At 37.1% G+C, this 255982-nt stretch overlaps 2 protein-coding genes across 8 annotated transcripts; one reads left to right on the top strand and one right to left on the bottom strand.

Annotated features, from left to right (window-relative positions):
- Positions 1 to 25970: 25970 nt before the first annotated feature.
- LOC102406632 (pleckstrin homology domain interacting protein) lies at positions 25971 to 161999 on the bottom strand. 7 transcript variants are annotated; one of them, XM_025294849.3, is made up of 40 exons: positions 161708 to 161999; positions 161515 to 161573; positions 161351 to 161380; positions 161098 to 161157; positions 145725 to 145875; positions 145530 to 145628; positions 123396 to 123556; positions 107437 to 107658; positions 107059 to 107159; positions 104977 to 105047; positions 103349 to 103449; positions 103211 to 103251; positions 102361 to 102459; positions 101423 to 101576; positions 100874 to 101008; positions 88807 to 88935; positions 87525 to 87750; positions 86239 to 86376; positions 85299 to 85482; positions 82096 to 82210; positions 76325 to 76465; positions 73657 to 73733; positions 70597 to 70828; positions 66888 to 67007; positions 65562 to 65669; positions 64930 to 65054; positions 64719 to 64801; positions 59563 to 59674; positions 59321 to 59382; positions 57075 to 57230; positions 54589 to 54709; positions 51759 to 51884; positions 48748 to 48817; positions 48363 to 48416; positions 47956 to 48105; positions 44642 to 44794; positions 43898 to 44061; positions 43181 to 43440; positions 42428 to 42625; positions 32821 to 38333 (listed from the first exon to the last, which is right to left on the bottom strand). In XM_025294849.3, the coding sequence occupies exons 1-40, from the start codon at positions 161745 to 161747 to the stop codon at positions 37696 to 37698; spliced, it is 5466 nt and encodes a 1821-aa protein (XP_025150634.1). In that variant the 5' UTR covers positions 161748 to 161999; the 3' UTR covers positions 32821 to 37695. The 7 variants fall into 7 exon arrangements, with proteins under 7 accessions (XP_025150637.1, XP_025150634.1, XP_025150632.1 ...); XM_025294847.3 differs by having other exon boundaries at positions 82096 to 82213; positions 161708 to 161997; XM_025294848.3 differs by having other exon boundaries at positions 32821 to 38330; positions 82096 to 82213; positions 161708 to 161997.
- On the top strand, positions 137677 to 139101 carry LOC102403909 (G1/S-specific cyclin-D3-like). The gene is made up of 2 exons (XM_045161995.1): positions 137677 to 137704; positions 138419 to 139101. The coding sequence occupies exons 1-2, from the start codon at positions 137677 to 137679 to the stop codon at positions 139099 to 139101; spliced, it is 711 nt and encodes a 236-aa protein (XP_045017930.1).
- Positions 162000 to 255982: the final 93983 nt, after the last annotated feature.

Here is a 255982-nt window from a genome sequence, read left to right as displayed (position 1 = left end):
ATGAATCTACCATAGTTATACATATGTCCCCTCCCTCCTGACTCTCCCTCCTACCTCCCTCCCCACCCCACCCCTCAAAGCTGTTACAGAGCCCTGGTTGAGTCATATAGCAAATTTCCAGTGACTAAGATTACATTTTTCGGTGGTAGCAAGTTACCTTACTTTTATCAGTATTCTTATTTAGCAGTTAACTTGAGTTCAATGTAAATAAATAATACCTGCAAAAATATTTTTTAACCCAAGATTTTGTACCTCATATTCCATAAGTATTGTTATGTCCTCTTTGGAAATGTAGGTTTAGGATATCCCAATTCTGTCAGACTTGATAAGAATTTGATAGTGAGGAATTCTTCTCACTAGCCTTAAAAAAAAAAATGAATTATTAGGTCAAAAGTGGAAGTTAACACATTATCTACAGTACAGAATTATTTGGGAGACAAATGCTTCATTATTCATTCCATAAAAAACTACATAAATTAGTTTAATTAAAATAACAAGCATTTATTATTTTATTCATATTACATTTGCAGGCAAATAGTTTCTGATAGCTGTAATCTGTTGTGGTCTAAATCTCTTAATCATATTTGGGCTAATGCAAGTCAAACATTTTTCTCAGGGTGAGATAATAGACACTTTTCAAGACGGATTATTTGTAGTATTTTATTATAATAAGAATATTCTTTTATAACCTGTTAAGGAATTCCCTGGTAGCTCAGCTGGTAAAGAATCTGCCTGCAATGCAGGAAGACCCTGGTTCAATTCCCGGGTCAGGAAGATCCCCTGGAGAAGGAATAGGCTACCCACTCCAGTATATTCTGGCTTCTCTGGTGGCTCAGACAGTAAAGAATCCACCTGCAGTGTGGGAGACCTGGGTTCGATCCCTAAGTTGGGAAGATCCCCTGGAGGAGGTTATGGCGACCCACTCCAGTATTCTGGCCGGGAGATTTCCCATGGACAGAGGAGCCTGGTAGACTGCAGTCCATGAAGTCACGAAGAGTCAGACAGGACTGAGCACAGCAGAGCACATAACCTACTAAGCAGGGGGGCATTATGTCTGAGTCACTCTCTGGAGCTCTGGCTTCAAAGTCCCAACCAACAAGTAGTCCCAGATAGCTATGTTACTTGTGGATGATCACCAGTCCCACCTCAACATGAACAAATGCTGGTTCTGGACTTCAGATGTAAGGTGGTTCTGTTATAACAGTGAAAAGGCAGAAAAGACGAATCAAAAACATATTTGCTAATATGTTTTTACAGAGTTTAAGACCTATCATCGGGGCTTCATAATGCTTGGTACAATTAATAAGACAAATTAGTGAACCAAAAGCTAACATTAGTTTCCACACTAAAAGATTAAAAGCCTAGGTGGCAGAAGAAAGTACAAATCTACCTGAAACAAGGAAGTGATCCCCGAATTAAAAATAAATCCTCCAAAATCAGATTATGATCTGGTGGTGGGGCAGGGGTATGCATATGTGTGTGTCTCCATTTTTTTAACTATAGAGATTCTCTGCTCCTTCCTTCTACAAATGATTTTGAACCAAACAGTCAAAAACAAGTAAATAGTTCCAATACTTCACAACATAAAAATTTACACTGATCACATTGAAAGTGAAAGTGAAGTCTCTCAGTCATGTCCAACTCTTTGCGACCCCATGGACTGTAGCCTACCAAGCCTCTCTGTCCATGGGATTTTCCAGCTAAGAGTACTGGAGAGGGTTGCCATTTCCTTCTCCAGGGGATCTTCCCAACCCAGGGATCGAACCCAGGTCTCCTGCATTGCAGACAGGCACTTCACCATCTGAGCCACCAGGGAAGCCCAATTAATTACATCCTAATTTTTCATCTATCTCTACTCAAGACTATGAACTCCTCAGAAGTAGTGTTATGTCTTAAACATCTCTTTTCCTAGTACCTGGCTAATAAAAGGCTGAGAGGAGGAAAAGCTGTGTCAGTTATTCTGCTTTATCCCCAAATGAGAAAGATAGTGTTTATAGCAGAGTACCTGAATGTTGGTACATGTGGAAGTGGGGACGGGAAATGCAGGGCACTGATTCCAGAATCAAATACAGATATGATCTTCTGTAATAGGCTTTGAAAGTTAAATTAACAGTAATGGGAACAAATTCGATTTAAACATATTTATTAAAAGTTGTAAGTTAACTGAATTTCTTACAAGCAGTTTTACAGTGGCTGTAGTCAGAATTTCAAAAGCAACCTCCCCTTCCCCTGGCATTGTCTTATGGCCTGTTTTGTGGTGGGGGGGAGGTTTCTGTTGTTTTTTGTGGGCTTTTTTTTTTTTTTTTTTTTTTGGCTTTAGTTCACTGTTTTTATTTACATAACCACCCCCTAGCAGAGCATAAAGCAAAGATGTGTGATGGCGACCATCCTGTTCAGTTTTCTTCTGCGGAGGGTCTTCTCAGTGACCAGTTAACAGATGGAGTTCATTTTGTGTGTGCACATTTTCTCTCTAACAGTCATGCTTTTATTTCTCCAAATCTCAGGAAAGAGGTCTGTGGCTATGTCACAACATACATTTTGTCATTGAACTGGTCTCCTAAATTGTTTCAGAAACTATATTCATCGTAAGCTTACTGGGTCAGCTCTAAGTGGGGACCTTGGCCCTACCCGCCTGTCACCACTGAGAGTAACGATAGCAATACTTGGCCACACATTGCTCACACACCAGCCATGACAAACTCTCAGGGAAAGGTGCTTTGAAATTCTGATGGCACTCAATCTAAAACTGCATCTAACAAATTCAGTTAATTTACAACTTCTGATAAACAGATTTATCTTAAATTGAATGTTTCCTTATCATTAATTTTACTTTCAAAACTTCTTCTAGAAGATTGTATTTGTACTTGATAGCAATAATGAATTTGTACCTCATACAAAAACGATTTTATGCCTTTTTCTTTTACTGAATCAGTCATATTTATTACAATTCCACTTAACATTATGGTAATGATCCAGATAAATCAAGTTTAGCCCCAAAAAGAAAATAACATCAAAAGAAAATTTTTCTTAGTTTATGCTAAACTAATTATAAAAGGTCTAAAGTATTACATTTTGTATTAGAGTAGGAGATGAGGTATAATTAACTTAAAAGTTGAAAGTCAATCAATAAAATACAAAATTATTTTAATACAGCAAATATTTCCCTAGCTCAATACCTTCAAGGAAAGCACAGACTTTTTTCTTCGTTGTATCTGTTCCTAAAATGATAAAAATGCAGTAATACAGATTGATGTGTTCTACAGAGAATCTAATTATGAACATATAGCTGAAACCTTTGAAATTTTTATTTGCAAACCACAGAGGTCAGCATATATTTGAGAAAGAATTATATTTGTTTCATTCTGTAGGAATGTTGAGAATTCATAGTATCCCCAAATATTACTACTGTTAAACATTATATTCATTTAAAATATTCAATTGTTTAGTACTTCGTTAGAGTAAGAAATAGAAAATTGACGATCTCACTAACATTAAACCCAACTGTTTCATCTAAAGGATTAAACATTTCATTGTCCAATATGAACTAATGATTTTTCATATTATTTGGTGACAATCCTGGAAACATAACCCTGCAATAACCACACGACTGAATAACTATGAGAATACCTACAGCTCTGAGATTTAAGAGACAGTCTAGCTCTTAGGCCTCCTACAACAGCCCTGATAGCAGGAAAAGTAGAAGCCATAGCAGCATCCATAGGCCCCCCAACTACTGCTTCATGTGTTCATTAAGGGAACATGGGAGTTCCCTTGTTCCTTTTTTATTCTTGGAAAGCAACAGGCATGATCAGGGCTGTGACATCATTCCCAGAAGTATACGTGGAGGCAGTTCTTTCAGTGCTTACTTTGTAGTTTGCTGTTGGCTACCTGCCCGAGCTTCAAAAGAAAAAGCTAAAGCCTGAATACAAGGAATTTTTTCAAGTCATGATCAGGAAAGTACGTAGTTGTAATGCTACACTTGCAAGCAATATCATTTAAGAAGAAGGGATAAAAGCTAAAATTAAAAGGCTTGGCATTAATAAAACATATAAGAAATCAAGTTCAGGCAATACTGGGGGCTTCCCAGGTGAAAGTGAAAGTGTAAGTTGCATCCAACTCTTTGCAACCCCATGAACTGTATCCCGTCACACCCCTCTGTCCATGGAATTCTCCAGGCAAGAATACTGGAGAGGGTTGCTATTTCCTTCTCCAGGAGATCTTCAATACACAGGGATTAAACCCAGGTCTCCTGCACTGCAGGCAGATCCTTTACCATCTGAGCCACCAAGGGGCAGTCTCATCATCGAAATTTTGCTTAGATTTTTTTCTTTAAAAAAAAAAGAATTCTGAATACTCCACTTCCTACCTTGTCTCAGATACAAATTGATATTTCCCATGAATGCTCTCTCTCTCTCTAGTCATATATGGTCAAAACAAACAGCCCAAAATTGTGCACATAAGTGCCCTTGACTAAGTTCACAATATTGCAAATAAGGCCAAGGCATCTTTTAATTTCTGCCACTGAGAATTATCATGGTTAGTTCGAGAAAAATTAGATAATTGTTTTAAAAACTTTATTATCAAGTCTTAATAACAGTTATATTAGGGTATTTTTTTGCTACTTGCATTGTAATTCTTTTTTCATACTCTGTCCTAAGTATATCCTCCTTTTCAACCAGGCCTAAACTAACCTGGGACAAATGTTGAAATAAATGTCAAGTTGCTTAATTATCTTTTACAGATTTTTAAATTCTTTTTCATAAAAAAAAAATAAGTCAGCATGAAAATGTCAAAAATAAACTATTTTTATTTTCAAGGTTTTAAATGAATATTGGATAATCTTCTTACATTTGTAGAATCCCTTAAGCCATCTGTTTACTAGATGTCTGCTGTCAGTTATATCCCTAAGCCAATAATTATTTTTAGAACACTTTTCATCCTTAAGAGGTCTTGATGCTTTTAAATTTCTGGAAGTACACTATTATCTGAAAAACCATATAGAGGTTTAGTCACTAAGTCATGTTCAACTCTTGTGACCCCATGGACTGTAGCCCACCAGGCTCCTCTGTCCATTGGATTCTCCAGGCAAGAATACTGGAGTGTGTTGCCATTTCTTTCTACAGGGGATCTTCCCGACCCAGGGATTAAACTCAGGTCCCCTGCATTGCAGGCAGATTATTTACTGACTGAGACACTGGGGAAGCCATATAAACATTTGTATATATACATCTAGATACATAGACAAATAAATTATCAAAATAAAAAGGATGACTCCTTTGCCACTTTCCCACTATGACTAACACTATAGTTTAAAGAAAATGAATCTGCCTCTTCTTTTTAAACAGGAAGTAATTATCCCTATTCTTAGCTCCCTGGCCTTGAAAATATTTATGCAGGAGTAACAGCAGAGGTAAACAATCTGCCTGCGATGCAGGAGACCCAGGTTCAATCCCTGGGTCAGGAAGATCCTCTGGAGAAGGAAATGGCTACTCACTCCAGAATTTTTGCCTGGAGAATTCCAAGGACAGAGGAGCCTGGTAGGCTACAGTCTGTAGGGTCACAAAGAGTCGGACAAGACTGAGCAACTAACACTTTCACTTTACTGTTTTGATGTGAAATTAATAAGTTTTAAATAGATTACTAGACGGAGAAGGCAATGGCACCCCACCCCAGTACTCTTGCCTGGAATATCCCATGGATGGAGGAGCCTGGTGGGCTGCAGTCCATGGGGTCGCTAAGAGTCGGATACGACTGAGCGACTTCACTTTCACTTTTCACTTTCATGCATTGGAGAAGGAGATGGCAACCCACTCCAGTGTTCTTGCCTGCAGAATCCCAGGGACGGGGGAGCCTGGTGGGCTGCCGTCTGTGGGGTCACACAGAGTCGGACACGACTGAAGTGAATTAGCTGATTACTAGAAGCTGGCGAATCTTCTGCTGCTGCTGTTGCTAAGTCGCTTCAGTCATGTCCGACTCTGTGCGACCCCATAGATGGCAGCCCACCAGGCTCCCCGGTCCCTGGGATTCTGCAGGCAAGAACACTGGAGTGGGTTGCCATCTCCTTCTCCAATGCATGAAAGTGAAAAGTGAAAGTGAAGTCGCTCAGCCAGGTCCGACTCTTAGCGACCCCATGGACTGCAGCCTACCAGGCTCCTCCATCCATGGGATTTTCCAGGCAAGAGTACTGGAGTGGGGTGCCATGTCCTTCTCCAGAAGAATCTTCTAGATGGTCAGAAAAGACCATTCCTATCTTCCTTTATTTTCTACACAGTATCTTAGTTCAAAATATATTTCAGAAAATGTATGTACAAACCAAGAATCAGATTAAGCAAAATTGAAAGCAGATTTATAAATGCCCCTACCTTGTCTTCAATAGGTGGGGTGCTTCATGTGAGCCATCCATTTTTCACTCTCTGGAATTACCATATAAAAGACCATTCCAGGACTTCCCTGGAGGCAAAGTAGATAGGAATCAACCTGACATTGCAGGGGAAACAGGTTTAATCCCTGGTCCTGGAAGACCCCACATGCCACAGAGCAGCTAAGCCACAACTACTGCGTCCGCGTGCTCTAACTTCCGAAGCCTGTGTGCCTAAAGCCCGTGCTCCTGAACAAGAGAAGCCCCGCTCACTGCAACTAGAGAAGCCTACATGCAGCAGTGAAGACCCTGTGCAACCAAAAAATAAAATGAAATAAAAACAAAACTATTCTGACAGTCAGAAAGCCTTAAAAAGAAATAAAATGGTTTTAAAACAACAAATGGCATTATGCACATTAATATGCAGCAGATGATGCTGCTTGTTACCTGTGTCTAGGTATCATCTCTGAGAGAGGAACTTGACTTTTATCCAACCATGTTGAGTTTATCAGTATAAAAGTTAGAGAAAATAGACGTCTTCCATGAAACAAGAGTATTAAAAGACATAAACACTCACACACGCACACACACACACTCCAAATGATGACCAGTAAATTTTCTGTTGTATGAGAAGGGTCAGAACTTCACATTATTTTATCTTAAGAATGTAATTTTTTAATCAGAAAAGTATAATCTAGCTACATACTATTTTTCTGCATTTTTATTACAGTTTTATTATTCATTAGAGCCAATTTCTCTTTTCCACAAAGGATCTTTTTCTCATTTTTTTACATGTTTAAAAGGAATATACGTCAGGTAAAATTTATCGGTTAAGAAAAACTTTTATGAGCACACTATTTTTAAAAAGTGACATATACCTTATGCAGCAATTAATCACTGGTGGAATACTATGGAGTTTTTCACCCTGTAGGTTCAAAATTGACCTAATAGTAAAAAAGAATTCTGAAGTCTCATATACCAATATTCAGCATTGATATGTGATTTTATAATAATATTTTACTATAGTTCTCTGATGTCCCAAGAGTTCACAAAACTTCAAAAAAAAAAAAAAAAAAAAGCCTCAGGATAAAAATCCAGATTTAGCAACACCAAAAAACTGATATACTGGGTCTGTCTGAAAGAGTAACTCAGTAATTTCCTTTCCCCAAAGGATAAGGAGAGTATACACCAATAAAAAGGTGAAAGTTTAACCCAAGGTAGTTGAACCAGGGTTTTAAAAAAAGTTAAACCAGGGTAGTTTAACCCTGGAGTATATGGAATGCTGAATATTCTTTTTTTTTCTGAATAACCTGGTTTCTTTTCCATATATATATGGAAATGATACATGAAGGAAAGTGAACAAAAAACAGACTAAGATCATGTTTCCACTACCCTCATAGTCTTGCTTCATTTTCCTTGAGATAAAGCTGAAAAGTAAGTATTTTTCAGAAATGACATTTTGTCATCTAAGGTTCCTCTGATGGCTCATCAGGTAAAGAATCTGCCTCCAATACAGGAGATGCAGGTGATGCCAGTTCATTCCCTGGGTTGGGAAGATCCCCTGGAGGAGAAAATGGCAACCCACTCCAGTATTTTTGCCTGGAGAATTCCATAGACAGAGGAACCTGGCGGACCACAGGGGGGTTTTCCATGGGGTTGCAAAGAGTTGGACATGACTGAAGCAACTGATGCTTCATTGGAAGGACTGATGCTGAAGCTTAAACTCCAATACTTTGGCCACCTCATGCGAAAAGTTGACTCATTGGAAAAGACCCTGATGCTGGAAGGGATTGGGGGCAGGAGGAGAAGGGGACGACAGAGGATGAAATGGCTGGATGGCATCACTGACTCGATGGACGTGAGTCTGAGTGAACTCCGGGAGTTGGTGATGGACAGGGAGGCCTGGCGTGCTTCGGTTCATGGGGTCGCAAAGAGTCAGACATGACTGAGTGACTGAACTCAACTGAAGCGCCTGAGCATACACATTTGCTTCTTCAGTTTGATCCTAATCAGTTTCTGTCTTGGGCTTCCCTGGTAGCTCAGACAGTAAAGACTGCCTATAATTCAGGGTGTCTTGGTTTGATCCCTGAGTCAGGAAGATCCCCTGGAAAAGGGAATGGCTACCCACTCCAGTTCTCTTACCTGAGGAATTCCATGGACAGAAGAGCCTAGGGGGCTACAGTCCATGGGATCGCAAAGAGTCGGACACAACTAAGTGACTAACACTTTTACTTTCAAGTGACTTTATTTTTTTCTAAAATTGTTTTGAGCCCCCATTTGCCCATCATTGCTCTAGCTAGTTTTAAAAAAGATTTTAAGAAGAGTGCTCACTTAATCTTAAAGTTAATTACAATTTTAAAGTATCTGAATCTACAAAATATTATTGAAAAATATTGTACTAATCTCAATAAGTAGATATAATATTATAATTTATTAAGCCACCCTCCTTTGTCCCCTTAAGAAAAAGATAAGGGGAGATTTTATTTCAGAACTTCCACTACAAAAGGAGGTGAATACTAATCTTGTATTAGTTTTTTTCAAATATTTATAGAAGGATGACTATCTCATTGTGCTGTTGTTTAGTCATTAAGTTGTGTCCTTATCTTTTGCAACCCCATGGGCTGTAGCCTACCAAGCTCCTCTGCTCATGGGATTTCCCAGGCAAGAATACTAGAGTGGGCTGCCATTTCCTTCTCCAGGGTATCTTTTGGACCCAGGGACCAAACCTGTGTCTCCTGCATTGGCAGGTGGATTCTTTAGCACTGAGCCACAAGGAAGCCTATATCACTGTATTAGGGGATTTCTATTCCTGGAGTTCACTTTTTAATATAAATGGTAAAATGCACACATGCTGTTTAATAGCTTTTATTTGTCAAAAGCTTCTAAATTAATTGGGCTAACCATCTTCTGTCCCCACAATCCCAAAATATTATTTTAAATAATGTGTAAAGTTCTCCTCTGAAGGATGGTAACTATTTTCTTTAGGGATGAAAGAAAATAAAAGAATTACAATATGGTACAACCCTTTGATTCCTTGAAGATTCTAAGCAGAACCACTGCCATACCTGAGTCAGTAGTTTGTAGAGGAGGTCAGCCTACAATACACCATCTTCAGGAATCTGCAAAGTGAGAAGTCTTCCAAGCTGCCTCTCTATACAGTATATCAGGCAATATGTTCATTCATCTTCAATGTGCAAACTCCTTTAGCAAGATTTATATACGAAACAGGGACTCCCAGGTGGCTCAGTGGGTAAAGAATCTGCCTGCAATGCAGGAGACCCGGGTTTGATCCCTGGATGAAGAAGATTCCCTGGAGGAGGGCATGGTAACCCACTTCAGTAATCTTGCCTGGAGAATCTCATGGACAAAGAAGCCTGGCAGGCTCCAGTATATAGGATCACAAAGAGTTGGACACAACTGAAGATACTTAGCACTCACATACATATATGAAACAACAGATGTTTTCTAATTACTGTGACGAACTCAATAACTTACTACTTGTTATTTTTTGGTATTGCATTGGATTGAAAGCTAACTAGAAGCATTACCAGGTCATTAAATTTCTTTCCAGCTACAACTATTGTTCTTAAAAGAAATGATAAATAACATAATTCATTTCCTCTAATTCAAGAACCCAACTTTCCACAAAACTCAAGTTCACTTAACAAATTTCTTACATTTTGCAAGCCCTGATAAAACCTCACTTGATGATAAAAATAGCTTAAAGAGAAATCTTAGAATGCAAGAAAAGCTTCCTTCAATAGGAAGAGAAAAGCCTTTCTTAAAGGTTAATTGAAATTCCTAAGGCCCATTTAATTCAGAGTTTCTGTATTTCTGTGGGGCTTCCTGGGTAGTTCGAATAGTAAAGAATCTGCCTGCAATGCTGGAGACCTGGGTTCGATCACTGGGTTGGGACGATTCCTTGGAGGAGGGCAGGCAACCCACTCCAGTATTCTTGCCTGGAGAATCTCATGGACAGAGGAGCTGGGCGAGCTACAGTCCATGGGGTCTCAACGAGTCCAACTGGACTGAGAGACTTTCACTTTCTCTTCTGGGATAAAACGATAACAGGTTTGAAGTTGGCACTGAGCATGTTTATTTTGTATGGTTGTCCAACACACATATTAATAAAATACTGAGACAGCCTAATTAAATTGGATCTTAAATTGGACCTAATTAAATTGCTGAATTGGGATATTCTCAGTCTGGTATAAAGGGGATCTTTCTGGTATAAAGAAAGCTGAGCACCGAAGAATTGATGCTTTTGAACTGTGGTGTTGGAGAAGACTCTTGAGAGTTCCTTGGACTGCAAGGAGAGCCAACCAGTCCATCCTAAAGGAGATCTGTCCTGAATATTCATTGGAAGGACTGATACTGAAGCTGAAACCAATACTTCAGCCACCTGATGCGAAGAGCGGACTCATTTGAAAAGACCCTGATGCTGGGAAAGATTGAAGGCGGAAGGAGAAGGGGACGACCGAGGATGAGATGGTTGGATGGCATCACTGACTCAATGGACATGAGTTTGAGTAAGCTCCGGGAGTTGGTGATGGACAGGGAGGCCTGGTGTACTGCAGTCCATGGGGTCACAAAGAGTCAGACATGCCTGAGCGATTGAACTGAACTGAACAGTCTGGTACAGCACTTGTCGTTGGTTATGTAACGTAGGTGCCTACATAACCACTACAGTGTGTGTGTGTGTATGCTCAGCTGTGTCTGACTGGAATTTTCCAGGCGAGGTTGCCACTTCCTCCTCCAAGGAATCTTCCCAACCAGGAATCAAACCTGTGCCTCTTGCATTTCCTTCAATGTCAGGCGGATTCTTTACCATTAGCAACCACCAGGGAAGCCCCCAGCTGCAGTGTGTACATCTACCAAAAGAACTCTGGATTTAGACATGGAGTGGGATAGAATCCACGTGCACTAATTTTTTAAGCCATCATCTGCTGACTTTACCTCAACAGTGGTCTGACTGGTCTCTCCTCTTCCTTTCAACTTCTTTTGCAGTATCAGTTTTGTTTCTTGATTTACATGCACTGTAGAGCTCAAGGACCATAGAAGTCAACACTGAGCCTGCTTTCTGCTGCTGCTGCTGCTAAGTCACTTCAGTCGTGTCCGACTCTGTGCGACCCCACAGACGGCAGCCCACCAGGCTCCCCCGTCCCTGGGATTCTCCAGGCAAGAACACTGGAGTGGGTTGCCATCTCCTTCTCCAATGCAGGAAAGTGAAAAGTGAAAGTGAAGTCGCTCAGTCATGTCCGACTCTTAGCCACCCCATGGACTGCAGCCCACCAGGCTCCTCCGTCCATGGGATTTTCCAGGCAGGACACTGGAGTGGGGTGCCATTGCCTTCTCTGGAGCCTGCTTTCTACCTACACCCAAACTCCTTCTACAGTATCTTTGATGAGTGGTCAGCCAGTCTTTGGCATTAAAGCATTGGAGGAAAATTACAAAGAATGATAGAATGAAGGCCAGTTTGGGGATGAGAAAGAAAATATGAAATGAGAAGAGGGAAAAGTGTACATTGAAGAGAAGGAAAATTACTGACTGAAAAAGTGAAATTAGTCAAATAACACGCTGGCCTGAAGAGCTGCACATCCCAGCAATGTAGACTTTAAACTAGCTTCTCTCAGCAAATCCACTGTGTGTACATGTGTATGTTTATAAAGTACATCAAGGATGCCCTTGAATGAGACTTACCTCTTTTTCACTTTCTAATTCCAAACTAAAATGCTGGGCTTTAAAGACATTAAAAAAAAAAAAAAAAGGCAAAGAAATTCCACAACTCTAAATCTGAACATTATTAGTGAGTCTATTTCGCTATCTAGGAAAAGGTCCTTAAAAATTAATAATTTACTCCAGTAACAACAGAAAGTGGTCCGGGGGCTGAGATGAAGTCCAGATGGAAGGGGGGAACTTACCATTACTTAATTAAGATACAGTAATCAATTATTTGGAGTTTATTTGGATCCTGATTCAGACGAACTATACAAAAATATAGCAGGAGACATTTGGAAATTTAAATACTGACCAGACGCTTGATGTTATTTCTAAGTGTTTGCTCTTTTTCTTAATAGGGTTGTTTAAAATGACATCTTCCCATTACTGCATGCTGTTTCCAATAAGAACACAAGAAAAGGGAAGGAAAAGAATGCAAAGACTTGGGTGAGTCACAAAGGATGGACATGCAGAGTCTGAAATGCAGGCTGAAAAGCCAGGTGCCCAAACTTTGACAATTATCCATAGATACTAAGGACGAGCCTGAGGAGTTTTTCCAAAGAAGGGGTTGCTCGAGAGTCATGAAGAGAGAGCTGCTAGTTAGGAGGCAGGGCAGGATCTGTAAGAAAAGATGAGGGCATGCTGGGGGAGCGGAGAGGGGGGTCGGAGCGGGAGGGGAGTGTGTGGGGAGGACGCGGGGCGAGGCAGGTTTTGTCTGCTCAGGCCAGGTCACAAGAGGAGTGAGAGGAGAAGACCGCTTATTCCCTGCATAAAAACGTGACCGATTATCAGGAATACACTGAAAGTCTGCCACGTACCTACCACACTTCCCAGGATTATGGGATATTCTAGAAAAAAAAAAAAAAAAACACAATCCCCAGAATTTAGCTCAGGAATCAGCATCAGCGTGGTAATGACACTTGTCCGGGAAAAAAAAAAAAAAAAATCCACTTCTGGTCAAGTCAATAGTTACCGTGTGAAGAATCATAAATATACAGACATAAACTGGGGTTGTGCAACAGCTCTCAGATCCCTAAATAAAGTGAAAAATAGAGCAAAGGAGGAAACGACAGCAACCAAAAGAGAGAAAAGTGCAGACGACAAAGGACAAACCAAAACTAACCTTAACAAACACGTGCCCTCTCCCAGGCTAATAGACGCAAAGCCCCTGCCTTGCCCCAGAATACCTAAACTGACGCAAGGCGAAGGCGAAGGAAGCCGCCCTCGCCCGGATTCCCCATCAATCTTGTTACCCGCGAGCCGTCCAGGAGCAGAGGCCGCGTCCCGGGCTCTCCATCCACGCGCGGCGGCGCGGCCGCTCCCCCGGGAACGCCGGGACCCGGGCTGGCGCACCGGGCGGGCTTCTTCCGGGGACGCCAGGGTCCGGGCCGGCGCACCGGGCGGGCTTCTCCCGGGGACGCCAGGGTCCGGGCCGGCGCACCCCGCGGGCTTCTCCCGGGGACGCCAGGGTCCGGGCCGGCGCACCCCGCGGGCTTCTCCCGGGGACGCCGGGGTCCGGGCTGGCGCACCGGGCGGGCTTCTCGCGAGCTGCGACCCCCATCCCTAGACCCTGCTTTGTGGGTGCAAAGGTCAGGATGGCCTTCGTGTCCCCAGTCCGCATCCTTCACGCTCCTCATGCTGACAAAGGCTGAAGATTTTATCCTCTTTTTCGACATTTTTCTCAGGCCTTTTACTCCGTTCCTTTTGCAGCTGCCTGGCTAAAGCTGAAACTCCAGTACTTTGGCCACCTCATGCGAAGAGTTGACTCATTGGAAAAGACTCTGATGCTGGGAGGGACTGGGGGCAGGAGGAGAAGGGGACGACAGAGGATGAGATGGCTAGATGGCATCACTGACTCGATGGACGTGAGTCTGAGTGAACTCCGGGAGCTGGTGATGGACAGGAAGGCCTGCCGTGCTGCGATTCATGGGGTCGCAAAGAGTCGGACACGACTGAACGACTGAACTGAACTGAACTGAGACCAGGTCGTGGTCCCCGGTCCTCCCGGTCTCAGAATCGGAGCACCCCAAATCCAAGCCGGGATGCAGCGACCCGAGATCCACGCGACTCTGATCGCCTTCTTCCCAGGGTAGAATCTTTGGGTGGCTCCTGATGGCCGGCAGAGGGGCCACCCCCTTGAATGGTTTCAAGGCCCCTCAAATTCTGACCCCGGTGCTTTCCCTAATCTCATTCCCCGCTCTCCTGTCAGGCTCCAAGAGAATTCCACGGACTCCCTCCCACGGCCTGCCAGGGCTTGTCTGGATAATTTACTCATCCATGAGTTAAAAAGTCGCCTCTGACATCACACCCTCCAGGACGGCCATCCCTGGAGTGGGGTGACCCTCAGGGCCCCTGCGTGCTTCTCTGGGTTATAGCAAACGTCACTAACTCCAGCTACGCAGTTAATGGATTTTCCCCACCTCATTCCCAACAGCTTATCACCAGGGCCTTTGTACCCGGCACAGGGCTAAGCAAGTGTTGTGAATTACTTAATACTTACAACCTCCCTGCGAAGTAGCTTCTGTTACGGCCATCTTACACATGCCGCATAGACTAAGAGTTTAAGAAACGTGTCTAGTCTGGCATGGCAAGAATGCAGGGCACTCAGACATCCATACTTTTTGAACTTGCACTCCGGGTGAGTCCCGTGTGCACCTTTGGTTGAGTGTTTAACCTGTGAGGTCTCTTAGGACAAGGGGCCACCTGTGCTTCTGGAGCTGGCCCAGTAACTGAGACACAGTGGGTGTTTGTGGAGGTTTTATTTGATCCTCTACATCAGTCTGGAAAGCAGGCCATTCAGACGTCACAGCTACCTTGTTTTCAGATGTGCAAAGGGATCCAGAAAGTTGAGTGACTTTATGGTTCAGAAATGGCAGTGCATGCTGAAAACCAGGAACAGCTGACTCCCCTGGGCTCTTTTCACCATCGTAGCTTTTTTTCTGGGACAGCCTCCAAAAAGAAGATTTCCTTCTGATTCTTCCTGGAAAAGTTTGTTAAGAGACTCATTTTCACCTCTGATCAGACTGAGGGCATCTGTAATGCCAGAGTGCATGCTTGCATGCTAAGCTGCTTCAGTCGCAGCAGACCCTTTTGAGACCCCATGGACTGTAGCCCACCTGGCTCCTCTCTTCATGGGATTCTCCAGGCAAGAACACTGGAGTGGGTTGCCATGCCCTCCACCAGGAGATCTTCCCAACCCAGAAATCGAAACCATGTCTTTTATGTCTCCTGCATTTTCAGGTGAATTCTTTACCACTAGCACCATGTGGGAAGCCCTAGTGCAGATATAGAGAAGGAAAAGGCAGGGCAGGTTCTGATACCAAAACAAAACAGGAGTTTCCATCCTCATGAGCAACACTGCCCTTTGGATATGTATCCTTAAAAGGAATTGCTTCAGTTACTGGAGTTATCTCAAGATCATTCCAGGTCATATGGAATGTTATCCTAGATGGTTCTGCTAAGCTACCTAGTTGAAAGGTTTTTAACCAAAAGAGTGACATCATCAGAATTGAATTTATTGAACACACAGATACACACACTCATCATGGGCAATAGTGCAGGGGATGGATTGTCAAGGGACAAAAGCAAACACAGGAAATGATGTCCATTACAGGTTGTTAATAATAGCAAAGCCTTTGACTGTGTGGATCACAATAAACTGTGGAAAATTCTGAAAGAGATGGGAATACCAGACCACCTGACCTGCCTCTTAAGAAATCTATATGCAAGTCAGGAAGCAACAGTTAGAACTGGATATGGAACAACAGACTGGCTCCAAATAGGAAAAGGAGTACATCAAGGCTGTATATTGTCACCCTGCTTATTTAACTTGTATGCAGAGTGCATCATGAGAAATGCTGGGCTGGAAGAAGCACAAGCTGGAATCAAGATTGCCGGGAGAAATATCAATAACCTCAGATATGCAGAGGACACCACCCTTATGGCAGAAAGTGAAGAGGAACTAAAAAGCCTCTTGATGAAAGTGAAAGAGGAGAGTGAAAAAGTTGGCTTAATTAAAGCTCAACATTCAGAAAACGAAGATCTGGTCCCATCACTTCGTGGGAAATAGATGGGCAAACAGTGGAAACAGTGTCAGACTTTATTTTTGGGGGGCTCCAAAATCACTGCAGATGGTGATTGCAGCCATGAAATTAAAAGACGCTTACTCCTTGGAAGGAAAGTTATGACCAACCTAGATAGCATATTCAAAAGCAGAGACATTACTTTGCCAACAAACGTCCATCTAGTCAAGGCTATGGTTTTTCCAGTGGTTATGTATAGATGTGAGAGTTGGACTGTGAAGAAAGCTGAGCGCCGGAGAATTGATGCTTTTGAACTGTGGTGTTGGAGAAGACTCTGGAGAGTCCCTTGGACTGCAAGGAGATCCAACCAGTCCATCCTAAAGGAGATCAGTCCTGGTTGTTCATTGGAAGGACTGATGCTAAAGCTGAAACTCCAGTACTTTGGCCACCTCATGCAAAGAGTTGACTCATTGGAAAAGAGTCTGATGCTGGGAGGGATTGGGGGCAGGAGGAGAAGGGGACGACAGAGGATGAGATGGCTGGATGGCATCACCAACTCAATTCACATGAGTTTGAGTGAACTCTTGGAGTTGGTGATGGACAGGGAGGCCTGGTGTGCTGCAATTCATGGGGTTGCAAAGAGTCAGACTTCACTGAGTGACTGAACTGAACTGAATTGAATAATAGCAAAAGGCTGGAAACATCCACTAGGTCTACTGATAACCAGAATGTTCAGTTGTGATGTTCACACAATAAATACTATATAGCAGTGAAAATGAATGAATTATACCTTGCATAAAACATGAATAAATCTTAGAAATATTACAAAATTGTCACTGTATGTAGGGAAAAAATGTAGTACTGTAGGAAAAAAAGATATTAGAGAGCACTCAGGCTCCTTATTTGTTAAAGAAAAATGTGATATCCATGTATACACTTGTATACAATATATGGAATTTATTTCACAAACATTTGGATGTTTATAACTCACAAGGCCTCTACTCACACATATATATGCATGTTATATAAGCACATTATACAACTGGTATACAATGGACTGTGAAAGCATGTTGATGGCACAAATGTTATTATTGAGGAGATGACTGCATCTTTAAAATAGAATTTAGCAGTATGGAGCTTCCTCAAAAAATTAAAGATAGAACCACCATATGATCCAGAAATCCCTCTTCGGAGTATATATACAAAGGAAATTAAATTATTACCCCAAAGAGATGTCTGCACCTCCATGTTAATTGCAGTGCTCAGTTGCTCAGTTGTGTCCAACTCTTTGCGACCCCACAGACTATATAGCCCACCAGGTTCCTCTGTCCATGGGATTTCCCAGGCAACAATAGTGGAGTGGGTCGACACTTCCTACTCCAGGGGCTTAAAATTGAAGTATTATTCTCAATAGCCAAGACATGGAAGCCACCTAACTGCCCATCAACAAATGAATGGATAAAGTTAATATGGTACATATATGCAAGGGGGTATTAATCAGCCACCAAAAAGAAGGAAGTCCTGCTATTTTTGACAACATGGATGAACCTGGAGGACATTATGCTAAATGAAATAAACCAGAAAAAAAAAACCAAACAAATACTGTATGATCTCCCTCATTATGTATGTGTGTTAGTTACTCTGCTGTGTCTGACTCTTTTGTGACCCCATGAACTATCACCCACCAGGCTCCTCTGTCCATGGAATTTCTCAGGCAAGAATACCAGAGAAGGTAGCCATTTCCTTCTCCAAGGGATCTTACCAATCCAGGGATCAAACTTGTATCTCCTGTGTCTCCTGTATTGGCAGGCAGATTCTTGACTGCTGAGCTACCAGGGAAGCTCCAATAAGTTTCAGAAAAAGTAAAATAGAGTTAAAAATAAAAAATAAATAGAGTTCAAAGATAAAAATTATGATCTTTATTTTATAAAGATCAAAAAGTGATCAGAATGACTAACATATATTTAAAATGAGATTTCTACTTCTTTAAGCAATATTTCAACAATTTCTAACAAATGAGTAAAAAAAATGGCATTTCTTAGATTTTTGAAAGAAATACTCACATTAGGTAAAACAGTAAGACAAAAAGGAAGAAATAAATAGGAAATGAGCAGATGAAATAACCTTATATCTTTTGACATCATCTAGAGGGCAATGGCACCCCACTCCAGCACTCTGGCCTGGAAAATCCCATGGACGGAGGAGCTGGGTGGGCCGCAGTCCATGGGGTCGCTAAGAGTCGGACAAGACTCAGCGACTTCACTTTCACTTTTCACTTTCATGCATTGGAGAAGGAAATGACAACCCACTCCAGTGTTCTTGCCTGGAGAATCCCAGGGACGGGGGAGCCTGGTGGGCTGCCGTCTATGGGGTTGCACAGAGTCGGACACGACTGAAGCAACTTAGCAGCAGCAGCAGCAGATGCTCCTTAGTAACCATGCAGTGACAAAATTTTAAATCTATATTTGTAATTACAATAGTATTCAGTTCAGTTCAGTCACTCAGTCGTGTCTGACTCTTTGCGACCCCATGAATCGCAGCACGCCAGGCCTCCCTGTCCATCACCAACTCCCGGAGTTCACTCAGACTCACGTCCATCGAGTCAGTGATGCCATCCAGCCATCTCATCCTCTGTTGTCCCCTTCTCCTCCTGCCCCCAATCCCTCCCAGCATCAGACTCTTTTCCAATGAGTCAACTCTTTGCATGAGGTGGCCAAAGTACTGGAGTTTCAGCTTTAGCATCATTCCTTCCAAAGAAATCCCAGGGCTGATCTCCTTCAGAATGGACTGGTTGGATCTCCTTGCAGTCCAAGGGACTCTCCAGAGTCTTCTCCAACACCACAGTTCAAAAGCATCAATTCTCCGGCGCTCAGCCTTCTTCACAGTCCAACTCTCACATCCATACATGACCACTGGAAAAACCATAGCCTTGGCTAGACGGCAAAGTAATGTCTCTGCTTTTGAATATGCTATCAAGGTTGGTCATAACTTTCCTTCCAAGGAGTAAGCGTCTTTTAATTTCATGGCCACAATCACCATCTGCAGTGATTTTGGAGCCCCCAAAAATAAAGTCTGATACTGTTTCCACTGTTTCCTCGTCTATTTCCCACAAAGTGATGGGACCAGATGCCATGATCTTCGTTTTCTGAATGTTGAGCTTTAAGCCAACTTTTTCACTCTTCTCTTTCACCTTCATCAAGAGGCTTTTTAGTTCCTCTTCACTTTCTGCCATAAGGGTGGTGTCCTCTGCATATCTGAGGTTACTGATATTTCTCCCGGCAATCTTGATTCCAGCTTGTGTTTCCTCTAGCCCAGCATTTCTCATGATGTACTCTGCATATAAGTTAAATAAGCAGGGTGACAATATACAGCCTTGACGTACTCCTTTTCCTATTTGGAACCAGTCTGTTCTTCCATGTCCTGTTCTAACTGTTGCTTCCTGAACTGCATACGAATTTCTCAAGAGGCAGGTCAGGTGGTCTGGTATTCCCATACCTTGAAGAATTTTCCACAGTTTATTGTGATCCACACAGTCAAAGGCTTTGGCATAGTCAATAAAGCAGAAATAGATGTTTTTCTGGAACTCTCTTGCTTTTTCGATGATCCAGCAGATGTTGGCAATTTGGTCTCTGGTTCCTCTACCTTTTCTAAAACCAGCTTGAACATCTGGAAATTCACGGTTCACATATTGCTGAAGCCTGGCTTGGAGAATTTTGAGCATTACTTTACTATGCCAAAAGCCTGAGTCATACTAAATGTTCCCAAATAAAATTTCATTTGTAATATAAGCCATCTTAACCTTTCTTCTAAATGAAAAGAAACTTTACTTAATTAGAGGTCAACTAATGAATATATTTGTTGGAGAAGGAAATGGTAACCCACTCCAGTATTCTTGCCTAGAGAATCCCATGGACGGAGAAGCCTGGTGGGCTACAGTCCACAGGTCGCAAAGAGTCGGACACGCCTGAGCGACTTCACTTTCACTTTCAACTAATGAATATATTTGTTGACTAACTCCTAGGTAATTTGAATAACATGGAATAAGAAAATAACATTTTCTTCTCAAAATTCAAGGAAAATTGTATCTTTCTTAACTTTCCTCTCAAGTACCAAGAATTATGAATATGGTAACCCAGAGGGTAGCTTCTTTGAAAGTCTTGCCTGAAATGAATGTTCATTTTATAGATAAGCTGTCATCTGAGAACTGGTATCACAATATTCAGTGCATTAAAGTCATTTAACACTTTGTGTTTCCAAAATAAAACATCTGGCTTTTGCACACCAGGACTATTGGTGGACAGGTATCCAAATTGTGAGGAAAAAAAAAATGTTTTTCAGGCTAAAAAGTTCTATTTATGAAGTTGGAATCTGACATTTCTGTATTATGTTCATGGAGCCATTTTGCCTAAATGATGCTAAAGCTCAAACTCCTCTTTGCAGTCTTCTGACCTTCTCTCATGTAAAAAATTAATTCAAAGCAACACTTCTACACAATTTCAAAGTTTTCTGTAAAATATGACATATATAGAACTGCTTTCAAGATTTTCAATGAATCACCCATTACCTATGTGACCATGGAGGACTCCCTTGCAGGTGATTATGCTAGTTGGTTTAATAAGATGAATATATTTTATTGGTACCAATTAACATCAACAATTTAGTTAAAGCTTTTATAGCTTAGGTATTACTGGCAGAATTGTTATTATGATTCACGTGTATGCTTCTGACCACATCTTATGGATCCTGGTGGACCAGATTTCATATCACACACTAAATTATAAATAACTGAGATTAGGTAGAGAAAATTATTCAAGGACTGTGAGTCAGCATTCCTAACAATGTACTCCATCAAGAAGTTTGAAGCGATGGCAATCATATAAGTAGAAATGTTACACTGACCTCAAGCCTAAAATAAAGCCCCAAACTCTTAAGCACGTCATAGCGGCCATAGAGAATGGGGCTGGAAGAACTGCATCTACAGGGAGCCTAGACTAGGGGCCCCAGTAACTGCACTCGGAATTCCATCACTGCATCTGTGCTATGAATTCACACCTCCCTAGTCAGCTTTGACTCAAGGACTCCCCACTTGTCCTGCTGACCTTTCTTAGACTACATGGCAATTGGGATGCTATCACTCAACTTTACTTCACTTTCTCCTTCACTGGGGTCAGACTTACACTGCAGTCTGATGGATCTCCCAGCCTTTCCTGGCTCCTTCCCAATTTCTTTCATTGTTCAGTTGCTAAGTTGCATCTGACTCATGTGACCTCATGGACTGCAACACCCTAGGCTCCTCTGTCCTCCACTATCTCACAGAGTTTGCTCAAATTCATGTCCATTGAGTCAGTGATGGTATCTAACCATCTCATCCTCCACTGCCTCCTACTGCTTTTGCCTTTAATCGTTCCCAGTGGGTCTTTGGCAATGAGTTGACTCTTTCATAGCACTTCCTTTATTCAAATCATTTTATGTTTAATCCCATATTCTCACCTACTTTTTGGATGATCTGGATTAATATATATGTCTAGAAATATCTGTTGGGTATTCAATAAAAAGTGTTATAAAGAAGAACCTTTGTATTCTATTACAAGTTAATCACTAAAGGTATGTTGCCTGTATGCTAAAATTACACATAATGGCCCATCTCTGGGAACCCTGCTCCCAGGTCAGCATTTGTTGTTGTCGTTCAGTCGCTCAGCCATGTCTGACTCTTTGTGACACCATGAACTGCAGCACGCCAGGCTTCCCTGTCCTTCACTATCTCCCTGAGTTTGCTCAAACTCATGTCCATTGAGTCGGCGATGCCATCCAACCAACTCATCTTCTGTTGCCCTCTTCTTTTCCTGCCCTCAATCTTCCCCATCATCAGGGGTTTTTCCAGTGAGTCGGCTCTTTACATCAGGTGGTCAAAGTATTGGACCTTCAGCTTCAATATCACTCCTTCCAAAGAAATCCCAGGCCTGATCTCCTTTAGGATTGACAGGTTTGATCTCCTTGCTCTCCAAAGGACTCTCAATAGTCTTCTCCAGCACCACAGTTTAAAGGCATCAATTCTTTGTTGCTCGGCTATCTTTATGGTCCAACTCTCACATCCATACATGACTACTGGAAAAACCATAGCTTTGACTAGATGGGCCTTTGTCAGCGAAGTTATATCTCAGCTTCTTAATGTGCTGTGTATGTTTATCATAGCTTTTCTTCCAAGGAGCAAGTGTCTTTTAGTTTTGTGGCTGCAGTCACTATTCTCAGTGATTTTGGAGACCAAGAAAATAAAATCTGACACTGTTTCTACTTTTTCCCCATCTATTTGCCATGAAGTGATGGGACCAAATGCCATGATCTTCCGTTTTTTGAATGTTGAGTTTTAAGCCAACTTTTTCGCTCTCCTTTTTCACTTTGATCAAGAGGCTCTTTAGGTCCTCTTCGCTCTCTGCCATAAGGGTGGTGTCATCTGCATATCTGAGGTTGTCAATACTTCCAGCAATCTTGATTCCAGTTTGTGATTCATCCAGCCTGGCATTTGGCATGATGTACTCTGCATAGAAGTTAAACAAACAGGGTGACACTATACAGCCTTGAGTACATATATGTATTCCCAATCTGGAACCAGTCTATTGTTCCATGTTCTGTTCTAACTGTTGCTTCCTGACCTGCATACAGGTTTCTCAGGAGACAGGTGAGATAATGTGGTTTTCCAATTTCTTTAAGAATTTTCCATAGTTTGTTGTGATCCACACAGAGGCAGCAGTGGCAAGAGAAGAGGCTTTGCTAGTATCATGGTAGAGGCAGAGGTGGGAGCAGGGTAGTGACCAGCACCCCAAGTTCCTAGTGCCATGGGGCAGGAGGCCGAGAAGAACTGCATGTCCACCTCAGGGTGGCAGGGCTTGCTGGGCCTGGACAATAATGCCTAGGAGCCAGAGGAGAGGAAAGGTGGGCCATGGGGGTGGGAGATCAGCCCCAGGATGGCCAGTAGCAGCAGTGAGGCCAGGGAGCCCTCCACTCCAGGGAGTCCTCCAACCTTGGCTCCAGTCTTCCCCAGACCCCCTTCCTGGGGACTCCAGCAGGGCCTTTCCTCGGGGCCTGGGTGGCACTTTGACAGGTGAAGGTTTACAGGCTCAATGAGGACCAGCAGAGGAACAACCAGGGCACTGGGCATATCTTCTATCTATGTGGAAGATAGGGCATGTCCCTGCTGATTAGGGCCTGAAAAATGCAGTCCACTGGAGAAGGAAATGGCAAACCAGTTCAGTATTCTTGCCTTGAGAACCCCACGAACAAAATGAAAAGGCAAAAAGATGTGACACTGGAAGATGAGCCCCCAGGTCAGTAGGTGTTCCAATATGTTACTGAGGAAGAGCAGAGAAACAGCTCCATAAAGAATGAAGAGGCGGGGCTAAAGCAGAAAATTTGCTCAATTGTGGATGTGTCTGGTGGTGAAAGTCTGATGCTGTACAGAACAATATTGGGTAGGAACCTGGAATGTTAGATCTATGAATTAAGGTAAATTGGATGGGGTCAGACAAGAATATGACAAGAGTAAACATTGACATTTTAGGAATCAGTGAACTAAAAGGGGCCAGAATAGGTGAATTTAATTCAGATGACCATTATATCTACTACTGTGGGCAAGAATCCCTTAGAAGAAATGGAGCAGCCTTCATAGTCAACAAAAGAGTTTGAAATGCAGTACTTGGGTACAGCCTCAAAAACAACAGAATGATCTCAGTTTGTTTCCAAGGCAAACCATTCAACATCACAGTAATCCAAGTCTATGCCCCAACTACTAATGACAAAGAAGCTGAGGTTGAACAATTCTATGAGGACCTACAAGACCTTCTAGAACTAACACCAATCAGCATTAAGCTTTGTTTAGCTCACAGGAAACATCCTGACCAGGCCTATCTGTGAATGACTACAGAAAAGAAGAAGTAAATACATCATATCCAGAGGCTGACTAGGAACAGGAAATGTTTGAATTTATGCCCTCCCCTTTTAGTGTAAAAGAAGCATGAATTTTAATTTCCTCAAGAAGATTCTTAGGGACATGAGTCCACCATCTTGAGTCTGCTGGCTTTCAGAATAAAGTTGCCATTCCTTGCCCCAACAATTCATCTCTTGATATGGGCCTGTCCTGCAGCAAGCAGTACTGGCTTGAACTTGGTAACAAATGTTGGTGAAGCCAGACAGAAGCCTTGGTGTTCAGGGCCAGCCGGCCCCAGTTGGGGAATTTTTGAGTAAGGCCCCAGCAACTGCCAGGACCACTTGTCCTATGGATCTTCCCTTCAAAATCCCGGTTCCAGCACTTGGCAGTCTGGGAGCTGATGAGTTCCACACAGTAAGGTAAGTTGCTCCCATGAATAAGGCCAAAATTTTGTTTCCTCTCTGTTTGGGTTTTTTCTGTCCAGAATAAGCCACTTATTTCCCCCTAATTTCAGCAAGGTAAACTGTTACAGAGAGGAAATAGTTGCTGGACTTTTACCCAATTTATATACCAGTTTGTTTGTTTCTTTGGATGCTAGCATTTGTGTGTGCCATTTTTGTTTTGTTCGTCTTGTATTTCTGTCTTTAAAAAATGCAGAATGTTTCACAATCCCTGAAGAAAGTCCTCTGAGGCCCATTTTGGATAAGTGATCTGATTACAGCTATGAACTCATGAGTGATAAGGGTTTAGGTTGGGTTACCTTGGGAGCCCCTGCACCATATACTGTCAGCCTTGCTGTGTGAATTATGTTGTTTGTGGTCTCCTGCGTCATTGGCATATATAAAACTCCCAAGAAACAACTTGAGGGTTTATTTAGGGTTTTCAGTTTCTCTTTTGGGCATTTTGTTTCATTTTGTTTTGTGTCATTTCTCCATTTACAGCCAAGTCAATTTGGTGATGTTTAAAACTTCTACTGATGTCAAATGGAGGAAAGAAACATGAAAAAAAAAAACACACACACACACACACACACACAAAACTGTCCTTGTCTGTTGTTTTCCCAAGGGAGAAAGGAAAGATCCCCCTTGGCTCCTAAAATTACCAAAAGCCCCATCCCAGAATTCAGCCTGGTGGGTTGATTCCAGGGCAAAAAGGCACCCTTTTAATGGTTCAGTGCAGTTCAGTCGCTCATTCATGTCTGACTCTCTGTGACCCCATGAATCACACAGCACGCCAGGCCTCCCTGTCCATCACCAACTCCCGGAGTTCACTCAAACTCATGCGCATTGAGTCAGTGATACCATCCAGCCATCTCATCCTCTCTCGTCCCCATTCTCCTCCTGCCCCTAATCCCTCCCAGGATCAGAGTCTTTTCCAGTGACTCTTCGCATGAGGTGGCCAAAGTACTGGAGTTTCAGCCTCAGCATCAGTCCTTCCAAAGAAATCCCAGGGCTGATCTCCTTGAGGATGGACTGGTTGGATCTCTTTGCAGTCCAAGGGACTCTCCAGAGTCTTCTCCAACACCACAGTTCAAAAGCATCAATTCTTTGGCACTCAGCTTTCTTCACAGTCCAACTCTCACATCCATACATGACCACAGGAAAAACCATAGCCTCGACTAGACAGACCTTTGTTGGCAAAGTAATGTCTCTGCTTTTGAATATGCTATCTAGGTTGGTCATAACTTTCCTTCCAAGGAGTAAGCATCTTTTGATTTCATGGCTGCAATCACCATCTGCAGTGATTTTGGAGCCCCCCAAAAATAAAGTCTGACACTGTTTCCACATCTATTTCCCACGAAGTGATGGGACCAGATGCCATGATCTTCGTTTTCTAAATGTTGAGCTTTAAGCCAACTTTTTCACTCTCCACTTTCACTTTCATCAAGAGGCTTTTTAGTCCCACTTCACTTTCTGCCGTAAGGGTAGTGTCATCTGCATATCTGAGGTTATTGATATTTCTCCCGGCAATCTTGATTCCAGCTTGTATTTCTTCCAGCCCAGCGTTTCTCATGATGTACTCTGCTTGAGATTTTCAATGGCTACTTACAGTTTTATGGTGGCTTTTGAATGGCTCTGTAGCTATTCTGCAAAGAGGTGGGAAAGAATGATGAAATCCTTTACATTCAAGCATTTGTGCTATTACTTCAAGAAAAATAAGACAGTGAGGATATGTTGCTTCAGACCTTAACTCCTCCAGAGATCTGGATGCCTCAGCTTCTCTGGCCGCTATGCCACTATATACACCCTTTCCACCACTTCCCCTTCCTATCCAAGCCCTATTCCTGACACTGGGGCTCAGAACTCCACCTTCTTCTAGGAAGCAAGAAGAAAAGCCTGTTAGTTTCTGGGGCACAGGGACCTGATCTCGCATTGCCATCTAAGACCCAACCTGACAGGGCACCCAATTTGGGTCAGAGCCACTTCCAAGGTGGACAGTTTCCATTACACTGTTAACTTGTAGGGGTCCTAAATGTAAACAGCCAGTGGGCTGGGTTTCTTAGGCTTTTTTAATTGGAAAAGTTGCAACCTCCTTATAGAGAGGATGCTCTACATCTGAAGCCCACTTGGAAGTACCCATAGCTGAACCAAATTGGGGCCCCACGGAGGGAATAAGTCTCTTATTAGAGTTCTACTTGTTAGAACATCTTGGCAGAGCTCTGAAAAGGGGAACCGAAGAAAGTGTTTGAAAAAAATCCAAGAAACAGAAAATTAAAAAAAAAAAAAAAAAAATGAAGTCCCCTCTGAATTTATGGAAAGGATTTATCAGGTCTACAGACATATGAGTGTAGATCCCAAGGCCCCTGAACATACTAGAATGGCAAATTTGACCTTTGGCGGAGGGGAGTGGGGTGGGGGGGAGTACCTCAGATTATCAGTAGAAAGTTGCAACAAGTAGATGGTGCATTTCGAATGAACACTTTATCAGTTGGTAGATGTTGCTTTTAAAGTGTTCAAGAGGGAACAGCAACAGAATAAAGATGCTAAACAAAAAGACACTTTTCTGGAATCATCATTGACTTCTCAGAAGCAAGTAATCCAAAAGACAGGTTAGTCACCATTGGGGAGGGGAGGAAAGTTATCAGAAAAAACATTGCTCTAGGCTAAAACTTAAGAAGAAACAAAAGGAGAAAGCCAAGAGCCTCTCACAGGGAAGAACGAGAGGAAGACTCTGATGAATGAACAGGCCCAGGGGCCCTCTTGGATTTGAGGTACCCAATTCTAATTTCCCCGGGGCCCTGGGTACAACTGGCAGTCGGGAATGAGCTGATTAACTTTCTGATAGACCTCACTCTGAAATATAGTTTCTCATACGTGCCAGAATGTCCAATTACTCTTTTTGGCCAAGAACTCCTTTGTATACTAAATGCTAAGTGATAGAATACACAGGTTCTTCCCTATTACAATGCCCCACTGTCAGTGATCCATCCACAGTCCTGTGGAAAGAGGGATGAAGACCCCACCTGGCTGCTTCTGCTTCCTTGTCCTTCACTATCGTCTTGTTGCTCGCAGGTTCACTGAACCCGGGGTAGATAAGGCACGACCAGGGAAGCTGGAAGAAGACTCGAAGAGCCGTGGGGACTGCAGGTGTGTTTACTCTCTCCAGGCAGCAGCTGCTGGGAGGCCTCAGGTATTACAGATACACTAAGACAGAGCAAAAGTAGCCCATGGCCAAGCGGGCACACAGGCGCAGTGCTATAGCTGTTGCACAACCATGCAATGTTAGCAATATTGTTGTTTACTGAACACAAGGTAAGAGGGGGTGAGGGACTGGGGAGAGCCTGACTGATGTCATGTTGTCTAGATTTTTTCCCCACAACTATCTCCCGGATTTGCTCAAACTCATGTGATGCTGCCGTACAGCCATCTCATTCTCTGTCGCCCCCTTCTCCTCCTGCCCTTTTCAGTCTATGTCCCAGCCACTAATACTGAAGAAGCTGAAGTTGAACAGTTCTATGAAGACCTACAAGACCTTCTAGAATTAACACCAAAAAAGATGGCCTTTTCATCACAGGGGACTGGAATGCAAAAGTCGGAAGTCAAGAGATACCTGCAATAACAGGCAAGTTTGGCTTTGCAGTACAAAATGAAGCAGGGCAGAGGTTAACAAAGTTTTGCCAAGAGAACACACTGGTCATAGCAAGCACCTTCTTCCAACAGCGCAAGAGATGAATCTTCACGTGGACATCACCAGACGGTCAACACCAAAATCAGATTGGTTCTTTTCTTTGCACCTGAAGATGGAGAAGCTCTATACAGTCTGCAAAAACAAGACCTGGAGCTGACTGTGGCTCAGCACGAGCTCCTTATTGCAAAACTCAGGCTTAAATTGAAGAAAGTAGGGAAAACTAGTGGACCATTCAGGTATGACCTAAATCAAATCCCTTATAATTATACAGTGCAGTTGACAAATAGACTCAAGGGATTAGATCTGGTAGACCGAGTGCCTGAACAACTGTGGATGGAGGTTTGTAGCACTGTACAGGAGGTGGTAACCAAAACCATCCTGAAGAAAAGAAATTCAAGAAGGTAAAGTGGTTGTCTGAGAAGGCCTTACAAATAGTGAGAAAACAAGAGAAGCCAAAGGCAAAGGAAAAAGGGAAGATTTACCCATCTGAATGCAGAGTTCCAGAGAATAGCAAGGAGAGATAAGAAAGCCTTCTTAAGTGAACAATGCAAAGAAACAGAAGAAAACAATAGAATGGGAAAAACTAGAATCTCTTAAAAAAAAATTGGACATACCAAAGGAACATTTCATGCAAAGATGGGCACAATAAAGGACAGAAGTGGCAAGGACCTAATAGAAGTAGAAGAGATTGAAAAAATGTGGCAAGAATACACAGAACAGGCACAAAAAAACGTCTTGATGACTGGAATAACCATGAAGGTGTAGTCACTCACCTAGAGCCAGACATCCTGGAGTGTGAAGTCAAGTGGGCCTTAGGAAGCATTCCTAGCTAGTGATGATGGAATTCCAGCTGAGTTATTTAAATCCTAAAAGATGATGCTGTTAAAATCCCAAAAGATGATGGTGTGGAAGTGCTGCACTCAATATGCCAGCAAATTTGGAAAACTCAGCAGTGGCCACAGGACTGGAAAAGGTTAGTTTTCATTCCAATCCCAAAGAAAGGCAATGCCAAAGAATACTCAAACTACCATACAATTTCACTCATTTATAAACTATTTCCCAAATTAACAGAAAATAAGAGAAACTAAATTTCTATTACTTTTAAGTAAGACATTAAAAACAATCTTACAGAAGCAACAAACAGAAGTATTTTAAGAATTTCAATTCATATAATTAAGACAAATCTTGGGCTTCACTGGTGGCTCAGTGGTAAAGAATCCGCCTGCCAATGCATGAGACACAGGTTCGATCCCTGATCCAGGAAGATCCCACATGTCGTGGAGCTACTAAGCCCGTGTGCCGCGATGAGTAGTGAGGCTGTGCTCTAAAGCGTGGGAGCCCCAGCTACTGGAAGCCTGGGCGCCCGAGAGCCCGTGCTCCGCCAGGAGAGCACGGCAGTGAGAAGCCTGCACACCGCACCTAAAGAGCAGCCCCTGCTCGGCACGAAGGAAAAGCACACACAGCAGTGAAGACCCAGGACAGCCATGAATAAATATATGAGTTAAAAACAAGGCAAATCTTGGGCCAATTAAACTTACATGGAGTATAATGCAAGGGTATTTTTTCTAAGTGAGAACTCAGTCTGCTGTCTCATGAAGAGACATGTTAATCTGAAGCCCCTGAATTTCTTATGCTGGTCTGACTAGGTAAGTTAACATCACTCTTACATAATATTTGGAAGAGCTAGAAACATAAAATATGTGTTCAAGTAAACTGAATCAGAAGGCAATGGCACCCCACTCCAGTACTCTTGCCTGGAAAATCCCATGGATGGAGGAGCCTGGTGGGCTGCAGTCCATGGGGTCGCACAGAGTCGGACACGACTGAGCGACTTCACTTTCACTTTTCACTTTCATGCATTGAAGAAGGAACTGGCAACCCACTCGTGTTCTTGCTTGGAGAATCCCAGGGACGGCAGAGCCTGGTGGGCTGCCGTCTATGGGATCACACCGAGTCGGACACGACTAAAGTGACTTTGCAGCAAGCTGAATCATAATTCCGACAGATGTTTTTATAACATCAGTTGTGTCCTGCAGTATGTCAGCTTGAACATAATCTTCAAGATCTTCAGGTAACCTAAAACTTTGGACTAATATTAAACTAAATCAATAGATAATCATTGAGTACCTATTTGCAATGATTTGTAATCACTGAGCACCTAATTGTAAGATTCAATACTGAAATACTGCCATGCATAATTTTAAGTTCAAATATATCTGCTTGTATTTATGTACTATGGAAGGGCTATCTTTGGGTCATATATGTAACGGACATGTTTATTTTTCCAATTTTAAGATGTCAAAATTATGTGTATTCGTGAGCTTTGCACTCTAAAAAAAAATGCTTACATATGACAGTTTTCAAGTTACTTTCAATCTTCTCTGAAATCAAAGTTATTCTGGTTAAAATTTATAATTAATATTGGTAGCTGACCAAGAAAAAATAGTGACAGAAAAATAAAACTGAGAATCAGGATAGTGGAATGTTTTTCTAGGACAAAGAGTTTTGTCCTGAAGCATCTATATGCTCCAAAATGTGAAAAAGAAGTACATTTAAGAAGAAGAAAGAACAAGAACTAGAAAATAAACTAAAGTGTGTTAAAAATTTGACAATTTCCCTAGCTTTGATGCACTTACTCACAAGAAGGGAAGGAAGAGCTTGTTAAACTTCTACTGCTAAGTACTGTCAAAACCAAACTAGAATTTGGTTTTCTGTTACAATAATGTTCTTAAAGAGCTTGAAAAGAGACTGAGTTGCTCTTTAACTTCTACATAATCTGCTTGGATTTTCCATATCTCATCAGAGTAATTTGCTTTGCTTTGACTTTACAATGTCCTTTTTATTAAAAGGAAGACCAAAAATAAAACAAATGTTTCCATTTGTCAAAGATCTAAGTTTTTTTAAAATAGTTCTGCCTTCTGTATTTAAATATCTTATTTCATTTTTAATTAAATGGGAAACCAACTATTCTCAGACACAAGCAATTAAATTTCCTCAAAATCTTTTGTTTTTGCTTTCCAAAGATTGAATCTTAAATAGACATTTCAGGATGCATTCTACACTGTCTTTGAGATTCCTCAGAGCCCTTTGGAAAATCATAAACTTTTGTACTTATTACTAGTACACAAATATTTGAACTCAATTCACAATTTATGGTGTGTTACAACAGTATCATTGAAACTAAGGGTAAAAAGATCTCATACTTACTACAATCATGTCATGGCCACAAGACATTTGCCTCAAAGTTACACATTAAATTGCATATTCAGGGACGAAACAGAAAAGCCACGATTGAGCCGTGAGTACACAAGACAACATAAACGTGAGAAAGAACTGTGAACTCTTTGACTTGAATTGGACCTTGCACATAGTCTAATCAGTGTTTGTTTTTTTTTTAACTTTACAGATGAGAAGAGTGAAATTCAAGAGGTAAAATGATTCAACTCCAAACCCAGTACTTCCCATGACAATTGTGTTACCAACAATACTCTATTATCAACATGCCTAATATATTAGGCAAAAAGGTACGGAATTGAAACCTTTCCACCATTTTTCCCACCCAACAAAACCCCAAAAGAGCAAACAATATATGGTAAATATGTTAAAAGCAAAGAGATTACAAATACAAGGTTTTCTATTGTAAAGAACAGAAATTTTGAGCTTTGGCTTTTCATCTTCTTGTTCTCGAATAATGGACAAGCTTAGCCTGGAACATACAGTTGGTACTACTACAAAAGAGAAACTAGTAAAATGTGGTTGCTAAAAATAAACTTTTTCTTGGCTGGTTCTCCTAAGTAGTATTAGTATCAGCATGCTTCAGGAAAAGGTACCAGCAAACATTTATCTGCTTTCCTCAACTTAAAAATTTGTTTTATACAAAGTCATTTAAACAAAATTACTTAAGGAGAAACGATCACTAAAAACAAACTATCTCGTGCTTAACTGGAGTTGCATTTATTATAGTCTTGTACTCTTTGTAGTAAAATTGGGATTCTCAGGATGTCAATAAAAATGTATACTGATCTGTCTAGAAAAACAGCCAAAGCTTTACAAATCTCATTTTGTGTAACTGCTTAACAAATGAAATGTTTTCATCCTTCTTCCATTTAATTTTCCCAGAAATTTCACTTCATATTTTTGAGAAAATATTTAAGTGAACTATTCCTTTGTAGTATCTCTCACAGGAAAGTTGTAAAGATTTATACCTTGTATGGTAACTTATTCATAGTAGCAAATCAATGTAGTTGTCACAATGAAAAGCAAATATATTTCTAACCTTTGGGTTTTTTGGAATTAATTACATTAGGGGACCCATTGGAGAAGGAAATGGCAAGGTCGCGAAGATTCAGACGTGACTGAGCGACTTCCCTTTCACGCATTGGAGAAGGAAATGGCAAACCACTCCAGTGTTCTTGCCTGGAGAATCCCAGGGACGGGGGAGCCTGGTGGGCTGCCGTCTATGGGGTCACACAGAGTCGGACACAACTGAAGTGACTTAGCAGCAGCAGTAGGGGACCCACAATCCTTTAATTAGCTAATATATTTTAACATTTTGCTAAGGAGACAAGGCATTGGGAACACTAATGTAACAGCATTTATGTAATACCTCTTGAAACTATGTACTGAGTGCTTTTCATGTTACAAAATAAAGAAAGGAGGCTCTACAAAATAGCTTAGAAAAACAAGTTTTCTATTTATTTAAAAATAAGTTTGTGGTTACTACATTGCAGGGACAGGAATTCTTACACATACATTCTAGTTTGTATAAAAGGATTCAAAGAATTATGCTTCAAAACTAACATAGAAAGTGTCCACCTAACAGTAAAGAAAGGTCCAATCAATATGTACAAAAAGAAAGGGCACTGCTATTCTGGTGTGAGACTGCCGTTTATAACATGATACTTCAGGTTTCCAGAAAGAAAAACCAAAAACCTCAATAAAGCTAAATAATTAATTTCTTTTTAAAACTCTGTTACTTATTACATACAACAGATTTGCTTGTGTTTAACGTTGTTTTCTGTACAAAATAAGCGTTTTAATTTGAAAATGTGTCAGTTTCAACATTAACCCTCTAGGTCAGTTACTTTTCAAAAATTGAGCTACATTCTACACGTCTAAATATCATGTGACAGGATTTAACAGTTGTCTAAAAGATCTTTAAGTAAGACCCCATCTTCTTGCAGTTTTAATATGGTCCAAAAATGTAACTTTGTATTTTGTCTCAATTTATAACATTTAATTGTGATCAATCAACACAGCACAATCTTAAAAGTAACGAGCATGTGTACATCTGCATCATAGGTGTGTGTACTATTTATCATCTCAAACCTATTTTCTTAGCTCCTTAAACGTAGAAACTCAGAGCCACCCACTATTATGTATTTGGTTTGTGCCATATAAGGTTAATTTCCTGATGATTTTATCTGCATTAAAAAAGTATTTAAACACAGAGCTATCAAAACTAAAAATAATATATATATATATTTATAGCTCATAATATTTTCTAATTTTTTTATTACAGTGTGTACAAGGTTAATATCTGGAGCGTCAAAAGTGGTACTTACAGTCTTCTGACTCAATGTGACCTCTTCTTGGGTATTGTACATAGTACAAAATGACTTTCCATCTGGAGTGCTTAGCTCAGTATAATTAAGAACAAAAACAGCTTCTCAATAAATGTAATATTTAGTTCAAATCACTTGGAAACTTGGGACCTGAGAGGAACTGCAAGGAGGGAAGTGAGGAAAAGGTGTATTTTTCAATTTTAGTTGGAAAATAAATTGTCACCTAAATTTAACTAAACCACTTCTCAACCTGTTTTAAAACAAACTAAAAAAACTAAATATTGGATAATCCACAGAGCATAAAAGTACTTCCCCTTTTGTGACTTTTAAAATCATGTATTTCCCACATATAAGAGGACACTTGTAGCCCTTTTAACACTCAAGTATCTTGGTCCTTTCAACCTACTCAAAAATAAGTTTCAGGTGAACAAAAACATTCAGAATAACAGTTTGACTTCATTAGGTAGAAAACAGTCAAAATTGCTTCCAGTTGACATCTGAGAGAGAGGTATATATGCATGTATAAAATGGAATGCTAGAATTAAACACTATAAACTGGAGAAGCTAATTTATATTACAAATCATATATCAAAACATGTAAATAATGCTACTAGCAGTATAAACTAAAAATGTTACTTGAATACTTTTGTTAAAATGTCTGATTAACCTACTGCATTGCAGATAACGAAGAGTTTAAAATGTTAACATACATGCTACAAGGATCTTTTGTTGATCAGTGTATATTACATATTCACGTCCAAGTGATACTAGATTCAGCCAAACTTCGTGTCTCAGATGTGACCTAAGCAAGCTCACAAATACTCTGCACATTTATTCTAAATAAATTTAAAGAGGAAGATCATTTTGTTACAATACTATCAAACAGTCTTCAAATTTGTGATGTGCAATAATAAAAACAATGAAAACAAGGCCAAATCTTTAGTTCATGAATATATGCATAAAATGGTCCAATGCCATAATAGTAGACTGAAAAGAATACAATTTTTTTAAAAAGTGTATTTCTACTGCCCAGAGTTATCGAACCGTAATCAGACTGTTTATCTGCTCATCTACAACATTCTCTAATTTTATAACATTTCACTGGAACTTGAGAATGTTGGGGTCAAAGGAGAGAATAGTATTAGGGTTAGGTACTTAAAAATACAAAAACTGATTTACATTTTTCTAAGAATGTAACCAAAAGTTGTATTCTGAAACTTTGAATAAACTTAGTATTCTTTTATTGCTCACCTAAGACGACCACCAACATTTCCTTTGACCTATCAACAGTATATACCTGGTGTTAAATGACTCAAAGAAGAGATTTTTCTAGTGGTCAACACAGAACAAGACTATGGTGATAACTTAAATTTCTCAATTCAACTTTGCAGTGTATAGAAGCTAAATTATAAAAATATAAAATCTAGATAGATCTGGTTATTACTAATACATTTTAAGTGTTTCAATTACAAAGAAGCTGATCCAAGTCATTTTTGCCTAGGAAACCAGTGTCTAATAATATGCAAATAAGGTCATAAGTATATAGTGCCTTTAGAATGCATTGGAATAATATTTACTTCTTGCAGGTAAGATGGTAAATACTCGTTTTTTTTGCTCAAGTGTTAGAACTAATACACCCTGCTAGCAGTGAATTTCACTCGTAAGACTGTGTACGCTCTTCCCTTCTCTGTACACACCTTAAAACTATACACATATTTTTTACAAAAATGGATTTTATAGCCTTATTTTCTAATACAATGCAGATACCATCAGGAAATTACATGTTTCAAATAGACTGCCTTCAAAAGCAACAAATTAATGACTTAAATTTCAAACATACACACTATTATATCCAATAATGGTGTAACTGAGAGACTCGTTTCACTATACAACCAAGCCATCCATTTCTGCATTATGAAGAGTTTAACTACTGAACTTTAATTATATAGTTAAATATATTTGTTAGAAAAAAATAAATATACAAAAAACCTGAAAAATTTGAAATTATTTTCAACTGCAAAATCACAGCAATCCAGTTAAGATCTGGAAAATGGTTTACTTAATTTCACAGGAGAATTTCTGTACAAATTTAGTTACAAACAATCTAAAAAGCCCAAATGTGTGACTTTCCATTCTTTTTCAAGACATAATCAACTGACAGCTAACATTTATCCCTACCAGAAATATTACAGAAATAATTATGTAATGTATTTTGCCAAGGTTCAATTAAAGACATTATTTTTCTACACCAGGGCCATGCTGATACATCTTTTCCCCATCCTCGCTTTTTAAAAATGTAGTATCTGAAAATTTTGGTTACATTTTTGTACCATACCAGTCCTCAGAAAATACTACATTCTTTAAACTTTTAAAAAAATGGACAATAATCTTTAAACAATAGAAATGGTATTTATGTCGGTTTTTAAGGTATAAAATAACTAACTGTACCATAAACAAATAAATAACTGCTTTCCTTTTCCATAGCAGTACATATAGCAATACATTCTCCTAAGTCATATAGTTATCATTTACAATAGACAACTTAATTTTACTAATGATGCAAAAAATAATAGAATACAAGGCACAATCATTAAATGGAATTTTTCTTGGGTGTATACTGACATACCAGCGTGAAGGATACCGTAAAAAGTGCAGAAAAAACACAATGTGCAATGAGACCACTGTATAAAACATGATTGCATAAAAAGTGATTTGGCCTATTTTTAAACCTTTAATAATTGAAAATAACCAATCTTCCCCTTAAAATTAAACTATAAAGTATGACATTTTAAAATTATTTTTATTCTACCACTATCTAAAAAATCCTGATAAAAGAATTTATACCTGGGTAATAGCATATAAGTATGTGTTTGTATATATATTCAATTATACCCATTTGCCAATATATACACATACACACACAGACACATTTCTTTGTAAGTCATTTTAGCCTATTAGATATGTCTAAAGTTTAGAAATGACATTAATCCAGATTAACAAGTAAACATCAAATCCCATACCTTTTTCCTGTTATTTTCCTTGAATCCTTTAACCACTTAAACATTTTCTCTAAAACATCTCTGTCAAAGGACCCACCAGTGCATTATTTTCTACTATTAGTACCAAAAAAAGATACATCTCAGCATAACTCTTTAATAACTTGCTCTTTAGAATAATATATAGCCTTTCCAATATTGAAAAAGTGTATGCTGTCCTGACAGTCAAAAACAGGCTTTCCACTGCACTGATTCTCAGTCTTTGGCACAATAAACAGAGATTGAGTGATTGACATAAGAATCAAGGTCTGAAAAATTAGACAGTCAAATGTTTTCCAATGTGGATATGTTTCCTTTTTATCAGTACATTTTTCTCTTAAGTTTGGCAGAAATGGAATACAGCAAAAGCCTCCTCTAGATTCTCTGTAGATGAACATTCTATAATTAAAATTAAACTTTTCAGGGTATCAAATGGTGGGAATTTTAAATTTATCTTTAGAGGAAACACAATTCTTAATTCACTGCTACTCTGGTTAACACCTGTCCTCCTAGGGGCAAGACTTCTGTATAAACAGAAATGTACCTGGCTTGGTCAAAAATAATTCATTTTAACATAAAATGCTCTATCACTAAGGAATATTATATGCTCCTTAAGAGTGTAGCAGAACTGTCTTTTCCAGAAATAAATTGGGAGTTCATTATAGAGCCTCAATTTCTTTTGCTTTGAACAGTAAATGAAATGAATGTTGAAATGCATAACCTATCTAAGGGCAATAAATAGCAAACATTTAAAATATATATGTATATATTTATATATATATATTCATTTAAAGAAGTGAAGCGTCTTGTAAGTTTGTTTGTTTTTTTGCAAATCAAATCATAACATTCCCATATCCGTCATAGCAGCAAGGAAGCAGAAGCCTTAGTTCTACATACTCCTTAACTGTACCTGCTTTATAGATTTTGAAGTAAAATATTTTGGTGCAAGTTACCACCCAATTAAATTAGCTTTTGCTTTTTCAGTCAACTTTCGGACTCGTCCTCTACTAGAGGTTCCGAAAGTCAAAGAAGTGTCTTCAAACAACAGCTGCCTTTGCTCCTCTTCAGAGTCATCCTCATTATAGAAGGCTGTCCTTCGACCTTGATTTCTAGTTCTCATGTGAGGTTCAGAGCCTTTAAGTTCCTCAAACTCCTCTTCCTCATCCATGGGATCATCTGTCTTTTTTCGGTTACTTCTCCTTAGCATTTTAACACTTGTAGGAACTATGAGATCTGAGTCTAGTTTTTGTGTCTTCATCTTCCTTTTGGGTTTTCTGCCTCCACGACTCTTTTTCTGTAACAAATCCTCCTTTATGATATTAGTTTCAGAAAGAAAACTGCAGGTTGAGGAAGGAACTACTTCATCCCTGATGGGATGCACGCTATTTTGCTCCGAAACTTCGGGCTTTGTGTACTGGAGCTTTTTGGGCTTCCGACCCCTCTTCTTGTGTGTAACTTCACCACTGCTGTTATTAACTTCCACCTTAGGCTTCCTCCCAGGTCCCCTCTTCACAAGCTTAGACGGCTGTCCTCCATGGCCGTTTACTTGAATGCTTCCGGGTACAAGAGCATTGTTTCTACAGTCTGCTGCAAAGCAACAACAGTGCACTTAATAGATGAAATTGCTCTCTTATGTGACCCTCCAACTAGTCAGCAAGCCCCACTGCTATACTTACACATCATGATATAATCCTCATTTTTTTTTTTTTTACTACTTTGAGAAAAAGAACTGACAAAAAGTTAATAGCTTAAAGATATTATTGATCTTCTATTTAAAACTCACAGAGGAGAAACATCCTTAATGAAGTCACTGACGACTTGACAAGAGAGAAATGAAAATCAGCAAATAAATTACCTAATAGTGCAAATTATGATAAAGCTAGAAATTAGCCAAGTCTCTTACTCCTACTACCTTTACTACACATTCTAATGTATGAGCATTGTTTTCATTATACAAAGTAACCCTGTTTACTCATATGGAACTTCACCATAACAAAACATTTTAGGGTTTACTCCATTAACAGGATTTTCCTATATTCCTACTATCAAGTAGTTCAATTATGGAAAATAATCTTAGCATAAAACCTATGACCTTTAAGTTTTGTAATCTGAATAAATAAGCATTATCATCCCCTCTACTTTCCTCTAATCATTTTTGTTACTACAGATGGAAGTGGAAAAAGGGACTATCAAAGCTGGAATGATTCTAACGCTTATTTAACCCTCTACTGGATGTGATGACCATGACCTCTCTGATGTCAGGGAAGAATTTATACTCTAAATATTTCTTTACATTCCTCAGAAGTAAAAAAGGATTTCCTCTTCTACTAACTCCTACGCAAAAGGTTTGAGAATACATCTACTGGAATAATTTATACCAGTTGTTCTCCATAGACACTACTATGGCTCTGATACATCTCTTTTTTACAAAAGTAGAAATAAATTACTCTTGCTCACAGAATTTTTAAAAGAGGGTTAAGAAAAACAGCTAAATGGCAGTTTTCTTCACAAGCTCTTTTTTTGGGAACAGTCCTATCTCCTATGTTACTGAATGGCAAATGATTGATTTATCATCATAAGCAATACTAGCTGCATGTATCAATCAAATCCACTATGTGTGTTAAAATCCCATTATAACAAACTCTGTAATAAAGGCTATTATGCTTTATTAAAAAAAAATCTGAAGATCAAATTCTAGATTTGTAGGAACTGCAAATCATGAACTGCCTTTCTATGGTAAAAAAAAAAAAAAAAGAAAGAAAATGCTTATTACCCTTTCAGATGAAGAAAAAGATGACAAACATGCACTACTACTTTTTTCTTCCAAAATTCTATACTTTGTGCCATTAAAGAGAATGCTTCTTCATTTTTTGTCCTGAGCTTCAACCACAGAGTGCTTTGTAAATTTCAAGAAGTAACTGTCTCAGAGGTGGAGTATCTGAGCCAAGAGCAGGGGAAGAAGGCAAAGCCCTCAAACCCTGACCCCACAGTACTAATAACTTTTCTTCAGATTAGTGGTTTTGCATAACAGGGGAGTGGTGAATGTGTCCGTGCATAAAGTAGTCAGGTATTTTCCAACAACAACCCTTAATTTGCCTGAGGACTCTTTAAGACTCTGTGCTACCTACTGGCAAATAAATATCCAGTGAATATATCCTACAAAAGTTCTACAGACTAGCTTCAAGGACTCTAGGAGGTAAGGGGGTGGGATGGGGTGTAGCAGGTAGGTGTGTGTCTGTTAGTCGCTCATTCGTGTCTGACTCTCTGTGACTCTACAGACTGCAGCCCACCAGGCTCCTCTGTCTGTAAGATTCTCCAGGCAAGGACATTGGAGTGGGTTGCCATTCCCTTCTTCAGGGGATCCTCCCGACCCACGAATTGAACCCAGGTCTCCTGCCTTGCAGGTAGATTCTTTACCATCTGAGCCCTTGAATTGGCCCAAATTTTGTGTGGATATGCCTATGTGCATTTTTTGGGGAAAAAAACTACAAGGTCTTCAAACTTGACAAAATACATTACCTAAAAAGATTAAGAATCAATGCAGTTCTTTAAAAAAGGAATTCAAGAGCTAAAAAGCTTTTGAAATCATTCATTTGGACCTGTATTATCCTGTGATAGTATTACCACTAACCATGTGGCTACTGAGCACTTGAAATGTAACTGCAATTGAGCAACTGAATTTTTAATTAAATTTGAATACTGAGGCAGTATACATTTTGAAATACTGATTACACACTGAAATGATATTTTGGATATAATGGAGTAAATAAAATACACTGTTAAAACTGGTAATTTCACCTGTTTGCTATTGCTATATGTGGTTACAAGAACACATGTGGCTTGTATTGTATTTCAATTGTAAAATCCCATGGGTGGAGGAGCCTGGAAGGCTGCAGTCCATGGGATAGCTAAGAGTCGGACATGACTGAGCGACTTCACTTTCACCTTTCACTTTCACGCATTGGAGAAGGAAATGGCGGCCCACTCCAGTGTTCTTGCCTGGAGAATTCCAGAGACGGGGGAGCCTGGTGGGCTGCCGTCTCTGGGGTCGCACAGAGTCGGACACGACTGAAGCGAGTAAGCAGCAACAGCAGCAGCACCTCTTGTTTCTAATAGTTAATTCAAGTACCAACAAAGTCATCATTAATGAGTTATGTAATAGCTTATCATATTTCTGTACTGTACTGGCATATGTAATACCCAAAACCTATCAATCAAATTGGCTACTGAACCTCCCCTATTGTAATGCTAGAACCAATTCTCTACATACATTTGATTTCTCCAGAATTCAGGACTAACAGAAGCAAGGCCAATATAAAACACTCAAAACTCTGAATTCAGTTCAGAAAGGAAGCTAGTATAAAAATGTAAAACACTCACATATAAAGTCATTTGCTGATTTATTTAAACATTGTCTACTATATACTAAGTACAGGTAATTAAAATATGAGCAAACACGAGTTTAGATTCTACTGGAGATAGACAATGTAAAAAAGAATAACTCTATCAACATTATAAGGGCCACAAAGGCAATGAATAGGAAACAACCAGTAGGGAAAAAAAAATTCAAAAAAAGGAAGAAATGACAAGAATATTTAGGGACTTTCAAGTGGTTTAGGATGGCTGGGACAGAAAAGGGAGAAAGAAAAGTAAGGACAGCTGCAATGTTAGGCAACATTGTTATACAAGACTCTACACTGCTTAACATAAACAACATTAAATTCTGATTCCATGTATGATTTGAAGGAAGGGAAGGATCTTAATTCTGCATGTGTGTATGTCTTGTGCACATGATGAGAAAGGTCACTGAACGGTGGAAGATGGACTGAGTAAGGAAGAGTTGAGAACTGAGGCAGGGATAGCAGTTACAAGAGCATGACAGTTTGTGGAAATGAAAATGGAACAGAGGAAATGGATTCAGGAGATGTTAAGGAGGCAGAAAGAAACAAGCAGATTTGGTTGCTGAAGAGAAGGCTAGGATGACTCACTGATTTTAAGCTTATTTAAGTGGGTAGATCCCAAAATCATTAATCAAAATGGGTCATTTCAGTACAAAAATTAAATTGTGAGAGGTTTCTTGGGGGACTACTGAAAAAGAAATGGTCTAGACATACTCTGGAAGTCATGACAAAAAATGCATATCCTTGAGCTGTCTGCTACCAAGAAGACCTAATTGTTTTAACATGTCATATGTTGTATTTTATCAGTTACTTTCTCCATCCTTCAAACATAAAGGCTTTACAATGAAAATCTGTAGACAAAAGAATCTGGAATAATTTAAGATTTAAGAATATGGATTATTTAAAGATCAATATGTTGAATTTTGTGATGTAAAAAACTTGAAAAAAAAATTTTTTTTAAATGCTATACTGGGTTAACTAAATTCAACTTATTTAAACTTGTTGGAGATACTTTTTTGGGTTCTGTAATAATTAAGTTTAAAACTATTAAATCTGTATCATTAAAAAGCCTTTGATTTTAGAATATGATTTTATTTTTCATACAGCAAGTTTTTCTTGGCTTTTACAATTTAATAATAATACTGTTTGCTTTTGGTATGAATCAAAAGATGTCTCAGTAAATTTATCAACTGATACAGAATATGTGACTTTTAAATGAGCAACCTAAAAAAATGAATGTGTTATCTCCAATAGAATCATCATTTGTTAAGTCTACGGTACCTTGCTCAATGACAGGTGATGACTTTGAGAGAGGGGGTGTCTTTGAGAGCACAGATGATTTCATTTTACGTTTGGCTGGCTTTTCCTTTTCCATATTTTCTTTTGTAGAATTATTCCTAGTGCCATGACTAAAATTGGACTGACCAGGACTTGAAAGAGTATTCAAGGTTTTGGAATGTTTCACAGAATTCTCTAGAACTAAAACACACATACAGGAGATTACAAGCTAAGAGTTAAATTATTTAACCTTCAAACAAGCAAGAAGGTTAAGATTACTTTTAATGTGAATTGTGTGAATTAGCCAATAAGACAAAACATGGAGGATGCTTAAACCTTCTGTAAGAAATCTACTTTCAAAAAGGGAAAAGGCTTACATAATAATTTCAGTCCTTTCAGAAGCTATCCAGTCACCAAAAGATTATCAAGGCAAGCGCTAGCAAACTGCTATCAAGTCTGGCTTCCAGGATTTAAACTTAGGCAGTTTGGATCAGATTTGCCATTTTTCCCACCATTTTAAGCATTATCTTATACTGACACTCCTAAACCTCAGTACCTTTTGTCAATAAAACAAAATCTTTTAAGAAGTGCAAAAATGATAAAGAAAAGGAAAACTAATAATAAAGAAGAGTAAAATTCCGGTGTCTGCTGGAATTTACTAAATCTAATATATCCCATTTGGCAAAGTAAGTACTTAAAAAATGCATTATATATATATACACACACATCCGTTTAGAAACTGTAGCTGATTCTTACTTGTTTTCCCTGGCACTGCAGATGTGTTAGCTTTTGAAATAAAAGTCTTTGCTGCTGAAGAAGTAGATGGTTGCTCAGTGGTAACTGGATCTACCATCACTCGATTGCTTCTGGTTCGAACCACAGAACTGGATTCCGTTTTACCATTTATCTGAGCAGTGTTGTGCCTTGGTGGTATTGACCGTGTAGGTGCAGAGAATGGAGAGGTAGTAATATCTGACTTCAGCTGGGGTTTTAAGATCCTCTTTTTCCTTTCAGGGCTGTAAATAAAATAGTATCATTAGTCATTCTTATAATTCTATAGGGATGAATAAAATAGTTTTATAATACTGCTGGATTCAATATTTGTACTGTTATGAAATATGTTAAAATATGAGATTTGTAGTGGATTTCATATGGTTGTGAGCCTTTGAAAAGTGAATATTTAGTGAAGGATTGCTTTAAATGCTATAGTTATATGACAGAAAGCATGATGCCATCACTATCCTAAAAATGCTACTTAACTGTACAGATTTAGCAGTTTGAATTTAAGCACTTACACTAGTATAGCTTTAGTTAAAAGATTAAAAATCCTCCACATCATAGGAACTTGCATGTCAAATATATCATTCTGCAATATAGGGAATAGTAAAGGAAGTATTAAAAAACACCAAGTTCTACCACTTAGATGACAAAGTTATATAGATCAGTTGATGATATTTAAAAGAAATGAAATACCTTGATGCGGCACTACTGGAAACAGAGCTGCTTCTATTTCTTTTCCTCCTCCTTTTTGTTATTGTATTTCTTTTATGAAAACGAAGGGCAGATTTATAATCTGATAAAACTGAACTAATGTGTTCTTCAAAAAAAGCAGATAGGCGCAAACTCATGCTGTAAATCTGTAAAGAAAAAAAAACTGTTCAAATATTCTGCAAAGAAAATGGCTGTTCAGAAAATATTAACATATAAATTTAAATATTTTTCTAGCAAAACTTTTTTAGAATTTAAAATGTTGCTTTTTCTCAATCTCTTTTGACAAACACTAAAACTGAAGCATTATTAAAATTATTTTTTTATTTAGCATTATGACATTATTTCTGTATTTGGCCAAAGAAAGTTTTACTAATTTTTTTTTAAATTATATGAGCATTATACGGAAAAAAATGCTCCTTTCCAGAAAGTAGAACATAGCTGAAAAAGTTAAGCACATGTACCTCTAACACGTATCAGGACAGTATCTATTCAACTACATGATCTTCAAGAAAAGTAACATTCCTAAACATTAAATGACATCAGGAATTTTCACAGAAGGAATAAAATAGAAAGATGTCAATTCTTCTTTCCCCTAGGTTAAGAACCTAATAGAAAGTTTGTCAACTTAGCTCTAAATTTTAATTAAACATAGGATTTAGTTACTTAACATACTTTTCTATTAATTTCATTTAATTTAGACAGAAAAAAAGCAATTAAATTATATACCCTTGATCTTTTGCTTGGTGTATATGCTTTGGAATTACTAAAAATAAGTCTGACATCTTTACATAACTCCATTGGTGACTCATAATTCCCAGCCTCTAAAGTCTCTCTAACGGTAGCGAAATCCATTGGAGTGTCAATGATGTCTCTGTAGTCCTAAGAAAAGGAAAACAGGTCATATTATTAATAGTAATGATGATGCATTATTTCTCATAAAAGAGATTCATGTACAATTTCTGTGATGACTGCAACTACTAGAACTATTAATAATCATTTCTTATTTCCCTCTTCAAGGTTTCTTTTTTCCCAAGTCATTTTTTATTTTTATTTTTTCATGTCTCTAACTTTTTATTGCAATCAACACAAGATTTCTCTCATTCAAGAACTTATAAATTCTGCTTTTTTTTTTGCCTTCAGAAAGAGGTAAAGCATCGAGTTGTGTTGGGAAAAGGAGATTAAAACAATATTGAAAAACTCAGTTCTAAAACTACAAGTTTGATGTAAAAAAACCTAAAAGTTTATGCTACATATAAACTCTTAAGGCTGCTTATTCACTGAAACATAATTGTATCTTTAAAACTGACATACAAACAATAAAAACAATGGAAATATAACATCACATTAACAAGGTCTTAGTTCTGGTAACTTCAACTTCAGTAATACAATTAGTACAATTGGGAACTTAGCACAAATCAAGAATTATGAATGTAAACATCTGTCACAAAGTCTTTACACTTCATTTTATGGAGGAAAGTGCAATCACTCAATCTCCCGTACTCAAGTGTGTATAAAATAAAGCAACAAATTAGAAGTAAGAGAAACAGACAAATGAAATGAGTAAAAAGTAACAGACTAGTATAAAATCATCTGAATATGGTTATCTTTTAAGAGGAATAAATAATACTACACCTTTTCCATAGCCCCAGAATATATAATTGTATTTTTTAAAATATAGTAACTTGACTCTACCCCATCAAGTTTAAATTATGATCAAATATGTTTGATCATAAAGCAAACAGTAAAACTGCCTTTTACCAACAGGGACAGTTTTCTTTCTTTTTTTACAATCTGCAATGCCTTTTATTTTCATTTCTTGTCTTAATTGCACTGGCTACAATTTGCTGTACTATGTTAAATAGCGGTGGTGAGAATAACAGCAGATATTTTTGCATCACTCAATCTTAGGGGGAAAGCATTCAGTTTTTCATGTTTAAGCATGAGGTTAGCTGTAGGTTTTTTAACAGATGTTCTTTATCAAGTTATGGAAGTTCCCTTTTTTTCCCTAGTTTTTTTAAGAGTTTGTTTTTATCATTAATGTTGTTGTTTTCTTACATTATGTAGGTCTAGTTGATATTCATTCATCATAGGGTCAGCTATACTAATTATCTTTCTGTATTCTTGATACTCTTTTGACACTTGGGGGGCCATACAGGCCTAAGGAGAGACTGCCTCTTTCCGAGGGCTAGGAAATTCTTAGAAATAGCAAAGGGTTGTGCTAGGAATATATCTTTCATATGCAAACTGACCATGTCCTTAAGCAATCCTCACACACCAACCAGTATTTCCTCTGCCCTGAATCATCCTGGGTCAGGAATTAGTATTAAGACAACTAGAGACCACCCTCCTTCCCGGAAGTCCACTGGAGTAATTCAAACTACCCCATCTTAAGCTGGTGACTAGGCCCAGCCTTGCCTCTCATGGAAATCTCTGGCCTAAGGTTTTCCTTTCCTCCTATTTTCTGCAACCTGACTAAAACCTTATGCTCGCCCTGAGCCTTAAGTGGCATCTGGTGAACCCCTCTCTCGGACATGCAAGTATAATAAATTTCTTCCTTCCAAGACTCATTCTCATTTCCTCCCATGGCCACAACGATTACAGCATACCATACATGTGTACATTCTTAAAACAAACGCGCTCTGAATTTCGTCAAATGCCTTTTCTGCATTGATATGATGTCATTTTTCCCTTAGTAATTAATTACAATGATTGATTTTTAAATACTGAACCAGCCTTATATCCCTGAGAAAAAAAAACCCACTTAGGGTACAAAACCATTTTTATATACTGGTGAATTCTATTTGCTGATATTTTATTAGGAATTTTTGCATTTTCTTCTTTAGTACTGTTTTTGACACCAGGATAATAACTGGCTTCATAGAATGAGTACAGAAGCATTCCTTATCTTGAGGAAGAGTGCAGAATTTGTGTTAATTCTTTAAACACGTGGCAGAATTTTTCAGTGAGGACACCTGGGCTTAGAAATTATGAAATACATACTTGGGCTTGCAAGAAATAAAGGGAAATCCACAGGTTCCAAAAACAAAGAGAAATGAAAACCAGAGCACTACAGCATTAGCTTATTTCTTCTCAAAGGTTTTCAGATGGTAGGGTTTGAATTAGTCTAATTTATCACACTGTCAAAATTAAAGATTTATCTTCTACATTTAAGATTACATGTTTCTTGATTTTTAAATGATAAGAAAAAAGTCATTTTATGGTATCTATCAATGAAATTTCTCTATTTTCACCACTGCAAATTAGAATACATACATAAAAAAACTTATTATAAAGCCACAACAGATACCACAACCAGGTCATGATCTCTTATAAAAAATTTAATTATCATTTGAAACCATGAATGTCATCTGAACCATACAATCTTTAATAACTGAAACAAAGAATACAAAAATTACTCAAAATTAAATTTAGATTGCTAAGATTGCAATCAAAAAATAAATACTTCTAACATGTTTACTCAAACTTTCTACCATGAATTCCATAAAAATCATAAATTGGCATAACCTACATATACAATAACACCACTTTACATTTACATAGTTTCAATTTAAAATCTATTTTAATGTTTAATAATAAGTAGTAATAGTCTCATTCCATTTCTATAACTCTGTAATAATGATTTAAAGATTTTTATTAATCTTAGAGATTATAATTATTAATAATAAGTTTTATTGTTTCTTAGATAATTTCCATAATAAATCCATAAAATGAGAATGGAAAAGGATATGGTAAAAATATACCAGATATAAAAATTAAATGACTTGCTCAAAACTGTAGAACTGGTAAGAGGCAGAGCTGGGACAATAACTCAATTCTTTGGAGTCTTAGTCCAGGGCTACTTCTTTTTTACCACATTGTTCAATTTAGATGCTCTACATAATCAGATGGATAATGGGAACATGTTTCAAATAAAAAGTAAATAAACTATAATCATAAAAATAAATAGTAAACTGTCATGTATAAGATACATATATATATACACAAAAATCAAAGTGGCAAGTATTTTCAGAAATACTTACTGGATATTCAAGAAGATCTACTGGCTGGCGGAAAGGCTCAGAATCTTCACATTGAAATATGAGATTTAACAATTCTTGACACTGTTTCTTCCATGCTTGAATATCATAAGACTGTGCTCTGTTACGTAATCTTCTTCTAGGCTGATGGTCCTAAATTAAATGTTCAAATATATCAATAAAATAACATATAATACAATTTTCATTTTTAATCTTGGATAACTAGGTAATAATAGAGTAATTCAGATAAAAGAAAGCATCACTCAGCTAGTTCTGAAAACCATGCATTTTTGTGATGGAAGCTGATTTGGAAGTAATACTTAATCTATCTTTGAAACTACTAAAAGTAAAAAACTGCTCAATACATTTTAATTCATATAAAGTACTTTGCTAAAACAAAAATTTATTACCTTCCTTTTCCGGGTAGAAGTTCCTGGCACATCAGCATCTTCTTTCTCTTCTTCCTTTGAAGCAAGAATTTATCAGATTAATAAAATATTCAAGGTTCCACTATATTCTACAGTCTTTTAATAGCAATTATCTCCTTTATATTTTGGAAAATCCATAGTATATATGATACTGTAACACTTAACTGACTCATTTTAAAAAGTCTCCCTCCACCCACTGTTTAAAACAATTTTAACTGAAACAATTCTGACTCTTTTAAGTTAACTGATAGCATTAGGCAAAAAAAAAAAATTTCATAATAGCAGTTGTCTGAAAACTACTATGTGTAAATTTCTTTTTATATATAGGACACAACCAATGTAGTAATCATAATGAAATATTAAATACCTCAGAGTCAGACAAAACTTTCTTCTTCATTGAATTGTAGAGTGGAATTATGTTATAACAAGTCTGATCCCTAAATAACAAGGAAATGTTAGTATACAAGATTGGAGTCACGAGATTTTTGTCCTTTAAACCTGTTACTAAAACCAGATTTTAAGATAAAACTTATGAGCTGAAGACTTTCTTCATCAGTTAACTCCAAAACCCTATGCACACACATCTGCCCCTGCCCCTCCCCTCCCCTCCACATGAAGCCTCTACCCTGGCCCATTTCATCACACCAAGCCCAATTCCCATCTCAGGATCTGCTCAGGTCACTGCTGTGCCTAGAATACTTTCCCTCCTTCTTCAGTCTACAAGAGATAGCTAGTTTACCTCCTGTCTTCTGTTCCTTCTTCCTTTTATTCTTAAGCGTAGGCATTCCCTAAAATTTTGTCCTTAGCTATCGTCTATACCTTTTGCCCAGGTCATCTTATATATCTGCAGTTTTTCTGTGTTAATGAACTCCAAATTCCTATAACTTGGTTTGACTCTTCAGGTGATTGCTACCACCATCTAAAATTCCCATGTCTACATCCAATTGTCATTTCCCACTCTCCCTTTTCAACTTTTTTTCATTCACACAGTAATGAATGGTTTTTCGTATCTCTTCCTTTGCCTCCTCCTCATATACCCAATCACCGGTCAAGTTCTGTGATTCCACCTTCAAAATCTCTTGACATCTGCCTGCTTCTCACTTTCATAAATTAAGTTTCCCTTACTTCTTACTTGGTCAGCTATCGAAGTCAATCTGCAGTCAAATTAGTATTTTTTAAAGCAATTTGCATCATGTTATTCTCATGTTAAAATAATTTCAATAGTCCTTCGCTTTCTGTCTCTTCCCCATCAGTTAACACTAGACACTGCATTCAAATTAGTATTTTTAAGGCACAGCATGCCTGATGCTATTCTCATGCACAAATATTTTCAATAGCCTCTTGCTTCCTATGCTCCTATTTTAAGTATAGTTTGTTAGATCAGCATTTGAGGTCCTCTGTGATATGGTCCAAACTCAAGTTTAGCACTTCTACCACTATTATTTCTGCTCATGGACTCTCTACTTCACCTGATTTCAATTTACTCAATTCCCTTAACAAATCTTTACTTCTCTCCCTCATGCCATTCCCCATCCCTGGAAGTTCTTTGCTCTCATCTAACTTTTGAATCACTATCTACCTTGTCCATACATCTTAACACATATCTCCCTGTGCCTGAAATTCCACTCTCATAGCCAGAAGTGACCCTACCCTTCATCTAAACATTCACACAAACTCTTTTTATTTTTCCCCTATATTACAATTAGTCACAGATTTATCTACCCTATAAAAACAAGGTAATTATGCATTTCTTTCTATCTCCAAGTATCTATTACAACACTTTGTATGTATCTATTACTTGAAATTTGGCCAAATAACTCAATTAAAAAGTAGTTACCAAAATTTCAAGACATACAAAACATCTTGAAAAGTACTACAAGCCGAAAGTGGTTTTCAACAAATTATATACCATTAAAAAACTGTATATATCTAAAACCACTTTTAGATATATACAACATAATGCACTATTATTTTAATCTATTTTCATAAGGCATTTCAAAAAACTATTTGAAAGAAATACAATTTCACAGCCTATTCCAAACATAAAAATAGTGGCTTCATCTAAATTAATTTGCTAAAATATCAATTTATCATGTGATTCTACTGATCCCTATTTCTTTGGAAAAGAAGATGTTCATAACATACATGATAAAACACAAAATTAAAAATTTTAGTTAAGATATTATAAATTTTATAACCAAGTTATATAAACAGTTTCCTGAGGATAACTAAATTTTTATTATCTTGATTATCAATTTTACTGAAAATCAGCAAAAGCCTAGCAACAGCAGCCCTGCAACTACTCACTACTTGAAATGCAAAGCATTTCCTTAGAGAATAAGGTAGAGGAAGGGCATTAAGCTTACTGTACTAATTTTCTTTGGTGGTTTTTCATATTGGAATTACCTACATTCCTTAGCAAAACAAACAAAAACAAACCCATCTAACACTAAGAAAAGAGACCCTATGATTATGCTGAGTAATGAGAATGAAGCTGAATATGTTTAAATAAAAAGCCTCAATAATCCCTTTATATAAAAATGGAAGCTGATAGCAGGAGAGTATTGAAACTTAAATTATAAAATATCCTATTCTATTAATGAGAAAAAAATTATCAAATATAAATAACCTTAATACGAATTCAGAGCTGTATTTTATACAAAACATATGATCCACTCCTCTGGCTTCAGTTTAGAAGACTCAACTCATTCCATGAATACATAAAATCCGTAAGACAAGGAAATAAAAACCCTACTGTCTGAAATATAGCTATCACTCTTGGTATGGGATTAATTAATGGGGAAATAAACTTCACTTTGAAGAAAAAAGCCTTGAATGTTCAAGTTCAGTTTCCTGCTGACCTATTTGAATACTTTTTCATCAACCTGACAGGGATAATACAATATTAAGGTGAAAGGTTCTCAAATAAAATGGCAGACATTCATTTACTGTGAAAATCAAACAAGTTAACCTCTAAAAGATTTAATTTTCTTAACTGTAAATTACAGATAATGACCTCTCCTACCTGTTAGATTTTTATTTGACTTAGAAGAGCTTATTTAGCTAAAACATTGCGTGTTCAATAAAAGCTTGCTATTATTATCCAACATTGGATTTAGAGAAACATCCATGTTTTCTTATGTAAATCAGAACACAACTATAATACAATCTCTATGATTTCATAATTATTATTAGCCAATGAACTTACATATGCTTCCTATTTTGAGAGGACCTGTGGTTGTATCACAGCACATATTTGTGTAGTATGACAAGGCGTCTAGTAAAAAATGATTGCATTCTATGTTTTGACATTTTACATTTTAAAATACCACCTTTAATTATTACAGTAATATAATTAAGTGTGGAAAAATAACTCACTTTATAAAATGTAGAAGAAGATCAGTCACAAATTTAGCAGATTTCACAATAGGGCTTCCAGGCTCATTAAATGTTCGTGTATTATGCTCTATATATCGAACTTCCCACATTAGGGAAGAAACTCGCCTTTAAACAAACAAAATGCAGAAGTCTTATTAGCCTCTTTAGAATAAACTCAGAAATACATAAACACATTTTAAAACCAAGACATTCTGACTTTTTAATTGTAGTCTTAAATCAATTATAAAACTCACACCTTAAAAAACTGTTTAAAAAAAAAACCTGAATCTCAGTTGTGTCACAGGGTAAAAAAAGAGTAGCAATATTATGTATTGGCATAGAAAATGTCTGGATTAGACACATTAGACTATCAACAGGGCCTTCATTTAGGGAGAGAGACTGAAAGGAGAGCATGAGGAGGAGAGAAACAGTGGAGTTTTAGTTTTTCCTTTATATATCCTTTTCATGTATGGTGTCAATTTTAAAAATAAACATATCTAACTTTTTCATAAAAAGGGAAACAACCAATTTCAATCTAATTTTATTGCTAGTAATCAAGTAACATTTAAAAGTGAAAAGCTAACTAATAGCCTGCTTAAGGGACAAAAAGTATACTAAGAAATCTATCTAAATGAAAAAAAAAATTTTTTTTACACAAAATTAATGATACAGTTGATCCTTGAACAATGCAGCACTGACCCTCCTCCAAGTCTAAAATCTGAGTACAACGTTAGAATTGGCTTTCCCTATCCAAGCTTCTGCATACATGCATTATGTAGTACTACAGGTATTATTGAGAAGGGTGTGGCAACCCACTCCAGTATTCTTGCCTAGAGAATTTCATGGACAGAAGAGCCTGGCAGGCTACAGTCTATGTGGTCACAAAGAGTCAAGACACAACTGAGTGACTAAGCTTAGCACAGTACACGTATTATTGGGAAAAAATCCATGTGTAAGTGGACCTATGCAATTCAAACCCATGCTGTTCGTGAGTCAACTGTACTAAAATTTTGAAGTTTTATTTTATTTCAGTTTTAACTGAAGAAAAATCCAAAAGTTACTTTTAGAATATCAACCAGCTTAAAATGACATGGAAGAAAATACTCAAAAAACCTTACTGATGTGTAAACAGAAAACAATTATATGGAATTTTTAAAACTACATATATATAAAATATAATTGTGCATATAGAAGCATACAGAAAAGCTTCTGTAAGTTTCCAATAGTATCTCCATGGCTCATTCTAATGAAAGAATCACAGGCCATTTTCAAAGTACCCTATAGAAACTGTGTGTAAAGTAAGGCATGAGGATTTAATATCAGTAGGGCAAACTGATAGTGGTTTAAGACTGAACTAGAAGTGCCAAAGAGGCGCTATAAACTGTAGGAAGTCTGAAGCCAATGAACAGAGAAGAAGCAAAAGAGCCTGAAACAGTGAAATAGCTCATGATGGCTTCATTATTATGAAATAAGAACATAACTCAGGTCTATAACTGGAGAAGGCAATGGCACCCCACTCCAGTACTCTCGCCTGGAAAATCCCATGGACGGAGGAGCCTGATAGGCTGCAGTCCTTGGGGTTGCTAAGAGTCGGACACGACTGAGAAACTTCACTTTCACTTTTCACTTTCATGCATTGGAGAAGGAAATGGCAACCTACTCCAGTGTTCTTGCCTGGAGAATCCCAGGGACAGGGGAGCCTACTGGGCTGCTGTCTATGGGGTCGCACAGAGTTGGACACGAATGAAGTGACTTAGCAGCAGCAGCAGGTCTATAACTACATTATCTGGTTAAAAATCAGGTCATTTCTAATTTAAGTAAGGACTCTGTTTCAAAAGTTCTTTTCCTCAATTGATTACTAAGCTAGGCTAAAGCCAAAAAGCCTAATTATGCTGCAATGTAAAAGAGTACACCTTAGCAGTTCTTATGCTGAGCACAATTTCTATGAGAAAGTACATTTTTAACAATGGTTGGAGATGGCAGAAATTTATCTTTCTAGATATAGTCCAACTATTAGAGTGTAGAAAACAATTTACATTAAAAATATGAATACAAAATATGATGAAAATTTTCCTTAAGTTAAATAGTAACTTAAGTAAATAGCAGTATAAATAATTGCAGTAACATAAAACAGGTCACAAAAATTAAGTTTTAATGCAGTATTAGTTAAGTTAAAATGCTATTGGCCTGCTAAGCAAAAGTCATTAAGAAAGATGAAAGCTAAAAGAATGATTTCATTTATGTCAAAAAAAATTTAAGACATGTTAGCCAATAAACCTACAAAGTCTGCCCAAGATTAGAACTCAATGTTTATCAAAACTGCTAACCAGCAGATGCAAATTAAATGAAATTACATCTTTTAAAAACTCTAGTTATATTTCAAACTAAGCTACAACTATCATAAAGTAGCCCAAATTTTCCTAATTTCACTTTTAAGAAGTATTCATAAGCTAAATTAATAAGAGAACAATTTTTAATATTATTCTATGAAAAACCCATGAACAAATATCTCAATGTGCTATCTAAGAGAAAATAAAACACGTTGGATAAATTCATAAAATACAGTATGAAGAGAGTGACCGTTGTTCATATTTATTTCTAAGTGTGGTCCACAAACCAGCAGCACCAGCATCACTGGGAACTTGTTAGAAAGGCAGTATCTCAGGTTTACTGTAAACCTACTACCAGATTCTGCATTTTTAACAAGATCCCACTGTTAAATGGGATGTGCGTTAAAATTTGAGAAACACTGCTAGGAGGATCAGTAAATGGTTGAAAGAATCATTTAGCTTTCCTTTGGCAGTAGCTACAGCAAGCAAATGATTCTAACCTGTAAAACCTGTTCTCCAGTCTCTGTTTAATCGTACTTAAATCCGTTGGATATGCCACTACAGTGCAGTACATAGGATATGCTTGCAGATCCACAGGGGCCACAAATGCTGAAGCAATATCTAAAATAAATGAACAAGTAAGTTTATAAATTCGTCTTTTTATTGCTTAAAGTACTTCACAATTCTTCTTGATATAAGCCTTAAGTTCAAATCCACATAAAGTCTACCACTATCTTTTGACAGAAAAAACATACAGTTTAGCTAACACAGACTCACTTTTTATTATGTCTGCATTTGTACTGCAAAATTCTAGGAATGTTATTCAAAGATTCTTTAGAAAAGATGATAGACAATATATAAATCTGACCTATTAAAGAACATCCACATGTATTTACATAATTAAAACCAGGTCATTCCTGAATCTATGTGTTTGGTAGTAATTGTTTTGACATAATTACTAAAATTACTTAAGATAGTATGTGAGACAGTAATTCATTAAGTTGCCATCTTATAAAAGACATCAGATGAAAATATCATCCAATATGTGTCTCCAATGTCTTCGGCTCTTATTCACAGTAATTTCTGCCTTAGATTCTTTGAAGCAGATTCCTTACTCAAATGTATACCTACTCAGTATGTATTTTGTCTACCCAGAGTTCAGATAATTATGTTCTATGGTCACTGTTCTTTCTTCAAACAAAGCAAAGCAGTTCATATACCCTCATCTCTCCCTTTACAATATTCTATTGTGTATATGTATATCAAGTTAAGAGGGAAAATGGTATACCTACCCATATAACTCAGCTTTAAACCCTCCTCCTCTAATTTACATCATTCCAGCGTTAAGTATGTCAAGGGTTTTAAAATTAGGTTCTGGAGGATTTACATTTTTCACTGGTACCCCCTGGCCTTGCTGGAGCTCTCACTCTGAAATTCAGTTTGCTGTTGTTCGACTGATAACTTGTGTGTGACTCTTTGTGTCCGAAGGACTGCAGCACACCAGGCTTCCCTGTCCCTCACTATTGATACTATAAATATATCTCATCCTCTGTCACCCCCTTCTCCTCTTGCCCTCAATCTTTCCCAACATCAGGGTCTTTTCCAATGAGTCGGCTGATCCCCAAAGCCAAAGTATTGGAGCTTCAGCATCAGTCCTTCCAATGAACGTTCGGGGTTGATTTCTTTTAGGACTGACTGGCTTGATCTCCTTGCAGTACAAGGGGCTCTCAAGAGTATTCTCCAGTACCATATTTGAAAGAGTCAATTCTTTGGCATCCAGCCTTCTTTAAGGTACAACTCTCACATCCATAACATGACTACTGGAAAAACCAAAGCTTTGACTACAGGGACCTTGGTCAGCAAAGTGATGCCTCTGCTTTTTAATATGCTGTCTAGGTTTGTCATAGCTTTTCTTCCAAGGACCAAGAATCTTTTAATTTCATTGCTGCAGTCACCATCTGTAGTGATTTTGGAGCCTAAGAAAATAAAGACTGTCACTATTTTCACTTTTTCTCCGTCTCTTCGCCATGAAGTGATGGGACTGTAGGCTATGATCTCAAGTTTTTTGAATGTTGAGTTTTAAGCCAGCTTTTTCACTCTCCTCCTTCACCCTCGTCAAGAGGCTCTTTAGCTCCTCTTTCTTTGCTTTCTGCCACTACAGTGGAATCATCTGTATATCTGAGGTTGTTGATATTTCTTCCAGGAATCTTGATTCCAGCTTGTGATTCATCCAGCCCAGCATTTTTCATAATGTACTCTGCATAGAAGTTAAATAAGCAGGGTGACAATATACATCCTTGACATACTCTCTTCCCAATTTGGAACCAGTCTGTTCCATGTCTGGTTCTAACTGTTGCTTTTTGACCTGCATACAGATTTCACAGGAGGCAGGTAAGGTGGTCTAGTATTCTCATCTCTTAAGAAATTTTCCACAGTTTGCTGTGATCCACACAGTCAAAGGCTTTAGCACAGTCAATGAAGCAGAAGCAGACGTTTTTTTGGTACTCCCTTGCTTTCTCTATGATCCAATGGATGTTGGCAATTTGATCTCTGGTTCCTCTGCCTTTTCTAAATCTAGCTTACACATCTGGAAGTTCTTGATTCACATACTGGCTGATGCCTCGCTTGAAGGATTTGAGCATATACCTTGCTAGCATGTGAAATGAGTGTTAACTGTGCAGTAGTCTAAACAGTCTTTGGCAGGCACTGAAATTCAACTAAAGCATTTATAATTGTTTTAGATATTTGAGTCTTGTGTAAAATTGCATTTAAAAAATCACTTAAAAATATTTGAAAACACTGACTTATAACAAAAAATAATTTTGCTTGAATAAAAAATTTTTTTTTCCTTTGCTTACTGGCAACATTTTCTAGCTATCTTCATGCATATATATGTAAATGGATAGATACACACACACACACACACACACACACACACACAGAGAGTATATACATATATATTTTTTCATATGTTGTTATTATTTACCTAGTGTCATCAACTGGTTTATCCCTGTAACAATTCTTTCACATTCTTCATCCCTGGGATTGGAACCCCATTCACCATCAAGAGGCTTATAGATCAATGATCTGGTTTCAACATCGGTTAAAGGAACACTGGTACCTAGTTCTTCAGGAAATACAGCTGAAATAGAAAGAAATGAGATTTAATGAAAATATGTGGTAATATCAGTAATATTTAAGTTACCTTTAGAATCAGAGTTGATATTTTTATAAAATTAAACTATACCTTTGTAAAGATTTGGTAAGTATTATTCTTTATTTTCATTAAAGGAAAGTTATGTTTCAAGAGCCAATAAAATTTATTCTTTACAACATTAATTTCATAATTAATTTTCTAGATGAGCATGTAATTACTTCTCCAAAATTATACCTCACAACTTGCTTTATTATCAGTTACAGGTGAAGGAGAAAGTATTCCTACAAAATCATGAAAATTAAAAAAAGTTCTGAATCATTTCATAATATATAATCTCTAATTTACTCTGATAAAACATGCCATGTGAATTTGAACAAAAGTGGTATTTTTTTTTCAGAAATGTTTTAATCAAAGCCTCACTGTTTTTCTAAAAGTGTAGGGACAGTCAGAATTATGAATAATGACAGATGATGCTTAGGCTTTTTGCTCTTAAACGATGAAGGTATGCTTTCTGCACATCTGAATCTTTAATAAAATAATTAGGGGGTGGTGGTGACATAAAAACTACAAATCTGCCAAGGCAATTTTTCTTTGAACAAGACTTCAGGAGAGAAACATTTGGAAATATGCTACTATCTGGTCACGAAACTCCTCCTCTCGAAATGTAATTAAACTCTTGAGTGCCTATGTATGTATAACTGAATAGAACAAAAACAACAAAAATCACCCCCTCCACACAGCAATATACTGAGGTAGGAAACAACAGCGTATTACTGTTACTCATTCATTTCAAGAAGTACCCCAGGGATTATATCTATTGGCTTCATTTCTCTCACATTCACAGTAGTCTGATATGAGTTCAAATTCAAACCTTCACAAAGGAGAGAAATAAAACTGGAAGGTAAGTCATGTAACACATTTACAAGCCGATTAAGACATTGTACAGTATTAAACAACTCTAATTTAGCAATGAGATGAAAAAGACATTATTGGTACTGGTCTCTCAAAGTGACAATTTCTAGAAAGAACTAGTCTTAATCAAAATCCGCATGACCATTTTCTCATTTCTAAGATTTACCAGATTGGGTTTACTTTTTTCACATTATCTTTTTTCTGAATTTTTTGAATATAATAATTAGTGAGATATTCCATTTGTAAATGATCACTTCTACTATGTTACAAGTCAGGTTGTTTTTCTTTTTTAAAAAATTCTTATCTGATAGTAAAAGTAACATGCTATTAAAAAAACAAACAGTAATGTAAAAGATAATTTGTGGAAGTCCTCATATCCCCATTCTTTAAACCTTTTTAGACATATACAGTTGTATGTGTTTTATTTTCTTAAACTGAAACAAACATGGGCAATGAAATAGAAAATGCAATATCCAGGCTTAGACACACTGGTCTTTTCTCAGTTCCAGGAAGATGTCATACTTACTGCCAATGGCTAACTCCCAAATTCTAAGGCAATGTGTCAGGCCATATGCAAAATGACAGTTATTATAATTACCTACTCATTGAGACCTTACATGTGTCAGGCTCTATAATAAGCACTTTACACATATGATATCATTTAATTCTCATAGCAGCCCTATAAGGAAAGTATTAGTTTATAGTTCCAAAGACTGAATACTAAACATCTCGAGTTTCAAGGCGTAAAGGAACTTGTCAAGATGACACAGAGAAAAGATGGCAGAGCTAGGATATGAATCTGTACTTCATTCAAAAAAGCCTGACCTCTCAGTATTATGCTGTATTCTATGTATTTTGCTGGAGTTGTAAAAATATCTTTGCTCCCAAGTGCTCATCTTCTACAGTGAATAACAACAAGCAAATCAGTATATTTTGCTGTAATTATCGTCAACCTTCCCTCTTAAACTACAAATTCCAAGTGGACAAGGATTATGTTTAGTCTAGTCACTATTATGCCTCCCCTACCTCCAGGGTCAATAAAAATGCATGTGGAATGAATATTTTCTACTTGCTCTTCATCAAGAACTCTTTGTACCTACAAGTTATCAAATCAGATTTTTATTTAAGAAATGAATTCCGTAACAGACAAACTTTACACTTACCATTGTTAGGTATAAGCTCCATATCCCAAGGACTCATCTTTTCTGTATCTCCATTGTCCCAGCTTAAAGAAAGGAAAACCTTTATATTAAAAAATCTAAACACTGCATTGCAATTTCAATAAAATCACACTGAAAAATAAAGTAACTACTTCAGTGTTTAAAAGGAGTATCTTTAGCATTTTAACAGATGGGGAAAACATTCAAAGTAAGTCAGGCTGAACCAAAACACAATACTTCCTTACCAAACATTGTAGCACTGGAACAAACTATCAGGGTACTCAGGCTGAAGCGGTTCCTGGCTCTCAATTGTTCCAAACCACCAGGCATCATCTATGACTGATCTGAAACGGTCACCTGGACAAGAATAAAAGCCATCTCATTAATCTTAAATGAAACGCTGCTGCTGCTCCTCTTTCCCAAGTATCCCTTTAAGATGCTAAAAAGCCTGTATTATTATTAAAAGACCTATAAAAAATGACCTACACACTCCAAAATAAATTAGTAAATAAATAAAATCAGCAATACTGAGAGGAAAAGTTATATAACAAGCACACCTGAAGTGTGACTTATCACCTTTCAGACCATTTTTTACCATTTATTATGGTAAGGAGAAATTCACTCTTATTTTAAACATTTTTACCAATCTATCACTTTACACTCACTTTTCCTTCCTACAGAAAGAAAAAACAAAACAAAAACTAACCTTTGTAAAACAGACAGCACTCTATAACCTTTTCCTTAGCCAACTGCATTCAGCTACTGTCATATTACTGAAAACTGCTTTCCTCAAAGACTCTGATAAGCTATCTCCTCACGTTCCCCCCATGTCATATGAAAACTGTTAACTACTCCCTGCCTTTTTGCCATGCTTTCCCCTTTCTAAGCTCTCATAGTACTTAAGTGATTTTTCTCCTGGTTAAGTCTGAAAGATTTGAGTTCAAATAACTTATCCATGTCACTTTAAACAAATTAATCTTATCTGAATCAGTTTCATTTTCAAACCCATTTAAAAAAGTGTTTATATTCACATTTTTTTTTACCAAAAAGGATTTAACAATGTACAAAGACATGTAGTCGTCCTTCAATATCTGTGGCGGACTGACTGGCTGCAGGACACTTCAGATACCAAAATCTGTGGATACTCAACTTCCATATATAAAATCATGTGTACGTGCATATAACCTACATATACCTTCCCGCATACTTTAAATAATCTCTAGATTATTTATAATATAGTTAATACAATGTAAGTGCTATCAAAATAGCTGTAAATACTATGTAAATAGTTGGCCAGCATAAGGCAAATTCAAATTCGCTTTCTGGAACTTTCTGGAAATTTTTTTTCTCCATAATATTTTTGCTGCAAGGTTGGCTGAATCTGTGGCTATGGACGGCCAACTGTAGGAGCATAAAATGCTTTGAAAAAAATAAATATAATGACAAAAAAGGAAAAGTTGGAACCAGGCTGTTAATAGAACACAACTGCATGTTGCTGAGTTATATATATGTGTGTATATACATATTCTGGGTGAGCATGCACTGAGATCAAATTTAGGTTCAAATTCAAGCATTCAAACAGCAAATATTAACAGGGAAATATGAGCTATTACTAGAGAGTCTCTAACTGCTCCTGAGATACATATTAGTGACACTATACTTAGTGAGAAGACATTACATAATTTAAGAAGCAGCATTACTGACATCACCAACACCTGAAGAGTAAACACAGTAATGAGTTTCATAAAGCTATTTCTTGTGATCCTACTTAGACTGATGACATTATGCTAAAGAAGACGAACTGGATAACATGTGCCGTACCACAATGAATGATACTGTATGATAATGACAATAAAATTAGAATAGAGTCTACCAGCGGAGGAGCCTGGTTGGCTGCAGTCCATGGGGTCGCTAAGAGTCAGGCACGACTGAGCGACTTCCCTTTCACTTTTCACTTTCATCCACTGGAGAAGGAAATGACAACCCACTCCAATGTTCTTGCCTGGAGAATCCAAGGGACAGGGGAGCCTGGTGGGCTGCCGTCTATGGGGTCACACAGAGTCGGACACAACTGAAGTGACTTAGCAGCAGCAGAGTCTACCAGAGTAAGCCTTAAGGACTGGCCGAAGCCTTAAGGACTGGCCGAAGTAATTATTACTGATGTAATTTTAAATGGCAGTTGGTAAAAACATCTTCAGAAATAGAAGATTAACTAGTTACCAACTTTAGAAGAAACATTAACAGTAATTTATACATTTAAAATTATAAGATCCAAATGAGAACATTCTGATGTACGTCCATTTGGAGTATCTCTTCAATATGAACAATGCTTGCCATTATTTCCTTACTTATGTTGTCGGTACATTTCTGGAATATTCCTGGGTTCTAACTCGTAATATTTGTTCTGCCAACTTATTGGCAGATGCATGTCCTTAAAAATCAGAGATGAGAAAACTTCCCTGGTGGATCAGTGGTAAAGAATCCGCCTGCCAATGCAGGAGACAGGGGTTTGATTCCTAATCCATATGGCGCAAAGCAACTAAGCCTGCCTGAGTGCAACAACTATTCAGCATGTGCTCCCGAGCCCGGGAGCAGCAACTACTGAGCCCATGTGACACAGAGCCTGTGCTCTGCAGTGAGAGAAGCAGCTGCAACAAGAAGCCTGTGTATCGCAACCAGAGAGTAAGCCAGCTCTCCACAGCTAGAGAAAAGCCCATGTAGCAACAAAGATGCACCACAGCCAAAAATAAATAAAATTTTTAAAAGAGATGAAATTAATCTTATCAACACATGGAAATAATTTTAAAAATCACATGTACCAAAGGCTTATATCCAAAACCAAGAACTTTTAACTCTTTCTTCTTGAATTTACTTACAGTTTTCTAAGTGAGTATATAGCTATTCCTTTACTCATCAAGTTCAGACATTAAGTACTGGCCTGTCTCCATATAACTGTATATAAAGGGTATGTGCATTTTGTTTAATCCATTTTCAGTTGTCCTCTGTCAGGCTATACTGTATAAATATTGTTCACTAATGAGTCCAATAGCACACAATTCCTTTCTCGCAAAAATCTGTATAATCACTTCATTTTCTCTGAATTTTATGAATAATTTCCCTACATTCTCTAACAACTCAAACTATAAAACAGTCTTCAATAGATAATTTCCCACAATAATGACAATAAAGTCAAAGTCAAACATGTTAGACAATTTATCAGTTTTACTTTTTCTCCTGAAGATTTCTCTCTAAGAGGACAGTGTCTTCTGGACTGTTTTACAGACTTGCCAGACAGATAGTATTCTGAGACTTCTGCTGACTATTACTTGGGAATTTCTTTTGGCGCTTTCCTGTCCTGAATTTCCTGTCTCTTACTGAGATTCCTAGTCTTTATTATTTCCTTATTTGATAGAAAAACCGAACACAGCAATGGACTGGTTCAAAATTGGAAAAGGAGTAGGTCAAGGATGTATATTGTCACCCTGCTTATTTAACTTATAAGCAGAGTACATCATGTGAAATGCCAGGCTAGATGAAGCACAAAGCTGTAATCAAGACTGCCTGGAGAAACATCGATAACCTCAGATATGCAGATGACACCACTCTTAAGACCGAAAGCAAAGAGGAACTAAAGAGCCTCTTGATGAAGGTGAAAGAGGAAAGTGAAAAAACTGGCTTAAAACTCAACATTCAAAAAGTAAGGTCATGTCAACAGGTCCTATCACTTCGTGGCAAATAGACACAGAAACAATGGAAACAGTGAGACTTTATTTTCTTGGGATCCAAACAAAATCTCTGCAGATAGTGACTACAGCAATAAATTTAAAAGATGCCTGCTCCTTGGAAGAAAAGCTATGACAAACCTAGACAGTGTACTAAAAAGCAGAGACATTACTTTACCAACAAAGGTTTGTCTAGTCAAAGATATGGTTCTTCAAGTAGTCATGTATGGATGTGAGAGTTGGACCATAAACAAGGCTGAGTGCCAAAAAATGTATGCTTTTGAACTGTGATGTTGGAGAAGACTCTTGAGAGTCCCTTGGACTGCAAGGAGATCCAACCAGTCCATCCTAAAGGAGATCAGTCCTGGGTGTTCACTGGAACGACTGATGTTGAAGCTGAAACTCCAATACTTTGGCCACCTGATGCAAAGAGTTGACTCATTTGAAAAGACCCTGATGCTGGGAAAGACTGAGGGCAGAAGGAGAAGGGGACGACAGAGGATGAGAGGGTTGGATGGCATCACCGACTCAATGGACATGAGTTTAAGCAAGCTCCAGGAAATGGTGGAGGACAGAGAAACCTGGCATGCTGCAGTCCATGGGGTCATAAAGAGTCAGACACAACTAAGCAACTGAATAACAAAATTTGATGGAGCTTTCAGAGAAATGGTACATGGGATGTAAATTTTTTTCTACAGCTTGCATGTCCCTATTTTTAATGACTACACTTCCATAATTTTTCTTTTTATAGCACACAGGTATACCCACTCCAATATTCTTGGGCTTCCCTTGTGGCTCAGCTGCTAAAGAATCCGACTGCAATGCAGGAAACCTGGGTCAATCACTGGGTTGGGAAGATCCTCTGGAGAAGGGCAAGGTTACCCACTCCAGTATTCTGGACTGGAGAATTCCAAGGACTGTACAGTCCATAGGGTCGTACAGAGTCAGACACAACTGAGTGACTTTCACTATAGCACACATGTAAATCTCTGTATTTACCAAGACCAAACAATAAACAAACCACCACACTAATCCCTTCCAACGGTACTAGAGGAGGAATGAAATGCTGTATCAACTGAGGTGCTTTCTCAAAGCAAAATATAGCATATAAGCATGATACTCTACTCCAGAGTGGTCCGTTTAGAAATTCTTAAATACTCTAGTAAATAGCATAACCATCTGTATATAAATTAAAGTACCTTAAATGCCTGGAGACTTTTAAGGTTTTCTAAAGTTTTTTGAGTCTTGGTTACAGTATTAGTTTTAACAGAGGTACCCAATAAAAGAAAAACGTCAGTTTAGTTTAGGTCCCAGTACAATTAAACATTTTCAAAGGAAGACATCCTTTGTTTCAAGTTTGAATTCTGTCATTACTTCTTTTGGATAAAAATTTATTTCAGTACATGTACTAACAAAAGGAATAGTTATAAACAATCTTATACATAGTTACGAAATATGAGAAAAAATATTCAGATTTCAACATCATCTAGTTTAAAAGTATTATTATTCTTTAAAACAGACAAGCAAACAAAAAAATACCCCAAATTCCTGATACAATATCTTACTTTCCTATTGACATTGCCACAAATGGCAATATTTATCTGATTATCTAAATAATGAAAAACATAAATCATTTATTAGATAAAACGATCATTGCAACTTCTAAATAAATAACGCACCTATATTCCACCGCCTATATTTTGCATCATCAAATTGTTGTCTCAAGACGAGGAAATCTATAACATCAGGCATATCATGGTACCTATTAAAACAGAAACAAACTGATCAGGTCACATAACTACAGATATCTAAAATACATTCAAATGTACCCAAATCTTGAAAAACAATCTACAATACTAAGAAACTACTGCCTCTTTCAACAGTCCTTACTTCATTGTAAATGATCCACCGGTCAGTTTACCAGTATCAGGATCTAGAAAAGCAAGTTTAAGGCAGCAAAGGGTAGGCAATCCCACTTCATACTTTATGCCAACTATTTTCATCAGTTCTTGTTCCTGAAGAAGATACAGAAAATAAGAAACCGTATTCACAAAATAATCTGTTAAACACTAGGTGACTATTTTGTATGTATGTATAAAAACCCACTGAGCTGTATACTTAAACTGGTGCACTTTGATGGTATGCAAACTATATATCAATTAAAAAAAAGAAAGAAAACCTTAATGAAATAAGAATTTTCTAATACAGTTCCAAAGACTGAGAAATAATTTTGAACTATTGCTGATAAATCTAGAAATACTTTCAAATTTACAAAGATGAAGTTTGCCTTAATATGTTAATGTCCAATTCTCACCATAATTACATTTTAGTCCCAACTTATAAACTATTAGAATATATATAACTTAATCTTAAGTTTCTTTAAAAATCTATGCCTATGAATTATTTCAATTAAAAGAAAAGGCTATCTTCATGATACAGTTTCTTACAGTGAAAATAATAACATTAAATACAACCTTCTCTATAATCACATCTTTTGGGGCTTTGAATCATAAACACCATACCCGCAGTTCCATTTTATGCCATGGTTGTTTTTTGGGATTTATACTATAAATTTTATTTTTCCGGGCCATCTCAACATATGCTTCGTGTCCTTGTCGGAAATAATAAACCTAAAAAGTAAATAGTGTCACAATTTTAAAACTTGCATGTGTCTCCTTTAACCCAAATGCACAGTATCAACTAAAACTGTAGGAGATTTAATGTCCTGTAAATGAAAAGAAATTCTAATATTTTGATTTTATCCTTCTTTCTTTTCCTTCAGCTGTCCTACTATCACTTAATAATACCCAGTGTTCTAAATAACATTAAAAGGTTAAGGATAAGCAGTTACTTTTTGGCTTTTTGGTCTCACCACTTTATTTTAGGTTGTATAATAAAGTATGTTGTAACTTGGGGTCATGTTTAGTTTACTGTTTACCTATTTTGTAGCAAGGAGTTTATACAAAGGCAGGGAACTTTAAAATGAATAATCTATTTTCAAATATATTTTATCCTTATGAAGAGAGCAAGGCATGTATTTATTCTCATTTAGGGAGGTCAAATTTAAGTGACTCCTGACTACTGCTAGAACTGGTACGTGAATACAGCACTCTGATACCAAGTGTTCTTCCCACAACTAAAACAGCTGAGCTTGTTGAAAAATGCTATCCAAGTTTATCCTAACTTTTCACTGTAAACCTACTGAATACCAGATAACCCTGCCTCTTAACATTTACACAAAAAACAAGGAGACATGTACTCCTGAGTGGAAAACTTTGGTCTAGTATATTTTCATTTTAAATTCACAAAAACATAGTCCAAAATGATGACTAATCAGGACTAATCACATTTTCTCAAAAAATTAAATGATAATTGGAAGATAACATTTTTTTTAAAGATCTAAGAAACATTATGAACATTATAGTTATTTAAACATTAATAAAATACTTTTATGAAATAGAAAAAATAAAACACATAATTACCCTTCAATTAAAAATAAACAAATGTTAAATTTTGCTTTTCCTTTACCATATATTTTAGGAAAAAGAAAACTGGCCACAACATCCTCTTATTAAAAAATACATACTAGTTTTTTAAATGCTAATAAACCTCTATTCTCTTACAATATTTAATTTGCTATTGCAATTTTTATAGCAGCCATAAAAAACATTATTAAAGCTTTCCTCTTAATTTTCCTTTTTTCCATACAGAGCTACAAAACGTAAACTGAGATATGAGATACTTCATAAAACTGCTAAAATTCTTTAGAATTCTGTTTCAAGAGCTGTAAAAAGTATTTAAAGTTATTTGAATGAAACAAAGGATATTTTTTAGAAGTTAAAAAATACCTCATCACCCATCTGTGGCACAAATGGGCATCTTCGGGGAAGAGTGTCTGTAATCCATGTTGAAGGTAACCATTCTTCCAACGTCAAACCGTTTTCCGTTAGTTCTCCCACAGCCAATCTCTAAGAGTGTAAAACAATATCAAATAATATTATCATGAAAGCATTCATCTATCAGTCTGCCCAGGTAGTTAATAACACAAAAGGGGAAAGGGATCTTTGTATAAAAATATATGTTCTTTAAGTATTAAAAAACCTTATTCTGGGAGGATGGTAGTAGTGGCAAAATAGTTACATTCAATCTCACCAACTCACTCCATAAAAAAGTACTACATCAACCAAAGCTCCAAAGACAATATTCAAAACAAAAGTAGGTGATGAGATATTCCCATAAACAACAAAACAGAAGCTCTGTGTAGTTGCCTTTCCTCTAAACATTCTCTCAGTTTCACAAACATTGGTTTGTTACATACCATGTAACAAACCAATACATATTCGAGGTTTTTCTTTAAAAAACCCTAGGCATAGCATGTTGCTAAGAAGTAAGAAAGATATTCTTATATGGGCTGAGCAGTGCCAGGATATAGAAGGCTAACTTTTATGGGCTGGACATTATACTTGCATATAGCCCAAGAATATTCCCTAGCCCTGTTAAGGTAGCCATTTCATATGTAAGCTTCTAAAAAAATTTTTTTTTTCAATCAGAATGCTCTCAAGCCAGGTCTCTTACTTCTTAACTTTCTGAATAGGCCTTTAAGAAAAGTTTAAAATTTCTGGTCACCTACAAGTGGCCATGATAGGCTGGAAACTCTTACCTTAGACTTTGGAAAAACCAATTTTCTAAAAGCTGAAACCTAACATATATAAGTAGAGAAACACCATGTTGCTGATTAGAAATGTTTTGGTTCAGTGTTTGTAAACTAAGACTTCTAAATTTTATTCTCTTGTGTTTGCTTAAGAAAAGGGAAGTTATAAGGCAGTTATCACCATGAATTAATGAAATTAATTATGAATTAATGAAAGTTCATAAAAAGAAACACAGTCATAATGGGGTATCAAAGAATACTATTTGCAGCAGGTTCCTTTAGCTGTTACTCAGTATTCATTTTCCTACGAACTCTTCTTCCTATTAACCACCTTTATATTTTTGTTAAAACACATTAGGAGCACTCTGTGGAGAAGAACGGAGGGATAAAGGACTCTGGCCATTTACTATACGTGAGATGAATCCATCCCATGTACTGAGATCCACAGATTGTATCAGTCTTACATATAATGAGGAGCTCAGTTAAAGTATTTGAAAAAGGCTTCCTTTGACCTAGGTAAAACGAAAAAAGGCAGGAAAAGGCTAAAAATTACTAACTCCAGCCTCAATAAAAACTACTAGTTACACTACTCAAGTATTTCTTCCCAGAGTGGGACAGCTAACAGCTCTTACATGAAGCCAGGTAAATTGGATATTAAATAGAAGTAATCATATTTATAACTGTAGGACTATGGCATAACCAAGAATCATTATGATAATAAACCTTACTCAGATCCTGGGGATCCTTGAAGTTTTGGTTAGATTTCTGTCAGTACTAATAATCATTTATGGGATAAAACACATCGATAGTTCTCTAAATTTCCAGCCTCATGAACTGAGATTTAATTTTGGAGATAAAGGTAATTAATCTATTTTCTTTCTATCCATGGCAATTCTTCTAGGCCCACCTAAAATCTGACCTCTTCTGGAAGGCTTATCTGAAACTCTACGATGTCTCCCTTTGGTTTGTCAATTAAATGTATCATGTGGTATTTCTCCTGTTTTGGGGAGAGGGGATTCAAACAACTTGTTGGTCACACATTGTTTTTGGAGTAAGTACTATGTCTTACACTTCTTTTTATTGACTGTATTGCAGGCACTGGATGAAAATTCATTGCTCTGATTTCCAGAGCTCCTAAACAACATAAGGGATACATGTCAGATACTATCTGGGATAACTGTACTGCATCTCAGGAGAATTCTAATAAGCATGTGCCGAACAAGGTTTTTTTTTTTCTTCTATTGATTCAAACAATTAACCATATGGAAGATATTTTACTTTTTCACAGATGCAATAAACATCAACTAATGATGTCTCAGTTATTTTTCAGCTTTACAACTCTATGCAGAAGAAAGGAAATGTTACTGTGTTTACCTGAGATAAGATGACTAAGGAATAAGAGCAATTCTATCTACTGTCAGATACACTGATAGGCTGAAAACAAACCATGTAAACAAAATCCAAATTACAGGGAGTAACCTGTAATATCCGAACCCTAAACTGTTTGAAACATGTACCAAACAAATTAGTGGCAAACAGACCCTGGGGTAATACTTTAAGCAAAAAAGTGAAATTAAAATATGCTAAATAGTAACAATGGATCCAAATGTGGCATGTAAGAAGAAGCCTGAGGCATTAGTTTATGGATAATTATCAAATAAAAGGGGACCTCGTGAAGTAAACTGCATTCTTAGGACAAAAGAATTATGCGACTTAACACTGCAAACCTCCAAAGTTTGCAAAACTGTCTTGAGATGGAAAAACAAAAATGTTTACCTCATTTGCCAGATACATGGCTTAATCAGCTTTATATGTCTATCATGTAAAATAATGGGGTCAGCCTACATTTACCATCACAGGCAAGGAAGAGGAGGAATACTGTGGCTAATGTGTGGCATTCTCTTTGGTAAATATTCTCCAGACAAAGGCAAAGGAGGTGACAAAGGAGGCTGCAGAATCCAAATTAAAGTAATCCATAATTATATAGCTGAAACAAAACAAAAGCTCAACTGACGCAGATAGAATAAACACTTAAGACAGATGCAGTCTTGAAATTTTTCAAAGCTCTCTAAAGATAAACATCCTATAGTCCCCCTAGTATTTAATTCTACAGATAACATCTTCCATTTAATTCTAAAATTGGCATCGGTTTTTAAAAAAACCTTCCGTTTGTTTCACCAAATGTGCTTCCAACTTACAGTCTTTTGGGGAATAGACAATATGTCCCTTGTATTTCATTTCCTTTAGAGCAAAAGTTAAACAGTTCCTGTTTTTAAAATATTCCGACTCCATAAGAACTAACAGATCTTATTCCCATAACATTTATCCCTTTTCTTTGATCCGTCTCAAATTATCCACTGACTAAAGATGTAGTCATCAAACCAATACTACTGCCCTAAGGACTAGTGATGGCTCACAAGCTCTGTAAATGAATGAAGGCTTGTCACCACAGGAGCATTTTCAGCAGTGAGAGTTTGTAAGGATGGTTGAAAGACAAAGGCAATTAAAGGCTAATAAAATAAGTTTTGTAGCATTATTTTTTTACATAAATAAACAAATTCTACTGGAGTCTCAAGAAAACTCTGCTCATAAGATCAAATGCTCAATATATAACAATATGATAATTCTACAAGTAAATACTCTCACATTTTAAACATTTTAAAAATTGAGGAAAACTAAATAGATCTCTATATGCTTTATTTTACTACTGTGTAACTCCCATGTTTTTTCTATTACTACTTAGCTGGTATACCTGAACAATGTTTATGTTTATCCACTGCACTTTTAAAATGTGTAGTCTGTTTTCACAAAAAACATATATATATATATAATATGTATAATATCTATTTATGTAATTATATATATAGAAAAATATAGATAATATATATATAAGTATATAACTCAACCTTTTGTTTTCTTTCTTTGGGCTTCTTCTTCTTTGGTGATACTGGTCCATCCTTTTCTTCATTTATTTTTTTCCTATCCTTTTTAATCTGTTTTTGCTTCTGTTTTTCAGATTCTTCTTCTTCATCTGAACTGCTTTCTGCTTTCTTGGTTTTATGCTTAGGAATTTTCTTTGGTGGTTGCAGATTAATTCCAGCATCTGCTGTCCAGTCAGAATAATCACTGGAGTAGTCACTAAAAGGAAAGAGGGATATAAAAAATACACAGAACAAGATACGCATTAAGACTTTGCTGTATGCACATATAAAGAAAGATCATAATAAAAAGTAATGGGCATCCCTGGTGACTCAGATGGTAAAGAATCTGCCTGCAATGCAGGAGGACCCGGGTTCAATCCCTGGGTTGGGAAGATCCCCTGGAGGAGGAAATGGCAACCCACTCCACTATTCTTGCCTGGAGAATTCCTGGACAGAGGAGCCTGGCGAGCTACAGTCCATGGGGTCACAAAGAGTGGGACACGACTGAGTGACTAACAGACAATGACAGAACAGCACATACTAAATGAACTAAAAATACTTCCTAACTTTCAACTCATCTTCCAGTTTCTTACAAGTCTGCAGGCTTAACTTACTTATATATCTCCAAAATTTTTTAGGATAAATGAGGCCTAATTAAAGTAGTTCTAATTAAACAATGAATTTAAATACCATTTTTAATTTTAACAAAAATATAGATTTGAGTGTTACATGTGTTCAAAATATTGTGGGGTCACAAAGGTAAGCAGCAGAGAGACGGTCAGTTTCCTCAATTCTAGTAACAGAAAGAGAGCTCTAGATAGCATAGGAGGCATCAACGTTGAGGAAGAAGCATAAGAATTCCCTTGTTGAGGGTAGGTGGGCACTCTTGAACTCCCACGGTAGAGCACTGGTGGCGTCACCGTAGCTAGGTATCGACCTGGAAGGGTCACAAGTATTCTGTCCAGTGGGAAGATCACGCCTGCAAACTTTACTAAGCGTCTACATACACTCGAGGTATATATTATGCTTCAAAGCACAGTAAGATTCAGAAAAATGCAGGCCTTAGTATCTTATATATCATTATCAATCATGTTTGCCATTGGTTGTATCTCACTGGAAACTCTAACAGATCTAAGCTTTACTAAACTGATGCTGCAAAATAAAGAATCCAATTAAGTTGTCTTCTGTTTTAATTTTAGAACATGAGAATATTTAGTACTTGACTTTTTAGTTTTATAAATATAATTGCCTTAATGGAATCTAAATTGTACTATGTTAAAATCAATTATCAGGTTGCCTAGACTTACTAATGTATATCCTCACTTCTCTAAAAATATCACTGACAAGGCTTAAGTCATATTTTTCTGGAGTTTTATTCTACTACCTCATCCTTCTGGCCCAAGTGTCTTTTTTTATGGGCAATTTACCTGTTATCTCCCTAAGAATAATCATTGCAGATAAAAGTCAAATAATTAAGGTGTTTTCTAGTATGGTTTTCATGACTTTATCTTAAAACTTAAAATTTTAAAGTTACATAAAAAACATTTTCAGAAACTATTCTGGATATTTGGGAATATATCTGCAGGGCAAACAGCCATCCAATTGGCTATACTGAACTTACCAGCATTTATTTACACTGACCTCAGCCATGATGGCAATGGCAACCCGCTCCAGTACTCTTGCCTGGAAAATCCCATGGACAGAGGAGCCCCGTAGGTTACAGTCCATGGGGTGGCAAAGAGTCGGACACGACTGATTCACTTCACTTCAGTCATGATCACTGTAAATGGCACTTGCCAAACTGCTCACTGTTGCTATGCTATGGAACACTCAGCTCTTACAGAAAATCTGCCGCTGCCAGCACAGAACTACAAATGCCAGAGGCCTATGTTCTTTACAATAGTTTCTCCAACAGCTGAAGTGAACACTGTTTTTTCAAAACAAGAACTTTTATGCTGTTGCATGGTCTGAGATACAAGCATAACTTGTTTTATTGTGCTTTGCAGATACTGTGGTTTTTCTTCTTTCGTTTCTTTACAAATTCAAGGTTTGTGGCAACCTGGCATCAAGCAAGTCTATCGGTGCCACTTTCCCTATAGCATTATTTTTAATTTAATGATGTTTTTAAATGTTGAATTTTTTTTTAGAGGTAACACTACTGCACACCTCACTGTACAGTGAAAATGCAATTTTTATATGCACTAGGAAAATAAAAATTCATGTGACTTGCTTTACTGCAATATATTTTGGTGGTCTGGAGTAAAACCTGAGGTGTTCCAAAATATAACTATACTCTATTTCCACTGCTAAACCAAAAGAAAGCAGGTTTTTCTTCTGCTGTCTTGTTTTAAATATAGGAAATTACCAGACATAATGATGAACACTTGCATATCATTACTGGGAGCAACTACTGTGGAAACAGGATAATATGTCCTATGATAATGTCCGTGATAATAAGAGGTGAAGAATTTTTACACATAGCCTCCTGGTTTCTTTGGAATTTTAAGAACTAACGCTGTCAAGGAATAAGTATCAAGGGCTAAACATAATTAGCATTCCCAAAGGCTCTACTCCTTCTTGTTACTAAGACCTCACCATGTCAGGCAAGGCCATTAAGCTCTGTAACAATATGAATCACCAGTTAATGGGCTGAAGGAACCCTTGCTTAAATGATCAAATGGGGTGGGAAACACAGGAAAAAGGGAAAGCTTATTCTCATTGCCAGAAGAAAATACTACTAGCATTTAACAAATTCCACTATAAAAGATAGTTAATTCTACAAAATCTTGTTACTTTCATAACTTAATGCTTAAGTATTTCTCAAAACCAGTAATGAAACTAGTTTGTGGTTCACTATTACAAATAATAACAGCATTCAGAAGATAAAATATCAACTGAGGAAAAAAGTTAAAAGCATCATTTTGTAGATCTAGTTACAATTTTAAACCCAAAGGGACTCTGAACTATGTTTCTGGTAGAAAAGAATCTTTACCTTTCTAAAGAATTTATTAGTACTTGTGGGGAAAAAAAAATTCATTAAATTACCTAGAACTGCCATCACTGTGCCAAGCTCTCTCTTCTTCTTCAGATGTTCCACCACTGACAGCAACAACTTCACCCTCCTAAGAGATAGTGAATACATATTTTATTGTGTAGTTTTACAGAATAACATTCTATATGATTATATTAATAGAAAATATCAGTGATATCTAGTAGTATGAATCATATTAGGATATCTTATGAAAATCTGATTTAAATTAGTTGTAAAATACAATTCTCAAAGATAAATACTTATTAATAATGGATTCAGAGCAATCTCTTGGATGGATTAACTTTTTAAAGCCTCAAAACACAACTTCTAGATTGGGTGATACCAAACTTAAATTTAGGAACTTTTAGGTTTTATTTATTATAATTATTATTAAAATAGCTTTATTATATAAAAAAGAATATTCCAATTCAGGTATTATTTTATACACATAAGGAAGATTAAAAACTACCCAAACACTCTGTTTCTCTTTAGCAAATATTCATTGGTCAACACACGCTACTACCTGTGAAGCCATTTTCTTTATAAAAATTGTTTTGTGGTCACAAAATCTTGCTTCAATAAAAATAGCAATTTATATTAATTAAGATTTTACTAATAGGTTAGAAACTGTTCTAAGCACTCTGTATATATCATCCCATTTGATCTAGACAAAACAGTGACTGGTGAGAGGAAACAGATCTTTTTTCCCCAGTTATAAGTGATTTCTGAAATATGCTTCATTATTTTATTCTATTTACACTATCCTACCATTTAAAAAATTATCTCATTATTTTAACATATTGAAATCTTTGGTTCTCTATTAACCAGCAAGTATTATACTAATTCTTTTCACTTTCACTTTCATGCATTGGAGAAGGAAATGACAACCCACTCCAGTGTTCTTGCCTGGAGAATCCCAGGGACGGGGAGCCTGGTGGGCTGCCGTCTATGGGGTCGCACAGAGTCGGACACGACTGAAGCGACTTAGCAGCATAATACTAATTCTAGGGAAATAGGTTTTTAAATAAAAGAAACTAAAACTTCAACAGGCTAAGAAATTTATCTAAGGCAGCACAATTAATAAGCAACAAAGCCTATTTTGAACTCAGGTCATTTTACTTCAAAGCTTAAACCCATTCTAACAAGAATGGTTCATGTTATTAATTACTGGGCATATTCAGATTTCATGAGGATAATGAAACATATTCTTCTACTAATCAAATATAACATTTTGAGGAGAAAAATTTTCCCATTATCATGTCTTAAAAATGAAGAATGTAATTCCATAACTTTCAAAGAGCTTTGAAAATCAAGCAAATATGTAAAGATCAAAATCTAAAAGCAAATTTTATTTAGCAAACAATCTCTGCTCACTAACTGAAAAGAAACTAAACAAATTATCTAATTTTTCCCACCTTTAGTATATTACTTCTTTAAAGAGGAAGAACAGAAACATACTTCTATATTCTAAATACAAAAAGGTACTATATGGAATTACAAAATATTTTAACCAAGAAATCCAAGATTGTTTCATTTTTAAATGATATATTGTGCCAAAGGTGATATTCTGTTCTCACTGTTCTCCTCTACAAACTTAAGGTAAAAACAAATTAGTTTTGAAGACAAATGAAAGAATTTGTAATTTTCTTATCTAACAGTTGTACCTGGAAATACAGTTTTAGTTGATTCGTATTTTAAAAATTTATAGAAACTTTTATTTAAGAGGATACTATAAATCTTTCAAAAATAAAAAAACACTTTATAATGCAAACAACTAGCACACACATATTTTATGTTTTGTGGTATATCTAAGTTGTTAAATGTCAAGTTTATATAAAGAGTATGTTTTCTCTTTTTGCCAGATTAAAAATATCATTTTGTTCTGGCTATACTAGGACCTAAAGCCAGCGGAGACTTTTAAATTATGGTTAGAAACTCTCAGTTTGAGCTAATATAACCCTGTCCATAGAGAATATATGTGGAGAATCCTCACGCATGCCTGCCACTGCAAAACATGACTTCAAAAACGTATAGCTGTCAACACTTCAGATCGGTCTTTGACTTAACTGTGAGTGAAGGGTAATAAGGAGAGTGGGGCAGAAGAAAGACAGTTGTACATATAAGCAAGCTTGATTTATAAAGGCAAATGGACTGTCTTTGCTGAAAGAATACATAATTGTGTGGGGACAATGGTATTTATGGAAATACTTATACATAAGGAGTATTTTAAAATCTACATTGAGAAAGCTATAAATTGGTACAGAGATTATAAAGTAACTAAAACTGCTGACTGTCTATTCATCAGTTGTATTATACAGACTAGAGCTTTATGGTATTAAAAAGCTTGGTTTTGGAGTAAAAGGAACCCGGGTTTAATTCCTTACTCTACCATTTAATAGTTAGGTAAATGTGTAACCTAAACATCTTTGAACTTCAGAGTCCTCATCATAATGGGAGTAATTAATTCAGATGCACTTGTTTTGTGGACCTGAGGTTATGAATAACTATGCCATGCCTTGAACACACACTATGGTCTTCAGCTATCACTGTCATTTTAAGACCTAGACATACCGTGTTTGAGCTACATCTACAAATATATCAATGGATGCAAAGAATACAGGTTATATTTTAAAAAACAAGTCAAAATGAAAACAGAAATTTATGAATGTGCTGAGCTCTCACATCTGAAGAACTTGTGCCATTTTCTATCTCTTCTGAAGGTCTAGGAGTCTCTTCTAATGCAGATCTTGTGCGGTAATTGTGTTGATTTGCCTGCTGCTTTTTGGATTCTCCAAGATCCACGAAATGTTCATGAGCATGATTCTGGAAAAAAGTAAATTCAATTTATTTACAGTATGCTTAAAGAAAACGCTTTTTAAAAGTTCCATTTTTTTCTCTTTCATGTTTAAGATTATCACATAAGTAGAATCCCATGGACAGAGGAACCTGGTGGGCTGCTGTCTGTGGGGTCACCCAGAGTCGGACACGACTGAAGCGACTTAGCAGCAGACTATAATACCAGCTCAAGTATTTTAACATTAAGCTAAAACACAAGTTAGTGATAGGCTGAAATTCACTTGCTGATTGATAGGTTATAAAAATCTTTTTTGATTAAGGATTCATAAAAACAGACTAAGTCTAATATTTGAACTCTCTTATATCCACATCAAAGCTGTAAAACAGATAAAGGAAAGAGGACCTCAGACTGTGAGGCATAAGTGACAGGCAGAGGCAAACTAGGAAACAAAACAGTGATCACAAAGCTAACTGGTCGCTACGAGGCTTGGATACCAAGGTAACTGGCTCTCTCTCTCCTGCTGCAGGCAAATGTGGGAAGCCAATGTGGGGCAAGTCTTCTGCAGCAGAGAAAACAACTAAGAATAATCAAAATAAATGAAAGTCCAACAGTTACAGACATGAAAAAACTCAACAAACTCAAGAATTTACACCTGAAAAAGAAACCCAACTAAAGAACATAAAAAATAAATGGAAAATACTAAAAATTACCTCCAAAAAAAGATTGACGTCAGACTTATATATACACCATGCAATAAATCATACAATAAAAAAGGAACATTATCTTCAAAGCGCTAACAGAAAATAGTTTTGAACCTCTTATTTATATCCTAACTCCTTTGAACCTATAATTATATCTTCACTTCCCCACCCCACCACCCCCCTCATTGTTTTACAAGGATCTCAAAATTCTGTGACAGATTTCTGGTCAAGTTGTTTCCATTAAAAAGTACTGCTTTAAAAAATAGTTAATTTAAAATTGCCACACAGAGAAAAACAGATGGTCCACAAAACATTCTCCTTTCCTTTAAGGTTTTGTTATCATTGCTATCATTAATTGTTCTTTGCTAAATGACTGATCAAGACAAAACAGCCCTGAGACAGTTCTTCCACCACTGATGAAGGCTGGAGTGCCAGGTATTGGCGATGATCTCAGTTAGCCTTCTGAGCTTTCTGGGCACACACTGTGACCTTGCCAGCTCTAGCTGCCTTCTTGTCTACTGCTTTGACGACACCATAGTAAATCTCTGTCTCATTCACAAATACCAAAACGACCCAGAGGATAGTCAGAGGAGTTTTCAACGCACAGGTGGCTTGCCTGGAACCTTATCAACAGTGGCAGGCAGAATCAACACCTTTCAAGAATTTGGGGCTATTTTCAGAAGATTCTTCCCAGAACAGTGACCATCGTCATCTTCAGTTCAACAATCCTGCAAGCTATGTTAGCTGTGGACAATCCAGAACAGGTGAACAGCTCACTTGGCTTGGTTGGCTCAGGATAATCACTTCAGCTGTGAAGTTAGTTGCTTCCATCGATGGGTTATTTTTGCTCTCAGGAGCAACAACGCCATGGCAAGCATCTCTGACAGACATGTTCTTGACACTGATGTCTATACTGTCCTCAGAAAAGCTTCACTCAAGGCTTTAACTGCACAACAGACCTTTTTTTTTTTTCCACTTTAGTTGTAATGACAACTGGAGCAAAGGTGACCACATGCCAGATTTGAGAACCCCAGTCTGAGACTGGCCCACAGGGACAGGTCTGGTTCTACCTGGAGGGGCAGGCACCAAGGGCTTGTCAGTCAGACAAGTTGGTGGCAGGATGCCATTCAGAGCTTTAAGCTTCATTGTTCCACTGCTATTACCATCATTACAGGTGACTTTCCAACCCTCGAACCAAGACATGTTATTAGCACGTGGCTCCAGCATATTGTCACCATCCCAATAAGAAACCGGCACAAACACTACTGTGTTGGGGTTGCAGATAGTTTTCTTAATGTCAATCAATTCCTTAAGGCCTTCTTAACTCTCCTTGCTGTAGGGTGCTCAATGTAACCCACTCTGTTAACACCAAACAAAAACTAACATCAGTCAAGTTTAGGGTTATTTTAAGGTAATTCTCTTATTCTCTCCAGAAGTTTCCAGGATATTTCCTTTAGATGTTTTCAAATCTCACTATAATATGCTCACCTGAGGTTTTATATTTTTATATTTTACATTATTTTTTCTTTATTTTAGTTGGCAAACTATGCATTTGCTTGGAGATTAATTATACAAAATTTTGGTTCATTATTTTTTTCAACTCTTTGCTCCCTCTGTATGTCTTTCTCTTCTTCGAAGATTCTTACTAAATAAAGCTTTTTTACTACATACCTCTAGTGTGTATGTATGTGTGTATACAACACACACATTTACAAAAAAACATATATATATATGGTTCTCACATTTCCCTCATTCTCTCCATTATTTTATCCCTTGTTGATACATTCTGGAAGAGTTCTTCAACTTCATATTCCAGCTTACTAACTCATTTTTCAGTGTTTGATACTCTTCTATTCAACTCTTCCACTGAATTCTCCATTTCAAGGACAACAGGTTTCATCCTAATTTCTCCAACAGAACACTCCCCAAAACAGCTTGTTGCTATATCATGCTTCCAATATCGTCTCTTCTCTCTCTCAGAATAATATGCTATTTTGAGTATCTGAATATGATTGACTCCGGTTTCACAAGTGTGCTGGGTGGCACTTTCGAAGGGAAGGAAAAAGAAAAAATAATCTAGGTCTTGCTCTGTCTTCTAAACAAAGCATCTGTATATATGCATGGGGGAATGGGTGTTTACCTCAAGACTTGTGATACTGCAAACCCAAGTCCAAGCATCCCTGCCCCTCCATCCCCTCCACTTTGCAGCTCTCCCCACAACCAGTCTTGTCATGTCTTTCCAGCACTGTAGCTCTACTTGTGTTGGGGCTATTACTTGTAAAAGCCAAGTGAATCTTCTCATGCTAACATTCAAAATTTACGCCACGTAGATTCTCTAAAAGAATTACTGAAGGGTTCTGTAGTTCTGTGAAAATATGTAAAAGCTATAAAAAAGGAAATGATGCTCAACTGTATCTCATATGCTTTGAGTATGTTAAAAATGTAATAGATCTTGCTTCTTTCATTTAACATAAATATTATTTACCTACTCAAAACTATTTCATTAAAAATGCTTTTTGTTTCATTTTGTAAAGCTTTATCCACAATTCTTATTTCTTTAGGATGAATTCCAAGTCAAAGAACATGACTTATATCTAATGCAGAAGAAAAAGCCGGCTGTCAACCAACATCTGTTACCCTCCTCTTGCACAGAAAATGAAATTTTCACTGTCAGACTTTCAAGTGACTAAATTCTGGGCAACAGGCTATCTGGTACAGTGCTGCAGAAAAAGTTCAAAAAACCTTCATCAGGAGAGCACGTGTACCTTCTGCACCTTCCTTAATGAAACTGCCTTCCCTCCTGCAGCCTTATATGAAAATGCTGCTATCTTGAGGCCAGAGGTCAAATTCACACACAAGAAAATCAGAAAAATTTGAAGAGCTTCAGTTCCTAACACAGAGGCCATCAAACCAGACCTTGACCACCTACCAAGGCTTTTATATCAGAGAAATACATTTCCCTAAAGGGAAATAAATATTTAAGAAAAATATTTTTAAGACACTCATTTGGGGACCACGTTCAGTTCAGTCGCTCAGTCTTGTCTGACTCTTTGCAACCCCATGAACCGCAGCATGCCAGGCCTCCCTGTCCATCACCAACTCCCAGAATCCACCCAAACTCATGTCCATTGAGTCGGTGATGCTATCCAACCATCTCATCCTCTGTCGTCCCCTTCTCCACCTGCCCTCAATCTTTCGCAGAATCAGGGTCTTTTCAAATCAGTCAGCTCTTCGCATCAGGTGGCCAAAGTATTGGAGTTTCAGCTTCAGCATCAGTCCAGGACTGATGAACACCCAGGACTGATCTCATTTAGGATGGACTAGTTGGATCTCCTTGCAGTCCAAGGGACTCTCAAGTCTTCTCCAACACCATAGTTCAAAAGCATCAATTATTTATAGTCCAACTCTCACATCCATACTTCTTGTCAAAATCAACTTTCTAACTGCTTTCTAAACAGTTTTTCTGCATTAACTTACACAACTCCCCTACACAGTCAGTACCCTCTATTATTAGAGGGAAAAAATTAATCCAACTCTGAGGTGTAAGGTAGCATCTCACAATTTGTACATCTGTGATTATCAATGTTATTAGTCGCATGGTAAGTGCTTTCAAACCTTTCTCCATTCTCATAAAATGTGAAAAACAAAAATGAGGTCATGTTATAAATATTACTGTTACACTTGCTTTTTTTCACTAAACAAATACATCATGAGTATTTCTCCACAGCAATGGAGTGAACTCTAACTTCTTTAAAAAAAAACAAACAAAAAAAAACTATATAATATTCCATGTATATATGTCATGACATCCTACCTTTCTTCTACCAAGAGACACTAAAGTTGTTTCAGTGTTTGCCACCAGAGACAATAAATATCTGCATGCATGCACACAAACATACATATATTCACATCAATCCTTTCCTTTCTAAAAACGTCTTTGAAGAAGCACTATTAAAAGATAAGCACATCCTTTTAATTTTATAGATATTACCATATCCTATCCATAAAAGTGGTAGCACTAGCTCACAATCATTATACGAATTCATGTCCCCACATCTTTGGAGTCAGAAGAAAGGAAACTGAAAATAGGTATGCTTTCCGGGCACCATGAAAACCACCACCACCGCAACCAACAAAAAACTTAAAAAAGAAAAAATTATTTCAAACTATACTAAGAGAAATTCTAGCAGGGCAGGGTCCTACTGTTGCCAAGGTAGGATACTCTTATAGGATACTCTTACCTACAGGAAAACATTAAGTGGCAAAGGACTACTTGAGTTCTGTGAAGGGTTACAAAACAGAAGAGAGAGTTATAATAAAGGAGACTACTTCAGAACATCTGAGGAGCTCAAATAAGAGGACGAAGTACAAAGCTGGGTCAAGAGACCAGTCATCCTTTGATACTCCAGCAGTTAACTCCATCTCTCCCCCAGATTAGGGCATAACCAACTGAAATCCACTGGACTGAAAATTTTTTCCACAGTAGGATGACAGAAAAACCAATAGGGCAAACTAAGAGGGACAATTTATCTCTCTTAATGGAGAAAATTAGAACTATTATTTATAGCAGCATAGCTGACTTGATTATCTGCAATAACACATTGGTGCAAAACAGTAAAAAAAAAAAAAAGACAAAAAATTAAACCAAAACACTGTTTTAGAGTGTGCCACCAAAGGCAAAACTAAAAAAAGATCTTGCTTAGGGTTAAGGTATAAATGTATTGGATTTAACAGGCATATTACAATTGGAATTTGAGACAAATGTACACTAGAAAGTATGACATGTATAAAGATTCAAAGATAATCTAAAGGCAACTGAGAATTAACTATGTTAACTTTATTTCATTAGTTAAACAGCCTGTCTATAATGTTCACATCTTTAATTACAAAACCACCTTTAAATGGTCATTATATTAATGAGGCAAATACTACACATCCAAGTAATCACTATTTACCTTTGAGACAGTGGGCATTTTATTCTCTTTCGGAACTGTCAAGTGTTTTCTTTTCTCTTCTGATCTGTAAGTCTTTATTTCTTCTTCTCCCTTTGCAGTTCTCCATTCTTCTTGCCTACTGAAAGAGAATTCAAAGCCACATATCCTAAACTATAATTTCTGTAACCGATTTCTCCCCAAAGGAAATGTCAGGCATCAATGTTTTCTTTTCAGATTAGGCATGTGATAAAGATTTCTGAGCTTCAATTCAGAGACTGTGAGTTCTGGACATTTAGTATTAAATGACTGGATGTCTTTCCAGTAGGAAAGAAAGAATCTGTCCATCTGAATTTGATACTACCATTTTCTGCTATGGTCTTCGGCAAATAAAGTTTTAGGATCTCAGAACACTGTCAAACATTAAAAACAGAATTTAATTATGACAGTGTTGGGCTTATGCTGTGATCATCTTAATGTGTCACAGAGATAGTTGGAATCTTCAAACAAACAAACAGAGGCACAACAGATCTTTGAGGGAGATCTACTATTAACTCCCAAAGCCCTGAAAGAGCTGCATTCTCTCCGATGAAAGGAAGGTCAGGCCTCAGTCACTGAAAAAACTTCAACTCTATCCAGGTATCAAGCTGAATTTGAGGTACAGAAGTTTTGAGGAACATTAACTGTTAAGTTTAATTTCATAGAACCTGAACTCACAAGGACAAGAGAATTTTTTTAGAATTTTAATTCCTTAAAACTTCAAAGTTTCTGAACTGCAAGGGTATTTATTCTCTGAACTTTAATTTTTCCCTGGAGTTCACACAGTTGGAAGGAAGTTAATATTCAAACTTGGAAGTGCCCTATAATGTTGATATTTTATTACTAGGGTGAATTAATGCTGTCATTTTATACTTAACTGCAGAACCTCTAATGCAGCTAGTTGGAATTCTGAATGGAAATGAATGAACTTAAATCTTGTGAAAAGAACAGCCTTGGATTTAATTTTGTTTCTTTTTTTTTAATTAAACTTTTTATTGAGATAATTGTAGATTTACACACAGTTCTAAGAAATAATACAGAGAGGTTCCTTGTATCCTCTACCCAGTGCCCTCCAAAGGTGGTATCTTCTAAAATTATAGTACAACATCATAACTTGGATCTGGATATTGAATACAACCCACTGATATTCAGAATCACCCAGTTTTATTCTACTCATATGTGTGTGTGTGTGTGTTTGGTTCTATCCAAGTTTATCACATGTGCAGGTTTCTGTATCCATTGCCCCAGTCAAGATACAGAACATTTTCATTACCACAAAGCTCCCTTGAGTGCCCTGCTAATGATCACACCCACCTTTCTCTTCTCTCCTCAGCCCCTGCTCCCCACAGTGTCTAGCAACCACTAGTCTGTTCTCTATCTCTATACTTCTGACATGTCAAGAGTAGTCCCTAAACGGGGATTCTCAGCATAAAGCCCTCATGACTCAATCAAGATGTGTACCAACAGGCTGTTTCTGTTTAATGAAGTCGTATTCTACGGTGTGGATATACTGTAGTTTGTTTGATTATACACTCAGTGAAGGACATCTAGGGTATTCCTAGGTTTGGGCTATTATGAATAAAGCTGCTATACATTTGTGTAGAGGTTTTTGGGTTAAAATAAGTTTAATTTCTTTGGGTTAAGTTCCCAAGAGTGCCATCAATGGATCTTGTGATAGTCTAGGTTTCTATGAAAACGCCAAACTGTTCCAGAGGGGCTGCACTGTTTTGCATGCGTTGCTGGTGGTAGGAAGAGCGAACCAATTTCACTAGGATGCTCTAGAAGGAAAATCCATTTTAGAATAGCCCAATTCTATGCCTGCTTGTAATGTATACATTCTGCTCTGCATTTTAAAAAGACAAACCACTGCCTCACATGGAGAGAAATACCGTGGCCCAGTGCTACCTGTATTGAAGTTCAGTATAAGGAAGCAAACATTCATGCAGATAGTTATGTTCTTCACAGCTATATCAATAATAGAAGTAATATTCTGATTTCCTATTTTATTCTTCTGAGTCATTTTTCAAGTAGTCAGATCTGTTTTTAAAATGATGTGTGTTACTTACTGTACCCTCTTCAAACCTTAACATTGTAATTAACAAGTAGACATCAATATAACTAAAAATATACTGAGTTAATTTTTAATAAGAACATCTGAGTGTATTTGTCATCAGACAAAATTATGGTTCAAATTTTAACTTCAGATGTATAATCCTAAAACTTAAAACAAATTTGAAGTATCATCCAATCAAAAAAGCATAATCAGATTTAAAATATTTTAACTATACAATTACTCTCTTAAGAACTAGATAATCCTAAAATCAAATTTGATCCTTTTTTTTATTACAGTACAGTATTAAAATATACAGTAAGTATTAGTTGGGGTTCAAATGGACCTATTTCATGAGTATTTCATTACTAAAGAATCAAAAGGAATTGGATATAAACTTCTCTCACAGCAATGACCTTGAGAATAGGATTACATTAAATCAACACTTTTTAATTTTACAGGTATACTTTTAAAATGGGCTTCCCCAGTGGTTCAGCTGGTAAAGAACTCGCCTGCCAATGCAGGAGATGCAGTAGACATGGGTTTGATTCCTGGGTTGGGAAGATCTCCTGGAGGAGGGCATGGCAACCCACTCCAGTACTGTTGCCTTGAAAATATAGACAAGAGGAGCCTGGTGGGCTACGGCCCATAGGGTTGCAAGAGTCAGATATCACTGAAGCCACTGAGCACACACACATATATTTTTCAATATAAAAAAAAATCAGTAATAACCTATTAATAAATAATGTATTTTCACTATGCTTGTGAATGACTTGGTGTGAATGATTAGTAAAATCCATAAAAAATTCAGTTGTAACAAACTTTATGAAATGTGTTTTAAGATACAATTAAGCAAGACAAACTAAAGTTCAAATATGCTACTCAGTAAAATCTCATGTATTTGTTCAAGCCAAATTTGTAATTCCTCCCATTCACCTTAACAACTCCTACCCCCATAAGTGTCATTTACTTGAATCATCCTAGGAAGGGACATTTACTGAAATTTAACCTTTCTCCAGAGTCATGAATAGTTTAAAACATTAGCTCTTTTCAGATAAATTTAAGACAAATTAGAGCTGGAAAGGTACTCTGAAGACCAACTCAAAATGAATACAAACAAATTCATAACTCCCCTTACCTGGCTACACCAGATGATAGCTCAGGTACTACCACCCTTCGACTCCAAGCTACAAGATCCCGCTCTGTGGCTATTTCACTTCTTGGTGCATTACTGTGCATCTGCCGTACACCTTCGATTTGACCACTACGCCTTAGTCCTACATTAGGTGGTGAATGAACCTCTGAGGTAGAACTTGTAGAGCCTAAGAGCAAAAATTAATATAGAAAGCTCTATTTAGAGATATTTCTCCATTAGCTTATAACAGGAAACAAACAAACCAAAAAAATACCAGGAGAAAAAAACCCATACTATCTTTCACATGAAACTTCATACTATGGCAAATAATCAAATTACCAAATCAGGAACTGAACCACAAGCAAAGCTTAATGAAAACAAAATAAGGTTATTTAGTTGATCAGGTAAGTTAATGAATCATAACTACCGACTATCTCCAAAGATGTAAAATCATTGTTTTTAAAAAATGCCCACTGTATGTTTTGGGGAAAACCATGTAAGAAGCAAAAACAGACAAACCCAATGACATTCATAGTTCATAAATCTGCTTTAAATTTTCTCTAAAATTTAGTAATATACAACAATAAGAGTGGTGAGATGTTCAAGAATGTGGTTTTGAATGTATTCCACTATCAAAGAAATTTATTCAAGAACTTTATTTGAAGAAATTTATTTTAAACATTTTTCTAAGTTAAACATGTTCATTACAAGAAATTTGTAAGGATATACCTATTAAAAAACTCATTGTCCATAGTTTGAAACCTTGTATTATGAACACTTTCTTAGGGCATTAAATATTCTTCAAAAGCATGATTATGCTTATTTTGGCAGTCAAATAGTTCATATCATGGATTTACTATATTTGTTAAACTGTTTCTCTAGTGTTGTAGGTTTAGACTGTTTTAATTTTTTAAATATTGCACTTAAAATAGTCCCTGCTTACCTCTACTTAAACGGCTGGTATTACTGATAGCTGCTTCACCAGAACGTCTCAGGTCTTGCTCCTGCTGTAGTCTTTGAATCATACTGTCCAGTGGGCTGATATCTTGGTTTGCTTGCTGACTTAAAACTTGATTCAGTCCTATGTAAATCACAAAAATGCTAAGGATACTTCAAACCATTTCATTCATCAACCTCACTTTGAGTCCAGAATTAAACACAAATTTTGCTTGAATAAAAGACCTAAAACGAGCAACTGTAAATGATAGGGGAGAGAGAGGAAAAAAAGAAAAAAAAAAAAGAAACATACCCCCTTCAAATTTAATTTATTAAAAATAACAATGATGACGTAACTTTTACTAAGTGTTTACCATGATTCAGGTACTCAAAATCCTTACAATATCACAGGTCCATAGGTATTATTAATTCCACTTTGTCTATAAAGTAGAACTAATAATGCCTATAAAGTGGTAATCTATAAAGTGGAATTAGTGGTATTGTAAGTGAAAACCAAAATAATTGTTCAAAGTCATATATCCAGTTAAGGATTTAAACAAGGATTTAATCTTAGATCTTCTTTTAAAAAAAGGCAAACCTGATTACCCACTTTCTCAAAAACCTTTACCGCTTCATTCAACAAATTTCTTATTGTCAACATAAGGAAAGTGATGAGAAAATCAACTCCCATTCGAATCTTCAACTAATGTTAACTTTCACCCTCCAAAACAGCAACACTTTTCATTCCTATCTTGCTTTTAAACTTTCAAAAGTTGATCACTTCTTAAAACAATCTTCAATGTGAATAGGCTATCTAGTCTTATTTGCTCTCTCACACCACACTATATTATTCACCTTAATAACATTCATCATGATTAACTATATATTTGTTTATAACTGTTTACAAACCTATCTCACTCCATAAGAACAAGGAATGCATTTAATTCACTACTGAATACCACAGCTTAGCAAGTGTCAGGGACAGAGATTTACAATGTATGTTGCCAAATGAATAAATGAATTGACTCATCCCATACCAAATATAGATTTACCCTATTAGTCCTCTATTAGTCCCCAGAAGGTTATAAATAGATACAGCCCCAAATTAATTAAACCTCCAGTGTTGCTTAACTGTCTTACAATACTTAAGTATTATTCAAAGAACTTTTAAAAGAATATAAAAAATCATTTTACTCATTTGTTCAAAACAATTTAAAACAAAGTTCTACCCAATTATCCATTTTAAAAGATTTCAAAAGGAAAATTTGGATGTCTATTCAAATGATCATTTACCTGAGGAAGTTACCCCCATTTGAGGGATGAGCTGCTCCTCCCTGCAATTTTCACGACCAGGAACTAATCTCTGATATCTTGATGGATGAGGATTACCATCAACATCAACCAAAAAAGGGGGTGGCATGAGATGAGGTGCTTGCTGAGTCTGTTCATCTAACACAAAATTGTTGGCATCACGGATAAGGGGCCGATAATCACTATGAAAGAACATCTGATCTGCAATCTATAAAAAGAAAGACCCATAAAAGATTGGACAAAGAAAAATTTATCATTATAGATTTCTAAATGAAGGCAAACATTTAAATATAAATCATGGTATTAAACAATATAAAAGAATAATATTTTATAGAGTTAATTGTAAATAAATCCTTATCTGTACTTTCTGCATTAAATTTTATGATTAGAAAAGTAGATACTATGAATTTTCCCTTGAACAGGAAGAGATTGTATTCATAAAAAACATTAAAAGTAATGTAATTTGAAATTAGATAGTAAAATTAAATGCAGGCATAAATCTTTCAACAGTACCTTTACTTTCCCAGAGCTACCATGATTTATCTTGTTTTTTAAAATGACTATGCATGGTCATTTGATTTAGTATTTTACAATGAAAAATCAATTTATTCTTTGAATTAAACTCTTCAAAGAAACCAAACTAATACAATTTAAGAAAATCATAAGTATACAGTAAGCATGGTTTATATAATATTAAAAACTAACATCTCTAAAATTTCTGAAATAAAAATTCATACCTAACACATCTAACTTCAAAATTTTATCATTTAATTTAGAACTTCTTAAACCTGAACTTCCATTTTTATTATAACATTTTAAGCAACTCTACCACAAATAAACAATTTAAATCTTTTAGTCACTAATCTCAGATAGGATCTTTAATATTTTTTAAAAATTAGCTACCATCAAAGTAGGCCATACATTTTTTGAGAACCACATAAAAGCCACAGAATTGTACCCAGATAAATGTATATTATCCACGTAAGTAAAACATTTTACATAATTTCAACAAATCCCTCTATGAACATCTCCCATATATATATATATATATATATATATATATATATATGATATATCTTATATACCCCAACCTAAGAACTGCTATCTAGATTGTTCTAGCTGGCTAAGTAAAAGTTATTTTTTCTGAAATATAAAAATTATAACTTCCCTCCATGAATTATAATCCCTATACATCTATGGATTTAAAAGCAAGCAAACAAACAATTATAAGGAATAGATATATAGAGGCATCATCATACTCTACCTTGTCATATTTGCTACTGGAGCCAAAGCCAAAAATTAAAAGATGTCCATGAGAGTCTGTGCATGCAAAATGCTGACCATCAGGAGAGCATTTGCAGTCAAATACTGCACCATGTCCTTGGCCTTCAATCTGAAATATATTTAACCAACAATCAGAAAACTGCCATTAAAATATAAAGAAGTGATTGGTGACTATTATTACTAAAAATTCTATGGTAAAAGATATTTAAGTATATATCCTATTGAGGTAAAGATAAAACACAGTACAGTACAAAATTTGTGAATATTCATGAAAAGTGCCAGATTAAAAGCCTTGAAAACCAATGTATTAGCTTTATCCATAGACCAGACACAAGTCAGGAAACAGAACACCACCATTCTCCCCCACCCATAGAATTCTGCTTCATGTCTTTAACCCAGATTTAAAACGTAATTGCACCTTACAGTCCATCTTATCTGTATTTAATCAAGCCGTTTCAGCAAAGGCTGACAATGTGGAGTAACTGTAGTGATTTTTGTAACTCTTGAAGTAATAGCCAGAGATCACTGCTTACAAGACACTAAATTTTTATTTTTGGTAATAAATTCCCTTGATGGTCTGACTCATTTTTTAAATGGTGAATTTCAAAGGTTAAAGAAAAGGTTTTTTTTACCTGATAATTGTTTTCTGTTTTCCAGTTCCATTAATCCAGAACGAATGGGTTTCTCCCTGCAACCTGTCAATCAAACAGAGGTGGCCAATCACCACTCTGAATTTTTTGCTCTCAGTGCTTCTTCAGACTATGTTCCAGTTGAAAACTTCTTTAGCAGTGTTCTGAAAGAGTAAAAATTCTACCCTATCTAAAGCACATCTAGGGACTGAATTTCAGAAAACAACTAAAATAGGGAGTTGACTCCCTAACAAATAACAACTAAGGATGATTTTCAACAAATGTGACTGGATTTCTGGATTAGCAGAATCGGAACACACACACATTATCAGGTAAGAAATACCTCCTCTCTGTTCCGGTATCCACTGATCTAGAACAAATTGAGTTTTATTAGTAATATCCCCAAATCCCAGTAAATGCTTGGAAAAGAGAGACGTGGTAATTTTCTGTAGTGTTAAAAATATGGCATAGGGATGAATGTATAGTTCACCAAGTACAGAGTGAAATTAAAACTCAGAAGAATAGTTGACTTCTCACAGAAGAACAGTTGACTTCTCGAGGCAAGTTTGCATTCTGGTCAAAAGAGAAAATGTTCTAAAAGGAAGGGCTCTGCCTAAGAAGTTTCCACAGTACAACAAACAGGTTTATTTACTTCATAAAGAAAACTGGTTTTTCCTCTGGCTTGTTGAAAAGAAGGAATGAGGACACTGGTGCTTACTAATGCTGTTTTAAATGGTGATAATAATGGAAAAGCAATAACTTTCCTTAAAATTTAATCACATGAAAGAAACTTGGTGAAACAATCTATGTCTAATACACTAAAAGATTTACATGAAAGCAAGAAAATGAATGAGTGAAACAGGATCATTTCCTGGTTGTGAAGAATCCTGGAGGATAAGATAACAGAGGAAAGAACTGATTCCAACTCTCCTTTAAAACTATTCAAAACTGAGAAAGAGAAGAACTACTTCACCAAATCAACCTAAGTGTGTTAGTAGCCAGACAGCTTTGTATTTTCTACAACATGAAAGGCTACAAGTAGAAATGACTGGATTCACATATCTATTTTTCAGTGCTGTCAGACACTCCTACGTATAGCATCCTTCATATAACATTTAGGCAATCCTGCTCCACATTTTTCTTTTGGGGTGCTTGGAGGGAAGTTGTCACAAGGATTAATCAACCCTATATCCGTGCTATCTACCAATGTTTACAGTTAGGAGAAGATCTCTAAAAGAATACTTGGGAGAGGTGAACTTTCAAAAAAGGAAAGAAAAAAATAGCAATCCTATTGAAGATCACTGTTTTCTTGTACAGTAACACATGCCATGTGAATATGGCACAATGGTACTGATTTTCTTGGGATAAGCCATCTGTGTAACTCCAGAGTTATGGAGAATATGAAATTGTATTTCAAAAGTACATTATTTGGATTAACTATTCATTAAAGAAAATAGATCTGCTCTACTTACAAACTAATTAGAAAAGGTGCCCATCACCATCTTATTTAAAATGCCAAATTTATCTTTAGGAAAAGGTCCTCAGATAATAAAAACAGTTCTAACTACAAAATGCTGTCTAGGCTTTCTAGTTGAAACAAAGTAGGAAAATATTTTCCTAAATAATTAAATAGGGCTTTCCCAGGTGGTGCAGTGGTTAAGGAATCCATCTGCCAACACAGGAGACAAAAGAGATGTGGGTTTGATCCCTGGGTCTGGAAGAATCTCTGAGGAGGAAATGGCGAACCACTCCAGTATTCTTGCCTGGGAAATTCCACTGATAAAGGGGCCTGGCAGGCTACAGTCCATGGGCTCGCAAAAGAGTTGGACATGATGGAGCGCACACACACACATATATAACTAAATATACTCTAGCTATTTTTATGATTTATGCTATGATTAACTATGCCAACCACAAAAAATAGTTCAATACTTCTCTCTGAAAAGAAATCTTTTTCGGATTCTTCTTAAACCAGGGTCAGAATATGTATGATTAAGAATACTTAAAAAATTTAATAATAAAGGCAGTGTTTGAATATGCATGTTTAACTAGAAATCAATGAGACCTACATTCAAAAATCAAATGGGAGAAAATAAGTTTCCTTTCTATTCATATTAAGCTATAAAGTTAAATGAAGCTATATTATGCATCAACTATACTTCAATTAAAAAATATATTTAAGAAATAAAGTTAATGAACCTATCATAAAATTAAATGCTCAATAGAGTAAGTCAACATAAAATTTAATATTACGTATAACTTATTTTAGGACTTATAATCATGCTCTAATTAGTTTAAAAACAGAAAAGAAAAAAAAAAAAAAAACCACCAAAATTTCAAAATAAGTAAAGTTTAGATGAACTATACACCTAATATCAAGCATGCTTGCTACACACTATGGGACATACATAAACAAAGACCACACAATAAAACTCGTACTAGCTGAGAAAATCAATGAGACAATGTTTACTTATTAATGCAAAAACTTAAAGAACAGGAATTGAACTATGAGAAGGATATTTTGTTCTGTTTTTTTAAAGTAAAAGATGAAAAGATCAGAAGTTAAAATGACTCCTTTGTAGGAAAATTCTCATACTGACTGAAGAATTCTAGAAATATTTTCAAGAAAGGAGCAGCACAATCTTGTTAGAGGCTTATATTAAACTTGGAAAAAATTAAATTGATATAAAAACTTATAAATTAAGAGCTTTGATGATGACAGAACTGTCATATTTGATGAAGAATGTTTTTGTTTTAGTTGCCAAGTTGTGTCCGACTCGTTTGCAACCCCTGGACGGTAGCCCTCCATGCTCCTCTGTCCATGGGATTTCCCAGGCAAGAATACTGGAATGGGTGGGTTGCCATTTCCTTCTCCAGAGGATCATCCTGTCCCAGGAATTGAACCCAAGTCTCTCCTTCATGGACAGGTGGATTCTTACCACTGAGTTAACAGGAAGCCCTTAATGAAGCATACTAATACCCTTTACAAGGCAGAATACAATCCAGAACTTCTAACATAATTCTTGTGAAGTAGAAAGATGAAATTTAAAGGAGACAGAAGAGTGAGGCCCAAGAATGAAAAGACCTCTCCTCTAGTAATGGGTTCATCACTTAGTATCTCTGGGAAATGACAGAGATCATTTAAATGATCACTAGAGTCCTACCCAATTCTAAAATCCTTTACACCTAATTTTCAAGAAGTGGAAGAACTGGATAATCTAGAAATGAGGTACACTAAAAGCACCAGGATGCAGACTAAAATTACAGGGTCTAGGTTACATCAACTGTGAGGAACACATACAGAGATGTACAAGAAGTATGAATTCCTAAAGGAACTCAATCAGGATGGTTAAAATATGGGCTTTCTTAGGCAGAATCATCTTAATGGAATTACCCCAAGTCTATGACCAGGGTCAATTTTTGGGTGGCTCAGATGGTAAAGAATCCACCTGCAATGCAGGAGACCCAGGTTCGATCCCCAGGTTGGGAAGATCCCCTGGAGAAGTGACTGGCTACCCACTCTAGTATTTCCCTCATAGCTCAGTTGGAAAAGAATATGCCTGCAATGCAGGAGACCTGGGTTTGATTCCTGAGTTGGGAAGATCCCCTGGAGAAGGAAATGGCAATCCACTCCAGTATTCTTGCCCAGAAAATCCCATGGACAGAGGAGCCTGACAGGCTCCAGTCCACGGGGTCCCAAAGAGTCAGACACAACTGAGCAACTAACATTTTCACTTTAAAATATATCATTTTTTAAAAATATACTATTGATTAGAAGGGAACAAGTATCTCACCTAGAAAATACTCCACAATTTAAAATTATGAATTTTTAAAAATACCCTAATACTTTATGAGATAGACTCATAGCCCAAGAATCAAACAGCTGAGAAACTAAATTTATGCTAAGAATTACCTGTAGAAATGGAGAAGGAAATGGCAACCCACTCCGGTACTCTTGCCTGGAAAATCCCATGGATGGAGAAGCCTGTAGGCTATAATCTATGGTAGGCTAGTCTATGGGGTCGCAAAGAGTCGGACATGACTGAGCAACTTCACTTTCACTTTCACCTGTAGAAAGCCGTTCCTTATGTTTAAAGAACCTTTAAAGCTTATCAACCCAGAAAAGAAAAAACTTAATTAAGAATGTGCATGAGATATTGGAGACAGACACTGTCATACCTATGATTAAAATATGCTTTGGTCACCTTCTAACTACTACTATAGTTAAGTGTAAATAATTAATATATCTTAAGGGAAACTATCACACTCCAATGATCCAGGTATCAAATTACTTTAAAAGATTACTTCTAAATATTTACTTTAACACTGAAAATTCTTTAATTAATGGCAACATTATTACATATGAATTAAAGATAGCTATTTAGAATAAATGGCTCCAAGATAAATAAGTTAATATAAAAAATAAAACTGTTGTAACTGGCTTGATAAAACCAGTAAACATATAAGAGAGATTTTGAGGAATTCTAACATTCACCAAAAGAAAAATATATTACCAAAATAAATAACTCATTTTCAAATTTAACACTATTTTGTTTACCCATATTCTGATTTCTCTGAGGAAGTAAAACTGTTAATCAAGTCCTTCTTGAAATTTATTCTCTTCCTCTGGCCTCTCTGACACAATAATAGCATACTGTCTTTACAACACACTTTCTAGAGACTAATCTCTTCCCCATTCTGCTAAACATGTTCAAGGGTTGACCCTTAAACAATGAAGGAGATGAGGGCTGCCAACCCTCTGCACAAAAAATCCACATATAACTTATAGCAGCCCTGCATATATGCAGTTTCTCTATCCCAACAGTCTGCACTGTATGGATTCAACTAACCACAGATTCTAGGGTAGTACACTGTAGTACTTATGAATGAAAAAATCTGCACATAAGTGGACCTGCACAGCTCAAGCCAATGTTGTTCAAGCGTCAACTGTACTTCTAAACGTTTAAACCTGCTACACTGTCCTCTCTGTCTCTATGAGTTAGACAGTGTTCTACATGGAAGAGCATAGGTTCTTTCTCTCTACAACTAGCCTTTCCAAGCAGTCTATCTCCAGTGCTGGCTGTCCATTAACACAAAGATAGCCCAACACTATGTCACAACATGTGAAAATATCAGTTTTCTTCTACATCTTTCCTATTTCCATTAATAGTATTATTGTTGTCAAGATTACATAAGCTCAACACTCTCCACACATTAAGTTTTGTTACTCTCTAGCTCTAATCTTTTTATCATCACAAAACACCAGTCTTACATAATTTTCTTTCACAAATTTACTACCCATTCCTACAATATTTCATTATGATTTCACTGATGAAAGCAGATTTCCACCTATCCAATTTCATACCTGAAATATTACCACTAGCAACCAACCTATTTTTCTCTTAAGTTTTTGGAATATAAAGTAATTTATAAATTAATTTACCAATTAACTCCCACTATGTTAAATATTATGTTTACAAGTAATATGAGGATACCAACAAGCCACTTCACTTTATGTTTTTTGTTTTATTACCCATTTTTCAAAATCTATTCCAGAAAAACTTTCTAAATTACTCTATGAACATGTCTTAACATTTTTTATTTGGTTACTGATGTATTTCTCTTACTTCTTCCTCCTCTGACCACTCACCCTGAAGTGATCCTCATATCCTTAGATGTACCAATTATCTTTTCTCATAAGCTATCTATCATTTCTAACTATTTAGCCACGTTTACCTTTTCAGGTATATTTTATCTCTCCAAAAACTGCAGCAAGGTGGAGTAAAAAGACAAAAAGAGGGACGAAGTCTACATTTTGTGCTTATGTACAAAATGAGCACTCAAATATATCTGCTAATCAAAGTGTTTATACCTGCATATTCACATTCTACAATTTTATATACTTTCCCTTATAACTATCAAATCTCAAATATCCCTGTGATAGCAAATCATGAAACACATCAAAAAATTACTATGTAGAAGTAATTCACCAAATATAGTATGATAAGCTAGAGACAAGTTCACATTCATGGCAACAAATTTTAAGATATGTTTTTCATACCAAGATATAGATGAGAAAGAGACAGACAGAATCAAAAGAATCCCAGAAATCTGAAAGAAAATGACAATAACTAAAGTTTATAATCAGAAGATTGAAGGTAATTTCTTATGCGGAGAGGCTGAAACAAAGACTGGAAGCATAAAAAGTTCTTTTAACAAACAGAGTGCAAGTATATGATATCTTGTTAGATGATAGGTAGTGAGATAAGAGGAAAGGACGGAGAAAAAAAGGAAAAAGATGAAGGAAGAGAGAGGAAGAGAAAGGTCTTGAAATCTTGATTCACAAGAGAACACAATATGAGATACACCTATTTCAAGCTTATTATTCCCTTTCCTAGATACATGTAGCTACAATTATCCAAAACTAAAACAGAAGTCACACTGAGAACATGTTAATGTCAGAAGTATGCATGTGCAAAAATTCTGAGTGGTGGATTGGCAGCCTCTGCTTGTTTGGAACGTTGCAAGGAGAAATATATTGTTCTGGATTAGTGGACACTGGAACATTTTTTTTAAAAATCTCTTAAGTAAAAGAAAGGTTAACAATTATATAAATAAGGAAAATTTGATTACATAAATGAAAACTGTTACTTGGAATTTACCCAGGAAACAACAAAAGCAAAGCAAAACTCAAATTCAGTAAAATTGCTTTCTAGCCAGACATTGTACTCTTCAATATCAAAACCAGACAAAGAGCAAAAACTAGAGCTTTGAAAAACATTATACAAATAGAAAGATATGAAAAGACAGACAGACATAGCTAGAACAACAGAAATAGAGAGAAGAGTGCAGAAAAGATACAGCAGAAGTGCCAGACATACAACGTAAGCTACTAAAATGGGATCTACAAATTCCAATGTCCTAGTACTAAGAAATTTCAAAGTCTCTTTTCCTATCTTTGCATATCAACTTAATATTCATTTAGTTAAAGTTGTACTTAAAACTTAGCTGTACTGTAATAACTTAAAGAGAAAAAGGGGTATAAAAACAACTCTGTTTTTAGGAACATTTATGGTCATATTAAAACTTCTAAACTTGCCTATCTCTTTCAGAGAACGGGGAATATTACAAAAGTCCTCAACTTTAGTTAAGAGAGTTTGTACACATTTTCAAGTTATTTGGAGGATTAATTTATCTGCCTCTTCACATTTAATAGGACTTTAGAGCCTCTTAACTAGAATTCAGAACAACCCTTATCAAAACAAGATAAAGTTTATCTCCTGCCACTGCCAAAGACAAAATGTGGGCTTGCTCAACTCTGTGCAATTAGTTTGAAATAGTCTTACTATCAACCTTCAATAAAATATCCCAAAATACTCAAGCTTTGCCCAGAATACTTAAGTTACATAGGATCTGTTCAGCTGAAATATGAATAACTGACTAAGTTTTTAGATGAACATAAATAAGTAAAGCTTAAGGCCTAGAATTAGTATTTTTTTGTTGTTTTTCTTTGAAAAATAAAGTTATCTCATGTTAATCTTCTCTTTAGCTTCTTTCTCTGGTTCTTTAAAAAAAGAAAAGGGCTCAAACTTTCCTCCTTACACAGTATGCTTTTTCAACAAATACTTTTAAAAGTTTATGTTAAGATTATTTTATTTTTAGTTAAAAGATGAAACAGAGGGGCAGGAGAGAGCAGAGCATGTACTGTCTATTCCATTTTGTCCTGAGTTAAACCATCTCACTCATACACTTCTTAGAAGTAACAAAAACAAACCCAACACACACCCCTTCAAGTGCTTTTATCATGCAGATACTCTATTAAGAGGAAAGCTAGCAATAAAAGTAAGGAAAATAACCCCATCAGTTTTTCTAGACAATACCACCAGCAAGTTGAGAATCTATTTATAAGATTTTGAAATAAGTTAGGGAATTATGTAAGCAGACAAGGAATTAAAACATTTTTATCTCAATTCTCAATCTTAAATCTTTTAATCTGTTTACAGATTTAGGTGGTCTTAAAAAGATTTTAAAAATTGTGCTTGATACAGAAAAAAAAAGGAATTAGAATATTTATCTGAAGGATATTATGTGCCATACTAAAATGTTTTCTTATTTTAAAATCTATTACCTTTATTAATAAATTTGTTAAATTATAATTATGTGAAATGTGGATTTTTAAAGATACTTTGAAGATATAAGATTTTTTACTTTAAAAAAATGTTTTAAATTTTTGTTAACAGGCAAGAAAAGGGCAGTAAAATGCTGATTAATACAAAATAATTATTTGTCACATGATTTCATTACATTTTGTAAAGGTGTAAATTTCAAGTACAAAATTCAAAGCAGTAGTCTCAAAATATACTTGATATTTTTAAGAATTTGTATACAGAAATTTTGTTCTTTTAAAGGTACAATTTACATCCCTTATTTTCTGGCTTGATGGAAAATTCTAAGCTTCAATTTTGAAACTCACATGAAACAGTACTTAATCTCAACACTTTGTGTTAACTTTTACCATTTCTAGTCTAAAAAATGGGGTATACTCCACTAGAATTATTCATCCTTTAAATCATCCAAGGCCCTATAATGAGTCCCTCTACATGGTGTTCAAAAAGTGTTTAGTAAATTGAACTTATGATCTAATACAATTAAATACATACAATTTAATACCATGGATTGAATTTGTACTTGTCAACTTTTATGTTATTTTAGTAACTCAAAAACTTACTGATTAGCTACACACAGCCAAAGAGTTATAACTATAGCCAAAACTCAACATTCATGATAGCAGATAGTGAACACAAGCTTCTACTTCTCCCTCAAATGGTTTTTATTTTCTTAATAGCAATGCTGGATGCTTTATCTTCTATCTGCCTATAGATTAAAAAAAAAAATGAAATAAACAAAGGAGTGAAGAGCAAAAAGTAGGGCACTTAGATACCTTATAAATTAAGAGACAGGAAAAAACCATCAAGCTAAATAATAAGATCTCAAAAGATCTACCTCAAAGCTATCATTATGAAAATATTTTCCTTCTGGAAATATTACTAACTGGACATAGCTGGAAGTTAGCTATATATAAACAACCAACCATAACTAGAGACAGCATAGCATTAAGAACACATTAGCAGGGGACAAAAAACATGGGTTTAACCTCCAAGTGCCCATATGATAGCTTAGTGATCTGGGTAAACGTGGGCAAATCACTTCATCTCTGTACAGTTTCTCCATTCATAAAACCAGTAACAATAAAACCTACCCCAATTATACTGCGAGGTTTCATGAGACCCAAATGAGGTATTACGCATTTTGGAAGTAGAAATACTTTAGAAGCTGTAAACATCATGCAAAAAGTTAAAAGGAGTATCTGTATTTTAACAAAATGAAGGGTAGCTCAAGTTCCAGTTTTTTAAATGCAAGATATTTTAACCCTTTTTAAAAAGGCTATTTCTTTTCTCATAGTTTGAAGATTCTATAGATATCATCCAATTCTATTACAAAAATCTGTTTCTTCCATCCTTTATAGGCTTTTTTCTATCTTATTCATAGAAAGAACAGGAAAATAGCTTTATCTAAAACTCTTATTAAATAAATAATACTTTTTAAGGCAGTAATGAAACTAACCCCTTGCCTAATTTCAGAGTATATAACGTAATATGGCTGACTTCTACTCCTGGTTACATCACTAACTTCTAATGGTCTAAGAGCAAGTCACTTCAAACTTAAGAAGCTGTAATTCTTGATCTATGGACAAGGTGGAGTATTATTGTGAACAACTTACCTGATGAGGAAAAATTCACCTTCATAACTGAAAGGTGAGAGTAATATTCAAGTATGAGAGAAACCTTTCCCTCCAAACACTCTACTAATACATCAGAGAGCTTTGAAAATATGAAACTAACATGTGTAGCCCACAATTTGTGTTCATTTGAAGATATAAAGGCAAACTGAGACAGGACTTCCTTATTTGACAGAGATGTTCCAAAAAGGAGCAAATTAGAAACACAAGGACAGAGAAGGAGAGAAGAAAAAATTCTTCACGCGCATAGTTAAGGATTTACTTTTTAAAAAATTCTCCTCTATATACATAATCACAAAGGAAATCCATCTATCACTAACATTTGTAATCCAAATAATTAACACTTTTAGGAAAGAATCTGACCAATCTTATATCTTACCTTATGAAGACTAAGGCATATTGACAACAGCTAAAATTAATTTCTTCACTGATAAAAATTTCTTTCCTATTCTGCTTATTACACAGAAGTAACTTTACAATGATTATCAATCAAGTAGAGTGTCACTTTTATGAAAAATTTCACAAGCCATTATATTTTACAAATGACTGGTTTTTGTCAAATAGTTTTTTTGCAAAATAATTCTGGTCATACACATATTAATGCTATTGCTTTATGATTTATTACTAGAGGCTTTTATAATTGATTTTTTAATTTAATCATATTAAAATAGTAGGCACATGCCTGCCTTTTTGTTTGCTTTGCTCAAAGGCATCCCTAATATATGGTAAGGGACAAAAAAAAAATGTCTAGGTACACAAAGTCAGCATATGAGGGGCATTTCTGCCTTTATAGAGTAGTTAAGAGGCATGAAACACTGCACATTACGTTTTATATTATTAAACCACTGCAACTTAAATACTCAGCAGAAAACGTCAAATATCCATTTAAGAAACAAAATGTAGAGGGTAAAAGGGCTTAACCCAAAGAAATATCTGCTGCTGCTGCTAAGTCGCTTCAGTCGTGTCTGACTCTGTGCGACCCCATACATGGCAGCCCACCAGGCTCCCCCGTCCCTGGGATTCTCTAGGCAAGAACACTGGAGTGGGCTGCCATTTCCTTCTCCAATGCATGAAAGTGAAAAGTGAAAGTGAAGTCGCTCAGTCGTATCCGACCCTTAGCAACCTCATGGATTGCAGCCTACCAGGCTCCTCCGTCCATGGGATTTTCCAGGCAAGAGTACTGGAGTGGGGTGCCATTGCCTTCATACCATAATGATAAAAGGCAAGAAGACCTGTTTCTTTGGCTTTAATTTAAAATTGATATATCTGAATCAAACTCTGTTGTACTGGAGGACTGCTGATGAAATTTTCACATGGTTTTTGAAACATTTTTCTTATCTATATTGTCATTTCATACTTGTTAGTTTTTCAAAGTTTCACTATTAAAACTATTTCAAAAACTAAACTAGTTATATCACAATAAACAGGTATTGTAATATAGGCAATTTTCTTTTAAATTTAGCATTTAATAAAAGTATGGAATAAATAACTTTTTTGAAACTTAAGGTAAAAATGTCTGCCCCAATTCTTAAATGGATTTCCTTTGTGATATGCAGGGGACCTGTATTAACAACTCCCCAAATCTTTAACAGCTATCAAATGAAGAGACTGATAATTACCATATTAAAATAAGATCGAATTTTGACTCCTCTTGCCAGATCCCACACTATCACATTTCCATCATGACCAGCAGAAAAGAGAACTCTTGGATCAAATGGGTGTGGCTCAAGAACAAATACCTCATCTTCATGACCCTGAAATATTTTATAAATGTCAAAGAATTATAAATATTAAATGACAAAAAAAAATTCAAACAAACACCAATATGACAACATTTCTATAAGTGGTAAAAATCTTCAAATTTATCAAATGTATAATAAAAAAGCTGAGCTAAAATCACTGTCCAGGGATTTGCTATCATCGAGTGAAACCTGAGAATACTATTTACTGATCCAGCCCTGAATATTAAAAAAAATAGCTAGATCTACATTTCCAAGCCAAACGTGTTTAACTGCATTTTAAAATTATTTGCCTTCTCCCAAAAAGACCTGTTAGCCAGCAAGTAAGAGATTTCAGATAACATAAAAGACTTTATTTCTTAACAAAAGTATTCTATTTTACAACCAGCTTCAGTTTATACCAAATAAAAATTAAGTCTTTTTTCTCACCATCAGGACATGAATTAGTTGACCGGTGTAAGAATTCCAAACTTTCAAAGTCATGTTATTAACTGCAGTTATAACTGTATTGTCATGTCGATCCCATGCTACCATAGTTACTTTCATTTTTGTGATTTTATCTTCTATCCCTTGAAGGTTTTGGCTGAAAGTGATGGAAGCAGTATTTGTTTACAATGATATTATTTATTAAAATATCAGCATGACAAAATCTAAATGTATTTTTTTAGTTAACATTCGTTAACATGGATAACTATTACTTAACACAGTATTTAAGAATAATTTGAACCAACAAAATACAATGACAAAAAATCACTGTATGGAGTCAGCAAAATCAGGATTGCAGTGTTGCTATGATACTTAGTAACAGATGAGCTTGAGTAAATATGACTGACTTTAATATCTTTCTGGGTCTAAGACCTCTGTGCCACGCTGCTCACTCTCCATCTTTTACTGTTGCCGTCATGCCCTGATACTTTGCTCCCCATCCAAGACTACTATTCATAAATACAAATAGAAAAAAAAGGTTAAAATATTAAAACTAAAATGATAATTTCAACATGTAGTATAATTTCTCTTGGCTAGAGATAACCACTGGATATACCACATCACCCCTGTGTCAGATGGAACACTGTATGTTCTAGTTTTCTTTAAAAAGTAGTAAAAGGTACAGCTATTCTAATAGTACTATCATATTGTCAACAAAACTGAACTGCAGAATATCATTAATTCATACAGGGCAAAAACTCATTTTATAAAAGTCAACATTTTCATCTCCAAAAGTGCCTTCAATTATCACAGAAAAGTAATCAGTTTAACATAGGATTATGATACATGCTTTATAGGGTCTCACACTAACCTGTAAAACAGCTTTACAACTTTAAAAGATCTAGACATATCTATGTAATATTTCAAATGTGATCTCTTACCCTGCTGGCCGAGTAGCCATATCCAGCAAAATACTCTTCCATTCTCTTCGTTTAAATTGCCAAATACGTGCTGTCCCATCCCGACTGCCACTTACAAACCTGCAAAGGAACCCACCCCACAAAGAAAAAAAAAAAAATCACATGTGCTTCACCAAAACGCACTTTCCAATAGAGTTATATTTTTAAAAACGCTAAAAAAAACCTTTCATTTTTCCTTACACAGCCTTCTAAATAATAGATTATTCTACCTGATATTTTCTGCAAATCTAAGAATTTCTGAAACGCCAGAGGCTTTTAAAATGTTATATACATACACACATTCTAATGTATGTAGCTAGGTCTCCTAACATTCAAAAGTGATTCAAGGCCACTATTTACTACCTTAGAAAGAGAACTGATACTTTCCAAAAGAAAAACACTGATTTTCCTCTCAACAGTTTACTCAAGATGTATATATAATTTTAAATTTAAAACAAGAATATGAGAACACACACACAATATCATCTACGTTTATTATCAATAAACACTTCTGCTTCAAATATTACATTATAATGTATTTCCAGTCTTTACTAAAGTTTCCTTACACCTTGATATGTATAGAAAATATGAGGGTGGATGAAAATCCCTATTATTTAAAAAAAAAAAGTGGCCAAATAAATTATTACAGATAAAACATAAATACACATTAACAGGAATGTGATGAAAATTGACTTTTCATCATAACTGGTCAAGATCTTTATTCTAGGTGGCTAATTAATATACAAAGCTAATTATAACCTGACCATAGGAACTGTCTTTATTTCATATTTGAAAACTAGATTCAATTTGACAAAAAAAATAATTATTTTACCTGTTACTAGTGTTGGAAAACTGGATACTGTCAACTTTGTCCTATATACAAACAAATGAACAGAAAAGAGGATCCTGAATATAAACTGTTAAGGCTCATTTACATCATACTCATCTAAGTCATTTCAACAATACTTACAGTATGAAACTCCAATTCTGATATTTTCTCTGGCTGACCTGATCCAAAAAAATAAACCCTAATAATGTGATCTGTGCTTCCTGTGGCCAGAAACATTCCACCTGAGGAATAACAGCAAACATTTATGAGTAAAATACAAGCTCAAAATCTCTGAAAATTAAATAAGAAATGTAAGCAACATTATCATAATATATACTGAATGACTAATATTTCATTCTACAACTATTCATATTTATCCTAATGAACATAATACATCTAACCTGAAATTAAGAGTCTGCTAACATAAGCTTTGACTGGAATTTTTCAGTATTTATAGAAGCTGTCTTCTACAAATGATTTTACTAATAATTACATAATCATGTTAATATTATCAGAAAACATGTCTTAATTCTGCTAAAATCCCTCTCCTGCCCTATTTCCCATCTGCTAAAATCCTACCAAGTATTTAAGGTCCAACTCCTTCACTACAGGCCTTCCAGGCTTGCAATCCAATAAGCCTCCTCTCCTCTGAACTCTCATTACGACTTTGTTGTGGGGCACATACATTTTACTAGGCATTACAGCTATTTGTACATGCAGTTTTACTCTCTCAGACTCAATACCCTCCCACAGTGTTGAAAACAATGCTATATAAAATTGCATCTAGAGTACCCTGAACCATACGCAGAGCCTATATTTATATTAATACTAGAAGTAAAACCATCTGCATGGCAGTAGCAGTGGAAATCGAGAAGCTAGAAATTAAAGATGTTTAGATATTGGTACAGCAAAAATAAGACTCATGTCATCAGTTTGCAATCACTTGTCTCTGGTACTACTGCTAACCACAATTATGAAGGAAAAGAAAAGGTAAACTGTGGAAAGAACTAGTATCAGGAACATTAATTCATGTTTCATTTTCTCATCAATTCACTTAAAATCTCCAGATTACAATTTGTTTATCAAGATTCTAATATCCATTCAAAATGCTGCTACATAAACTCAAAATGTAACTGGAAAAAATCTCCAGATCACAATTTGTTTATCAAGATTCTAATATCCATTCAAAATGCTGCTACATAAACTCAAAATGTAACCGGAAAAAATCTCCAGATCACAATTTGTTTATCAAGATTCTAATATCCATTCAAAATGCTGCTACATAAACTCAAAATGTAACTGGAATTTCATCACTGCTATACAGCTGTTTTTTTAAGAGCAAATAAGAACAATCTGGAGCAAAATAAGTAATAAAGATGTACGAATGCCTATCAATCTATTTTACTCAGCCATAAGTACCCCCAAAATCATTGAAAAATACAAAAGATTTAAAATACTTTTCTTTCAATGAGATAATTATTCAAAGACTTATTCTTTAACAGTAAAATTTGAAACTATTTCCTCCTACAAAAGATTTATTGTCTTCTTAAAGAAAAACTTAATTAGTAAAACATTCAACCAAATGAGTGTGTAAGCTAAACTCTAGCAAAGTTCAAATATTTATAAACTAATTTATGAGCACCCCCTGGTACGTGCAAGAGAATATGATTTCCATTACAACAGTAGGTATATTCCAAAATTTTATGTGTTCCACTAGAAGCCTTCAAATATATAACTTTTAAGTGGAGAGTCAGGAAGAAAAATCTTACCAGCACTAAAAGATGAACAGATCATTTGAACTCCAGGTCGAGGGCGCTCTGTAAATTTTGCAGGTCTTGGACTGTAATACAAAAAATAACTAATTAAAAAATATCCCAAAGAGATCAACACCACCAGAACTCAGCTGCCTCAAAAAATAACTACAGAAGGACAAAATAAGAAGCAACAGATGGCGCCCTTTCTAAAAACAAGTTCAAAATCATTGTGTGTCATGATCAGCAGGATCATGTGGAAACTTTACATATAGATTTTTATAGGAGTTCCTGATTATATAACAATCTATACATGAAACAAAGTCACTGTCCTACCTGACACATAGTTGTTATACTCACTTCTAATCAAATGTAACAGGTTCTCAGTTTCATACAGCAGAACAGCAATGCACAAATATATAATGAAATAAAAGTCACAAATATACAAGCAACTATATCGCTCATTTAAAATAGTGATCTATAGAAAACAGGCCACACTTAACTATGTTCACATTAATTACATAATTATATTACAGACTGTATGTTTATATTAATAGTACTGACATTATATGCTTACGGTTACAATCAACCAGACTGAAGAAAAATTAAATTATGGATTTTACCCATACCAGTTCTAATACATATACAATATATATGTAATATTCCAATACAAAAAGCCCTTAACACATATTTCAACCTAGTTTTTCTCAGAATATTAGGAGAGAAAAATATAAAAAATAATTAGAGCCTTCAATCAGAGTGCACTGCATAACTCTCACTACCCACAGCCACTGAACACAGAATGGTTTCAGTCTTGTGATCATTTAGGGGAAAAATGTACAGAATATTTTGTTAACCGACATTTTAACAAGTTTTATAATTATTCCTTAGCTCTGATATAGCTAAGCATAACTGATACAGCCTAGAGAAAGTTACTAAAACATTCTTGAAACCTATTTAGAGAAAAAATTTAACTCTAAGTAAATTTATCTGAAATCATATAGGCAATAAAAAGAACTGCTTTCATTAATATATTATAGACTGTGGTACATTTTTATTAATTTTTGGCACATGCCAAACAAGCAGTTAGTTAGAACCCAAACCAGAATATGTAAGCAATTATAGAGACTGTCATTTTAAACAAATGCTAGTATTTTTAAAGGGAAAAAAACAGATAAGCAGGTACACATAATTTATTTTTAAATGTACATTTGAGGAAATATTTTAAGATAAGGCCTAGGATTCAGACCCTCTGAGCTCAGTTCCCAGTTCTGCCACTTATCAGTGTGACATTATCAGGCAAGTTAACATTTCTGTACCTGAGTCTCCTCATCTGTAAAATGGAGGTGAACATCACCTCTCCTTTCACAGATTTGTCCATGGGGTAAATATAGCACTTATCCCACTAGATCCACTTGAGAGGCAGCATGAAATAGCACAAAACCAGAGGGCAAGGAAATGTTAAAGTCCTGGCCTTGCCATTTTTAAATACTGTTTTAACTGTGGGAAAGTCATTTAACCTTTCTTTGCCTCAGTGTCCTGAACCCAAACATAGTATTGTCCAGACAACTTATTTTGATAAACCAAAATATCATAATAGGTAAAAGCGTAAGTGCAAAATGCTATTATGGGGCAGAGGGAAGGGTGCATCTATCTACCTTGGTATAGTTTAGTGAAAATTTAATGATTCCATTTTCCTAAATTTCCCTAGATCCACAATAAAATCTATTCTGTAGATACAATAACAGAAATAACTGCAATTCTTCTAAAGAACTAGGAACTCTGAAGATTATGTTCTAAGTACCACAAGGAGTTACTGCAGCATACAAAAAGAAGTAGTAATAAAACAGGCATATTCTGAAAAAGCGAGAGCTAGGGAAAATAATAAGAGAAAAAAGAAATAAACATGTTAACATATAACTTTCTTCAAAGCATGAAAACAAAAAGGAAAGGATAAGAGTGAGGAGTCAGTGAAGAGCCAAGATTAATGTTACTCAAGGAGAAAAATAAAATCATTCCTACTGTTGATTACTTTATACTTTTGCAATTTCAACCATTAAGTTAAACATATTTATTCTAAGAAATAAAAGAGCAACTGACTTTATTTTAAGGGTTCCAGCATCCCAGAGCCAAAAACAAATAGTGCCATCTGCCCCAGTAGAAGACAGATATCTCTTTGAGCCACTGCACAATGGTGAGAACTGAAAAAGAAAGAAGAAGCAATTTTATAAGAGTAACATAGTCCAAATAATAAACCTATTTTTACATACAAATAGCAAGTAACAATAATGGCTAAACGCTCCAATTTGACAAGTGTCATGGTTACCTTCATATTTAAAGTCCATGTATTTATAGAGAAAAGAGAAATATTCCTTTCTTTATTTTAGTTGGCTTTATACAATGGATTATTAAGGTGACTTCTTAAAATTTACTTTCAACTGTAACCACAGAGGATTTTTCAGGGATTAAAATGATTACCTGTAGTGATGTTATAGATGCACTGTGGCCCTGAAGAACAGCCAAAGGCGCACAGGTTCGAAGACACCAGACTCGGATCATTTTATCACAACTGCCAGCTGCTATCATGGTATTCTCATAGTTGACAGCCATGTCTGATATTTCAGCAGCATGCCCTCTCAAAGTAGCTAATAATCTCCCATCATCTGTTGCCCAGATTTTCACAAGACAGTCATCAGAACCCTTAAAATAAAAATGTATATTTATTGAATTAACTATAAATTTTAGTTCAAATAGTTAACAGATTTTTTTTTAAATCTTATCTGTTATATCCACTTCCCAATATTCATAACTTTAAGTACTAAAATGTTTTATATACTTGTGTTAGAAACTTTCCTCTACACAAGGTGCTTTATTTTATAAATTATTCACTTACAAAGAATACTTGTATATGCCCACCATTTAACAGGAAAAGTAGGATGTTAGCAATAACTAACATTTACCTATGGCCCCTTATCCACTACCCAAGGTAGCCTCTATATGGAATCTTGTCAAAGAATCTGAACTTCTAAAATAACAAAACTATAACTGCAAAACAAATGTAACATGCAATAGTGACTAATCCTATCTACATTACTATAAAAATGAAAGGAAGCTTACTGATGCTTTTTCCTCCTACAAAGCCAAAATCTGTAACACATGAGTTTCCCACCATTTATCTTCAGCTAAATACATTACAAAGTCACTCAACATCAGTTATAAGAAAAAAGTTAATTTTAGCTGCATGATGTCATTAAAAATACATATACTACCTGTTTACCCTTTGCAGAAGCATAAGCTCAAAGAGAAATGTAAAGAATACAGTTTCCTATTAATATCTATATTTACAAATAAACATTTCACTTTTACTTAGCCAAAGCAGCAGTAAGAACTTCTAGACTTTTTTCCTTCTCTAATTTTTCTTATTCATCTTATAGGTCTAAGTTTACTCTTTTACCAACCTCCCCCTACTTCCCCCCTAGTTTTTACTATTAAAAAGTTTTAAATATACAAAGAGTACAATATATTATTACCATTAACCTCATATATCCATTCCTCAGATTCGAAATTTATTAGAACATTTCAAAGGCTGTAGGTTAGAACTCTACAAATATTCCAATCTAATTTGTTACAAAATCCATACACACATAATTTTATCTGACATTAGAAAGTACTTAGAGGATCTAAAACAGCAAGGGTACAGAGAAGTATCTGCTTCTAAAAACTAAGGCACTATTTGGCTCTGACCTACATTCACAACAAAAATAAAATTTTAAGTATACCAACACAGGTAGAATGCACACAAAGAATAAAATCATGTCATCCCATTATTTCTTATGTATCTGAATAAGTCTGCTTTATATTCTATCTTCCATGTTAAAAAACAGAAAATAAACAAAAAAATGCACACATCTTTTTGACCAAAATGCGAGCTTTTATGAAAAGGACAGGGGGGGCAACCTGTTATCTAAAAGTCAGTTTCCAGTGACTTTTCACCAAATAAAACTGAACAGAAAGTCCCACTATATTATGAATGTATTAAGTTCACTATTGGAAAAGACTCTGATGCTGGGAGGGATTGGGGGCAGGAGGAGAAGGGGACGACAGAGGATAAGATGGCTGGATGGCATCACTGACTCAATGGACGTGAGTCTGGGTGAACTCCGGGAGTTGGTGATGGACAGGGAGGCCTGGCATGCTGTGATTCATGGGGTCGCAAAGAGTCGGACACGACTGAGCGACTGAACTGAACCTTATTTTATAATTCTGCTTTATTTTGACACATACAAAAAAAAAAAAAAAAAAATCCCCCACAATATCGCCCCCCCCCCCCTCAAAAAAACACTGTACACAATTTGCTTTAGTGTGTATTATCCCAATTAACCTTTCTTTTCTTCCATTAAATTACAGGAGAGAAAGTTTTCATCTTACTTTCAGGGAAATCTCTCTTCACTGTCCTCTTCTATGATATAAAGCAGTACCCTGTCCCCAACCCTCATCCCCGATTCCCAGAACTCCTGGCAGAATTTCAAACAAAATCTGAAAGCATCCTTAGGCAATTTCTATCTCATGAATCATTATTTGTGATCATCTATTTTTATGTGAATATGAAACTAAATATGATCTGACAAATTCAACTAAGTTCTTTTAAAATGACTATCAGAAACACAGGGATTGAACCCAGGTCTCCCACGTTGCAGGTGGATTCTTTACCAGCTGAGCCACAAGGGAAGACCATCAGAAACACAAGTACACATAATAATTGCTTGAAAAGCAGTGTAGACAAGAAGAAAAATCAAATTTACCAGGAAAATATTCTTAAAAGCACCATAAATGTGTTTAAGTTGCATGTGAGGACTGATAAAACTATTCCTTATAAAAAGAACAAACTGTAAAGCAGAACTTGAACAGATGATCATTCTTTACAGAAGCCTATGTCAAATGTTAGTAAAGTCTATAATAAACCAAAGAATAGAACATTACAGTCTTTCAATCAAAACGTTAAAAGAGTTACAGACATGAAAGCAAAAGTAATGTCACTTAAATGGCCAAAGAAAAGAAAGAGTTGGAAAACACAGGCACAGGCATCGGCCTCGGTAGGAAGGACACATGGGCTCCGAGGCCTCATGGAGGAGGAAGAGTTATGGCGGACATGGCAACTGTAAAGCAAGCAGCAAAGAAATTTGATGATTCTAACCTCGGCACCAAGACAAACATCTGAGGATTATTTCCCAAAAGTGGAGAAGGGGGAAACAAAAGAAGGAACCAAAAAAAGTGAGAAAAGTTTTAAAATGTGGTAGAATCTTATAAGCAATAAGGGAAAAATCCTGGAAGCAACAGTGAACTTTCAGCTAAAATTAGACAACATGATTTCAGAAAAAAACCTGAACTGACAAGGTTTTTAAACAAAGTTCTAATGCCCAGGGGAAAGAGAAGTATTCACTTATTTTCAGTAATACATAGATACTGCTGCTAGGACTGAGGATTTGGCAAGGTAGTGGGAAAAGCTGGGACTATGAAGTATAAGCAGGAAATTAAAAACAAAAATTAAGCTGCAAAGGTTTTATCTGAGGAAGGTCATAGAGGGTAGAATTTTAAATGCCTGTTAAGGAGTTTGAATTTAACCTGGAAAGGGAAGTTAATGAAGAATTTTAAGCAGACAAGACATAAAAGTGAGTAAAGTCACTCAGTAGTGTCTGACTCTTTGCGATCCCATGGACTGTAGCCCACCAGGCTCCATCCATGGAATTTTCCAGGCAAGAGTACTGGAGTGGATTGCCATTTCCTTCTCCAGGGGATCTTTCTGACCTAGGGATCAAACCCGGGTCTCCTGCATTGCAGGCAGACGCTTTACCATCTGAGCCACCAGGGAATCCCAATATTTAATATTAAAATATTAAATATTCCTGTGTGGCAGGGTTTCAGGTGATTTTTCAATTTTCTTCTCTTTGTTCACTGAAAACTTCTATAAAGAGTTATGATTTCCATTAGTAATAATGGAAATTTAAGTTATTTAAAATATTATTATAATAATGATGGTTGGACAAAGAACCTGATGTTAAAAAATTGCTATCATCCCACAAATATAGGATAGGTTTATAAGTACATAAGAAAAAAGCAGATGGAAAGTGATGAATCTATGATGGAAAGTAGAGATTTTAGAATAACGGGTCATAATTGAAAATACCGTCCATTCTGTGATTCAAAGATACGTAAAGCAAACCCAAATCATACTAAAAAGATTACTATCCACAGCTGAGAATATTCTGAAATGTAAATTCTCCCAGGCAAAATCTGATATGCTGCAATTTCATTTCAATGCACTGAATTTTATCAGCTTTTTAGGTGTAGAAGATACAATAGAAAATCAGCACTTCAAAACCTAACAAATGTAAGTTCAAAATGGAGAGAATGGAATAATGATTAAATAAACTCTGGTCCATCCATACAATGGAATACTCCTCCACAATAAAAAAGGTACCAACTAGACATGCAATACCTTAAATGTATTTAAAGGGTATTATGCTTAATGAAAAAAGCCACTCTTAAAAAGTTACATACTACGTGCTTTCATTTACATAATATTCTCAACATGATAAAACTAGAGATGCAGAGCAGATTGGCAGTTGCCGGGCATGCAAATATAAAAGGTAGCACAAGTGAGTTACTTGGTGGGGATGGAACGGTTCTGCATCTTCACTGTGATGGCAGTTACTTGAACCTACACATGGAATAAATCTGAATAGAACTATGCATGCACACACACACATGTGTACAAATGTTGAAAATGGAAGATCTGTAGTCTACTTAACAATGCTGCAACAATGTCTATTTCCTAGTTTGATACTGTACTCCAGCTGTGTAATATGTCACCCGTGGGGACAGCTGAAGGAAGGGTACATGAAAGGCTACATGGGATTCTGTACTATGTTTGCAACTTTGTGTGAGTCTATAATTATTTCAAGATTAAAAAAAACTTTAAACACGTCTAAATTGGTACATGAATACCATAGACACATTTTATCTTTCTTCTTTAGCAAATGGGAAATTTCTCATATTTAATTTTAAACTAATACCATATAAGGGTGACCACCGTACTAAATTTAGTATTATAGCATAGGAAATGCTCCTTTAAGAATTGGTATATGAGAGGGACTTTCCTGGTAGCCAGTGGCTAAGACTCTGCACTCCCAATGCAGGAGACCGGGGTTTGATCCCTGGGAAGGGAACTAGTGGAGAAGGCAATAGCACCCTACTCCAGTACTCTCACCTGGAAAATAACATGGACGGAGGAGCCTGGTGGGCTGCAGTCCATGGGGTCGCTAAGAGTCAGACACAACTGAATGACTTCACTTTCACTTTTCCTTTCATGCACTGGAGAAGGAAATGGCAACCCACTCCAGCGTTCTTGCCTGGAGAATCCCAGGGACGGGGGAGCCTGGTGGGTCGTCTATGGGGTCGCACAGAGTCAGACACAACTGAAGTGACTTAGCAGCAGCAGGGAACTAGATTCCACAGACCACAACTAAGAGTTCACATGACACAACTACAAGATCCTGCATGCTACAATTAAGACCTGGCAGAGCCAAATAAATGAAAATTTTTTTTAAAAATTGATATGTGAGAACAAAGATGGAAAATAGGAACCTGATGCAAAATGTACCCAGTGAAGAAATGGAAAGGCCAAACACAAATAAAACTAAGTTAACTATATTCTTTTTAAACAAGTTAGGATTGGGCCGAGATTAAGGGAGGGCTTAGCTGCTATTTTCAAATGCAGTATTTTTGTTCCCTTTCCAGAAACCAGATGTAACTTTAGGTCAGAGCGTATTAAAACGAGCCACTTCTGAACCAGCAGAGTCCAGGCCCCAGGGCCTGCTGTGAAAGCCCCGGCAAAGGTCAGGTCTTGGTCCACGAGACACTCCTTCCCATGCCATTCCTAGGTGCTCTGCCACAGCAAAGGTATCTGTGCTCCTAAAACAACAGGAATGTTGCACTGGCCTTCAGCCAGCAGAGGCTCAGCGAATAGGATATAATTCCAGAGCAGATTTATGGGAAGTTGCCGGTGTTGGGACTAAAAATCTGGTTTGAGATCAAGCCCTGAGCTTTTGGAGTGGGAGCACTGAATTCCAAGACCCTAGACTACCAGAGAACTAACCATAGGGACTATCAACTAGTGAGAACTCACACAAAGGAAACCACCTGATTACTACACCTGGAATCACTCAACCACCAGTAGCACCCTGTGCATGACGACTCGCCTAAACAACAAACAAAACAAAAATACAAACCTAATCATCAGCAGACAGGATAACCACCTCACTCAGCCTTGCCCATTACAGGAAAAACAAACACACAAGCAAACAAACAAAAAACAAACTCAGCACAAATCTCACCCTCTACAAGCTTACACAAACCACAGAACCAACCTTAGGAGGGCAGAAACCAAAAGGAAGAAACCATTTAAAGCCTGGGAAAAGGAAATCTCAAACACAATAAGTTAAAAAAAATTAATAATGAAAAGGCAGAGAAAGACTACACAAATGAAGGAACAAATTAGAAACACAGAAGTCCAAATAAATGAAGAGGATATAGGCAACTACCTAATAAAGAATTCAGAATAATGATAGTAAAAATGATCAAAAGCCTTGAAAACATAATGAAGAAAATGCAAGAATCAATTAACAAAGACCTAGAAGAATTAAAGAATAAACATACACACACAAACAACACAACTACTAAAATTAGAAATACTCTAGAAGGAATCAATAGCAGAATATCTGAAGAAGAAGAACAAACCAGAGAGCTGGAAGATAAAATGGTGGAAATAACTTCTGAAGAGCAGAATAAAGTAAAAAGAATGAAAAGAACTGAGGATAGTCTCAGAGACCTCTGGGACAATATCAAAAGTACCAACATTCAAAAACGACAGAATGATCTCTGTTCATTTCCAAGGCAAACCATTCAATATTGCAGTAATCCAAGTCTATGACCCTACCAGTAATGCTGAAGAAATTGAAGTTGAATGGTCCTATGAAGACCTACAAGACCTTCTAGAACTAACACCCAAAAAAGATGTCCTTTTCTTTATCGAGGACTGGAATGGAAAAGTACGAAGTCAGGAAACACCTGGAGCAACAGGCAAATTTGGCCTTGGAGTACAGAATGAAGCAGGGCAAAGGCTAATAGAGTTTTGCCAAGACAGGGTTACTTTAATATTTTAACCGCAAGTTTTAAGAAATATATGAGCTGCTGAAAACTGAAGATGCTTTTTTTGGAATTCATTTTTAAATCAAATTATAATATTATGCTAGTGGTTAATGCCAAGCAAATATAAAAGGTAGCAATGGATCATTAGTTTCACTTTTCAATAATGTAAAATTGTCATAATTACCATGAAAGAATGTTCATTAGTACGTGTTAATAGTAATATAATGTGTTATCATGATAATATAAATGACATGTTTATCATTTATCTGTTTACTGAGTATAAAGATACCAAAAAGAACATGTAGCTTTAGCTTACATAAATCCCCAAATAAAATGAGCTGTATCAAATTTACACTGTTTTCTCTTACATGTCAAGATATCCTGTCAATGAAAAGATAATGCCAAGAAGGCTGAAAAAGTAACTTTTCTCTATCCTGAAAAAACAACAGTGCAGATATCACTTGTAAAAAGACTTGATAAAGGGTGGAACTTAAACTTATGAATTTAAAGTACCCTATAAATTTTCTTTTTCCATAGCCACAGTGATAAAGCCACGTGCCTTTAAAAATGATAAACATGCTCTGTAGCTTAGGGCAAAGGAAGGAAACTGAATCAGACATTTACTCTGGAATCACTGTTACTTCTTTAATACTTTTAAGCGGACTATGGAAATGGCACCAATGACCTTTCCTTCTAGAATTTAACTGGATCTCTTACACAGCAGGTAATCACCTACCCGCCCTTTCCTTCTTAGTCTATCCCAAAGAAGTCCCTATTTTGTGAATCCCTTTTAGAAACTACAAAGTTTCATCAAAATAAAAAGTGTGAGAGGCAAATTTCAGATAAATAAAAATGAATGCTGACATTCTCCACAAATAAAAATGAATGCTGACATTCTCCATATTTAAAGCCCAAGAATTAAATATGTATATACAAAAGCAATATGTATATACATTTGCTTTTGTATTCTCATCAAGAAAAATTTCACAGATCTGTGACATGGCTTTCTACTTTGTTGAGCACTTGGGTATTAAAATTCGTCTTAAAATCGACAGAAAAATGTCCTACCTACTGACACGAAAGCTTTACGAAACAACTCAGATACAGGGTCTTCAATCATTTATATTCTATGTAAAAACTAAAGCAGAATCTGAAGTCAACTTTCAAGTTTCTGGAAGACAAGTTTTAAAGGGCTTAATTAAACTATTTAAGTATATACATAAACATTTATTTAAACTGAAACCTGTAAGATTAGCTGTTAACTACTATATGAACTAGTCAATGATGAAGAAAAGTATTTTACAACATGGAACAGTAAATGACAAAGAATTGTTGACTTCTGCAAGGAGAAAACCACACACACTTGGGCAACAGTACAGAAGAAGGTTAATTGTGCTCATACAACCTTAGAGTTAAAGAGCAGACCTGTAAACTTTTCCCTGCTAAAAGAGAAGCATCAATTGAATATACCAACCAACGATTACTGCTCTGGCATGAAGATAAAAGAAATTAGGTGATTATTAAACTTAGAGTATCTTGGAGAATTTGGGAGTCCTTGGCAGAATCAACAAAGAGAATTCTAATTTCTCTTGCTACTGCTACATGGCTATGAGTCAGATTTCACATCCTGATGTCATCAGAACAAACAGAATTAAATGTTAAAAACATCATGTATATGGTTATGCATACTATAATGTTATTTTGTTTTCAAGAGAAAAAGTAGCCTTATTTGTCTGCTTAGTCGCTCAGTTGTATCCAACTCTTTGCAACCCCACACACTGTAGCCCATGAGGCTCCTCCGTTCATGGGGATTCTCCAGGCAAAGACACTGGAGTGGGTTGCCATGCCCTCCTTCAGGATATCTTCCCAACCCAGGGATCAAACCCACATCTCCCACATTGCAGGTGGATTCTTTACCATCTGAACCACCAGGGAAGCCCTTAGTAGTCTTTATTTATCTGAATAACAATTCACTTATTTGGGCAGCTAAAAACTGCTTATACTTTAAATTTAGTTCAATGTATTTTCTAGAAGAGGCCACTGATTTTCTTACCAATCTATCAGAACTATATTTCATTTCCCTTACAAATTACCCTAAACGTTGGAGTCAATCATCTCAACACAGGCTGAATTTTCTTACTCCTTGTCTATCTAAACCACCACTGACTAACCTTTTATCAACATAATCATCATATGCTCTCATCCTGCTCCCAGATGCCAAGTACCATTATGGAAAAGAAGACAAGCACACTAATTCTGCAGCACTGCAAGTTCACAGCTCCTGTTTATTTGGATGGCTAAGGCTAATCAGCAACCCTTTTTGGCCCCTATTCATCACTCTTTCCCTATTACCAGGTTTTATCATTCATCTCTAGGGAACTCAGTCCCATTCCCCAACCAACACTCTTCGCCATGTAAAATACTTTACTTTGAAAAGCAGAATCTGTTCATTGTAAACCTAATTATCTTTCTAAACAGTCCACATAAACTGCTCTTAATCTATTTATTCACTTATCTATCCTCCAGAAAGACCACTGCACATCAGTTATCTCCTCTTATATCTGCTCTCCTAGTTCCTTACCCCGACCCAGTTTTCAAAAATTTATCTTCTTATAAATTACCATATTCTAGCTCTCCTTTCCATTATTACCAAACTTACTAAATATATAGTATCATCCTTACACTACCTCCCATGTACTTTGAAAAAGCAATTTTGCATTTCAACTTTACGGGAGTTTCAAGATCAGTACCAATGTCTTCCATCACCCAGACACATCAACTATTAACAATTCACTGCATTTGCTCCATCACTGCCTTTCTTTTCTTTCTCTCCATATAATACACCTACAGACTTGATGCCCAATCACTTCTAAATATCCCAGTGTGCATTCCTCTAAAACAAGGACACACATCTCCATACACTGGGGAAATTAATACTGATAAAAATGCCATCCAATCCACAGGCCCCATTCAAATTCTGTCAACTATCCTGACATTGTTCCCTTTTCTTTTTTGGCCTAGGGTCCCATATAGGAGAGAAGGCAATGGCACCCCACTCCAGTACTCTTGCCTGGAAAATCCCAGGGAGCCTGGAGGGACGACTGAGCGACTTCACTTTGACTTTTCACTATCATACATTGAAGGAGGAAATGGCAACCCACTTCAGTGTTCTTGCCTGGAGAATCCCAGGGATGGGGGAGCCTGGTGGGCTGCCGTCTATGGGGTCGCATAAAGTCGGACACAACTGACGTGACTTAGCAGCAGCAGCAGCAGTCCATATAGCAACACATGTTATATTGTCACTTCAACCTCTTCAATCTGGAGTATTTCCTGAGGCTTTCTCTATGTTTCATGTCCTCAGAAGTTTAAAAACAGACTTTATATTCTGTCAGATCATACTGTCTTGGTAAGAACCCCACAGACAAGATGCTGTGTTTTCCTCCATGTACCACTTCAGAGGATATGCAATGTCAACCCCCATCCCACCACTACTGAAGTTAGTAACTTTGTCATGTGAAGTGTTTCCCATATTTCCCCCCTAGAAAGTTCCAATTTCCCCCTTTCTATTAAATTAGTATCTTGTGGGAACATACGCTAGATTATGCCAAGATCTTCAAACCAGTATCAACCAATCTACCCTCCATCGATGACCACTATGATAGTTGCCAAACCAGCATGCTTTCTGTAACTATCAGTTGGCATTCTACCGTAAATAAGCAGTTTCCCCTTTTCTCACTTAATTATTTACAAATTTACATCAGTATAGACTCAAGGATGCCTACTTTAGTCAGTGGTCATAAATAATTCAGTCAAGGTCCTACCCGTCCTCATGGAACTTCTTTAATAAGAAAATACAATTAAAGCTAATTTTAAAAATTAAGAATTTCAGACAGTGATAGATATTATAAGAAAAACATAGTAAGGTAACATGACAGACAATGATACAGTATGGGGAGGGAAGGTAGACAGCGAAGTCTATGCAGTGTTTGACCAGAGCTGCTAAAAAAAGGAATAAGCCACAGCAATATTTCGGAGAAGATGATTCCAGGCAAAGGGAATAGATAGTACAAAGTCTTTAAGCCATAAATGGGCTTTGCAAGTTTGAAACACAGGAAAGACTATTGTAAATGAAGCACCATAGGAGGAGAGAATTCATCTTATGGACATTTTTATACATGTATCTTCCTTAACAAAAGTTTCTTACAAGAAAGGACATTATTCACTTCTGTATCTCTAAGTGACTGGCTCATTCATTCATCTTTCTTTTTTGTCATATGCCTACTGTATACACCAGATACAATGCACTACAGATCTAAAAAGGTTTGAGAAAAAGGATTTGTTGTCAGGAAGTTCACAGCTTAATAGAGACCGACACCTAAACAAATTCACTGCAACACAGGACCATACGATATGTCCAGGGGTAGTACACCACATTCAGAAAACAGCCTGTTACTGTCAAGCTTTTTGAAAGACTACTCTATACTGTCTCTTTAAATTTTCAATTCCCAATCTTTCCTTGATGCACTGCAATCTCACTCCTTTCCCTAAAACTTTAAACAAATAAAGATTTTTTCCTAAAGGTCATTAATAGCCTTGCCAAATCCAAAAGATGCCTTTCAGTTCTAATTTTACTTTAGGTTTCTATCTTTAGTAAAATACAAATCCTCTGGCTTTTCAGACACCACATCTTTTTTTCTCCTGTGGCCTCTAAGGCAACTCTTTCTCAGTTTTAATTACTGACTCCTCTTCTTGTTTAGTTTGCTTTAAAGTTGAAGACTCAGACTTCTCACATTACATACATGAGGTAAAATGATCAACTTCCATATTCAATGATTCCCAACTTGAATCTTATAGCTTAGATCTCTCTCCTGCACTCCCACCGCCTGCTGAGCATTTCTACTTGGCAATCTATGTGTGGATCTCAAATTCAACACGTCCCAATCTTCACGAACTTCTCCACTTAAATCCCTACCACAGTAAATAACATGGCTTTCTAACCAGCTGCACAAGTTAAAACACATGTCACTTCATATTATTGCCTCTCAATTCCTCCCCACATGCAAATAAACCTCTTAAATCCTAGTTCTATTTTTAACCTATTAATTCCATCCCTACTCCCACTGTGACTCTCATGGATCACTCCTAAAACCTTTTAACCAATACCTCTGGATATCGACTTAACTTTAATTCATCCTCTACAAAATGCCAGAGAAGGCAATGGCACCCCACAGTACTCTTGCCTGGAAAATCCCATGGACAGAGGAGCCTGGTAGGCCTCAGTCCATGGGGTCACTAAGAGTCAGACACGACTGAGCAACTTCACTTTCACTTTTCACTTTCATGGATTGGAGAAGGAAATGGCAACCCACTCCAGTGTTCTTGCCTGGAAAATCCCAGGGATGGCGGAGCCTGGTGGGCTGCTGTCTATGGGGTCGCACAGAGTCGGACACGACTGAAGCAACTTAGCAGCAGCAGTAGCAGCTACAAAATGCTCAACAGATCATTAAAAAGAGAAATTCTACTCACTCTTCTAAAGCCATCATTTTTGTTCCATGCCTTCAGGGAAGAACCCCCTTCAAATGTCACAAAAGAATCTTGACTTTGTCCTCCAATAATATCTCTAACTCTTGCTTAACAGTGGTCTATATGTATTTTTCGCCATGTCAAGTAATACACAATTGTATGTTATATTCTTCCAATGATTGTAAATGCCTTTCCTTAAACTGCGGAATATCCAGCTTGGCTCAGTTCAAAGTGTCACTTCTCAAGAAAGTTCCCCTTACCATCTCCTACCACATCCTGAATTAGGTACCTCTCTCCTATGATACCTCAGCATTTTGTGCTGCCTCTATCAAGCTTCTCATCACATCGCATCAATACTGTGTTGTTGATCATCTATGAACTCTCACCAGTAACTGTAGCTGCCGTTTCAATATTCTAAGTGTTTAGAAAAGTGTACACCACCTAAAAGACCAAAGTTCATTAAAAGAGTAAATAAACTCATAGTATTTATTACAAATTATTGAGTTTATGGTAACAGTTTATGCTCTTTTGCCTTAATTTGAAGAGATATACTTTACATGTTTGAAAAATGAAATCTTTTTACATGGTCCTCAACATACATTTAGGAGTGAATGGCTTACTCTTGAGAGAATTAACTCTGTTTTTCTTTAGTAAATATTATTTGACACAATGATTCTGAAACCAAGTAAACAGATTTAGAAAACTAAGAGAATCAGGGAACAGTCAGACTTGGCAATTACACTGTCTCCCTCCCTGGGCTCTTCTCATTATTCTACTGGGAAATGTCCATTATTAAAATATTCTAGTACAAAATACTGGATAATTTTCCTAACACAGAATTTCACTTATCAATCACAATGATTTCAGTTTCAATCTTGTATAGCATTTATTAAAAAAAAAGATTTTAGTTAAGAAAATAAAATGGATACAATTTATTTAAATCTATCTATAGAATTAAAAGCAGCTTCTCCCTGTGTATCCTGTTCTATACTAATTACATACATCATTTCATGTAATCCCACAAAAAAACCCTGTGGGACTGGTACTACTATTATCTACTTTACTAGTAGTATCTATTGCCCTGCCTTTTTTAAAGAGCTGAGAACACTGTAGTGAAAGGGCGAGGCAGCCTTGGTAAACTGCACTGCTAGTGCATGGCAACGCTGCGAGCTGCGCCGCGGGCCCCTGACGCTGAAGCCGATGCTCTGAACCACGGGACTACACTGCCTCTAGTTGTGCCTGCCCAAAAGCACTCAAAAGTCCACTGGAATTAGTCCCTTGGAAAAAGTTTTCAAATACATCTAACACTAGAAGTTAATGACAAGTGTACAAAGTCTTAAGATACCAAATACATAAGAAGAAAATACTGAGTCATCCACTACTGAATTGTTCTTCTAGGAAGTAACAAGAGTGTACAGCCCCTCACAGGCATCTTTCATTGTTCAGTCAAAACCTACAATCCTGAAGTCTTATCCTACTTGCTTTTAAGACTGGATTTCAAAGCATTAGTTAGTGGCTAGTGTGTTTCCCAGAGAATAAAAGAATGTGAACACATATATTCTCTAACTCCACCTGAAGTGATAACAAGATAAAAATACAAAGAAATTTTAAATAACAATGATCTCATATTTTGGCATTTATCACAAGGTAACATTTTGGAATTTGTCACTGCAAATCACCAGTAAAAAATTACAAATGAGACTGTAAGTTTGGCACAATTCGAAAATTGTATCACATACACAAAACATCAACATTTTTAGATTCTTGATAAGACCACATAAAACAGTACAGTGATAATTTTCTTCCCTTTATTTATGTATCTTCAATTAAAGGAAAACAATCAGAAAACAGTTTCTTAACGTATCATTCTTGTTCCCCCAAAATCAAATGCTCTTAAAACTAGGAATTAAGTTTTTAGAACAAGGGCTGCAGTTTCCCACCCCCGCCACCCCCTGTACAGGGTCAGATAACAATTATCTTAGGCTTTGTAGGCAATACAGTCTGTCATAACTACCCAACTCCATGTTGTGGTACAAAAGCAACCACAGACAATGTGAACAACTGAGCGCATCTGTGTTTGAATAAAACTTTATTTACAAAACCAGGCAGTGGGCTAGATTTGACTCACGGGTAGTAGTTCACTAAAGCCAGGTTCAGAACACTCTCCCAGCTCTATGCCTACTAATCTACTACTGTAAGATAGCAACAGCATTATTACTCACTGGATTTTTCCCTCAAAAAAGTATAAGAGATTATGTGTCTAATTCAAATCAATATACACACAATGCTTCATAAAGTATGACAAATTAATGCCGACCATCCCTCTCATTTTCAAAGAATTCCTTTCAAAGACATCAAAAAATTAAGAAGTTATAGATATTTTTTATAATCTCAGTATATGGCATAACTTAATGCCAAAATGAAATATAAATACAATGTAATGCTTCTTTCTCATTCATTCTATTTATTATTATTTTTGAAAGAATCCTTCTAACATTAGAAATGCCTAATTTATTATATGTTTTGAGAGCTAAATTTAAATAATAATATGTTGAACTAACTCTAAAGATAATTTTCCATTACCATTTGAGAGCAAGTTACTGTTGCAAGTATATCAAGGACTTCAGCAAATATAGGGATAACTGTTCCTCACTCTGAAGATAATAACCTGTCAGAAAATTTTGAAAATTTCACTTTTATTCTGCTTCATAAAGAATAGCAGACATAAAAGAGGAAATGAAAGGGAGAATACTAATATATACGAAATGATCTGCAAATGCCTGAAGAGGATTCTAGAACCAGGAAAAAGATAAGTATGGAAATCCTTTCTCACATCCTGACATTTAGCTGTTTTACAGATGACTGAGTGTATGGGTAAAGGAGAGAAAGTAGATATAAATAAATCTCAGTTTACAAGCATATCTACTTAAAAGAGGAATCTATAATTGTTGTGACTGTATAAAATTCGCAGCTGCTCTCTTCAAAGACAGAGATAGGAATTTCCATGTTAACTTCAATTTCCCATAGGAACCCCGTGAATAAGTGCATACCTTCAGCCCAGTATTTCACGTAAGTAATATTTAATTATAAGTACAACCACTGTAGTGTAGTATTACCCTTAATGGATATAATAGTTAAGGCACCTAAAAAGAAATTGAAATACTTCCAAAAGCAATTTTCTCACTTAAAAGCTGAAAAGCTCTGCTTTTCTCCATTCAACAAGTTAAAAGAAAACAGTAACAAACAAATCCAAAGAGATCCTTTGAACGCCAGATATACTGAAGGATGAGGTTCTAAGGATAAAAGGTAATAAGCTTACATATGCTCAGACGTTTCCCTATCACCACTTTAAGGGCCATTTCTCAGACTCTAATGTGCTTAATACACTTTGGATAAAATGTCCTTAAGTGTAGAATTAAAACTATTGTATGACATTTTATAAAATGTCAACTGCATTATCTGATATAATGCTGGGAATTACACTCATCCATGAGGACAGTAATGTAACTGTGTTACAACATGTCTTTCAAAAACATTCCAAACTTGAAGTCCAATTTTAAGCAACCTTTTGTTACAGAGAGTTGTATTATGTGAATTTCTAGTTTTTCAAATTAAAAGGAAAAACAAAGGTTTTGTTTCAAAGTTCAACTATAAGCAACGTTTCTGTAATCTCATATATGAATTAACATAATGCTTTAAAAACTTACAGTAAATATCCGTCTGCCAGTTCGATCAAAAGTTACACAGTACACAGACGACAGGTGTCCAAGAATTCTTTTATGCATTTTCATGTGCTGATACACTGCAGTTGGAACCAGTCGCTCAAGTCTGTATTTTCCATTCAGCTTCCTTGAAAACAAAGTATCCGCTACCAAGAAAAGGGGGGGAAATAAGTATAATTCAGAAATTAATTTTCTTAATTATCCTCTTTTAAGAATTCATGTATTTCAATTTCTCATATATTGGTAAAAATAAAGATGCTTTCTAATACATATGACTCCTAGTTAAAAGTCTTCAAAATAGTAAAGCCCGTTATTTTACCTGAAGTAAGTCAAAAGCAGTATTATCTTCACTTTACAAACAAGAAAATCTAGTTAAATAACCTGCCTAAAGTTACAAACTAAGGCATGATGCTAGAATTAAAACTCAAGCTTCTTCACTCTCTACTCTGTCTGAAGTGAAGTGAAGTGAAGTGAAGTCGCTCAGTCGTGTCTGACTCTTTGCAACCCCGTGGACTGTAGCCCACCAGGCTCCTCCGTCCATGGGATTCTCCAGGCAAGAATACTGGAGTGGGTTGCCATTTCCTTCTCCAGGGGATCTTCCCACCCAGGGATCGAACCCAGGTCCCCCGCATTGCAGGCAGACGCTTTAACCTCTGAGCCATCTAAAGAGGCTCTTTAAAACCCAGAATGACTGTATGACATTATTTCTTTAAAAGTCTCCTATGAGATAGATTTTCTCATAAAAGCAGTTGAAACTGGATCCGGTGCTTTTTTCAACAAACAGCAATTCTTAAACACTCTAAATATGACACGCTGAATGACACTTCTAAAAACTTTCCAACAAATGAAGACAGAGGAGTAACTTGTTGCATTAATAATAATAACAATTAAGGGCTTCCCTGGTTGTCCGGTGGTTAAGAATCCACCTGCCAATGCAGGGGACACAGATCCCTGGCCTGGGACGATTCCACACGCTGCAGGGCAACTAAGCCCTTGCGCCACAACTACTGAAGTCAGTGCCTAGAGCCCAGCCAGAGAAGCCACAGCAATGAAAAGCCCATGCACCACCAACAGAGAAACCCCCCGCTCTCTGCAACTGGAGAAAGCCCGAGGGCAGTAATGAAGACCCAGCACAGCCAAAAATAAATAAATTTAATAAAAAAATAAATAAATAAATAAGCTGGGAATCCTGCCAAAGACCTGTACAATGATTCCTTTTCTAGAACCTATTAGCCCTCTTTCTTCACCTCGCCCATTTTTAACCCCCATTTAACGCCCATTTCAAGATATGAACGAAATTTACCTCCTGCTCCAAAGCCTGATATGCTGAATTTGGCCGAAGATGTTCCTTTCCATCTTACTGACTACTTTCTTTGTTTTCTATACCAATAATTACGATGGAATTAGAATTATAAACAAAGAAGGTGCTCAATAAATACATGCTGACTGGTCTGCAGGCACCTTTTCACCTGTAGATTATCTTTTAATACAAGGCTTTTTTTTTTCTGACTGTGACTGCCATCTACTTTGGATAATAAGCACTGCAGTTTCTCACATTTAAATTTAGTCCCCCCGCCCCCCCGCCAACCCCCAATTTAAATATATACAAAGTATTGATATTAACAATATTTAACTCTGGTTTAGAGTCTACGATTATGCCCTAAAGTTTATGAAATATAAATCTCTCAGTTTATGCAATATAAACTTTATATAAAGTTTATGAAATATAAATGGCAGGTGCATCATAAAGAATCTCAGAATATTATCTTATTCACATACAATAAATGTTTGGCTTACACTACATTTACAAGCAAAAAAAGAAAACACTGGGGACTGGCGACAAGGTAGAATACTTTGCAGGTTCTGAAGCAATAAAATATAATTTAAGGAATAATTCCATTGTGCTTACATCATCTTTTCCTACATCAATTATTTTATATTCTGATAAGAGTGCATCTCCTGCTGTTAGAGGATAAGTTCTAGGATACAATCTATTTCAACATCTCTGCTACCTAAGACAAACTGTTGAAAATTGTTAATTAGTATATTTAGGCTGAAACTAGTTATACAGTAACAGGGATTTGATAAGTTTCTAATAAACCCTGATATATTTTGCCTTATGCACAGAAATGGCCTGGTGAAAGACAATCACCTGCACTTTAGCTCCAACTGATTTGGAGTCAAGATCACACAAAACCACAGGCATCAACTGTCCTGCCAAATGAGAACTCAAATGATCTTATCCAAACACTAAGGATCAATGACATCTCACTTACTGTCTGTTCTATAGAAAAAAAAGTGATGACATACAGCACAGATGTTGACCGTACTGTGTTACCAATACAGTTTAATTCTCTCTACCCCAAATTTACCAACTCAAAATGTCAAATTTTCTTAAAATCTCTATCACTGTTCAGGTACAAAAATACGATCTTTGGAGGTACCTACGATACCAAAACTATTAGTTTAATTATGATAAGGCATTTTTATATAGGTCAGAATTTTTTAAGATGGATTTTTAATGAAGACTATACTTCAGAGTCGATAAAGCAAAAACTAATTCCCTTAAGAGAAAATGTTACTACTCTCTTAAACAGTTTTTACTGAATCTCTACCTAAACTGGGATTAAACCTTTATTTTCACTTTAAGAGTCAACTGAGAAAAAGAACATCCCTTTCAAAAAGCTACCTTACAGTCAACATTTCAAGAAAAACTTTTTAGAAACAACATTAAGTCAAATACGGTACTCCATACCACCCTATGTTATGCTTTGCTGCCAATTAACTACTGAGTATTTTTAATGATACTACATCAGCATCCTAAGGGAAAGGGTACCAAACAGAGTCCTTGCTGTCAACCAATTTACACACTTGTACAACAGAACTAAAAGATATGACATACAGGAAAAACAGGATGTAGAGTTCCTAGGTAATAAGCTGGTGGTTCAAACTTGACACGGGGGGTTAGAGAAAAAATACAGGTATGCTTCAGTAGTTGAAGTTCAACTGAGGAGGCTGGATTTGAAGAAGGTCTGACCAAGTCAATTAGGTCAATTAGGCAGAGACGATGTGGTAGGATTCCCGTTGAATGAACTCACATATTCTTTTACTACACAATTTGCATAACATCTTGTCTCTCCTACCAGATCTTAAGTATCTTAAGGACAGAAATTTTGTCTTATTCATATTTCCTGCAACTGAGTGTAGTGCCTTTTAAATAAAAAAGTATATAAGTGAATCTTAGTTAATAATAAGAAACACAAGATGGTTCAATTAAATTTACAGTTTTATGGCAGAAAAGCAAATGGCAATCATTCACTTTCTCAAGAAATTGTTAACAGTAATTGGATTTTTGAGGAAAAAGGAAATGTCTCTTGGATTATAGGAACTCCTTAAATTTTATTAAACCAGAACATCAATTTTTAAAATGAGCATGGTTAAGCAGATATAAGAGGTCACAAAGGAATAAGTTCTTTATATGACATTATTATAGTTTTAACCTTATATCAAGTAACATATATGACTTCTGTTTAAAAGTACATTTATGTTCCCAAGTATGGTGATGGGAAATGTTCTTAAATTAAGCCTGCCAAAGCAAATTTCTATCTTCTTCACTTGGCAAATTCTTTCTTATCCTTCAGGGCCAGTTTAAATGCCACCTCCTCTAGTAAAAAGTGAATTTTACTTTTAAATTAAAATTTTTTAATTTTAAAAGCAACCTAACCAGTTGCCCTATAGTACCACTCCTGTGTTCAAAACTGCAGTGTTCATTTGATTCACAATAAACCCCAAGTTCATCATACATCAGCCTATCAAGACTCTGCACAATCTTGTGTCCATTATCTGACCCCTTGACTTGGTCTATTCCAACCATTCTAATCACCCCCATTCTTCCAACACATCAGGTAAAGCTCCTAACTTGGGGTCTTTGCACCTGCTATTCCCTCTGGCCAGAACACTCTCCCCCCACGTGGCTAATTCCCAGGCTTCCTTCTTCATATCTTTCCTCAAATGTCTGTCACCTTCTCAATGAAGCCTAACTTGAACAGCCTAGTGAAAATTACAACCCATCCCCTACCACCACTGCTAACTCCTGATGCCCCTATGTAGCTTAGTATCTGCTCTTTTTCCATCATCACCTTTTATTTGCTAATTATGTTCACTGTTTATTTTCTGTCTCCCCCTACTACAATATAATAAACTCCACACAGGCACAATTTTTTTGTCTGTTTTGTTCTTTGATTAGTCTAAACGCTGACCGTGGTGGCTGGCACTTAGTAGAAGCTATGCATTTGGTGGACTTAATAAATTAACTACACAACAAAAAACAATTAGGTTTAGGAACAAAACAAAAATACATTTCCTTATTGGACAGATTACAGATTCAAAGATTCCATACCAGTCTTCCTTTCAACTGCCCTGCTAAATTTACTTAATTTGGAAGCAAAGGGATAGGTAAACAAATTTATTCAACCATTCTGAGTGAATGGACAAGTAAAGTGAAATAAAATTTCCAGAAATCACTGCTATTCATTTGTATGATGTATGGAGAAAGAAAAGGAGCAAAAAGTGAGAAGTGTCATTTGTAGCAGCAAATCATTCATAACAGGCTTTGAAACAAAGTCTTTGTGCACAATTTAGAACTAGTTACTAAAAAAAATAAACACAAGACCCACAATTTCGTAAAGTTATTAACAGGTATAACTCTGTATATAACTAGATATATCTAGCCAGTAGGGTCTTAACTATTACTTCTGTGCGTACATCCTTGGTAAATAAAATTTCCCCACAAGTCATTTCTTTGTAGTTCACACCAAGGTATTTTTTAAGAATTATTTCTTTAATCATAACACGAATGCATACTTAACGTAGAAAATAAGAATATTGTCTTTACATAATTCTACCACCTAAAGCAATTACACAAAATTTTGCAGAGATTTCCCTCATAAACAGAATTTTAATAGCTATGCCATCCATATTCCTTAATGAAATAAAAACTAGGCTTTAAGTTTGATGGACTTGTATTTAAACATGATACTGTGGAGATTTTAAGCAAGGTACTCTCAACTTCAACTTCTCAAGTTATTCATCCAGAAACATTTTCCACAATATACTTGGTTTTCGATACCTGGCTATTCTTTGACATCTCATAATTTCACACGTTTACACAGCCAATTTTATCAATATTTTTCTTTTCTTTTGTAACTTGGTATAGTGCTTTAGAATGGTTCTTCTACCAGCCAACAGTATAATAGATATCTACTTCAATTTTCTTCTATGTTTTTGTGGTTTAAATTTCTCACTTAACTCCTTAACATATTCAGAGTTTTAGTAGATGTTACTAGGTGAGTCTCTAAAGATATTTTTTCTCCCCTAAATAATCAACTATTTGTTCCAATCTTTGCACTAACTAACCCTTCTCTATTCTAATAAACTGTGATTTAATTATCGTATATAGATTTCTGTACTAACCTACTGAAGGCATGTTTATTTATATACTAGCAATGGCACCCCACTCCAGTGCTCTTGCCTGGAAAATCCCATGGACGGAGGAGCCTGGTGGGCTGCAGTCCATGGGGTCACGAAGAGTTGGACACACTGGGCGACTTCACTTTCACTTTTCAGTTTCATGCATTGGAGAAGGACATGGCAACCCACTCCAGTGTTCTTGCCTGGAGAATCCCAGGGACGGGAGAGCCTGGTGGGCTGCCATCTATGGGGCTGCACAGAGTTGGACACGACTGAAGTGACTTAGCAGCAAAACTCTGGGCTTCGTTCATAGCTCTGTTGGTAAAGAATCTGCCTGCAGTGCAGGAGACCAGGGTTAGATTCCTGAATTGGGAAGATCCCCCGGAGAAGGAAATGGCACCCCACTCCAGTACTCTTGCCTGGAGAGTTCCATGGACAGAGGACCCCGGTGGGCTACAGTCCACGCAGTTGCAAGAGTTGCACATAAGGTAGCAACTAAATCAGCAGCAGCAGCAGCAAAACTTTAAATTTACTAGTGACACTTTAGTATGAATGTGGCTATTCTTCATGTCCTTTAAAAAATATCTTACTCTTGATTTATAATTATATAGTCTGAAGACTACTGAGAAGTTTTTTAAACATTCACCTGTTGGAAATATAAGCTTAATTTCATTTACCTATAAACAGCTGCCATCTGTCTATCCAGGAACATGGTACTTTCATTCCACAAATGGGCCAAGTTTCCAATGCAGGTATTTTAGAAAAAGATAGACATAAGCAGATTTACCTCAGTTTTCCTCACTATACAAATCTGTACCATGTGAATCAAGTTCATGGGAAATCCGTAGACAAATCTCTATCACATTAACCAAGTTTATGAGGAAAAAATGGATAGCTGCCAGAAAAGAGCATCTGCAATAACCTTAGTGACTATATTTTTGAGAATATTAGAAAAACATATGATAAAATCTCTGAAGATAATAAAGAACTAAGGCAGAAATATCATCACCTCCCTCCAAAAGGCCCCCCCTTCTAATAGGTACTTTTTGCCCCTATTTTTTAAAGGTGAAGCGTATTTGTTATACAGTATTGTGTAAGTTACAGGTTTACAAAACAGTGATTCACAATTTTTAAAGTCTATACTCCAATTACACTTATTATAAAATATTGGCTATAGTCCCTGTGTTGTCTAATATACCCTATAGCTTACATTATAACCCTATTCCTCTTAATTCCCTACTCCAACATTGGGCCCCCTCCTTTGCTCTCCCTTGGTAATCACTAGTTTGTTCTCCATATCTATGAGTCTGCTTCTTTTTGTTATATTCACCAGTTTGTTGAATTTTTTAATTCTACATGTAAGTGACATAATCCAGTATCTGTCTTTCTGTCTGACTTATTTCACTTAGCAAAATACCCTACAAGATCAACTTACTAAGTACTTTAAAAAATGGAGGAATTCCCTGGCAGTCCAGTAGTTAGGACTCTGCGCACTCATTGCTGAGGGCCCAGGTTCAGTCCCTAGTCGGGGAATTAGAATCTCACAAGCCACACAGTGTAGCCAATAAAAAAAAATGGACAAGGGCACATGGTGTAACTGCAATGAATTACCCAAGGTCAAAATAAGTCATGTTAAGAAAGATAAATTGAAGAAAAAAATTAAAATTACTATAAATTAACAAAAATGCAGAAAGAAGTTGGGCTTTTGCTGCTGTTGAAGTTTCAATTCTTGTGAAAAACATAAAACAATACAGTATCTAGTCCAATGTGGGTTAGCTGCTGCAACTAGAGCGCCAGGACTAGTGTCTACCACTTTTGCCAACATGTGAAAGCAGAGCCATGCTGGCAGCATAATGAATGCAAAAGAGAGGCAGGTGGCAGTAGATTCCAAAACCTGGAGAATTAAGGTTTGTGGCAGTAGAAGAATTAAATGAGGACGCAAAAAGAAGAAAGAATATGTACTTCAGAAGGTGCAACTAGACCCTTTTCTGGTAACAAAAAAAAGGGTACTCAGATAAGAAACATCAGAGTATTTTACCAGAAGACTTTAATTTTTTATCAGCTTTATTTTTGTACTATATTTTGACCAACTTTATTCTGTGATTCTGGTTTTAAAAAAACACTTAGAAAGCTTCCAGAGTTTCTATACATAAAATGCAGAAGTAGTTATAACTTGTAATTAATAACCATATAAACAGTTCCTAAATTAAAGTACAAAAGAGTAGATTCTGCAGAATCAGTATCTAGATTTCATTTTAATCTCCACAATCTCTGTTAAATAAAGGCTCTGTCAGAGTTTGGAAACCTACAGAATTAAACTTGAGTAAATTACAAACATACCTCATTTTACTATGCTTTGCTTTAGTGCACTTTGCAGATACTGGAGTGCTTTATTTGCTTTTACAAATTGAAGGTTTGTAACAACTCTGCATTGAGCAAGTCTACTGGCACGGTTTTCCAACGGTATTATTTTCGAAGGCATCTACAGTTCCTTTTAGACATAATGCTATTGCACAATTAATAAACTACAGTACAGTGTGAATAACCTTTACATGCACTGGGAAACCAAAAAATTGGTGTGACTCGCTTTACTGTGATACCGACTTCATTGCAGTGGTCTAGAACCCCATCATACCTCTGAGGTCTGCCTGTACAAAAATAATGATAATCATGTAAGCAAAACTACGTGAAAATCAACTGTAAAATGATCTACCTCTTTAGACAATAATTAGCTTGCCCAACAAAATAATGCTACATCCACGATCAGAGGCCAATTTCTATAGCAATAATCTTCCAAATTCACGACAAGTCCAAAAAGTTGTCTCTACATGGCATTGGTGATTTCCACTAAATAAAAGTATGGTGTGGTAATAAAGTATTTGCTAATGCATAAAATTACATTAAAAAAAATTTTTAAAGAATCACAAAAATGTTTGAATGGAAAGATGATGCAATTGTGCAGGTCACAAAAAACAGCTATCTAATTCTCTAAAAGAAAACTTACGCTAAAACCAAGAATCAAGTATCTTGAGAAAATACCTATTAAGGAAGATGAAAGTCAACAGTGATTGAAGCTAGAGAGAGGTTCTTATGGGGGCGGCTTCAAGAATCTAGTACAAAAAAGTCTTATCTGCTATTCTTGTGGAGGGGAAAAAAGCCACAGAAAACTATTATGATGTGTAGCAGATTTGGAAAATAATAGCTAATATTTACTGAGTTCTTTTACTATGTACCCAACACTGTTCAAGGAACTTCATATACATTCTGATTTAATTCTCATGGATCTTTTAAAATGGGTATGACAATTATCCGCATACTGTGGACACTCCTTACCAATAACAGAACTGAAAGGCAGAATGTAATTTTCCCAGAGATGAAGCCCAGGTTTGAATTCAAGCTTATTCCAAAGAGTGCACTCTTACCATGCTGCTTAAGTGGACAAATGTTAGAAAAAAAGACTGAGAGGAAACATGCTGACGTATTAGTAACAGATAACCAGTGAGACTGGTTAGTTTTTCAGCTGTTCTGTTTTCCAAGTTTTCTGCATTGAGCATATGTACATCCTGATTAATATTTTATTAAATAAAGTATAGCTCAGCCTACCTTGAGGAGCTCAAGAGTAATATGAAAAATATGAACTGTCTAAAGAGATTAAGCTTAAATTCAAAGTGATAAAAACAGATCCAGGGATAAAGATTCAAGGAATTTAAATTTATTTAATCATTAAAAAAAAAAAGAAACCCTAAAGACTAAGTATATTAAAGTACATGAATGTATACACTACAGAGAATAACCATTGCCTATTTGACAATGGATATACTACAAAGAATTCACGTCTAGTTTGATTCAGAAGCCATAAAATGGGTCATCAACTTTGTTTATGTTTGTTTCTAAATCTTTCCCATTAAATTTTTAAAGTAAAAGATGGTAAAGATAGTTTAGATTCAATTTTATTTGTTAAGGAAGTATATAAGGAGGAACTTGTAACATTTAATTCTCTATAGAGCCACGAGTGAAAAGCTCACCACAGTAATTCTAACAGATATTAGATACAAATAGCTATTAGTAGAAAATTACAACCAAATATTCGTAATCTGAGGGCCAGAGATAATCTAGGAAATAATTCAACACAGGTTGGTTTATTTCCACAGCATCATCTGGTCTCTATCACAATACACAAGTAACTAGTAACGACTCAACATAAGAACAAGACAAATAAAATTCTGTAACAATAATCATAATGAACAAAAATGCCAACTTTAAAGTGCAAAGGGTTGCAATATTTGAAGAATAATCCTGTAATTAGCTTATCTGTCCACAAAAAAAAAAAAAGATGGGGAGTGAGGCAAGAGAAAACAGAAAAGCAAAGGCAAATAATTACATGGGTGACACAAAACCTGAGAGAGCCTCCCTCCCTCTTCTATAACGTATCTAAAATAATTAGTATGAACAGCAGCTGCCCTCCAAATCTCTACCTATTTAATTTCAAGTTTAGTTGTAATTCCCATTTGAAAGACACCATGTTTTTAAGATTTAGCAGATGTCACAAATATGAATAATACCTGAAAAGAACTCAAATACTAACAGAAATAAAACACAGAAGATGAAAAAATGATTTCAAGAGTTAAGCAAAAAAAAAAAAAAAAAAATTCACCAACCAAATACAAAAATAAGCACTAAAAAACCAAACCAAACAAAAAACCAGACATTACAAGTTGTAATTTATTAGAGCTGTACAATCCCTGATTTGTATTATTCTTTCTTCTCATTTCTTTCCTGGAAACTCATGTGATGATACAGAAAATACAATGGTATAATATTTTCAGTTTTAAATATTTTAATAGCTATTTCCATAAAAATTCATTTTTTAAAAAGTTAGGGTCCCCCCCCCCAAACATTTTAATCATTCAATTTTGAGTCAACAAACATTTACAAAGCACCTATATGGACCAAGTATGAACTAAAGGATATAACAAAGAAAAAGAAAAGACAGAACTTACCATCATGGAGACTGCAGTTTAGCAGGGAAGAAAGACATGAACAAGGACTTACAACAATGTTAAGTTCCATCAAATAGAAGGTACAGAGAAATCGTCAAATATACACCAAAGGATCCTAAACATATAGGGCAGGAGGATATCAGGGAGTCAGAGTACACTTCCCTAAAAACTGATATTTAAATACCTGGAAAATGAACAGCCAGGGAAGGCAGGGAGGTGATAATCTATCTAGGTGGAGAGAAGGGCATGTGCAATGGTCAGAGGCTGGAAGAAGCGCAACATTTAAGCAACAGAAGGAAGTCAGGTGTGACCAGCCCTTGGAGCACAAAAGAGGCAGCATCAGAGGGAACGACTAAGGAGGACGAGGCTGACTGCAGAGTGCTTTCTAAGCTATGCCAGGCATTTTGGGCTATTTTCCAAAGACAATAAATTGAAGCTTTCTAGGGAGAAAAAAGTGGGAATAACATGGTAAAAGATTTGCTTTGGGATAACTGCAGTTTTATCTCTTGAGAACAATGAGAACAGATCAGAAGGTATGTAACTAAAAGCAAAAGGTGATTTTACAAAAGAAATCAGAGGGTTCAAAACACAAAATTTCATTTTAGAAAAACTTAATCAGTGGGCCAACAAGATTATGAAGGCCTTCTCAAGGAACTGAATATTTTCTCTCAAATTTAAGTATTTATCAGGCAAGATACAAACTTGAGAGAACACACCATGTTTTACTGTTTCTAGAATTCATATACTGGGGCATGATTCAAAAAGTTCCTATACCCAAATCAATAAAATGGACACAGGTAGTACAAGACTAATGAATATAGAATTTCACAGAAAAGGTAAAAAGGTGCTACACAAATATGATCAAAGCTAAATGCATAAGATCAGAAATAAAATATCCGAAGATATAACTGAGTTACTCACCACCTCTCTTAAGTTTCAGTTTTCTCATTAATAAAGGTAGGGGTAGTTTGCAGTTATTATGAAAAGCAAATAAAAACCTTTTATAAACTTGACAGCATTATGTACTAACATCTATACTGACTGTCCTTAAACAGTCAAATCTTCATATTATAAAAGTGGATCTTACTTTTTTCCCTTTACTTTTTTTTAAGAGACTTTTATGTGAGATCATTTTCCCCCTGCATCTCCCTAAAGATGCTGAACAAATTGCTGCTGTTTATGTAAATATCTACTCAGCTTAATCATGGACTTCCCAGTTTTTAAGATGTCTAGTTAGATGTTCAATCCTGAACTTCAAAGTTTCCCTGAAGAAATTTGAAATAAAAAGTCAGAGACTTTATGAAGAAAATATGATAATTTGCTTCACTTAGAGAGCTATGAAATTTAACATCAAACCCAATAATCAATCTGGAAAAAGATATGATGCAAACTAAAAAAGGAAATGGCTAGTGCTTCCTGATTAGTTCTGAAATTATATGTCAGAGACATCATATGGTGGGGGGGGGGGGGGGGGGGCACCTCTTATCACATCCATAACCTAAAAACAAATTTTATTGTACGATTAACAAAAGAAAATAAACACAGCCACAAGAGCAACCATTTAAACTCACCCAAGGAAACTGTCATTCTTCAAAGTGCCTCCCCTTTTTTGGTCAATCATAATTTGAAAAGAAATTTAAACAAAAGAAAAATATGAACGTCTATTTTATATATTTGGTGCTTTGGCATACTGAACATTAGTTTTATTTCCCTTAAAAAACAAAAATGCAATACATTTTAGTAGTCTCTCATTAACTACCTGTTTTTAGGAAGGAAAGAAGGAAGAGGTGAGCAGGGGAGGGGTGAAGGAGAAGAGAGATAAAAAAACAAAAATCTGTGACAAGTGAAAATATGAATATTATTCTGAACTTTTCCTATTCTACCCCAGTTCATCAATTACAGCAATTATATATTATCTCTTCATTTAATACTTACTAATGCTGAGGGGCTGGATCTATAAGGAATAATACAATATAACCTCTATCCTCGAGCCCTAAAAGCAGTAAATATCATCCAGGGGACAGATTAAAAAACAAAACCAAGGACTGCCCCCCAAATATGTAAATGGTTAAAGAACAACACAAATTATAAAACCATATAACTATTTCCTAGGTAGAAGATTAAAATGGCAAAAGAAAATAAATTCTGGAAGGAAAAATGGTTACTGAGAAAATAGCAGATCAAAATAAATGTATGCAAATAAGTGATGAGTAGACACCTAACTAAGGATTAAAATATGGATTGTATAGAAGGCAGGAAAAGGTACAAGATTGAGTAGAGTATTAGGGAAAGAATGAATAGAATCTTAAAATTTACTGAATTATATGCCAATTGTTAAATTAGACATTATATGCTAAAGCTCAAAGATTTATAATAATATAAAAGCTTTTTCTAAGAACTATTAAAGAAATATAGTCATAGAAGAAAAAAATTTAACCCTACAATTGCAGACCCTAGCCCAGTGCCAGATATGCTAAGAGCCATTTCAGAATAAGTCAAATACAGTATTGAAAATATGGCAAAATATAACAGTGAAAATGAGAAGGGAAAAGAATGTCCTCTTTAAAAATGTACTCTAGATGTTTTTGCAAAATAATTAACTGAATGTTACAAAGTTAGAATATAACATCTTCTGTCACCTACTTTGTGCCTCACTTTGCTACTCATTTCAGTTCAGTTCAGTCGCTCAGTCGTGTCCGACTCTTTGCGACCCCATGAATCGCAGCACACCAGGCCTCCCTGTCCATCACCAACTCCCAGAGTTCACTCAGACTCACGTCCATCGAGTCAGTGATGCCATCCAGCCATCTCATCCTCTGTCGTCCCGTTCTCCTCCTGCCCCCAATCCCCCTCCCAGCATCACAGTCTTTTCCAATGAGTCAACTCTTCGCATGAGGTGGCCAAAGTACTGGAGTTTCAGCTTTAGCATCAGTCCTTCCAAAGAAATCCCAGGGCTGATCTCCTTTAGAATGGACTGGTTGGATCTCCTTGCAGTCCAAGGGACTCTCACGAGTCTTCTCCAACACCACAGTTCAGAAGCATCAATTCTTCAGCGCTCAGCCTTCTTCACAGTCCGACTCTCACATCCATACATGACCACTGGAAAAACCATAGCCTTGACTAGCCGGACCTTTGTTGGAAAAGTAATGTCTCTGCTTTTGATTATGCTATCTAGGTTGGTCGTAACTTTCCTTCCAAGGAGTAAGCGTCTTTTAATTTCATGGTGCCTCCAAATAACTAGATATGATAGATATTATCTCCACTTTACAAATTAGGAAATTGAGAGGTTGAAAAAATAAACAACTTGCCTAAGGCCACACATCTTGAGCAGTCAAGATTCATAACTAATTTTAAGTGAATATTTGCTGCCTTTGTTCAAACTATTTCCTCCGAGAAAACTAGAAACGTGGACAAGATTTAAGACTCCTTTCAACATACAGTAGTCCCTCCCTAATTCACGGTTTCTCTTTCCGCAATTGTAGTTACCTGTGGTCAATCACAGTCTGAAAATATTAAATGGAAAATTCCTGCAATGAACAAGTCCTCTGAGTTTTAAACTGCACACCATTCTGAGTAGTGTGATTGATGATCCATGCTACCCAGGATCCTTTAGTCCAACATGTTGTGTTAGTCACTCAGTTGTGTCTGACTCTGTGCAACCCCATGGACTGTATCCTGCTGGGCTCCTCTGTTCATGGGATTCTCCAGCCAAGAATACTGGATTGGGTTGCCAATGCCTTCTCCATAGTCCAGCATATCCGGTTCCTTCATTTAGCAGTCATTTGAGTTAGCAGACCATGTCGGTCATCAGATTGACTGTCCCTGGTATTGCAGTGCTTGTGTTCAAGTAAACTTTATTTACTTAATAATGGCTTAAAGTGTAAGAGTAGTGATGTGGGCAATTCAAATAAGCCAAAGAGAAACTGTAAAGTGTATCCTTTCAGTGAAAAGGTGAAAGTTTTCAGCTAAGTAAACAAAGGAAAATAAAAATTCCTGGGAATTCCCTGGCAGCCCAATGATTAGGACTTGGTGCTCTCACTACCAGGGCCTGAAGTTCAATCGCTGGTCAGGGAACTAAGATTCTACAAACCGCAAGGTGAGGCCAAAAAATAAATAAATAAATAAAAGAATGAATATTTTATCTGTGAAACTGTGATGAAGGAGAAAGAATGTGTGCTAGGTTTGCTGTTGCACTTCAAATCACAAAAACTACAGCAACACTCTGTGATAAGTGCGTAGTTGAGGCTAAAATAAAAAAGGCATTAAATTTGTACAATGGGGTATTTTGAGAGAAAAAGTGAGAGATTCCATTCACAAAACTTTCATTACAGTATAGCTGACCACTGAACAACATAGATTCACTTATATTAGGATTTTTTCAATAAATACTACAGTACTACATAATTGCAAGGGACAGAGAAATCAGTGCCCCTAATCCCTGGACTGTTCAACAGTCAACTGTATATAGTTATAACTGTTCTATTTATTAGTTATTGTTAATCTCTTACTGTGCCTAATTTATAAATTAAACTTTATCAGATACTTCTTTAAAAGCAAGATATAGTAAACACGCCTCGTCTGCGGCGGCGGAGGCTGGTTCTGTTTGGGCGCCTGGGGGAGGGGTGCACGCCCCTCCCCGAGGCTGGGGGTGGCGACCCCCCCCCCCCACACACACCTCCCCAGACAGAAGCCAGAGGCGGCGGGAGAGAGTGTGTGCGGCCACGGTCGATGCTCCGGGGGGCTCACCTGCCGAGAAGGATTGGGAGGTGCTGGTCTTGGGGAAGCTCAAGTGGGACCTGGCCGCAGTGATTGCCCATGATTTCCTGGCCCTGATTCTGCACCGGCTCTCTCTGCCCCGCGACCGACAAGCCTTGGTCAAGAAGCACGCCCAGACCTTTTTGGCCCTCTGTGCTACAGACTACACCTTTGCCATGTACCCCCCATCCATGATTGCCACAGGCAGCATCGGAGCCGCAGTGCAAGGCCTGGGTGCCTGCTCCACATCTGGGGACGAGCTCACGGAGATGCTGGCAGGGATCACAGGCACTGAAGTGGACTGCCTGCGGGCCTGTCAGGAGCAGATTGAAGCTGCCCTCAGGGAGAGCCTCAGGAAAGCTGCCCAGACCTCTCCCAGCCCAGCGCCCAAAGCCCCCAGGGGCTCCAGCAGCCAGGGGCCCAGCCAGACCAGCACTCCTACAGACGTCACAGCCATCCACCTGTAGCCCTGGAAAGGCCCCCTCGAGTCGCTGCTGACAGCAGGAGGGGACCCTACCACCCCCTCCCTGGCTGCAGGAACGGAATCATGCCACAGCTGAAGCCTGAGGGGGCTCCTTCCCCTTGCCCCTCGCCAGCCAGAGGGGTCAGGTCCTACCTATCCCTGCAGTGTGCACTAAGGGGCCTGGCCGGCCACGGCTGGGGGCCAGTGCAGCTCCTCCTCCTGCCTGCATCCAGCCAGCTCAGCTCTCCCGGGGGGTTGGCCGGGCTGGCCAGAGATGACACTGAAGTTTAGTACATGTACCAGCATTCCTTTCTAGGGGCTCCCTTATCTGGGGCTCTCAACTGCCAAAATTGAACCCGAGCCCCTGGCAGAGAAAGCTCGGAGTCCTAACCACTGGACCGCCAGGGGATTCCCTAATTACTGCATTTGGATTGGGGTCTTTCTGAAGAAGCCTCACATGTTTTAGATACACATGAGGGGCAAGAATGGATATCCCCTCTCCAAGCACTTGGAGGCCCTGCATAATCCTAGCTGCTCCTAGGAGCAGCCTCGGCCACCGTCCAGGGGCAGGAACCAACCTCCTTGCTTTGCTTTCTGCTCAGCTTCTCCTGTGTGATTGGGGGGAGGGGAGTGTTAGTACGGAAGGAAGTTGTTTTAATTTATTAATTACTTTGAGTACAACTGTATGAGGGTGTGGTGGGGCCCTTCTCCCCCCGCCACAGGGGTGGTAACCCTGGCGGTTGCTGTATTCCTCCCCTCTGCTACTCGCTAGAGGATCTTCATGGCCAAGGAGCTGCTATGCCTGGAGTGGGGCCATGCCCTCCTTTCCCTTTGGCCCTCTGCCCCATCCTCCAGGAGCGGGGGGGCGTTGCGGAATGAAGCAGGGGATGACCTGGTGATGACCAAGCCCCCTGTCCGGAGAGGGAGGCAGGCCCTGTTAACACAGGTCTTTCCTGAGGCTACAAGGTCCAGGCTGGTGGCCGAGGACCATCATGCTACCTTTATAATAAAGATTCTGGAATAAAAAAAATAAATAAATAAAAGCAATATATATAGGGTTTGGTACAATCTGCCATTTCAAATATCCACTGGAGAGCTTAAAACATATCCACCATCAAAATAGAGGAACTACTGTATAGGCTTTTTAACCTTAACTGGATATTTGTGGAGTAAAACTGCTTTTAAAGGCAAAGCTGATTCCTTACACACAAACATTTTGAAGAATCAGGTTCTCCAATACTCCTTATTTCCACTCACCAAGACTGCAACTTTGCTGCAGAAGCAACAAGTAAAATAACAAAGAGATGGTAGCATCTGGCAAACAAAAGAGATGAAAACTTGGGAAACCTAGAGATTAGAAGTTTACTTTGCTGACATGTTAAATCTAAGAAAAAGGCAAACAAGGCAATTAGCAAATGACTGCTTTAATTTAATACAATCTTTTTCACAACATAAACATGCTTCACAGTCTCCAAATTTAACTTTAAAAACAGCCTTAATGTATTTATCTCCTCTCCTACTTTCTTCCCCAACCATGTCACTTACTATTGAAGTAGGGTTGTTTATCATAGATAAATACACAATAAACTGTATTCAAAAAGAGGCATAACATGGGTAAGGAGGTGAGAAAGGACAAATATCAGAGATTTGTTAGCACCTCTGAAAGTAAATGTTGCCATGACAAGTACACATTCACAACTCTTCCACAGAAAACTGTCAGAAGTTAGTGATAACAAATTAATGGTATTTTTTTATTTTTCTGCCTCTCGAAAACATTTATTACAGGAGGTTGTAAAGGGCTGGAAAGGAGCCAACTACATTGGTTATTCTGCCCTGAGACTGAAATTCAAGCAGTTTTCACAATTTGTATCAAATAATAGGAGGTACAAAGTAGTCAAGATTTAAAAGCAGATAATACAATAAAATAGAGTAAGAAAGCACTGAGATAAACTCCAGAGTTGGTTTCAAAATTATACAGGTATGAGTTTTAATATTCCAGGTACAATGAACCAATAACCCAGTTCACTAATAAACTTTATTTGCTAAAAGTCAGTTTTGGGGTTTTTGTTTACCTCACAGCTATCCTTGAAGACTGAGTCTCTCTCTTCTTCCAACCATCTACTCTGTTTTTTACCCCAAACCCATTTCTGAACTTTTCCTGTTCTACTGGAGGTCACCAATTATATCAATTACCTACTGCCTCTTTATTAAATATATACTAATGCTGAGGAGTTGGGTGTATACAGAGCACAAACACATACTTTCCAACTTCCAGAACCTAACAGTACAGCAGAAAAAACAAAGGTAAATAAATAGCCATGATTATGTGACAAAAGCTATAGCAGAGTAAGTGTAAGTACTTAATTCTGCTTGATTACATTTAGGTTTTAAAGCATGAATAGATAAATGTTCATAGAATGAGGGACACTGCAGAGAGAAAGGGATGAAAAGACTTTGGCTGATTTTAAGAACTGCCAAATAGTTGTACAAAGCTGCAGCACAAGGTACAGGTGAGGAAAAGGCGGGAGAAGGTCCATTCTGTGAGCCACATTACAGGGCTGAGACTATTCAAAGTCACTGGGGAAAAGGAGGCATGACGTGATCACATCTGCATTTTAGAAAGTTCAGACCCACGGTTCTCAACAGGAGGCAATTTTACCCCAGGGGCATCTGGGAATGTTCTGGAGACATTTCCGTAGTTACCACTGGAGTTGCTACAGACAAGGATGCTGATAAACACCCTACAATGCATAGGACAGTCAATTATGAAAAGGAATTATGTGGCTCAAAATGAGAACAGTGCTGAAGTTAAGAAACCCTGGTTTAGAGCTAAGTTCTAGGGTAGAGGAATAAGACTGGAGGCAGGAGATCATCTAATCTGTAATTCTAGGAGAGCAGAGGCCATGCTCCTCATTATCCTACTCTCCAGCTCTAAGCCAGCGTGGGACACGATGCAGGGACACAGTCTTTACTCATGCTTCCCTGGTGGCTCAGATGGTGAAGAATCTGCCTGAAATGCAGGAGACCTGGGTTCAATTCCTGGGTCGGGAAGATCCCCTGGAGAAGGGAATGACCACCCACTCCAGCATTCCGACCCAGAGAACTCCATGCACAGAGGAGCCTGGCGGGCCACAGTCCAAGGGGTTTCAAAGAGTCAGACACGACTGAGTGACTAACACTAATATTTACCTGGGAAGTGAATGAATGATGCAGAGCTCCAGGCAAAGAGCACAAGGCCCACATGTGGCTGTGGCAATGGAAAACAGATGCAAAGGACTGAACAAAATATACAGGCCTTACTGAAAAAAAAAATCTAAGAAAGGAAAATCCAATTTACCATCACCCCAATCTTAAATGATTTTCTGAGTTATAGTAAAAAGTTTAATTAAAAAAACTGTGCAAGCCTTAAGTGCAGTATTGTATTCTGTACCGGATCTTGAAACAAGAAAAGGTAATTAAGTTGGAAAATGTGGTGAGATATGAATATGGTCTGGTGTTTAGTTAATAATAACATACCAACATTGGCGGAGCAGTTTTAAGGAATTCTAGATATTATAGGACTGTAACACGAGGAAAAACTGTGCAATGGGTTATAATAGCTTTTTGTGCAACTTTCCAGTAAGTAATTTATTTCAAAATTTTTTTAAAAAAAGCCTATTTCCCAAATCTATCAAACCTTAAATATTTGAATCTACACTAAACATTCCCATTTGTATTTTAAGAAAAGCTATAATGCTAAGGTCTTTTTATTACATGGGTCTTTGGTAATACTACACTGATCAAGGAAAAGAGCAAGGAAAATTTTTAGAAGCAGCCAGACAGAAATGGCAGAGGAATCAACAAAATAAGATACTAACACTCATATTTAAAACTAAAAATCTTCTGACTCATAGTCTGTGATAACCTGAAATGAATATTGTATCACTATGCAGGCAAATTATTCTGCCAAAAAACCTAATGACTTTTTCTTCCCATTACCACCCAGTCACACTTTCATAATAATGACAAGACATTTAAGACTGTCACCAAGGTGAACTGAAGAGACACGGCACTAAACTACGACTATTAGTAAGTAGAGTCATTTTGATTAGTCCAGCTTCTCTTTAGAGATGTCGAAAACTATATGCGAATACAAAAACATCAGGTAAAATTAGCATTCCAGTACAGGCGTTTTTTTGGGTTTTTTTTGTTTTTTAAATATGAAGAGCAACTTCCTGAAAATCTGAATGGAAAAATGTATCATAAACCTTTAAAAATGAAATAAAACTCTTTGAGAAAGGTACAACAATTACCTGCATGGTAATTAATTCTATTACCTGAATATACCAGCTGCATTTCTCTTGATGTGACACAAAGCTCAAGTTATTTTTGCCATATTTAAATCCCCTATAACCACGTCAGCAATATTTACTGATCTGATGATTAATGACATGGCCTAAAATACTTTATCTGACTTTATAACTATCTGGTATCCTTTTCCAAAATATGACTAATACCAACTTTCTTGAGTAGCCAAGTGTTAACCAACTGTTAACTATTAGTTTATTAAGAATAAGGCACAGCATAATGGGAGTCGCTGTACTTTCACGACTCACTAAACATGTAACCCTGGTCAAGTCACCAAACCTTTTCATGCCTCAATTTCCTTCTCTGTAAAGTAAAAGTATTTCCTACCTAAAGATCATTTAAGGTTTTAAAAGATAAAAATAAATGGAAAATGGTTAGAATAGTGCCTGGAACAGAGTAATTACTCGCATAGCAAATGTTAAGAGGAAAGTTACTATCAATCATTTTTGCACTTTCATTGCCTTCCACAGTGTTGCCTGACAATGCTTTGAAAGAACAACATATTCCCCTTATTAAATGGATCTGCATTTTTTCAAAAAAAGGATAGACTTTTCCCTAGAGGGGACGCTTCTAATAAACTTACCTTCCCCTTTTAAGAAAACTGTTCTACTTCCTAGTATAATTTTCTAGGTGAAAATATACTCTTGTGTCTCAAATCCTTTGTTGTTTTATAGTTGTTCATTATACTAAGAACACATAGGAATCATTATTTAACCAGGACAATCATATTAAAATAAAAAAAAAGACCACCCATGATTACCCACCATGGGTAAAACACAGGATGACTTTGGAAAACAGCTTAGAGAAAACTAAAAAAGACGTAAATCATAAAAGAGAGGGCAAGAGAGAAGACAGTAAGAAAGCCTAGCATCTGTTTAACTGGAGTCCCAGGAGAGGAGAGAGAATGGAGCAGACATGATATTTTAAAAGATAATGGCTGACAATTTTCCAATGCCAATAAAAGACATTACAGATTCAAGAAGCCTAATAAATTTCAAGCTTGATAAATAGAAAAAAATGACACCAAGGCATATCACACTCAAACTTCATGAAACCAATGAGAAAAATCTAAAGTAAAAGAGATCATCTTTCCAGTACCAACAGTTAGATTTATACCCAAATACATCAAAATTGTCTATGAAATACAAAATGCCCCTTATGATAAAACACAAAACCTTAAAAAGTTCTTCTATAAGTAAAACAACAGAAAAGCATATTTTATATAAACATTAAACAAGTTATACAAAACCATAATACTGACAAATTATAATATGGTAATACTGACTGTAATTACCCAGAAAAGGAAGAGAAATAAGTATAATCTGGACAGGTGGAAGAAAGAGGGAGAAGACACTTCTGACTAAGCAGGAGGGTAGGGACAGAAGAGGCTATGATTAAAATACGAAGCTCTCTGAAAGTCAGAGTAAGACTTGGTGGTAGAGGAACTGTAACTCCATTAAAATACCATAAGCTACCTCTCATACTACCTTGAGCAGAAGAGAGACATAGCAGAAGTAGAATTAAATAAGAGTAACATTACAGGGTTACATATAGTATAACCTGAAAGGGAAAGAGGGAGAAGATCCCGGAAGCAAGACTAGTGTGAAGAAGGCTATAGTAATTCAGGTAAGACAAGCACCTCGTAGTAGCAGAGTTAAAAAGGATGAATTTAGAGGGCATTTCAAGAAGATCTATCTGCTTCAGTTTTCCTTCTTCAAATTTTAAAGGCCAAAAAGTACACGATTATTCATAAAAATAACCACATTATTACAACTAACCTGTATTATGATACAGTTGCCTACTGAATCAACCGAATGACATACATCTTTAAAAAAAATATTCTGTAAAAATACCAATGAGCTCATTAGATAGGTACAATATTTACAATCTATAATTACACATTATTATGACTTTTTCATTATAGATTTCTAACATAAGAAAAAAATTTGAGGGCTTTTTCCTCTTTGAAGGCTAATACACAAAAAATGAAAATTCTCTGACCTCACAGCAAGTAAAAAACATTTTTATTTTCAAAAGCTCTTTACTAAGAGGCTATCAACTTGGTAATGAACTCAAACAACTCACCAATGCTGGGTGGGCTACCATAGTTAATTGGTGACTCTGGTGGTCTTCCACAATGCAATGCAGCCAGAGCAGATCCTTTCCACACAACATGCTTGCAGCCTATTAAACACAAACATTTTTTATTGGAATAAAGATAGGACACAAAGACAAAAAGTGAGAAAAAGACCATCTAAATGTGTTAGAAATTTTTCATACTTTTGTTTGTGCGTAGCAAGGACTGTCTTCCAGCTCCTAACAAAGTTTGTACTCCAGGAACACTTTGTGGAATCTCTTGCTCAAGAAGAGGTCCCAGTCGATGACAGATCTGCAGCAAGTGATCAGGTGCTAAATGTCTGTAATACTTCACCTATTATGTGAAAGACACATATAAAATGTTTGCTAAATACAGTGGGGATACAGGATACAATTATTTACAGTAAATAAAATGTACTTTTAAACACATAGTAATTTGTTCTTGCTAGTCACATTGCATTTTACCTGGGGGGAAAAATTCACATTCATTCTGTGAAATCCCTTGATTCACAGTATAAAACAACTACCCAACCATGATTTAATCCACTGAAGAGGAAAAATGCTAAAAGAATTGATGGAACCTAAATACAGCAAGTTATAAACTAACAGATGCTAGTCAATGCAAATACTGAACAATGAAAAAATATGTATTATAACCTAAAATGGTATGTTCCAGTCTAATATTTTAATTTTCAAAATAAACAAAAAATCATCTAACTATAAACACTTTTTATCACCAATGATATTTTAAAAAATCTCCAGAATAGTTCAGGATTAAAGAAACTAGACAGTTTATGTTCTCATTACAAAATCTAAAGACATCTATATAATTTCTGTGCTGAAATTTATAATTTACCAAAAACTTCCCAGAGAGAAAGGCCAAATTCCAACTGTTAAATGAAACAAGTTTGACTATAAAATAAATCTACCAACTACAAAGTTTGGGCTGTTTTTGGAATAACTTCAAAATATTGCTTAATTTAGATTAGCATTCAAAGCCAAGATGTAAAATGCTTTATTTTTATTATCCATCCTGAAAAGTCTTTTATTAAATAGACAGTATTTGCATAATAATGTAAAGATAATTAAATTAGGGGAAAAAAAGTACACTGTTTTCACTTTATGTTTAGATTATCAAGTTACAAAAAATCCTCACTGCAGTACCTAAATATTCTAGTTTAGCTGTTTTCAAAGTGTGTTCTGGGGACTCCTAGGGATTTCTCAAGTAAAAATTGTGAGTCTTCATGCTTCCACTGCAGGGGACACAGGTTCAATCCCTAGTCAGGGGAACTAAGATCCTGCATGCTGCACAGCATAGCCAAAAATTTTTTTAAAAAATGAATAATATGAAGATGTTATTTGCCTAAGTTTTCCAGCAATGTCCCAACAGACTGCATGTCTAAGGGGATATAAGAAATCTGTCTTCTATTAAGCCAGAGATTAAACATCCTCAAAAGGATAAAACAATACCACTCACCTCATAAATTTGTTTTGGGAAATAATCATGTTATAAAAATTTTTTTACTTATATTAACATGAAATGAGTTTATTATATTTAAATGAATAAAAATATTTTAAAACTTGTTTTAATTTTTAAGGGGTAAATATGAATAGATAATACACACAAAGGAACTGCAATAATTTTCATTAATGTAAAGAGGTGCTGATGTAAAGTTTGAGAACTGCCACTCAAGTTCATTTAGACTAAAAAAAAAAAAATAGTAACTGGAAGCTTGCACCCTTTGACTCTACCCATTTCGTACCCAAGTAGGAAGAGTCAAAAGGTGTAAGATTTACAGTTATAAAATATACAAGCCATAAGGGTATGATGAAGAGCATGGTGACTATAGTTAATAATACTGTACTGTACAACTGAAAGCTTTAACAGATCTTAAACTTCCTCATGACAAGAAAAAAAAAAATGCTGTAAGTATGTATAGTGACAGGACTTCTTTTGATCTTTCACAATATATACAAATTTTGAATCATTATGTTGTGCACCTGAAACTAAAATAATGCTATATGTTAATTTCACCTCAATTTAAAAAAAAAAAAAAAAAAAAAAAAAACAGGAAAAGTAAAGTCTGAGAAAATGTCAAAGAGCCTAAAAAGACAAGACCACATTTTTAAAAAGGTCCACTTATTAATGGCAATTTTAGTATGAATTCTTATAAAATAGATTTTGAGGAAGTGAGGGATTAAGTGATCTCAATCTATCTTGTAGTATCTGTTATACTCTAACTGCAAAAGAACGTAAATGTTATTTTTTTAAATTAGCTGATATTCATTCTCTAGATTGAAGCCAATTAAGGGGAACCTATCTTACTTTTTATCTTAATATACTGTCATAGAGACAATATGGAGCCATATTGTCTCACTTTGATTAGACAATTTAAAAGAATACAGAGTCTGGTTAATCATTACTGGTAGAACGAATACTTCTGGAAAAGAAGTTCTAAATCAAATAATACATACTACCTCTCAGCTTTCGAGATTCACAAATGCACGATGATGTTAAAGCCTCTGAAAAATCCTGATAAATCTATTTATTTTGTTTAATGCACAAATACACAAACCCTAGTTACAGAATCCTTTTTTCCCCTAATATCATCTTGACTCAAAACATACTTTTTCAAGCACTAGTATGATATAAACAGAAAAAGCATTCAGAAGAAAATACACCAAAATACAAAAATTTTAAGTGGTATTTATACTCTAATCCTTCCTAAAATAATTTACTTAAAAATTGAAAGCAAAAGTCTACAATATGTATAGGGTCCCTTCTAGTTTAAAACTTGTACATGATGATTATTCTAATGTGACTTTTTAAAATTGATCAAAATTCTTTTTACAATTTTTAGTTTGACAAGGAAGTTAATTGCTTGTTAACTTTAGTTTTGTGATGATCCTGTTTTAGGGTCTTTTTACAAAATACATTTCAAGTAGTAAACTTGAAAATCTTGATTGAAGAACTATCTTTTTAATAAAACATGAATCCACTTTTACCAATGACATCGCTCCTTGATCATTTACTATATTCAATTTTTCGAAGCCAAATTTCATTTTTAAGTTAGAAGAGACACTTTCAATTCTTCAACTCCTCATGCTTTCTGGCTTTGAGATCTTAGGCAAGCTGAACCCTCTGAAAGAAATCTTTACCCATGCACCTCCACACCTGAATCCTCCTTCATGTCAGTCTGGGCTTCACTGCCTTCCATGACCTGCCTCTGCCCCTTCTTTTGTGGACATTCTGTGTTTCCACAGCACACTAATTAAACTCCTTCCCAGTCCTTTACCCCACTCCTCAGAACTCTGCAGTACTTATTACACCATACTAATTGTTCTTAAGATGTAGGAATCTAGTGACAGCTATGATCCTCTTCCCCCAAAAAACACATACATAGTCCCTACCACTATCCTGCCCTTTTCAGAGGTTCGTAAGACTCTACACTATACTAAAACTGCCAATTTACTTGGTCCATGTCCTACCTAAGAACAGACGGTATTAGATCTTGTTCACTTGTCTGCCCAGAACCTAACACAGTACTTACAGCTAAGTGTTTAACTATTAAGATAAACAAATACATGAAAATACACAGGGGGGGAAAAAACTGACTTCGCTGGCCATTAAATGGAGAGGTTCCTTAAGGTCTGATATCCCACAGCTCAGTTCCAGACACTCTCATACCCTTTCTCTATACTCTCTGGACAATCTTTATGCCAAAGCTTCCCAAATTTGCATCTACAGCCTAGCCTTGCTCACTGAACTTTCTTAAGAGTCCTCTCCTTGGAGTCCCAAGGCCTCCTCAACTCAACACATCCAAAACTACACTCATGATGCTCATGCCAACAGCCCCCTTCAAGTTCCCTACCTTGGTGACTGGCAACATTATCACCGTCTCTCCAATCTAAAATCAAGAAGTCACATTTTCACACTGCCCATTTCTCTCTCTCACCTCATTCCAAATATCCCACCACATCCAAACGAATGTTTCTTTCCTAGCCTCAAACCCATATACCTGTCTCTATCTCCCTAACAATCCAATTTCCAATCATCCATCTTTCTCACATCCACTTGTGCCTTCCACCCACCTGCCTGCTCAGTTGCTTCAGTCGTGTGCAACTCTTTGGGACCCTATGAACCCTTTTCACCTCATTCAAATCTCTTCTCCATATTGCAATTAGAATGCTCTTTCCAAAACACAGATCTGGTGGTCACCTCTACCTAAAGCACTTCAGAGGCTTGTCGTGCTCTTTGGAGATCCAAATCCTTCACGTGGTCTACTAGCTCTGAATTACATGTGGAGTCCATTACTGTTTCTCTGCCTTCTCTGGCACACTCCTAGTCCTACACTCTCCAGCCCTCCCTTTCCACATTTAGACACACTGGCTTTCTTTCAGGTTCTTTACCCGCACTGTCTCCTGTCAGGCTTTTCCCATGTGGTGTGCTTTGCATTTCTCCACCTCCCCTTGCCCAGACAACTCTATTTGCTTCAGATCTTCCCTTTGTAACTGTGTTTTCCTTCACTTTATTCAGTCTAGGTATTATCATCTTGATTGAACACTCTTGGTGACTTGTTCTTAACTCATGTACCAGTTCACAACTGTACCTTCAACAATGTCATGGGTTTAATGTTTCTATTCTTAACTTCACCATTAACTATATGAGAACAGGGACCATCTCCTTGCATTCCCAAATGCATCATATATACACACACCCCTAAAACATATTTTTTTTTAAATGAATAAAACTTATTTTTGCTACTGTCTTTTTCTCATTATTCTTTAAGAATATTAATTTATGTAATTATGGCCAATATTTAAAATGTAAAAATAATTAAAATAGCTCATTTATGGCTTCATATACCTGACTTTTAATTTTCAAATTATTAAAACCCCTGTAGCTTTAATTTTAACTTAAATATTAACCTGTATCTTTAATATTCTTAAGCTTTTTCATCTGAATGAACTTTAATTTACTAGTAAATAATTAAAAGGTTAAGTTGAAATTATACTGTAATAAAATCCCTAATCTAAAATGTCTATATCTGGATTTAGACATCCAATTACTGGATTCTCGATAATTGTCCGAATACTGTTATTCAGGAAAAACAGAACTTGACGTTCTCAATTTTAATATGCCCATACTTTTCACAACCAAAACTGCTTTCAAGCTCTCAAAGATATTCAACACATAAAAAGTATGACCAAATGGTAAAGTGTGACAAATATTAAAAATACTAACATAGGTAGGTTTAGTCGCTCAGTCATTTCCAACTCTTTGTGACCCCACGGACTGTAACCCACCAGGCTCCTCTGTCCATGGAACTCTCCAGGCAAGAACACTGAAGTGGACTGCCATGCCCTCCTCCAGAGCATCTTCCCAACCCAGGGATCAAACCTGGGTCTCCGGCAATGCAGGCAGACTCTTGACCGACTGAGCCACCTGGGAAGCTACTGAACACATGTCGGCTGCACACTAAGTGCTAGGCCGTTATGGTAATTGCTGTTTTCCATGAAAAAGCCGAGTCAATGATTTTGATAACCATAAGATATATGTTCTGTTATTATTCCCATTAATAAAGAAATGATGGTACAGAAGATAAAAACAACCCTCCCAAGGTCATACACACTTAGTGCACGGTGGAGATGAGACAAACCAAGTCCAGAGCCACAATCATACTGCCCACCACCTACACCCCACGAAGTACTCAGTTTCTCAAATATATGTGCAAACTATAAACTAGACATCCTGAATAGTTTTCAACACACACATTAAAGTGAGCCAGAAGTAAATGTTTTAGAAGTTGACTTTCACTACTAAGCAAACTTGTACAAAGGCATAAATTCCTATAAATTAAGGGGAACACTTAAAACTCAAAGGATAGAAGATAAATGATATAATGACAACCCTAAATACTCTCTCCTAAAATGGTTTAAGGAAATCAAAGCGACCAACCCTACCTTTCTCAGTATTTTTAAGAGTAAAATTTTTAAATCTTAAAGTTAGAAATAACGAATAAACAGATAAAACAATTAAAAAGGTTACCATAAAATTTATGACCACTATTTTAAAATTTTTAAAGTGAACACTTATCAGCACTGCTTCTCTTTTTAAAATCTATGCTCCTCCCTTCAACAGACATTTCTCTTTCCCCACGAAAATGTATGAGCCCGCTATATGGATGTAAACCCTTATGCCATCCACTGAAATTCAGGGGGCAAGACAGAGCTTTTTCAAATTTCTCCTATCTTCATCCCGCCACCTCCAATCCCAATTAGAAAAATCAACAATCTTTGGTTAATTGTCCATAATTAATAGTTGAAACATGCATTAAATAAATGCATCCTTTCTGTAAACATGTTGCATTATCTAGAGCACAGGTGAGCAAACATTTCCTGTGAAGGGTCAGACAGCAAGTATTTTAGGCTTTGAAGTCTACTATCTCATATATATATACACACATAAACAACTCTTTAAAAATTTAATTACTCCAGCTCAGGGGCCTTGCAAAAACAGGTCTTCTGTACAACTGACCTCCACCAGCCCGAATTTACCCATTCCTAATCTAAAGAACGATCCCTGGCATCCCACCACAGAAGGGGAACAGAATTTTGTGACACAAAGGCAAGTCTGCTCTTCCCTTGCCCATCTTGGCCCAAATCATAAACTCGGGTCACTCGTTTCTCAGATTGCACATGCGTTTTCTAGGATTATCAATTACAACAAAACCTTCTGAAATTGTGACTTGTAGCAAGAAAGGTACAAGGAAGAAACTGAGCTCTTTGAGTGTGTTTATTTTCCTGTATTTTTGGCTAAGCCGATCTGCTTCTGCTTGATATGCTGCTTTATATATGCCCACCCTTTTCAGCCAAGAAAATTTTGCCGTTATCAGTGGGAAGTATAGTAAATGGTGTTATTGGTAGGAAGAAAATGTAAAGAACCTGGAAGCCACCAGCCATACTGTCATTAAAATTTTCTTTTCTCAGTTTGTAAAGAAAAGGTCAGCAGTTTGAATTAAGAACTCTGAAATCCAGAGCCTCAGTTTAAATTTGCTGAGTGGGAGGAAAACATCTAGTGGGGGTCCTAATCCCTAGGACTGGGATTGCAACAGCCACCACTCGGGAGTTGGTCACAGTGCCTGATACTAGAGTGGGCTATTAAAACACTCCACATCACACACTTTCATGCTGAGAAAAATCCTTCTAGACCCAAACAGAGGAAAAAAACTTGAAATCTTTTTAATGACCTTTTAAAAATGAGGTTAGGTCAATATATTCATTCCAACTACTTGATATACCTGTGAGACCTAGAAATGTCAGCCCTTCCTCAGGACGTAATTAAGAAGTCCTAATGGAAACAAGATCCACCTAATCTTTGGCACCAATATGATCTGACCAGGCTCTTCACTTTATTCCAATGTACTGAATGCCTGATTGGTTCTAAAACAGTTTTTCAGACTTTCTCACATATTTTTTCCTCACAATTTTTTCAGACTTGAAAGGATAGTTGCTTATGCTTTCTACTATAGTTCTAAGTTATAAAAAGGTCAGTTTAACATAATACAGTTCTTATTTTTAGTCCTATTCTAGCATATAAACAAAACCAGAAATTAAAAAAATTTTATTGTTTACTAAGGCCTATTACTAAAACCCAGTCCCTAAAAATCTCAAAACTATCTAAACTTTTAATTGATAAATGTTACATCATTATTATAAGGCACAGGTTAAATTATATTTATACTCTTTAACCAAGTTTACATTTTTTGAGCTTTTAAAAACTCTAATAGCTTTTCCACATAGAAAAAAATTCTTTTTAGCTGCTAAATTGTGTTGGAATCTTTTGTGACCCCATGAACTATAGCCCACCAGGCTCCTCTGTCCATGGGATTTCACAGGCAAGAATACTGGAATCGACTGTCATTTCCTTCTTCAGGGGATATCCCCCACCAGGAATCAAACCTGCATCTCCTGCACTGGCAGACAGGTTCTTTACCACAAAGCCACCAGGGAAGCCCAAGAACAAAAATATAGAATACTTATATTCTCAGCATTTATTTATCTTCACAAGCAAATAAGGTTAAGTATTGTCCTCATTTCACAGAATGAGTAGGAGAAACAGTAGAAAGTGGGAGGAACAGTATTCAACCCCAGGTCTCCTGATTTCAAGTTTAGTGTTATTTCTACTACGTTACAGTTTCCTTTTCAAAACTTGAGTTTCTCCCTCATCGCCAAACAGGCTTTATGATTACAAACTTAGAACCTATATAACCACTTTTCAAGTTAAATGCTCTAAGCTGGGTAACTAGTCTCAGAAGGACTCTCACAAACTTATGATTTACTTGTACTCAGGGTATAGTAAAAATAATACATAATCTTACTACATGTCAAAATTAATCATGAGGGTCTATTTACTCTTAAATAACTATGAATAAACATGTTTGAAAGACTGTATCTTACATTCACAGTTTAATCAATCACCTAAGAAATCATTTAGATAATTCAGTTAGTATTATCAATACATATTTGTCATTTAAATAAAATGCAATACTGATTCTCATATTTTTATTATTATACAATCTGACTGTATTTGTTTAAAAAAAACCTCTATCCAGATTTAAGGTTTCCACAAACCACAAAGGATGCACTATAAAAATAATTTAAAACACAACAAAATGACCAAGTTTAAGTTTTTAAAATAACATTTTGAAGTTTTGTTTTTAAATCAAGTCACTTGCTAAAACAAATCTGTGAAATAAGAAATCTTCTTTAAAACATTAGTTACTTAGTGAAGCATAATTTAAAATCTATGATTCTGCTAAAAAAGTTACTGTCCACTAACTTAAAGATTAAGAATACTTAAACCACGTATTCTTAAAGTACCCATGTAAATAATCTTCAGAGAAAAATCAGTTTCATTTTTAGTAATGTTTCAGTTTTAAACACTACACTCAAAATAACTAGCATCACACATGCAATGGCAGTGTAAAGCTGTTTCAGGAAATGCGTGTTTCTCCAAGTTGCCTAAAACTTAGTCCTTCCACACCCCAAAACTAAACCAGAATCCAGTGACACAAGTAAAGGTGAGTATTTTGGGGTTTTATATTATAAGCTCTGCCAAGACAGGCTACGTGTCTGTTCTTTATCCGGATGGAGACCAACTGGGTCATGCTACCGTGACCATGGCCATCTGGAGGCCAGAGCACATGGATTCTTTATGTGCTTCCTTTGCAGCAGGCTGCCATCATCCACGGTGCAATGAACAACTTATGTCTTACACTACAAATCTTACTCCTCTTACTATTTAAATTAGTTTTAACTAAGGCAGAAGCTTCATCAGAAACCACGTCGTGATCCCAACTTTCTTAATACCAAAAACTTCTCATCCAGCTATCCTTATCTGTGATCCCTGAGCTCAAATAATGCTGCTTTTGTGTGTGCACATATGTGTGTGTAAGACAAGTAACTAAAGGTAGACCATCTTCACATCTGATGACTGCATTCTCTATAGTGACCAAGGTTCTCACAATTTTGTATTTCACCACTCAATGTCACACAATTTTTTAATACCCCGAATTCTCAAATGCCATAATGAAAAAAATTATCATTTTCCATAGCCTGTTAGAAAATACTTACAGTCCTCTATATTCAATATGCTTAATAACATATTAATTCCAAAATAATTTATTTTCACAAATCACTCACATGTCACCAACATAGCTTCTCACAAGCAAAACAGAAACTTTACACATTTAAAACTTTCTGAATTTTCAGTTTGGTTCCTATTATATAACAGCCTTTATCACTTTTAGATATAATTACAAAAGCAACTTAAATATCCTTTTTCTCTAATACACTCATTTTTAATTTTTTACTTTCCTAAAGTGAATGAAAAGTACATTAAAAATAGGAAATTATTCTAAACGTTTATGCTTAGCCCTCCTAACTAATGGCCACTTTGCTTAGTATTAGGGATATTTTTCTATGAATTCTAAAATTTGTATGTGAAAACTACTAGTCACAATGAAATTCACCTACCTGGTATCACTTATCCAAAATAAACTGTGCAGAATACAATTTTATTTGCTATTAATTCTGTAGTGACAAGATAGATAACCACAAAATTTAAGAAAGAAGAATGACTGCAGAAGGTGAGAAAAGTTTCTAGATAAAAGAAACAGAAACTTGTGGTCTGACAAAGAAATTCTTTATATACTAAAAAATTGACATAGGATTTATTTAACCTAATACTCAAGAATAAATTCAACACTCTTTTTAAAACTTGGCTTAAAACAGAATCTTTTAGACAGATTACAAAACAACTCCTCCTGAAAATTTCCAAAAGAATACAAACTGTTGTCATGATTTTCAACTATGAAAATCTCTGTACAGAAGGAACCAGCTGCAATAGCCAAGCTCCCTTCACATATTTCTAAGTGCTATCTGATCATTACCAAAAGAGCTTCATATATCCTCTAATCAATTCTGCATATTTCAACCACCCAAACATTTCTTAATGTTAACTGTTCCACAAATACAGTTCACAGTTTCTAGAAATCTATCCACAATACTTTAAAAATGATTTATTTTTTACATTTACTATACTTTTTTCTTTATATCTTAGCTTTAATTATTTCATCCTTGAATCTACAAAGTAACTATGCTAATAGTGTCTTTTAAAGTTTTAAGCAGCCAATCTTACATGGTAAATACTATATTCAGAAAGTTATGCATATTGTTTCTGAAATAATACTTTTTCTTAAAATTCTGTACATTATAAAGCTATAGTTGGGACAACTTCTACTACTAAAGTTCTGATCATAGCGAACACAAACGTGAACGTGAAGTCACTCAGTCATGTCCGACTCTTTGCGACCCCATGGACTGAAGCCTACCAGGCTCCTCTGTCCATGGGATTTTCCAGGCCCTTACATAATACTTGATTTGTACCAGTGAGTTATCACTCATGTTATAATCTTACAAAATAGGAGCTGTTATTAACCCCTTGTACAGACTGGGAAACAGACTCCAACAGTGTTTTTCTGCCTCACAGCAATCATAAAACACCACTATGCAGTTGGGAACGGGATGACCCAACTCCTCCTTCATATTCATGCCACTTTACAATTATTCAAGAGTCCTAAGAATTTAACAAGTACTTATTTTAAAATTTTTGTAAATGCCTCCAACTCTTTAAAATAATGGCACAAATATCAATAGAATAACTGCATGTATAAAAAAAGATGAAGATTTACACTTCAGTCCTTCAAGGAAATGTACTATTCCCTTTACACCTAACATTATTTCTTCATTATAATGATTGAGACATTAAAACCATGTTACGAAGACTACCAAGCAAAACTTACAATTTCACTAATACTCTATTAAAAACAGAAAAATAAGTCTACAAGACATTTACTTCATTATATGCCACCACCCTCCAAAATTGAAACTGGTTAAATTTTGACAGTACTACATAACATGTTAAAAATGATTCTGAATTAGGAATTCCCATTCCAGATAATATGAATATAAAAATGGATAATACGAATCCCTAATTCAAAATCATTTTTAACATGTTATCTATTTTTTTTTTTAACTTAAAACTGGTCTCCTAGGTTTTATACCTACACTTTCACATTAATCAGCATACTCTAAGTACCTAAGTAAAGCCTATTCAGGACTTCTATTGATCTCTGAATTTACCACCAATGATTTGTGAAACTAGTACTTAAATCATGGTGAAATCATACTAATTATTAAAAAAAAAGTAGTCTACAAAGTGGTCATGTCTCAAAAATCTTCATCTTTTCAAGGAAAAATGATACAACAACTTAAGAATGGCGCTACAAAAAGTGTTTATACAGTTTCCTAATATGAATGATTTGTCGAGGTCTACTTTTCTGTGTTTTACAAAATAATTCCAAAATTTAAAAAGTTGAGCTCTTCAAAACAATGCACTGCTACTTCTAGTTAAAAATCAGATTTCAATCCATTTATAAGAATGAGAAAACAAGGGCCCAGAGAAATTTTTGACTTGCCAGAGGTTAACCTGCACGCTAACTAGCTGGCAGGGCTAACATCACAATACACAATCTATTTGCAATGCTTTCCCTTGAACACAAAGATTTAGATTTCTAATAGAGTGGAATAATTTTTTAAAAGCAAATACTACTACAAAAAAATTATAATAATTGTATCTAACAGATTAGCAAAACAACAACAGTTTGGAAAATACCTTGCAAGCAAGAAATGTAATCAGAGTCCCAAACCTGGCAAGGACACTTAAAAATTCTGCCTTAAGATCTCATAAGTATGCAACTTAAATATGTCATCACTACTTAAAGGTGACTAGAGAGTGAAATTTAATAAACCAATTTCACTGTCCAAACAAAAATAAATGACAAAGATGTCTCTTAGCCCAAAAATTAGTTGTTTTCTTACTCTGTAAAGTTTGCCTCCTGCATGACTCTATTCAAAAAATAAGAATTCCAATGAAAGTTTTAAAAAATGCCTGTTTGGTTTAAAAGCATCCCCATCCTTTAAAAAAAAAAAAAAAAAAGAAAACCTGATTTAATATATATACTACTGGGCTAAAAATAAAATAAAAATGCTTTAACTTCCTATCAAATTCCATCCACTATTAAAAATGTTTTGTCTTGAGTAGAGGATAATAATCACAATCTTCCTTTACAATACCTTTATCAATGACACTTGAAATAAAAGTATTAAATTTTCTTTTTTTACCCTGGAAACTTTTAAACTGCTCTTAAAACTCCACTTTCTGCTTGGTTAAAACTCCACTTTCTGCTTGGTCAAAACTCAACTACTGTGAATTTTATCTGTAACCTGACTTCAGATGCTGATCTATGTCTTTGAAGTTCCCAAGTACAAATATTATACCTCATCCTAAATAGCTGTAATTTGAGGTTCTCCAGAAATTTCAATTTGACATACAAATTCTTACATTTAAAATATCATCCAATTTATCAAAAGCAATGAATTCCCAAGTAGAGGCAAATGCTACTGAAACCACAAACGATAGTTGTTATTTTGGCTTCAAACACCAGAACAATTTTCAAATCAATGTTAAATAAATTCAATTTAATAGGAAATAAAACTTTCAGTCTTAAGAATAAATTAAGAAATAGAGAATGCTGTACAAGAGACATTGCATGTGCTCACCTAGCTCACCACATAATTTCAAAATCCTACTGTTAAACAAAAACGTGCTCAAATACCTAGGGTCCCAAAATGTTTTTAGAGCTAACTAAATATCAATCAGAAGTCAAACAAAATTAAACCAAATACCACATACCTAGATACACAGTTTGACAGGTAGGAAAGCACCTCAAATGGTGCCTCGAATTATACAGACTGAGCAAATGAAAGGAAAAAATGTGCCAGAGAACTCTAAAGTCTAACGGGAATCCTTAACTATCTCATGAGCATGCCAACATGACTGCTCTGGTACAAACATTTGGAAACACTAATCAAGAAACACCACTTCCATCCAAAATAGGTGGATTTTGATAAGATAAATACAGAACTTATGGTATCCCAAATCTGATGAAGAGATGAAGAATATAAACTCATCAATATTTGAGAGATGACAAATTCGCTCAAAAAAAGTTGAAAAACATTGGTAACTTTGTTTTTATTGGAAAATTAAATGATATTCCTACAAGGATTAGACAGTCTCACAATCTGGCCAGATACCATTGGCCGCTTCATTTAGAAATATAAACATAACATTAACCAATAATCTCCACATTAAAAAAAAACACGGCCACCTCAGTGACTCGGGGTTTGTGGGGTTTTATGAAATGCAAAGATGAGTTTGGTTAAAACAGGCCAAGATGAGTTGTCTGTCCAATTCTTAAAAATGGAGTATTACAATCTTAATAATTCTTTTAAGTAATGAGTAAAACATGGACACCCACGTAAGATTTTGTCAAGTATTTACAAACCTAAAAATTAAATATTGCTGTTACTGAACCTTGAAGTTTGCTTCAAATTCCTTTCACTTTAGCCTAGTATTGAGTAACACTAGACGAAATCACTACATACTTGAAAACTGTTGTATGGAAATGAATGCGCTATTAAGTCTTCATTAAATTAACTAAACCTGAGTACGTTCATTCCAATACCTGGGAACACTTACCAACAACCTATATTAAATCCTAACATATTTACATACGAAAGTTAGATGTTCGTCTATACGCAAATGGAAGAGCCATCAAAAATCTTGTCATGCCTTCAATCTCGCGGAAAACATTCAAAGCTAGTTGCAACTTCCTGATCCTTTCAGAAGCCCTCTTGAGGTAACCTTGTAACTGTCTCAAAACATCAGCTGCAAACATCTCAGAAAAACCAAGGCACTGCAGAGATTTCAAAGGCTTGCTCTTTGCTCTGCCCCCGTGACTGCATGAACTGCCCATCACACATAGAGACAGACCACCTCCATGAGTCCAAAAGGAGAAATTAGCACGGAATACAAAACTCGCCAATAAAAATATCCTACCACGCCCTTCACAATACTTAGAAGTGATAGGTCCACTTTCAATTTTTTTAGAAATGACTAAAACACTCACTTCGAAAACCTACAAAATTAAGACAGAGCTATTTCTGAACCTAAAAAACAAAAGACGTGTCGCTAGAAACTGGAAAAGTTTTACTTGCCCATCTCCACTCCACAGTAAGTATACGGATAAAATTTAAAAAAAAAAAAAAAATCAGAACTCTTCAGTGGCCTCCAACACTAGCTTTTAATTGAACGAGGGGCCTAACGCGAGAATTAGCAAAAGGAGAAAAAAAGCCTGGTTCAACGCCTGGCTTTAGGGTTTACGGGCTTTCCACTTCCGTGGAAAAAAAAAAAAAAAAAAAACCTTGGGCAGATAGATGCAAGAGGTGTCGATGGCCCACGATCATCGCACATCCGAACCCTTCCGATCAAAAAAACCCCTAAGTCTGAAGGTAAAGAGAGATCCCCCTCCCCCAAAAGAGAGAAATTTAAAAGAAAAAAAGAGGCACACACGTCTTGCAGCGGTTCCGCCGCGGCTGAATAGCCCGCTTGTGAAATGCTAATGCCACTTCGGAGCAGTTAGTCACCAGCTATTGTGTGCGGCAGGAGAAAGCCGTGCCGAGCGCGCGTGCAGAGCGAGCGCGCCCGCCTCCCTCGCGCTGCTCCCGCTCCCGCCGCCGCCGCCTCGCGCGCGCCCCCGCGGCCGCACGGACGCGCGCGCCGGCCCCTCCTCCTCCGGCCTTGCACTGCACAACACTCATGACGTATCTTTATTTCTAGCACGTTAACAAAATATCGCAAATAAATCGCCGGCAGCCCCTGCGGCCCCGGGGTGCGGGTCCCCCCCCGCACCACTAGCCCCCTACAAGCCCCCCGCGCCGTCCCTCCCCAACCCTCCCCGGGGGCCTCGGGAGCTTTCGGGTTCTGGGGCCAAGTTTTTGTCTCGGTTAAAAAAAAAAAAAAATTGCGGGAAATTCAATTTTTATTCGACTCGGGGAAAAGTTTCTTTGCTCCGCGACGTGAATGTCTCACCAGATTCTGGTAGGTCCTGGGATGCTCCTTGCCGGTCCAGTCGGTGCGCCGGGGCAGCAGCTGTGGGGTGCAGGGGGGGAGAGGACGCCCCGTGAGCCCGGCCCCCCGCGCCCCGGCCCGCCCGCGCCCCTCCCCCGCCCTCCCCGCGCCCCCGCCGGGGACCCCCCCCACCCCCGAGCCCCGCGCGCCCCGGGCGCCCCGGCGGCGGCGGCCCAAGGGCGGTCGCGCGGCGCCACGCCGCCGCCGCCCTTACCTCCTTCTCGGCCACCTCGCGGATCAGCACCTGCAACAACAAAGCGGGGAGAGCTGAGCCCCCCGCGCCCCGGGCCGCGGCCCCGCCGCTCCCGCCGCCGCCGCCCTCCCCCACGCCGCGGGCGCCGAGCGCCGGCCCGGCCCGCGCCGCGCGCCGCCGTCTACCTGAGCCGCCTGCTGACAGGGTCCATCTTCCAGGAACCGGGCGATGAGGAAGTAGAGCTCTGCGCGGGAGAGAGAGGGACACGGGGGGGAGACACACACAGGCTGAGCGGCCGGGCGGCGGCGGCGGGGGGCGGGGGGCCGCGGGCGGGATCGCCCCCCGCCGCCGGCGGCCCCGGCTAGCCCCCCGACTTACCCGATCGCAGCTCCGAGAGGCCTTTCCTCTCACGAGACATGTTTATGGGTCACTTCGGGGCCGCCGGCGGGACGCCCCGCCGCCGAGGGGAAGCGGGGACGGGGCCGCCGCCTGCCCTATAGCTGTCAGTGTGTGTTCACGAGCCCGAACCTCGGCTCCACCATTCAAGCGACGGCGGCGGAGGCGGAGGAGGAGGAGGAGGAAACAACAACTCTCAGGCAAGCGGCTCCAGCCGCCCGCCCTCCCGCCTCCTCCGCCGCGAATCCCTCCGCCGCAGAAAGGAGTCCGCAGCCCTTCGCGGCCCCGGGCTCCGCCGGCCCGCGGCCCGCGCCCCCACCACCCACCGGCACAGAGGCAAAAAAAAGGGAGTGCCTCCGACTCCCCGCCCCCGCCCGCCCGCGGCCCCGGCGCCCCCCGCAACCCGGCGCGGCGAGACCCCCAGCCCGCGGCTCCCCGGGCCGAAGGTGCGATTTATTTATTTATTTCCAGTCGAAGATGTCGGAGCCGGAGCCGCCGGTTGGCTGGAAGGCGCTTTCTCTGTGGAGGCCGATCGCGGGAGGGAGGGAGCGAGAAAGCGAGCGAGCGAGCGAGGGGGGCCGGGCACGGCTCCGCGGAGGAATCTGACGCACACGGAGCCGCAGCACAGGCTCTATTCAGCGGCCGCTGGCTGGGGCTGAGATGGAAGTTAGTTTCTCTGTAGCAGAAATAGGAAACAAATGAAGCAAAACTGCCCAAAGAGGGGAAATGCCCCGAGGACGGGTCTCGCTCTCACGCGCGCGCACAGACACTACACGCAGAGAGCACTCTCACGCTGGGCAAACTCGGGATCGCGCTACCCTGCCCGAGTTGAATGATAGTGTTTGGTTTCTGTCTCTTTGCCATGTGCATGTGTATAAATGCTGCGGATGGGCATCTGTGTAAGTCTTGTCCTGCGTTATTTCTGCAGCCTATGCAAAGTGTTGTGTAATTTATTGGAGTGCAGTATATTGCCATAGAGGTTTCAGGCGCTTTTTGTTAGAAGCGCTTGCGTTTGCGAGCCCGTTATTTGCTGTAGCCACCTCTACATATCTTTTATTACTGCCATTGCCTTAAGCGTACATTAAAAAAAAATTTTTTTTTATTGTTATCTGGGCACAGCGAACTCCTGATCTGTACTTCAGAGACTCTTTTTCCTCTTACAAAAAGGCTAGTAATGGCTAATTAGGGATTTGGGATTGAAGAACCTTAAAGCTTTTTTAAGTGTTTACAAGAAGGAGTAATGTAAACCTGAGAGAAAGGCAAGAACGCTAATATTTATCTCTAACTGATCTGGAGGTAATGTAGTGACAGATCAATAACCTAACCGAAGGATAATGAAAGAGTATAGAACACTTTAGTCGAGATGATTGGTGATTAAATAATTTAAATTATCTGTGTATCTTGCAGTTGACTTCGTCACGCTAATTAATGGCTTCTAATTTGAGGTGTAAACCATTCCTGTTTACAGTTTCAAGGGGAAGACTTCTTGAAAACTGATGAAAAGAGAAAGAAAATTAATCTTTCGTAAATTAGTGTGTAATTACCGGGTTTATATGCTAAATCATACGTCTGTCCTTTGCTGATGAGGATAAGGGCCTTGTTTTTTAAAAAACGAATATGGGTGAAATTAATGGAAACAATGGAAAAAGCCATTTGTTAGGCAACAAGGACACCAAGTGATATTTATCTCCAGATGATTTAAGCACTTTTCAAAAAGACTTGAGAGTTGATTTTTGTTTTTAAGGATTGCATTTTAAACGGAATTAGCATAGTGGTTCTTTTGTTAACATTTAACAAAAGAGGCTCCCTAAAAAAATTTAGATAATAAACTGCATTTTATGGACCCGGTCTAAAAAGGTTATTTGTGGGGAAATGACCCACAAGCTGCATTGTGCTTTTCTAGATTGCTTCCTCAACCCTTGTACCCTCCAAGCTCCTTACATTCCTAATGGGAAATACTTGCTGCAACTGCCGTGGGCTGCATTGCAAGACTGCACCGGTGTGATGCCTTGTACTGAAACAGCCAGAAATCACCATACATGTGAGAGGGGAAAAAACACCTAAACCTCTTTGGAATAATGGGATGTAAAAAATTGCCTTTTATAACAATCTTAACCAAATGTATTTAAAAAGAGAAGTTACCATGACTTGTGCTATGGCAGCCGAGTTATCAGAGTCACTGTTATTTCTTGAAATGGCTATCCTTCAAGTCCTGAAAATATTTGCATTTTTAAAGACATTAATCCATTTTATGTATTATAGGTAAAGTAGCTTGCTTCTAGCTGGTTAGGTTTGAAAAGATGGACATTTAATATGCCTTTTTGAAATTCTGTTTATTTCTATGACAAATGCTCCCTATTTTATCTTAACTTTTTAGAAGTATCTTTCTTCAGTAACTGTGGGGTGGTTTTTTTTGCATTATGATCTTCAAATAAACAGATTTTTAGAAACTAAAAATTACAGTTAGAATTTTGAAGTTTTAAAATGCATGTATTACCCTGATTCTTACTAATAGATGTTTTATCCTTGCTAAGGAAAATAAACCAAATTATGACATGGAATATAAAATTACTCTGGGTAAAGTTTTCTATATATATCTTGTTAGTATTATGTAAACATGGAGAGCTAGTATAACTATCTCATGTATGCTTTTCATTTATAAGCTTTTCTTAAGTATGCTACTAGTACTTAGCTCCTAAAACAATTTTAAGGAAAATCTTTCTTGTAAATTTTCTGAATATGATGTTTTCCTGTCATTTTGACTAACTATTGACAATGTTTATAGGTTTTTTTTCGAAGACCTAATTTAAAGAATAGTTTTAGCCTGCCTTTGAACTAATTTATAACTATCCATCTGTTATGAGAAAATGTAGGTTAAACTGCTAAAAATGAAAACTTTTCAGCCAAATAAAACTATTTGTTTTTAACAATAGATGTTAAATTGAATCTTACTAAGTTATTAAAATGTAACAAATACTCCTTTATAACATTTTAATATTTCTTTAAACATAAAACGTTTCTGGAATCTGACATCATCAGTTAACTATAGAGTTTATTATGTCATTTGTTGTGCATGTGTACACAAAAAAGTCTGCACGTATCAAATAGGAAGAAAATCTTACTTTGAAGTCCTGTATTTTAGTTCCCAGGGCAGTGGCATTCTCAGCTAACTTTTTTGCACTTCTATAAGTTCAAATTCCATCTATATCCCTTTCTATTTGTTTATTTTAACTTTTTCATGAACTTCAGAAATAAAATGCCAATTTAAAAAGATTTTCATGGCCTTTTTTTTTTTTATGTAAGCAGGCTAACAAAAATAGTAAAAGTTTGGAAAGCCAACAACTGCTGTTTTTATATGATATAGTCTCTAGAAGACTATTCTAGAGAAATAAATGCTGCCATTCAAGTTCTTTCTGAAACAAGATTGGATAATTTATAAATAAAAAGATTCAACCACATTCATGAAATTTAGTTTGACTTCACTAGTATGGTGAATTAATATGCAGCTCAAAAACACTTACAATTACAACTTTTAAGATTATTTATTAAATCTTTTGTGTGTGATATTATGCTTTTTTTAATAGCAAAAAATTTTCCTATAAAGTATAGAAATGGAAAAGTTGAAAACACTCCTCTTCAAAAACCACCTTCTTTTTTAATCCACATCTTCCCTAACAACAAAATAACAATTGTCAAAGGAGTGTAGTTTTACACACCGCACTCCTGCTTTTGGATTGCTCCCCAGTATAGTTTCTGTCCATGTCAGTCTGACTTTATCCCTCTCAACATACATGCTCTTTTTCCATCACGAAGGTTGAATACATATCAGATTTGAACCATATAAGCATGTATACTATGGCTGCTACAGGAAGAACAGAGATAACCAACTTTAGTAAGCTAATTCATTATTTTAACACTTTGCATTGTCTCTCTTATATCTCACTGAGAAACACTTTTACTTAAATTAGAACACAATTCCTTTTCATCTGTAACAAAGATTAGCTGGTTGTCAATGACTATATAATCCCTTACTTATTTAAATGTTATTAGTATTTTACCACTAAATTCTTTTCCTCCAAATTAAATTATTCTAGTAGCTTAGATTGTTTTAAATATAAGGCTTAGTTTGCATGAAAAGGAGAAATACATATCTTAATAGAAAAAAACATGTGTCTATATATATATATCATGAGTTAACAGTACAACTACAAAGATTAAAGGAGAAAAGCAATTTTAGAACATATTCCCCTAAGATTTGGAGCAACACAGTGGATGAAGTAGAAAAAGCTGTTCCAGATGGCAGGAAACTTAAAGGAGAAGTCTGTAGGCATGTTCTATTATATGATGGTGTCTGATGGATTGAGAGTGGGCTGGACTGAACAGGCAAACGTGAAAGAAGAGAAGGAAGACGCAGGAGAAGGGATGCAAGACTTGAGAAGTTACTAGTGGTAGTGTATTAAACAAAGCATGATGTTATCAACGCAATCTTAAGATGGAATTTGAGAACAGAAGTTAATGCAGTCACTTGCCTTCATATGTACCTGAATTCATAAACTTTGAGAACTCTCAAGAAGAAAAATTATTTTATTCATGGAAAGGGACAGGTTTGCCTGACAAGTGAGTGAGGGACTCCTAGATAATCAGAATCAAGGACACCAAAGTAGACACTGTTGATAAAGAAGGAGAATGGCTGTTTAAAAGAGTAAGATCTGACCACCAGAGTGCCCACAAGACTGCCTTGAGACTCAAATATAAGAATAAGACATTAAAGTGAGATCCAACTAAAAACTGAGAATGAAGCAAATTTAGATGTAAACTGACTTTGTAATCAAAAATGGTGTTCCCAGTTTCTGAATTTCTATAGAAAGTCGTGTCTCATTATACCACCTTGTTTGTAAATTATCCTTATTTTTCTTCATATATATATATATATATTATGTATATATTTGGCAAAGATCGCCTTGACTTATGCCTCTGTTGCTTTATTTTCTTCAATGGGTATAATCATACCTATTTGTTGAAATGGTGGTTAGCTAACTAGCCCAAACAAAGAATGAGTTCTGTGATACAATTACGAAATTTAAAATAATATCAGTACCAAGTAGATCTTTCAGATGCGGTGTATGTGTTCAAAATTTAAGAAAAAAAGAAAACCTTAGACTTTGATTTTGAGATTACAGCTACAAATCCTATTGCATTCAGAGTTTTCCTGCTTACATATGAACACACACAAAGGTGCACATTAAGTGGTTATAGTGGATTTTTTAGTGCTTATCCAAACTTCCCAACCAACAGCGATTTATAGAAAGACTAATATAGCCTCTAATTGGAATCTCCTGGTAAGAACATATGTGTTATTTCCTCTCAACAGTTATCAGAAGTGGTGTAACTGAATATCATTAAGGAACATCTTTCTTAAGAATACTGAGTAAGTGGTATCATATGAGGAGGAAATATGTTGCCTTTTTGTCTTGCCATCCTCACCTCTCTGGTTTGCACATGTTATACTTTATTTTTTTTTTAATTTTATTTTATTTTTAAACTTAACATAACTGTATTAGATTTGCCAAATATCAAAATGAATCCGCCACAGGTATACATGCGTTCCCCTTCCTGAACCCTCCTCCCTCCTCCCTCCCCATTCCATCCCTCTGGGCCGTCCCAGTGCACCAGCCCCAAGCATCCAGTATCGTGCATCGAACCTGGACTGGCAACTCATTTCATACATGATATTTTACATGTTATACTTTAGATTGTTTTGTCATTCAGTGTTTTGGAGTTTTTGGTAAGTGTGTGTGTAAGAGTTCTACATTTCCCCAGTCCCCAGCTTTTCAGGTTTTTTTTGGTGTCTCTATAAAATTTCCCTTCTCTTTCATCACTGAAACTTTAATGGTAAACCAAGTAAGGGAATTAAGATATGTAATTAATTTGAATATGTCCTAAGAGCTCTAAGAGTGTGAAGATGAGTTTATTATTTATTTCTTATAATTGAAACTCACACATTAAAATGTTCCACACCCCTACTACTGTTTATCCCCCCAGATGTTTTACATCTAGAGAAACCATTTACATAACTGGTGTAAAAAAAGTCTTCTTTCCTTTCTTTACTTCTCCATAAGTAAAGAAACGAAGTGCCAAGCGGTATACATTGTTTGTGTATGAAGTTTATGTATACAATTCTGTGTTACTAAATTTTTCATATTTAAAGTTTTTGCCAAACTTGAGGTAAATGTGGCCTCTTTAGACATTAGATTTTCTGAGAGGAATTACTGATTTTTTAAAAAATTATTTTTGGAGTAATTTACGCATCTTTCAGACTCTAGTTTGTAAAGTTTCCGATCTAATAGTGGCTGAAGAGGCTTTACATTGACTCAAACCACTCTCTGGTCAATACTGCTTAACTTCACCTCCTTAAAATATTTAGGATTGAAATTCACTTCATTTCAGGCCAAATCTCATCATGCCTAAAAAATGTTTGAAAAAGAAATCCGTTATGAACACACAATGGCAAATTTCCATGGCAAAACAGTAAGATATTTTTTCCTAATGTCTGTTTACATCACATTTTTTTGTTGTTGTTAAATTAGGGTAATAATTACAAAGGTCATTTCCCCTTTCAATCAACCAGTTTCTCCTGTGGCCTCTTCTTTTTCCTTTTTATTGTTAAGAATATTTTAATATACGTTTAGTTTTTCAGTATGAAAAAGAAAAGGGAATAAAAACTCACAAGTTCCAGCAACCTGTACTACTTCCGTGAAGCCATCTTTCTTTCTCCCAGGCAGAATTGTTTGAGTCGATTTAAGGATCCAAAGTTCACCTTTAGAGTCTCTCCCTGGTCTTTATGTGCCATTCCTGCTGCCATAGCATCCTCATTGCAGCATTCTGTACATCAGCTGAAGAACCATCATTTAAACAGTGGTTTGCTGTTTGACCTTCACTGTGTACTGTAGTCCAACACAGGGAGATACCTTGTTCACTAGAGGCTGATAATAGAGATGAGAGTTAACCTGAAGTCACTGAGACCTGCTTTGATAGCTACACCTGAAAAGCAAAGGTTTTGGTGGTAGTTTGGCCAATCTCCAGATAATGACCAATTATTAAAACCTGACTTTATTTAGCAGCAATAACAATTTATTGAATGGACTACAAGAGATATGAATCAATGGCTATACATACCAATCAAATTTTAACTACAAAGAATTCATGTTCCTGAAACAGAAACAAACTACTTATAGACTGTTTTTGTGTTTTAACCTAATTGCTTTTAGTATAAAATGTTCATATTTGATAAATATTAATACTAGCATGATTAAATTCCACTGTTATTTTTATTAACTACAAAATAACATAAAGTGGGGTGAAATAATCAATTGAGTGCAATATAGATTAATGTGAAAGCATTTTTTGGAAACATGTTTTCAAATGAGTATATGATTCCCATATTTTTAAAAAATGTAATAACTACCTTCTAACAGATTAGTTTTAGTTCTACAGTATAAACTATTAAGAGGTTTGAGTCAAGAAGATTTCTAGCCAGGTTGAAAATTTACAAACCTAGAGTCAAGAATTGCATTGACTCCGAAAATTTTTATAATGTTCAAGGTTTTTCTTGTCTTTTTAGTTTCTTAAAGTTACACATATATGTATCATTCTTTTAAAATTTAGTTCTTTTTAACTAAGTTACTTGTGTTTCAAAACATTAATATTTGAAGTCTAGACATCATCTCTTTAACTCAGAAGTTTTTAAAACCTTTTTATTGTGTAAGAATATCAAACATCCCCCAAAAGTCAAGAAAATAGCAGGATGATCCCCTGATACCAGATTCCCAGCATTCATAATTGTCCACATTTGGACAACCCTATCCTGGGTGTTCTTTGGAAGGCCTGATGTTAAAGCTGAAACTCCAATACTTTGGCCACCTCATGCGAAGAGTTGACTCATTGGAAAAGACTCTGATGCTGGGAGGGATTGGGGGCAGGAGGAGAAGGGGACTACAGAGGATGAGATGGCTAGATGGCATCACGGACTCAATGGACATGAGTCTGGGTGAACTCTGAGAGTTGGTGATGGACAGGGAGGCCTGGCGTGCTGCAGTTCATGGGGCTGCAAAGAGTCAGACAGGACTGAGCGACTGAACTGAACTGAACTGAATAGTATATATACTCCAACCACCCCCTTTCTTGTTTAAAGTAAATGTCATTATTGCCCATCTAAATAATTTGGTATGTAGTCCAGAAACAAATTCTAATAAGTTTAATACCTTCATTGATTGGTTCTTTAATTTATTTACCACCTCATAAATTAAGCATTTGTAGAGCATCTACCGCAGCAGCAGCAGAGCATCAACCTTATTCTAGATGCTGTATTAAGCCCTGAAAGTTGATTGGCTGGATATGGTCATTTGGAACTCTTTCTAAGAAGTTCGGATTGAAAATGTAAACTGTTAAGAAATAATATCATACCACTGAACTGCTTAAACCCCATCCAATGATGCTTCATGAACTCCTGGACAGCTTTTGAGTATAATGTGTGAGATCCCTCATAACCTAACCCTCTCAATCTGTCCACACTCACCTTTATCCACAGGACCAGGAGCACTCTCAATTCCTGTATGAAAATAGCTCCCCAAATAGTGTCCTTTCAGGTTTTGAACATGGTGGTCCCTCTCCAGAATGTTGATCTCAAAATCCAGCCAATTCTTATGCAGTTTTCAAGACACCACCAATCATCACTTCTTTGAATAAGTGAGGAAAGATCACTTCTTTCCTCCAAGAAAACAAATGGCTTGGTGTTCATCCTCTGTATCCCCAGAACACCTCCTGTATGTCTCTACTATAGCACAGCTTTCAGATATATCATAGTTTTTTGTTGTCTTGACTTATTAACCAAGATTTTTTTTAGAATAATCTCTGAATTTTGGATTTCTGTATCCCCGTTATATGCAACAATCAGAATAAACAACAGGCAATTAATACTATCAGTGCTTTTTTTTTCCCTTGGAATATGTTTATCAGATAAACAAAATTTGACCCCAGTTTGCCATGATTTCACTGGGCTAGCCGAGGCTCATGAACCAGTGATAGTTTTCCCATTGAAAGGAAGCAAACAAAGTAAATGTAATACTTAAAGAAACACCCGAATATCATGTGACATTTGGATATCAGCTCTGCCCTTTCAGAGTGTTTATTCCAGTATTATTTGAATACAAAATGAAGGGATGAACTGGTCACTAGAAGAAGGTCACAGAATACCAAAATAATGACAAAAAAAGGAAGCCTAACCTAAAGTGAATGACTTCAGGTCATTCTCCCCCTTGCCGCTTAACTTTAACTTGTCTTTTTTTAGTACACTTTTCTTACATATCTTTTATCTCCACCTTATATCTTGTGCCCTAAATAACCAAGGGGAAAACAAATATGCAAGTAAATATGATATCAAATAAGTGGAATAGTGCATCAGCAAGGCTCCTATAGCAAATAAATGAGAGGGTCTGTGTTACTACATCCATAATTATGGGGATGCTACACGAAGGATCACAGAATTTTAGAGCTGGAAGAACCCTAGAGATTATCTAGTCCAGATTCCCTTTCAAAGAGAGAAAATGATGTAGCCAACCTTACAGTCTCCTTTTCAAAAGTCTCAGCCTTGCAACCTTTCTGAGGTTATTGGTTAAAGGGTAGGATATAGCTGAATAACCAAGAGAAAATAACATAGCTTGGAGAAATCAACAAGATTTCTGTACAAGAAATGATATTTGTTGGTTTCACTAGAGTTGTTTGAGGGGATAAATAAGTATGACTGAGGATATTTAGAGAAAACATTTATATTTACACTTTCAAAAAGCCTTTTGACAAGTTCCTATATCAGACTATTTAAACAATCCTCACAAGAAATTGGCTTGGAGAGAAATAAGGAGAAATTCGAGTAGTTCATATTGTAGATAAAGAATCAGGTCCTTTTTCTGGTTTTTACTGAGTGTTGTTGAAAAAATTATTTTGCCTCACTTATCATTTTACTAGAAATAATATATGAGAAAAGTAATTTTGCTTAACTCACTGAGATACTATGAGGATTGAGTGACATAATAATACTGTTTATAATAAAAGCTAACAGCTTGTTAAGTAATAACAAATATTATCTCACTTAGCCCTTCCAAAGAAAATACTGTTATTACTTACCACTGTAAAGATGGATAAGGAACTTGTTGGGAGTCCTGAAGCTAATTACTGGTAAAGTCAGGAATTGAACCCAGGAAGGCTGGTTCCAGAGTTCTTCCTCTTAGCCAGTCATCTTACTTTTGTGTAATTAATATTCACAAACCCCTTTTCATGCACAGACCAGGTATGTAATAAGGGCTTAATAAGTTTAGTTATTAATATGTTCATACTTTTTCAGATGGAAAAAATAAAAGAAGGCCTAATATTGACTGAAGACCTACTTTAAGCATAATGCATCCTCTTTACAACCAGCCTGGAAGGCCATAGATGCCTATAAAGATTCCTTGGTTCAACCCAGTCAGACCTAGAATTCGGGGGGACATTGGTCTTGTTCCAAAGCCTATCTTCTTTTTATTATGTTCCAGTCTGTTCTCTTTTGTTATTCCTCTTGTACCAAAAATATACTTAGGCATATGAATAGGTATGTACCTAAGATGTGAGGCATAGATATACATAAAAGCAATGTTTTATTTGGCCTATAGGTGAGTATATTTTAGCAGAGGGCAAATAATAGAAAAGAAAGAATTTAGTAAGTTTCTGAAGAGCAGAACCTGATGGTTGCTGTCCCCAGAGTCAACACTGGAGCCAGTCAAGTTTCCTATTTAGAGAGTGATGGCGTGCACAAATATTAATACATAAAAATTGATCAATTTCCAGTTGATAGTGAGCTCTTATATGGAGAAAAGGGCCAAGCCAATGAAATTAAATGGTAGAATCCTAAGATGAACTGCTAGGTGGTGGTGGTGGTGGTTTAGTCGTTAAGTCATATCTGAGTCTTGTGACCCCATGGACTGTAGCCCACCAGGCTCCTCTGTCCGTGAGATTCTCCAGGCAAGAACACTGCAGTGGGCTGCCATTTCCTCCTCCAATGAACTGCTAGACAAGGGATCTATTGTCATTTTAGGTTATTCCCTATAAAACATTGTCCAAAAAAGCTTTTGTACCAAAAACTAATGCAAAGGGCCACAAGGAAGAATATCAGAAATAGAAAGCATTATCCCATTATACTGTACATCAGGATTAGAAATATTTTGTGGTTCTAGTCACCACACCTCAAGGAAGACAAGTCCATAAAGTTAGAAAGCATCTAGAGAAAGATAATTAAAATGACAAAGATATAGAAAGTTGACTGCCAGAAATTGACTAAAACTATTAATACCTTTGAAAACTAAAAGGTGATACAATAAACTAAAGTAAAGTAATCGCTCAGTCATGTCCGACTCTTTGCAACCCCATGGGCTGTAGCCTACCAGGCTCCTCTGTCCATGGGATTTCCCAGGTAAGAGTACTGGAGTGGGTTGCCATTTCCTTCTCCAGGGGCTCTTCCTGACCCAGAGATTGAACGTGGGTCTCCAGCATTGCAGGCAGACTCTTTACCATCTGAGTCACCAGGGAAGCCCAAAAGGTGATACAATAAAATATAATAAAGTCAGGATGAAAATGAGTAGGGTGAATGCAAACTTACTCAACAAAATCTAGAATTCCAGAACCAGCAAGTACTTTGTTGCTTTTCTTAATACCTGAATTCTTCAGAGTATATCTCCCAAGAGAAAGGGTATCTACTTTACAAGGATCACATGTATTAATCCCACTTAGGAAATTCAACACTAGTACTATAATATAATATATAATCAATCTGATTTCATTATTGACCATCTCATGATGTCCATGTGTAGAGTTGTCTCTTGTGTTGTCAGAAGAGGATGTTTGCTATGACCAATGCATTCTCTTGTCAAAACTCTGTTAGCTTTTGCCCTGCTTCATTTTGTACTCCAAGGCCAAACTTGCCTGTTACTCTAGGGATCTCTTGACTTCCTACATTTGCATTCCAATCCTCTATGATGAAAACACATTTTTTTTTTTTTTGGTGTTAGTTCTAGAAGGTCTTGTAGGTCTTCATAGAACTGTTCAATTCAGCATTTTTAGCATTAGCGGTTAGGGCATAGACTTGGATTATTGCGATACTGAATGATTTGCCTTGCAAATGAACCGAGATCATACTGTTGTTTTTGAGATTTAACCTAAGTACTGCATTTTGAACTCTTTTCTTGACTATGACAGCTACTCCATTTTTTCTAAGGGATTCTTGCCCAAAATACTAGATGCGATGGTTGTCTGAATTAAATATGCCCATTCCTGTCCATTTTAGTTCACATCCTAAGATATCAATGTTCACTCTTGCCATCTCCTGCCTGACCACATCAATTTACCTTGATTGACTCCAGCTTCCTATGCAATATTGTTCTTTTCAGCAACAGACTTTATTTTCACCACCAGAAACATCCACAATTGAACATTATTTTTGCTTTGGTTCAGCCTTTTCATTCTTTCTGGAGCTACCTCTCCACTCTTCCCCAGTAGCATATCAGACACCTAACAACCTGGGGGGCTCATTTTCCTGTAAAATATCTTTTTGCCTTTTCATACTGTTCATGGGATTCTCAAGGCAATAATACAGAAATGGTTTGCCATTCCCTTCTCCAGTGGACCACGTTTTGTCAGACATCACCACATGGACATCACCAGATGGTCAGTACCAAAATCAGATTAATTATATTCTTTGCAGCCAAAAATGGAGCTCTATACAGTGAGCAAAAACAAGACCTGGACCTGACAGTGACTCAGATCATGAGCTCCATATTGCAAAATTGAGGCTTAATATGAAGAAAGTGGGGGAAACCACTAGACTATTCAGGTGTGATCTAAATCAAATCCCTTGAACCTATTCATCATGACAAATAGATTCAAGGGTTTAGATCTGTTAGAATGCCCGAAGAACTATTGATGCAGGTTCATAACGTTGAGCAGGAGGTGATCGCCAAAACCATCCCCAAGAAAAAGAAAAGCAAGAGGGCAAAGTGGTTGTCTGAGGAGGACTTAAAAATAGCTGAGAAAAGAAGAGAAGCAAAGGAGAAAAGAAGATATACCCATCTGAATGCAGAGTTCCAGAGAATAGCAAGAAGTAACAAAGCCTTCTTAAGTGAACAATGCAAAGAAATAAAGGAAACCAATAAGATGGGAGAAATCAGAGATCTCTTAAAGACAATTAGAGATACCAGGGGAACATTTCATGCAAAGATGGGCACCAAAAAGGAGAAAAATGGCAAGGACCTAACAGAAACAGATTAAGAAGAGGTGGCAAGAATACACAGAAGAACCATACAAAAAAGGTCTTAATTACTCAGATAATGATGATGGTGTGATCACTCACCTAGAGCCAAACATCCTGGAGGGTGAAGTCAAATGGGCCTTATGAAGCATTGTTATGAACAAAGCTAGTGGAGTCAATGGAATTCCAGCTAAGCTGTTTCAAACCACAAAAGATGATGCTGTTAAAGTGTTGGACTCAATATTTGAACAAATTTGGAAAACTCAGCAGAGATCAAATTGCCAACATCCATTGGATCACAGAAAAATAAAGGAATTCCAGAAAAACGTCTACTACTGCTTCATTGACTATTCGAAAGCCTTTGATTGTGTGGATCTCAGAAAACTGTGGAAAATTCCTAAAGAGAAGGGAATACCAGACCACCTCACTTCTCTCATGTGAAACCTGTATACAGGACAAAAAGCAACAGTTAGAGCTGGACAAGGAACAACAGACTGATTCCAAATTGGGAAAGGAGTACGTCAAAGCTATATATTGTCACCCTGCTTGTTTAACTTCTGTGCAGAGTACATCCTGCAAAATGCCGGGCTGGATGACTCACAAGCTAGAATCAAGATTTCTGGGAAAATATCAACAAATTTAGATATGCAGATGATACCACTCTAATGACAGAAAGTGAAGAACTAAAGAGCCTCTTGATGAGGGTGAAAAAGGAGAGTGAAATGGCCAGCTTAAAACTTAACATTCAAAAATGAAGATCATGGCATCTGGTTGCATCACTTCACAGCAAAGAGATGGGGGTAAAGTGGAAATCAGTTCAGTTCAGTCGCTCAGTCATGTCTGGCTCTTTGCAACCCCATGGACTGCAGTATGCCAGGCCTCCCTGTCCATCACCAAGTCCTGGAGTTTACTCAAACTCATGTCCTTTGAGTCAGTGATGTCATCCAACCAGCTCATCCTCTGTCACCCCCTTCTCCTCCCGCCTTCAATCTTTCCCAGGATCTGGGTCTTTTCAAATGAGTCAGGTCTTCACATCAGGTGGCCAAAGTATTGGAGTTTCAGCTTCAACATCAGTCCTTCCAATGAATATTCAGGACTGATCTTCTTCAGAATGGACTGGTTGGATCTCCTTGAAGTCCAAGAGACTCTCAAGAGTCTTCTCCAACGCCACAGTTCAAAAGCATCAATTCTTCAGTGCTCAGCTTTCTCTGTGGTCCAACTCTCACATCCATACATGACCACTGGAAAAACCTAGCCTTGACTAGACGGACCTTTGTTGACAAAGTAATGTCTCTGCTTTTCAATTTGCTGTCTAGGTTGGTCATAACTTTCCTTCCAAGGAGTAAGCGTCTTTTAATTTCATGGCTGCAGTCACCATCTACAGTGATTTTGGAGCCTCAAAAAATAAAGTCTGACACTGTTTCCCCATCTATTTGCCATGAAGTTATGGGACCAGATGCCATGATCTTCGTTTTCTGAATGTTGAGCTTTAAGCCAACTTTTTCACTCTCCTCTTTCACTTTCATCAAGAGGCTCTTTAGTTTTCTTCACTTTCTGCCATAAGGGTGGTGTCATCTGCATATCTGAGGTTATTGATATTACTCCTGGAAATCTTGATTCCAGCTTGCATTTCATCTAGCCCAGCGTTTCTCATTATCTACTCTGCGTATGTTAAAGACACAGGAAATAAGTGGAAATAGTGACAGATTTTATTTTCTTGGACTCCAAAATGACTGTAGACAGTGACAGCAGCCATGAAATTAAAAAACACTCGCTCCTTGGAAGAAAAACTGTGACCAACCTAGACAGCATATTAAAAAACTGAGACATCACTTTGACTGTATGGAAAGGTCCATAAAGTCAAAGCTATGGTGTTTCCAGTAGTTAGGTACAGATGTGAGTGTTGGACCATAAGAACGTTGACAGCCGAAGAATTTATGCTTTTGAATTGTGGTGCTTGAGAAGGCTCTTGAAAGTCCCTTGGACAGCAAGGAGATCAAACCAATCAATCCTAAAGGAAATCAACCCTGAATATATTCACTGGAAGGACTGAAGCTGAAGCTCCAATACTTTGGCCACCTGATGTGAAGAGCAGACTCTTTGGAAAAACCCTGATGTTGGGAAAGATCAAGGGCAGGAAGAGAAGGGGATGACAGAGGATGAGATGGTTGTATGGCATCATTAACTCACCGGGCATTAGTTTGAGCAAACTCTGGGAGATAGTGAAGGACAGGGAAGCCTGACGTGCTGTAGTTCATGGGGTTGCAAAGAGTCAGTCTAGACTTAATGACTGAACAACATTCTGGGTCTTTTGCTTCCTTGTATAAACTTTAGAATCAGTTGGTCAGTATTCACAAATAACTGCTGGAATTTCCATTGTGATTGCATTGCATCTATAGATCAAATTTGAAATGAATGATAACTTGACAATACTGAGTCTTTCTATCCATAAACATGGAATATCTGTGTTCTTCATTCATCTTTGATTTTTTTCCATTAGAGTTTTGTAGTTTTCCTCATTCCAGCATGCACATATTTTGTTAGTTTATACCTACGTATTGTGTGATTTTGGGTGTTGTAGAAATGGCATTGTGTTTTCAGTCTCAAATTCCACTTCTTAATTATTGCTATATAAGAAATAATATTTTGTTAAAGATCTCTTCATCTATTCACTGAAGATATTGGTCTGTCATTTCTTTCAATGTCTTTGGTTTTCCTATTAGGGTAATGTCGGTCTCATATTTTAAAAGAAGTATTCTCTCTGCTTCTATTCTTGGAAAGGGATTGTAGAGCATTGGTATAATTTCTTTCTTAGATGTTTGGTAGTCTTCACCAGTGAAGCCATCTGAGCCTGGTGTTTTCTATTTCAGAAAGTTATTGTCAATTCAATTTGTGTACTAATATTGGGCTTCCCAGGTGGCCCCAGTGATAAAGAACCTGCCTGCCAATGCAGGAGACACAGGATACATGGGTTTGGTCTATTTCTTCTTGTATGAATTTTGCAAACTGTCTTTCAAGGAATGGTCCATTTCATCTAGTTTGTCAAATTTGTGGGCATAAAGTTGCTTATAGAATTCCTCTATTATTCTCTTAATGTCTATAGGATCTATAGTGATGTCTCCTCTTTCATTTCTATTATTAGTGTTTTATGTCCTATCTTTTTTTTTTCTTTGTTAGTCTGATTAAAAGTTTATCAGTTTTACTGATGTTTTCAAGGACCAGCTTCTGATTTTGTTGATTTTTCTCTATTGAACTCCTATTTTCTGTTTCTCTCATTTCTGCTCTAATTCTTATTTCTTCTGCTTACTTTGGATTTAATTTGCTCTTTTTTATTTTCTAGTACATGCATTCAATGTTTTTAATTTCTTCCTAAGCACTACTTTTACTGTATCTCACAAGTTTTAAGCTATGTGTTTTCATTTCCCTTAGTTGAAAATATTTTTAAATTTCTCTTGAGAATTCTTCTTTGATTCGTATATTATTTGAAAGTATATTGTCTAGTTTCACATACTTTGGGAATTTTCAGTTGTATTTCAGTTATTGATTTCTATAGAACAGATATTGTCTGATTTCCATTGTTTTAAATTAGGGTATGTTTTATGGCTCAGAATGTAAACTGTTTTGTTGAATGTTCCATGTGAGCTCGAGAAGAATGAGTATTCTGCTGTTGTTGGATAAAGTAGTCTATAGATGTCAGTTACACCCAGCTGATTGTTGGTGTTGAGTTCAACTATATCCTTTTGGTTTTCTGCTTGCTGATATGTCCATTTCTGGTTGAGGGATATTGAAATCTTCAACTATGATAGCAGATTTATCTATTTCTCCTTGAATTTCTGTCAATTTTGCCTCATGTACTTTGACATGATATTGTTAGGTAAATACACATTAAGGATTATGGGTTTATCATTATGTAATACCCATCTTTATCTCTGATAACCTTCTGTGCTTTGAAGTCTACTCTGTCTTAAATTAATGCAGCTACTTCTGTTTTGTTCTAATTAGTGCATGGTATGTTTTTCTCCATCCAGTTACTCTTAGTCTATGTGTATCTCTATATTGAAAGTGGATTTCTTGTGTAAAATGTATAATTGGATTTACTTTATCTGTCTTTCAATTGGTGCATTTAGGCCATTGATATTCGAAGTGATTATTGATATAGTTGGATTAATATCCGCTATATTTGTTGCTATCTTCTTTTTGTTGTCCTTGTTCTTTGTTCCTGTTTTTATCCTCTGCTCTTTTTCTTCCTTTTGTGGTTCTATATGAACATTTATATGATTCCATTTCCCCCTCTTTATGTAATTATAAGATATAATCATACATCTTTTAAACTTTTTTAGTGGTTGCCCTAGAGTTTGCAATATACATTTTCACATAACACTATACCACTTCATAAGTCAGCTGAATACTTTATAATAACAAAATAATCCTAATTCCTCGCTTTAGTTCCTCGTATCATTACTGTCATTCATTTCACTTATATATTAGCATAAAAAACTGGCAACAAATATCCTCAGTATCAGTTTGTCTGAGAAAGTCTTTATTTCTTTTTCACTTTTGAAGGATATTTCACAGAATACAGAATTCTACGTTAATGGGTTTTTTTAAATCTTAGCGCTTTAAATATTTCACTGTACTCTCACTTGCTTGGTTTCTGAGAAGTCAGATGTAATTACAGTTCTTTCTCTTCTATAGGTAAGGTATTTTTTTCCCCTCTGACTTCTTGCAGCATCTTTTCTTTATCTTTGATTTTCTATAGTTTCTAAGCAATATGCCTAGCTATAGAGTTTTTTTGTTTCAGTTACTCCACATCCTCACCGACACTTGGTATGATCATTATTATTTTTTTTTACTTAGAATTTTTTTGCCACTTTATTTATTTTTAATTGAAGGATAATTGCTTTACAGAATTTGTGGTTTTCTGTCATACAGCAACAAGAATCAGCCATAGCCTTTTAAATAGAGATGGGATGGTGTCGTATAGTTTTAACTTGCATTTCTATAAAGATTAATGATGTTGAGCATCATTTCATGTAGTACTTATTTTCTATCCTTATATCTTTCTTGGTGGAGTGTCTATTGAAATCTTTTTAAAGATCTTAAATCATTTTAAAAATTGTGTTATTTGTTTTCTTATTAATGAGGCCTGAGAGGTGGGTTTTTTTTCATATCTGGATATAAATTTTTATGAGATATATGTAATGATTACTTGAATTTATTTTCTCCCTACCCATGGCTTGGTCTCTTCATTCTCTTAACAGTGTCATCTGAAGGGTAATTTTGATGAAGCCCAGTTGGTCAATTTTTTCTTTCACGCAGTCTGCTTTTGGAATCATATGTGTAAAATCTTTGCCTAACCCAAGATTTTCTTGTATGTTTCTTCTAGAAGTTTTATAATTTTAGATTTTATTAAGTACTATGATCCATTTTGAATTAATTTTTGTGTATGATGTGAGATGTTGATCAAATTTTTTTTGTATATGCATTTCCAAATTTTCTAGTATCATTTGTTGAAAAGATAATCCTTTCTCCAGTCAATTGCCTCTGTTTCTTTGTCAGTTTCTTTCAGGTTTTAATTTTTCATTGCTAGTATATAGAAAAACAGTTGAATTTTATATAACGAACTGTATGCTTCAAACTCACTAGGCTCCAGTAGTTCTAAACATTGTATGTGATTGCACAAAATATTTCTGATAGGAAAATCATGTTGCCTATGAATAAAGTCAATTTTACTTTCTAGTCTCTATACATTTTATTTCTTTTCATTGCTCTATCCTCCAGTGAAATGTTGAATAGAGATGGTGAGAGCAGACATACTTGCATTGTTGCTGACATCATGGTACAAGCAGTCAGTCTTCCACCAAGAAGTCTGATGTTAGCTGTGGGGTTTTCAAAAATGTCCTTTATCAAATGTCAGATTAAGTTTCCTCTTTTTCCTAGTTTGTGGACAGATTTTTTTTTTTTAATTAAGAATGGATGTGGATTTTGTTCAGTGCTTTTCTACACCAGCTAAGTATGTGATTTATCTTTTTAGTTGTTAATATGATGAATTGCATTGATAGAGTTTCACATGTTAAACCAACCTTGCATTCCTGAGAAAAACCCATTTGGAACCCACTTTTTAAATTTCAATTACTAAAATTTTGTTAAGAATTTTTACATCTATGTTTACGAAAAATATGTCTGTAGTTTTCTTCCTGTAAAGTGTTTGTCTGGTTTTCATATCTGACTAAAGCTGGCCTCATAGAATGAATTGGAAAGTATTTTTTTTTCTTTTTACTTTTCTGATAAAGCATTTGCAAGATTTTTATCTTTTTAAAATCTTTGGGTAGAATTCACCAATAGAGTCATCTGGACTTAGAGTTTTCTCTGTAAAAATTCAATTTCTTGAGCAGATAGATGACCATTAAAATGATCTATTTCTTCTAGAGTGAGCTTTGTTAGTATCTGTAGGATATCTCTGTTTATAAAGTTCTCCCATTTGTGCCTTGAAAGCTGTAGCATCCTTGGCCTCCCTGGACTCCAACTATGCTTTCTGAACTGAAAGAGACCGCCCTGTCTCCACCTGAATTCCTCCAACCTGTGCCACAATCTAGAAACTGTTTCTAGGCAATAAACTGAGAATGTCTTGGTGCTCATGTGATTTGTTTCCTGCTTTTTAGAATCACAATCAACTCATTTCTTAATGTCCAATTTCTTAAAAATCAATGAATCATACATTTTATTAAGTCTTCAATTTGTTTCAGCAGGAAAGTAAATCTAGCCTCTATTATTCCATCTTAACTAAAAGCAAAAGTCCATTCTTCAACTTTTAAAATATTTATCTCACCCAAATTTGACTAACTTATGTCTCTTACTTTATGCTTATCTTTTTAGTAATATTTTAAAACTTTGACACTGTAAAAAATGTGACTTTTCCCCAAGGAGGATAAAAGCTTTTCACTTTTGTATTCATCTCAATACTTGACTCATATAATTTTCACCCATCAGCTTCATAAAAGGTCTTCAGTATAAGCTATTGGGATCAATTTGACAGTAAGACTTTGTATGATGAATGCATTCTCTAATTGTGGGGGAAAAAAAAGTCTAAGCAAGAGATTTAACTGCTGTGCCTAATTCTTCTTCATCACTGCACTATTCTTTGCAGAAAAGCTTGGAAACCAGCCATACTCTCTTTTGTGTATCTTTTTTTTTTTTTGCCACTAGGGTTAGTTAGTTGGAATGTCATAAAGACATTTTTTAACCATTTAAAAGAAGAAAAATATAAATTATTCTATAGTTACTTATGTAAAGCATACATTTGTATATCAAATCTACCATGAAATCAAGAACTAAACTTTGAGCATTAGATGAAATTGAGGTTTGACTTCTTTGGAGCTGTCAGTGATGACAGACTGTCAAAGGCTTGTTCATTTTGTGTGTATGTGCTGGTGTGCACCCTTCTGGAGTTCACTACTGCCAGACAAAGCTCTTCTTCTTTGCTGTTCTATCCTCCTGCAAGCATTATACCTACTAGCAAGCGAGACTGTCATATTATGGAAGTTATATAGACTTCAGTGGTAGAGGAAAGACTGTGCTCACATTAAGTTCAGAGCATATGTGACATTACAAAATAATTTCTTAACCTGGAATCGAGTACACAGAGCTTTGTGATCTGTGAACATCTTGTAACTGTATGCAGATGTTTGTAGTTGTGTGCATATTTTTGGTACATGGAATCTGTAACTTTTGATACACAGAGAGTTTTTATTTATTTATTTCTTCAGTTTTATTTATTTATTTATTTACTTTACTTTACAACATTGTATTGGTTTTGCCATACATTGACATGCATCCACCATGGATGTACGCGTGTTCCCCATCCTGAACCCCCCTCCCACCTCCCTCCCCATCCCATCCCTCTGGGTCATCCCAGTGCACCAGCCCCGAGCATCCTGTATCATGCATCGAACCTGGACTGACGATTCATTTCACATATGATAATATACATGTTTCAATGCCATTCTCCCAAACTATCCCACCCTCACCCTCTCCCACAGAGTCCAAAAGACTGTTCTATACATCTGTGTCTCTTTTGCCATCTCACATACAGGGTTATCATTACCATCTTTCTAAATTCCATATATATACGTTAGTATACTGTATTGGTGTTTTTCTTTCTGGCTTAACTTCACTCTGTATAATAGGCTCCAGTTTCATCCACCCACAGAGAGTTTTTAAATGAGTCCTCCATGTAGAGTAGAACAACAGAATAATGAAATCTGTTGTAAAAGTACTGTAGGATGACACCCCCATCAAATTATCCTCTGAGGATAAACGAGGAATCTAGATCACCCTGGCCTCAGAGTAGACAATTTTGGTCTGATGATCTCCTGCCATATACCAAATTATAGCTGGCAGTTTAATAGCAGATTAATCAGATCTTTTGGTGCCTTAAAAATATGACTGTCTTGTATTTGGTTTTTTTTCTGTTATGTTAAAATAAATATATAATATAAAATATAAATAAATATATAATCAGGCAAAGCTTATGTTTAAGACTATACAATATTTCTAGGAAACTCACATTAAAAAAGAAAAAGTTGTCCATCTGCTGAATCAACTTTTCAGGTGAAAGCAATGAAGTGTTAGTTTATCCGTGCCATAGTAAATTATGAAGCCAGTTTGAAAAGATTAATTACGTTATCTATCAAGACTTGAAATATTTTTAAAATCACATCATTCTTTCTCACAGCAAGCCATTGCTTGCCTACTGTCCTTTTTCCAGTCAGGCAATGCTAGGTCTCAGGCTGTAAACTAGTCATTTTAATCATTCTAGAATAATTCACTTTATCTTGACTTCACTATTTATATAGGGGAGGCACTGTTATTTCTATGACATTTCTAACAAACTGCTGCTTCTGCTAAGTCACTTCAGTCGTGTCTGACTCTGTGCGACCCCATAGATGGCAGCCCACCAGGCTCCCCCGTCCCTGGGATTCTCCAGGCAAGAACACTGGAGTGGGTTGCCATTTCCCTCTCCAATGCATGAAAGTGAAAAGTGAAAGTGAAGTTGCTCAGTCGTGTCCGACTCTCAGCGATCCCGTGGACTGCAGCCCATCAGGCTCCTCCATCCATGGGATTTTCAAGGCAAGAGTACTGGAGTGGGGTGCCATTGCCTTCTAACAAACTGCTGCTGCTGCTGCTAAGTCGCTTCAGTCGTGTCCGACTCTGTGCGACCCCATAGACAGCAGCCTACCAGGCTCCCCTGTCCTTGGGATTCTCCAGGCAAGAACACTAACAAACTAGACCCTCCAAATCAGCTTATGCTCATGAGAAAGTCTGTTTCCTTATTTTTGAATTATGCTTATTAAGCACCATATTTTGACCTAACACTCCATTTAGTTTAATTTTTGATACATAGGAATATTTCTCTGGTGAAAAGAATGGTAATAATGAAGTCATATTTAAAAATTATTTTGCATCATCCATTCATAGTTTTACTTTCCATGTCATGTCTCAGATTCAGGTTACACTCATCTCTCCATTTGGCAGTTTTTCATTTTGGTTTCTTCAATTCATGAATTAAAGCAGTGTATATCAAAAAAGCAGTTCACACCATAACAACTAAGTCTGTAATATACCAATATCAAATATATTTCAAGAGAGAAGTGCTTTCTTTGATCACTGAAGCGTTTTAGTGCATTATTATTTGAGGATATATCTTACTTGCTAAATATCCAATATAATAAATAGAGCTAGATATTCTGAGTTTTTCTACTAAGTCTTTCTCTCTCTCTTTTGGTAAGAATTACATTTTTTAAATCTTTATAAGTATAATGAGTAAATATTGGTTAAAAAATACCAAGTCTTTTTTGAAAATGAAAATCCATCTCTCATATATGTTCTTTCTAAAGTTACTAATTTAGATCATTATTTAATTATTCCCATTGTAACCATTGCATTGGGTAAAGTATTTTTCTCCTTAAAAGGAAATTATCATTTACCTATGTAATAATGATATAAAAACCAGGGTTCAAAAAAAGGTAAATCTAATACCAGCAATTGTAATCTCAAAAGTAGTATATGATTGTAGGAAATGCTTTCAATATGTTCTCTTAACTTATGGACTATAGTAACAGTGATAACAGAGAAGGCGATGGCACCCCACTCCAGTACTCTTGCCTGGAAAATCCCATGGATGGAGGAGCCTGGTGGGCTGCAGTCCATGGGGTCGCGAAGAGTCCGATATGACTGAGCGACTTCACTTTCACTTTTCACTTTCATGCATTGGAGAAGGAAATGGCAACCCACTCCAGTGTTCTTGCCTGGAGAATCCCAGGGATGGGGGAGCCTGGTGGGCTGCCGTCTATGGGGTTGCACAGAGTCGGACACGACTGAAGCGACTTAGCAGCAGCAGCAGCAACAGTGATAAAGATAATAAAGTCTGGTCATACTTTTATGTGGCTTCCCTTGAACAATGGTAGGCAGTTGGTGGCACAGGTGGCAAAAGTGACAAGCTACAATATCTTAGCATGATATGGAGACTATTTTAAGATCCATCCCTGTGGAAACGTAAGCAGATCAAAGGCATTGAATCTGATCTGTTATATCAAGCTACAATAATCCACACTTCTTTTTACTAGGATCCTGATAAACAGAAGTATTCAATTAGTTTTTTTAAAAAATCTTTACATAATGAAATTTGCTTTACAAAGGGCATATTAACATTAACATATCATGACAATTACTCAGAAAACAAAAATATGAAAGATCTAAGAAACCTATATATTCTTTTTTTTTTTTTGCTTTTTTTTAGTTCATTTTATTTTTTTATTTTTTTTTAAATTTTATTTTATTTTTAAACTTTACATAACTGTATTAGTTTTGCCAAATATCAAAATGAATCTGCCACAGGTATACATGTGTTCCCCATCCTGAACCCTCCTCCCTCCTCCCTCCCCATTCCATCCCTCTGGGTCGTCCCAGAAACCTATATATTCTTTAAAAAAATTTTCTTTTTGTTGGAATCTAGTTACTTAACAACATTGTCAGTTTATTCTGTGGAGCAAATTGAATCGGCTATACGTATACATATATTCCCTCTCTTTTGGATTTCCTTCCCATTTAGGTCACCACAGAGCATTGAGTAGAGTTCTTTGTGCCATAGAGTAGGTTCTCATTAATTATCTATTTTATACACAGTAGAGGTGGTGGTTTAGTCGCTAAGTCATGTCCGACTCTTGTGACCCAACGGACTGCAGCCTGCCAGGCTTCTCTGTCCATGGGATTCTCCAGGCTAGAATACTGGAGTGGGTTGTCATTTCCTTCTCCAGGAGATTTTCCTGATCCAGGAATTGAACACAAGTCTCCTGCATTGCAGGCAGATTCTTTACCAACTGAGCGACAAGGGAGGCCCCATACATAGTAGTATATATATATTCATGCCAGCCTCCAAAGTCCTCCCACCTCCCTCCCCTGCCCCAAGTATCCATACATCCATCCTCTATGTCTGTGTCTCTATTTCTGCTTTGAAAATAAGTTCATATATATCATTTTTCTAAACTCCACAAATAAGCAATATTATATATTTGTTTTTCTCTTTCTGACTTACTTCACTCTGTATGACAGTCTATAGGTCCATCCACATCTCTACAAATTGCACAATTTTGTTCCTTTTTATTGCTGTGTAATATTCCATTGTATATATGTACCACATCTTTATCCATTCATCTGTTGATGGAAATTTAGGTTGCTTCTATGTCCTGGCTATTGTAAATAGTACTGCAGTGAACACTTGGGTGCATGTATCTTTTTGAATTATAGTTTTCTATGGGTATATGCCCAGAAGTGGGATTGCTGGATCATTTGGTAGCTCTATTTTTAGTTTTTTAAGGAACTCCATACTGTGTTCTCCATCATGGCTGTATCAATTTGCATTCCTGCCAACAATGTAAGAGGGTTTCCTTTTCTTGATACCCTCTCCAGCATTTACTGTTTGTAGATTTTTTTTTTTTTTTTTATGGTGGACATTCTGACTGGTGTAGGTGATAACTCATTGTAGTTCTGATTTGCATTTCTCTAATAATTAGTAATGTTGAGCATATGTTTATGTGCCTCTTGACCATCTGTATGTCTTCTTTGGAGACATGTCTAGTTAAGTCTTCTGCCCATTTTTTGATTGAGTTCCTTGTTTTTTTCATATTGAGTTCATGAGCTGTTTGCATATTTGTAGATTAATCCCTTGTTGGTTGCTTTATTTGCAAATATTTTCTGTTATTCCAAGAGTTGCCTTTTCATTTTGTTTATGGTTTTCTTTGTTCTGCAAAAGCTATTATGTTTAATTAGGTGCCATTTGTTTATTATTATTTTCATTACTCTAGGAGGTGGGTCAAAAAGCTCTTGCTGCAATTTATGTCAAAGAGTGTTCTGCCTGTTTTCCTCTAAGAATCTTATAGTGGCCAGGCTTACATTTAGGTCTTTAACCCACTTTGAGTTAATTTTTGTATATGGTGTTAGGGAATGTTCTAATCTCATTCTTTTACATGTAGCTGTCCAGGTTTCCCAGCACCACTTATTGAAGAGACTTTCTTTTCTGCATTGTTTATTCTTGCCTCTTTTGTCATAGATTAGGTGACCATAGGTACATGGGTTTATCTCTGGGTTTTAAGAAAGCTATGCATTCTTGATATGGGCCACAAATTCTAGATAGGCTATAGAATTGAATTAAATGAGAAATTCTAAAATAAAAAGTCTCAAAACTGTTACAACTCTGAGCTAAAGATCACTTAAATGTTCTCAGGCAGTTCAATTGATAATGGAAGAAAACCAATGGTATGCAAGACCCACTGCATGGTCAGGTATAGCTACTAGTTGCCTTACTAATGATCCCTTCGTCTCAGTTAGGGATCTAGCCACTAACCTCAAAGCCTACAGGTTTCTATTTTTTTAGAGCCAGGTCATTCAAATGTTTTAAAGTTGGTGATTTCTTTTTGTTTCAACCACAGTTAATTCAAATCTTCATGAGAGTTTTAAAAGGATTCCCAAAGTGACAATGAAACTCATTTAGTCATCACCAATTGTTTCCAAAGACTTCCTGGTGAAAACCTCTCATAAAAAGTTTTCCAACTGTTTCTAAAAAAGATAATTTTTTAAATATGGTAGCAGAAACTTACAAAACCTTGAAGCTTTGATGTGTTACTAACTAATCATATCCTGGAAGTTTTAGAGGATGAAGAGAATAAAATTATTTATAGAGACTTCAACTGGACCTGGGTATATTTATTCCAACACTGTTTTTTAGACCCATGTATTTGAAAAACAGGTACTAGAGTCACAACTAGCAATATGTTAGAAGCACAGGAAAAAAATACATGAATCCCTCAATTATAAGTTGCCACCTCATCCATTTTACAGTAGCTTTCAAGGGTAAAAAGTATATTAAATTATAATAATTTCTTTTAACTTGCCAGTAATATTTTTTATCCATATATTTACGTATTTCTTTCTTTCAGCAGCAAATAGAAATTTAAGAGTAAATCTCCTGCATTTGTTGTTGTTGTTCAATCACTCAGTCATGTCTGACTCTTTGCGACCCCATGGACTACAGCCTGCCAGGCTTCCCTGTCCTGTACCATCTCCCAGAGCCTACTCAAACTCATGGCCACTGAGTCAGTGATGCCATCCAACCATATTGTCCTGTGTTGTCCCCTTCTCCTCCTGCCTTCAGTCTTTCCCAGCATCAGGGTCTTTTCCAATGATTCTGCTCTTTGCATCAGGTTTGACATCTAAGAAGTCGGCTTTAGTGACCCACTACATTTCATAGTTCCTGTTCAGACCTTTATCTCTTTAACATCTTAAAACCTGACAGAAGGCTCTTTGGGCATATTAAGGAATACCAGTGTTTTCCCTGTGCTTTCTATTTGGGTAAAATCATAAGGGTTTGGTTTTGTGTGTGTGTGTGTGTGTGTGTGTGTGTGTGTTTTGTAAATTAAAAATTACCTCTCTTAAAAGCCAGCTGGAGCTTTTGACAGATAAATGTCCAATGCTTCAGTGAAAGACTTTCACTTCACATAAACAAGGTCCTCATTTAACTTAAAATTCAACAGTAAATAACAAGTTGAACAGATTCTCTTGAAACACAAGTTTGCACATGCGCAGACAATGACACCAGGGCTTCCCTGGTGGCTCAGATGGCAGAGTATCTGCCTGCAATGCGGGAGACCTGGTTTTGATCCCGAGGTAGGGAAGATCCCCTGGAGAAGGGAATGGCACCTCACTCCAGTATTCTTGCCTGGAAAATTCCATGGAGAGGGGAGACTGGCGGGCTACAGTCCATGGGGTTGCAAAGAGTCAGACGTGACTGAGCAACTAACACAGACAGGGACAACATACCTTTTTTTTTTTGCCTCCTAATACTGGCAGGGTTTTAAGAAAACATCTCTATAAAATACATTCCAACTCTAGACACATTAAATGGGAAGAGAGAAGGCTAGAATTGAGAAAATAAGGTAACGTTTCTGCTTCTTTCTTTTCTATTTTGTGTGTCAGTCTGAGTCCCCAAGCCTTCATGTTCCTGTCACACTTTTGCATATTAGCTATGGCAGCACATTGAAACAGTTAAAGACTTGAAGCAAAGTTAATGTGAGCAATAATTACAACACAATCAATGGCAACTTTATAATAATACCTTGTAGTGTCTATAAAAGCAGAGACAGTTTTCAGACAGTTTGCTTAATGGTTCTTTCAATACTAGATCTCTGGTGCCCTGACTATTTACTCTTTAATACTCACTAGATAAAGTTTTTGCATCTTCCCATGCTCCATGATTTTTATCTTTGTTGCCAACTTAATGATGCTTTCTGTTCTGCGCTTTTCTACATGACCAGCTCAGCTCAGCATCCCATCTGAGAGATATTACCTCAACCATGTGAACCTTAGTTGTAGCAGATATTAGTTGGATGGTGAGAGAGGTCTCACTTTTTACCACATTAAGGCAAAAGAAAAAATAAACTGGCTCATGTAATCCAAGGAAGTATTAAACAACCAAATCATCCATAAGTCAGGAATCACTGAGCCTCAGAACACTCTGGAAACATAGACAGAGGCCCTGGGCTAACGTTAATTATGGGAATAGAAAGAGGATTTTCTGGAAGAAGGGAATGATAGAGAACAAACTTGTGGACATAGGAGAAGGGGAGGTGGGACAAATTGAGAGCAGCATGGAAACATATATTATCATAGATTCAAGAAGAGGAGTGTTAGACACTTCCAGACGTTCCCTACGTAGCAAAAGATAAAGTTTACACATTGTTTATAATTTGTGAAGGCTTTGTGACACTTTAGGTGAAAAATCTGGTGTATAAGTCCTATGTGTGTGCGTGTTAAGTTGCTTCAGTTATGTTCGACTAGAGTCGGAAAGCCGACCCTATGGACTGTAGCCTGCCAGGCTACTCTGTCCATGGGATTATCCAGGCAAGAATACTGGAGTGGGTTGCCATGTTCTCCTCCAGGGAGGAGGAGAACATCATCCTGACTCAGGGATCAAACCTAAGTCTCATACATCTCCTGAATTGGCCAGTGTGTTCTTTACCAGTAGTGCCACCTGGGAAGCCCATATAAATACTACAGTCAGTCAGTTCAGTCACTCAGTTATGTCTGACTCTTTGCAACCCCATGAACTGTAGCACACCAGGCCTCCCTGACCATCACCAACTCCTGGAGTTTGCTCAAACTCATGTCCATTGAGTTGGTGATGCCATCCAACCATCTCATCCTCTGTTGTCCCCTTCTCCTCCTGCCTTCAATCTTTTCCAGCTTCAGGGTCTTTTCCAGTGAGTCAGTTCTTCCCATCAGGTGGCCAAAGTATTGGAGCTTCAGTTTCAGCATCAGTCCTTCCAATGAATAGTCAGGACTGATTTCCTTTAGGATTAACTGATTTGATCTCTTTGCTGTCCAAGGGACTCTAAAGAGTCTTCTCCAACACCACAGTTCAAAAGCATCAATTCTTTGGTACTCAGCCTTCTTTATGGTCCAACTCTCACATCCATACTTGACTACTGGAAAAACCATAGATTTGACTAAATGGACCTTTGTCAGTAAAGTAATATCTCTGCTTTTTAATATGCTGTCTAGGTTTGTCATAGCTTTTCTTCCAAGGAGTAGGCATCTTTTAATTTCATGGCTGCAGTCACCATCTGCAGTGATTTTGGAGCCCAAGAAAATAAAGTCTGTCACTGTTTCCATTGTTTCCTCATCTGTATGCCATGAAGTGATGTGCCCAGATGCCATGATCTTGGTTTCTTGAATGCTGAGTTTTATACCAGCTTTCTCCTCTCCTCTTTCACTTTCATCAAGAGGCCCTTTAGTTCTTCTTCACTTTCTGCCATAAGGGTGGTGTCATCTGCATATCTGAGGTTATTGATATTTCTCCTGGCAATCTTGAGTCCAGCCTGTGCTTCATCCAGTCCAGCATTTCTCATGATGTACTCTGCATAGAAGTTAAATAACCAGGGTGACAATATGCAGCCTTGCTGTACTCTTTTCCTGATTTAGAACCAGTCCGTTGTTCCATGTCCGGTTCTAACTGTTGCTTCTTGACTTGCTTACAGATTTCTTAGGAGGCAGGTAAGGTGGTCTGGTATTCCCATCTCTTTATGAATTTTCCACAGTTTGTTACGATCCACATTGTCAAAGGCTTTAGCATAGTCTATGAAGCAGAGGTAGATGTTTTTCTGGGATTCTCTTGCTGTTTCTATGATCCATCAGATGTTGGCAATTTGATCTCTGGTTCCACTGCCTTTTCTAAATCCAGCTTGAAGTTCTGGAAGTTCTCAGTTCACATACAGTTGAAGCCTGGCTTGGAGAATTTTGAGCATTACTTTGCTAGCCTGTGAGATGAGTGCAATTGTGCAGTAGTTTGAACATTCTTTGGCATTGCCTTTGGGATTGGAATGAAAACTGACCTTTTCAGTCCCATGGCCACTCTGAGTTTTCCAAATCTGCTGGGATACTGAATGCAGCACTTAAACAGCATCATCTTTTAGGATTTGAACTAACTTAGCTGGAATTCTATCACCTCCACTACAGTTATATTCTGTGAAGTATTGCAGTTATGTTCAATGAAATAAAGAAAGCATTGTAATAGTTGATCACTGACACATTCTGAAATTCTGCTCTCCAATGACTAACTTTTAAAGTTTTAAAAAGTCATTGTTTTTTAGTTGCTAAGTCATGTCTGACTCTTTGCAACCCCAGGGACTGCAGCATGCCAGGCTTCCCTGTCCTGCATAACTTACAGTGATACTAGTTATTTTTCTCTCAATGCCTGTGGTCATTTAATCCTCTCTTTTACTGCTTCAAAACCCACAAATATCAGGGAGCACAAATATCGAATGATTCTCATTTTCTGTCTGTAGTTGATTAGTATTTTGAGACTGATTACATAATCTAAGGAACGACAAAAGTGTCAAAGCAAATGTGTTTCCTAGCGTCCCAATTTTGTTCATGAATAGCTAAAACACAAGAGGAACAAGAGAATGTTCCTCCAGGTGGAAGGGGAAGAAAAACCAAACAACTGATAACATCAAAAGAAACATATTTTCTTCCGCCACTGTGTCCACAGTGAGTTCTCTATGCCTTTGTCTCCATTGCTGCTGCTGCTGCTGCTGCTGCTGCTAAGTCGCTTCAGTCTTATCCGACTCTGTACAACCCCATAGACAGCAGCCCACCAGGCTCCAACGTCCCTGGGATTCTCCAGGCAAGAACACTGGAGTGGGTTGCCATTTCCTTCTCCAATGTATGAAAGTGAAAACTGAAAGTGAAGTCCCTCAGTCATGTCCGACTCTTCGCGACCCCATGGACTGCAGCCTACCAGGCTCCTCCGCCCATGGGATTTCCCAGGAAGTGAGTTCTCTATGCCTTTGTCTCCATTGCTGCCCTGCAAATAGGTTCATCGGTGCCATCTTTCTGGATTCTCTATATATGCGTTAAGAAACAATATTAATTTTTCTCTTTCTGACTTACTTCACTCTGTATATTAGGCTCTCGATTCACCCACCTCATTAAGACTGACTTAAGTGCTTTCTTCCTTATGGAGAGGGTGGAACCAATTGAGAGAGTAGCATGGAAACATGTACATTACCATATGTAAAATAACTAGTGAGGCTGTATGATGCAGGGAGCTCAACTCAGTGCTCTGTGACAACCTAGAGAGATGGGATGGGGCGGGAGATGGGAAGGAGTTTTAAGAAGCAGGGGACATATGTATGCCCATGGCTGGTTCATGTTGATATATGGCAGAAAGTGAAAGTGTCAGTCGCTCAGTCATGTCCCATTCTTTGTGACCCCATGGACTGCAGCCTGCCAGGCTCCTCTGTCCATGGAGTTCTCAAGGCAAGAATATGGAGTGAATAGCAATGCCCTTCTCCAACGGATCTTCCTGACCCAGTGATCAAACCCACGCAGAGACCTACACTATATTGTAAACCAGTTATCCTCCAATTAAAAATAAATTTAAAAGAATACATTTATTAAACTGGTGATGTGGGAACAGAGAAGAAAAGGAAGATTCTTTTGAAGTAACTTCTTAAAGTCAGAGGGATTCAAATCATCAGAACAAAGAAAATGTGAAAATCAAAATTTTATAGAGTTCATTACACCTTAACCACAATATTCACATCAACCCTATTATTATCCCTGTTTGGTCACACAGCTACCAGTGGCAAAGCTTGAGTCTCAATCCAAGGCCTCGGGCAGCAAATTAGTGTTCTTCCTCTTGCTCTACACTGCCTCCCATTCAAGCCCTTCACAGGCTTGAAATCAAGCTTGCTTCCTACATGCTTAGAATCAGAAGTCCTACCTCCAATGCCTAAGAGCTCAGTGACCTCAGGCAAGTTACTTTAACCTCGTCACACTTTGCATTATTCATCTATGCAATGAGAAATCAGGACACCTTTCTAGTCATTATTGAGTTGTTGGAAGATCAAATAAGACAGTGCCTTGAACAGTAACATTTATACGTGTAAAGGGGTTGTTATAATTAAAATGCATAAAGGAAAGGTTGATGAGATTTCCCAGCCACTAGTTATTTTCTTTAAGGACTCGTGATAGCAATGATTGGAAATCATTTCTCTTTCAATTAGTCACACATTCGGCCATTGTGGAGTTAGTATTTCATTCAGTTTATGTCGCCTCACCTTGAGGATGCTGCGAAGTGGAGAAGTTCAGAGTATTTTAATAATATGATTAAAGTGGTGAATAAATAAGACCCAAGAGAACAGGTGGAAGGAGTTGGAATTAATTAGTCTGGGGATAATAATAGCCTCCTAACACATGAGACATTATCATAACAAAAATGTAGACCATTTTTACCCATCTTCTCTAAGAAATGACTGGAAAGAAACTGGAAATACAGTACGGAATAAGAAAGAATTTACTGATAAGGTTATTTGTTAAATATTAAAACAGGCTGTTAAAAGATGTAGAGGCTATTTTGTTGATGACTTTTCCAAAGATGAATCACTTTGGTATGGTCAGGGAACAGATATACTTGCAATCAGGAAACTAGAAAAGCTTTTACTGAGATGTTTCAGTTCTCAAGAATTCTACAGTTCTCTGGCTAATTTTCCTGATTGATCATAAAATTGGTAGGTAGCAAGTTTTTGTAGTGATTCTTATTTATGCATACCATGTGAATTTGTTAACCATCCTATAATGTACAGAGTTCTCTTTTCTTTTTTTGTCTTTTCTTTTTAGAGGAGGGTGGGGTAGATGCAGAGGTTGAGTTAATCTAACTTTTTTTCATGGCACTGTATCATCATTGATCTGGGAAAGGCAAAAAAGCAATTTTAAATGGATTTCCTCCCTTTATCAAATTGCTTACTCACATATTCCGCTCCCCAACAGGTAACGGCTCTAATGTGTTTAATGTATATTCTTAAGTTTAAATACATCTTTGAAAATATGTGGTGTCATTTTGTTTGTGTGTATGTATATATATTTTATTTATTTTTAATTGAAGGATAATTGCTTTACAATATTGCATTGGTTTCTGCCATACATCTACATGAATCAGCCATAATTATACATATATCCCCTCCCTCTTGAACCTCTCTCCCACCTCCCACCCATCCTACCCCTCTAGGTTGTCACAGCAAATTCCCACTGTCTATTTTACATATGGTAGTGTACGTGTTTCCATACACTCTCTCCATTCATCCCAGCCTCTCCTTCCCCCGCCCCCATGTCCATAAGTCTGTCCTCTATGTCTTCATCTCCATTGCTGCCCTGCAAATAGGTTCATCAGTACCATCCTTCTTGATTCCATATATATGTGTGAATATATCTCTTTCTGACTTACTTCATCGTATGATAGGCTGTAGGTTCATCCACCTCATTAGCATGGACTCAAATATGTTCCTTTTATGGCCAAGTAATATTCCATTGTATATGTGTACCACAGCTTCTTTATTCATTCATCTGTCGATGGACATCTAGGTTGCTTTTATGTCCTAGCTATTATAAATAGTGCTGCAATGAACATTGGGGTACATGTGTCTTTTTCAATTATAGTTTTTTCTATATATTTTAAATTTACATACATAGATTTCATTCTTTTCCTTCCATTTTCACCAAACATTATGTTCTTAAGAGCTGTGGTGTTTCTATCTGCAGTGTCATGTTCAGGAGGGTGCATCCACAGCTTTTTTCCTCCAGTGGTAGACAACAAGGTCGTTTCCAATTTCCTGCTTCCACAATGTTGTGAAAAATATAGTCCCTTATGTGTTTCTAAGTTTCTCTCTTTCCTTTTTCCTTTAGGGGTGTGGTTGGATCATCATAGATAATTGGTACAAGTGCAGTTACTGTGCCAGATTGTCCTCCGGGATGGCAGTGTTCAAGTGTGAAACAGTTCTTGTTTCCCCAACACTTAGCATTACAGAAGTGGGCAATCTTCCCCTATCTTGTGGATGTAAAATAGTATCTCATTCTTGATTTTCTTCTTTACTAACTGATACAATATACTTGTTATTTATTCATATATATTTCCATCTCTCTAGGGCTTTCAGTCTTATTGATTCCAGGAGTTCTCTTTATAGTATTGCTATACCCGTTATTCCTTTATCTATTCTTACATCTATTCTATTCATCTTTTGTCTGTGTCAACTGACATTTGATTTGGGGTTGCAGAGTAATTCAGAGATAGTTAACATCTTTACTCTGTCAAGTCACTCCATCTATATGCATGAGCTAGATCTCCATTTAGTCAGATCTCTTTTAACGCTATCTGGTATTAGAAGGCTAAGTCATTAATGATATCTCGTCTAATATGAGGGCTTCCCAGGTGGCGCTAGTGGTAAAGAATCCACCTGCAAATTCAATCCCAGTATTCTTGCCTGGAAAATTCCATGGACAGGGGAGCCTGGCAGACTTCAGTCCATGGGGTTGCAAAGAGTCAGACACGACTGAGTGACTGAGTACACACACACACACACACACACACACCCCTAACATGTAGTTATCTCTTTACAATTTGGCATTATTAAACTAATTTAATGTACATGTTCAATACTAGTCCTGTTCATGCCCTTTATGTCTGGAGTGTTTGTAAACTCAAGACAAGATCTGTTTATCTGTGCAGTGTCTACACAGATCCAAGTAAAGATAGATATTGATATGTACTTTTGATTAAATGATTTCTTTTTTTCTCATAAAATGCTTCAAAAGTGATAAATTCTAAGGCCTAATTATTTTTAGAATAAAGAGTTGCTGAACCAATAATAATGCACTCAAGTATTTGAATTATCAAGTCCCACATTTATATTACAAAATGTAAAAATATATGTATAGTTTATTGAAGTATAGTTGACTTACAGTGTTTCAGGTGCATAGCAAGGTGATTCAGTTATACAAATATACATATAAAATTTTTGAAATTATTTTCCATCATAGGTTATTACAAGATATTGACTATAGCTCCCTGTGCTATACAGTAAACCTTTGTTGCTTGTTGCATATCTATTTTTTAATTAGAAATCTAGCATTCTATTCATACTAAGTCAAACAAGTGGAATCAACATGTCATAATTTTTTTAATTAGGCAAAAATTCATAAGTTGTGTAAAATATATATATATTATACATATGTATATATGTATACAAAAGCTTTACTACTACATTTGATAAAGGCTTGAGAAAGAACATCCAAAAAAATTAAGAGATGGAGAAATTGGAGAATATAAACTAAGTGAAATGGGAGCACTGAATATGAAATAGAAAAAGTTAAACAAACTAGATAAGAGTAAAAGATCATCATATAGCCAGTTGGTTTTAAACATGACTGCTCATTAGAAACGTATCTGAAGGTCTGGTGAAAAAAAAGCAATATCTGAGCATTTGTAATTTTCAAAAAATTTCAAGATAATTCTAATATGCATCTGGATTTAAAAAGTGATTACAGGTTTTTTTTATTGGATCCTAATTTTGGTAATATAGAGTCTTATTATTTTTCTGTTTACCAATCATGATACAATGGTATGAAGTGAATAATAGCTACATACCCACCATGGTAAAAGATGTGTATCAGGTTTCACAATCAATAGCCAGACAAAAAATAAAAGGTCATTACAATTGCAAGCCATAATGGGAACATGACTAACTTATATAAAATAATTTAAATATAAAAAAATATAAAATACAATATAAAATAATTACATACAATTTGAGGAGGGGGTCAAGCAGAGTGATGTGGTAAGTGGAACTGTGCACCTGTACATGTTTTCATTCACCCAGCCAGTCTATGTCTTTTGGTTGGTGCACTGAATCCATTTACACTTAAGGTAATTATTGATATGTATGATCCTATTACCATTTTTTTAATTTTTTGAGTTTATTTTCTGTAGGCCTTTTCCTTCTCTTGTGTTTCCTGCCTAGAGAAGTTCCTTTAGCATTTGTTGTAAAGCTGGTTTGGTGGTACTGAATTCTGTTAACTTTTGCTTGTCTGGAAAGCTTTTGATTTCTCCATCAAATCTGAATGAAAGTCTTGCTGGGTAGAGTATTCTTGGTTGCAGGTTCTTCCCTTTCACTGCTTCATGCCACTCCCTTCTGGCTTGTAGAGTTTCTGTTGGGAAATCAGCTGATAGCCTGATGGGATTTCCCTTGTATGTTATTTGTCATTTTTCCCTTGTTTCTTTCAATATTTATTTTATCTTTGTCTTGTCAGTTTGATTACTATGTGTCTCAGTGTGTTCCTCCTCGGGTTTATCCTATCTGGGACTCTTTGTGCTTCCTGCACTTGGTTGACTATTTCCTTTCCCATGTTAGGGAAGTTTTCAACTATCATCTCTTCAAATATTTTCTCAGGACTTTTCTCTAGTCTCTTCTCCTTCTGGGACCCCTATAATGTGAATATTGGTGTATTTAATGTTGCTACAGAGATCTCTTAGGCTGTCTTTATTTCTTTTCATCATTTTTTCTATATTCTGTTCTGTGGCAGTGATTTCCACCATTCTGTCCTCCAGGTCATTTATCCATTCTTCTGCCTTAGTTATTCTGCTAGTGATTCCTTCTAGTGTATTATTCATTTCTGTTTGTTTGTTTTTTCTTATTTCTTGTAGGTCTTTGATAAACATTTCTTGCCTCTTCTCAATCTTTGCCTCCATTCTTTTCCCAAGATCCTAGATCATCTTCACTATCATTATGCTGAGATTCTTTTCTCTGGAAGATTGCCTATCTCCAATTCATTTGGTTGTTTTTCTGGGGTTTTATCTTGTCCCTTCATCTGGGACATAACTTTCTGCTTTTTCATCATGATTAACTTTCTGTAATATGATTTATGTTTTAGCTGCTGTGAGACTGTGGTTCTTGCTTCTTCTGTCTGCCCTGTGATGGATGAGGCTAAAAGGTTTATGCAAACTTCTTGATGGGAGGGACTGGAGATGTGAAAAACTGGGTCTTGCTCTGATGGGTAGGGCCTTGCTCAGTAAAGATTTAATCTAATTATCTGTTTTATGGGTGGGGTTACACTCCCTCCCTTGTAGTTGTTTGGCCCTAGGATCTACAGGCTCTATGGTAGGGTTAATGGTGAACTCCAAGAGGACTCATGCCAAGGGGACCTTCTAGTGCCCCCGTCCCTCTGGTGAGCCCCTGCCGATCCACACCTCCACAGAAGGCCCTTCAACACTAGCAGTTTATTTTGGTTCAATCTCCTGTGGGGTCACTGCGCCCCTTCTCTGGGGACACAAAATTTTGTTTGTGCCCTCCAAGACTGGAGTCTCAATTTCCCCCAGTCCTCTGGAAGTCCTATAATCAAATCCCTCCAGCCCTCAAGACCAGATTCCCTGGGGATTTCCAGTTCCTTTATTGGATCTCCAGGCTAGGAAGCCTCACGTGGGGTTCAGAACCTTCAGAATTGTGAGAGAACTTATTTTGTATTATTGCTTTCCAGTCTTTGGGTCCCCCACTTGGTGGGTATGGTATTTGATTTTTTTGTGATTGCACCCCCCTCCTACCATCTCGCTGTAGCTTCTTCTTTGTCTTTGGACATGGAGTATCTTTTTTTTTAGTTGGTTTCAGCATCCTCCTGTTGATGGCTGTTCAACAGCCAGTTGAAATTTTGGTGCTCTCACAAGAGGAGATGAGTGCACGTCCTTCTATTCCACCATCTTGAACTGGAATATTATGTTACAAAATTTTTATGAAAACTTTCTACTTTTGAAATTTGGCAGGCTATTATGTGTTCTGGTATGGTCTGTGGATCCCTGAGACCCTTTCAAGAGGTCTGTAAAATAAAATTGTATTCATAACAATTCTAAGATTTATTTGCTTTTCCCACTGTTTATATTTACATGGATGGTACAAAAGCAACAGTGAGTAAAACTGCTAGAATCTTAGCATGAATCTAGACCATAGTACCTAAGACAATAAGATTATTAATTTTATCAAATCTGACCCTTGAGTATTTTTTCATATTTTGTGACAAAATATAAAGTATACATATTGAAGTACAATGGTCATCTTGAGGAAAAGGACTTTTGCTATCATTTAAAAGATGAATTAGTTTTTTCATAGAACGTCATTAAAAATTGAAAAAATAATGTGTATATGTCAATCCCAAACTCCTAATTCATCCCACTGATACTATGTATAAAATACATAACCAATGAGAACATACTATACAGTGCAGGGAACTTTACTCATTGCTCTATGGTGACCTAAATGGGATTGAAATTAAAAAAGGAAGATATATATGTATATGTTTGAATCAGATGGTAAAGAATCCGCCTGCAATGCAGGAGATCTGGATTCGATCCCTGGTTTGGGAAGATCCCCTGGAGAAGGGAACGGCTACCCACTCCAATATTCTTGCCTGGAGAATCCCATGGACAGAGGAGACTGGCAGGCTACAGTCCACGGGGTCACAGAGAGCTGGACAGGACTGAGTAACTAAGCACAGCACAGCACATATGTATATGTTTAGCTGATTTACTTTGTTGTAAGTAGAAACTAATACAAAATTGTAAAGCAACTATACTGTAATCAAGTTTTTTTTTTAATAATTGAAAAAATGACTGGTTGACAAACTATGATTATCAGACTTGATGTTTGGCAAATATTTTCTCAAAAAATGAGAAAAGTGATTATTTCATTTCAAAAGAAGCATTGCTGCTGCTGCTGCTGCTGCTGCTGCTAAGTCACTTAAGTTGTGTCCAACTCTGTGCGACCCCATAGACGGCAGTCCACCAGGGTCCCCCGTCCCTGGGATTCTCCAGGCAAGAACACTAAAGTGGGTTGCCAGTTCCTTCTCCAATGCGTAAAAGTGAAAAGTGAAAGTGAAGTCGTTCAGTTGTGTCCGACCCTCAGCGACCCCATGGACTACAGCCTTCCAGGCTCCTCTGTCCATGGGATTTTCCAGGCAGGAGTACTGGAGTGGGTTGCCATTAGATGATGCCAATAAAAGCTAAACTTCCAAGTGAAAATTAGAATTTTGGAGAATTTTTATCCATCACCATGAGCTTGATGACTTCCCAATATTTAAAGACTTTCTGATGAGATTAGAAGAAATGTGATATTTTGATATTGCCTAATAAGATGTGTCACATTTGAAAAATCTTCACAAATTAGTTAGTAAATAACCAATGCATGAAGTTACAAAATCATTCAGTGGCAACTGATCCATTCAAATTTCAAAACAGACCAATGAATTTTAATGTGCAATGAAAAGTTTAATTGATATGATTTCAGATTGCATGTTGCAACTCTCCTTTAAGGAACTACTTTAAACATATATAGTTGGTCCCTGACTTTTGATGGTTCAACTTACAATCTCTAGACATTATGACAATGGGGAGTTATACACATTCAGTAGAAACTATACTTTGAATTTTGAGTTTTTCTCTTTTCCTGAGCCAGTGATATACCTGACCTATGATACTCTGTAGAGATGCTGGGCAGAATCAGTGAGCTGCAGCTCTGAGTCAGCCACACAATCACCAGAGCAAACAACTGATACACTTAAAACCATTCTCTACCCAGACTACCATTCCATTTGTACTTTCATGCAGTATTCAATGAATTAAATGAGATATTCATTTAACGTCATTATAAACTTTATTATAAAACAGGGTTTGTTTTAGATGATTCTACTCAACTGTAGGCTACTGTAAGTGTTCTGAACACATCTAAGGTGGGCTATGCTAAGCTATGATATTCAAGAGGTTAGATGTAGTAAATGCATTTTCTATTTATGATATTTTCAATGATATAAATTCAATATAATGAATTTTTTGCATTTTGTAAGTTGATGAAATCTGTACACAAGTATCTGAAAAGCTTATAAAATATTCTTCCCTTTCCAACTATATGTCAGTATAAAGACAGATTTTCTTCATTTCTTTCAACCAAGAAAACACATGACAACAGATTGAATGCAGAAGCAGATATGAAAATCCACATGTCTTCTATTAAACCAGACACTAAAGGTATCTGCAGAAATGAAGAATACTATTCTTCTCATGATTTTTTTCTGTTTTAGAAGATAGAATTATTTTTCATAAAAATATTATTTGTGTTAACATGCAGTAGATTTATTATTGTTGTTTTTAAATAAAGGAACACGTAAATAATTTTCTAAATTTATCAGCTTAAATTTCTGATGTGTAGTAGATAATAGTAGATATAACTCACTTATACTAAAGCTCCTCGGGTTCCTAAGTGGTTTTTAAGAGTGAAGAGACCCTAGGAATTCCCTGGCAGTCCAGTGATTAGGACTCTGTACTTTCACTGCTGAGGGCACAGCTTCAATCTCTGGTCAGAGCACTAAGATCTCACATGCTTCGCGGTGGGGACAAAATAAAAAAAATGTCAAGTCTCTGAGACGAATAAGTTTGAGAACAGACGCTCTAAGACTAAACAGGAAAATGAAAGCGAGTGGAGTCTTGGAGCTCGCCGCAATGGGGATATACAGGTAAACAAATGTATAAACATGATTTCAGATGTGTAAGGCTCTAAAACAAATGGGGGTGGTGTGATTATTGGTAAAAATGCTTTCAATACTGAGCTCAGGGAAATCTCTGAGAAAGTTACCATTTGATCTGAGACTTGAAGAACAAGTAAAAGTGACCAATTAAAAGAGCCAGAGGAAGAGCATTTCGGGTAGAAGGAGAAATAATTTCATCAATCTGAGACAAAAAGAGCATGCATGTCTGAAAATCAGAGATGAGGCCAGTGTGGCTGGAGTACAGTGGTCATCAGAGAAAGCAGTGCTAGAGGAGGTCGGTGAGCCGGGCAGAGGAGCAAAGACCCTGGTGGCCATCATTTAGATTAAAACAGAAGTTCAGTGGGAAGTCAGTAAAGGCTGAAATAAGGGACTATATAATTTGATGAAGATGTTAGAAGGTGACTCTGGCTGCTGTGTGAAAGGTAGATAGCTGGATAGTAAGAATTGAAGCAGGTAGACCAGTTAGACAGCCAAGACCCTGGCACCAAAAGGAAATGAGTGACTAAGCCAAGGTGGTAGCCATGGGGTTTGAAAAAAAATGTTAAAGACAGACACATAGTGGATATAACAGTAGGATCTACTAATGAAATGGTTGTGGTAAATGAAAAAAGGAAAGAATGAAAGTTGCTTCATACTTACAGAGGAGCAACCAAGTGATTAAGAGGGCATTTCCTGAGATGACCAATCCCTTGCACCTCTTCATCAAACTTACCTGGAAAAACCACAAACCTGGTTGAATATATCTCCACTGACTCTTCACCTGCACCCAAACAACGCAACATGAATGGAGAAAAAGCACATGTGCAAGCTGACTGATCTCACTTCAGGACCTCAGACTTCAAATGGGCTTTTGTCCTGCCATGCAATCCTTCTCTAATATCTAGGTAATTCATCATCCTGTTCTTCTCAGTAACTATTTTGTATGTTCTTCTCTTTCCCTTAACCTCCATTACCTCTCCATTCTCCTCAGCTGATCATGACCTTGCTTTCTATTTCAGTGAAAAGTGAGCTTCTGTGTCTCTGGCTATATCTGCCAACCTACTTAAAATGGCCCCTTCTGCTCTTTCTCCAGTATGTCTGGTTTTCCAGCTAAACCCACTATCTCCATTTGAACTCTGGATCCCGTCTTTCTTGCCTAATTGGGAACATTGCCTCAACAAGTAATGCCTGTCTTTCCTGTGTCATCAGTCAGCATCTGTAGCACTCTAATTAAGCTTACACTCCATTTGTTCCACTGAAGTTTTCCTTGTCAAGGTCATCAGTGACCTCCAAACTATTAATCTAATGATCATTTTTCCAGACTTCATACTTCTTAGCAGAATTTAACTTCTTAGCAGATTTAACACAGGCCATCACTCTCTTCTTGAAACACCCTCATTTTCCCTCCAGGCACCATGGTCTCTTCCCTTTCTATCTCGCTGGCCACTCTATTTCTCCTCCCCAGTGAGTTCATCATCTTCACATCAGTAAATGTGAACCTCTCAGATCTCAGTGGTTGGAGCTCTATACTTCTTCTATCCAGTCTCCCTCTCTTGTTTATCTAATTCAGCCCTGTGGCTTTAACTCCTGTTCATACACTGATGAGCCTTAATTAGTATCTTCCACCTACAGTCCCTCAAACCCCAGACTACCACTTGGCATCACCATTTGGTTGTCTTACAGTTATCTCAAATTTAGCATGTCTAGCTGAGCTCCTATCCCCCTGATCTCCACCCCCAAATACTTGTTCCACTTATAGCCATTATCATTTCAGTAACTATCAATTCCATTTGTTCAAGTCAAAAACTTGGAAATGTGCTTGACTCTTCTGTTGCTGCATCCAGAAGTAAAATTCTGTTTGCTCTAACTTCAAATTATATCCAGAGTCATACCATTTCTCACTGAAACAGGAGGGAAGGGGCAGGGCACAATCATTAGAAGAATGATATAGCCACAGGGCATGACAGAGACTGGTTAGAACCAAATAGGTCCAAGATGGTGGAAGATTTGACTTCATTATATGCTCAATGTAATACATAAGCATGCTAAATGACACACCCATCATTTCCATGACAGTTCTGACGCTAACCATAAAAGGCCAAAAATGGGCATTGGTTCAATCTCTGGAAATCTCTATCCCTTCCCCAAAATAATTGGAATAATCCCCCCACTCATTAGTCTATGAAATTACCCAGTCCATAAAAACTAACCATGCCATATTTCAAAGCTCGCTCTCTCTCTTTCTCTCTCGCCTTCTGTGATGGCCCACACTCTGCCTGCTTACCTATCACTTTGTCTCCAGATTCTTTCATGATGAAGCAAGAACCTCAAATTCACCAGCAACATCACCACATCTGTGGCCACCATTTTAGCTCAAGTCATCGTCATCTCTTGCCAATACACTCCTAACTGATGTCTCAGTTTCTGCCTTTATCTCCTTACAAGATGTTGTACAGCAGTCAGAGTGATATCTTTAAAACATAATTTAATGGTGTCTGCTTAAAATCATCAAAAGCCTTCTCGTTTCATTCTGAATAAAAATCAAAATCCTTACCATGGCCTCCAATAAATGACCCGGCCTCTTGCCACCTCTCTACCACTCCTTGCTAAATCGCCTTCCCTCTCCATCATCAGCTTCACTCTGGCATCCCTAGGCTCCTTGCTGTTCCTTGAGCGCATTAAGCATACACCCACATTAGGACCTTTCTCACTTGCAACTGCCTCCATCTGGGATGCTCTTTTTTTAGATATCTGCATGGCTTACTTCCTCACTACTTCCTCACTGCTTGCAGGTTTCTGCCTGAATATCATTTTCTCCTAAAGACATTCCATTTACACTTCATCTTCTAAGTGAAGATGGGGAATTGAACACACGCATGTTCCTCAGCACTCTCTTCAAACTCCACTAAACAGCAGTAAATGACTGTATTTTAAGCCCATGGACTCAAAAAGATAAAGAGAGCAAAAGAGGAGACACTAATGACCGCATTTTGGAAGCTGGAAAAAAGAGATAACAGAAAACACACACTCAAGACTATCCCCTCCACTTGCTTAGCTTTATTTTTCTCAATAGCACTTAACCGGGATAAAAGTGGATAAATACAAACATAAGGTACATCAGTTCAGTTCAGTCGCTCAGTCGTGTTCAACTCTTTGCGACCCCATGGACTGCAGCACTCCAGGCTTCACCAACTCCCGGAGCTTACTCAAATCATGTCCGTCGAGTCGGTAATGCCATCCAACCATCAAATAAGGTACCTATTTACTTTAAAAGTTTCTTTGTCTCCTCCTCCTTCCTTCACCCCTCCAATGTGGAGGATGTAAGCTGTGTGACAGCGTTCTTTTCAGTTTGGTTTAATGTTGTATTCTCAGGCTTTGGAATCTATAGATATTTAATACATATTTTTTAATGAATAACTGGTGTCCTGGGCAAGGTGCAGTCTGTGGAGGGTGTGGGGTTATGGCAATCAAGATCTTTGATTTGGATGTTAAATTTGAGGTGCCTATTAGACATACAGGTGAGGATATAAAATGGGAATCTGTATTTCTGGAGCTGAATGCAAAGAACAAGAAAAAAAGAAAGTGAAGTAGCTCAGTTGTGTCCGACTCTTTGTGACCCCACTGTAGCCTACCAGGCTCCTCTGTCGATGGGGTTTTCCAGGCAAGAATACTGGAGTGGGTTGCCATTTCCTTCTCCAGGAGATCTTCCTGACCCAGAGATTGAACCCAGGTCTCCTGCATTGTAGGCAGATGCTTTACCATCTGAGCCACCAGGGAAGTCCCAGAGAACAAGGCTAAACATATAAATGTTGGCTTCACTGACATTTGGATTAGGTATGGTCATCAGGGGAAGTAGGAACACAGAAAGAGAAAAATGCCAAGCTCTGAGCCCTGGAGGACTCCACCATTTAGAGGTCAAGCAAAGTAGTGGTCTTCAAATCTTTATCATCTCATATCATTATCTTTAAGAAGAAAAAATAATAATTGAAATTGAGCAGGGGCATAGTAGATTTTTATTTATAAATGATATACATATTATTATGCAAATATATTACATGTATTATAAAAAACACAAGACATAACATTTTTTAAAATAAAGCATGAACTGAAGGACTTCCAGTTAAAGAAGAAGTATTGAATACATGCATTTTTTAGCTCCTTCCTGGAGACAACTACAGTAATTGTAAATGGATTTTTAAAAAGAAGGTATAAACCCACAAGGACAAAGAAAACAAGAGTAAAACAATAGCATCAGAATATGGAAAGCTAGAAGAAGACAGATGAATGGCAACTAACTTATCAGTTGCAGGAGAACTGAGGCTGCCGTGGGGAGAAGCCAAGAGGCAGCCTGATTTACTCAGGAAATCCTGTCCCTCATCTCCTCCGCCAACCCCAAGGCACAGGATTTGATGTCTGATAAGGATTTCCCTTGTGGCTCAGCTGGTAAAGAATCCTCCCACAATGAGGGAGACCAGGGTTCGATCCCTGGGTCGGGAAGATCCCCTGGAGAAGGGAAAGGTTGCCTACTCCAGTATTCTAGCCTGGAGAATTCCATGGACTGTATAGTCCATGGGGTCACAAAGAGTCAGACACAACTGAGCGACTTTTACTTCACTTTCACCTCTGATAGAGGAGATAAGTGCTGGGCAACAACAGACTTGGATGAAAGTCTGTTTGAGAAGCAGTTACACCCACAGCACCTTTTCCGTTCTGCATTGCAAGTGATTAACCTTCTCCTACACAGCAACAAATTGGAGGTTTATTTTCTGGAAAGGATGAAAAGAGAGGGTCTTGACTGAAGAACAAGAGGCACACAAGAAGATGAGAACTGCAACTACAAAACAGGTAGATTCAGTCAAAATGAACATTAAAATGCTTGAAACTGAATTATCAAGAAGGTGCTCTATATGTTGCTTAGGGATACGGAGGCAAATAACAAAAAGAAAATTATTTTGATGTGTGATTGCCAGCGACATTCACCCACATAAAGGGAACTTTAAGTAATGAATGCTACATAAAATTTTCTTTACTTCTTAGAGCCATTTCACACATTAACTTCTATTTCTTTTACAGTGCATGGGCCATCTGAATATTATTTGGTACATGAATACAGACATTTTAAGTAATTGCATTTGTTGTATCCTGGATTGCAAGTAGGCATAAATATTGACTTCTTCTGTTGTATGTAAATAATGACACAGAGCCTACTTTGAGTACCAAAGCATCACCAAAAGTTATTTATACATTTCACATGGTGTCTATATCTAGAGAATCAATCCTTTAGGGATATAATAATGATACATTTTGATATTTACATACCTTGATTATCCAACATATTCTGCACTTCATTCACAGTGAAACTGTTGTTGTTCCCAGAAATCACTTTGCTTTTATCATTCTTTTCCTACAATGTCCATTCCTTCCTTACCTGCCTGGAAAACTTCTACCTACCTTGTAAGAACTATCTCAAATATGACCTCTTCTTTAAGGGTGTCCTTGTCTCACTTCAGCTGTTTTTGCTCTATTATTTATGTACTATAGCACCTTGTCTGTACTTTCAGTATGGCAGTTCCTGTGTTGGTTCTTGTGGTCAAGAACCAGTCTGCCAGTGCAGGAGACTTGAGTTTGATCCCTGGGTCAGGAAGATCCCCTGGAGAAGGGCACAGCAACCCACTATAATATTCTTACCTGGAGAATCCCAAGGACAGAGGAACCTGGTGGGCTACGGTCCTTAAGGTCACAAAGTGTGGGACATGACATGAAGCATGCACGTGTTGTTTTCATAGTTACAAGTCTGTTATCTCTCTTAGACCGGGTTTATATATGGGGTCTTTAACCTACCCATAGTGCTGGGCAAACTAATTTTTCAATAAATGTTTATATGGAATTTGAAAATGATTTTGTATTCATTATCTCATTTGATTTTCTCAAATTTATCCTATCACTACACTCCATTGCTCTAAATATTTATTATTACTATATCCATCACTTCTTACTCCCTATCAACATCTCCTGCCAAGAATTCATACTCTTGCTGTCTTGTTTGGATAACTAGCATCTTAACGTGATTTGGTCCCTAGTCTTATTTTCTTCTTATTAATACTTTATGTGCCCACTAGAGTGACTTAACTATACATTTTCCCATGTTCTCTACACCTTCAAAGCTTTAAGTTGGCTACATCCACTGCTAGACATGATAGAGCAAGAAAGTATCTTAATTTCCACTAAACAATTAGAAACTGACAAATAATTTTTAGACATTTAGACAGCAGGCAGTGCAGGCTGTTGATCCCTAAGAGAAGGCAGACTAATAATGTGAGTCCTTTGATTGCCCCAGGTAAGTGACTGGGAAGAGTGAGAGATAGGCTGGCAGCCTTGCTCAGTTGAAGAGACAGAGTTTAGAGTTCAGAGAGATGTAGGTGGCTAGAATTTGTGAAGCAAAATGCTGAAGATACTGGAGAATTTTTGGTGGTGGTGGTGGTAGCTACAGAGGTCTTTCAAGGGTTCCCCACAAGTCTTGAGGCTGAATACTGATTTGTGAATAAATGAAAGGAGCTGTCTGAGACTGAAGAACAGTACTTTAAGAAGGACTAGGCTAAACAATCCTTAAGATCACACAGGCAAGCAATAGTTTGTATTCCAACTAACCAGAATGAAACAACCTCCTAAATTATGGATATTAAATAGAGTCTGCAGAAGGATGATGGCTCAGTAATGGGAACACATTAGCTCAGACTGCTTCACAAAGCTTAAAAGCAAATCTTTAAAACTGATTTCAAGCAACTAAGCCCTGCAATATTTGAGTACTACAAAATTCAGCATCTAGCAATGTAGACATTAATATGGTCAGCATCTGATCAAATATTTCCAGATATGCAAAGGAGCAGAAAGTGCAACCCATAACCAGGAGAAAAATCAGTCAATAGATACAGACCCAGAGATGATAGTAGAATTAGCTAACAAGGATATTAACATAGTCATGAATATATGCTACATGTTCAAGAAGGTAAATAAAACAAGAACATGAAGACAAGAGAAACAGAAGGCATTTGAGAAAAACAAGTTGAACTTCCAGGTGTAAAAAAACACATGATCTGAAATGAAAAGTAACTGAATGAGATTAATAGTATTTACACACTGCAGAAAAAAATTAGTTAACTTGATGACTCAGCAAGAGAAACTATCCAAAATGTAATAGAAAAAACTTAAATAATTGTAAGATTAATGAGCTGTGTGACAATATCAAACCATCTAATAAGATATGTATAACTGGAATGCCAGGAAGAAAGGGCGAAACAGAAAATATTTTAGAAAACAATGGCCAAAATTTCTTCAGCTCTGATGAAAATTGTACATCCAGAGATCCAGGAATCTCAATGAGCCTCAAGTATAAACATGAAGAAAAGCACATCAAGACATGTTACAATCAAATTACTAGGAATCACTGATAAGACAAATATCAAAAGCATGTGGAGATACAGGACACATTATAAACTTTTTGGTTTGTGAGAGTGTTTCTGTTGTGTTTGTTTTATTTCGGCGAACATGTCTGCTTTTGATTTATTTTGATAAGTGATACACACATATATTTGTGTGTGTATTTGCCTTTTAACTGCAGATGTTTAAAAGTAGGTAATTTATGTGTTTCCACAATTGACATCTGATGTAGATTTCATTCTCTCCACCTCTTCCATCCTCCTCTTTTTCCTCTTTTCATACTTTTGTATTGGTTTTAATAAATGGTTGCTTTTCAAATTTAGAAAAAAGGAACAAAGTTAAAAATGACAACAGACTTCTAATCAGAAACCATATGGTTCAGAAGATAATGGAGGAACTTCATTAAATAAATGAAACCAAAATAAATAAAAAAATTTTAACCTGTATTTCTATACCCAGAAAAAAAAAAACTTATAATAATGAAGAAAACTTCTGCTTTCTCTTGGTACATTTGTAAAAAGTTAGAAAGAGTGCTGTTTCTATCATTATAATGAGAAAACATTTTAACAATGAGTTACAAATTCATTTGTTTTCTTGAATCCATCAGACAGCTAAGATTACAGGGCAACCATGAGGTCTGAAATCCAAAACCAGATATGCTGTGCAAGGAGAGAGAGAACATGAGAACTGGTTTATCAATGGCATAGCATAGGAAAAAGAGATGATACAGATCATAGAACCATGTAAGACGAATGCAGCTAAAAATGAAAGAAATTGATAAAAAGGCTGATTGTGGGCTAGTATGACAGTACAAATACCTGGGAGCCACAGACACAAGAGGAGTCTGTACCGACTCACAAACCTTTTTCCATGGGTTTCCACTGGGTGCTCACAAGAAAGATTGTGGGCAGGACAGCAGACCAGAAAGGGCTTCCTTCAGGGATACAGGATCACTGAAGGGGTTTGGGAGCTGCTGTGGAAGAGGTATAAAGCACCTCCTGAGACTTTTACCCCTGGAAATAAGAGCCTAAGTCATGGAGGTAGAAGCAGCAAACTCAGATACTTCCAAGACACATGTGAAGTGCCACGGTGGCTGGTGAATGGGTAAAAGAAAAATATTCTCTACTTCCAAGAGAAAGGCAGGAAATAGTCTTAGACACAGATACTAGATCAGTGGATACCATTAGAGGATCATATTGCTGGAGGGTAGAGGAGTGGGCAGGAGAATCTGCAAACTCCTGAAAAGACCCCCTAAGGATACAAGGCAGAGTTTGGCTGTCATAAGGAAGAGGGACAGGAACATGAGAAGGTCCCACTACAAAGACCCAGGCTCATGGAGCATAGCTAGGACTGAGCTGACCAGGACAACAGCGAAAATGCCTGCCCTCTCTGCAGATAGCAAACACTGAATAGTAGATTCAGTTCAGTTCAGTCGCTCAGTCATGTCTGACTCTGCGACCCCATGGACTGCCGCATGCCAGGCCTGCCTGTCCATCGCCAACTCCCAGAGTTTACTCAAACTCAGGTCCATTGAGTCGGTGATGCCATCCAACCATCTCATCCTCTGTCATCTCCTTCTCCTCTCACCTTCAATCTTTCCCAGCATCAGGGTCTTTTCAAATAAGTCAGTTCTTCACATCAGGTGGCCAAAGTATTGGAGTTTCAGCATCAGTCTTTCCGATGAATACTCAGGACTGATTTCCTTTAGAATGGACTGGTTGATTACCACTGGGGAGTAGGCAATATTGTGGAGAAAGATCTCCAGTGTGGCATAGTTGCACAGGAAAGATCAAAAGCTGAGAATATTTCAGGGACATTGGAACAAAAACTCAAACCATTCAGCCCAGAGTCTCCAGCTCTAATCACAAGGTAAGGCTAGAGGAAACTGAAACCGGTGGGAAGAACATTGTTATCACAGAAACAGCAAAACCAAAAACCCTATTCAACTTCTGACTAGATTGGCTCAACATCCAAAATTCATGATCCTATAGAATAAGTGCATGAGTGTGTGCTGTCGACTCTGTGTGTCCTTTGTGTGTCCGACTCTTTGTGGCCCTATGGGCTATAACCCACCAGGCTCCTCTGCCCATGGGATTCTCAGGCAAGAATACTGGAGTGAGTTGCCATTTCCTTCTCCAGGGGATGTTCTGCTCCAGGGATTGAAAACTGTATCTCCTACATCTCCTGCATTAGCAGGCAGATTCTTTACCACCATTAGATTCTGTGCCATCTGGGAAGCCTCTAGAATAAGTGTGCTTATTTCCATGTACAGTTGGCCCTTGGACAACAGGGATTTGAACTGTAGAGGTCCACTTACACGTGGAATATTTTTAATAGCAAATCCTACAGTATTACACCATCTGCATGCAATTGGTTAAATCATGAATGCAAAACTGCAGATATGGAGGACCAACTAGATTTTCAACTGTATGGAGGACTGACATCCATTATTCCCTTGTTTTTCACAGGTCAACTGTTTAAGTAATTATCTACCTCAATTTCTACTGTTCTGCACACCCAGTCTGTATGCTGTACTTAGTCGCTCAGTCATGTCCAACTCTTTACAACCCCATGGACTCTAGCCCAACACACTTCTCTGTCCATGGGGATTCTCCAAACAAGAATACTGGAGTGGCTGCCATGCCCTCCTCCAGGGGATCCTGCCCAAATTAGGGATCGAACCCAGGTCTCCCACATTGCAGGTGGATTCTTTACCATCTGAGCCACCAGTGAAGTCCATGAATATTGGAGTGAATAGCCTATCCCTTCTCTGGGGATCTTCCTGACCCAGGAATCGAACCAAGGTCTCCTGCATCACAAGCGGATTCTTTACCAGCTGAGCTACCAGGGAAGCCCCACATACACTGTCTAGTATTCAGTAAAAATTATCAGACACAAAAAATGAAGAGAATGCAACTTATTTTCAACAGCCAAAGCAATGAACAGAATTAGGCTCAGATAGGATGTAAAGGTTGAAAGTCATGCAAGGAATTTAAAATAACTACTATGAAATATGAAATAACTACCTGATGCTGGGAAAGATTGAAGGCAGGAAAAGGGGACAACAGAGGATGAGATGGTTAGATGACATCACTGACTCGATGGACACGAGTTTGAGCAAGCTCCAGGAGTTGGTGATGGACAGGGAAGCCTGGTGTGCTGCAGTCCATGGGGTCGCCAAGAGTCGGACAGGACTGAACAACTGAACTGAACTATGAAATTTGGGCAACAAACACGAACAAAAGGGGAATTTTAGCACAGAGATTAAAATCACAAAACAGTCTAATAAAATGCTAGAATATTTTTTTAAAGGCAACAGAGATAGAGAATGCCTTCAATGTGCTCCTCACTTAAAACAGGAAATAATCTGGGTTGTAAATATTCTGGGTTGACAGTTTTTTCCTTTATTACTTTAAAGATATCAATCCATTGTCTTAGCTTGCATAATTTCTGATGTAATATCTGAAAATGGTTAAATAAAAATTATCCAAACTAAAACACAAAGAGAAAAAAAATAGAGTAGAAAAGTTAAATCATAGTATCCAAGAGCTGTGGGGCAATATACAAGAGGTTTAACATATGTGTAACTGGAATTTCAGAAGGAAGAGAATGAGATAATGGTATAAAATACATCTTGGAAAAGAAAACAGCCACACTTAGTTAAAGAAGACAAACACAGAGCTAAGAATCTCAGAAAATACCAAAAAATCCCAATTTACAAAAAAAAAAAAAAAACCCTATACCCATCATATTCAAAATGTGTAAAACTGAAAATAAAGAAACAACTTTTAGAGTATCAAGTGATAAAACACACATGGCATACAGGGGAATAGAGGTGATAATTAAAGCAGACATTGCATCAGAAATTATGCAAGCCAGAAGACAATGGATTGACATTTGTAAAGTAATAAAGGAAAAAACCGTCAACCCAGAATATTTACTTAGAAAAAAATATTTTTCAAAAGTAAAGCAAAATAAATAAAGGTTTTTTTCATAAAAATGAAAGCTGAATGAAATTATTGTCAACAGACTTGTGCTATAAGACATGTTATGGGAAAATTTTCATGTAGAAGGAAAATGATACCATGCAAAAACCTAAATCTGTGCAAAGAAATGGGGGCTCCAGAAATAGTTAAAATGAAGTTAATATAAAAGACATTTCCCTATTTTAAATTGCTTTAAGAAATTATTGACTGTTAAAGCAAAAATAGAAGTAATGTCTTACAAGTTTATAGCAGATGTAAAGGTGTAATGTATGACCAAAATAACATAAAAGAAGGGAGGAATTGGAAGTATCTTTTTATAGGATTTTTATACTGTATAATAGAAATGTAACATAATTTAAAGGAGCCTGTGGTAAATAAGAGGCTTCCCCAGTGGCTCAGCGGTGAAGAATCCTCCTGAAAATGTAGGAGACGCAGGTGACTCGGGTTCGATCCCAGGGTCAGAAAGATCCCTTGGAGGAGGAGGGCCTGGCAACCCACTCCAGTATTCTTGCTGGGAAAATGCCATGAGCAGAGGAGCCTGGTGGGCTATGATCCATGGGGTCACAAAGAGTCGAACATGACTGAAGCAACTGAGCACACACACACAGTAAATAACTTACTGCAATGTACCTTAATGTACATTAAATATATTACAATGTAACCCTAGGGAAGCCACTAAAACTTTTAAAAATTATAAGTAATAAGCCAGTAATGTATACAAATGAAATAGTAAATTAATTCAAAAGCTGGCAGAGAAAGAGAAGAAAAAGGGAAAGAGTACAAAATAAAAACCAAACAGCAAGATGGTAGATTTTAATAAAATCATACTAACAATTAAATAAAAGTGGTCTAAACCTGTGTAGTCCATTAGAACTATAATGTGAATAGAATATGTAAAATTTTCTGGTACTCATGTTAAAAAAGTAAAAGAAACATATGAGGTTAATTTTAATCATATAAACAGCATCTATGCAATATAGTATTATTTCAACATATAATCAATATAAAATTGTTAATGAGATATTTTGAATTTTATTCTATAAAATTTCATGTGTATCTTACACTTACATCTCAATTCAGACCAGTGATATATCAAGTTCTTCAAAGCCTCATGTGGCTGGGAGCTATCTTACCGACACTGTAGTTCCAGTTAACCACATAAGTTGAAAGAGATTTTCTGATTAAATTAGAAAGCAAGCCCTAACTAAATGCTATTTATAAGAAACCCTCTTTAAATACAAATACATAGGTAAGTTAAAATGACAAAAACTAAAAGAATGGAAAAATAGGAAGATCTCTTGGAGAAGGAAATGGCAACCCATTCCAGTATCCTTGTCTGGAGAATCCCACGGACAGAGGAACCTGGCAGGCTACAGTCCATGGGGTCACAAAGAGTCAGACATGACTGAGCAACTAACGCTTTCACTTTCATAGTCAAGAGAAAGCTGAATTTACTACATTATCAGACAAAGACTTCGTAATAAGAAAAATAGACATTACATAATAGTAATGAGCCAGTTTACTAAAGAGACATAACATAATGTGTATGTACCTAATAACAGTTTCAAAATGCATAGAACAAAAAGTGATCGAGCTGAAAGGAGAAACAGACAAAGCCAGTTATAGTAAGCCCAGTGTCTTCAGCCTTTTTGGCACCAGGGATCAGTTTCATGGAAGACAAATTTTCCATGGCGGGGGATGGATGGGGAGGATGGTTCAGGTGGTAATGTGAGTGATTTCTATGTGAAGCACACATAAAAATGTGTAAGTAAGCGGTGTGATTATACATTGTAGTAATAGAAATAATAGGGAGTAAGAAAAAGTGTGTGAAGTAACTTATTTTACATGTGGGCCTCAGGAAAGTCTCTTCAGGGGGTGATATTTAAGTTGAAGTCTGAAGAGTGAAAAGGAGCTAGCTATGAGGTGTGTGTGTGTGTGTGTGTGTGTGTGTGTGTGTGTGTGAATGCTCCAGAGGAGAGATATGTGTAAAGCCCTGCAATGGGAAAAAGCATGGCAAATAAGGTGAGAGGCTGAAGGAAGGCCAGTGGGTGATTCCAGCAAGAGCTGACACTGGAGAAGCAGAGGCATGATCACACAGGACTGTATGAAACAGAGCAAGCCGTGTGGGTTTTATTCTACTGACATAGGAAGCCTCTGAAACATTTTCAGCAGATAAGTAATATGAAAAGAGTCGAGAACATGAGAGTAAAAGGATCCAGTTTAGGTCTGCCTTCTCCCTTGATCTGGATTGTAACAGCCAGCAGATAACAGGTGCTGCTCTTTAGGGAGCAGCCCTGGGCACAGAGAAGGCATCCATGCCTGCTGACTGAATGAATGAATGGAATATTACATTTTATGATATGGTGTACTCTTCTATTTTAATAACACTTAAAATAGTAACTAAACAGAAGGTGAGTGCATTCAAAGAACTTGCACTATGAGACTTACTCTTGTTTTATTTTTACGTTTCGAATGGGGTAGAAAATGAAAACCACATTCAGCCAGGCAAAGATGATGAAGAGCAGAGAGAAGAGTGATGACAATTTTTTTCCTTTTGCCCACGATCCTATTTCCTCCAACTCATCTCTCTGTGAATGTCTTTGGCTAATTTAAGGAACCTATTCTTGACTACAAGAACCATATGTTGTTTCTAAATGTTATGCCCTTAGAAACAGCTTAAGTTTTTTTTTTCAGGTTACTCATACTTGATCTCTATAAAAAGCATCATTATAATAATAAATAATTTGAGTAGGAGTATAATATTTGAATGTTTTATGGAAATAGTAAGATATTTCACTTTTGCTTATTCATTAAAGCCATGAAATTTCACTATTAACTGTGGATATACAATATGAGGTGGACTTTAATTCTGTGGTAACCGAGTTGTAAATAATGGGCCATTTGATCCAACAATTATTTGGTTTATATATGGAGGTCCACAGCCCTGGAAAGATGAAAAATACACTTCATCTGTATTTTACATGTCCACTGTGGGTATGCTCGCCTAGTCTAAATGATAAAAACAAAGCCTAGTTTGGTTCTTCATACATTACAACCAAATCACTTGCCTATTATTTCTATTAAACTTGTTTTAATAATTTTAAAAGGCCTTCATTAAGATTAAACGGCTCTTGTGGCCAAAATTATGCCCAGGTCAAAGATGTGGGTTTTGGGGTTCTCTGTGAATATGTCCAATTTGATAATGGCTTAGAGTGGGAATGGGACATCCTTGAGTTCCTTGACATCCTTGAGTTCCAGACTCTACTCCTTCAGACAAATGTGCACAGATGGCCCAAAAGCTGGCTAATCATACATTCAGAATCAAGCACCTTGAGTACAAGTCAGGAAGAATTTTCATCCATCTGGAGTGGTCTCTACTTAAAAAGATCCTACAAAGCAAAATTCTCCAGGAAGTTAGGTAAATGAAAACTGTTGTATTTAGAAAGTAACTTACAGTTACTCGGGCTTCCCTGGTGGCTCAGACAGTAAAGAATCTGCCTGCAGTGCAGGAGACCCAGGTTCTATCCCTTGGTCCAGTAGATCCCTTGGAGAAGGAAATGGCAACCCACTTCAGTATTCTTGCCTGGAAAATCCCATGTACAGAGGAGCCTGGTGGGCTACTACTTACTTAAGCATTTTTATATTTTTAGAATCTGTTAATAGCATTATTGCCTCTGATAATTCTAATCCAAGATTGAGATGTAGTTTTTTCATCACCATCAGTCATTATCATCACCATAGGATTACTATTTTTTAACATGTTTTAACCGATTACTACATGCAAACTCTGAGCTGAACACTTTTAAATATCATCTTATATACTCCTCACAACAATCCTATGAGCCAGATATTATCATCTCCACTTTACTGATGAAGAAGTGGAAGCTTTGTTTTCTTAATCATGACTTCTTAAAGCTTCTTACATATGTGCTTCCTTAGAGAGGAAATTGGTTGGAATATACTACTCTCCCCATTCTTGGAAGAGACAGGCCAGTATCTTTGTCATGTTCACACAAGTTCAAAGATCTCATCTGTAGACAACCTTGGACTGTGTGCCAGAATCTGTTTCAAATTAGTGGCAAGGTATTTCTATTTGACAGTTGAAAAAACTGAAGCTGAGAGTAAATGTCTATCTTGCCTACAGTGAGAATCATAACAGTGGAGCCAGAGCTATGTTTGGCTAGGACTGGCTATGATTCCACCATTCACTAACATTGTTACCTTTACTAAACTTTTAAACCTCTCTGAACCTCTGCTTGCATTTAAATCATGTTGATAGTAATGCCTAGTTGTTGTTCAGCCACCCAGTCATGTCCAGCTCTTTGCAACTCCATGGACTGCAGCACACCAGGTCTCCGACTGTCTCTGACCATCTCCCAAAGTTTGCCCAAGTTCATGTCCATTACATGGGTGATGCCATCCAGCCATCTCATCCTCTGATGCCCTCTCCTTCTACCCTAAATCTTTCCCAGCATCATAGACTTTTCCAATGAGTCAGTTGTTTGCAACAGAGGACCGAAAAACTAGAGTTTCAGCTTCAGCATCAGTCCTTCCAATGAATAGTCAAGGTTGATTTCCTTTAGGATCGCCTGGTTTGATCTCCTTGCTGTCCAAGGGGCTCTCAAGACTCTTCCCCAGCACCACAGTTTGAAGGCATCAATTCTTTGGTGCTCCACCTTCTTTATGGTCCAGTTCTTACAACTGTACGTGACCACTGGGAAAACCATAGCCTTGACTATGCGGACCTTTGTCGGCAGACTAATGTCTCTGCTTTTCAACACACTGTCTGGGTTTGTCATAGCTTTCCTGCCAGGAAGCAAATGTCTTCTGATTTCAGGGCTGCAGTCACCGCCCACAGTGATTTTAGAGCCCAAGAGGAGGAAATCTGTCACCACGTCCACCTTTCCCCTTCTATTTGATATGAAATCATGGGGCCAGATGCCATGATCTTAGGTTTTTTTAATATCCAGTTTTAAGCCAGCTCTTTCAGATTCACCTTGCAGAATTAAATTCATATAAGAATACCTACTTAATAGGATCCTAATTGTCAGGATCCTATTGTGAAGATTTAAACAAGAACCTATGTCAGCGCCTGCTATAGCGTAGTAATCATTATGATTTTGATTTGCCAGCTTCACACAAGAGAAAAATGGATGCCCACTTGTCTCTAAGCATTCACAGACACTATCTGGGATAGGTTTTCCTTGTTATCTAAGGAGGACAATTCCATGAAGCCTCCACCATGCAAGAATTCTTGGCCCAAGTTTCCTCCTGGAAATGAATCCAAAATTTCATTTTGCCACAGGATAGTAACTGAAAGATATGACCATGAGTTGTGTAGATTTACACGTTCTTAACACACCATCAAATCTTTTATAAAATAAACAAAATGGCGAAGCTTTGACTTGAATACTTTCCACTCATTCCTACTTAGTAGAAGATGAATGAATCAGTGAGAAGGAAGAGAAAATATAGAATGATGGACAAGTATTTGATTATTGTTTTCCAGGGAGAAAAAGCATGTATATGTGTGTGTGTATGTGTGCGTGTGTGTGTATGTACATATAGATATATTCCTCTTGTATGTATCAAGTGAAGTGAAAGTCACTCAGTCATGTCTGACTCTTTGCGATCCCATGGACTATACAGCCCATGGAATTCTCCAAGCCAGAATACTGGAGTGGGTAGCCTTTCCCTTCTCCAGGGGATCTTCCCAACCCAGGGATCAAACCCAGGTCTCCTGCATTGCAAGTGGATTCTTTACCAGCTGAGCCACCATGGAAGCATGTATAGATGTATAGATATAGATATATTCCTCTTGTATGTATAGATATATATGTATGTATAGATATATATCTTGTATGTATAGATATAGATATATTCCTCTTTTAGGATGGAATTTGAAACAATGTATAGGACTAAAAAGACTTGTATGAATTTTTAAACAATTTCTCAGTGTTAAAAAAAAAAAGGTCTCAGTTATATGCTTTTACCTTTGGAGTTTGAAATGTTAAGACCTTTACACTTTCTCTTAGAGAGAAAGAAAATGCTTGTGAAAGTTGAAATGTCAGAAGCCGTTCTTCTTGCCCTCAAGACCTGAGATCAAAAGCCCCAAGATGGGAGGATTAAGAATAAACAAAAGCAGAAGCAGAGTGAGATGTCCAGCAGAATTCTAAACAAGGGCCCTTGCTCTTTGAACTATCCTTCTGGCACTACTTCATTCCAAGCTAACTGCTCTGTCCCTTCTTGATTCTTGTACTGTGTTTTTGCTAGACTCCTTGCTTGGTCTTTTTTTCTTTTTGCTTTTCAATTTTTTCTGTCTCCTAGGGCTTGATTTTGATCCTTGGCATCTCCCCTTGATTCTTTTTGGTTCCTGACTCCCATTTCATGGCAAGCCTTTGATGAATATTTGCATACCTAGCTACCTGTCCTGATGGCTTCCTGGCTCTTCCCCAGCTACCTCCAACCAGTTCCAGGATATGTCAACAAAAAGGAGGATGGCAAGCTTAATAATCAATAGTCTCCATTTGGGGGACTGTGATGAGCTCAGTTTATGAAAAAACCTTAATTTTAAAAAGCATTTTCTGGGGTGGGTGGGTGGGAGAGAGGCTCAAGAAGGATGGCATATGTTTATACTTATAGCTGATATACACTGTTGTGCATCAGAAGCCAACACAACATTGTAAAGTAATTATCCTCCAATTAGATTAAGAATTTTTTAAAGTTTTTTTCTAACAGAAGCAAGGTCCACATTGGCTAAATTCTATATGGATGAATTATTATGAGTGAATAAAACAATGGTGTTTTATTTGTCCAGGATCCTCTTGCCTATTTGCTTATGTGCTTCTTACTCACTCAGTTGTGTCCAACTCTTTGCAATCCCATGGACTGTAGCCCACGAGGTTCCTCTGTCCATGGGATTCTCCAGGCAAGAATATTGAAGTGGGTTGCCATGACCTCCTCCAGGATCATCCTGACCCAGGGGATAGAATCCATGTCTCCTACTTTGCAGGCGGGTTCTTTACTTGATGATATTGGGGTAGCCCCCTATTTGCTTATAATTTAAGACAAAAGAAAGAGCCAGAAAATAATCATTTTGTACTGCAATTCAAATGAAGACTGTGATAATCAAGTGAATAAGCATTATAGAAATATTCAAAATTAGTGTTGAAATAATTTTCCAATATTTTAGCTTTATTCATAACCCTAGTCTTACCATCTATTTCAAATCTAAATTTCAAGAACTCTGGCTAATAATTATAATTTTAAACCCACTGCAGTATTCTTGCCTGGAAAATGCCATGGACGGAGGAGCCTGGTGGGCTACAGTCCAAGGGGTCGCAAAGAGTCGGACACGACTGAGCAACTTCACTTCGCTTCGCTTCACTTTACTTCAGAATATTTAAAAAGACCTTTCCTTAAACAATTGGTTAGCCTTATTATAATTATTAATTAGTCAACTCTTTTCCAACATTAAGATTATATATTGGAGGGGACATGCTCATTTATAACATCAATACTTCACTCGAAGTAAAATTCACTTTTATATTACTGTTATAAACATTATCACCAATCATAGGAGACATACCAGAGTACCCCAGCCTTTATTGCAAGGCATTGTATCATAAATATGGAGACATACTTCAGCTCCTTGAAATGGATACTTTGTCTAATCTGTACTTTGTGTCACACTATGTTTATTTAATGTTGCATAAATGATGCACTATAATATTCTGAGTAATTCTTTGCCTCATTCTACTTCTGCTATCAAATAATTTTTTAAAATAATTATTTATTATGTTCTCTGGAAATGAAACAATTCTAGTATAAATAATACATCAAAAATTGCAACAGACACCCTCCAGTATCAGTTTTCAGAAATTTTAGTATTTACTGATTTATTCAGCCATTTAAACATTTATTGAAAGCCTTCTACACGCCAGGTACCACTATGCAAGTTTCTGCTGTGCTGTGCTGTGCTTAGTCTCTCAGTCCTCTCCAACTCTTTGTGACCCCATGGACTGTAGCCCACCAGGCTCCTCTGTCCATGGAATTCTCCAGGCAAGAATACTGGAGTGGGTAGCCATTCCCTTCTCCAGGGGATCTTCCCGACCCAGGGATCAAACTCAGGTCTCCCGCATTGCAGGCAGATTTTTTTTACTGTCTGAGCCACCAGGGAAGCCCAAGAATACTGGAGTGGGTAGCCTACACCTTCTCCGGGGATCTTCCTGATCCAGGAATCAAACCAGGATCTCCTACATTGCAGGCAGATTCCTTACCAGCTGAGCTACCAGGGAAGCCCATGCAAGTTTCTGAGTACAGGGTAAATAAAATATGATTATTCATAGTTTAGATGGAAGGTCAAGAAATCATGCAAATGATCACAATACACAATGATACAGGTTGAAATAGAGTTATTCATAAACTGCAGAGATGAGAGCCTTCTTTCTGTTTACAGGACTTAGAAAGATTTGAAAAGAAGATTTGAACTGGCTCTGAAAAATAAGCAGGGCTACTCTAGAAGCAAGAGATGTAGATAGCACGTTCCAGGAAGAAGCATCTGTATGCGTGGATGGTGGAATCGCACAGGAGAGACAAGGAGGTCTGTGAATGCAGGGGCATATGGGTGACATCAGGCAGTGCAGTGTGGCTGAAATGCTGGGAATACAAAGGAGAAGGCATGCAGGTATAATGGTGGGCGGGCACTTTTCAAGATGGTTTAGACTTGGCACTACTTGTGATAGGGACAAAAGATTCAGCAAAATGAGACAGATGGATAAACACAAAAGATGAAAGAAACAGTTCTCCATGGTTCTCATATTAGTTTCAGATTTTTCCTTTCTGTGCACAAGGAAGGCTACCTTTCCAGTTCCTTTGCTTTTAGGCAAGCTCAGACGAATTGTCAGGCCGATATATTGTAAACAAAAGTTTAATGTGTTACTTCTGGGCTGAGGCAGTGAAAAACCCCTGTGTTATTTTTCCAGTGTCTCTCTTCCCCTGTCATGGAAACCAAGGGGGCCGTCTGTTGACATGAGGAACCGCAAGATTATGGCTGCCTGAATTCGAGAGTCACCATATCAACGACAATTGCCCTAAAGGTAACCCAGACCCACAATAGGTTTGGTGGACAGAATACATTTTAAAAAATGTTTTTATCAAGTCATTGCGTTTAGGGGTTTTGTCACTGCAGCATAGTACAGTTGATCCTGACCGAAACACAAATTTAAAAGTTAGTGTTTAATGAGCATATAATTTAAAGGAGTCAGAGAATGGATTCAAGGTTATAAGTTAAGAGAAATGGAGAGAAATGGAGCTACTTCTTCCTCTGAAACATGTAGGAAAGTTTAGTGGGGCGGTGGGGCACAAAGTGTAGAATGATTTTGAGGTCGCAAAGGAGAAGTTAAAACAGTTTATTCATGATGGCTACTACATTCCTGTGATATTTGAAATTAAGTCTTCTGCTGAGGAGGTGAGTGGCAAGACTGAGGGAAATAAAATGATTGAGCAGTTGCTGAGGGGACAGTTACTCTACAGAATAGGAAAGAGAATCAGGCAGATAGAAGGGAAAGAATTGCAGAGCAGAGGAAGTGCTCAACTGGGTCTGTGGCTTTTGCATTTATAGTGAGGAGTCAGCCAACATGAGTTTGTCGTTTCATACAGCAATGATTGATTGCCAACTTGAGAGTAAAAACAAGCAATTAAGCTTATACGAGGGCTTGGGAAAAAAGTTATGGTATGAAGAGGAGAGCTTTAAAAAACTAGGGGGGCTTGAGAAAGCAAAGTTGAAGTGAATGCCAACAGCACTGAATGCAAACGGGAAGAAAGTGAAGCCAGAAGGAGGCTGATAGAGCAAAAGATTCTTAAAAAAAACCTGGACATTTAGTGGGTTAAAGGGAAAGTTAATCTGGACTGTCGGTATAGAACTGGGTAAAAGACATGAAGTTATTATAGAGACGGTAGTGTAATATAATGGCGAAGAGAAAGTTGTTTGGGACTCAATAGCTGCTCTGTCCTTTACTAGGGATATATGATATTAACCAAGTTAGCCACGTTTTTTTCCTGTGCCTCAGTCTCCTCATAGCACATTTTAATCTCCACTGAAGGATTTTTGTTATAACTGAATAAGCCAATATACATAAAGCTCTTAGAGTAGTGCTTGGCATAAAGTACTCTATAAGTGTGAAAGTGAAGTCGCTCAGTCGTGTCCGACTCTTTGCGACTCCATGGACTGTAGCCTATCAGGCTCCTCTGTCCATGGGATTTTCCAGGCAAGAGTGCTGGAGTGGGGTGCCATTGCCTTCTCCAGGGTATCTTTCCGACCCAGGAATTGAACCCGGGTCCCCCACATTGCAGGCAGATGCTTTACCATCTGAGCCACCAGGGAAGCCCCTGTTATTAATATAGTGGTAGAAATTATGCTGGAGAAGGAAATGGCAACCCACTCCAGTATTCTTGCCTGGAAAAATCCCATGGACAGAGGAGCCTGGAGGGCTGCAGTCCATGGGGTTGCAAAGAGTTGGACACGACTGAGTGACTAACACACACGGAAATTATGCAGCCCTGGAAATGGGTATTGAGGTGTAAGGAGATGAGCACTGTGGATGGAAATGGGGTTAAGAAATTGAAGAAAGAGAGACTTGGTGAATGTGAGCACTGTATGTTCTCAAGATGCTGAGGAGACACAAAGAAAATTGTGAGCTAGTGTGACGTCCGTCCTCGGTTGATGCCGTGACATCCTAAGATAATGACCGTGAGGGGAGGAGAATGGCAAAACTGTGGCATGACCTTCAAGACTTTTAACTTAGTAGTTTAGGAATACTGTCCACCCCTACAACTTGTTGCTGAGACAGAGAGCACAAGAGAATGACAACCTCTGCTTTCAAGAGTTTTCAGAACCTGTGCTGCAGAGGGTGTGGAGAAAAGGCAACACTCCTACACTGTTGATGGGAATATAAAAATTGGTGCAGCCACCATGGTGAATAGGACAGAGGTTCCTTAAAAAACTAAAAATAGAGTTACTATATGATCCAGAAATTCCACTCCTGGGCATCTATTTAGAGAAAACTCTAATTCAAAAAGATACATGCACCCCAGTGATCATTGCAGCACTGTTTACAATAGTCACGGACGTGACCTAAGTGTCCACTGACAGAGGAATGCAAAGAGAAGATCACACACACAAGGACATATTTGTTGTTGTTGTTTAGTCGCCAAGTTGTGTCCAACTCTTTGGGACCCCAAACTCACCCATAAAAAGGAAAGAAATAATGCCATTGCAGCAACATGGATGGAAGTAGAGATTATCATATGAAGTAAGTCATGTAGAGACAAGCACCATATGATATTGCTTATATGTGGAATCTAAGAAGATGCTATAAATGAACTTATTTACAAAACAGAAATAGATTCACAGACATAGAAAAGAAATTTATGGTTACCAAAGAGGAAAGGTGGGGGAAGGGATAAATTAGGAGTCTGGAATTTAAAAATATATATTATGTATAAAATAGATAACCAATAAGGACCTCCTGTATAGCACAGGGAACCATATTCAATATCTTTAGTAACCTGTATTAGAAAAGGATCTGAAAAAGAATATGTGTATATATGAATATGAAAAAAAAAGTTTTCAGGAACTTTTATCAAGTAAAAGCCAAGTTTTGGACTTCCCTGGCTTTCCAGTGGTTAGGACTCTACACTTCCGCTGCAGAGGGCACAGGTTCCATCCCTGGTCAGGGAACTTAGGTCCCACCTGCTACATAGCTCAGGCAAAACAAAAAAAAAACGAAAAGAGAAAGAAAAAGCCACGTTTTAGTCAATGCAGTGAGGCGGAAAAGAAAATGAGGGGAAATGAAGCAAAATCTGTGGATATTCATGAATGAAGAGTTCCAAAGTCATATGGGAAGAGATTTTTTTTTTCTCAGCAGAATCAGTAAGTGCAGACTTCAGAGAAAGAAAAGGTAAGAAGTTTTCTGAAGAGAAATGGAAGAATACACACCCTGAGCCATTATCATGGGCTAAGAGATGGGGGTTAGGTTTCTTTGGGTTTTCATATAACTTAACACATCCATTTTCTTTTCTACGTCGACCATCTGTACTGTCGTTAGAGTGTATGTATTCTCAGGTGTAACCTAGAGCTCACTGTGGTGCTCTTTTATTATGTAAGTTAAACATAAGTACATTTATCACATTTTAAATTATTGAAGAATAAGTAGTTTCAACGTTGTTTAAACCATTCCAAATCATAGAAAATTATACTAAGCTTGTTAATATATTTTATGAACCTGGCATAATGTTAACAGTAAAGGTAAATAATAATAATAAAAATAATAGTCCAATTCACTTAAGAATACAGATGTAAAATTATTAATAAAAAACTAGCAAATAAAGTCCAGTAGTGTGTCAGTGATGAACTAGTACTGCCAAGATGAAAAGATGGTTTCCTGTCAGGAACTCTTTCAATAAGAGAGTTCTTAAAATAACATAACCTCCATCTGAGACATCAAGGAAGCCCATTACACCAGTATATTAATGGATTAAAATGATTCAAATAGATGTTGAAAAGGCATTAGGTTAAATTCAGTAGCCATTTCTACTAAAATTCCAATCAAAATAGAAATAAAAGAAAGTCACCTAAATATGATAAATGCTACTTATATAAAACCAATTTCTATCTATTTTAAAACTATGATAAGGGAATTTGGTAACAAACCTGTAGACACAATCTTTCAAAAGCAATAGTGGTTCTTTACTAGAAATAATCAGATAGAATTAGAAATGGAAAAAGAAGCCACATACAATAATACAACATTTTAACAATAATTTTGAAATAAATTTAATAAGAAAGCTACAAAGCCTATTAAAAAGAACCATAGAATTTTATTAAAGGGCTATATCAAGGCTGAACAAATGGAAAAACATACCTGGTTCTTGCAAGGGAAGATTTAATTTTATAAATATGTCAATTCTGCCCATATTGTGACATATTTAATGAATTTTCAATTAAAATCTCTATGGTCTTAGAAAATTGAATTATCTTACATTTTATATGGAAGAATAAATGTCCATGAGAAGCTAAGAAATGTACAAACATGAAAAATGATGATGAGATTCCTTGCCGGATATTAAAATGTTATAAAGTCAGCATAATCAAAAGTGTTGGTTATTAGCATAGGGACAGACTAATTGATTAGCAGAACAAAACAAAAATTGCAGAATATATAGGAGCACCGCATAGGAAAAGGGTGGTATTTCACTTCAATGGGAAGAGAATGGTTTAGCAAATAAGCACACTTTATGTTACTAAGCAGAATAATTAGATATTCATTTGAAAAAAATTACAGTTGGACCACTACCTCACATGATACATAAAAACACTGCATTAGTTTTTTTTTCTTCCCATTAAAGCTTTATTTACTCTTATATGTCAATAGCTCTCAGAATGTTATGCCCACTTCTTACCTGAGCTTCAGGCATACCTATTCAAGTGCCCATTTCACATTTTCACTAACATACCAAGTCCATATGTCCAAAAACATATGCTATCCATCAACCACTCCCCAAACAGGCATGCTCATGGTTAGTGCTTGGGTGCTACCATCCAAATTTTTACATTAAATTCCTCAGTGGGTAGGTATAATATCCACCATGGGTCAATCCCTGGTTCAGGAAAATCCCACATGCCACAGAACAGCTAAGCCATGTGTCCAAACTACTGAAGCCTCTGCTCCAGAACAAGAGAAGACACCACAATGAGAAGCCCAGGCGCTGTACCTGGAGAGGAGCCCCTGTTCTCTGCAAATAGAGAAAAGCCTGTGCAGCAATGAAGACCCAGCACAGCCAAAAATAAAAATAAATGAATACTTTTTAAAAAGTATCCTCAACAATTATTTCTCCCACTTGACCACATTTCCAATCACTAAATCCTTTTGATTTTGCCTATTGTTAATAAGATCCCTCAAACCAATTCATGTCTTTTCATCTCCTTAACCATTTTCTTAGACAGATAGAAGATATTTTAATTTGATCACTGCATTTACCTCGTAAGTAGTATTTCTATTTCCAGCTGTGTACTCTCCAACTCATTTGTAAAAAAGAAAGAAAGAAAGAAAAATGCCATCCTTCTTAAAGAAACTGTATATGGAATATATAAAGAAATTTCAAAACTAATCAATAAGAAAATGAACAACCTAATCTAAAAAGGGCGCACAATCTGAACACTGCACAATAAAAGATACAAGGCTGGCAAAAAAGCACATGAAAGATGGTTGATATTACAATTCATCAGAAAGATTCAAATCAAAATCACAATCACACGTCACAACATACCCACTAGAATAAAGATAAAATATCTGATAAACATCTAGTGTTTACAAGAATGAGAAACAACCTTAATTCTTATGTCTTTCTATGGGAATGCAAAATGACACAGATACCAACTTCTGAAAGCAAATTCGCAGTATTTCATAAGATTAATAGTATATTTATCATAGAATCTAGCAATCCCACTTCTGTGGATTTTTCTAAGTGAAATATGTCCACACATGAACATACATCAGTGTTCACAGGAGCATTATTTTATAATAGCCACATCCACTGAAAGATGAATAAAGACACTGTGATTTATTCATACTATGGAAAACTCTTCATCATTAAAAAGAATGAAACATGAATACAGCAACAACATGGATGAATCTCAAAAACATTATAAGCAAGAAGAGTCAAATGCTAAATGTTACATACTGTGTGCTTCTATCAGTATTTTTATAAAGTTCAAGAAAGGTCAAAGTTATAATGATACTGTATAGATCCTTGATTGCTTGAGCTTGAGGGTGAGAGTGGATATATTAGTTTGCCAGGGTTGCCATAATGAAGTACCACAGACTGGGAGGTTTAAACAGAAGAAATTATTTTCTCACAGTTCTGGAGGCTAGAAGTCTGAGATCAAGCCATCTTTGGCAGGGTTGATGTGATAGAACAGGGCTCCCCAATCTCTGGGATCTAATGCCTGATGATCTGAGGTGGGGCTGATGTAATAATAATAGAAATAAAACACACAATAAAAGTACTGTCCTTGAATCATCCTGAAACCACCCCCCACATACCAGTCTGTGGAAAACTCTTCCATGAAACTGGTCCCTGGTGCCAAAAAGCTTGGGGACTGCTGTGATAGAACATGTAAAGACATTACATTAGTCATAAAAGTTTAAAAAAAATTTTAACAAACAAAGGTTTAAAAAGATTAAAATATAGACCATAATATATGTATGTCCATAGATATATGTACATGAGTTCAGTTCAGTTGCTCAGTCCTGACTCTTTGCGATGCCATGGACTGAAGCACACCAGGCTTCCTTGTCCATCACCAACTCCAGGAGCTTGCTCCAACTCACATCCATGGAGTTGGTGATGCCATCCAACCATCTCATCCTCTGCCACCCCCTTCTCCTCTTGCCTTCAGTCTTTCTCAGCATCAAGGTCTTTTCCAATGAGTCAGTTCACATCAAGTGGCCAAAGTATTGGAGCTTCAGCTTCAGCATCAGTCTTTCCAGTGAATATTCAGGACTGATTTCCTTTAGTACTGACGGGTTTGATCTCCTTGCTGCCCAAGGGACTCTCAAGAGTCTTTTCCAACACCACAGTTCGAAAGAATCAATTCTTCAGTGCTCAACTTTCTTTATGGTCCAATTCTTACATCCATACATGACTACTGGAAAAACCATAGCTTTGACGAGATGGGCCTTTGTTGGCAAAGTAATGTTGCTGCTTTTTTAATATGCTGTCTAGGTTTGTCATAGCTTTCCTTCCAAGGAGGAAGCATCTTTTAACTTCATGGCTGTAGTCACCATCTGCAGTGATTTTGGAACCCAAGAAAATAAAGTCTGTCACTGTTTCCATTGTTTCCCCATCTATTTGCCATGAAGTGATGAGTCAGATGCCACGATCTTAGTTTTTTGAATGTCGAGTTTTAAACCAGCTTTTTCACTCTCCTCTTTCACTTTCATCAAGAGGCTCTTTAGTTCCTCTTTGCTTTCTGCCATAGGGGTGGTGTCGTCTGCATATGAGGTTATTGATATTTCCCCCTGCAATCTTGATTCCAGCTTGTTCTTCATCCATTCCAGCATTTCACATGATGTGCTCTGCATAGAAGTTAAATAAGCAATGTGACAATATACAGCCTTGACGTACTCCTTTCCTAATTTGAAACCAGTCTGTTGTTCCATGTCCGGTTCTAACTGTTGTTTCGTGACCTGCATACAGATTTCTCAGGAGGCAGGTAAGGTGTTCTGGTATTCCTGTCTTTTTAAGAATTTCCCACAGTTTGTTGTGATCCACACAGTCAAAGGCTTTAGCATAGTCAATGAAGCAGAAGTAGATGTTTTTTCTACATATATATGTAAGGGCTTCCCAGGTGGCATTAGTGGTAAAGAACCTGCCTGCCAACACAGGAGACATAAGAGACGTGGGTTCAGTCCTTGGGTTGGCAAAAGCCCCTCGGGAGGGCATGGCAACCCACTCGTGTTCTTGCCTGGAAAATCCCATGGACAGAGGAGCCTGGTGGGCTATAGTCCATGGGGTTGCAAAGAATCGGACATGACTGAAGCAGCTTAGCTCGCTTGCTCAGTCATATACATGTATATAACTGCATATTGAAGACACTTTTAAAAGTTAATTAGTAAGCCAGAAATTATTAAGAAAATACAGGATTGACCTTACATCAATATTAAACTTTTTCTTAGGGCCTGTTATATCTTTGTTAGTTAGGATGCATTCAGCTTCAAGTTTTGAAAAATTCAAGTCATACAAGCAATAAGGGAATTTATAGGCTCACATCCTGGGAAGTCCAGAGTTATAGTGCCTCAATTCAGTGTCTTCATCAGAATCATTTTCTGTGATTCTCCTATCCTTGCCTTCTTTTTTCCCATTGGCTTTCTAGAGGCTGGTATTGAGGTGGCCACAGCGGTTTTTCTAAAAGTGGCATCTACACCTGACAATGGCCGGGAGAAAAAGTGTCGATTTTTTCCTATTGTCCATTCTTACAGTAAAGAAAAAAACCACAGCAAGTTTCTTCTTACACCTCATTGGACCCAGCTGGCCACCTTTCTGAGTCCCTTTGGGGAGGGAAATGAATTCATGGGCTTAGGCCTAGGTGTGTGTGCATAAAAGGATTAAAATTTGGTTTTCTCAGTGTGGAGAATTTTGTGTAATTTTTACTTTCTTCTTTAATATCAGATTGAATTTTAGAAGTAAACATATATTATTACTTCAATCAGAAAAAAATGATAAAGCTATTTTTTGTGTGGAAAAAATGTATCTCATAATAATAGCTGGAGAGAGTATGGATTTACACAGATTGTTTTTTTTTTTTAATCATTTCATTTCCATCTTTGTCCTGGCAGGAAGTCTTTTTTTAAAATGGAATCTTCCTTTAAAGGGAAAGTGAAAGCTGCTCAGTCGTGTCCGACTCTTTGAGACACCATGAACTATAGCCTGCCAGGCTCCTCTGTCCATGGGATTCTCCAGGCAAAAACACTGGAGTGGATTGCCATTCCTCTCTCCAGGGGATCTTCCCAACCCAGGGATCGAACCAGAGTCTCCTGCACTGCTGGCAGATTCTTAACCCTCTGAACTACCAGGGAAGGCCCTAAATATATATAGCATTATTATTTTTTAATCTTAGTTTGGCCACATCTTTCGGCATGTGGGACCTTAGTTCCCTGGCCAGGGATTTAACCTGCCCCCTCTACAGTGGAAGTGAAGAGTCTTAACCACTGGGCCACGGGGGATGGCCCCCAAAACATTATGGATGTATGTATGTATGTATGAGAAAAAGTCAGCAATGAGTTTACTTATGTTTCTTAAACATTAACAGTTCAATTAACATTTACTTCTCATCAAACTTCTCTACTTAGTTGAAACAACAGTAGAGTGGACAGACAGGCTTGAATTATATTTCTATGATTACACTTGTTTTTTGCCCTTGAAACAATGAAAAGTTACGCCCCTCTCATCTAAGAAGAGGAAACACACTAATTCCTTTTGATCTGATCCTTCCAAGAGTGACGATGAACCAATTCCTGCCCAAGTCTCAGGATTTCAGCAGTGGGTGCGGGCAGGGTGTCCCCTGACTGCTTCAGTCTGACCATCTCGGCTCACCAGTTGTTTTTACTCGGCCTCTTCTACCCCAGGAAATGCCACCAGCGCCATCAGGCAGGGTGGGCTATTTTTAGCACTGGGCCTGCCTGGGGAAACTGGAGAACTCCAACACTCACTGACAAGGAAGTGGAAGAGAGCAAAGGCTTACGAGAGAAAGATGAGATGCTTTATCTTTTCCTCCTGTGATTTTATTTGGCAGCTAGTCATCCAGTTAGCGAGGTCTAGGAGATAACAAAGAGCTAAAGTGCTGAGTAGCAAGATGGCTGGGGGAAGGGAAGACAGTACGCTAAGGGAAGGAGTGCGGGGCATTTTTATGTGGAAAGAAAGTAAAGCTGTGGAATTGAGTTACTTAAACACAGAGGGAAAGTTAAGGGCACAGAAGTTGTTTTGCGAGAAGTCAGTCAAGACCTGAAGTGAAAATCTTTGAATTTTCTTTTCAAAAAAAGTTTTGAAAAGAGTCGCTAAAAAAAAATCAGCTATGACTTATGATAACTTTGTAGCCATGCGAATTTAGGCAAATTACTTAAACCTCTCTGAGGACTCAGGGTTTTTTAATTTGTAAAATATGGGTATGAGCTACCTACCTCAGAGGGCTGTGAGCCTTTAAGTGAACCAAATGTATGTAAAACACTCAGCATGTTGCCTAGAATATAGGAACCACTTAAAAAGGTGATGATGATTATTACTTTGCTTTAATAAAGCAAAAATAAAAATAAAATTGCTGTATGTTCATAAAGAGTTCAAAAAAAAAAAAACAAAAAAACACCCATGTGGCAAAGGAGACATTCCCCTGTTCCTTGTATACATGTACTTACACACAGGGAAACAAATTACAGATGCATTCTGGTAGCATAATCCATCCAGAATGAGGCAATGCTTAAGACAGTTGTTATACTACATTACTTGAACACCGTCCACCTCTGTTTTGTAGTTTTTCAGCAACGAGGGAAAACCTGACCAATCACGACCATGGATGTAGTATGTGTAAGTGTACTATGAATTTGAGGACAAACCAAAGCACATCAATGTGTCTCCTTTAGACACTCTGTGCTAAGCGTAATAGATCCCAGGGGCAAGATTAAACAGAAGATAGTAAAAGCATCACTATTAACACAGTTGAGGAATAAGAAAAAGCAGTGTAGTGCATATAGCCTCAAGTTAATATTTAGCAAAGATTATTAAACTTCAAAATAATAAAATATAAAATTAACATTATATTTGTGTGTTTTAAGCAAAAGTACAATAACTCCCAGAAGATATTCCTGCACTGGTCAGGACTTCATGACTTCTAAGATCCTTCCAACTCTCAGGGAAAAATAAAATTATTATTATTCCTTTGCACTAAAAAACACGACAAATGTTGTCTCTTTTAGTCTTACCTTTTCTTCAACTTTATTTTCTTCAGTTTTCTGGGGAAAAGCAGTTAACACTAAATGTCTTGGTATATGAGATTTCCCAATCTGCGTATATACATCAGCTCTACTCTTAAAGATGACACACGTCATTTTGGTTTTTAGAGAATTTTATAGGATTTTATAATTTGTACTTAAAAAATCGTCAGCAACTTTCTCTTATGCTGCTGCTGCTGCTAAGTCGCTTCAGTCATGTCCGATTCTTTGTGACCCCATAGACGGCAGCCTACCAGGCTCCGCCGTCCCTGGGATTCTCCAGGCAAGAACACTGGAGTGGGTTGCCATTTCCTTCTCCAAACTTTCTCTTATACTCCTTTCTTATTTTTAATTCTACAAGTTCTCCCAATGTATCTACATAAAATCCTCCTCAATGCAATCTAGGAAGAGTAAATATGAAAATTTTTTTCTCCCTCCTCTTTTCCATTCCTTGCAATAGTATCCCACTGACTGTATCCCAAATCTAAAATCAACAGAAATAAGCTATAATTCTTTCCCTACATGACTTGTTTGAAGCAAGATTCCAAGCAATCTAAAATCCTCCCCCTCCCCACTTTTAGGTGTTTGGAATTGAGAGGTAGATGGATGAAAAATACATATAATCGCAGATATAACTGTTGCAGGATAAGACCTCCAGGAAGTAGACTCTGAGATAGAGATTTGTGTGCAGAAAATTTATTGGGAATGAGTCTTGGGATTGACACCAATGGGGAAAGGGAAGGAGGCTGGATGGGACTAAGAAGGTGGGCTATAATCACAAGACTTCAGCCAACTGATGAGATTAGGTTAGGAGACTGAGCCACCCTTTATACTGGATATAAGATATCGAAGGGAAGAGGTTTGAACCTAGGCTAGGAGGCTCTCTATAGTTGAGGGCAATTCCCAAAGAAAGCTCCAAGCTAATAGCTGTCAGCAGGCAAAATTCCCAGGCTCCCCAGAGAATAAGACCTTTAGTCATGGAAGGGGACTCCAGGCAGTGCAGCACAGGATCCAGAAGTCATGGGGAAAAGGTGTCATCTCTGGGGCAGGTGTTGGCTATGGATATGAGGTGGAGACAATATTTGAGTGATCCCCTTCTCCTCATACACATTCCTATACTCCATACTTCTCTGCCATTGTCTCTGCAGAAGGTTGAAACAGCAGAATGCAGAGAACAAATGGATCAATTCTTTGCTTCTGAGTTTCAAACATTGGCCTTGTCAAAGACAAAATATTTGGAAGAAGGTAGAAAGTGTCAGAAGAGAAGTTTTCTCAGCTGCTTCCAGACTAGGCAGAGAATCCCTTGGCTTTGGTAGGGAATGTAAAGAGACTTAGAAGCCTGTAGATTCCTTGGGTACAGCTTAGGGAGCTGAGAGGACAGGAGTGAAGAAGCCAAGACCCCTGTCCCTGCCCTCATAGAACTTACAGAGAAGATACATTCAACAAATAAATGCAATGAAACAAATTAAATTATTATGATAGAACATATAAGAAGGGAATCTCATCTGGCTTATGAATCTGGGAACAATTCATTTAAAATGAGATATTTAATTTGAAACCTAAAGCATATGTAGATATTGTCTAAATGGAGAGTAGAGAGAAAAAATCATCTCAGGGAAAAAGATGATGACTGTAGCCTGTTTTGGAAGTGAAGAGAAGACTGATATAATGATTGGAATGCAGAAAAAGAACAGTAGAAAAGATAGGCAATATGCACACTCAGTCACGCATAGGGTCCAATTCTTTTCGACCCTAGGAACTATTATAGCCTACCATGTGCCTCTGTCCATGGAATTCTCCAGGCAAGAATACTGGAGTGGGTTGCTATTTCCTACTCCAGGGGATCTTCCTGACCCAGGGATGGAACTTGAGTCTCCTGTTACAAAATCAGTGCTGTAATCCAGAATGGAAGAGAGGGACTTCCCTGGAGGTCCATTGGCTAAGTCTGCACACTCCCACTGCAAGGGGCCTCAGTTTGATTTGGGCAGGGAACTGGATCCCATATGTCTAAAGAACTAGATCCCACATCCTTAGTTCTCCTATTCACAAAAATAGGTCTTCAATGAAAAAGTTTGAATAAATGAGTCAATAAGCAGAGCTCACCAAAGAGTATAACTTTTGAGCTCCCAGGAAAGTAAACTTCCATGAGACTCAAAACTTTTCCTTCCCTCCACCCTCCTATTTCCACCTAGGAAATTGCTGGGATCTTTAGACCTAAAAACCTAAGGATGAAGAGCAATTAAAGATCACTGAGTACCCTGGCAGCTCTTTCAAAGTGAAAGTTAAGTCGCTCAGTCGTGTCCCACTCTTAGCGACCCCATAGACTGCAGCCTACCAGGCTCCTCCGCCCATAGGATTTTCCAGGCCAGAGTACTGGAGTGGGTTGCCATTGCCTTCTGCCATTGCAGCTCTTTCAAAGCTGCCTCCAAATCACTAGCCCTAAAGGATCACCCCTAAACCTAATTTCATTTATCAGCACTGTAGGATTGAAAATATGCAGCTCTTCAAATTAGATTGAAACCTGTCCAATGTATTTTTCTTTCACTTATATCTTTCAGGAGATCTCCTGATCTCTTCCAAGTGCAGTCAGTCATTTCAACCTTCTACTCAAAGCCCCCACATGACACTTTCTTAGAGCAGCTCTCTTTCACTTCTTTTCCAACCCTGAGCTATTATTATAATGCTATTATTCAATAGCTAACATTGCCACCTCCAATTCTGTCCTGCCCATGTAAGCCAACATTGAATGTATCTTGAGGGACTTCCCTGGAGGTCCATTGGCTGAGATGGCACATTGTCAATGCAGGGGGCCTGGGTTCAATCCCTGGTCAGGGAACTAGATCCCACATGCCACAACTAAGAGTTTGCATGACACAAATAAAGATCCCACACTCTGCAATGAAGATCCTGTGTTTTGCTGTCCCACAACAAAACATATAAAGAAAGAACCACAATGGGGTAAGTAGGAGGGGTGGAGATGAGATTGAGTCAGGAGCTCCCCTTCTGGTGTGGTAACCCATAAGCAGGTAGGCTATTCCAACCACAGAGGTTCTCCCCAAGGAGGGCAGGGTCTGAGCCCCACACCAGGCTCCCAGGCCAGTTTTCTTACACCATATACAAAATAAACTCATAGATTAAAGACTTAAATGTCAGACCTTGAAATCATAAAACTTCTAGAAAAAAATGGAAAAAAACCTTTGACATTGATCTTAGCCATATTTGGGGGGAATATGTCTGCTTAGATAAGGGCAACAAAAGCAAAAATACAACAAATGGGACTACATCAGACTAAAAAGCTTTTGCACATGAAAGAAAATCATCAAGAACATGAAGAGACAACAATCTTAATGGGAAAAATATTTGCAAATGATGGTACATTCAATAAAGCATTGATATCCAAAATATATAAAGAACTCACACATCTCAGTATTAAAAAATGAAATCAACAATTCAGTTTAAAAATGCGCAGAGGATCTGATGGATATTTTTCCAAGGAAGACTTACAGGTGAGCAATAGATACATGAAAATATGTTCCAACATCATTAATCATTTAGGAAATGCAAACTGAAGCAACAGTGTGATATCACCTCACACCTGTTAGAATGGCTATTATCAGACATAAGAAATAACAAAGACCGGCAAGAAAGTGGAGAAAAGGAAACCCTTGAACACTATTGGTGGGAATATAAACTGGTGTAACCACTGTGGAAAACAGTACGTAGGTTCCTCAAACGATTAAAAATAGAACTACCACATAATCCAGCAATTCCTCTTTTGAGTATTTATCCAAAGAAAACAAAACCATCAATTCAAAACCACATATGCTTCCTGTTGGGTGGTGGTGGTTTAGTCGCTAAGTCAAGTCTGACTCTTTTGACCCCATGGACTGTAGCCTGCCAGGCTCCTGTGTCCATGGGATTCTCCCAGGCAAGAGTACTGGAGTGGGTTGCCGTTTCCTTCTCCAGCCTCCTATGCTTACTGCAGCATTATTTATAATAGCCAAGATATCGAAGCAACCTAAGTGTCTATAAATAGATGAATGGATGAAGAAGATGTGAGATACATATAGAAGGGAATATTACTCAGCCATAGAAAGAACAAAATACTGTCAGTTGTGACAATGTGGGTCTAGATGGTATTAAGCTAAGTGAAATAAGTTACACAAATACTGTATATTCTCACTTATGTGTGGAAGCTAAAGAAACCAATAAACAAACAAAACAGAAACAGACCCATATAAAGAACAAACTGCTTATTGCCAGAGTAAAGGGGAGTGGGTGTGGGTGAAAAGGGTGAAGGGGATTAAGGTGAACAAACTTCCAATTATAAAATAAATAAGTATGTAATGTACAGCATAGGGAAAAAAGTCAACATTATTGTAATTTGTATGGTGACAGATGGTTACTAGACTATTGGGATCTGTTCATCATGTGTATAAATGCCAAATCACTATGTCCTACACCTGAAATGAATATAACATTGTATATCATCTATACTTCAGTTTAAAACAAGAAATGCAAAAAAAGAAATTACTGAAAAAACAAAAAAAGAAAGAAATCCTGAGTTAAAAGTAAAAATCTTTCCTTTTCTCGCCTTCCTGACCATTGCTCCTTCTTTCCCTAAAACATTTTTCCACCAATGTAGCCATGAATTCATAGTTTGTTGTATATTTTTTCAAAATCTTAAAATATGTTTTACGTTTAAAAGTAAAGATTTCTATCTCACAAACAATAAGAAAGTAGTTTTTTTAAGGTCCACTCTCAGTTGAAAACTGGCACAAAAGAGCAACACCAAGCAGGTGATTAAATGGAACACACACACACACACATTTCTAGTACTTTTCACAAAATTACTAAGCACAGATTTCAAGGAAACCAGGACTGTCTTCTTAAAGATTCAGCCAACTCACCAAACCATTTGACTAAGTGCTAGCAGAGAATGTTTGCGAAGCAATATTGCACGTACAACCTCAAAGTAAACCCTTGCTGACAACTGTCATTTCAGCTTGTTCTACAAGTCAGGGTGTGAAAGGCAATGGAAACTAACCTTAAATAGGGAGAGGGAGATGGTATTAACATCAGCCTCATGTCTCTTTAATCTTTCTGCTGAGTTGTAAATATTATGTATGAAGCTCCTGTTCCAAGGAAGAAATAAAAGCTAGTATTGACTTGTATGCATTTTTTTAAATTCCAGAGTTTGCCAAGAGAGGCTGACATTTTAACCATTAGAAAAATTTTAGGATGTATGTATATATATTATATAAATGTGTATTATAAGCATTATAAATACTTCTTGGTGAATTTGTAGGTAATTTTCCCCTACCATTATAAATACTGCTTCAGAATTATTTCCAGTGCTTGATGTAACATTCTGCTTGCAAAATATAGTCACCCTAGAAAGAGTTAATGGATTACACGTCTTAAAATTTCACAACCAAAAGGAGAGATGGTAAAAATTCCCCACTGTTATTTCTTGAAGACCTCTGTGTAACACTTTTCCAAAAAGAAAAAAAATCATTTTTCATAGACAGCATAGATGATTATTCTTGTAGGTTAATTCTTAGAGAATTTTCATAAATTTTTTTTTACATGAACACCTTTAGTGAACTTTCTAGCTTATTAAGTGGAATTAAAAATTAAAGAACAGCCATAGTTCATGGTGAAATAATTAACATAAGATTTACACAGAATTTTGCATATATCTATGTATTCATAAAGTGCAATGGATTTGTAGCTTAATGTAATAAACATGAATAAATTAAGTACAATTACATATTATTTTCTCTAATTTATGAATTTGCTATGTTTTACCATTATTATATAAATAAGGTGATTTCTTTACAGTATTAAATTGTAAGGGAAATATATGTCAGTTAACAAAGAACCTAAATTTAAAATGTAAACTATAGAAAGAAACCTGTAATACTGCATAATATGTTTTTGTAAAAGAGTATGACAACTTTAAACATGCAAGGAGAGTTGAGTAATTAAAATTCAAGGCCATCTTCAGACACATTTCCATGGTAAAATCATAGTTGGCCTGTCTCCACTTTGTATATATAGTAGCACAAAGTCTGTTTTCTCTTGTGCAGTTATATACTTAGTAGTACACACACACACACATACCTTTTCCACATTTCTTTCTTTTTCTGCTAGCTTGCTTTGTAGACAAACCAACTTGCAGTCCAACCGCCGGTAGAGTTTAGTTGCAAACAAACTCTACCACTTCAACAGTAAAGAAATTTGTTGGAAGGATATGGGTCAGCTCACAGAATCAAAGATAAAGCTGATAAGCCACCCTGGTGAGGACAGACCCTAGAACAGTTCCAAGGATCCAGGTAGGAGAAATCCATAGATTATCCATAGAATCCACAGCTTTGGAGGAATCCAAAATGGTCCATAGAAAGCTTATTGGAATGAATGTGTGTTTGCCCTTTTCTGAGTGTCTCTCAGCTCAGGATCTACATTCCTGGGAGAGAGTCTGATCTGCTTAGCGAAGTTCACAAGGCCACACCTTGACTGGGACTATCTGGACCTCTTCCCTGAAGTGACCATGAAGAAGGCTAGCAGCTAGGAAGACACATACCCCCTAAAACGGACACCTAGATGTGGTCACCAAAAAAGGAGAGAAGATTCTAGGTAGGCAAAAGCAGTACATGTTTTAAGATTCTAAAACCAAGACATTTATTTATAATTGCTCTATATATGGCTTTGATCATTAATAGCTAAAACATTCATATAGGAGGATATTATAACTAGAAATGACTTTTGTTAAGAATAACAAATAAGATAAACAAGAATATTTCCTGTTTATCCAATTTCCCTTCTCCATTAACTCCTTCTTCCTAAGCTTTCCACGGAGCATGCAAATCTCTTATGCAAAATCTCTTTGCACTTGAATATGTATAGAGTACAAGCCAGGAGACCTAAACTTATTTCCAGTTGCTTCTCTAATATGCTAGGAGATCTTGACAGCTAGAACTGTTTAAAATTTTAATTTTTTATTTATTAAACTTTAGATTTTGTACTGGGGTATATCCGATTAACAATGTTATGATAGTTTTAGGTGAACAGCAAAGGGACTCAGCCATACATATATATGTCTCCATTCTCCCCCAAACTCCCCTCCTATGGAGGCTGCCACATAACATTGAGCAGAGTTTCATGTGCTGCACAGTAGGTCCTTGTTGGGGGTTGAAGCTTTTTGAGGGTTTCGCTTCTTCACTTGTAAAACCAAGGTATTAGGGTACAGGAAGTCCCAGCGACTGCATTCATTCAGTGGTCAGATGGTAGCAGGCCGAGTTCTCTGCTATTGATTCCTACCAGCCTTTTCCAGGGTCAGGCCACTCTTCAGAGGAGCCAGGGACCTGTGCTTACAATTCCTGGAAGTTGACAGGTGGTCAGAGACTATCAGGGCTCTGCTGAGGAGCTGGAACGAGTCCAATCATTCATTCATCCACTCATTCAATCAATCATTTGCCAAGCATCAGGTGATACCACTCCAGTACTCTTGCCGGGAAAATCCCATGGATGGAGGAGCCTGGTGGGCTGCAATCCATGGGGTCGCGAAGAGTCAGACATGACTGACTTCCCTTTCACTTTTCACTTTCATGCATTGGAGAAGGAAATGGCAACCCACTCCAGTGTTCTTGCCTGGAGAATCCCAGGGACAGGGGAGCCTGGTGGGCTGCCGTCTATGGGGTCGCACAGAGTCGGACACGACTGAAGCGACTTAGCAGCAGCAGCAGGTGATGCAGATGAGAGCTACTACTCTCAAGAAGCTCACAGATTCTGGCTCAAATAACTCCTAAGTAAAAAACAAGAACTTGCGAATTTGAAGAAATGTAAAGGGAAAAGAGTGTCATACAGATCAACCAAGCCTACAGCGTTCACTGTAGTTACTGGGTTTATGGGGGTTTATGGGGGCAAGAAGGAAGGCTCCCTCTCCTATACAAGAGAGCATCGGGGTCTGGGGATGGTGCTAAGGAGACTGAGACAAGAACTAGAAATCTGGTTCATTCATTCATTCATTCAACCTTTACTGGGCACCTTTGTGAAGACACTGTGCCATGTTAGGCAATGCAAATGAAAGACAAATGATCTAGGAGATGGGAGTGAGGATGACAGAGGAGAGGAAAGAAAAGAGGTTTTAGACAGAAAGTAAAAATAGAAACAAAACAGTATACCTACAGGTATCACTACATGAAAACTGAACGATACTAAACGATTGACACTTGTGATTGTTCTTTGCTAGGGATAATTTTAGTGCTTTTCATGTACCAGTTTATTTTTGGACAGGTACTGTTATTATTCCTGTTTTACAGTTGAGAAAATGAAAAGAGTTGAAGCAATCTTCCCAGGGTAATGTTCTAAAAATTCAGTGAGTTTGGGATTTGAGGCCAGGCAAGTTGAACTCTAGGGTCTGGGGTCTGGGCATTTAACCCCTATGGTATGTCACCTCTCTGTACATACATAACAGCTGAACAACCATCCAATACAAACTTTGTTGGGTTTGTCTGCTTTAGACCAAGTCTTAATTCTAAGGCAGTTTAAAAGAATAAATTAGTACCCATAGCTATAATAGTCTTCTTTAAATTACACTATTATATTCTTTATATTGCTTCTTTTTTACCCTAAGGCTAAATCTCCCCAAAGTTAGCCTTTATGACAGAATCTTTGGCCAGAAATTAACACTTGGCTAGGAAAACATTGGGAAAAATCTGATCTATCTGGATCTTTTGGGGTTAGAAAAAGGAAACTTATTTTGAAAATTGAAAAGTGTGGTTATTTTGAATGAAAAGCAGTGACTCTGGTTATACTAATTTCTAAGTAAGAAACAAAATCTTGTGAATGTGAAGAAAATCTTAAGGAAAATACATCAATGTATAATTGTAGAAAAACTGGTCACCTTTTCCCATTCAGATTTAAGCTATAACATTAACAGTTATATAACTTCTTATTCATTATAGAGTCATTTGTTAGTACCACTTGTTTTTATAACTATAAGTTTATATAGATTCATTATCTGGAGATATATAGTCATGTGACAAATATTGTTTTGTTGGGTTTTCATTGGTAACTGAAAGAATTTAGAAATTAAAATCATCAAAAATTAAACAGCATGGCATACACAATAGCCCAACAGAGTCATACACCTCAGGTAAGAGATAAGTAACTCTTTGGTCTTTGTATAATTATGTTCCACTAAATAATGAAAATCTTCACTATAAAGCCTGAACTTTTTCTTTCAGAACTCTTTCTAGACCCTCACAACCTGTAGATACCTTTTCTTCCATTGAACTTTCAAGATATTCACTCTTTTCAGTCTATTTGACCTTCATCACACCTTGCCTGAAAGGTAAATGACTGTTATTCATGTAACATTGTTATTATCTTGTTCTTGTTTTTGTTGTTTAGTCACTAAGTCATGCCTGACTTTTTTTGCAACCCTATGTACTGTAGCCTGGCACACTCCTAGGTCCATGGGATTTTCCAGGCAAGAATACTGGAATGCGCTGCCAATTACTACTCTAGGGGATCTTCCCAACCCAGGGACTGACCCTGGGTTTTCTGCATTGGCAGGCGGATTCTTTACCACTGAGCCACCAGGGAAGCCCTGATATTATCTTGCTGGAATACAAAGGCTCCCTAGATAGGGACAATGTTCTAGAGGATTTCTCTGTATCCTCTAGAACAATTAAGCACATAGTAGGCCCTCAGTAAATATGTATTAATAAGATATTTGATCAACTAGCTGCCACATGGATAAGTAAGTAAGTGTTAGTTGCTCAGTCGTGCCTGACTCTTTGCAACCCCATGGACTGCAGCCCACCAGGCTCCTCTGTCCATGAGACTTTCCAAGCAAAGATACTGGAGTGGGTTGCCATTTCCTTCTCCAGGGGATCTTCCCAACTCAGGGATCGAACCCGGGTCTTCTGCACTGCAGGCAGATTCTTTACTGACTGAGCTACAAGGCAAGCCCTTGGATATTTAGCCACATGGATATTTCAGGCTAAAAAATTCATTCAAGAACACTATTTAAACTGTCTGGCAGTCTACGTTCATATAGGTGACTTCAAAGTTACATTTCACATTAACCATCTATACCCATATCTGAATAAATGCATCAGGAAAGTCAGATTTAAATCAAACAGTTGTTTTAGCTGTAAAAAGTGTTGACCACTTAAGCCTTGCCTTCTATTTCCTTCATAGACTTTTTTTTTTCAGTAGTCAGTCTACTCCTAGGAAAAGCCCAATGAATGTGATTTTTAAATGTATATCTACATGATTACAGCTTTGCAAAAATGTAAGCTGATAGATTTCTACATCTTTTTCATACTCTATTTTTAATAAACAAACTAAAAAACAAGCAAACAATTGTCCCCTGCTAACGTAAGAAAGTAAAAATAAAATATCTCTTTTCTGGTAAGTGAGCCACATTTTCTAGATGTCACTAAACCCCACCCCTTTCTTTCTTTTGGGACTTTCTCCTATTTTGTTTTTTTTTTTTAATTTTAATTTAATTTTATTTTTTAACTTTACAATATTGTATTGGTTTTGTCATATATCAACATGAATCTGCCACAGGTATACATGTGTTCCCCATCCTGAACCCTCCTCCCTCCTCCCTCCCTGTACCATCCCTCTGGGTCATCCCAGTGCACCAGCCCCAAGCATCCAGTATCGTGCATCGAACCTGGACTGGCGACTCATTTCATATATAATTATTATTCATGTTTAAATGCCATTCTCCCAAATCATCCTACCCTCTCCCTCTCCCACAGAGTCCACAAGACTGTTCTATACATCAGTGTCTCTTTTGCTGTCTTGTATACAGGGTTATTGTTACCATCTTTCTAAATTCCATATATATGCATTAGTATACTGTATTGGTGTTCTTCTTTCTGGCTTGCTTCACTCTGTATAATAGGCTCCATTTTCATCCACCTCATTAGAACTGATTCAAATGTATTCTTTTTAATGGCTGAGTAATACTCCATTGTGTATATGTACCACTGCTTTCTTATCCATTCATCTGCTGATGGACATCTAGGTTGCTTCCAACTCCTGGCTCTTATAAACAGTGCTGTGATGAACATTGGGGTACATGTGTCTCTTTCAATTCTGGTTTCCTCAGTGTGTATGCCCAGCAGTGGGCTTGCTGGGTCATAAGGCAGTTCTATTTCCAGTTTTTTAAGGAATCTCCACACTGTTCTCCATAGTGGCTGTACTAGTTTGCATTCCCAACAACAGTGTAAGAGGGTTCCCTTTTCTCCACACCCTCTCCAGCATTTATTGCTTGTAGACTTTTGGATCGCAGCCATTCTGACTGGTGTGAAATGGTGCCTCATAGTGGTTTTGATTTGCATTTCTCTGATAATGAGTGATGTTGAGCATCTTTTCATGTGTTTGTTAACCATCTGTATGTCTTCTTTGGAGAAATGTCTATTTAGTTCTTTGGCCCATTTTTTGATTGGGTCATTTATTTTTCTGGAATTGAGCTGTAGGAGTTGCTTGTATATTTTTGAGATTAGTTGTTTGTCAGTTGCCTCATTTGCTATTATTTTCTCCCATTCTGAAGGCTGTCTTTTCACCTTGCTTATAGTTTCCTTTGTTGTGCAGAAGCTTTTAAGTTTAATTAGGTCCCATTTGTTTATTTTTGCTTTTATTTCCAATATTCTGGGAGGTGGGTCATAGAGAATCCTGCTGTGATGTATGTCAGAGAGTGTTTTGCCTATGTCCTCCTCTAGGAGTTTTATAGTTTCTGGTCTTACGTTAAGATCTTTAATCCATTTTGTTTATTTTTGTGTATGGTGTTAGAAAGTGTTCTAGTTTCATTCTTTTACAAGTGGTTGACCAGTTTTCCCAGTACCACTTGTTAAAGAGATTGTCTTTAATTCATTGTATATTCTTGCCTCCTTTGTCAAAGATAAGGTGTCCATAGGTGCGTGGATTTATCTCTGGGCTTTCTGTACTTTGGCCACTTGATGAGAAGAGCCGACTCATTGGAAAAGACCCTATGTTGGAAAGATTGAAGGCAGGTGGAGAAGGGGACGGCAGAGGGCGAGATGCTTGTATGGTATCACTGACTCAATGGTCTTGAGTTTGAGCAAGCTCCGGGAGATGTGAAGGACAGGGAAGCCTGGAGTGCTACAGTCCATGGGGTCACAAAGAGTCGGACACGACTGAGCAACTGAACAACAACGGTAATGAATACAGCTGGTAGATCTAGAAGGGTAAATTTTGCCTATTGTACAAAGTTTAACAATTTTAAAGTTTCTCTGATATTTGGATTTAAAGTTGAAACTCCAAATAGTATTTTCATGCCATTCTCATATAATAGTTGCCCAAACTCACCTTTCACAAGCGACAAACATGCCAGCTTTGATATAGAATTCTCACTCTCTGGACTATGCCAAGCTATGAATATGTATGGCAGACAGGAATTCTGGATGCATTAGATTGGTAAACAGATTTCAAGTGATTAGCGTATGTCACAATTCCCTTGGAAGTTTTGTAACAGTATGATAAAACAAAAACTCATACATGGCAAGACAATTGTCTTCTTAAGACATTTACATAAGTTGGCTCTCTGTCTAGCCCAACTATTCCATTTGCATCAAATAAAAAACCCACAGTGAACACAGGGCATGTTGTCCAGGGCTTTAGTAAGGGCTTGACCTTGTAGACACTGGGCTCACAGTCAAGCAATGTCAGCCTTGGGCAAAGGGCATGATTGTGCATGCAGAGCCTCATGGTCAGGCAGGGCTCAAGGCTGGCAGTCTGATCTTCAGCCCACCTGGCTCTATGGAGAAGGGAACAACGATTAGGATTTTAAAATCAAAGACATTGCCAGTGTACTGCAGCTTACTGGGTTTGTGGCAAGTTTACTGTACAGCTATAAATAACGCCCCAATCGTACCAATCAAGGTTGTTCCATGCTAGTATTTTCCCAATTGATTGACAATGAAAAACTCAAAATTTTGGTACTCATGTATGCCTGGATGAAGCTACTCTGTAAAGAAATAACCTCTGGACTTCCTTGGGGGTTCAGTGGTTAAGACTCTGAGCTCCTAATGCAGGGGGCCCAGGTTTGATCCCTGGTCAGGGAACTGGATCCCATATGCAGCAACTAAGACACACTGCAGCCAAATTAATCAAAAACTAAAATTTGTTTAAAAAGAAATAAACTCACATACACCTTACAATTGCACATGTTATATGCCAATTATATCCCAATAAAACATCAGAAATATTAATAAATGAAATGACCTCACAAATGAACTGAATTCTGTAAGAAATGATTCAAACTTGATTTCTGACTTGAAAAATATCTATATCCCGGTTCCATTAACATTAATAAGAAATTAGAGAAATTAAAGCATTTTAATTGTAAGATTACAATGAACAATATAAAATTTAAAGTAAACATGCATTTAATGATTTTGTTAGAAAATATGTCATATCAAAAAGCACCTAACATTTGAAATCAGTAAGCTGACTTTTTTTTTTTAATTACTAAGTACCTACTTAATATTAAGAATGATATTCCTAGTTCACACTATACTTTGAAACTTTGTTTTTATGGTATGCAATTTGAAAAATAAAGACCATTTTCCACAGCTCTATTGAGGCAAAGAACAGGACACGGTCACTGTTGTTCAATAGTCAGGCATCTTAAATTACACTGACCACTGTCAAATTTGCATCTCGAGCCCAGATCTCATTTTAGAACCCCAGATCCAAGGAGCCAACTATTTCTGCAGGGCTCCATTTGGATTTCTCCCAGGAATTTCAAACTCAGCAAGTGCCAGCTGAACTCGGTGTGCCTTTGCCTTGCTCACCTGTTCGCTCTGTCTCTGGGGTTGCTTCTCCAGGTAAACCACACGACCCGTTGCTCAAGCCAGAAAGCTGGACTGCTTCTGAGCACCTCTTCACCTGCCCTGAGTCCACTCAGTCCCAAGCCCTGTCACTTGCACTTGCTGAAGAGCTCTTGCATCCACCCTCTTCCCCGGCTCCCTAAGTCTGAGTCCCCAGTCACTGGGGGTCTCTGCTCACTCTGCCACATCCCCACCTCTCCTTTCTGCGCATACTCAGGGTGCCTCAAGCTTGTGCAGATTCCCCAGCGAGCAACACTCTTCCCTTCTAGGTCTTTGGCCATGCTGTTTCCTTGACTTGGATCATCTTCACCCTCTGATTCACCTGTGCATTCCTTCAGGTCTCAGTTTCAGTTCAGTTCAGTTGCTCAGTTGTGTCCGACTCTTTGTGACCCCATGAACTGCAGCGTGCCAGGCCTCCCTATCCATCACCAACTCCCGGAGTTTACTCAAACTCATGTCCATTGAATCGGTGATGCCATCCAACTATCTCATCCTCTGTTGTCCCCTTCTCCTCCTGCCTTCAATCTTTCCCAACATCAGGTTCTTTTCCAATGAGTCAGTTCTTCGCATCAGGTGGCCAAAGTATTGGAGTTTCAGCTTCAACATCAGTCCTTCCAATGAACACTCAGGACTGATCTCCTTTAGGATGGACTGGTTGGATTGCCTTGCAGTCCAAGGGACTTCCAAAAGTCTTCTCCAACACCACAGTTCAAAAGCATCAATTCTTCGGCACTCAACTTTCTTTATAGTCCAACTCTCACATTCAAAATGCCTGCTGGAAAAACCATAGCCTTGACTAGACGGACCTTTGTTGGCAAAGTAATTTCTCTGCTTTTTAATATGCTGTCTAGGTTGGTCATAACTTTCCTTCCAAGGAATAAGCTTCTATTAATTTTTTGGCTGCAGTCACCATCTGCAGTGATTTTGGAACCCAAAAAAATATCTGTCACTTTCCACTGTTTCCCCATCTATTTGCCATGAAGTGATGATCTCAATTTAGATATTGCTTTTACCAGGAAGCCCCTCTGGCAACATCTCCCCCTCCATTCATTTCTATGTTCTCCAGGACAACCTCCCACATTGCAGGTCCTTCATGAATATGTATTAAGGAAATGTTTGATCAGCAAGACACATGCTGACAGGGTCAGGGTAAAAAATGCACCCCCTCATGTCCTTTCTCTGCACTCCCATACCACCCCATTATTGTGCGTTTTCTATAAATTTATTTATTTTTAATTGAAGGACAGTTGCTTTACAATATTGTGTTCGTTTCTGCCATACATCAACATGAGTCAGTCACAGGTGTATGTATGTCCCCTCCATCTCATACCTCCCTCCCACCTCCCACCCCTTCACACCCACCTAGATTGCTACACAGCCAGGTTTGAGTTGCCTGAGTTATACAACAAATTCCCCTTGGTTATCTGTTTTACATATAGTAGTGTATATGCTTCCGTATTTCTCTGTCCTTTCCTCTCTCTCTCTCTCTCCTTCCTCCTCCCTACCTATGTCTATAAGTCTGTTCTCTACATCTGCCCCTCCATTGCTGCCCTGCAAATAGGTTTATCAGTTGTGTGCTCATTTTAAAGGTCCATCTATGTGTCTGCATTCCTATGGATAGTTAGCAAGGGCTCCTTTATTACCTGACAAAGAACATGGCATCTCCTAGGTACCATAAATATGAAACCATTTATATTTATGGCGACCTGGCCTTTTAGAATTCCTGAAGCAATTTTTTTCCCCCAGATTCTTGCAAGGGCTCTCTTTCCTCAATTTGAAATTTTGAGAAAAGTTTTCTCATGAATGAATGATCCTGATCTCACTTAGCTTTATGATTTATCCTTTCTGTATTTCTCAACTCTGACATATGCTTCTTAATTTTAATTCAAGGCTCTCTCTCCAAACTACTAATAGTCATACTCAATGCATACTTCCAGGTGAAACTGCTTTTAGATATACAACCTTTTGTGTCATACACCCAATTAAGGAAAACGTCAGGTAGTCCTAGGCTGTTGTCATTCCTGGAGACTGTAGTCCCTGTTTCCTCACAGGGGAGGTCATGCTCAGACCTGATCCTCTGCCACCACTTGGCTTCCCTTTCACAACTTCTGAGCTGAATCCGCTGGTCTCATCTCCTGGTTTCTTCTACTTGGCGGCTTGGCCTCTTGTCTGTGTCCTGGCCTCCTGGCCCAGGGCTGTGCTGTGCCCGCTGCTTGTCTGGTTCTGATAGTGAGTGGGTTTATATTTTTTATTTACAGATTCACTGTAACTGAATTCGGGTGGTTTACTCAGTCTCTTTGGGGGAAATGCTAATTATTTAAGAATTTTCTCTTCCGCTTCCTTAGCTCCAAGACACAGTCATGATGTCACGGAAGGAGGGTGGCGGTGAGGGGAGCAGTGGTGAGGATTCAGATGGTGACCTCCATGGACCCTCCCTGCTCTCTTCAGCTGAATGCCTGGTCTGGTCCCTGGACGTGTGACAGTGGGTTGCTGATGGTCACATTTGCCCTGTGAGTCACTGTGTGGACACACCAGTGGACCATTTGCCTCTATGCCTCACCATGAATCCTATTGGTCCACTGGGCCTTTCTGGGTCTCTGTTTTCCCCACCAGGACACACACTCACTTCTGGATCCCTTGCTCGCCACACACAGGCCAGGGGAGCCATGAGTCCAGACCCTAAAGGTCTAGATAACTTCTTTACACCAGACACTGATGTGGGTGCCACTGTCATCCCATGCCTCCTCCCAGAGTCCCGCAGAGGGAGCAAAGCAAAGGCCTTCTGCTTCTAATGGTCTTTAGCATCTTTAAAGCACCTTCCCTTCTGGAGCAGCTTCTGCCTGCAAAGCGATGGTTGGGAGTGGGTCTGTCTTGTCATCTCTGTCTCTCTCCTCTTGCTGCAAAACTTCCCCAAGACAAAAGAGAGAGTCTGAATTCTCTGTGGCTGGCAAACTATGAGGTCTTCCCTTAAGTCTTGTCCTGAATCCGTCTATCCCAGGCATTTGATAATTGCCATGGACAAAGTCAACATGGAGCTAAAACAATTTGGAAACTTGCAGAGTCTTTTGAAAAAACCTGGATTTTAGGATTATTTTCTTTCTGCAGATTCAAAACCCCTGCTTTGCATTCCTGCTTTGGATATGAAAAGCTGTAAATTGAAAGCCTCTATTTTTGCATTCCAGATATAACATAACCCTAATGCCTTGGGCAGAATGAGCAAAGGTCACACACTAAGAAATGCAAAAGAGAAAAACTCAACAATACCCTTACAATATTGATTTAGAGAAAGCATATTAACTACAGGATTACTGTTATTGAACATTTGGATGGGCTGTGCTGTGCTTTGTTGCTCAGTCGTGTCTAACTCTTTGTGATCCCATGAACTATAGCCCGTCATGCTCCTCTGTCCAGGGATTCTCCAGGCAAGAATTGCAGTGGGTTGCCATGCCCTCCTCCAGGGGATCTTCCCAACTCAGGGATCGAACCCAGGTCTCCTGCATTACAGGAGGATTCTTTGCCGTCTAAGCCACCAGGGCTAGGATTTACATATTGTGTGTGTGTGTGTATATATATACACACATATACACATATATATATGGGGCTTCCTGGGTGGAGCTAGTGGTAAAGAACCCGCCTGGCAATGCAGGAGACAGAAGATGTGCAGGTTGGATACCTAGGTTGGGAAGATCCCCTGGAGGAGGGCATACAACCCACTCCAGTATTCTTGCCTGGAAAACCCCATGGACAGAGGAGCCCGGTGGGCTACAGTCCATAGTTTCACAGAGAGTTGAACATGACTGAAGCACTTAGCATGCATGGCACACATATGTAAATATTTAAAACACATATATGCCTATATGTGTAGATATACCATATATCACACATACTTGTAGATGTATATGTTAAGTACTTTCCATGTATGAGGCTTCTCTGGTGGCCCAGACAGTGAAGAATCTGCCTGAAATGCAGGAGACAGTGGGTTCAATCCCTGGGTTGGGAAGACCCTCTAGAGAAGGGAATGGCTACCCACTCTGGTATTCTTGCCTGGAGAATTCTGGGGCCTGGCAGGCTACAGTCCATGGGATTGCAAAGAGCTGGACGCGACTGAATTACTAACACTTTCACTTTATCTATATGAACCAATTTATCTCTACAACTCGTTTTACAGAGGAGACTTGCCCCCTGTAGATAGATGGTAAGTTTTTTGCTAGGGTAGCCTGCTTTTGGAATCCTGATAACTTTTATAAGCCTAGCTTTAAAAAATAAATTATATAAAGAGACCTCTAACCAATAAATGAAAAAAATGTAGCTAGTATATTTTATATAGAAATGACACTCCTTGACAATGTTTTCTTTTATTCTTCTGGTATAAGGTACAAAATTTTCCACAGTTTATTTTCTTAAGAAGCATTTCATAAATTTTACAGTGAAAATTTTTGCTACTGATTTACCTAGTTATGCAGAAAAGTCTACCATAGAAGTTAAACATTCATGAATTTTTAACTGGATGATTTTCACAGAGCTAAACATAATCACTCCTTATGATATTTGCTTATTTATCTACTTTCTTTAGATACTTTGTAATTATAAGATGTCAAAATATTTAGTTGATTCACTAAAAACTTTTTTTAAAACAGTCAAAGGTCCCATACACTTAGCATCACTTAACAAAATAGCCACTCAAACTGATTGAATGGGCACAATGTAGAAAAATTAATGTTTTCAGACTCTGAGTTTAATAAAGACATACATAGAAACAAAACCATGCAAATTACTTGCTTAAAATAGAAGGCTCCGTATTCAATATAGGCAGAAATTTTTGACTAAAAATGACTTTTGCAAATTGGAACTATAAAGTATCAAAAACTTACAATAAAACTGTAACAAAAATAATCCAAAATTTTCAAAACCAACTAAATGGAAGCAAAAGAATGGTTTTAAAATATTTTATTGGATTTGGTGCCCAGATCTTTAATTCTCCAATAGAAGAAACCAGGGCTCCTTGGAGAAATGACTGATTCTAGGATGGAGGCAGGGAATATTCCTAATGAGCTTGGGGTATCTTGTGTGCCAGAAAGTAAGGAAGTATTTAAAACATACACCCTGCCTCCCCCTCCCCTCCACACACAATGCCAGGCGTCTGACAAATGAACCACCTGAAAAGAGCTTCCAAAGACCAAAGCTGGAATATTTTGAGCAACAAAATAAATAACATAGTTTTGGATTATAAGCGAAAGTATAAAATAAATAACCATGAGTCCATACTGATATAAACACATGATTAAATGATTAAATATATATTCAATACATAGAAAAATTAAGAAGGATTTTAAATAATATATGTAGTTACTCCACCTAAAGAAGATGCAGAGTAAATCTCCACTCTGAATAGGGGCTTCAGAAAGAGTGTTCCTTCAAAAGGGTACTATAGGGAAAGAGGGGATAACAAGAGTAGGTTTATAATGGAGAAGCCTGGAAAACACAACCTCAGCCAGGTGACCAAGGTTATTATCAACAGTGATAAAACATGTGTATAGGATGTACCTTTGATGAAAATGGCACTTTACTTCTGTACTCCTCCTCCCCAAAGCTCTTAAATCCCAGTTTAATGAGACATCCCAATTAGGGGACATTTTACAGAATGCCTCCCTGGTCTGGTACTCCTCAACATTGTTAAGGTCATCAAAAACAAGGAAGGTCTGATAAACTGTCATAGTCAAGAGGCGGCCAAGGAGATATGACAACTCAATGCAACACAGTTTCCTAAATGGGGTCCTGGAACAGAGAAAGGACATTAGACAAGCACTAAGAGCGTCTGAATAAAGTATGGATTTTAGATAATCATAGTATATCAATATTTGTTTATTAATTACAACAAATGTATCATGCTAATTTCAGATGTTAATCATAGGGGAAACTGGGTGTGAACTTTTTGTACTGTCTCCACATTTTTCTGTATACCAAACTATTCTTAAATAAAAAGTTTATTTTAAAAAAAGATGCTACATGCAGATATATTTTTAACTACTAATATTCAGGAAACACATAAGACTGAAAAACAAATTAAACTATACAACAGATTGCACTCAGTAATATCTAGGCTGTAGAAAAGACCATGGAACAAATGACCCAGTTTCTTCAACAAATAATTTGCAAGGGGGAGAAAAAAAGAGAGAGTTGAAGATTAAAATAGAATTAAGAGGCATTTCGACAAATTGCAATGTGTGGCCCTTATTTGAATACTAAATGAAACAAACTGCAAGAATCATAATATTAAAAAATAGTTGAAATTGGAATACACACTGAATGTTTGATACTATTAAGGAGTTTTGTTCATTTTATTTTGGCTGTAATAATGCACTAGTAGGGACTTCCCTGTAGCTAATAGGGTAAAAGAACCTGCTTGCAATACAGGAGACCCAGATTTGATTCCTGGGTTGGGGAAGATCCTCTGGGGAAGGGAATGGCTACCTACTCCAGCATTCTTGCCTGGAGAATCCCATGGACAGAGGAGCCTGGCAAGGTACAATCTGTGGGGTCGCAAAGAGTCAGACACAAATGAGCAACACTACTACTAATGTATAGTGGTTATTTGGGGTAGGGGGCGTGAATCCTCTATCTTTTAGAAATATATACTGAAAAATATAAGGACTAAATTACATGATCACTGATGTTTGATCCAGAATGATATGGGGTAGGGAAGGGTTGAATGAGGGTAGAAGTGAACCAAGATTGACCATGAATCATTAATTGTTGAACCTTGGCTAGGTATATGAGGATTTCTTGCATCATATGCTTATGCACATTTAAAATGTTCTGTAATAAAAAGTTAAATGAAACCTACAAAGTGAAAACAACTGTCTAATAAGACTTACTGTATAGTACTCTATTTCTAAATAGTAAAGTGTTTTCCACCTACACATCACCAGTTCTCAAAATAGCAGTTTGAAGATAGAAAGTGACATTTAAGCTGTGTCTACAGGAAACCCAAAACCTACTGGTTGATTTGATTAATTCAGACAAAGAGTGAGTCAATTTAGAAGAGGAAAAAAATAAAACTGCTCATTTTTTGAGTTTACTGAATAGCACCTTGTACAGTGCTAGGCACATAATATATGATTAATATTTCCTGGGTCAGTAAATCAATGAATTTAGCATTTATTCTTACACCTTTATGGATATACGATTTGACTGTCAACAACCAATATAAGAGAACTCAAAACAAAGGGAAAAGCCTAACTCTAGGCAAAACTATGGAGAAGACAATATTTATTTTCCAGATACTCTTGTATAGTTAACATCACTACAAATGAACACAGCCTAAGTTGATGGTAAGGCCAGGATCATGAAACTATCATAAAATTAAATATTTTAAAAAACTCTACCAAGTGTTATAACAATTTATATTTATGCTGAATTGGTATTTCAATGATTTAAATACTATTTTTTATTTATTTTTTAGCCTAATGTAAGGACCCTAATGGATAGGACCCTTTAAAATTTGCAAAGCACTTTTACCTTGCAGTATATCATGTTACCTCATTTTGTGAATCAGACAGAAACAGGTAACATTATCTCTGTTTTTCAGGTACAGAACCTGCTCTAGGAGGCATCCAAGTGTTGTCAGTGCCAGAACCAGAGGAACAGGGACTGAAACCCAGGTGTCCTGGCACCAAGTCCAGAGCTCTGTGTTACACTTAGCTGTTTCTCCAGGGGAAATACACAATATATTCTTGTAGCTCCCACTTCCATTATAGTGGAAAGAAAGTTGGCATGAATAAATGTCTCTAATTTAGGAACACAAATAACCTTCTCTTTTTTCCAACCACTAGTATTTAAATTGTATCAGTAAACTGGTGCTTCTTTTTAATGACTGTAATATTATAAATAGTCAATATTCTGGGCAAAGCAGAGCTCCATTAATATTACATTCTGTTTGTTCAGTGATGCATAGCTGAAATCCAGAAATTAAGCTCTATGAGGATGCTAAACACTTCTTTCAGCATTATTAAATCCTTTGATCTTGAAAACGAGTATGTATTAAGGTGTATTAAAATATTATATAGCAACTGTATAATGCCAATGACTACAAAGCTCATCATTCTGGTTCATTATTTGGCAAATGGCTTTATTATTTCAGTGTCTTTCTCCAGGAGGAATTCACTTGTTTCTCAATAGAGTTAGCCCATTTGTTTAACACACCTTCACTGCTGCTTGAATCCTTTTTTCAGCCTATTTTGCGTGCAAAGTAAACCATTCATTATAGCTTATGGGTGACTGTTTTTTTTACCTCCAGTCAATGACCATTTCATTCAAACTATTTTAAACAATGCTTCAGAATCAGCCCATTCTTTACCTTTGCATCTATTCTATATTTTTTCCTAATTCTCCCAAATGACTCACTCTTGCCTTTGTTTTTAATTAAAGTTTCCGCTAAGGTGTTTTCCTGTGTATCCCCTTTGGAGTGAGACAGATAACTTGCTTTGCACAGAAGTATGTCCAGCAGAAAGCAAACAAAAAAAATACAGACATGTGTTGCCTCAAGGTTTCAGTGGATTTAATCAAAACGCCATCAAACAGTTCAAGTATTTCCTGGACCACAGAAGCACTTAACGTTCTCTGCTCTCTGTTTC

Source organism: Bubalus bubalis, chromosome 10 (assembly GCF_019923935.1).
Source record: "Bubalus bubalis isolate 160015118507 breed Murrah chromosome 10, NDDB_SH_1, whole genome shotgun sequence".
Classification (NCBI taxonomy): domain Eukaryota; kingdom Metazoa; phylum Chordata; class Mammalia; order Artiodactyla; family Bovidae; genus Bubalus; species Bubalus bubalis.
The sequence above is the reverse complement of the archived record's forward strand: the minus strand, read 5'-3'. Positions and strand labels throughout refer to the sequence as shown.

Bases quoted from the DNA above. Each gene is read 5' to 3' on its own strand.
- LOC102406632 (XM_025294847.3), bottom strand. From the start codon at position 161,747: ATGTCTCGTGAGAGGAAAGGCCTCTCGGAGCTGCGATCGG. The intron at 105,048-107,058 runs GTCAGTTGCTCT...TTTGTATTACAG, and splicing joins GCTGGAACCCTTAAAATAAA to TCCAAGACCTGCAAAATTTA. The intron at 82,214-85,298 runs GTAAGGGGAGTT...ATTCTCTTTCAG, and splicing joins CTATCATCTGGTGTAGCCAG to TAGGCAAGAAGAATGGAGAA.
- LOC102403909 (XM_045161995.1), top strand. From the start codon at position 137,677: ATGTCGGTCATCAGATTGACTGTCCCTG. The intron at 137,705-138,418 runs GTATTGCAGTGC...AAACTTTATCAG, and splicing joins CATCAGATTGACTGTCCCTG to ATACTTCTTTAAAAGCAAGA.